This window comes from Ammospiza caudacuta, chromosome 13, assembly GCF_027887145.1.
Source record: "Ammospiza caudacuta isolate bAmmCau1 chromosome 13, bAmmCau1.pri, whole genome shotgun sequence".
Lineage (NCBI taxonomy): Eukaryota > Metazoa > Chordata > Aves > Passeriformes > Passerellidae > Ammospiza > Ammospiza caudacuta.
The window spans coordinates 4,773,170-5,061,527 of record NC_080605.1 but is presented as its reverse complement, the minus strand read 5'-3'; the positions used below and the strand labels follow the sequence as shown (position 1 = coordinate 5,061,527).

At 39.8% G+C, this 288,358-nt stretch overlaps 1 protein-coding gene across 1 annotated transcript; it reads right to left on the bottom strand.

Annotated features, from left to right (window-relative positions):
* Window positions 1–121,998: 121,998 nt before the first annotated feature.
* Window positions 121,999–270,065, bottom strand: CDH8 (cadherin 8). Its single transcript, XM_058813798.1, has 13 exons — window positions 269,998–270,065; window positions 268,622–268,712; window positions 268,263–268,525; window positions 226,360–226,654; window positions 209,339–209,458; window positions 194,012–194,179; window positions 189,546–189,733; window positions 186,610–186,863; window positions 178,293–178,429; window positions 158,761–158,882; window positions 151,703–151,820; window positions 127,026–127,277; window positions 121,999–123,955 (listed from the first exon to the last, which is right to left on the bottom strand). Exons 2-13 carry the CDS (start codon window positions 268,701–268,703, stop codon window positions 123,462–123,464), a joined length of 2,493 nt encoding a protein of 830 aa, XP_058669781.1. The 5' UTR covers window positions 268,704–268,712; window positions 269,998–270,065; the 3' UTR covers window positions 121,999–123,461.
* Window positions 270,066–288,358: the final 18,293 nt, after the last annotated feature.

Here is a 288,358-nt window from a genome sequence, read left to right as displayed (position 1 = left end):
CAAATAAATGAGTAAAGAAAGGCAGCCAAAGTGAGCTATTTGTACTTGTGCTATTGTAACTACTGCCATTTTTTAAGAGGCCAGAGTTTTGTCATACCATGACATAAATACCTTCATGTGAGCTGAGGTATTTTTCTCAGCTTGACTTACACTGGACAGAACTTTCCATATTCTTGGAGTAGAAATCTAATTCTCCTACAAAAACACAGTTATTATAATATAAAAAATAATTCTATGGGACTGAGCATTGTATCTGACCTTGTGCAATGTACTCAATTAGGATGAATTGCCAAAAGTCATTCTCTGGTGTTGCAAAAGGCAACACCAGGCACCATGACCACAGGCTGCCATGAGAGTCATCTCCATGCAGGGAACACATGCACACAGAACAAATAAATGAGAAAAGAAAGGCAGCCAAAGTGAGCTATTTGTACTTGTGCTGTTGTAACTACTGCCATTTTTGAAGAGGCCAGAGTTTTGTCATCAGGGTTTTGTCATACCATGACATAAATATTACTTCATGTGAGCTATTTCCTTTGGCTTACACTGGACAGAACTTTCCTTTATCTAGGAGTAGAAATCTAATTCTCCTACAAAAACAGAGTTATTATAATATAAAAAGTAATTCTATGGGACTGAGCATTGTATCTGACCTTGTGCAATGTACTCAATTAGGATGAATTGCCAAAAGTCATTCTCTGAGAGAAACCCCTATAAACTCCTTCGTTCTTACCTCAGAATAGCCCAGTGTTCTTCAACATGCAACATGATTTTTAATTGAGAGAAGCACATAAAAACATCTTTATACATTACAGACTCACTGCAGAGAATATAAATAAAGAGTCACGGTAGGATTCAGATTAATTCCTTTTTTAAAAAAAGTCATATTCAGGCTACAGAAAATTAACTGCACTTTTTTCTTTTTTTTTCCTGAAGGTTCATGTCTGAATTAAAAGTGGCAAAGAGAGAAGCTGATAAAGGAAACAGCAAGGACACATCTAATGTGGTCTGAACAACACAGAGAAGGAGCGAAGCCCATAGAGACCTTCCAAGATTGTTCAGCAAAATAGAATTTGAAGTAGGGGCAAGAACTGCTGCATTCAGGGAACCAGAACTTCATAGATGTCCTAGAAACAAATAATGCACCAAAATGAGAAAGGCCTCGCAGGAGAAATGAAATGCAGAACCCTGAACTTGCAGTTCTGCTCCTGTGACAAAACAGGACAAAACTTTTGGCACCTGACCAGCCCTAAAAACCCCAAACCACAGCAGCTTTTATGGTGAGATACCCTGACAACTCTTCACATTTAAATCTCTTGTAGAAAAACAGTCAAATCACCCCTCACAGACAGAAATTGAGGGAATAGTTTCTACAGAATATTGCTGACTGACAACCAACAGACCTTTCCTTAATGCTCTTTTCATGATGTCTCACCTCTGGATAAATAAAAAGCCCAGGGAATCAGCACACCAGTTAGACTGGGAAAACCCCCCTACAAAATGAATACAATTTTGATGAATGTCAAATTTAAAAAATATTTCAAATTTATAAATAACAACAAGGAAAAAACTCAATAGTTTTTATGTTTTTCCTTCTTGCATTAAAACATGTGAATTACAGACATGGCAATACTTCCCCACATGCTCTTTTATATTCTCCAAGGTGCCAGAGGAAATTAAAACCCTACTAAATAAAAAAAAAATTAAATCCCTGCAAGCTCCAGCTTTTATTTATGCTGGAGATATTTTACATAACTATGTATATATATTATACATATATACATTAAAATATCTGAAAGGCAAAGAGTATTTTTGAAAATCTGAACTGTATTTCATTTTGAAATGTGCACAGTTACCTTAATTTTGAGAACTTAGGAAAATCCAATTTATATAAGCAGATTTGGAATCCTTTTCTGCAATTGCCTCCCCTGAAGGTTTTTTTGATGTCTGTCTCTTTTGCTGGAAGCACTGCCAATGACTTTTTCTGAAAATATTTGAAAGGGGCAATATTATCAAATGCAAAGGAAGTAGAAACATATTATTTTAAATTAAATAAGACTTATTACCACAATATTAAGAGATAGGCTAAGCATCTTCTTCAAGATCAGCAACAAGGCAACTTTTGAATGGCTGTAGTTGCTGCTTTTCAAATTATGTGTTCTACTGAAACTAGAAAATAAAACTCTAAATACTTGGACACTCGTCATGTGCAACACATGCCTGAGGCTGAGCTTCCACTTTCAGATATTTATTTTTTATTATATTAAATCATTCCAAGGACTACCACCTCTTACACAGGGACTAGAGAAAGTTCACATATTAAATCAGAAGCAGCAAGGATTTTTTCTTTTACACTTCTTTTATTTATTCTTTGCTATCCCAAATCCCCTCTATTTTTGGGGATGGGTTCCCATCAAGAAGGCAGCAATAAGTTCTCTTCCCTTTCAGAACCACAGTTACCAAGTAAAAACATTTTTCAGAATCTAGGTATTTGTATTCTAAAATGACAAAAATTACTTATTTGTATTCCTATTTGCCATATAAAACTAAGGTTACTTTGAAACAATTTATAATCTTTGCAAATAATACTACTGGAAAATGCCACATCATAAGCATGATGGATTAGTTTGTTTAAAAGATGATAACTGAGAGTTACTGCCAGTCTGGTAGTTCTTTATCTAGCAATAGTTCATTTCTTTCATCAGCAATTATAACAGAAATTGGAAAATCATGGAACATTTCTGCATTCCCTGTGTACAGCTCATGAATCTCTATTTATCAAGCTTATATTCTGTGTTTAGATAGTTTGAATATTTCATAAAATTTGTGATGCCAGTAAAATAGCCATTTTTTCATTAAGAAAAGGAAAATAATATTTATATGTTTTTGTTATATAATTTTCTAAAGAACAGCTTTTCACCATAGAATATCATTAATATCAATTTTAAAAATCAGCAGACAGCTTATCAATTCTCTCAGTAATTCTCAACTAAATCTCAATGAAAACAAATTTCTTCACATTAATTTAATTACTTCTGATCTCTATCAATACCCTTTGTTAATTTCAATTACTTTCAATAAACTTTTCAATTACTTTCAATTAAATCCTTTTACCTCCAATTCATTTCCATACATTTGTTTTCCTTTAACTCATGTGATGGCCTTAAAACCAATCAATGCAATGTCTCTCTGTCTCTTGAAACATCATATATATATGTATAACAACTCATAGAAAAAGTAATAAAAATTGTGTTTCTTTTGGAAGAAATTAATTAATTAGAACGTTTATATAAATTTGGCAGCTTCCAATTGCCTATGCAATTAATTGTGAATACTCTGATAAAACAGTGAAAGCTCTTGGCTTTTCCATCACATTAGAGCCATGAGGGCATCAAGAGGTTTTCAGAGTTATCCAGATATTTTCCAGGTTATCCTCTCCTGATTTGAAAGTCTCCTCAAAGACACCTCAAAGACTGTATTTAGAGAATCCGCCTACAGAAAAAACTCCCAAGTGCCAGATTGCAGAATTCAAAGCAGGTGTGCACACTCTGGTCCAGGGAAATGCTCTGGCTTCACCTGAATGAGGCTCTGATCACTGGGAATTTGGACTTTTTTTAAATTTACTTTACTAAACTCAGTTTAAATCTTTATTCCTTCATTAGCTAGAACTTATCTCTGAAGCAGAAGACAGAATTAAAAAACACTTGTGGTTTTTAATTGATTAATTTAATTTAATTTAACTCCGATGCTGTTGAGTCAGGGATGGAATGAATGACTCCAGTCATCAGAAGGCGTAATAGAATTCCTTTATTAGGAAAAATTCTGACTTTTATAGTCTGACTCACTAAGCTGATCCCTGATTGGTCTCAAAGTGAAAACCTCTCACACCATTGGTGACCTATGAACAGCACACTCTGGAGAACCATATCTATAAACAATGGTCACAGAAAGAGAGGTAACAATTGTTTGAATTCTTTCCTCTAAGTTTCCCACAGCTTCTACACAGCATCCCAGGATTCTCCTGGGAGAACCATGTCTCTGTTCAGAGAATATGTAATTTTTACACACCAGCTCAGCCCCTTCAAAACCAGACTCGCAGACAGGGCAGCTCTGTGGATGTTGGTTCTGACCCTTCTCTTCTTCCTCTCTACCAACCTGATGAGGCCAAAGCTTTTTAGGGGTGCAAGTGACACTCTGCTTCCTCTCAGCTCCAGGAAATGTGAAATCCCTGAGCTGCTCCAGCTGTGGGAATCATCAAACACCAACTAGACAAGAGGTTTTGCTGCTTGGTGTAGCTCCCACCTCACATTCCCAGTGAAGCACATTCCACATCCACATTCCCACTGGACGAGCCGGGCTGCAATTCAGGTGAGAACCTCAATATTCCCATCTCCTGTAGGAAAAATTCCCAGAGTTCACCAGGCTGCAATTCAGGTGAGAACCTCAATATTCCCATCTCCTTAGGGTCCATTCCCAAAGTTCACCAGGCAGTGATTCTTACCACCGAATTTTGCAGAATCCTCTGAAAACAGCCCTAATCTGCCAAAAAAAAAAAAAAAATTGTTTCTTAGTAAATGCTGCAGAAAGTCCTCCTGAAGGTGGTTTATCCACTTTGAGTCACTGAGGAAAGTACATGCAACCCTAAAGCCCAGGGTAAGTCAACACTTCTTTCAGGAAATACACTTTGAGCCCCTATTTTCCTGTGCTTGTGTCAAGTCCCCCTCTCAGCCCAAGTATTTCCTTCAAATGTCTGAAAAAGACTTTCAGACTTACAGGAATCTATCAAATGCTCATAAAGCATAACATTCCTATAATAGAGCAATAACAGATAAATAAATACACTGAGTTTCTCTAAGAAAAGGTGTTAATTTTCAAAGAGAATGTGTGTGTTTTAAGGCCATTCCTGAAATAATCCCCCTGGTTTCCCCTCATTAAAGAGCATTCCATAAGCACTCTCTCTACCCAGAGTTGCTGATAATTAGACCATGAGGGATTCTCTCCAGCCTGGCTTGGATGAGGACCTCAGTGCCCTCAGGCCAAACTTCTTCCTCTTGAATGGATGAAAGTGAAACAAAGCTTGGCAGGTTTGGTTCCTTTAAGCAGTTTTTAAAGCTTCTTTTGTTCAATATGAGAATTGGGTTTGTTTTCTTTCAATCTCTCATGGGTTTAATATAGAATGGTACCCTGACTCTAAGTATTGTGAACCAGGAAAAAAAAAAAAAAAAGGATTCAATGGAGTACTTTATGTTCTTCATTCTACACAATTTTTTTCAGTTAAATTAAAAAAATGGAGAAAAAAGGAAAAGAAACACCAAAAAAAGAAACTAACAACAACAACAAAAAATCTGGACAGAAAACATTTCCCAGACATTTAGAATATTTTTGTGCAATATTCAGCTCCTTTGCCTACTAAAGTTCTTACTAGGACTTTCCCAAGTCAGTAATTTTAAGTTGAAATTATTAAATACTTGCAGCCAAGCCAGAAGTATGAAGGGGAAAAAGTAAAAACCAGATTACTGGAACTTTAACATGTTGCCACTCACCCTCTCTGCTGCATGATGATCTTCTGAAGTAGGCACTAGTAAATCATCTTCAGTAATCTATAGCTTATAAATGGTCACAAACATATTTTTTATCTTTTAAACTGCCACTGAGAAGTAGAAAAGGTCTATATGGCCTAGACTTTTGAAAATCCCACAGAATAATCACTCATCTGGGGAAGAAAGTTCTTGAATCCTGAAGTGTGACTGTGTTCCCAGGGGCCTTAGGATGAGGGAAGAGACGAGGATCTGACTCCATGTGTCAGAAGGCTGATTTATTATTTCATGATATATATTACATTAAAACTATACTAAAAGAATAGAAGAAAGGATTTCGTCAGAAGGCCAGCTAAGAATAGAAAAAGAAGGAATGATAACAAAAGCTTGTGGCTCGGACTCTCTGTCTGAGCCCACTCACTGTGATTGGCCATTAATTAGAAACAACCACATGAGACCAATCACAGATGCACCTGTTGCATTCCAGAGCAGCAGATAACCATTGTTTACATTTTCTTCTTGAAGCCTCTCCACTTCTCAGGAGGAAAAATTCCAAAAAAAAGGATTTTTTATAAAACATGTCTGTGACACTGAGGAAGTGCTATAAAATTTAGAAAATAAAAGGAAAAAACTCCTCAAGTAGTAAAGACTTAATGCACTACAATTTGAGATCTAAAATTCCTTTAAATACTCAACACCTGTAAGATAATAAAAAACATAAATAGAATCACAAAACCAATAATGTTGGAAAATCCCTGCCAGGCCACGGAGACCCAGCTGTGCCCGATGCCCACCCTGTCCCCAGCCCAGAGCCCTGAGTGCCACCTCCCAGCTCCCTCAGCCCCTCCTCCTATGACTTACAAAATGAATAAATTTCCCCCCCTTCCCTACCAGATACAGGCACTAAACAGAGTTCAGGTTTAAATGAGATGCAACTCCAAAATGGAACATTTTTGATAAAATTAGCATCTCTCTCAAGCTATTTGGCACAGAAATCACATATGCCAAAGATATAAAAAAAGTGCACGTTCACTGCCTGTAACAGCCATGCACTGTTTTCTTCCTCTAAAAGGCACTAAGCTTAACAAAGAAATTCAAATTCCAGTCTCTGTTCTCTTCTCCCTTTTCCTCCTTGTCCAAACCTCCTAATGATAACACAGCAATTACTTGTTCTATCCCCGCTGCAATGTACTTCAGATTTTGTCAGCATTTTCCGCTTAAACGTGGCATTATTCTTTCCTGTCCCACTTTGAGGTTTCTGAGTAGTTTGAAAATGTCTTCCCAATAGAAACATCTTTGTGCAAGTATGTCCATTTCTGAATGGTTATGATTAAGGAGATGATGTTGCAGGCAACTAGCAGAGCACATCTCGTAATTAAAACCAATTCTTTCAGGGCTGGTGCATCATTCTTCCAAACTCAATACCTTGCCACTTCTGTGTCCTCCTCATAAATTCAAATATAGTTTTATCCCAGCACCATCACAGTATTTGTTGTACAGTGTGTGTGAGAAAGCATTTGTTGCAGTTGTTTTTAAACTGCTATAATTTTTCCAAATGTGGTTGTCTCTACAATAAGCAGAACACGCTTGAATGTTGAGGACACAGTCTATTTAAGGAAAATTGCCTTTCTGCTAATCATGTAACATTCTACCTTCTCAGAGTAACTCTGGTCTCTTCAGAATACTTGTCAAGGCACACAAAAAGCTCTAAATTTTCACACTCCAGGAATTGTCAGGACAGTGGCTTAAAACACAAGCACGATACCCCCAGAAGTCATCTTTGTGCCTGATAGCTGAACAGTTCAAATATTTTCCATTACCAGAAAAAAATGAATTTCTATTGATCTTCATCCTCTCTAGAGCATCCTTTGGAAAAATGATATATATGTATAGATGAGGCACTGCTCACTTCAGTACCACAACGATTGGCTCCAAGTGAAAAATGAGGACAGCAGCTCATTATGGAGCACGTGTGGGGCAGTGCCTTTGTTTCCTTGGCTTTTTTTTTTTTTTTTTTTTGCCAGAGTAAATGTTCTTATTTAAAACTGCCTCACCAAAAGCATCTGTGTTTACATTACAGCATAAGGAGGCTTTAGCCTGCAACCAAAAAACCCAACCACCAACCCAAAAAGCAAGGGAGAGAAAGGGAGGCATGAGAGACAGTGCACAGTCCTTACTCCTCTTGCTGTAAATGGATAAATCACTAGCCATTTTTATGGAACATAATCTATTATAATTTCTTATTTCTCTACAATCATTGTATTTTGCTTTATAATGTTGCTTTATAAGCATAGATGAAAAAAAGCTAAATTATCTCTATAAGGCAATCAGATGGGGTTTTGCAATTAAAAACAACAACAAAGCAAACACAAGCAACAATCCACATTTAAGATCAAGGAAAAAAGCCCAGTAGTTTCTCACAGAACATCAAAAGGGTTTTGGGTTGAAGGCACCTTTAGGATCATCTTGTTCCATCCCTGCTATGGGCTTCCACTGGCCCAGGCTGCTCCTGATGGAAGTGTCCAGGGCCAGGCTGGACAGGGAAGGTGTCACAAAGCTGTAACTGGACAGTCACAAAGCTCCCTGCCTACCCAAGGCACTGTGAAAATTCAGAGGCTGAGCACAACTTCCTAAATTGATTGGAAAGTGGAAGAAATTAAGAGCCCAATAATTAATCCTCCTTATGAAAGAAAGAAATCTCGTGGAGAAATTCAAGAGGTACAAAACAGTAGAAAAACCAGCACCAGAAATTTTTTTTGTGAGCCACAAGACCCCTATTTCTTTTTCAAAATTCTCTGCATCCAAGTGGAGACAGCATCACAAATCATCTCTTATGGAAAGGGTTATATTTCTGTATTCCAGCCCAAAAACTGCAACAGAGGAGCAACAAAACCAGGTGATATTAAATTACTCCATAGTGACTCTTCTCTAAAGAATTTGCAAAAGGCAGATTCACCAAGAAAATATGGAGTAGGGAAAAATCTAACCACTTCTGACCAATTATCCATACACCAGGATATACCCTGAAGCTTTCTGTGCTGGCTTCACTTCACAACTAAGGACAGGAGTTTTGATTGGTCTGAATAAAGGAGAGAATAGAAGTTTCCTATCAATATTTTCCCTTCTGGGCTTTTTTAGGAACAAACACTTACTTTACTACAGCTAAGTCCTCTGTTTTGCATCCAGTAAAGGTTCTCTACTCTGGATCAGCAAAGGAAGCTGATTAAATGAAAGGATTCCTGTTTGCTTTGTGCAGGAAGACAGCTTCTCAGGTTTGTAGATAACCAGAAAATTCCTCCGAGGTCCAATCCTGCAGACACAGCATCACCAGTTTCAGAAGCAGCTGAACACTGAGAGACATCGCAGTTACTGTCAGAAGTTTGGTGCTCTCATCTTTGCTAAGCCTGATAAACCCATTTTTATTTCCTGCCAGCAGTTCCCAGTGGTGGGAGCAGACCCCAAGCAGGCAGCACTGCACTCCCACTGTGCAGCAACCCCAGCAGGCTCAGAACCAAGTGGAGGAATTCATGAGGAGCCCCTAAAGAAGGTGAAAGAAGTTCTGTGCAGAGAGGTCTTGGATTAAAAGCTAGCAAGTGTAGCTGTGCAATCAAAGGTGGGATTTGCATTGCAGAGTTTGGTTCCTTCCCAATCACCAGCTCCAAAGTGGGGCTCTGATCATCTCCCTGCAGCTCCCCAATCAGGAGCCCCTGCCAAAGTGCGCTGAAGAACTGCATGATGTGACAAAATGTGATGTGGCAGGGAAATTTCAAAGGAGAACCCATTAATTTGAACCAGTAATTGCTACAATTCACGCAGCCTCATGACTTATATACTGAATTTTCCAAGCTGGATTTGTGGCATATTTTTAACTGGATTAAATGTCAACCTCAACGGAGCAATTAGCATTTAAAAAAAATATTTCTCATCGATAGAGTACTATTTATCACCTGGCAGGTAATAATTTCTTATTCCTACCTTTAGTACTGTGGAATATTTTCTCTCAAATAATATATTCAATCAAAAGAACACAACATTTTATGCTAATGTAATCTTTGTACAGCTTTAGCAAAAATCTCAAGTGCTGATAATTACAAAGAAGTCTGTGATGGGATTCCAGAAAACTGGCATTTTATTTATTTATATTTAGGGGGGAAAAAATTCAGCACATTCTTGAACAATGTTCAGTAGCACAAACTGTTACCTTTGCATGTCTTGTATTTCTAGCTGAGATATTGGAAATAGCTCTGGAAAAGAGCAGATAGCACAGTACAAAGCTTCTGGAGAACTGTGCCATCTACATAAAAACACCACACATTCCCTTGGAAAGGTGACACAAACATTTCCATCTGTCAGCTTTTAAATTTAAAAAAGGAAAAAAAATGGGGCAGGTTCTATATAAAGCAGCACTCTGGTACCACATAGCAATATTCTAGGATGACAAAATTAATATAAATAGCAATATTCTAGGATGAAAATTAATATAAATTTTTGGATGGTCTGCTGGGCACCACCACAATGCTTCCATAACTGGAGGTTTTGAGTGGAGGCATCATCTTCAGGATGAACACAGAAAAAGTAATTATGGGAGATAAATGTATGCATTTAACAGATTATATATTAGAATCCCAGTAGGATTTGGGGCGGGAGGGACATTAAAGTTCATCCCATCCCACCCCTGCCATGGCAGGGACACCTTATTTCAATGCTTGGACTTAGCACCAAGCCTTGCTCCAGGTTTCCAGTGTCAGGCTAATATAGAAAGGAAACTGCCCGTTTCTCCTTGTTTATTTACTGCTTCAGATGTTTTTCCTACACCTAAATGGTTTTGTTCCTAGAAATTTCATAAGGGATTCATCCAAGGCTCAAGCTCCTGCACAGCTTAACTAGTTTTATTGCCAGTACCAGCCAACTGAGAATAGCAAAAAGATTGAAATTCTTTATTTTTGGGTGTGTAATTGGCTTGGACCATTTTTAAAGCTAACAAAACATTGGAAATCCTCAATGCTACTGCACAGTCTCAGCTCTATTTTGCAGAAAACTGCTCAATATCTTTCCATTCTTTGGGTGATGTACCAATGTTAGCATGTGTTAAAAAGTCCCATGCAGTACATGACCATTTCTAACCTCTCACGTGTTCAGCTTTCTCACAGTCAATGCCCATACTGGTTGTTTTGATATTAATTACACATATTCCAGACAGGATTAAGCAGCACATAAAAAAAAAAAAAAATAAAAAAATCAGAGGAACCAGAAGGAAGAGGCTTCTTAAGCTCTTTTAGCTGCTTAGAAGTAAATTGTAAAATGTCAAGCTAGAAAAATTGCCTCAGATAAGTATGGTTTTTTCCTGAATTTGTTCCCTAAGCTTTTATCCTTGCTGAACACTTTCAAGTCAATCCTAAATGCTGTGCTTACCTTAATATTAAACAGTTGTGCTACAACACGTGCAAAATATGGGGTGTATGAGCTGTTCTCAAAGTGAAAGAGTTTGTCTCACTCTGTTTAAATAAGGAAAATATCGAATTTGTTTGGCACCAGAAGGAACAGCAAAGCCATTAGGATTATTTTTAGGTATTTCTCTTCCATTTAGCTGAGGGCTTCCACTGGTACTATCTTCCGTTATATTCATTATACACTGCAAAACTGGAGATCTTAAATCTTGCAGCTATTTAATCTCATATATTCAAGTTTTAACAATAATACAGTTATGTCTGTTAGCAATTACACTGTCATAATTATATCATCATATTTTCAAGTGTTCAAGGCTTGAAAAATTTTAAACAAGCTGTCATTTCAGATTCCACAGGGCTTTCATTCTTTTTCTGTGACCTATGAGAAATCCTGCTAATACTTAGTCGTGCACTATATAGGGAAAGAGAGTATATAATTTAGATAATGTATGCTTAATTCTGGATCCAATGCCCAGAATGTATGAAAGGAAGTGTTTTAAGGAAATATTAAAAACCTAAAGTTATGCAAAATTGAAATTCCAAACCTGAAAAATACTCTTTACAAACCTTTATTTCAGCATGGTAATGAAAGAATTTAGAATAAAAATATGTTAATGTATATGTATTTTTTTAGATGGCTGCAATATCCATGATATAAACAAGACAAAAAATCCACAAATTTTGCATTTAGCTAGGATTTTGGCTACACACCTCAAATTTAAAGGTTCCCTTTGCTCCCCTCCCAGACATCACCATCTTAGAATCCCCTCCCATCCTTGAATTAAACTGTGCTCTTGTTCCCAGACCTGCACGATTTCCCACAGAGGTAGATCACTGAGGCCATGCAGAACGTTGTCAGGGAGCCCTTGATTGTGGCCTTAGTAGATAAGACATGATTCTATCAGCACTGAGAGATGTTCTTTCCTCTCAGGAAATGGCCACCAAGGATGACAGCTGCTACCTGCATATCAAGAAGATAAATTTGCATTTGAAGCCCTTTCTCCATTCCCCAGCATCCCCAACACTGAGGAGCACTTCTTGCAGTGTGAGAAGCCCAGCAGGAACAGGGGTTTGTAGGGATATTCCCTTTCCAGCAGGAGCAGAGATGTGCAGGGATATTCCCTTCCCAGAAGAACAGGAGTTTGTTGGGATATTCCCTTCCCATCAGGAACAGGGGTGTGCAGGGATGTTCATCCCAGCAGGAACAGGGGTGCCACATTCACATTTTCTGAAAAAAATCCCTTCACCCAGGATTTTTTTCTGTGGGAAGCTGACAAGCCTCAGAGAAAAGGAAAACAATTCTTATCTCATTTGCTTTTCCTGTGTTGTGCTCATGTGGAATGTGTTTGGAGATTGTTTACCCACAGGTGATTGTTCCATTGCATTCTGCTGGGAGTTGTTTTCACTCTTTGGCCAATCAGGGCCAAGCTGTGTCAGGGCTCTGGAGAGAAACATGAGTTTCATTATTGTCTTTTTAGCCTTCTGTAAGTATCTTTTCTGTATTCTTTAGTATAATTTAGTACAGTATTCTTTAATATAATATAGTATCATAAAATAATAAATTAGCCATCTGAGAACATGGAGTCAGATTCATCATTCCTTCCTGCCATGAAAGTCCCTGCAAATACAATACAGGGGTGTGCAGGAATGTTCATCCCTCCTGCAGGAACAGGGTTGTGTAGGGATATTCCCTTCAAACAGGAACAGGGGTGTGCAGGATGTTCTCTTCCAGCAGGAGCACAGCTTGACAAGGATGTGCCCCTGCCTGCAAGGACTGTGGGTGCAGCACTGAGGTCAGGATGGAGCTCCTTCCTCCCAGACATCTGCCTCATCTCGTCCTGCTGTGGAAGCTGAGGGGACCATTTTGTCAGGCAAATCTATCAGGGCAGAAGTGTATTTGAGAGGAAATACCTATAAAAAAAACCCGACTTCTGTGTGTGCCTTGAAACCTAAACAAAAGTGCGTGCAATTCTTGTGTGCGCATCTTACACACAAAGCAAACCAGAAACTAACTAACCAGAAACTAACTACAAATTTTCATCAGTAGCATTTAAAAAAAAAAAGATTAATATTAAAAATTACAACAGGATTAATATTAAAATCCACTTCATTGCATGTACAGAGAGTGAAGGGATGGGCATCATCTTAAGCTGTGCCAGGGGAAGCTCAGGGTGGGCACCAGCAGGAATTTGCCCATGGAAAGGCTGCTCAGGCCTTGGCAGGGGCTGCCCAGGGAGCTTTGCAGTGCCCATCCCTGCAGGTGTCCCGGGAAGGGCTGGAGGTGGCACTCAGGGCTCTGGGCTGGGGACAAGGTGGGCACTGGGCACTCCATGGTCTCAGAAATGTTTTCCAGCCTCACAGATTCTGGGATTCTATAAATAGATTTGTAGTGCAAGTCAAATACACATCTAACTTAGCATGAGTTATAATTCATCCACCCTTAAATGGAATAGCAGTTCAGAAAAATAATGTGCATTTCCTTTGAGGTTAAAGATGTCCTAGGGAAAAATAACATGGCAGAGTCATAAAACAAAACAAGGGGGAGGAAAATTTGTACTACACAAAGCAGAGTGTTTTCAATTCATCTTGATTGATGGTTCAAAACAAGGGATTGAAAGCAAAAGATATTAAATTTCAGCACACAACAATGGTCAAACGTCTTTTCCACAGGGCATATTCAGACTTGCAAATAAACACAAATAGTCATTAAAAGTTTGTATTTAACATACTGCACTTAGTAACTTAGAATTGAGCAAAATCCCTGAATACAAAAAGCAATTAAATGTGAAGAAAATACGAAATTGCTGTAGTCCTATTCTCTTCAATAATATATGATTTTTTGGTATGATTTTGTGAGGCAGTTTCAGCTGGATCCCCTTTGTGACTCTCAGAATTATTAATATGATGTGCTGTTACTGAAAGCATTTGGTAAATGTGCCAACATGCAAATTAAATACACTACAGACTATGGCAATAACATATTGATTCTCCTTTTCTGACAATAAATTTTATCTTAAAAATAAGTACATGTCCATGGACACGTATTAATGTAAATAATCCATGAAGGAATAGAGGCTGATATTGGCCAACAAGCAATCACAAGGTGCTTATATAATCACAATGGAGGTCAAGGGGTTTTTCAGGACTTCAGCAATTTTAAACCAGTCTCTGAAAAAATACATCAAACAAGCAGGTCCCTTTAAACAAAATATTTTGCCTTCTAACTATAAAAAGCACAAAAATATGAAATCTTTGATTAGAGAGCAATTTTTTTTTAAGTGCTGAAAGTAATCCCTGTAGCTGCTCTTTAACAACACCATAGGCATGACTGATAATGCTTTTGGAAACACAGGAAGAACGTGACAGGCAAAGTGTTGTTTCCAGTGTTCATTTTTAGTTCCACAAACTTATATTCTTTTAGAAAATATCTTTTCTATTAGCTATAAGGAAGAATCAGTCTAATCTAAGTACTGTTTCAAGTGCAGCTCCAAACTTTCTGTAATCATTTCCTGAATTGGTACAATTTTATGATGGAAATATCCTGAAGCTCTTTAAAAAAATAAAATTGAAAACGTGATTTTCTATTTTCAGTGCACCTGAATAATCTCCCAACAGAAGAGTTGGCTAAATAAAGAGAAAAATAATATAACCTTTCCACTGTTCCCACTGAAGCAGCCTATGCAGTGATCAAACATAACTTAGTTACATACTGCAGAAACTTAACAACTTGTAAGTAATGAAGAATCCATATTTTCCAGTTACCAACATTTAAGGAACATCTGCTATCTAAACATCTTGATAGAAGGGGAAAAAAAAAAATTTTCTTTGATACTCTAATAAAATCAGATGGTGTGTGGTAATGAGGCAGAAATGTTCATGGAGGCACCCAAGGAGCCCAACCAGAAGCTGAGAAAGACTAAAAGACAAAGTTTAAAGAAAAAAAGGATTATTCCTTAAAACTATGAAGATTAAAAAGATCCATTTTAAAATACAAACATATTTTGGCACAGGCATGTTAAAAACTTGACTTTCAGTAGCACCACATTAACAGCAGCATTACAATCCCACTAATAAAACCAGTCCATCCATAGGTATAAAAACAAAAGGAGGCATTTGAGTAAGAAATTACTCCAGTTTTTCCAAGCATTTACAAAGACTTTTTCCTGTAAAAATGCTAAAGAAAGAAATCTGAATACCATATTCCAGAAAATATGAATATTGCAACTCTTTCTGAATGTAATAGATCCAATGACTCTTTTACTTCTTTATATTCTTGCCCAGTTCCCAAAAAGTGATTTCTCAACCCTCCAATAGCAAAAGCTGATTTTTTAAAAATTTGAAATAAAAACCTTTAAATTTTTTGCAGAACTATTACAAGAGGATTGATTACAACTAAAAATATATAGAAATATCAAAAGATATTCAAACTCTTTTATATTCTTTACCTTGAGGAGAAATAACAGAATAAAAATTATCTATGAGAATTTAAATGGGAAATGAAATGTTTCATCTCCCAAATACACATAGAAACACAAAGAATAGAACTGGAAATGAGGCTACTAATGAAAATTTCCCTGAAAATTTGGATACAAATACATGTTCTTCCAATATCCTATGACTTTAGTAGATTGTATTTGGGTTGTTAAAAATTGTAATTTTTAACTTGAAAATTATTGACAAATCTGTTTATTTAATCCAAATTTTTACTAAATCTGTTACAGTAGGGAATATAGAGAGAAATACCAACTCTTGCTTTCTTTTCCTAATTCCTCACTGAAATCTCCCACCACAGCTCAGGCCTGTGCTGTGCACAACCACTGGGCTATGCCCCCATTCCTGCTCAAGCTACTGAAGATCTTCTGTAGACAATTCATCACTGTATTATCCAAAACCCCTCTATATGTATTCCTATTCTTCTTCTGCTTTTCACTATTCATTTCCTTAAAGTCCTCTAAAATTCAGGGAATCTGCTTCAATTCCCTTTTTCCTTCAGAACACGAGTGAGGAAGAACACTACATTTGGTATTCCTGAATTCTCAATGTGTAACGGAAAGAATTTTAAAATTCCACTGAAAAGACTCCAAAAATGCATCTACACATATTTTCATTTTGCATATCAATCCATAACGTCATTCTAACCATAATTTGAATTTTTTTTCCCAGCTTCTTTTTCAAGCTATAGAAATAAACCAGAAGCTTTGCTTTTCAAGCACAACTGAGCCAATTAAGAGATCCAAATTACTGGATAATTGATCTCATTTTGACCTTTGAGAACTAATTTAGGGAGTAAAATGGCAGATCATTAACAGCTCAAGAAAATAAATTCTGTCTGAAAGTCATATTAATCCTTGGTGCAAAATAAGTATTTAAATGTCCATGCAGTTTACTTGTCACCTTTGTGCACTTTTCATCTTTTGTACATTAAAAAAAAATCTACAGTCTATTATTTTGAATTGATACATATTTTAATTTTGAGTTTATTCTCTATGGTGTTCAGGGGCATCCATCATAACAGAGAAAATTTAATAGACTTACAAGATGGTTTGGGTAGGGAGGGGCATTAAAGTTAATCTCATTGCACCTCCTTCCATGGCATGCTTGCTATTATGTTCTTCTTTCAAATTAGAATACAAATTTAAGTAAAAATTTGGACATAATAATTTGCTAGTGTACTTCCTGAATGTGTGTTGCTAAGGGAATGAAGAACATGTTGAAATTCTGTGTAGAAGTAGCTGGATTTGAGAGGTGGGGCTATTGGATTTGAAGCAATCGCTGAATCACAGAATTGCTTTTGTTGAGGGGACCTTTAAAGCCATCCAGTGCCACCCCTGCCATGGCAGGGACACCTTCCCCTGTCCCAGGCTGCTCCAGCCCCAGTGTCCAGCCTGGCCTCGGGCACTGCCAGGGATCCAGGGGCAGCCACATTTCTCTTCATAGAGAAAAGCAAGGCACAATTCATCCCAAGAATATTTCTGGGATTCACATTCTCTGAACCTCAGAGAAAGAAAACACAATTCTTATCTCGTTTGCTGTACCTATGTTTGTGCCAAAGTAGAATGAAATGTGGTGATTGTTTACCCAGAGTGATAGTGTTTTGTTTTCTTGGTCTATCACGCCAGGTGTGTGTGTGTGTGTGTGTTGGGACTGTTGGGGGACAATCACGAGATTCAGTGCAGCTGTGTACAGAGTGAGTGCTTGGCAGGTTCAGTTTTAGATGTATAGAAAAACATAGTAAAATAAAGTAATTAATTAACCTTTTGATATCCATGAAGGCCTCATTGGGGCCTTCACAGCATTGCTATACCCAGGGCCTGCCCACCCTGCCAGGGAACAATTCCTCATTGCCAAGATCCCAGCCAGCCCTGCCCTCTGGCACTGGCAGCCATTCCCTGGCTCCTGTCCCTCCAGCCCTTGGCAATTGTCTCTCTCCATCTTTCCTGCAGCTCCTGCAGGCCCTGCAAGGCCACCCTGAGCTCAGCCAAAGCTTTTCCTGTGCAGGTGAGCAATGGCAGCTGTGCCAGCCTTTCCTCCCAGCAGAGCTGCTCCATCCCTGGTGATGTTTGCACTGAAGTAATTTCTGACCCAGCCCTTTGGGTGCCACTTTTCTGGCAAGCAGTGTTTCCATCCTGGCTGCAGTGTGGACAGCCTGTGTGACCTTGGTACACACCCTCACAGCTCCTGGGCTCACTGTGCAGCACAGAATTCCCTCCATTCCTAATACCCAATACATTATAAATTAACTCCTCCTGACAGAACTCAAGGTTTATCATGTAGATCAAGACTTGGGCACAGCAGACAATGACGCAATCTTGATTTCTTTTCAACAGTCCATCAATAATTCCTTACGCATTTTTCCTCTTGAGCTCATTCCCACAGCACCCAGTGCCACTGCAGGGCAGCCACAGCAAACCAAACTGCTGACTTCCCTTCTGGATTTTCCTGCCTTGTCTGAGGGGAAATTCATGGCAGCAAGATTTCTCTTCAGCTGTGAGAGAAAAACATTGTTTCCCTCTCCTGTACACTGGGCTCAGAAGGGTACAAGAGCAGCAGAAACTAATCGCCGTGGTTGTACATGCAGAGTACAGCGAGTCCCCTCTTATTTTTTTTTATCTTGAAGGTAGCTTAATAGTTTGAGAACAGAGTCTTATTAATGTAAATGAAGCTCTAATAGCATATTGCATGAAATTCTTTTTATTAAGCATTTCTTTGGAAAACAGCCTACAAACTGGATTAATCCATTGCACTGTATTTCCTGTAAGCACCTAACCAAAGTGACTTTTCAAACAGATTGCTGAGTAAACTTTAAAGTAGCCAATAAAGATACTTCTGCTGAAAAAAAAAAAAGCGTTTCATATGTAGTTAATTTCACACTTATTTGCACTGGAAAATTAAATTTTTACTTATCAACATGCCACAGAAATACTGGAGGAAACTCTGCTCTGATGTTCTACACAGCACTTTTTGCTTTAGGCAAACTATAATACAATTAATTGACAATTAGGAAGCTGACATTATAATCCTGGTAATATTGTCTAATTCTCCGGTGGCACTGTCCACACAGCCAGTCCATTTCATCAAGAAGAACAAAAATACTTGTTTGCAATGTCTAAGAATGAACCTAAATTCCTGGATTATTTTCTAAAATAGTGTCAAGGAACACTAATCATTCATGTGCTTTGGAAATGATGCCTTAGGCTTCATTCCAGGGCACTACACTTTAACTGCAAGGAGAAAGAAAATAGGATTGAGCATCTGTGACTGACACTAACACCTTACACTGGCTCATTATCTACTTAAAATGAGAAGAAAAAGAAACTATTTTCTGGGTAAAACCAAAGAAAAATTAATTGTCTGTCATTTAAAACAAAATGGTGTGGGCTATTTCTAGACAAAGTTTAGGATGTTACCTTCATCAGACTGAAAATCTGCTTTATTTTAAGACAGATTTCAAATCAAGAGGCATTCATAATTTCTTTTTTTAGATTTCAAACATGTTTCAAGTTGTAAATATTACTGAGAGTTGTTTTTCAGTTCCTTGTCCTGAGGCTTTTCTCATATAACAAGTGTAATACCCAATACATTATAAATTAACTCCTCCTGACAGAACTCAAGGTTTATCATGTAGATCAATTAAGACTTAGGCACAGCAGACAATGATGCAAGTTTGATTTCTTTTCAACAGTCCATCAATAATTCCTTACACATTTTTCTTCTTAAATATTGAATCAAGCATCAACAATAAATCCTGCTACAAGTTTGCCTCAGTCCCTTAAAGAGGGCATCCATTTGAGTCCCTTAAATACAAAAGTTACTTCAAATTCCTGGGAAAGTATCAGAAACTACAGAAAAGCTCTGTTCTACAAAGCTGTACACTGCTAATGGCTGATCACAAGAGGAAAACCACAAGATCTGTCTGTGCAGGGCCAGGGGTTCTCCTCCATCATCTCTGTGTGTCCCTTCCAACCTAAGATATTCCACATTCTGGGATTTATCCCAAAGCTGAAAGTAACACCAAGTAGATAATATATTTAGTGATTATATTTAGTGTGTAGTTACTTATACATTCAGTGATCTGCTTCCATTGCACTATTGTATTTGCAGGGAATGTCCCCACAAAGGCAGGAATGGTGCATCTGACTCCATGCTCTCAGAAGGTGAATTTATTACTTTATCATACTTTATTATATTAAAGAATACTATATTATACTAAATGAAGAGTAACAGAAAAGATACTGAGTACTAAAAAGACAATAATGAAAACTCGTGACTCTTTCCAGAGTCCTGACACAGCTTGGCCCTGATTGACCAAAGAGTGAAAACAACTCCCAGCAGAATGCAATGGAACAATCACCTGTGGGTAAACAATCTCCAAACACATTCCACATGATCAAAACACAGGAGAAGCAAATGAGATAAAAATTGTTTTCCTTTTTCTCTGAGGCTTCTCAGTTACCAGGAGAAAAACCCTGGGCAAAGGGATTTTTTCAGAGAATGTGAATGCCACATTGCACCCCTGACAAAACAGTTGAACTTTCAGGCCTGTTTAATCAGGAATAAGCCAATTCCATTCCCCTTTCTGCTCTCCTTGATCCCCTGTCCCTGTGAGTTTCTGCCATGCCATGGTGGTGAGCAGTCCTGAACAGACCCTTGCAGCTCCAGGTTCCAAGAGGAAATGGTGAGGCTTTGTTTTCTCAGCAATGATCTATTTTTTATATTTGTACTTTTTACATTTTACGTTACATTTTTTACATTTGCAACAGGCCTTCCCTGAGTACCCATGTGGGATACAGAGATTGCCTTCTTGGAAAAGATCCTGCATTCTATTAATCCTAGAACACTTGTAAGAAAATGTATCTTTTTTTCTGACAATTTACCAGCCCAAGTCTGCTGTTGTTTAAAATTTTAGGAAAACACGTTAAAGACAGGCTTTTCCCCCTATATGCTCTACTTTCAATGAGTGAATATTAAAAAGTAAAAGTCAAAAGATTTGTCAAAAGTTCTGCAACATCTTATAAGCAGTGTGCAGTACTCCCTGTAATCAGGGAGTATAAATATTGGCTGACTCACACTCCCTACTGCTTATCTGCAAGTAAAAAGCTTATCTTGTATGTAAGTAAACATTCTCTGACTGTCTTTCATTGATGCCAAATGATAAAATAGAAACTCAGCCTGGAGGAGCCCTCTCAATTTTAAAAGGCATAGAAGATCTGAAATATCCAGATGCAAGATGCTCAAGGGGTTGAGCAAACCTGCTTGTTCCCTCACTGAGTAACACTTAGAAAAGTGTCATAATGGATTGCTTGAGGGATATATTCTATATATTTCCAGTGGCCTTATTGCTCCCATGCAGTAAGCACTGAATTATGAAAGGTTCTCAATTATGAGTAACCACCATGCACATTGTAACCACTTTGTTTCTCAATTCTCCAATGATACTTCCATTATTTAAATAATTCCATTTTGCTTTTATTTCCAGAGTTGCTAAAACAGATCTTTTATTAAACATGTTTCACTTGATTTTTAATGTTTGACATTGAAACAATTGAGAAATTTTTATTAAAGAAGAATCATTAATTGAAGCTAAATCAGGACTGGATGGTGATTTCAAGTTCAAGCAAAAGTGCTGCAAGTGAGGCCTAATAGTTTATGACCACAAATAGTGAGAGATATGTAGGTGGAAGACAGATTAAATATAAATAATTACAAATATTTACAATGCAAATCAACAGTGCCATGATTGTCATATTTTCAATTATCCTTACACAGTTGGCTGTCATGAATGTAAACACCCATGTCTTACAAGACTTAATTTCTCTTCTCAAAGTGTCAGATGCTACTTTTCTTTTGATATATTTATTTTTCTTTGAGAAATCATGTTTTGTTTTGGTTTTTTTTAACTGGGAAAAGTTATTCATAATTTCATTAGAACACCATGGAGCCAGAGATTCATTTATCTGTGTCTCTATCAATCTAATTTTTTTTATATTTTGTTCAGCATGATTAGCTTTGATTTAGTTTGTATAAGGGAGGGTTTCTTGCATTTTCCCTCATCTTATTTGATTTTTACTCTTTCCCTGCTTCTCCATCTCTTGGTAGGGATAAGTCATCAATACTGGATAGATCATCAATACTAAACAAAACAGACTTGTTGATGGTAAACATTGGATATATTCTCTCATACTCTTCATGCACAACTGCTCTCACCTTGCTTCTCACTGGAAGGTATCACACATCAACCTGGTTCTAAAAGCAAAGCCTTTACTGACACTGTCTAAATACTCTGTCCATCTTTCCACCCTCTCCTGACTGCCCTTCCCACATCTGCCAACAAATCCCCTTGCTCCAAATGGTCTCTAGGAGAACTCCAAGATATTGCAATCATATTTTTTTTCCTAACAATCAGTTCAGAGGGACATTCACCGGTGCATCAGCAGAGAATGGCTCACACTACCTTTGTCCAGAAAGAATTTCAAGATTCAATTATAGTTCTATTATCTGATTTTTTCTCTCTCCTCAGTAGACATGGACAAGGAAGAAAAGCGAGGGCAGGAGGGAAATGGGGAAGAAAGCCACAAATTTCATGAATAAGGAATATTTGTGGCCTTCTCTCTTTTTCTCCTTTCCTCTCCTACCATTCTAAGTTGACCAGGGGAAAGAAAATAGACAAGGGACAAGAGTAACCATAATGGAAACATGTTAAATGCCATGTATTATTCTAAGATACCTGACTGGAGCAGGTGATGCTTTAAGGGTTTAGAGGAAGAAAAAAGCTGTATTTCCAGCTCCCCAGTGCACTGTCCTTCAGTGCTCTCACAGGGCTCCTTTCCTCCTTTCAGTTGTTAAATGTGTGATTCTTGACTGAAAACCTGTAGCTAATTAACTAAGGGCTAATACGAGCACAATAGGAATAGAGTGCTAAATAACTTTGTTCAAACATACTCCCATGGACCAACAGACATTTTGAACACACTTCCTCTCCACAAGTTAAACTAAAGAAGACCTCTTCTCTCTGTCTCCCTGTCTGTGTGTACACAGAGTGCTGAGACAGACAGGAAAATTGAACAAAATACCAGTTCAGCTCTAACACAAATGACAAAGTCAAATAACGATGTTCTAAAGATCTTTCACTGTGTTAGACAGACTGAGATTTCATAAAGGATCCAAAGACCACAGAATTCTGCTGCTTTTTCTCTGCAAGACCATCATCCTTTTAAAATCTTTTTTCTTCTATACATGTTTCACATTTCATGAATTATGTGCGTTATTACAATATCTGCAGGTCCTGCTTGTGATCAGCTCTTCATGCTACCAGACCTTGAACTTCACAGTTCTGAACTTCCAGGTCCCCAGGTGCTTTAAAAAAAAAATCATCTTGTCCTGTTTAGATTAAAATAAATTATTGGCTAATTCACAGCAATAAAATAAAATTCTACGAAACTGGAAGCCCTGTCATTTTACTGCTTCTTAATCTCAGCTGAACTATTTTTTTTTTTTTTTGGAATTTATTTCATTTATTCTATGAAAATAGTAGCCAATTCCAGAGTGGCCAAATGGGCATGTCCACAGGCAGAGCTGTGGCAGCAATTTAATGAAGGATATAAAATCATACCAAACTCTGGTGCAGTGTCCATTAAAAGCAGAGGATAACTTTGTTACAGCCTCAGCCCAACAATGCTTATGAGATCACACTAAGCACTTTAAGGAGCTTAATGATTGTTCACAGAGTAGACCAGGCCAGCAGGGATTTCCAGGTGCAATTTGAGTGTGGTTAGATATTGCATCTGAGGTTCAGATATCCCTCTAATGACTTCCATTTATTTGCACTAAGAAATACCCTGCTGTGGCTGAAAAAAACCATCTTGCTCACAATTACATCTGAAAGTCAAGAAAGCTTCACATCATTCCAAAACCTGAAGTGTACAAACTGTGTATAAACAGCACTAACAGGAACAAAGACAAGTTGGGAATTAGGACTGCAGTGACAGGGAATTCAAACCCAGGAGAGCAAAGTAGAAATCCTCGGGATCCCATACTCTTTACGAATGCAGCTCTCATAAGAACACTACAGAAATTATGTACTTTAAAATACTTGGGAGATCTCTAATGGCCTATGTTGACCAGGGCACAAATCCCTTACCATTTTTTAAATTGCATTTTTTAAGCAATTTATTCTTATTGCTTAATTTGTTAACTGTACAGCAGCAGCTAAAACTCCTGATTAAGGATCAAGGGTGAAAAGATATCAGTTGCACATCACTGTGCTCCTCCACTGCCTTTTGTGAAAAAAATATGCTCTGCATATGTCATGTGCACATGAGGAACATTAAGCTTTTCTTCTAACCAGCACTTTTTTTAGTGTATTTTACCCATTTTTTTCTTAAAACTTGAACACCAAAAACTCCTCATGCAGCCAGGAGGTGGGATCTAAAAGGCTAACATTGACAACTTTCGGCCCTAACAGGAAGCATTTCAATTCAGCCTCTTCACAGAATCTAGAAATATCCTGAATAGGGTAAGAGTGAAAACATTCTCTGTTATCTTTTATTTACCAATTAACCATTCCCAGTTTGTCTTCTGGAGCCAGCTGCCCTAAATTACAATGACGTACCAGCTCTTCTACACTTCTATAACTGCACTTTAAAGTCAACTACAAGCAAAGTCTCATATTTCTTAGGGGATAAAGGTACTTGTTTAGGCATTATGGGATGTAACAGCTAGGTTTTGGATCCAGGGGATATGGGGGATAAATCCTGATCTGCTCCAGTCTGTCAAAGTTGAGATGCTCCAAAATATAATATGAGCTTTAGTGTAAAAATATATCCACAGCACTGCCAGGATGCCTCCATGATTAGACTTTACAGGAGTTTAGGATTCCAACTTTCACAGCCTAAATTCAATGAAGTACCACTTTGGAGGAATAAATCCTTTCATTGACAGGCAATGATTGTGTATTCTTAAAATTCAAAAGGGGATGAGAGGCTGTGCTTTAAAACCCTTCATGGGATTCTGAAGAGTTTAGAAGACTCTGCCTTGTGATCTATGGGATAATAAACTTCATGGGTTACCTAAAATGTATCCCTAGCCTAGGAGCAAGGGCTTTCCAGGCTGAAAAATTATTATACAATGCTACAATACAAAGTCCTAAGCACAGCAAAGCTGATTAGGTTCTAATTGACCATTATCTCTCTCACAGATAGAAATGTATGGATTTTATGTGCCAATGTTTACACTTAGTCAAGAGAAATAAAATTCTCAATACTGTTAAGTTACAATGAGGAAAAAATTCCATCCCAGCAAAGATTATTTCAGACCTTTTATTGCCCAGTGTTTGGATCTCAGTTACTCTCAACAATTCAAAGAGCACTCCTAGCTTGAAATGTTTTTATGTTTAATTACAGTAAGATGAATGCAACTCATTCTATTTTGTGTTCCTTATTAATGTCTACAAAGCACTAAGTGTGGCATTATGCCTTGATATCTACTGGAATGCTGAAGACAATTAAAAAATTTAATTTACCGCTTCCTAAGTTTCCCATTAAAAGCACATGATACACATTGATTACTTCCTAACATTTAAATACCCATGGGTGGAGCTGTTTTTTTTAAATATGAAATTCTCAGACTACTCCAGAATTCTGTTTAGAGCATCACAAGTGCTGCAGGTACTGCAGTTACTGAGTTACTGCTCAGCAGCTGAGGTCATGTGAGACACACAGCCCTGTGTATGAAGGAGGGGATTTAGTTGGAGCTGCTGTGAAAACTAAGTGCACACTTAGAGGGGAAAAAAAACCACTATTTTCTAAAGCAGTTTTAGGTATTATCCTTTCCTTGGAGGTGTGTCCCCTGAAATAATTAAAATATTGTATTTTGTAAAGCATTAACTGAGAGATCAACACAATCATTTATCAGTGCACTCAACCTCAATCCATTTCAGATAAGAGATCACACATTAACAAACAGAAATGAAATTAGATTTACACTTTTTATGAAGTTTAACTATGTGACAATGCTCGTGCCCTCTCCAGACCTGGAACACCACCCCAATTCCTGCACAGTCATTACCCAAAAATTGAGACACAGACTTTTCTGTTTAACCCATATTCTGAGACTAGAGCTTGGCAGTAGAAAAGTTTCTATAAATAATATTTCCATTTAGCATTTTTACTGTAAAAAGAACATTGCAGCTTCTGTAGAACTACATAATCTATGGTCAGGGCTTCAGAACTCTCAGGCTTTCCTGAAAGACACATTTTATGCTGGTTCTTTATACTGAAGCAGACTTTAAAACAGAAAATTTATTTGTGCAACTCCTTCCCCACTGCAACTACAAGAAGTTTGTATCTATAGATATAAAATTTTGCAACCAAACTCAACTATTGTAATAAAAATACTAAAAACTGTTAAAAAATACTCCTCAACAAAAAGTAAAGCTATCCTGCAGAAAGCTAAGAACTGCCCCACATAAAGTCTCCTAGCTGTCCTTTCAGGCAGCAGAATTCACAAATATATTTAGACTTTGTTGAAAAAATACAAAGAGAATAATTTGAGGTTTTAAAATGACACAAGTTCCAATGGCTAAGCAGACTGTCATTTTTTGAGATAGGACATGTCTTTCCAGTAGAAACTTAATATCTCAGATTTATAGAAAACAAAATAAATAGCTACTAAATTAATTGTAGTGACATTTTCAATTAAACCACAATACTAATGAAGAACATCAGGGGAAAAAATACAAAAAAAACCCTATTTTGTGCAGAGTGGAAACTGAAATAAACTAGAGTTAAAATGAAAGATGAGTTTTACTTGAATTAATAAAAGGAAAAATGCCTCTCAACAAAGAAGTTGTGCCTTCATAAACTCCTACATATCAGCACACTTAAATTTTATTTGATCCCTAAATCTACGTACTTCCCGAAATGTTTTCTGCAGTTTGGTTATATTGCAAAGTAAGATTATATTGCTATTGAGTTCATTTTCTCAGTATATAATGCCAAAGCGAGTTGCAGTGTGTGACAGATTTATGTCTATATGCTTGGAGAAAAGCAGGAAATAGGAGGCATTTCAATTTACACTGCATGGCAAGACCTCAGAAAGAGTTTAAGAAACTCGATGTGGTACAATGCAGAGGAGGGTTCAGCTTCTCCCAAGCCTTGTCTAACCACCACACGCATATTTCCTGCCGCATGGTTTAAAATGCACTGCAAAGTCTGAGGTGATTTCTCCTGGAAAGCAAATACCTGCTCTGCAAGGCCTAACTGCAGCTCATGGGTAAATTAAAACAAAACAGGGACAGAGTTCCTGTGCAGACACTTGTGACAACATCAATTGATAAGTTGTCACTGTGAAAAAGCTGAATTTACAATTAATTACTACATATTTCAGTGCTTTTAGCCATGATCACCACACAGACACTGGGAGTTATAAAGAAATAAGTTTTTTAATGACCAAGTAGTGCATTGCTATTATTGCATGTAGTCCTACAGCTGCACATGTAAAAATCAATTACATTACTGGTGTTTGGTGATGTCCCTGATACAAACTGGCAGCTTCTGTTCAGCTGATAAAGCAAAGATATTGGCATCATAGAAAGAATTGTCCTGACTAGCACTGTGACAGCCTTGCTGGCAATGTCAGCAGGAACCTCAATTCACAGAATTCACAGAATGACTGGGTCAGGAGACCTTCAAGATCATGGAGTTCAACCCATGCTCCAACACCTCAACTACACCATGCCACCCAGTGCTATATTCACTTTATTTAAACACATCCAGAGATGGTGACCCCACCACCTCCCAGAGCAGGCTATTCCAGAACTTTATCACCTTTTCTGTGAAAAACTGCAAAGGAAATTATGCTTGAAGTGTTCTCTCTTCCACTGGAGCTCTGGCAGCCTCGGGGCTGTGCCAGTCCCTGGAGCCTGGACGGTGCCAGCACCTCTGGGGGAGGCAGAACCTTTCCCTGATCTCAGCCTGAGCCTGCCCTGCCCAGCTCCAGCCATTCCCTGGGGATCAGAACCTTTCCCTGATCTCAGCCTGAGCCTGCCCTGCTCCAGCCATTCCTGGGGATCAGAACCTTTCCCTGATCTCAGCCTGGCCCTGCTCAGCTCCAGCCATTCCCTGGGGGATCAGAACCTTTCCCTGATCTCAGCCTGGCCCTGCCCTGCCCTGCTCCAGCCATTCCTGGGAGATCAGAACCTTTCCCTGATCTCACCCTGGCCCTGCCCAGCTCCAGCCATTCCCTGGGGATCAGAACCTTTCCCTGATCTCAGCCTGAGCCTGCCCTGCTCCAGCCATTCCCTGGGGATCAGAACCTTTCCCTGATCTCACCCTGGCCCTGCCCAGGTCCAGCCATTCCCTGGGGGATCAGAACCTTTCCCTGATCTCAGCCTGCCCTGCCCTGCTCCAGCCATTCCCTGGGGATCAGAACCTTTCCCTGATCCAGCCTGAGCCTGCCCTGCTCCAGCCATTCCTGGGGAGGCAGAACCTTTCCCTGATCTCTGCTTTGCCCAGCTCCAGCCATTCCCTGGCCCAGAGCTGCCCCTCAGGAACTGATGCTGAGCTCTTCCCTCAGTCTCCAGCCCTTACAACCATATGGTGAAAGCCATGACTAAAATGAAGCACATATTTGGCAGGGAAATCACCTCAACAAAAAGGTTAAAGCAAGGATTAATGGCACAACAGAGACTCCACTGTATGGACAACAGTGTCATGCAAAGAAATGGAAGACCACAGCTTTCTTTTTCTCCAGGGGTCTCTCAGGCATTAAAATAGATCTTTAAAAGAATATATATAGGTTCTGAGTATTTACATTTAAAAGAAAATAACCTTGAAACATGAAGTCCTACAGAGTGGTTAATCTCTGGCATTAAGTGCCCAGAGTATCCTCTGAAGGACCCTGTTAGTCACTACAGTCCTGTGATGAGAGCTCTCACAGTCCCCCTTTATCCTTCAAACAAAACACTTGCTGTGGTTCACTGCCAACACCAGCAAAGGCCAGACTGCTCTGTTTTGTACAGCAAAAGCACAGCTACACCGAGGTTATATCTGACTAAAGGAAATTTGACAGTTTTTCAATAAATATACATAGCAGCATCAGGTCAAGTGTCATTCTTCAAGCTGGTGTACTTCACCTGTACATCTGCATTTGCAATGCAAACTGCATCTTCTGACTCCATTTCCACTGTGCTCTGTTTCCGTACACTCTCATCAAAGCACCAAAACAGGAGATATATATATGTATAAAAATTCTACTATAAAATACTTCTTATCACGTTCATGCAGTTCACTTTTTACTTAGTGCCTTGCTTTTCTTCTAATTTCTCCTGTGGTGTTGAGCTTTTTTATTTTCCTCCTCCTTTTAACATTTTGAAATAAATTAAAAGAAAATAACAATCCCAAAAAACTCACGCCAGTTGGCAGGGAAATTAAAAATCACAGATTCAAAAGTACTTTCCTAGTTCATGAAAACATCTCTAATGAGACAGATGAAAATATGAATTGCTCCTAATGAGCTCAAAATTGCACATATTTCCCTTAGTTTAATTTTGTAAGCCTTCACAGATATTTTGTGTTATGCTTTATTATAAAACAAGAAGTGGCCACAAGGCTGTGATAACCAATTTGTGAGATTAAAGTACTCAACTTGAATGGTTTCATTAACTTCCAAGCCATGAGTCAGAGTTAGCATAAAATACAATTCCTTTGCTATTCATAGAGGGTCTTACTCTCCAGTGACTTCCAACATTTTGGATTCATTAGCACCTGAGAAGAATAACACTGTTATTCCTGACAGTCAGTGCTGCACTCAGGGGCACAGCCATGAAAGGATAATTTACAGCCAAGCTGTGACAAATAATGCCCTAAACAAGGGTTAGATCTGCACTGTGGGGCTCAACCTCACAGGCAACCCACCCTGCAGTGCCCACTCCCAAATTCCAAACAGATTTGGGAGGGGATGAAGCAAAGCAGTGCAAACATTTCAGCTTTTCTGAAGAGAGTTTAGTATGGCCAGGAATGCACGGGAGTTATTGAATTTTATATAAATCTACAGAAAATTGTAGAAAGTTAGTGCACTGCAGACAGAAAATGCAAATATGAGCTTCGCAAAAGTTCCACATAGATTTCTGTTTTTAGATGCGGCTGACTCATGTAATGGAGGTAGAAGAGGGGAGTAAAGGATGATAACAAAAAAAAAGGGGAGGAGATAACAAAGCTGAGACCCCATGCAGACAGTGGGCAGTCATGAGACCCTGCAACACTCTCAGATCTGGAGTCCTGAGGTTTCTCTATGAAAGTTAACACAAGCCAGTGAACTTTATATGAGCTTTTGCTATAGAAGTGGATGAAATATGATCTACTGCTACAAACTACAGAACAGTTCTGGTGTGCTCAACTAAATAAAGTAAATGTGCAACCTCCAGGCAGACTGTGCCTTCTCTCCTGTGGGAAACAGAAGTGGTGTCTTTAGTAAAACTGAGCTTATCTTTGAGAAAAGTGTTTTAATATCCAAATGCATTCAGTTTTCACACTGTCATTTGCTGCTAAATCACAGATTTTAAGGGATGACTGCTCTACCACATACCTCAACCTTAGCACTCTGGCAAAGTGAAGAACCTCATTTTCTCACCAGTTGTACGTAAACAGTTTGAGGTGCTGACCATATTGCACTGACAGGAGAGTCACAAAGTGCTGCTCACAGAAGAGCAGTGTCTGTATAGCAGGAGCACAGGGCAGCAGGGAATCATACTCAGCATGGCAACAGAACAGAAGGAAATATCACTACTGAATGCCAGAAAATGCTCATGGCTGTCCTGTAAGCACCTACAGAGGAGAATAATGAAGAGGAAGAAAAACATTTGCAATAAACATGGTAAAGCTTTGAAGAGTAATTCTGTGCATTTGATAAACCTATTGCAGAAAAGAACATCCAAGCCAGATTGGAGCAACCTGATCAGTGGAAGGTGTCCCTGCCCATGGTCCCTTCCAAGCCAACCATTCCATGATTCCATAGCTCTCCTTCACCACTGCTGTTTGCTCCTGCTCTCTCCATTCCAGGAACTGAAATAAAGCTTTCCATAACCTTGACACCTCCAAGGACAATTTAACTACAAGACCAGAAATGTCTTTCTCTGTTTGTGAACCCCACCATTGCCATGCAGCCCAGGCACAGGAGGTTTCTGTTGCCTTCCCTTCCCCACATTTGTGAGACACATCCATGTGTGACACCAGGGCTTGTGACTGAAGCTCCTTGGAGCAAACTGCTAACAGGTGGAGAACCAACACAATCCTGGCATCCAGCTCAAGGGAACTCAGCTAAATCATACCTAAACCATCCTGGTGGCAGCTCACAAACTGAGTCCTCTGTCCTTTCGTTTTTCACACCAGATTTGTTCATTGCATTAATAATTTTCCTATGAAAATACCACCACTGTACTTGCAGTTTTGCTTAGCATTAACAAAGGGAGCATGCTGTTGACATTCAATATGTGAATACGCATTTATAAATAATTTACTGATAATCCAATTGCTTTTTGCTGCAGGAATGGACTCACTAGGGTGGTCCTTTTGTACTCCTGGTTTTTATGGGGAGTTTGGTATTTCTATGAGTATATACCTAACATGCTACTTCAAAATACTTTTTATGCTCTTCAGAACACCAAAGAAAATTAAAAATAAAAAGGAAAAAAAAAAAGAAAAGCACACACAAGAAATCTCAGTTGTAAACTGTAGCCTTGGCAAACATTTGTGGATTTCCACAGATCTTCATAGAGTCTTGACTAAACATCAAACATCAGTCAGACAGATACTGTGTGTCATCTCCAAGAACATCTCCTCATCTCCTGCATGTCAACAGTCAGAAAAACCCTCATACTCTGTTTCTGAAAGCTTGATGGTAATTTGAAATCTACTTATGTCTTTGGGGGTTTTAAAATGTACTTTATAAAGTCAAGTTTTGTGTGTCTAATAGAAGGTAAAATAAAACCAAACAAAATACCCCACCCCAAAATATGATGCCTGTCAAGTGATTTATTTCTATCTTCTTGATCAATAGGATAAGGTGAGGAATGGAAGAAAACAGAAAAAAATATCACAACTTCTGTGGTTCCTTCTATTAATAAAATATTCACTTAGGGGGAAAAAAAGTATAAACTTAAATAGACTCCAAACTTTCACAATTTAATTAAAATGGCTTTTAAATTAATCTTACAGTGAAAGCAGCAGCCCAGGACAAAATGCATATGGTTTCTTTTTTAAGACCAGTTACATTTCTTAATTGGTTTCAGAAAATACCCAACTATTGAATCCTATAGAATGAACGTGTGGCCTTTAAAAACCCTTGTAAATGAGAACTGCTGGCAGGACAATTAGCATTTAAAAGCTAGAATGACCTTAAATCTGTGCATCATTGTGATTCGTTTGGACTTTAATATCAAGTACAGAACCAAAAAATACCTCAGCTGCCAAGACAAAGAGCTTCCAGCAGCAGGAGAAGGACACTGGGTAATAGGGTGAAGCATGTGCAGTGAATCATAAAGGACAAACTGGTGTGATCAGCTTTGATTTGTGTTGACTTAGCAGCCAACCAGAAGGGCCTTCCTGGGCACTGAGCATGCCAAAGGAAGGGAACAAATCTTTTGCTTCTGATCTTACATGGGAGAACCTCCCTGAAATGTTTATCCCTATAATGAATTTCAGGTTGCACAAGGTAATAAACTGGGCATAAATTCTGTTTCCAAGGAATCACTGGATAACCAAGTGCCTAACTGTTCTGTGAATCTGAAATCATCTAAACAAAATAGATGGAACACTTCACTTTATAAATATATATATCAGATATAAATATATGTGTTATGGTTATATATATAAGAGGTATAATTTAATTTTAAATATAATTTGCATATATTGCTTGCAATTATACTAATTCATGTAATATTCTGCCATTCTGAAAATGAGATGACTTCTCTTATCTCTAGAAATGACAGCACTGGCTTGGGGTTGGAGCAGTGGTGTGTTACAGCTGCTGATTGTACCAAAACCAAAGATTCTTAAGTCAAAAGCAGAACATTTATATTGGCTGAGATTGCAATTAAAGCAGAATAATGACTACAAGTGTTCCCTATCTGAAGGTGATTTGTTTTAAGCTTAAATCACTGTGTTGTCTTTTGCTCCAGCTCTCATTCTTGTGTTCCAAACTACACAAAAATAAATATCCATAAATGTTAAATTTATTTCTATATAGAAATGCCATATATTTACAAGATTTTAATAAATGCAACAGAGTTTATTATTATTAATAATAATAATAATAACAATAATAATAATAATAATAATAATAATACACTGAATATAGATTATATTCTAAATATCATAAATTATTTACAGGAACAATTTGATTCCATTTCCTCAAAGACAATGTTACTTAACCAAGTAGTCAATGCATCAGTAACTACTGATGTTAGTCAAAGTTCACTGGGAGTTTCTGGAAAACCCTCTGATGGCCAAAAAATTGCACAGTACCCTGGTCATCACAGAAACAACAAGATCACAAAATTGTTTGGGGTGGGAGGGAACTTAAAGCCCATCCAGTGCCACCCCTGCCATGGCAGGGACACCTTCCCCTGTCCCAGGCTGCTCCAGCCCCAGTGTCCAGCCTGGCCTTGGGCACTGCCAGGGATCCAGGGGCAGCCCCAGCTGCTCTGGGCACCCTGTGCCAGGGCCTGCCCACCCTGCCAGGGAACAATTCCTCATTCCCAGTATCCCACCCAGCCCTGCCCTCTGGCACTGGCAGCCATTCCCTGGCTCCTGTCCCTGCAGCCCTTGGCAATTGTCTCTCTCCATCTTTCCTGCAGCTGTGGCATTCAAATTCCCTGAACATGATCCCTTCGCCCAGGATTTTTCTCCTGGGAAGTTGAAAAGCCTCAGAGAAAAGGAAAACAATTCGTATCTCATTTGCTTCTCCTGTGATGTGCTCACGTGAAATGTGTTTGGAGATTGTTCCATTGGATTCTGCTGTGAGTTGTTTTCACTCTTTGGCCAATCAGGGCCAAGCTGTGTCAGGACTCTGGAAAGAGTCACGAGTTTTCATTATTGTCTTTTTAGCCTTCTGTAAATATCCTTTCTGTATTCTTTAGTATAGTTTAGTATTCGTTAATATAATGTAGTACAATAAAGTAATACATTAGCCTTCTGAGAACATGGAGTCAGATGTATCATTCCCTCCTTTGTCAGGGCATCCCTGCAAATACACTATGCAGCTCCTTCAGGCCCTGCAAGGCCACCCTGAGCTCAGCCAAAGCTTCTCCTGTGCAGGTGAGCAATGGCAGCTGTGCCAGCCTTTCCTCCCAGCAGAGCTGCTCCATCCCTCTGTCCATCCTGGAGCCTCCTCTGGGCTCTCTGAGCAGCTCCAGGTCCCTCCTGGGCTGGGCCAGGCTGGGGCAGCTCTGCAGGTGGGAAATCACTGAGGGGCAGAATCCCCTCCCCTGCTGCCCCCAGCCCAGGGCAGGGTTTGGGGTGGTTGTGCATGGCCAGTTCCCACCCACCAGCACGCCAGGATGCTGCAGTGAATGGTGGTGTTGGAGGTCAGTGAGATTTGACCACACCCTTCTGATCCATAGCCCTGCCTGCACCTGAGAGTGTTTTACCCAGATTCCCCAGAATAGTTCAGCTAAACTTATGGCAAGTGAATTATCTTGTCAGTTTTGCACTTTCCACGTGGATTAAGTTTATGATGTGCAGATTGCTTGAGAGGAGACTATTTAAATCAGAGGTTAAGTCCCATTAAATAATTTGTGCACTCATGCCAGGTGTTCCACAGAGATATTTCAGATAGCAATTTTCTTAATATAGCTTACGCAAATACTTGAAAATTTTGACAACAGTAGGTACAGAAGTAACAGTTTGTCATTCAGGAAATGACAGTTCCCTGTAAATAGAGATTACCAAAATATGTGTGTGATTACAGTTTTAGAATATTAAAATAGTTAATAATTGACAGCTCACCAAGGGTTAAGCAACACACTAGTTTTATGGATTTTAGGAAAAAAAAAATTCACCAAAAGGGTGGTGAAGCATTGGCACAACTGGCCAGGGCAGTGGTAGAGTCACCATGCCTGGAGGCAACATAAGAATGTGCAGATGGGGGCACCTGGGGGACAGGGTTTGTGATGGCCTTGGCAATGCTGGGGTAACAGATGAACTCTATCTTAAAGGTGTTTTCTAGCCCCAATAATTCCATGATTCTGTGATTCTAAGTTCATAACTAAGTTTTGCAACTCTCCAATATTAGAAAGAGTGCCCTGGCAAAATCCCAGTGTAGATAATCACATCCTACCTGCCTCCATCTCTCCTGTCATTTGCACTTAGTCAGTTGTTTAGTTTCCTACTAAGATTGTCCTGTAGATTTTGCAATTAGCTCCCTATGTCAGAACATACAGCCCTGATTCCTACAAAACAAGGGTGAGTTCAACTCACTGAAGTCAAACAGCACCATGGCAATGTCATGTTTAATTCATGTGTAGCATAGGTTGTTGTATAAAATTGTGATCATTATTTTCTGTCTCAATTTTGTCTTACATATAATTATAACAGCATTAAAAATTAAGAAATATTCCTGCTCTGTTTATCATCTGAAGAGACTAGAAATAAAGGAGAAGAGGAGGGCAGAGCTAGCAGCTCATCACACTGTGAACATAATCAAGACTTCCAAACAGAACAGAAAGTTTAACAGCCAGACAGTTCCCCAAGCCAGTAGGTGTTAAAATAGTTCTGAAGGATCCCTGGAAGCCAAGCAGATTGAAATTGGGAGTGTGGTCTGCAAGAATCCCAACAAGCAGACAGGAAGGAAAACACAACAAATTCTGGATGCAGGGAAGAGAGAGGAAAATGTGTCCTGTGGTACTGGGAGCACTGGTGTGAGGCACTGGCTGCACCAGGGAGCACTCAGCCAACAACAGTGAGATCTGAAACCTGGGAACAAAGCTCTGGACAAGGCAAAGAGATGGGAGGAGAATGGAGAAAACACACTGTCAAGAGATGGATGGGATTGAACCATACGACTGCATACACCACAATAACTCTGTGTGTGTGTACATATATATATGTATAAAATTATTGTGGTGTTGTGAGGTCCCCAGGATGAGAGATAAGAATTTGGCTCAATGTTCTCAGAAGGCTGATATCATATCATATGAATGCTATACTAAAACTATACTAAAGAAAGAGAAAGGATACATCAGAAGGCTTGAGAAGAATGATAATAAAAACCCATGACAAACTCTGACACAGAGAGTCTGACACAGCTGCCTGTGATTGGCCATTAAATTAAAACCATTCACATGCTGGGTAAACAATTCTCCAAATCACATTCCAAAGGAGCAAAACAGGGAGAAGCTGAAGCTTCCCAGGAGAAGAAATCCTGGCGAAGGGATTTTTCATAAAATATCATGGTGACAAATTACATATATAATTATAATGATATATTATATAAAAATACACCTATAATTAAATTAAATATAAAATGATATAAATTATATATAATTATTACATACATAGATGATTTTTATATATGTGTACATATATGGGTATATATATATATATATGTAATATATAAATTATTGGCAACAAACAGCTAGGACAGGATCTGGGAGGAGCAATAAAACCATCCACAGACAGAACACTCAAGCTACAAAGGACACTGACAGCTGTACTTGTCCAGAAATCAGAAAAGCCAACAGGATGCTGCTGCCCATTAAGGAACCTTCTCACACTTTTAGGAGTTCCTGAAACTTCTTCCTTGCAAACTGGTCAAGCATGGGCAGAAAGGATTGACCTTCCTGAAGGATGGCTGGTCAAGCATGGGCAGAAAGGATTGACCAATATCATTCCTTCTGTAGTTAGGACAAGAGTGATTGTTCTTTTACTGCACCCCAAAGGTTCTCTCACCTTCACAGGAGTTATCACACCCTGTGGAAGCAGGGCAGGAATCCCAGCAGGTTCCTGTTGGAACTGGGTGTCAGTGCTGCTGACTTATCTTCTGAAGGGTTTGCATTCTGGGAAGCTGCATAGGAAGATGCCAACAGAACAGTGGTGTTTGATTATGATTTTTTTTTCCTTAACCTTGCCCAACTACATTCAGAATAAAGAATGTCTGAGGAAACTGCACACATGTAATTTGCAAGAGACGGAGCAATACGATTAAGTGTGAAATAGCTTTGGACAACTCTTTTTACAAAATACAGTTCTATTCTATAAAATAGTTTGAACTAGAATGCCCAAAATTAAGGTTTTTATTCTGAATCATAAATGTTCTGATTTCAGTGGAAAGGAAAAGTCTCATTTTTAATGTTGCATTCACTTAGCTTTCAAAATCTGGTCCACATTATGCTCTGTGTGTGCTAACATGAGCAGTGTTGTAATCAATTCCATTTAGCACACAGAATTGATAGCAATTTCATTACTATTTAATTTTGAAAAGGTGCTGGGATGAAATTTTCCTAATAAAGGCCTTTTAGCAAGACCTGCTTTTATTAGCAGTTAATATACTACGTGGGGACCATTAAGATTTGCTCTTCAAAATCCTAATCCAAATTCTCCTCTAGTCATATGTGAATAGCACCATTAACAATAATTATATTATTTCAGGTTTCCAGCAGAAAGACTGAACCAAATTATATATTGGAAAATAACTGTGGAAAATAAATAATTGTGGAAAAAATGGTCAGAAAATAAAATGGTGGAAGACAAGCCATGGTGGAAGACAAACAATGGTGGAAGACAAGCAATGGTGGAAGACAAGCGGATGCACTCAATTGTGGTATAGATTCATTTCTTACTGATTTTTTTGTTGTTTGCCTAGTAACGCCATGATCACTACTTTAGCCCAAAATTTCCACGAGTCTCAGTCCCAAAAACTCTCAATGTCTTTTTGTGCATGCACAGAACTTAACCTGACTATGAATAATGCTGCAGGTTTTGGCACATTTACCACACCATGGGGGAGAAGGAAAGGAACCCTAAAGGCACTTAAGCACTGCTTAGGCATCTTTTTAATACAGCATCATCCTTGTATGCCACACAATTAATTACATTTAATTTCATGTTTGCAAAACATTTCTAATATTTTTCATTTCCTTTAAAGCATACCATCCAAAAAGGGAGAAGCAGTGTGTAGTTGCATCATTTGCTTGACAAAAAGAAATACTTTTCATTGAAAAAACTGAAATATGTTCAGGATGTTTCCTTTGCCCTAGAGCAGAATGGATACCTCATTCACTGGAACCTTCATTCTGATATTAAATGTCAGAACTATGTCTCAACCAACCAACTACAAACAGTTGTCTATTAAATAATATGAATTCTTAACTTAGAGCTTAACTAAATATCTAAAAACTTATCTTAAAATAAAAGAAGCCCTCATAACAAAAGCCAAGCTGATCTATTTCCCAGATCCATCACTGCAGAACAGACACAAGAAGTTCCATCTGGTCTTTCCATAGCAGTCTCACATTAGCTTAAGTTTGAAAATGAGCCCATTGAATTTCATTTACTATGCAAGTTCTTTGGATAAAAAGAGATTCCACTGAAAAGGGGCCTGAAAAAATGAATGTAACTAAGCAGCTGACTTCCTAAAACCACATTTAAATTGTCATATCTCAAGTTTCACAATCCAGGGAGACATGGGAGCCATAATCCATGTTGTGGTTTGTGCAGAATGGGATTCTGAAGGACAAATACTGAAAATAAGACCTTAATTTCATGGCATTAGTCTACCCATTTTGAATTCATAGAATATTCAAGAGTTAATTATTTCAACTTATAAATATACCCCAACTACATAACTTTAAACAGCTGATCTCTTCCTCTAAATTTACAATTTAAGCTTTTCAAACCAGCATGACTGAAACTTGGAAACGTTTTGTAGGGACAGAGGCAGTAGCACCTACTGCTGAGACATATCAGTGTCAGCACTTCATCAAAAATGAGAATGAAAAATTTCCTTTCCTTTTACCATATTTTCTTTTACATTTAGACCTTTGAAATCTCAGAAAATACCTTAAATTTCACCAGAAAATTCATACACAGCCAATATAATATTACAGTGCTGATTTAGAATATTGAAATTAATTTGAAGTATTTTTTTTGTGGTTTATAAAGATAATTTTATTCGGTATTATGGACTGAAAGTGTGTTTTCTTGCTTTCTTTTTGGACTCATTTACCTACAAATTCCTTCCTTAACTTCATTCCACAAGAAAGTAATTTGTTCCTCTCCCAGTTCTCCTCTTTGTACATCACCAATATGAAGCTCAAACCTAAACTATTAAAACAAAGTCAATTTATTAGTGGGAAAAAAGGATAAGAGGTATGTTGTAAAACTGTGGATGATTCAGAAAAAGAAATATAGAAAAATACAGCTGTGTCTGTAAGGTAAATTATGTGCTAACAATTGATAATAAATTTTTATTCTCACTCCCTTAGTTGTTCTTTGAGAAGCCTTGGCAGCTACTTCATTAAGAATTCCTTTCACTATATACATTTTTACTACACAAAGTCACATTGAAGTGAAAAATCCATGCACCATTGAGTTTAATATGACTTTATATAATACGACTAATGTACAGTTATAATATATGTCAATGAACCACACTGTAAGGCAGGAAAACTGGGCTTAAATACACAGCATTTGATTGGTGAAAGGGCTCAGAGCCAGAGACCAAAAGTAGGACCTAAAGGCCAGACTTCCCACAATATAAACCTGCGGTGATGTGTTAAATTTTGGAAAGGAGTATATTTTCCCCACTCTTCCCCTATGCCACCATTTTTCATTAAAGATCCCTTCTTGCTGATGCAAGGCTGGGCATTCCTGGCTGGACCATCCAGCAGCAGGATGGATTCCCCTGGCTCCCTGCAGCACTGCAAGGCAGAGCTGTGCTTGTCTTGGGGTCAGCTCAGCCTGAGCTCCACACTCACTGTCTTTTAAAAACAGGGGAAAAAGCAAAATTCAGTTTGTCTGGCCAAAGCTTCAGGTAAGGTTTTACAAATGGGTAATGACATCACTTCCAGCACTCTCACTCACAAGTAAAATATCAATTCTCCATCCTCCATTAGGAAAAATCCTGTGAGCTAAACTCTTCCCCCACAACATTAGGTATGTGTCCATGTGCATCATTGCACACTGCATAATGTACATATTTCTGTTAGAGAAAAATCACCTAAAATTATAACAGCACTGTGAGTGTGATGTGTTTATGAATCTGCCAGTTATTTGGATTTTGCTACATTTTCTCAGATGATTAATTACTACCAAAGCACCTCCCAGGGAGTTTAGCTGGCTGCTGTAAATTAAACTGTAAGACCTTATTACATTAATTGAAGAAGTGAAAAAAAAAAAGTTAAAGCTGTTTTTGTTGAAAGAAACTACACAGCTTCAGAAATTAGTATAATTTATTATTTTTTTCTTAACTGTTTCTCACCTCCCTTTTTTCTGTTCTTCCCTCTCTTCTACAGCATTTTTCTCCTTGGAGATCTATTTCACACCCAAGATAGCACAGCTACCTTAGAAGGCATAAAATCAGCAAGATGGCTTCTATAGCAGCGTTAGAAACAAAAAAGTTTAAAAAAAAAAACCAAAATAACAAAACTCTTTACAGAGAAAAACCGAGACAAGTACAAAAAGATTTTGGTCCTGGTAAACACCTCAAAAAAAAATTAGTTTCTTTGTTCTCATCTTTTTCCAGTAAATTGCTCAGGCAGGACTTTTAGCTCCTGTCCAATCGGCTATCCTTAAGTTTGAGGTGAAGTACCCCAGGTCCTATGAGGTGTCTTTTTTGCTAATTGAACAAAGAAACTTCTGAGCTTTTTTTCCTTTTCAAAAGAGACAAAAGACAGTTTTGTCACTCCATGAACAAAGAGCACATTCCCATTGGAGCCATTCCCTGGGTGCTCCTGGGTGCCAGCTGTATTTGCTGCTGAAATGTGATGGGGCCAGGGTGAGGAACAGCCCCTGCCCTGGGAGCACTTTGTGTTTGGTCCATCTCCCTCTGCTGATGGACAAATCCATCCTAAATAAAGAAACTCTCCCCTGTCAGAGGCAGAAGTTTCAAATCTCTCCTTTGGAAACCTAAGTCTGATAAATTTTTCATAAATGGCTTGAGCACAACAACTTTTACAGCTGATGTGATTCTGCATCATTTCCTCAAATCAAGAAATAGCACATTTCCACAGTGAAAAGTGAAACACTAACCCAGCAGTCTCTCCCCATAACCAGCAATACCAAATGCACCCTAGTAACTCCCCTCTTTTCAAAACCTTTCAAAAAGATTTCTCTCTAGGAATGAATTTTTATTCTCTGATTCTGTTCACTTTTCTTCCCTTTTTTTCCCTTTTCTTCTATCTACCACATTTTATGAACTTATTACATGCACAAATCTCCCAAATGCCCACATTTTAACATCCACGTCACTATGTGAAGGCAGTGAAAGTCACAGAAACTCCTGGACTTTGTGACTGAACTAAAGCCTGGAAATCTAGTCCTCAAGAAAAAAAATATTTTTTTCCAAGATAGATCTTCAATTAATCACAATTAGAATGATTTCTCTTCTTTCTTTCATTATGTAAATTTCTCCAAAGCCTATGACATGTTCCTCTAGAGCAGACAGGCACAACCATCAGCATATTATCTACAGTCTTCATCAACAGTCTTATAAAATTATAAAGACACTCCCAAGAAAGGCAGACAATTCAGTCACTGCCCATTCAAAATAATCTCATAACCCTCATGACAGAGACGCCATATTAGTAGTTCATTTTAAATAAGGTAATTCATTATTACATCTTATTTATTTTTTCATTATTACATCTTATTTATTTTAGTGCTTAATTATACACTCCTTTTTACATCTTGTGAGAGCACACACAGAAAATAAGCAATTGCATTAGCCACTTCAATATTGACAAAATTAACTGGATTACAGTCAGCAAATTGCAATCTTTGGTTCTGAAATAACTGTAAATTTTCATGGAGAGCATCAGCATTGAGCACTTCTAAACACAGATTCATAATTATATCCCAATCTGTATTGCAAAGCTGGAAGCGTGTAATGAACTTTAGGTGTTGTCAAGCAAGAATTAAGACAAACCAAACCCCAACCACATCCACAACACCCTCTCCTGGTTGTAAGGGATTTTCATTCGGATATCTGAGAGACTGCCAGAGGCCCAAGTATTGAAAATGCAGAATAAACTTTTCCATGCATGTGTTAATGATCAGAAGGTTACACTGGGACATTTGAGTAGAAAACCCCATTAATAATATGACTAGAGGGGAAATCGTTCAGCTCTGGGTTGCAATGGTGATGAATAAAGGTTGCCATGAACTTGAAATTATTGTCTGAAATTACAACGCTGTATCAAAGGTCACTGCCAGCTTTGCTCGTTTAGGAAAAGAGCTAATTATATTTACAACATAAACCACTTGAGCTATAAAGCAATTAAAATGGTTTTAGAATGGAATTAATAAATTGATTGATAAGTGATCAATGTTATAGGATTACCTGATTTAGAAGCCCAACAAAACTGAAGGAAAATTGCTTGTAGAACCTCTGTACTGCCTTAGGAGCATTTTTCCAGAAATCAAATAAAAAACTATGAGTTGAGATTACCAAATAATACCAAAGATGAGGAAAAGCAGTTTGCCATGGCTACCAAAGGTGCAGGCACACTCTATCAGTGTGTCACTGGATAATATTGACTGTCCCCTACACTTGAGTCAAGTGCAGAGCACAGCAGGGCCAGCAGAGCTTTGGGAGGTACCAGGCAACTCTTTCTTTTGTGTATTTCAATAGGCATTCTGAAATTTGCCACAATTAGTGATCCCAAAGCAGCATTTTTGGAAAGACACAAAGAATTTGTTTTGGGGGAATGAGGTAATGTCAAACCCGAAACAGAGCTTTACAACAAACAAACAAAAAAGGAAAAGAAACAAAAAAATTACCCTCAACCCCTCCCAAAGCACACTACCACCCCCACATTGCACAGTAAATATTCCCCAAAAGACCCAAACACACAGCAGAAACACATGAACTCTCTGCCTCATGCACAAAGTTCATAATTACCACCCTGAGGCTTTTAGACATTCTGACAATATTGCATTGACTAACCTCAGAGACAAAAGTCTGCCCTGCCCAACAGAGAAAAGACAAAGCTGACAGAAATCTGTCATGAAAGACAGCCCTGTAGCCACTTATATTCTTTTCCATTATTTTCAATTTTTACTTGGTATTTTCTTTTCATCACCTGTATCTCAAAGGTAATTCTGACATTGTTAATATTGTACTGAATAATGTGTTGACCATGGAGACAAAGAAAAATACATATTCAGGAGGCACCAAACCTGCATGAAAGAACTGGTTGCAATGTTCTTTGAATGTTATTTTAGTGCTTACAGGGCTTTACATGCTGTTTAAGTAGCTGAGTTTTTCTGCAAATTGGAGCATTAATATTTTTCAAGATAACAATTCAATCAGAAAGGAAGTGAATTTTCTCTACAAGTGACATCTATATTCATATACTATATGGTAGGAAAATAAGGTTTCTTTATTCTGACTTATGTCTTGAAAGTTGCATGTCTTACATATTGTTTTACATTCAGCTAAAACCACTAAGCATGAGAAAAAAAAAACGAAGACAGAGATTTAAATGTTATTTAGGATGAAAAAAAGTAAAATAAAATCCTAACAATGTGCTGAAATGAAAGAATCAGCCTTACTCTTGAAAGCCATCTTTTTAGCACTTTCTCTATATTACCCTGGCACGAGGAACAGATGAGCACGGCTAAAACCAAGTTATGACCAGTGTCAATAAGGAGCAGAAATGAGATATCATGGCAAATGAACTGGATTATCTCCATGGCTGAAGATAAAGGGAATGAAATCCATAAGTATAAAAGCCAAGAGGATTCAGCTAACTAAGAAAAATCCTAGGCTGCACCAAAGATCCCATCAATCAGAAATGGCTGTGGAGAAAACACAGATGGATGCCTTAGAAACCATCCCTGCAAAACACCCTTATTGCTGCAAACCATGTTTGCACAAGTCAAACACAAAGATATAATGTTAAAAGCAAGTTATATTCATAGAGATCTTGGATTCAATCCTATGGAAAAGTGTGAAAATGCCAGAACATCATTTCAAATAGAAAGGGGCAAACAGAATGTGACCTGGGTTTGTTCCAGGTGTGTGAGTGACCCATGAGAGGAGTGCCAACATTGTGCCACTGCTCCCCTTCACACACAGAGGATGTTTTATGGGCATGGTGGTTTTGGTAGCTCCTTTTCCTGTTGTTGTATTGCTAGGACAGCCAATAAAACAGCTGAGCAGGCAGGGCTCAGCCTCTTGGAGCTAATTCCTAGCAGAGGCTCACATCATCTTCTGTTTGTGTCCCTCCCCTTGGGACAGCCCCAGCATAGAGACACCTCTGTGGCAGTGCCAGGTGAAGATGTTGGTCCCCAAATCTCCCCTGGCAGTGCCAGATGAGGCTGCTGGTCCCCAAATATTCCCTGGCAGTGTCAGGTAAGGGGCATCTTGGTCCCCAAAGCTCCATAGGTGAATCTCCAGCAGATGCTGTAAAACTCTGGGGTGTTACCAGCACAGCCTTGACAAGTTATAGGCAAGAGGTGAAGAAAGGTATTGAGCAAATTAAAGGATTGAAAAACTGTTTTCCTTAAAGAGCAAGGCATATTAGGCTTCATGGATTTAAGATGGAAATCAACAGTTTTCTACAATCAGAGCTATCAGCACCTTTTAGAACAGTTTCAGATGAGAAACTGTAAGGACAAACTGACTTTTTCATATGCATCTTCATAAATTTAAGAAAGGAATATTTCATTGCTGTACATGACTGGTGGCACCAGACCTAAAGATCACTTCAGATGGAAAAGCTGGCACAGCTGGCATTGTTCACCTGCACAGGAGAAGCTTTGGCTGAGCTCAGGGTGGCCTTGCAGGGCCTGAAGGAGCTGCAGGAAAGATGGAGAGAGACAATTGCCAAGGGCTGGAGGGACAGGAGCCAGGGAATGGCTGCCAGTGCCAGAGGGCAGGGCTGGGTGGGATGTTGGGAATGAGGAATTTTTCCCTGTGAGGGTGGGCAGGCCCTGGCACAGGGTGCCCAGAGCAGCTGGGGCTGCCCCTGGATCCCTGGCAGTGCCCAAGGCCAGGCTGGACACTGGGGCTGGAGCAGCCTGGGACAGGGGAAGGTGTCCCTGCCATGGCTGGGGTAGAAAGGGATGGGTTTAAAAGGCCCCTCAACCCAACCCAAACCATTCCATGATTCAGTGATTGCTTCAAATCCAATAATCCCACCTTTCAAATCCAGTTGCTTCCATACAGAACTTCAACATGTTCTTCATTCCCTTAGCAACACACATTCAGGAAGTTCACTAGAAAATCATTGTGTCAAAACTTTTACTGAACTCTGTGTTCCAACGTGGAAGAAGAACATAGCAGCAAACATATAATCATTATATTTTCTGCAGAAGGTGGGTCAAAATCATCTCCAGCCCAGAGCTAGTTAATTATGAAAGACAATTTATAGCTGAAGCATCTTTCGTTCCTAGCTAGACACCATAGATTTATTAGCAGCTGATATGTACTTTACACAATTAAAAAGATATAAACAGGTCCTACCTTTATACTTAGGAACTATTAGGATGTTGTTACAACAGCTGCTGCAAATTAATCCACTGTAATCCTTCGACACTCTGCCATTAGTTACACAACAAAATCAGAGCTTCTTGAAAACCAAAACAAAAAGTGTGAAATTGTTCTAATTACATACTTAACTTATGAAAAATGAGAGTATTCCATTTGTCACCATCCAAAACTCCTAGAAAATTAAAAGATAAATTACTCTGAACCAGTTTACTTTTCACTACAAGATATCCATCTAGTAAAACCTTACCCTAAATTAAGATAATTAAGATAAGTTACCTTAACATTCCTATGGCCAGGGAATTTATTTTCTCTCTTTACCTTATATATCAAGACTTTATCCTCAAGTGAAAAAAGAAAAAAACCATAAACTACAGAAGAGTAGTAGATTACATGGAAAAATCACAGTAAAATACTCAAGCACTATTTCATTTAATACTTAAACTTCAAGAGCATTTTAATATGCATTTTCATAGCTACCCTCTTCATGAAATCTGACTGGGAAGACAGAAGTGTGGAAGGAATCAGGGAGGATTTAGGAATACTGAAAAGCAAGAAAAAATACAAAGAAGAAGAAAACCTGTTTGGAACATTTCAAAATTACGTGTCACCAATGACATTCTGCTGTGAAATAATGGCATCTTAATATCTTCATTTAAGGGACCCTGACTTGAAATATTTATATAACACATGAAACAGGACTCTTGGTAACAATGAGAACTGTCAAGTACTGAAAATAGTGAGCATTGCCGTGCAATTTTTTCCTGTCAAGCTCAAATCCTTTCAGAGCTGGGGAGGAAGCATCAGCTCTCATGCTGAGTTCTTTATTCTCCCTTCCCAGGAAGGACTCCCGTGCCATCACTCTGGGCACACGGTGTGCCAAGTCACATCCCTACCCAAGTCCCTCTCACCCATTGGCAAGCACACAAAACCCAGATATTCTTCGTACCCCAGCACTGGGGGCATTTCTTCTCTAAGAAAGCTTTATCTGCACAGTCTCTTTAGAGAGGGACCCCAAACTTTAAAAAATGAGTGCTAAATCCTTGCCATCCACTCTGCTTGGAAGCCTCCATCCATGTGGACTTGGTGCAGCTCTTTTGGCTTTTCAGAACAGAAGGGGGTTGGAACATTTCTAACAGAAACAAAGCACAATTCAGGGGAGCAGTAGCATGTGAGTAAAGACCAAGCAAAATTTGTGTCATCTGCTTTTTCCCCTTTCCTCATCAACAGAAATCAGGAAATAGATAATTCTCAATATTTCTGTGCCCCATTGGAGTGCCAAGAGGTTCATCTGAACTCAGCCCAAAGCATGCTCCTCAAAAAATGCAATGGAAAAGAGATTTCTTTGAAAATGCCCACATTGTCAGAAGTCCATTGTTTTTGCCTTATTAGAACATCTTTTCTTCAACAACTATCAAAAGAGAAAATGAAAATTTCTTTCTCAACACAAAGAATTTGTGCTGTAATTTCAACTAGGCTTTCAGTGTCCAGTGATTCCCCTCATCTACAGCAAATATCCCTGGACAGCCCTGTCTCAAAACATCTGCAGGGTGACTTCGCAATTTTCATCTGACATGAATCTTGCCAGAAGGGAGTGTGTATGTTTGTGTGCCTCCCTGTTGATGGGTTTTCCCCATTCACACAGAAAAAAAAATCTGTGGCATTCTTTGTAATTTAATAAAAAATTAAAAATATCCTAAATTAGAAGAACTGATTTTTCAGTCCAAGGGTTGCCGCTTAAAATTAGGGATTAACCAAAATTCACCAGATGCACTGTTCCTCTCATAAGTAACTCATATTTACAGATATAATTTTATATAGATATAAAATATACATATGTATGTGTAGGTATATAATATATCCACACATATATATTCTTTGCAGTGTCATGTTAACATCTGGACTGAAGATATCAGAGATCTTTTCCATCCTATATGATTCTATGATGTGGAATATATTTGCGTCATTTAGTGGCAAAGACTACATAACAAAAGGGGAAAAAACTTAACTGCCTTTATGAGAGAGTACATTCAGCTGAAGCTAAAAACCACATGACTTTTATTCATGGTTTCTTATTTTTTAATGATTCATAAAAGAGAGCACATGCTTGAGCAGTAGTTAGTATTGAGGAGCCATCAGAATCAGTTGTTACAGGATTGAGATCTTCAAAGCCAGCAGTCATAATCTCCTAAGGTTTTCCACTTGTCCAACAAAAAAACCGTCTCAAATATATAAATCAGAAAAATTAACAGCCTTGGAGCCCAAAAGTACAGCTACCAGCTTTTCCAGAATAATTTAAGATGGTATTCTGTCCAACTGAAGCTGGGTCTGGGTGCAGATGCTGAACACCCCAGCACATAGCAGAAGCACAGCCAAATAAAATAGAAGTAGAAGTACAGCTTCTGTTTTCATTTAAAAAATAATACCACAGTCCCCACTTCCCAAGTACTTCTCTTGTTAATTAATACAACATTTCAATCAGCACATGTCCCTTGGAACATGATGGGAATGGACACAGAACAAGGAATAAAAGTCAAAGTCCTGCTATAATTGAAAACATTGGCAAGGCTTTTAAAAACTGAATCTGAATGTTGGAAGTAAAATCAAGAAGCCCCAACATGTCCCAGTCTATTTGAGATAGAAAGCAAAGAAAATCGTAATCTTGAATATTAAACTACCCTCAAGTGAGCAATAGTTCCTTTTAGTAGATACTATCACTGTTATTAACAACTTCTGTTTTGAACTGGTGTAAAAAACACTTCAGCTTGTGGTAAGCATTATTGGAAAAAAATCTGCACCATTTTAGAAGGGAATAAAGCCCAAGTACATAGATATCTATATAACAATGTTTCATAAAGCCTTTTTATTTGTTCCATTAATATCCACTCTGCTACTTTTATCTAAGAAGGATAAAAATATTTAATGATATTGACTGTCACTGTTCTAGGCCATATTAATAAAAACAAATGAGTAGAGGGATGGTTCACTACACAGAATTCATTATAACTGCTGTACAGAGGGAGAGAACCATCCAGAAACTGTGATAAGGTTGTCCAGCAGCACCAGGTGTGTGTAACTCCAGCACGTTGTGAGGACACGAAAAAGTCAAATAACTTATTTAAAGTAGCTGCAGAGACTGCAAGCCCAAAACTTCCCCTTCACAGAAATGTTGTAAACCCTTTCATGGTCCCTGTCCTAAGAGATCAGATGACACAGATATGCCCAAGTAAAAATGCTTGAACTGACACCTGGTGCTGTTTGAGCAATGTATAGATTGCTAAAAACAACTGTAAATGACAGAAATAAAACAAATAAGAGGCACAGATAAGACCTAATCATATTTATTATCAAGAGAGAGGCTTCAGACACCAATCACGCAAACTGGATTCCTTCCAAACAGTGCCTGAGAAAGCTTAAAAAAAGCCCCAAACAACCAAAACCTAAATGACCAAACTAAGACATAAAGGATCATTCTGTCTCATTTGTGTAGCCTGCAGTTCACAAGAACAACAAGTAAAGATCATGTTTCAAACCTTAGGTCATTTTCAATGGCACACAACTCGCAGGGGTCCATCCAGTTGCTTAGAAAAAAAAATAATCCTAGTTAGATAAAAACCTCACGTCTTGTTATACATGTCAACAGCCATGAGTCCACTTTGGTCAACAGTAAATGTGGACCAACAAAGAATTAACACAGTTAGAGTCACTGAGTAAATGTAAAAATCCATCTTGTCCTGTGAGAATTGAACAATAAAAGTTTTACATTTTTTCATCAGTTTGTGGTTCATGTGATCACTTTTGTCAACACTAGACAAAATATTAATTTGTGTGGATATGTCTAATTAAGCAAGTTTACACCTTAAGAATTTTTTGATTGCAAGAGGAATGGCAAACTAAAATCTGCACCCTTAAAATGTGCTTCATACTGAGTTTAATTTTCTTCCACTCTCTTTTCCCTTTCCAATTCAATTTCCACATTGAGACATGCAATGATTTGGTTACAAACATGACTGGCTGCCTTTATGATATTATATGAATTGTCATAAAGAATGCTTTCTAGTTGAATTAACGTGACAGGTATGTAACAGATTCTGTAAAAATAAAGTCACAATATGCCATAATATTTCATAATGCTCTAAAACTGACAAGCAGTTCCCTAATTACTGCTTACACAGAAATTCTAAACACCATTTTCCTCTGTTTACTTTGCTAAGCAATCTATTATTTCTGTGCATGCTATGCTGCAAATGCAATCGCAGTTAAAAAGAAAAAATGTGATAGATTTATCTTTCATACTTATCAGAAAAATGTCAAGACCTGACATGGTAAATTAAACATCTGGTTACACAAGGAAAACTCTGGATTTATAAACAGCACTAAGTTTACACAGAAGTATGTGGTTTTATTTCTCTATTTTATTCTTATTGACTAAAAATATTTAGCCAATGCCTGCAGGGCTGCTTCAATTCCTAGAAGATTTTTACTCTTGTTGCTTATGCAGATCATGGCTCTGCACTGCAAAGTGAAAGGGACTCTTTTGTAAAAACCCTTTTTGAGACCAAACAGTCCCTTTGTCTTCCCAAGGCACTGTTTTCATTACAAGGGAAAAGAATCTCCTCTTCAAGGAAATCTTGAAGGAGATTCAATTGATGCAGAGGTCTTTGTACTTAGGGTACCAGTAATTTCAATAGCAATTCAATAGAATAGAATTGTTCATCAGAAAATATCCATTTACTCAAATTAAAACAGTTATTGATTTATGTCTATTGCTAAAATATCTCTATTGAATGTGAAATTTCTGATAAATTCCTGACATTAGGAGCACAAAGCAAGGCCAAAAGCTGAGGCAGTGGAGCAGGGATTCTGACCCCTCGTGATTTGCGAAATTCCTTGAAAAAATGGAAACAAGTAGGATCCTTTCTCAAGGCCCTGTGCCCCTGTTAACCACAGATTTATATCCCAAAGTACTTCCAGGGACCCATCCTGCAGGAACACAGTGCATTATTCCACCCTTGTGTGCACTGATTCACCACAGTCTATTGTGTGTTCTTAAGCTAAACAAGCCCACACAAAAGTAGAAAGAGCAGCTTATGTTCAGCCTGTGATTTGCATATTTAAATTCAGTGTTTAAACATGTCTTAATCTGCATGCTGTGCTCCATCTCTTGAAGTGGCTATTATAGAACTTATTTGTCTCTGAGAAAGTGTTAGATGCCAAACTAAGCAACATGTCTGGAACACAGCAATCATTTTATCCAGCCTCCTCAAGTGCTTTGCCATCCTTAGAGCCATTCTTCCAGCTTTCCACAGCTTTGCTTCAGTCTGCAGTTCTGCTAAGGACTGTCCTCACCATTATGCCAAATTCCAGTTCTCTGCACACTATTATCACAAACACAATATTAGCACTTAAAACTCAATTGCAAGAAATAGATAAATCCCACACTAGAGATGGATAAATACTATATGGGCTTCGGGGAGCTCCTAGGATCATAACTTAATGAATAAACAGCTCTTTTCAGTAACTGCACAGCCTGTTTCTTTCCATCCCTTAAACCAAATGAACATTAGAATGGTTTCTCTATTCCTTAAGAATATGGATTTATTTGTTTCCATTAAAAACAAATATTCCCAACTTCAAGTTGGTCACAGTGCCAACCATCACCTGAAAGCAAACAGCTGAGCCTCAAGCCAGATCTGGGAAATGTGTCTCAAATAATCAGTTTATAAGTGTTTTAAGTCAACAAGGATTGTTGAAATGCTTCTTCTGAAAATTTTACATGGGTATTAAAATAGTGTTAGTATAACAAAAACCTGCTTATCTTTCTGAAATGAAACACCAAGGACTGAGAAAACCACCTCAAATCATGAGTGAGACAGTTTTCAGAGAGTTTTTAAGAGAACAGTTGTGACATTTCCATTCGAAGCAAAAATCAACATCAATAAAAAAAAATGTAACTTTTACTTCAGTCTCTATTTTTTCAGGAAATTTTCAACCTTTACCCAGAAACACAAAGAACTCCCACTTGAACAGGTCTCCTTTCTAAAAATGTGCAATTTAGAGTTAAGCACTTACCATAGCAGTTATACCACTCAATTAAAATGAGTAGTGAGTGGTGAAGTTGGTAATCATGTTTGCACTTCAAACCACAGAACAAACTTCATGTTTTTGTTTAATTCAAGCAGTTACTCTTAGTGCACTCATGAGCAGACACCAAACTCGTAAATGTTTGATTCTGTGAAGCAAATAACAGCAAAATAAGCCTGACCACAAATTTAATTAAGATGGTGAAATGGCCCAAAGGAAGAACAGTGGTCTGCTGTGACAAACCACAGACCAGGGGAATCCACAGGAGAATTTAACTCAGTGCAAATCACCCAGCTGAAAAGGGCAAAGCTGAGGATGTTTTCAAGGAATGCACAGCTAACAGCTACAGAAAGTTGTTGGTTCGTTTTTCAAGTGAATATGAGTATGTTTAACTGCTGCATAAAGAAAAAAAATATATGATCCAGCTGCAGTTTTATGGTTCTTCTCCAAGGCAGGATGGTACATTTGCAGACTTCAATGAAAATGGTTGTTTTCCTTTGCCTACAGAAAGAACGTGTTTGGCTTGCTTGTCTGATGTTTGGTGGTTTCTGTAATTTTCTTTTTCCTTCCTCCCCTATTCTCTTTCTTTTAAGTGGAGAGATCAAATTTAGCTGGATGTTTTATTGGAACTCATAGGGCTTGGCTCAAACGCCAACCGCTGGCTCTCGCTCATTACTGAAATGATTCACTCAGTCTGATTCTATTCAAATCCTGGCAAGTTAATATTCCACTTTACAGTTTATCACCTGCTATCAGAGCTCTGGTGCCTCCTTAAAGCTCCAGGGTCTCCTTCAGTCCCAGGGGACAGTGCAGCACCTCCTCTCTCACTTCCTCTGTGCTGCCTTTAATTCTCCATACACAGAAACACAACCCAGCTCTGCAATCACAGCTTTCAACATCAACTTGTTTTTAGTTTTCTTTTACATGCTTTGGAACCTTTTTTTTACTCATATCACAAGGCTATCTGGAGTGGTAAGTCCTGTGATTCCACTCACCACGATTTGTTGTATATCTGTGTGCTTCATCCCTCCTGTTTATGATGAGGTGAGCAACATAAAATTTTATCTTATAAAACAAATCCAGTCAAAGAGTCAAGAAGGGGCTTTACTGACTTGCAGAGACCTGGCAATACATGCTGAGTGTAAAATATTTCACAGGAAACGGCTAAAGGTTCTTTTACATGGTAGTTGTCCTTGTTCTGGGTTTTCTGACACATAACTAAATTTCATCTTAGCAGCATTATTTTAATAATCTGTGCTGTTGTTCTTTTGCACAATATTGTTGTTATCATATTTCTAGAGTCACAGCTCTCAGGGTGCCACAGCTCTCGGCTGTCCTATCTTCTATCACGTCGGGGTCACCACTTGTTCTTATTACATTGTTGTATTTCATATTTCTAGAGTCCCATACCTTATGGGTGGTTTTCTCACATTCATCTCTTCACAGCAGTGTTGTTCCTGTTTCCTCATCAGGGCTCCTCCAAAGCTCTCCGTGACCGGCCAACCCACCCCCTTTTATCCCAGTTATCGTCATTAGCCACAGCTGCCGCCCAATTAAGGACATCACAGCTTCAGCCCATTTAGAACAACTAGGATCGGGGGCAAGGCCACTTATACAATACATATATTTTACTAGGACTCCTACTATACAATATATTTCTTAAATTCCCTCTGCATTATCTGCAGGAAGGTGAACACACACAATATTCCTACAAAAACTTTTGCTGAGATGTCTACTGTCCCCAAAGCTTTAGTGCCACCAATGTTACTCTGGTAAGTAAGTGTGCACTTGTTTCCTTGGAACACCATTCCCAACCTCATCCCAGGATAGCACAGCATAACCCTCTCCATCAAGGAAAAGCTAGGGCCCCTGTCAGGGAGCTTTGCTTTAGGGCACTGAAGCATATTTTCTCCACCAAACCTGTCAAATCGTGTTCTTTATACTCCAGCTTGTCCCAGGAATGGCAATCTGAAGGGGTGGAATGCAAAAAAATGTGGTGGTTTGGCTAAAAAAACCAGACATTTTAACATGCCATCTAAGAAGGGCATAGCTGATTTCTTCTCTACAGGAATGATGATTTGTAAAATTGCTACAAATGTGATTTATTAGACAAATTATAGGCTTGTGTTTAGCATTTTACTTCTTTTAGAGTGTGTTATCATTTAGACAAGGTTTTTTACATAACACATCCTGTCTTACCTCAAAATTAGCATTATTAATTCTCAGAATCCAATGGCAAACAAGGGCAAGAAGCCTTAAACCTATCTAAAAATTCATTCTTCAACAGAAATTTACATAAGAAAGATTTAATATTTGACATGTATATATATATATTCCTTCTTTTTATTTAAAATATAGATTGAAATGCCAGAACACTACACAATAAAATGGGAAGTACAGCTTGGGGAGTAAAATGCAGTAATGATGTGGCATTTTCCTGTGTGACAAGTACGTGTGGAGGCTGGTTTGTGTCAAGTCAATATACCTTGGAAAAACATGGGAAACTGTTGCAAAACTCTCATTTTGTTTGTTTTTGCAAACAATATTGCCATCACTTATTTCTGATACACCAAACTGTGAAAATAAATTCACTAAGCTGACTAAGAAGTCTCGTTTAAAAGGTCAAGATTTTATCTTTTATCAACACTTTAAAAATGGAGATACCACTTATGATGGGATGAGTAACTCTGTAAAGAAAATATGTAATTTCTGCCTGCAGCTTTTGAAATAAATATGGAACACCTTCCCAAAAGGAATATCAACCTCCTGCTCTAATTGCAGCATCCAGTGGACATAGACTGCCACATTTCTATGTCCCAAGTTCCATATGACAAGTCTAAGCCCACTGTACATTAATGCACCCACTTCTTACCAACAGGTCATTTAGAGCACCTGCAGAGACACAGCACAAGAAAATTATTAAAAAGTTTTAATAATTAACTTTTTATTAAAAAGTTTCTTCTTCAAGAAGAAACTACTGCATCTAAACTACCCTTCATATGCCACAAGATAATTGGTATTTAGGTAATGCACTAATAAACCTAAATGCTCTAATTACATTAACAGCAGCAGAGTACTGTGTGGATGTCAGCCACAACCGCAGAATCACAGAAACTGGGTGGGAAAGGATTTCAAGAAGCTGTGTTTTTTCATTTACTGTGCTTTAAAAGTACCCAAGTAGATTTCTGAGCTGCTCTGCAATTGTTTCAGATCTATATGGGGTGAAAAAGCAAACCATGCTCCTATGGAACAGTGCTAATACGGTGACTATTCTACACATTTACTATCTAATACGTAAAATTGTTGTTTTGTCTGTTCCCTATGTAAAATGTACCTCATGTCAGAGAGCCAATGACATTGGAAAATCCCTCCCAGTCCATGGAGTCCCAGCTGTGCCCGATGCCCACCTTGTCCCCAGCCCAGAGCCCTGAGTGCCACCTCCAGCCCTTCCCGGGACACCTGCAGGGATGGGCACTGCAAAGCTCCCTGGGCAGCCCCTGCCAAGGCCTGAGCAGCCTTTCCATGGGCAAATTCCTGCTGGTGCCCGCCCTGAGCCCAGCCTGAGGCCGTTCCCTCTGCTCCTGTCCCTGTTCCTGGGAGCACAGCCCGGCCCCCCGGCTGTCCCCTCCTGGCAGGGAGTTGTGCAGAGCCACAAGGGCCCCCTGAGCCTCCTTTGCTCCAGGCTCAGCCCCTTCCCAGCTCCCTCAGCCCCTGCTGGGGCTCCAGCCCCTTGCCCAGCTCTAAATACACGTTGCCCAATCCTAAATACAGGTAATAAGACAAATTCAGATGTGCAGCCACATCTCAGACTTTCCCACTTTGGAAAAAGAGTTTGGAGCTCACTTCTAAGCGTGGCTGTGCACTGTGGCTTGGGTTATACTGTCCTGCCCAACTCAGCTCAGCAGACCTGACTGGAATTCCCATGAACAGAAATCTCTTCAGCAGTTAATTAAGGAACTTGTATCTTTCTGACAGGACGGGTGTGATTTCAGTTCTCAAATTCTTTCTTTGGTCCCTGTTTTGTTGGTCAAAAGAAAAGATCATTACACACTGCTGAAGGGTGCTCCCCCTTTGCATCTTCAGATGCAAATGAAGACTTCAAATAGTGCAAACACATCTATTAAACATGAACAAAGGTAGCAAGACTCAGAGAAGGTGGCCTTTCATTAATATTAGATTAATGAAAAACCATGTTTCCCACTTACTGCTGTCATAATTTACAGCAATTCCACATGGGAAATTAACTTCACAGGCCCTTTTTAACCCCTTATTTTTTAACAAGTGAAGACAATTTAAAGTGAAAGAACAAACCCCTCATTTTGGTATACCTAAGACATTGATTGGCACATACAGACACAAACAATGAACTGAATCACTGGGCTATATTAGATTTTCTTTTCAAATTCAGTATGAGTAACTCTCACTATTTTTGCCTACTTATTCTTTATTGCTGTTGGGCAGTGGATGCAACAGAGCATGAATGGCAGAACCAGCAGCTGTGATTCTACCACATGCTGGAAGAACAAAAAGAACCCCCAAGAAAACAACCAAAAACCACTTCCAGCTGTGTTTTTAAAAGTATCATTTCTTCCAAATGATCACAGGCCATGCATTTCTTTGACTTAGGTGAGAGCCAGGGCTCACAGCCAGCTTGATGCAGCTTTTACTAGCAACATGTAAGAATTAGGGAGCTGTCAAAAAATATCATTAGAGCTTTTTAGTGATTATTTTCTTTCAATAAGTCACTCCAAATTAGAATCTAATGCTTGCTTTCTTTGATAGCTTCTAGTTTTCTGGAGGTGAAAGAATACAAGCCACAAATGAAAACTCCGACTTGGTTTGTCGTTAATTTTTAATTTGTTTTGAAACATTTCCTACATATCTTCCTAGGATTCACAATTAATTTTAGAGCTAGTACAGCACATATCTGTTAATAGCAGAGAGATTGAAATCTAAATGTCAGTTCCCAGAAGTGAGTTTGCCACTGTTCTGGAAGCACCACTGCCTACATGGTGAAGGCCATTCCTGAAGTCCACCATGAAGAAAGCCCTCTAGCTGTTCAGGAATAATATACTTAAAATTAAAAAAAAAAAAAAAAAAAAGCTTGTTTCTAAAAGTAGGTAAAGATTTATTCTTTTATTTGTGAATCACACATCAGACCCTCAAAAAAATTCAACGTTATTACTGATTTGGCATTACTGATGAGGTACAATCTGAATTTAGACCAATATCTAAGCATGAGTGAACTTGATTATCCATCATGCCCTCTTTATCCAGACCCCATATGGCCACAACTGCCCCTGGTTTCTGCCACACTAAATTCAGGAGGGAAAGGAAGGAGGATCTGCTCAACTACTCCACGTACCAGGAAAAAACGTGAAGCATCTGCCCCTCTTGGCTCCCATGTGCAAAGTCTGCACCAACACATGTGAGGAAACCCACAGAAACAAACAGAGTGCATGTTTGTCACTGCACCTAAATTTAGGGATAAAGCTGATTCCTAACAAAGAGCATTTTCATTTGCATCTCTCCAGGTACATGTGCTACTGCTCAGAAAGGCTGAATTTATGACACACCCTATTTTATCATACATTCAGCAGGGTTTTTTCCAATCTGGTAATTTTCCAGTGCCCCCAGTAAATCTGTAACAAAATGATAAATTTTGAGCGCTGCATGATTACTTGCACAATAAGATGATTCTGTCTTCTTGCTTCTTACCTGTCTTATTTTCATTTATTGTGTTCTCAAAGAATACTGATCATGACAGATTGGAGAACACTATTTCCAGAAAGCACTCTGCAAAGTATATAAGGATAGCAAGCTCTTGGTTTCCCTGGTTACCTTGAATTTACATGGCACTGAATTAAGAACAAAAACCTGTTAGTCAGAATCCTTATTGGTTCCATCTAGAAAGAGATTTTTAGACAATGTTAACCCCTGCATTTTTCAGGCTCACTAAAACAAAACAAGACACAAAGAAGCAGCAAATTTGTAAATATGATAACTAGAAACTGAATTAAGAAAAAAGAATCAGGCATGCTCAGGGAGCTCTGGAGCTGATGTTAGGATCAGATACCCAAGGCAGGAATGTGTATGTTATATACATGGCTTTAGACTGACCCAAAGATCCCAACTCCTGCCTGCTCTAGAGGTAGAATGCCCAGAAGATTACCAAATACTTTCAGACCTGGCTAATTTTCACCCAAAACCACAGTCCAGCATGCAGAACTAAATATAAAATACAGCAATTTTACAAAAGCTTACTATTTTTGGAGTGCCAGATTAGGTTACAGCCTTCTGTGTATGAATTGGCATATACATCTATAAGTACACATGGAAGGTGTTCTCTGACTTCCACCAAATCCAGCAACAAGTGTTTGGTATTTACAGAGAGCACCACCCCTCTCTGCTCTGCAGATTTCACGAGATCTGTGTGCAATGCAACCCACTGGAGCCAGGAAAAGCCACAACAGAAATACTTAAGTATTTCCTGATTGAAAATAAGCCTTGACACCAGCACTTGTTTTATCATCAGCAGTGACATCACACCAAGCAGCAACTATTCTCTATTTCTGCAACTTTCACGGGTGCAATTTCATCAGCTCTTATCTGGTAATCACTAAATACTATTAATGTCTTTATTAATTTATTAATGTCTTTGTCTCCATCATTGTCTCTCCACTATTTCGGTGTTCATACAGCAGGAAGAACACAGGAGCATCCCAGTAGTTCAGGAAGTAGACAACATGGAATACAGCTAACAAAAGAGAGGAGTATAAAGGAGGGTTGAACACAAAATTTGGAAGGATAAAAAAAAAATTTCAACCTTTCAGAAAGGACAAAAGCAAGATTGAAAAAAGTATAAAGGAAAACCTGTGTTCTCAGTGATCAAAAATATGTAAGGATAAGAACATAAATTAGCTCTCTACTGAAGTCTATAGAATGCAGTAGCAATTTTGGCTACTGAGACTTTAGTTTCCACATAAAAATAAAAATTCTCAGTATTCCTAACTTACAAAAAAAAGTTCATATTCCCTTTCACTGAAAATATTTAAGCATAACTTTATTTTATTATAAATGAGACCCAAAAGGAAGAAATACAATATTACTGCATGAACAACTCAGTCTTTAGGAGAAATTTTTAACAACCTGGAATCCCACAAGTAAAAGGTTGGAGCACTGGTACTTGGTAATAACACACACTCTCAGTTATGTTAAAGAGAAACATAAAAGTAAAATTAAGTAGATTTTCTACTAAAATCTAGTTAAAGTAAAGTAGATTTTCATTTCAGGTTGGATGGGGCTTGAAGCAATCTGCTCTACTAGAAGGTGTCCCTGCCCATGGCAGAGCTTGGAATGAGCTTTAAAGTCTCTCCCAACCCAGGCCATCCCATAATTCTGTGTTGCTCTAAAATTAAGGAAACAAAAGAAAAATGACTGTATACCCACATACAAAAAGCTGTTGATGCTTTGATTTCTTCTGCCACCAGAAATAAAATTGCTTATGTGCAAGGAGCCACTGGCAACACACATCTTGTGCCGCTTCTTGCTGCAGGAAAGTGGATCTCAGAGAGAGGGGAGTCCAATTCTTAGGTGCACCCAAGTACAAACCAACAACCACAGCTACAGGGCAAGAAAACCCCCACCAAAACACAGAACAAATGTGTAACATTACAGCTGAAATTCTGCTGTGACACCAGCACATATCACTGTGGCACCTGAAGTTTCCTGAAATACCAGCAAAAGGAAAGAAACTGTTCTAGGATGCCAAATCTCTCTCTCTTAAGAGAGATTTTCCAAGATGTGGCATGCAAACCATCAGGGAAAAAAACATAGATCTGCAATTCTACTTTACTGCCTGAGGCAGTAAATAAAAATAAAGGCATTTCACACACTGTTTTCCTTCCCTAGGCAAAGAAATCTCTCAAATTTAAGAAGTGTTTCATTACCAGGCTCATCTAAAAAAAGTCTGCAACAACTAAAGCCAAAGCGCAGAGCTGCTGCACAGGTTAGAAAAAACCAAAAATTTAGTAGAATATTATGCCTTGAATCTCTGCTAACATTGAGCTGCAACTGGATAATCTCCTGGCACTGAGAAAAGCTCTGGATCAGAGTCCTGCTCTGGAAGGCAGTGATGGAGTTCCCCTGACCAGGATCTCCAGTGACCTGTAAAACAAAAACCTCTCAAAAAACCCTTTAAACAACAGACTTAATGCAGAAGCACAGACAGATTCTCATCATCTGTGTTCTGCTGCTCAGCTGGTCATTTTATACAATTTTCTAATGAAAATTTAATTTTGCCTTGTTGACCATGTTACTGTTTTCCCTTTAAACTTGCCTTGCATTTCTTCATGCAGCTGACAGTAAACTAAAAACCTGCACAGAGGCACCTCAGACTGGAACCACACACTCCACTTCTGAGATAAGGGCAAACAAAAACATCTGGAGATTTTCAGACTAGGAAGTTAATACCCACGAAGCTGCAAAAGCATGTAAGGAAGGTGCTATTGCCAACCATCAAGTAAAAAAGTGGGAAAGGGCAAAGAAGGAAAACACAATCTAGTGTTTAAAGAAAAAATTATTATCAAAATAATCTGGGCCTTAAACCAAATCATGCATGGTCTGCCAGATTTTTTCTATTTATTCTTATGTTCCCTTTTCAAAAGGTTGCTTTGTTGCTTTAATGAACTTTACTGCTCTGACACTATCACAGGATGAGAAAACAGAAATGTTTCAATTAGCTAAATAATTGAGCTTCTTGACTGCTGCAGAAGTCAATATAGGATCTATAAATTGGATTTCTTGCTGGATAGGATATAATGAATCATGGAATATAATGTTTGCAACAAGTTATGAAGAAGGATGAGTGGGTTTAGTTCATCTTTGAACCAAAACATTTCAAGTTTAGGCCTTCTCTCTGACTAATTCTCAACTAAGCCTTCAAATTAGGTTTCCAAGCCTTGCCAGGTGTGTCAGGCTGTATCACATCCTGGCATAATTGATCTCTGAAGCTCAAGAAATTCCACTTTGAATAACATTGTTGTGTTATTAGTCAAGAATTGACTACATTAATAGTCAAGAAAACAAAGGCAATGAGCCACTCATGCCAGGTCCAGCACAAACCTCACCAGGCTGTGTCAGGAGAACATCCCAGAGGGAGCACAAAGCACCTCACACCTACAAAAACCACCTCTGCCAAAGGACAGGGCACAGCTCAGCTGCTTCTGACAGAAACAATCCAGATTTTGGGTTTTGAACTATCAATAGTTGTGAACTTGCTCAATGTCTGTCCTGGTGATAGTAAAAGACTTTAAAATCACAAAATTCCAGGAGCTAGAAAGAAAGTCAGGCTTAGCAGGCCCTGGGTAATGTTAGACCTTGTATTTGCTAGATCATGTGAAGCTGCACCTGTGTGGTCAGTATATGATAAATAATATAGTTGTTAGATGTGATTGGATATAATTATTGTTTAAAGAATCATGAGAAACTGTGTTAGGGGTTTGAGGGGGATCATGAGAAATCCATGCTTGGATGAAATCAATGCATACAATAGAACAATGTAAGTTTAATAATTAATATGTCAGTTATACAACGATAAAATATAAAAAATGTTCATCCTGAACCCATGGTGGGTCAGATTTGGGTCTGTACCCCTGACACCCAGAGCTCTTTAATAAAAGCACCTGCATATTGTTCCTAGTGTTAATGTTCAGGAACACATAATCACATTATTCTATGATTATGTGTTCCTGAACAGTAACACTAGGAACAATAAAACAATCCTACAAGAGACCCCTTCTCTTTTACTGTAAAAACAATGGTTCAACCTTCTCCCCCCTCCTCATGCCATCCCCTTTAGCCCACAGCTGTTTCACTTTGGGGTTACACAGGCCATAAATTTTCAGAAAACTCTGAAAACACAAAAACCAAATTTTCAGACATGATCTAAATTTTAACAGTATTCCTTCATTGCATTTGAGTAATCTAGAGTTATATAACATTATGCAGCACTAAATTTGCTCAACACCTGAACTTAAAAACTGATCAAAAGTCTTTAGGTATTTAATCATTATTTAACAAATATTTGCAACAAATGAATTAGCAAATTTAGTAGCTCATAGTTTTTAGATATGTGGTTAAACGCTAATTAAATGGTTACATTAATTATCCTCAGAAATCTAATCTAACAATAGAAATGTGGTCAGGTACCTACCAGCTTTCTAGTTGGAATTAATTACATGCCAAGTAGATTTATCTTTATGTATTCTACTACAATAGGCACACTTCAACCAACAATCAAATGAAGGTTCTTTGTCATTACTCTTAATTAAATACATTTAATAATAGTAGAACGACAGGCTTGCAGATTCTTTAGTCAGTGTTACTTTTGTTTCTGACACATTAACCCAGTCTTTACACTGAGAATGGGCTGTGATTAGCACCAAAAAAATTATGTAAAATATTTAATTTATTTACCAGAATATAATACTTCAGAAAATCCACTGTAAGAAGCTCAGATTTGAGCTTTCAGTGTCCTCCTCTCCTTTAACATCCCCCTGTTCAGCAGACTCCCTCCACCTCTCTGCCTCTTCAAAATGCACCTCATTTCATGGGCAGGACAAATGGCAAAGGCTCACCTCGATTTACCTGGCTCCAAACTTGTATCCTCACAGGATAACCAGTATCAATAAAGATACATGGTCGATATTTTGAATTTTTTTCCCACTTCTAATGATATTTTAGAATGATTTTCATGTAGTTTTGAATAGTCTTTAATTCATTTTTTATTATTGTTATTTTTAATTTTACTTGCAGGAAGTGTAAAGATTGAACCATTCACACCTGCTTGTCATTCTAATACCAATGTTTGTAGTTGCATCTTTCATGTCTTGTCTCCAGGCCCCACCAAGTGCCTTTCACTCATCAGAAAGGAAGAATGAAGGGGTGAAATACATTAATGACAACATCCCTTCTCCACATCCCCTTAGCTAATTAGTTCAGTAAATTATTTGTCAGTTTTGTCCTGATAGTTAAGAAAAAAAAAAAGATGAGAACAGCAGAGTAAACCATGAACCAGCAGCAAGTTAAAAAATATTTTAAATCTTATAAAATTAACCAGTGCACACCTTAACACCTACAATCAGAAAAAGAGCATTCCAGGCTGTCTGGATGATTCCCTTAAAAACTGCCAGGAATTGCAGTAAACAACTTAGTAAAAATGCCAACAAACCCCTAATGAATTGAACATGTTTTCTCTCTTTTTTTTTTGGTATAACAAAGTTTGCTCCTGGGAGAGTCACCATTTGCCACCCCAAATGAGAGTTCTGTACAGGTACACACCAGCACTACCTCAATCCAGTTAGGGGGAGGAAGAATTAAAATACTTATGTCTGCTCACACGGACGGTAAATTTTATAATAAGCTTAATCTGTATGTTACTGCAATTAACAGCAGCTTCACCATTAAATTCCATAAAAAGCAATATTTCAGCATCTCTCTATCCAGCTAGAAAAATGAGGACTTTGCTCAAGCACCATGTCCAAACTTAATGAAACTATCTTGCAGCAACCCAAATCCTGAGTTCCACAGGGTTACAGGAGTCAGAGACCTTTCAGACCTTCAAGGGCATAAATGCAGCATCACATTTCCACTGACACTACTTTGATAGAGGTCAAAGAGATAGGAGCTGTCTCCAAAGTTCAAAGTCACTTCTAGGCCCCCTATCTTTAAACAGGAACCCTCATCCAGCTCCTGCGGCTGGGGCTTCTCTCTCACACCTTGTTACAAACACCAGGTACCAGACAAACAATGCTACCTGGGATTTGCTTCAAATTTACAGAAATCTGAATTTATAGAACTATGAGCAAGAAGACACTCTGAGCCAGTAGCCTAATCACCCAAGTAGAACAGTACAAATATGATAATTCCATTAACAGGTTTTACATTTCACCTTCAAAACACCGACAACTGACACATAGCTGCAAGGTGAAGATCTGAAGTGGAATTATGTACCTAAAAGCCTTTGTGCAGCAAAGCTTGGGCATTTTCTAGCTTATCCAACAGCACCTGGTTGCAGCTGAGCTGCTCTGTGGCCCAGATTTAACCCCTGCAGAGCTCTATCTGCTCATCCCAGTGGCCAGAGGTAAAAAGTGTCCAAAGACTGAGCAGCTGCTCAGAGAAAAGGGAAAAGACAAAGCAAAATCCATCAGTGGAGAAGGATGAAGGTTTTCCACCCTGTCTCTCAGCATCTTATTTCAGTTATCCCATGGAAACACAAACAAGATCAAGTCAGCATAAACAACTTTCCTGGGCTTTTTCCATTTTCTCCTAAACCTGCTCGTGGCATCATCATGGTCAAGCATTGTACCAGTCTTGGTCAAGACTCTAGAGTTTCCTCCTTTCCCATGTGCAAGGCTCAGGAATGTTCATGTCCTTTTCATTTCAAATGCAACATTATTTTATTCCCCCATTTGAAACGGAGGTTTTATCTGAAAATCTTAAAGAAGCTTGAAAAAAAAAAAGCAGCTCCCAGCAATAAAAATCCTTGAGATTTAGATCCCAGGTGCAGGTTAAGGCCTTCTACCCCCTGCTCATAAACAGATGATAAATGCTAGCACAGAACTTGAAGCAGCTTTGTAAGAAGTTGAGGCCTTATACAAATGCCTACAGACTAAAGGCTCTGGATCCAGCATGATCAGAACAGCAAATTATGCTTTTGTGCCACAGCAGTTGCCTGCAAGTGTGTCACCACCAGATTCAGAAAGTGTATATTCCAGTAGGAGGCTTTCCCAGAGGTATGATTTCTCAAAGGTTAATATGCAATTAAAGCAGCAAATTTATTATACTGGATGGAATTTCTAAAAAGCAAACACACAATCTGTGTTCAAATTACTTTGGAATGGATATTTCTATTAAAACTCCAGTAAAGTCTGTTCAATAAATCACAGCATTTGTAATTAGTTATTTCAATGAAGCATGCTTGGCATATCAAATATTCATGAACTGATGATACGAGGCAGAAATCTATGAAATACAAGATATAATTGAGCTCCTATGTGATTAAACCACCATTGTTTTAGCAACAATAGGATTCTACATAATCTGTTCCACTTTATGTAATGTATGTTTTAACAGTTTAATAAGGAGCTTTAACAAGCTGGACATCCATTCAGGGTAGGGTTTGAGTGCTCAGTGAACAGATAATCTGCTTAAATGTGCCCTCACTAACCAATATTCATCCATATATCATGGAATGGCTCAGGCTGGAAGAAACCTAGTTCCAATATTGTAAGGTTTCTTTTATAACCAATTGACAAATTTTTAAATATAAAGGCAACCAACACATTATTTTTCCGTAAAAGTAAGTAAAATGTATGGAAGCCTCTTTAATATCTAATTATTTAAGTATTGTCATGCCCAGGCTACTTTTACATACAGCTGAATACCAAATAAAATTAAATCAGTGCTAAAATTAACAGAATGCTTGCAGGTCTGAGTGTCCTGAGTTTGTAAATCAATCCATTGCTAAAAAACTTTCAAGTAAACTGGTGAAAGAAAGAACTCTAAGAGAAAAAAAACCAAAAATGTCTTTGGCTTCCTGGGCATCTCTCAGGCAGCCACTATAGCAGTAACAGAGAGAAGCAGCTCCTGGCTGCCAGTTTTGGATTTCAGCCTTCACAGACACTTTCCAAGACTTCATTAAAAAATTACAATTTTTCAGTAGTGTAAGAGTCTACCTTAAAGTGATAAACCTAGTACAATTGCCCTTTGAAGACTTCTGCAATCTTCAAACAGAACAAAAGAAATAAGAAATTAATTGGTAGCACACACAGAACCTTCTAGATGCTTAAGGAGTGCCACATATATTAGATAGCTGTGAACTACTTTGGTCATCTTTGGCCATGTATAAACTGAAAATCTTTCCCCATGTGCCCTCATAACCTATTCAATGATAGATTAAAGATGTCTGTGGCATCAGACCCTCTCAGTGCTGTGACAAAGGTTAAGTTTGCCTCCAGTTTCATCATGGAGATTGACGGAAGACAGGAAAAGTGAATGAGAGGAGTTCCTTCAGACAAAAGTCAACATCAACTGGATCATTCAAAAATCAGATCTGAGAACAGCAAGAATTTCATTCAAATACCATCAAGATGAAGAGAGTCAATACCAGCTTCTGCTCTGCCCAGGAAATACCATTTACAAGCACAAAGGAAGGCTTTGCTCTTCTCCCCCCCTCCTCCAGATTAAAAAGTATCTCCAGGTTTCTATCTGAGAATAAAGTTCCCAATCTTAATATCTTGATTTTTCTAGTAAATTGCTTGATATCAATAAGAGGAGAACTTCAGCACTTTGCAATGAAGCAGTCAGGCACAAAGTAAATATTTCCATTTCCTCTGCTGTCCTACCCCTTTGATTCCATACTATCTATCTGAACATATCACTATATTATCATTTTTACTATTTACCATAATCATGGTTTGGTTACCATTGACTACTGGAAATTTTCCAGAGTAGATGAATTTGTTGGGTGTGTAGAATCTGTAAATTTTGATGGAGGTGATGAGTTTCCACCCATATAAACAGAACTGTTTTTCACGTGCACGCTACTCATCATCACAAGTGAGCATGAACAAAGATTCCATGGAAACTCTTGCATGGTCTCTTAGATTAGAATCAACCCAGCTCCAGAATGCTGGAAAAAAATGTTGGTGTAGTTCACAGGAACAATTTTGCAAATACTTTCTGGAACCTGTTTGAGGGAATTCCTAAGAAGCTGGAACTCACTACTGGAAGTACTCACACTACTATATTTGTAAGCAGGCAACTTCTTTAACTGAATAATTCTAATTTATTTTTAAAAGCAGAGTGACACCTCTAGCCTACAGTGGGCCCTTCCTACTTTTTCACATGCTTCCCACTCATCAAGTTGAATAGTTAAAGTAAAATTTGGAAGACCAAGACAGTTCATCCTTATGTAACTCTTGTGCTCCAGAGATGTTTGCTTTGATGAACAACTTAAAACAGCACAGTATAATGTTTTAAGGATTAAGCATGGAAGAAAATAAGATCAAAATGCACAATCTACCAGTTTAAGTGGAACCAACTGGAATCTCTGCACACAAAATAGTTCAAGTCACATAAGTTATATTTAGTAATTAGTGACTGGGGTCAATTGTCCATTAAGGTTCCAGTTTGAACACTGTTTTCACCTTAGACAAGAAAAAGTATAAGAAGGAGAATAGCTCTTCTTACCTGTTCTGATGCAGTAACTTATTTTATACAGCAAGTCAGCACTGAAAGCATCAATAACTTTTATAAAATAAACCTTCTACCTAAGTATTGCTGTTTGTACTTATTAAAAGCATCACTATCCCTTAAGTTCAGTCATTTATTTAACTACAACAACTAAAAAAACCAACCAAACAAAAAGACAAACCAAAAATCCCACATATATAAACCCAGCAACATTAAAACTAGAGGATGAAAAAAAAATCAATGTTTTGAAATAAAGTGAAATAAAATCCACATCACTTTTACCTGCTTATAGAGAGGCCCTTAGCTCTGTTCCCAAGCAATCCATCCCCATGCCCAGCACTGAGCACTATCAGTTTGCAACATCAGTGTTTCAACAAAAAGTTTCATGTATGCACCTTGTGAAAGGAATCACCACAGTGCATGGACAGGAGCTAAAGGAAACCTTCCATGCTTTGATTTTATGTATAATATTTGTCTTGATTAAAAATTTAATCATAAATCAATCCCTGAACTTCAACCAGACTGAAAAACTACTGGCAAATGCCACAGGTCAACATTATCCTTGGTGAATATTTGGTTATGGTGAATATTTGTTACTTGCAGGCAGTTGGGATATACCTAAACTGCTGAAAATATTGAGATTCTTCTCAGAAGTCAAATACACCATAATTAGGAGGGGGATTCCTCCCCCTCTCGTGGCACTCATTAATGCTCAGGTTGTGACTAAAATAAAAATGAATGTGGATTCTCCCTGTTGTCTAATTGATACAACAGAACATTCTGGTGACAATTGTGAAGTACACAGGTATTTATTAACCTGAGCATTACTCCATGGCTCTGTGCTGTGCTTAATACTATTAATATCCTTACAACCTGGTTCCCACCTTACCACTCCAAATTTCCCCAGTTCCTTCCTCATAAGGTCATTTTCCCCCTTCTGCTAACAATTCCTAGTAAAAATCTTTAAGTCTTAATTTTTGCCCAAACTTCTCACTTTTTGTATTCCCCAAATCACCTCAGCACTTGAAAAAAAAGGAAAAAAAAAAAAACAACAGACATCTCTTGAGTTACATCTCTTTCCTATAGCAAGACTATTTAGTTCCCCTAGTTATTTTACACAGGGCATCACTGCTTTGCTGTCCCTGCATCCCTCTGAAGAGGAGCTCAGCTGAGTCCTTGTTAGTTAGTGTCACCATGAATAATGCAGCTCAGTGTTTGAGAGCACACTTTTAACAGCTGCCTGTGTCCCAGCATTGCCATTTACTGCTGCCCACAAAGCTTCCCCTCCTTGGGAGAGCTTTGCTGTTTGCCTTTTCCAGCCTTACACTGCCTGACAACGTGAGAAACACGGAGCTGCTTGCTATGGATTTATAAAGCCAATTTCTGCCTATGGAGACTAACTTGTTTTTATTATAGGTAGCATAACTGACTGTTCTTCATGACCAGCAGAAGCATTTACCTGGCTCAAAGTGAGCAGTGCCTTTAGTGCCATACAAGTACTTTAGCGCACAGTGATGCTCTTGGACAGTAAATGTGACATCTTCCCTCTGCCTGGCTTCTGGGGAAATTGATTGTGCTGCCCTGTGTCAAACCACACATTCAGAGGGGCAATATCTAAATACATTTTAATGACTGCACTCTCACCTGCTCACTTGGTCTCTATAAATATTCCCAAATAATTTCTCTCTGAAGAAATGGGCCTCCTAGAATTCACTTCAACACATTGTTCATTTTGGTAGCTTTCCCAGCTCTGAGCCAGTGCCCAGTTTGGAAGCACTTACAAAACTTCTCACACAACGTGAAAGGAAATCTCATGCACAGCCCTTGGTCCCTGTTCAGTTCTACTTACAGATCCATCAGAGGAAGACTTCATGATAAAACCACTGCAAGAGCAGCTTTAAATATTGAAAACTTTGAGGTATTTTGTCCTCTTTTTAAAACCCAAGTATTTAATCTGTTCAAGTATCTTAATCCAAGTTACTTCCTGTCATCAAATTGGTTTTCTGAGTCATCTTTGCTCATCTTACTTCGCAACTAGGGAAGACACCATTCCCTTGTGCCAGGCACTGGAGAGGCACCTCAAGATCCTTGAGGGTCCCTTCCAACACAGAATATTCTGTGACTCTGGGTGTTGGGTCCAGTTCTGGGCCCATCATGGCCACCAGAGCCCTGCAGGGGCTGCAGCGTGTCCAGGGCAGGGAACGGAGCTGGGCAAGGGGCTGGAGCCCCAGCAGGGGCTGAGGGAGCTGGGAAGGGGCTGAGCCTGGAGCAAAGGAGGCTCAGGGGGCCCTTGTGGCTCTGCACAACTCCCTGCCAGGAGGGGACAGCCGGGGGGCCGGGCTGTGCTCCCAGGAACAGGGACAGGAGCAGAGGGAACGGCCTCAGGCTGGGCTCAGGGCGGGCACCAGCAGGAATTTGCCCATGGAAAGGCTGCTCAGGCCTTGGCAGGGGCTGCCCAGGGAGCTTTGCAGTGCCCATCCCTGCAGGTGTCCCGGGAAGGGCTGGAGGTGGCACTCAGGGCTCTGGGCTGGGGACAAGGTGGGCACTGGGCACAGCTGGGACTCCATGGTCTCATGGAGCTTTCACAACCTTGATGATTCTATGAAGGAATGATTCAAAACAGATTTTAAGTCTAAATCTATCATACACAAATATTACAAAGGTCAAAATTCACCTAAAAGAAATTTAAGATTATTCTTTAAGATTGAAATAATCATATGTCAAAGTTGATCAGAGGTAAAGCCGTATAAAATAAAAGCCTTGTTACCCTTATAAAATGATGGTTTGGGCCTGCATGTTCGGCTAAGTACAGCTAACAGCTAGCCTGACAAGTTCCTGTGAGAAAGGAATTTGCACCTGTGAGAAGAAAGACTTCTACCCACATCTTCTATCCAGGAGACGAAAATGTAAACCTTGTTAGGGAGTAAAGGTTTTCACTAATATGTACTTTAGCAACTACTAACCAATGAACCGAATTGCAGTAAATTACCAACCAATGAAAGACAATGCCTTTAGAAAACCATATAAATGCAAGCTGTGAAGAATAAAGTTGGGCTGTTGTGCATGAAGACAGCGACATGTAAAGACAGTATTACATGAACTACCCTTGGGTTTAACATCTTCAGTGAAAAGTTAAACTGGACCTCTCTATTAGGGAAGGATTATTTGTTCAAATTTTCTTGTCCTTGAAGAGAATACAAAAGTCTTTATAGATATATTACTGCTTATGTAAATACAAACACCTCCATGTTAACATGTAGAGATACATTCTGATTAACATTATTGACAGACCAATAGTAGAGGAAAAATAATCAGATTTATAGGCTGACTTCTTCCCTCTAATACCTGACCTTTCTGGCTGAGATGCCAGACTTATGACCACACTGCTTAATTCTTTTTCAGTTCAAGAGGAAGCAGAGTTGCGAGAAAAGCTGTGCCTCCAATGATGCCTCCTTGTACACATCTAGTACAAGTGACATTTCTGTGTTTGAAGTTTCTCAAAGGGCAGATCTTTGCCTTGGAAATGCAACTCTCATTTACTTTGTTGGCAGAAGGTGAAATAAGATGCAGCTTGTCCTGCACTTAACGTAACAAAATGGCACAATACAAACCTGATGTACATAATAGATTGTTACATATATCAAATTACACATGCACAGGTAAATTTTTCAAAAGGGTGACCTTCTATAATTTCTTATGCAATCTTAAGCAGTGTTAAAAATACATTTAACATTTGAAATTCTGATGGTTACAGTTCTAAAGCTGCTGACTCAATGTCTGAAAATGTAATAGCAAGTAGGATCTTAACTTGATGCATGATTTACTGAACCTTTATGATTTATATGAATTATTAATCCTTTGCTACTTAGATGAACCAGTACAAAATTTCTCATAGATTTGAGAAATTATTATTGCTTATATTTAGCCTACTGTTGTACTTCTTAATTCAACCATCGTGTTTCATTAAAACTTCTCAAAGCTCCTCTATGATTCTAAAAGTCCTTGGAAGGGAGGAGAAGGCAAAACAATAAAGGCATCATTGAGTTTGTTTTGCAGATGCATGGATCATAACCCACTTTAATAAGAATTAACTATCCCAAATAGATGGCCAAATTCTGTAAAGCACAGCTCTGTGACCCTTGCTCAGCTTTGAAGCCTAAGACTGCTGCTGAACCAGCCCAAAGAAAACACATAAAATAAAGAGTTGGGAGATTTTTACAGCAGTAAGGAACAAATAACAAAAACTTTGGAGTTGGTAGTAGTTAAGAGAAAAACAGGGACGTGAAGGGATGTAAAATGAGTTGGAAAGTGGCAGTTCAGAAAGATCAAGAATCTCACACTCCAGCAAGCAGCACAGGCTGTCACCTTTCCATCTGAGTGGTGACTCCCTGCCCAGCAGTGACTCAGCGGTCACTCCATCAAGGAGGTGAGACAAGGCTTGGCCTCTGTTAGTTCCAGCCTCTTGCTTTCTGTATTAGCAAATAAACAGCTCCTCTCTGTGCCATCAAAATCTTATCTTCTATTCATTATGGCCATTACTCACTATTCCTTGGTGCTTCTTTCCCCCCAAGCTAACAAAATCAAACTGATAATTCTTGGAGTTCCTACCTGGCATTGCCAGCACCTGGTGCTTTGTTATTCCCAAGGGCTCCCCATGCCTCCCAAATTTCATCACCTAGCTCTTCACAAACAGCTCAGCTGTCTAGAAAATAGCTCCCTTCTTATTTCACCACTACACAACCACCTCAAACATTCTATAATTACGTTCTTGGCAACTATTTGTGATTCTCAGCTCATTTATTCTGTCCTACACCCCCCAACCTCCCCCTCACCTGCTCCCCAAGGGTTCCATCTCATCATCAATTCCCACCCCAGTATTTTATACTCCTCTCAGAGAGAAGCTTTACTAACACCATTTACATTTGTAAGGTATACTTATCTAGCACTGCACAGAAATTAAACAGGAGGTCAATGTACCAAAGGCCCTTAGATTTCTGCACAGAATTACCAGCTTGGAATCTGTTTTATGCATCTCACCTTGTTCACTACAGAGCAGCAATTTACTGGTCCAGTGAAACAACAGAATTGTTACCCAAGGAAACCCTCATCACCTGGGGAGAGTGTTATGTGCAAAAAGAAAGGTCAGGGCATTTTTTTTGAGGTTGGTTTTATAACTTAGGAATGTGGGGTGTTTACATGTTGTTGTGTTTGTTTTTTTAAAGGGAGCCCAATAATTTCCAGGGGAGCATGGCTAGAGAGAGCTCTGAGCAACCTGGTCCATGTCAGGGGGTTGGAATGAGATGGCCTTTAAGGTCCCTTCCAACCCAACCATTCTATGATTCTCTGTGAAATTCCATTCTAAAATGAAATTAATAATCTTTTCAAAGAGGAAGAACATGGAAGAACACACAAACATAAACACAAACTTAATGTATAGCTTAAACACAAACTGTAGTGCTGATACACAGTCCAAGCAGGAGCTAAGATGCTCTGGCCACATCCATTTTATACCTTTCTGAACTTTCCCTGCAAGGACATTATGCATTCCCTGGTCACTTGTGTCACAAGGATCTTTGGCAGCAATTTAACACCCTGTTAATTCTGAATTTTCTTGCTAAGTACTTCTCCCTCATTTACTTCAGCCTGACTTTGACGAAAGATTTTTTCACAATACCCAGTTCTAATGCCAGGAGAATGCTCCATTTCACAGGGGCTCCAGGAGCATTCATGCTTCACTACATTTCTACCGAGTACCCCACAGGTGGCACCAATGTTGTCTGAGACCTTGTAAAGGCCTTCCCACTCCAGGAAAAAGCTCAAGCATGTGCAAATGGAAAGATGAATATCCCTGCTCTTCATGGTCCCCCAAAACACCCTTCCATTGTACTTCTAACATCCTTCCTTTCCTTTATTAAACCATACAAATATATATTTTTGTTCTTCATGCAACTTTTAAGCCACTCTTTTTTATTTACACTTCAAGGTATTCTCACAGTCCCCCTGTAGTTCCCACTGGCATTCGTCTCAATGTTCTGCCATGAGCTATCATGGTTACAGGTTACAGCTCAGTAACCTGTACAGGCAAAGGCCTCTTTGCTGATGGACATTCCTATCAATAACTTAAATTCCTCACAGGTATCCATAACTGAGCATCTTCAGCAGTTTCTTTATTGTGCCATGGCTCCTTCTCACCCCCAGGCTCAACAGTTGGGGAGCTCTGTTATAATCATATCTCCTTTTATTTATTTAATAAAGCTGCAGGGCACTGATCAATGGGCAGATGAGTCCATTTCATTTGACTGCTATTAACATCATTCCCTGTTAAGCAATTCCCAAACATTTTTCCTTCCTATCGACTAGATACAGATGAAAACCACAAACAACAAAGTTCCTGGACAGAAGGCTGCATTTGGCTTACAGCAATCTAGAGACACTTGTATGAAGTGGTATCATTTTTCTCTGCTTAAACAGTTTCCACTGTATTTGGACAATCCCAAATCCTTCAGGCCAGTTGGAAATTGGCTTGAGAGGCAGCTTGGCCCATCAGCATATGGCAATTTGCAAGCCCTGCCCAGAAGCTGAAGTTCTAGCAGCCCAAGCTCTTATTTTTTGCAGCAAACTGGATGTGAGCTACAATTCCAACTCCCTCCAGCCTTCCACCAAATCTGTTCATTTGAGGCTGCCCTTGCCCCCTGCATACATGGGACACCCCAACAGACACGAGGCAGTGGTGTTAAGGAGATTTCCCTGTTCAGCCCTCCAGGGCCACTCTGGCAGACCAGACCCACCTGGTCCTGGAGATCCCTTCCAGCCCAAACCTATTCCATAATTACATGAAACCTCTCTGTTATTTTCGGCTCTCCACAAGACAATGTTCTACAGCTGTTCTGTCCCTCACTGGAGGACAGGAGGCTTTTCTCCAACAGTTAAAATAGGACCAGGAGCATAAGTTGGCTTTTGTTTAAGCCTGTTTTACAGCAAAGTATAAACATATTGCAAAGCTTAACTTCTGCTCCCCTGCTCCCTGAGACTTGGGCTTCCTTTGTGAGATGTTTCCTTTCCTGAAAAGACAAAACACTCTCATACTTCAGCCTGGTGATTTGTATTATCATCTGCTATTTATAAACCTGATTTTAGTTCTCTAAATAATTCTGAAATTTTAATAAAAGAGGTACCCTGAAACAAAAATATAATGAAGGCAAACAAGCAAGGAAAGGATAATTGGATTTTTCTCAGGCTATGCTAATCTGTAGACTATAAATGCTGTGTGGTTACACTTGAATACTGTTAATTTGCATGTAGCTGGGAGCACTGGCATGAACCACCAACATATTAGATCTCAACACCTGACACTGGATGCTCTTTCAGACATCAAGCATTTCATCCTGGAATTAGTTGATTAAGCATATTTAGACACACAAGCCTACATTTCTTTTCTACTACTATAAATCAGAGGAGATTTTTTAAAGACTGTATGAGGCATAATCAAGTGTGCAAGTATTTGATCAAATGCTTCTAGCAAGCAGGAGCTAACTACAAGCTATAGATGCAAAGGCTGTTTATGCCTTGCTGGGCAGAAACAATCATTCAAACATTGGTATTCAGACAGGAAAGAGCTTGTCAAGTTCAAAATGCTAATCACTGCTTGCTGAGAAATGCAGTGGTTCCCAGCTGTAGGGAGAGCAACACGTAGCTGGCAGCAGCTGCAGCATGTTGTTCTCTCTATCCAGGGATGGAATTCCTGGTCACAAAGTGTGTCCTGGAAAATTTACAGGGCAAGAAACAACAATGCTTGCACTGAACATCAAAAATGAAATAAAAAATTCATATTAGAAGGTTTGTAATCCTTAAATCAGAGCACCACCTTTTCAATCAGCATAGCAAAATGTGTTCTCAATAATGCTTCTTTGAACAAAGAGTTTGCTCATTCAATCCAGAGTAAGTCATAAGTGTTATTAAATTATATTAACATAATTATATTAACTATTTATATCACATATACATAAATTCTCATGTCTGCTTTCCCTAATAGTACCATTTCTATTTTTAAAAAAAGAAAACAAACTCTGAACCAGAAGAAAACCCAATCTACAACATTTTTTTAAATTGCTGAATATTTTTTGTTGCTTAGGTATTTGAAAAAACCTCAAGTTTTAGGACTAAGTGAGTACGAAATATGATAAAAGGACAAGTCTGGACACAGCCCTTGTTTCAGATTTAGTCTGCAATCAGATGTATGTGTAAGGATCCTTGCATCAACCCCACTGTTTTTCATCAATTTTGCATTTTTTTCCCCTAATCCTGGCAGCCCACTAGAAAATATGCACGATGCTATGGAAATGGAATAAGTCTTAAAAAAACTAAAACCGATCAAACCAGCAAACCTTTCTGAGATATGCCCAATAAAACATTTAACTCAATACCCAGCCTCAGCATGCAGCTAGTCAGACCTAGCAAAGACAGAAATTCCAGCAGCCTCTCCTTCTCTGAGGAGCTCAGCAGTGAGAGCTGCCAGGGTTCTCTTCATTCTCCAAGCTGTCCTGGATTGCCAAGCAAATTTTATTCTACTTGCTTGTATTCTATTCATTTGTATGGCAGTTGTCTTCTGTTAAGTGGTCAGTTTTCCTTATCTCTTCCACACCCACTCCTCCCCTTGTGGGGGCACATCTGCTGATAACAGCTATTGAATGTCACTGCAGGGCTGATAAGAACTACAGCATCCCATTGGGAGATGTGAGCCCAGAGGGAGGAGCCAAGCATTGCTACCCAGATATAATCCAGAGGTTCTGAGACACCAGCACGGCTTCTGAACTGGATTTCCCAGAGGAACAGCAGCTGCCTCTTCCACTGGATCTTCAGAGGAAGAGACTGCACCTTTCTCCAGGATCCCTGCTCCAACAGAGGCACCCCTGACACTGCAGGAGGGCTGAGCCACAATTCCAATGAGACTGCTGCCAACACCCTGACCCACAGGGTGTCAGCTTGTGTTCTGACTCTGTCACTGTTGTTTTAGCTTGCTGCATTGTTTATATTTTATTTTTTTTCCCCTAATAAGGAACTGTTATTCCTGGTCCCATCTTTTCTGCCTGAGAGCCTCTTAATTTAAAATTTATAGCAATTCTGAGGGAGGGGGTTTACATTTTCCATTTCAGGGGAGCTCCTGCCTTCCTTAGCACACCTGTCTTTCAAACCAAGACACAAGCCCAGGGAAGAGCCTGTCCTTGCCTGGAAACACCTCACCACCATGGTGCATCCCAGACACATGATCCTGCATTGAGAAACAGCTTAAAAACAGCTTAAAAACCCAACCAAGCAAACAACAAACTGCAGCTAAAGGGACTAGCATGACAAAAGAACAGTATAGGAAGATCTCCCCCAGACCAAGCTCTGGCTTACTCTCAGGGATGCAATAACCATGCTTAGTTTGATCCCAACATCTCAGGCACACAAATGTTGTCTTCACTCTGGACATTCTTTTTCTTCACATTCAGTCTTCTTAATCTTTGAGTATTTTGATCTACTTTTGTCTTCCTTTGTTATCCTTTTCCCTTGTGATTCATCTGACACTGTGTCCATCAAACTACAATCCCTTGCTCTGATGACTGAGCTCACTGAGGTTTCCATGGTCCTTAAGTGAATTAGGAATAACACCAGATATAACAAAAATCTTTTCAACATTTCATAGTCTGAATTGCTTCATATTTTGTGAGCTTCTATAATACTCTGTAGTTATGGCAATAATTGTTTTTCGTGGAAACTACTGATAGCTACAACAGAAACCAAACCCTGAAAACCAACATTTCTACTCCTCCAAGATGCAAACACCACTGACATCAGAACAACCTAACAGGCAGAGACACAGGACTTTGGAGTCCAAAGTTTCATTTCAGACTCTGGGTAACACCTCAGTGACATTGATATGTCACTCCATTCAGGTTTCTTACTGGTCTTTGTGAAATGTGGATAACCACAGCACTTTTAGGTCTATATAAAAGCCAAAGGATACAAAGCTGGTTATTGCTATTAATAGCACAGAAACCAGTATCAGCCTCTACCCAACTGCTGCTAAAACCCAAAGCCAAAGCAACTGCTGCTAACAATTAAGTTCTTGTATTTCTAGACAGCCATTATCATTACATAATTAGAGCAACCAGGATCACATTTGCTGACTCATTTTACTGCTATTGTATCCTTACATGCTTTTCTGCTTATATTTTTCTTTTCCTTTTTCTTTTTTCTTCTCCTCACATTTGAAATATTCAATGTAGAGGCTTTATGTATGCAAACAGCTTAATTTCCAGAAACACTCCATTCCTCTACCTGGCTGTTTAATATCAATGACTGTTGCATAAAATAAAGTAAAATATGGCTTTAAGATGCCTTGTTGTGCCAGCTGACAGATTTTATAACAGGAGGAAATGATGGGACTGAGATGAAGCAGCCTGGAGGTTCAGGCTGTTTATATTTCCTTGACATAACTCTTCAGATATAAATAAAAACTGTACATCAGGGCCTCAAGAATTCAACTCTGTATCTGGAGAAGCACCTGATATGCAAGTTCCAGGGAACTCAGTTGAGCAGTAACACTCAAAAGCACTCCTCTGTCCCATTGTTACTCACTTGTTGTATAAACACCAGCTTATGCACCAAATTCCACCGATACCTTAAAATTTCTTTGCAAGGTTTTTTACTTCTATTTAAGGGAAATCTGTGTACAAAAGCTTCTAAATATCAGGCTTTTCAGTTAATTTAAACCTGAACAGCATTATATTGCTATGAATTCTATCCATTATATTCATCTGTATAAAAGTTTTCTATAGCAAATACTAATTTTGAATATACATTTCCAACCTTCTATTGCAGAGGAAAATCCTATTTTTGCACATATCATAAGAAATGTCACTAAAACAGTTCACTATATGAGTTCAGCAGTACACCCTCATTAGTGCTTTGTATTTACCCCAGTGAGTTTCACTGGCCCTTGAATTTCCTGAGCATTGTGTTTTTGGATCCCTCAGTGTAACAAATCATGACATCCCTAGGAAAGTCCAAATAATGCTATTACATACAAAATACATGCCCAGTATATGTGATTGAAATCAAGACCTTTCTAATGCAACTTCTGAAGTAAATATAAAATATATTTTCAAAATCAGTGTTGCATTTTATTGGCTACTGCACATAAAATTCAAAGACTAAACCCAGCATGTTATTCTGGCAACAAGCAATTTTTTGAATAATCCGATCCTGAGCACCTTTCTGAGGTGCCTCAAGAGTAATAATTTACAGCAGAATTGCTGTGTCAACTGCTACAAAATTTTTAACTTGTCCTGTGAAGGTGAAATCAGTTGTTCCGTACCTCCTGTTTACCCACAGTTCCATCCATTTTGTTCTTAACACAGTTATCCCACTGGTTTAGAGCAGCAAAAAACACTTCTGACAAAGCCACGTCTCAATTCTAACAAATATGTTTTAAACTGAACTTAAATGCAATTTCTGACACAGGGTACAGCTTTAGACTCTGTGAGCCACCAGTGTCCAAGCTCAGCTTTCCCAAATGCAAGAGCATTAAGAGAGAATGGGCAGGGACAGCTCCTGGGCTCAGGCCCTGAATCAAGGGTTTAAAGAAAATGAAAGAGCTGAAAGTTTAGCTAGATTTAGTTGGAGGGGATAGAAACAATTCAGAAGAGTAGAAATAATAAGGGATAGTTAATTATTAGTGGACAGAATGGTTAAGGCTAAGATATAAACAATATATTTGTGTTTAAAAAAGCAGGATGAGATGTGGATCTAGCTGTGAAAAAGAAGAGCACCATGGCTGCATCTGAGGCCTGAAACTTGAGCTATGGCCAAGGGGTCCCAAACCTGCCAAGAAGGCAAAAGTAAAGGGTTACTGTGAACTCAGAAGACCACTGACCCATTTCAAACACACAGACCCATTTCAGAACCCACAGACCCATCTGAAGTGACAGACTGGGCAGGCCTGAAGGACATTTTAATATGCAGCAGGTAGGTGGGGTTAGTAATGAATACGTATTAGGCACTTTGTGAATTATATGAATATGTAAGACTTTTTTAGATCAAAAAAGAGCTGGAGCCTGTGATTCTTTGCACATGCCTTTGGAAATGACTCTGCTTTTGTGCAGCGCTGTAATAAACATTCCACTTTTCACCTTTAATTAGTTGAAGAGCCCTCTGTCCTGCTTCAGCTCTTGGGCCATCCCTGGGCCTGGAGCAGAGCTGGGCCTGCTCTGCCCTCCCTGCACACAGAAACACCCAGGGCTGAGGGCCCCTCTCTGCTGATCCACCACTGCCCTCTGCCCTGCAGGCAACTGCAAAAAATGCCAATCACTTGGTTTTAAAATTTTAAAAGTTTCATAATAATAAAATGGTTCTAAAAATAGTAATATAATTAGAGTATTAAAATTTTGGACAATTTAGATTAGGACAATATGAGAGAATAGAAACAAAGAGTTATGGACGTCTGGGTAACTTTTCTGGGTAAAATAAGCCTGAATAAGGACCCATATTAACAAAGGATTAACCCTTAAAGCAACAGCCTGTTGTATATTCATACACCTCATACATGATGCATAAATTCCATTCAAACACGGGATTCTGTCTGGTCAGCTTCTTCCTCTTAATCCTAATGGCATCTTCAGTGCTGAGCAAGGCAGGAAGAAGTTCATTTCTCCTGAGCAATAAATTTTCTTTGAAAGATTCAGGTGTCCTGTGGCTGCTCTCTTGCTGCAAGTCCCTTCTTTTAAAAAAACTATCCTACATAGCATAGTTTCTATTTTAACATTTTGTTGTCCCCTAAAACTGTATTTAACACACTACTTAAGAAAATTAATACAGCATAACTTTCTAACATAACACATATAATAATCATTTTAATACTTGCAAAAAGCCAATCATAAAATACACATTTTTCACAGCAACTGAACCCAAATGTAAGGAATAACACGTCATTTACAACCATCATTTTGAAATTATAAAGGAAATTCTTCCCTGCATGCCAGCTACTCGTGACTAGAGCAAGGAAAGACAGCACTCAGGAGGACAGAAAAACCTTCAGATGGCCAACACAATCCTTCTTTTTCTCAAATATTTTGGTGCTGAGACACCAGTAATGTAGTAGTTGTGGCTTTGTAAGCACTCAAAGTGTCCTTAATGTAGGATTGACTCACTTAATGCAAATTCTCCTCCAAAACCGCACAAGGAGAGAGGACCCTGCTCTGCAGTGCTGCATTAGATCAGCACAGAGGGCTGAACTGAAAGTAATCACATCTTTTGTAGGAAAAGACTTTGGTCCCATCTGTTTGCCAGAATTAAACATTAAACCCCACCTTCTGAAAGTTTTACCTATACACAAAGTGCCTGCAAGTGTATGGAAAAACTAAGTGGAAGTCTATCATCAGCCAGTGACCTCAGCACAAATACACCTTTACAGCCCACCCACAGAAAAGCACTTCAAGGAGGAAAGATGCATCTAAACAACAACAAGGCAATGGTAGCAATTTTCAGAATTTGGGAATTCACAGCTTAAACAGACTCGTAACAAAGGCAAGCACCATTTGCCTTTGTTGCAGGATTACAAATTCAAGGATAACTAAACACTTTTCTGCAGATAAAGTGCCACTAGATACAAGAAATCATGTTTTCTATTATTCACATGTTCATATCAAAATGTGTTTAAAGTGCAGATGTTAAGGAAAAAAAAGGGGAAAAGGTACATAGCTTCCAACAAAACAGGAAAATGGCCAAATACTTGTTAAATGCAGACTTAATGTCACAAAAAAAAAAAAAAAAAAAAAAAAAAAAAAAAAAAAAAAAGCTCAAGATAGCAAACTGCAAAACTATTGAAGAACAGGGTAGGGAGGCCCAGCCCTGGCACAGGGTGCCCAGAGCAGCTGGGGCTGCCCCTGGATCCCCGGCAGTGCCCAAGGCCAGGCTGGACATTGGGGCTGGAGCAGCCTGGGACAGGGGAAGGTGTCCCTGCCATGGCACCCTACAGGGAACAATTCCTAATTCCCAGTATCCCACCCAGCCCTGCCCTCTGGCACTGGCAGCCATTCCCTGGCTCCTGTCCCTGCAGCCCTTGGCAATTGTCTCTCTCCATCTTTCCTGCAGCTCTGGCATTCACATCCTCTGAAAAAATCCCTTCACCCAGGATTCTTCTCCTGGGAAGCTGACAAGCCTCAGAGAAAAGGAAAACAATTCTTATCTCATTTGTTTCTCCTGTGTTGTGCTCATGTGGAATGTGTTTGGAGATTGTTTACCCACAGGTGATTGTTCCACTGCATTCTGCTGGGAGTTGTTTTCACTCTTTGGCCAATCAGGGCCAAGCTGTGTCAGGACTCTGGAAAGAGTCAGGAGTTTTCATTATTATCTTTTTAGCATTCTGTCTGTATCCTTTAGTATAGTTTAGTATAGTATTCTTTAATATAATACAGTATAATAAAGTAATACATTAACCTTCTGAGAACATGAAGTCAGATACATCACTCCTTCATTGGGGCATCCCTGCAAATACACTATGCAGCTCCTTCAGGCCCTGCAAGGCCACCCTGAGCTCAGCCAAAGCTTCTCCTGTGCAGGTGAGCAATGGCAGCTGTGCCAGCCTTTCCTCCCAGCAGAGCTGCTCCATCCCTCTGCCCATCCTGGAGCCTCCTCTGGGCTCTCTGAGCAGCTCCAGGTCCCTCCTGGGCTGGCCCATGGTCTGTCCCTGTCTATGGGACTCAGCAGAGAACACAAATATTTGGGAAAGATTTGAATTAAGTGACCATAAAAAGCCATTCAGGGCTATTCAGGATCTGCGTGTGTGCACACAGAACGAGGGTTGGTGTCAGCACAGCCACACTGAGGAGCCCACTGCACTGTCCAGGATTTTTAGCCCAAGCTCCCTGTAGAGCCTTTCAGCTTGCCAACAGCTTGAGGTAAATGCAGCTTGAAGGACAGTGAAACTGGTCCTTAGGTGAGTAGATTTACTGTGCTTACTCATCTTAGCTACAAGGACCTGATCTAAAGCTACAGAGAGGACAGTGAATTATCACCTTGAAGTATTTACACCCAAAATATGAAAGGAAGCTATCCTACAAAACCTCAACTGAAGATACAGTTCCAACATTTTTCTGCTCTGTAATCCAGGTTTCCTTGTTATCAACACAGACACAGCTGTTAAACCTGCTTGGATGCAACTCCAGAGGAACCCAGTTGGATACACCTGTCAATGACACCCCAAAATATTCCTTAATTCAGAAAATGCAGCATTCTGTACCCCTCTCCCATTTTCATCCCAGCATCACATATCCTGCAGTCACTGTTAAGTCCTCTTTATCAGAAACTCTGCCATTTGCCTCTGAGGCTTAAACCACAGATTTAGACTCATTAGAATTACAAATATATTCACACGCCCATCAGATGAGGGGAGCTTTCTGAAAACCCATCTTTATTTGCAGTTCCTCACCTCTTAAAAGAGACAGGACTCTGCAAGAGGATAATTCATACAGGGCAGGAATGTTCTGCACAACTTCTGATTCTCCTGCAGAGAACTGAGGTTCCTGCATCTAAAGAACTGCTGACAATGTTTAGGGTTTTGACACTGGCTGCTCCATGGCAGAAAAAAGTAATAAAATTTTTTTTACAAATTAAAGTAAATAAAGACGACTGTAAAACATGTCCCAATGAAATACTGAACATGACTGAGTTCCTTCTGCAGTGCAATGATTTAAACTTATTAGCAATAAAACATAGGTGCATATTATAGTTCAATATTAACTGCATTTTTATGCATTCACAAGCACATATATTTAAAGAGAAGACAAACAGGGATACTGGAATAAATTCATAGTTTTCCAACATGGCTCATCTCTTCTCCTGCCTGAATACAGCAGGAATTAACTTAGCCATTAATTTATCTCTTATAAACATCATACTTTAAATTAGCAAATAATTTATAAGACACCTTATACAGACAGACAGACACTAGAGTAAAAAATAATAAAGTGGTCATATTTTGCATACTATGCCTCAGTATAGTATGCATATTATGCTCCAAGTCTGTATTTTTTTTCCCCTTATCCTTTTTTGTCTCTTATTTGTACTAAAACTTTTTCCTATTGCATGGAAAAGAATTTTTAACATATACAGATCCACATACAGGTTTTTATATATATGTATATACACACACATATGTATGTGGGTGCATACATATACACAAACACAGGAAATTTTATTTCCTTTTCTCTTGAGAAAATGAGTAGAGTTTTCATATTTTTCCAACTGGCACTGGAGGAGAAAGCATAAAAAGAAAAATAGCTGGCAGAAGATCTGGCAGATCCATGCCAAGCATGGCTTTGAGCAGGATGAACTCCATGTGCTTCTCACCTTATGACAATATTTATACTTCATTTTTTCATAAGATTTATTTTGTTCCCACCAGTCCACCTCAAAGCTACATTTGTTCCTGCGTTTGAACAGACCCCTGCAGTAAAGGGAGTGTTTGAAAGGTGTGGGGAGGATCAGCGAGTGCATTGATTCTTGTTCCTGTTAGACTATGCCAATGTTAAGGAACGCTGAATACATTCACTGTGACAAGTGCTCTAACACAGCCCAGGCTCTGGGGAATCAGCATTCTGTCCATCTGTCCAGAGCAGAGAGTAGACTGTGTAATATTTCATTTTCCATGTGTTGGGCTGAGCACACTGGGGCTGGGTGCCTCTGCCATGGCGCAGGGAAACAGCCCCAGAGTGCTGGGAGAGGGGCAAAGCCCAGCACAGGAACCAGCAGCAAAGCTGAAAGCGTGGCACAGCTCCTGCCAGCATGGCACAGCTCCTGGCAGACAGCATCTCCTGCAAGCATGGCACAGCTCCTGCCAGCATCTCCTACATGCATGGCACAGCCCCTGGCAGCATTTCCTGCATGCATGGCACAGCTCCTGTCAGCCAGCATCTCCTGCAAGCTTGGTACAGTCCCTGGCAGCATTTCCTGAATACAGGGCACAGCTCCTGGCACACAGCATCTCCTGCAAACATGGCACAACTCCTGCCAGTATTCCCTGCAAGCATGGCAAAGCTCCTGCCAGCATCTCCTGCAAGCATGGCACAGCTCCTGGCACCCTTCCCTGCCAGGCAGGCTCAGCACACTGCCTCCTACAAGTGGGGAAACCCAGGAAGGGCTGAAGGAAACGTTTCAGTGCAATTGCTTTATTGGTCTGGAAACCAAAACCAACCAAATACTAAGAAGTAGCTTTTTCATTGCAATTAATATTTAAAGATTTGTAATATGTTTCAGTGGTAACTCAATTCAACCTGAGACAAACCTGTGGGAAATGAATTTGTAGAGAATTTTTAAAGTTTGATAGAAGGTTTATATAGTATGAATTTGTATATAAATTTTGAGAAAAGAAATGCCAATTCTGCTTATTTCTTGTTGAAATATTTAAGCCACCCCCTCCTTTTTATTTCTTTTTGACCCAGCCCATTTAACCAATGAATATCTAACTAGTCAAAACCTTTATTTTTTACTTTAACTGTCTTCCCCTGGCTGCATCAGGGAAACCAATCGAAAGGCAAAACTCCTCCCAGAAAATATCTGAACACCAACTCCAAACAAATAGTTAAATGAGAGCAGGCACTATGAGCCAGGTTAAATCTTGACAGGATAATTTGCAGAACACACAAGAACATTCTCGATATAAGAGATGAAAAAATAAAGATTCCCTGCAAGGAGCTATTGTATGCTTTGTACTTAACACACAACCTCAGAGTCACCACACACATTAATATTCAAACACTGGGGCTTGGAAAATATCTGAGGTCTCCAACATCCTGCAGCCTCACTGGGGACCTGTCCCCTTGGTACGAGGTCATGAACATTCTGCTGGGAGAACAAACCCAAGCAGGGTTCTCCTGTTCATTCCCTTTCCAGGAGACAAAAACACACACAGGCAGATATGTAACCCTTGGAAAATTGTCTAGCTCCTCTACCAGCTAATTTAACTTTCTCCCAGTCTCAAACATTACCCAGTAGTAAGGAAACTGATTTATGGGCATTGCTGTGCTCATCTCTACTTTGAAAAAATAAGTTTTCATATTTCTAAGCAAGAGGAAAAATATTAATATTATTTCCCCAAACACAGGCCCATTAGTATTTTATTGTGAAGATAAATACTGAATCCTCCAACAGTCCAAAAGTGCTTCAAGTAATTCAATTTTGAAGAAGATCTTAATAATATATGCAGTAGCATTTTACCCATAGCAGCAGGAATATTGATCTTGCACCATTAAGGTTTGCAGCATTTTTAAAACCCATTACCTCTGTGCACATTAGCTCTCACTGGCAGCGAGGGCATCACATTTGCTGCTAACTTCTGGCAGACATCAACACAAAAAGGTGATTCCACCTGCTAGAGTGTCTGCCTGGCTGACTGATAATGTCAATCAATAAGCAAAATCACTTTCTCACAGCTCTCATAAAACAAGACGTCTGCCACACACACGCGAATCCAAAAGCTGAATTTCTGTACTTAAAATATTAATGAGACTTAAAATACTTACTCTTACATTTGCTAACACATACCTCATAAATATCAGCAGATGCTTTATAAAGCACAGAAAGGAGTGGATCAGTGTAACAGGGGCTGGATAACACCAGAACAGATTTAAAACACTGACGGGCAGCGTGTAGAGCAGGTCAGCACAGACACCACTGAATCATAAAAGAAAGACCTGTCACCTTTCAGATAAAGCTGGCACTTGATGATGATAAATTATTTACCAAGTGCTCTTGCTGAACCATTAGGAAAATCCTTTCTTTTTCCTCCACCATCAAGTCAAGAGCACACCACATGCCCATTTTAAAACAGCACATGGTGAAAGAAAGCACAATTTTAGAGCAACAACAATGGGAGTGAGTGTGAGGATATCAGCTGGGAACACCCTTTGTTACAAACCTGAAAGTGTTTGGGTTTTCATCAGCAATGTCAAAATTGCCCAGAATAATGCACCCTGTGAAAGTGCACCATTAGCTTGGCAAGGGGACTGAGCTGGTGAAAAAAAATCTAGAATGCATATATTAAAAAAAAAAAAATAAAGGCATTGCAGCACCTCTGGTATCAATGGTTTTCCTCTGATTCTTAGGATTTCCTAGGAATGGCAGAAGGAAAACAATTCTGCCTTAGGCCCAGGCAAAATTATTCCATCCTAATAACCGTCTAATCAGTATTTCTTTTTTATACCATGGAATTTGATGCTCTGACACCCATTCTGTAAAGAAGAGTCTCCTGCCACCCTCCCAGCTTTCTGTGACATCTGAGCAATTACCTAAAGGCTTCAAACCCCCCAAGAAATTCAGCTCCACTCAGCCTGCCTGGGTGTACAGCTGAAACCCAGACAATTCAACTGTGAAACAACTTGGTTTTAGGTTCACAACACATCTCCAGCAGCAGCCATGGGCCCCAGAGGATTCTGGACACACTAAATCCAATCCCCTTATCTAAAGTTGGTATTAACAGAAATACTTAATCAGAAAGTTAGATAGGATTTGCAAAAATATAGGAGATTATTTTGAAAGTGAATTAGTAATTTGTTACACATCAAAGGCATTAAAAAAAACCTACAAAAAAAAATCCTAACACACCTCAGAAAACACAGCAGTAAACTTTCAATCTACTCTGGGATTAGATGTACTCTGAGCCACTAAAAACTGAAATATCTTGAAAGCAGAGAGTTATACAAAACACACTTAGTGCATTGATACTACAGGAACCCCCTACATTGTTTCTACCTGCTCCTATAATTGTTTATCATTGGGTGCAAAGAAATCAAGAATCTTCAAATGTCCAAAAACCCACAATACCATTAGTTTTCCAAAATAACTCAGAATTTAACATAACCCAGTGATTCCATACATCCTGTGCTTAGTTTTCTAAACACTCCGATCTTATATTAAACCAGGCAAGCCTTCAGTTTCACCTACCAGCTTTCCTATAAACCTCAAAAAATGCAAATGAAAAAAACGAAAGAAAAAACCCAAAACACAAAAAAACCAAAACACAAAATCAAACAAACAAAACCCCAAACAAATAAAACCAAACAAACTCCAAACAAAAACCACAGAGACATTATCAGCTGGGGTACACCTGTTATTCAGTGAGTCACTGAACCTATGGAAATTCACACCAATATAAGATTTTTCTCTGAAAAACTGCATTCCTATAGTATCTATATACAGATTGTTGTCTGGACTCTAAACAGTAGAATATGCACATTATTTACACTGTGTTTTTAGTAAATGATCTAGTTGAGTCTACAAAAATACAGTTTAAGGTGTAAATTCTAGTTATTAAAATCATATTGCCCCAATTCACTCTGAGCTGTGAAGCCATGTAAGGAGGAGAGAAAGGTTTAAACATGTTCTTGTTGACATTGTCTAGATAATTTGCCACAATAAATGACAATGCTCAGGACTCCTGTATAGGATAAGGTAAAGCAAGGCTTGAGATGACTTTAGTCCCTTGAAAATAGACTTTCTAAAATAAACTCGTATGCCCATCAACCCATTGTTAACAACCTACTTCAAAAGGGCAAAATTTGAAAGCTGATTTTGCCTATTTAGCAAGTTCCAGACAGGACTTTTGTTCCCACAAGTTTTCAGCACACTAAGGTTCTACCCAGGTCACAATGACCCTGGAAGAGACTTGCATATCCTTGTCAAGGGCCTGACGTGGTTTGGAATGCCAGAATGCACAGAAAAAATTCATTTTTCACCTCACATCCACCAAGACTTGGCAGCACCACGTAACAGCAACAATCTTACCCAAAATAGACTTTTTTTAAAAATAGTAGAGTTAGTGATCACCTGTCAGTAAAGTGCCTGACTCTGCTCTGCTGCAGGTACACCATGGCAAAGGTGGCCCAGTGGAATGCATCAGTTCCTACTGCAGCACTCATCCAAGCAATGCAAGGTCTTCAAGGAAAATTAAAATTTAAAAAAGGCAAAAACCCCCACAATGACTTTTTAAAAACTCAGTCAAAACCAAGTCCTTTATTAAAGGAATATAAGTAGCATAGGTATATGATGATGTTACTTTTCATCCATTAAATTCATAGGAAAAAATGTGTTCTATTTCTGGTGCTCAATGTAACCACAATGAGAAAAGTATGTTCTTTCACAAATGGAATTACAGAAGCTCAGGCCTTAACAGAAAACCTGATCCAAACTCCTCTAAATGTTGATGAGTGTTTCTGAAGGCCTCAATGGACTTTTTGTCATGTCAGCCCATAATTAATACCACCTTCTATGAAAAAGATTTAGGCTACTAGACATGGTTAAGCACAAAAATCAAAGCTCACTTGCACCAAAGGGATTACTGCTTCCATCCCCTCTGAGGTCAAAGACATTTCCAGCTTTAACAACAAGGTACTCTGGTTATCTAGTTCATTAAATGCCTGGGAGATTTATTTTTTTCTTAAATAATTAACATACCTGAAGTTTGATATGATTCTAGCATCTAATTTACACAGTAAGATGTTTGTGTTTGGAATTTCTTCTGCATGAGAGGCAGGCTTTGATAAGTTTTTAATTAAACTGATAATATCACTTTAAAAGCTAAAACACCTAGAGTATAAAGGACACAAGAAATAACAGATTTTATAAGGCTTAGCAGCTTTATAAAGCTTGCTTGCTTTGTGGAAGAAACTGCTTTTGTGAAAATGTGCGTTTGCCATCTGATTGCTTCTGAAGAATATTTAAAGAAGGTTAGACACCTCTGGCTTTAAGAAGTATTGTGTATTACCATTCCAATAATGCAGTTTTGTTCTGTATTTTAAAGTGGGAGGGTTGTAAACCTTTCCCACTGAATTAAATAGCTCTGCATTTCATGCTCTCTGCTCTTTTCAGAGAGCGAGCTTTGCCTCTGCGTTAAATTCTATGCTGTAAAGTGACATTTCTACTTAATTACATTGTACTTGCACTTTAACTACTACAATTATTTAGAAAATATTGCTAACATCCTAAGAGAGGGCCACCTTTTAAACAGGTGAGTTCCAGACTGGCTCACAAACACTGCAATGAGGCACTACATCATCTGTGCAATGTTTTACATGCAGCTGAAGAAGGAAGAAGAGAGCCAAGCAGCTTTCAAAGACACAAAAGACCTTTAACTGGGGATAATGCATCTCCAACATTCTGAGCTGTTGAACACCTCAGGCAAAATGACCAGATAAGCACAGAGGTTAAAAACTGGCAAAACTCAGGTCAACCTACATGGAAATCTACTAAATTGAAGAAAATAATTTCCTAGATGGGAATGGATATCAACCTAAGTCACTAAAATCCATGAACTAAGCCTTCAGCTGCCCCACTGATAATTTTTGAGAATTCTATAAATTTTTCTTCACTGAAGGCAAAATAGAATGATGCCCTAGGTTTCAGCTTTTGTATTTTTCAGACTCTGTGCTGTTTTAGTGTGTGGGTCTGGGCTTCATATCAGGGGATAGTGAGCTCTGTGCACAGAGCAGGGAGACAAAACAATTCCTGCTCCAGCTGAGGACCAAGGACAAATGATCCAAATCTCAGCCCAAGAGCACAAACACCGTGGGCTGGAGAGAGAAAAACAAGCAGGGTGGGACTGCATGGGCTAAAGCTGGAATGGGACAATGAACTGCAAGGTGCAAATGGAGCAGAACTGATCACAGTGACAGAGCCCGTGCCCAGCCGTGCATTTTGGGACCATTTTGGTTCATCTTGGGTGCAGCCCTGGCTGGGCTCTTGTGCTGCCCAAGGTGGATCCATTGAGGCCTTTTAGTAAATCCCTGCTTTATTCTGTAGCTCTGTCCAGCCTCTGTTCTAGGGCAGCCTCTCAAGGCATCAAGAAAACCTCAGGTGATGTAAAAACAGATCCATCAAAAGGTTCCTGCTGAACATTTTGCCCAAAGCTTCTGCATCTTCACCTTTTTGAGATGAAATTTCAGATTCTTTTCAGATACACTCAGTGTTGGGCTGCTATTCCAACAGAAATGATGCTTCCAAAGGCAAATATCAGAGAGCAGGAGCCACAGGGCTCAGGTCAGAGCCAGATTCCTGCTCTAAATCCAGTCCCAACTCTGCAGGGCTTAGCACACACGGTCCACTGGCATCACCATGACTTTACACAAGGACAAAGTGCAAAATTCTTTGGCAAGCCACAGCAAGGAAAAGGGAAATACCGCAATTCAGCCCTTGCTTGGATGAAATACTCAAGGCAGGATTCCAATGTTCTCTTAGAGTATGATTTAAACCTTGCCAGGCTTGGGGCTGATCTCACAGTGCGTTCAACACAGAGGGAACCTGACACACAGAGGAGCCAGACCTTCCTGATTGTTTTGTACTTAGCTGCAAAATCACCGGGGTTTCGCTTTGTTGTTTGCTTTTTTCTTTTTTTTTTTAATTTTCCCTTAGATCTTCATTATTTTATGGCGAACTACCACTACCATTGCATTTCAGAGGAAGTAGCCTATGACTGAACAACTGAGAATTTTAAGTAAACAAATTAATTTGTTTCAAGTACTGTCATCACCTAAGAAGCAATAAATTAATAGATTAAAAACCATGAAATAATTAATAACTCGTTTGAGACATACTTCAAAACATACATTTATAGTTTCCAAAAAAAATCTTTCTGCAGTACAAATGTATTCATTCTGATCTCAAACAAAAAAACAGTCACAAAAACAAAAGATGAAGCCCAAACACTAAACAGTTTTACAGGAACAGATTCAGTGCAAGTTATTTCAGTCTGAGTTATACAAACTCTCATGAGGAAAAACAGTGTAACATGACTATTAACTGAAGAGTCTGAAAAACATCCTTGCACATATTTTCGTGCTCCACATCAAAACAGAAATTAAACCTTTTTTTGTTTCTTTTGAGGCACAAATGTAACAGACAGCAGCTCTGGAGTCAAATCTCCTGCTGTGCACTTGAGCATCGAGGCTGCCATCCAGCAGGGATCCTACCTATGGAATGTTTTCCATAAAGCTCAGGCAAACTCAGCAATCTCTCTCCACTTGTATTTAGCTTTGAAACCCCCTTTTTCTATTTCAGACTCTGAGAAGGGCTTATGTGCTCTAAAATTCATCTTACCTTTACCAGCTCTCCCAGCTGGGCCAATAAAAGTTATTGCAAACCTTGGTCTCCTCTACTTCCTTACAGCTCCATACCAAGAGCAACCTTCCATCCTGTACAAGCCTTCAAAAGTACTTGAAAATATTTATTCTCTGGAAGAATCAGTTTTGAGTTCCACTCATCAGGTCATTACCAGTAAGCAGAAGGTAAAATATTTGGGAGTTTTCTTTATCTAGCACAGAAATATGGAGGTTCTTAGGAATTCTGATGCGGACAAACACCAAATAGGGTAGAAAATACACAGCAGACCACCCAGAACCTTTCATGGAAGAAAAGTTAGCTTGCTTGGAGTTTGTTTGCATTGTCCTTAGACTGGTTTGTTTGGGTTTTTATTTTCAGAAAGCTCCTAAGGATCCAAACACCCTTTTCATGTTGCTGTGCATAAAGCCCTTGCCCAAATCATTCAGTTCTGCCAATATCCCACAGCCACTGATGAGACACCAGGAGCAGTGTGGTCAGAGCTCTCAGCTATTTTCCTGGCTCTTTCTGTCCCTACCAGCAGTGATTTTCCAATATACAACCCCACAGAGAGCACAACACACTCGGACAGCCAATATCTGTGTCAGACTACATATTTATAACATTCACAGAGTACAGTTCATTAGGTTCTTAGCAATGCCAAACTACAGTAAAAATTATCTTATTAATGTATGATATTTCAACTTAAATTTTTAAATCAGTTTTATGCATAAATAATTCGTACTGTTCAGTAAATTATTACCTGAATGATTTATTTACAGGCAACAAAAAAAAAATTGGGACTGTCTAATAGGTGTTTGTAAGGCTGTGGAGCTCTTTTCATCTTTCAGTGTAGAAAACATTTGCTCATGGACAGCATCACAAATTTAAGGAAAGATATTTTTGCCTAGTTTTATGCAGAAATAAGATTTAAAAAAACCCCAGCCACTTCATGTACCTCTTCCTTCCAATCATTCCTTAATCTACAGGCCACTTTCTTTCCTTTTTATTTTTCCTTTTTTTGAGATATCTGTCTCAAACAAATGACAGTAATTTACATTTCAGAGAAAATAGGATAGGCTGACAAATTATTAAAACCCTTCTTAAGGATACCAAGAAATGGACCTAAGCAAGCCCACAAGAAAGGCTTCTGTACAAGGGTACTCATGATTAAGTATTTTGCAATTCTGCAAGACAAACCCTCCCAAATTTTCTGGTATTGGTGTTTGCAGGCTTAACTGCTAGTGTTCCTACTTCCATTACAAGAATGAGGTAACATAAGTGCAGAGTATATTAAAAATCATGATAATTTTGATATGTAGCTGAGTTTAGGGTTATAAAATTTGGTGGCAAGTAGAGCCTGGAAAAAGGACACTGTTAATACTTCAGAAGTAAGTTTTTGAGGCTTAGGATTTAGATTTCAATAAAATTTTTTTTTTTTTTTTTTCTCCTTTTCTCTAATTTGTTGTCCTCCTCTGGGAAATTAGGTACACTTTCATCCTTTAGAAGCTTTAGCAACAATCAGCTAATGCAAACACCTAAAGCTGGATGAAGTGACTTTATCACTGGAGCTCCAGAACCCACCCAGACCCTGTTCCGCCTTCACTGACAGCCCTGGGGACACACTCAGTGACATTCAGCTGCTCACCAAGCTAATTCCAAACATGGCAATAATATTGCTCAGTCACCACTTATTTATGACAATTTAATTCCTCAGACATAAGCCTTATACAGTTTGTAGTTACCCAGGACATCAATCACTTCTCTCATGCCAGACCTGAAGGATAGCTCTGCTTGAAAAGAAAATCCTACTTCTTTCCCTCTGAATAAAAATAAAAGGGCAGGAAAAAGCCCAGGCAAAGCTCAGAGTGAAAGAGAAGAGTTGTCCCATTCCAACCTGCAAAAATTCCAGTGATTCCTTTGCAGAAAACTCTCTAATCATTGTGCTGAAATTTAATCATCTGTAAGACCAGACTTGTCAGAAATCCATTGAACAAAGTTGAAAGTAAGAACCTGCCTCCATAATCCAAGCTGCATTAGGCCTGTGCTGAGTCCCAGAGGGGATAATTAGGTTTGCAAGTGTAATAATCCACTGTAATAGAACAGCCTTTGTTCTCACCAAGCAGGCCTTGTTCCAGTTCCCCATCTGAGGAACAGGAATTTCTGATGTCAATAATCAATTGACCCAAATAAAACGTCCTGCACTTCAAGAACTTCAGAGATTCTGAAATAAAGAGTTCTCCTCCCCTCTCCCTGCACCAAATGCAGCTCTTTGGGAAGAACAGGCACAACTGGCTCTTGGAACCCCAATAATTCTAATACATCACACAACTAATCACAGATATGAAGTACAGATCACACAACCTCTCCCTATGGAATTCATAAACAGAACCTAAAGTCACTGGATCTGCTGTAACTTTTATTCCAAATTATGTGTAAATTTTAGGCTGCAGCTCTCAGCTGACAAAAATTGACCAATACATTTATAAAAATTTACATCTCACAGCCTCAAGCACCCTCTCTCAGATACCAATGTTGAGCCTAAAACCAGCAACTTGGATGATACAAAAGCCACTGACACAACACAACAGAAAGCACAGCAAAGCTTCCAGACCAGCTTCATCAAATATTAAAGCAACTGTGACTGCACTCCTTTTTCACCATTAAATTAATATGAATATTTCCTTACCTCCTCATCCATCCAGGCCCCTCCTACTGGCTTGGAGCTGCGCATTTGAAGACTGCCCCAGCTGCAGCTTGTTCCTGACCCTCTGCATCCTCCTGCAGGCGCCAGGGCTGTGCCTGGCCAGGCTAGCTGGCTTTCCCTCTCTCATGGCCGTGTTCCCAGCACACCTGCAGCCCCTTGAGCCTTGCCTTGCTCAGAGTGCTGCACAGCAGCTCCCTGGGCACCTGGGTCTCCGTTCCTCCAGGAGGTTTCCATCAGACATCACTCCAAACCAACAAAGCCTAACGCAGACAAAAAGGGAAATTAAGCAAAACACAAATGTTTCTGTCAAAATTGTTCACTTTACAAAAAAAAAAAAAGATACATTTACTTACTAAAAAGAAAAAAAAAAAAAAGGCAGAATTATACTGTTGCTTACAGCACCTTACAAAAAATCCCATGTAAGAGTGACCCCTTTAACCTGTAAGGGCTCAGCCCAGCCACTCCCTGTCTGATGGAAGGCAAGAATCCATTAAACAGAATAAATCTGTATTTTCTTTGCTCAAAGCACCCCTTCTGCATCATCAGTTTGACCCCACACCCATCCCATGCAGACAAAAAGCACAGGGTAACACAGCAAATGCCACTCTTTGGAGCATCATCCATTCCTTCAGCAGCTCCCAGGGTGGGATCAGCCACATCTCCCACAGCTGGAGCGGGGCCTGGGCAGTGGTTTGGAATCACTCTTCATGGCAAACATGGCAAGGCTGATGGAAATTAAACCTGGAGAGTGGTCACCAGGAAAATCAGCTCTGTTGTCCTGAGGGCACTGTGCAGACCTTAAACCAGGTTATTCCCAGTCCATAGATACTCCTACAAGTGGTAATAATAGAGACTACAACTAACCCTGTCCCTTCCATCCTCTCCTCTTTCTAAATTTGAAATTCAAATCAAAATCCAATCTTACTCAAAGAGCATTGCTATGATTAATTCCATATTTTGTGTACTTGAGCCTACATGAAAAAGAACCTTGTTTTGGTGCTTGACTACAACAGGGTTTATTTTTCTAATATATATATATTCCTCTAATATATATATATTTTCTAATATATGTATCCCTCTAATATACATATTCCTCTCTCTACAACTCCCCACCCCCTCCAAAAATATCCAAACCTAACCCCAACCAAACAAAATAAAACAAGCCCAAAACATGAAGCATTCCTTTCCTTCCATAAAATGCATGCTAGGGTTGAAGCACTATATTAGTTTCACGTCTTAAATGTGAAAAAGGTATGTACAGAGCAGTCAATATCTGGGACATGTATCTCAGAGGGAAAAAAATAATAAAAAAAAATAGAAAAAGCAGGATTTTATCAGCTGTTGGAAGCAAACCAAAGTTCACAACTGATTCTCTAAAAAGGGATAGGCCTCACTTCCCCAGCATAAAAAATAAATATACTGGGAGTCACACAGCAGTGAAATATTTAATGCTGTTGAACTGAAACGAGAAAGATACTGCTTTAAAGTATTTCATTTTCCATAATAATTTTTCTTTTTACTCTATTTTAAAAAGAAAGAACTACTCCACTGTTTTAATAAGCAGAATACATTTTTCATACAAAACAAAGAGTCTTTGTTTCAATCACTTTTTACAAGAGCCTAAAGAATTGCAAATTTTCTTTTTAATGAGTAATAAAAAAAATAGGAGTTGCCATGGATATGAAGCAACTCTATATTCCTCCCTACCCCCTCCAGCTAAAACACAAGTATTTCAGATTACATTTGTGTTTTAAAATAAAAAACACAGACCCAATGTACATTAACAATGTAATTGCTCCGTAAGCATTCAGTAACAAGAGGCAAAAGTCTTGGTTCCAGCACTTGGTGATTGCTTAAACACCCCCAAAAAGCTGAGAGGCTGCCTGGAGGTGTCAAGGACCATTTCCTCCACTGCTGGACAAAACCTGAACTCCAAGGGGGTCAGTTTTGGCCAAGCTCTGCATTCCTTAAATTGCCATCTGTAACACTACCTAAAATAAGAAACAGTCTGTTATCCTGTGGAAGCAAGGAGGGAGCAGAAAGGACTAGAAAGCAGGGGCTGGATAGAGTTATGAAAACCTACTTGAATACTGAAGATATTGATTTCTTTTTTTCTATTTTTTTTGTTGTTGTTGTTGTGACCCCTCGATCTATGGTTTCATCAGTCTACTTTGATTTAAATTAAGCTGACAGCATAGCACTGAAAATGAAGGGGTAAAACTTTGACCCCTCAAATCTCAAATGAGGATTAAAAGCCACATGCTTGGTAGAATCAAATATGGAAATTTTGGTAAGGGCAGCATTTTAATTACAAACTTACTGTCTAGACAGAACATCTCAATGTGTAAAAGCCTATTTAGACCCTAAGGTATTTATCAGTATTTTTAATTTAGAAAAAAAGTCACACAAATATTAATATTCCAATGGTATCTCCTAACTAAGAAAGGAGAAAAACATCCAGTCCACATGTAAGAAACGCAGCACTTCCAAAGGAAAAACTGCCCTTTGTCCTCAGCACAGGCAAAACCAAGAGCCACTGTGGTGGCTGCTTTAGAAACCTTTTGTCCTATCTTGTCTGCTACTCTCAACCCCAAAAGCAGAGAAACATCCAAGCTGGAAACATTTTAACTTTTATAATTGAAACTTGCTGAAGTCAAAGCCAAATAAAAGTAGTTTCTTGTAGAGAACAATATCAGAAAATTTTAGTGAGAGGTGACTATGTCTTTCCCTGAGGTAGATTTCATCCTGCTGAAAGATCCAGCAGCAACAACAAATGGCCAATTCTGTCCAAGATTTAAAGCTTTTACTTGAATCCATGAAGAAAAACAGTCCAGAGGGGGATAAAGAGAGAAGCCAGCTGAAAATCAGCAGATGTTAGGGTTAAATTACAGACCACTTCAGGGGATTGTAACTACTCGACCTCTAAGTGAAACTAAGAGGGATTTCCAAGGCATCAGTCCCTGTTTAGATTTGCCCATTAGACACAAGCTGTGAAGGAAGGGAAGCTGCCCAGCTGCTTTTTCCTTTGGAACAGCAAGAGTGGTGGTAAAACGTTAGCATCTTATTCCATACTGTTGTCTCCTTATGACAAAGGTTCCATACCTTCTTTGTGTTTCTCATGGGTATCTCCTCAGAGCACTGACTCTTTCCTCTTCACAAAGCAGCCACTGACTCCAGCATTCCATTTTTGACCAGCCACCCCACTCTTTTATAGCACTCTTCTTCTCATTGCTCACACCTGTGGCCTGGTAAAGTGAGGCCTGTTCCTAATCTTTGATAATTGGCCCAGTTGCAACTCCTTAGGGGTAAGATTACTTTCTACACTAGTTTTATTTTCTTATATTCTATCTCCCTACAATAAAAGATCAGTACAGCATGGAAACATGGAACTGATGAAACCTGAGGAATTCCAAGCCTCAAGTGAAAGGAATGGTTTTTGTCCCATGTGCTGGAGATGTTCCTGGTGTTGATCAGGCAGGGGTGGCTCAGGGGTGAGGAAATGTCTTGGTGGTTCCTCCATGTCCCAAGGAGCAGAGCTAGAGAGCTGCTCTGAGCTGGGTCAGCCTTCAGCCAGCCAGGACACCACATTTCTGTCATTATTTGTGTCCCTGTTTGTGTCACACAGCTCTGGGGCTCACCCTGGCAAGGCGCCTCCTGCTCCTGTCCCGGCAGTTCAGGGCCACAGATGGGGGCTCAGTGCAGAACCACAAAAAGGGACTCAGTTTCACAGGTAGACTTGTCCTGAAAATTAGCAGGGCTTAAGCAGTACTAATAGATAGGTAATTGTGTAGTTACAATGAAATCAACTAATTAAAGGGAAGCCAAATGGGAAATATCCAGTGTTCTCTTTTGGCAGGCAACACAGAAGAAAAAATTTCCCAATGCTTATCTGTATCCCTAAGCCATTTATATCTCTAATTCCAGACCTTTTCTCTGTCAGAGTTAAGGATTAAAATCTCTTATGAAAACAGTGTTAACAGGAGAAAAGCAAACAGGAAAGCTTGGTTTTGAGGTGGTAGTTATTTTCTGAAATTTCAGTCTGGAAAGTCTTATCCTCCCATCCTGATAAAACTTGATCTTTACCGTTCCTCATCATTTGGTGGTTTATGGCAAAGCCAAAGTCTGAAAAGAAACTGTGAAATCGATTATCAAATGAGAATAAATTCATTTTTAATTGTTTTTTATGATGTTAGCCTCCTAAAACAAGTATGAAGCAGTAAATTCTGTCCCATCCTTAGGCTTGGTATCAAACTTTTGCTGAATTGAGGTTACACAAGCTGTTGAGGATTACTGACAACCAAAAAAAGTTATTAAATTTATCTTATCTTTTCACTATTTAGACAGTATTTGGGACAAGTATGGTGACATTCTACTTTCACAGAAAAACAGGAATTGTTTGGCTGAACAACAGTTCCAATCTCTGGGCTATGGATCCTACTCTACCCTCAGTGCTGGGAAGGATGAAGCCAAAGCAGAAGAGGTGAGAAAGAAAAGAAGTTAAGACATTTATTCACTAAGTTCACTCACTTTTATAAAATGCTGTCATTTCCATGAAAATGTGGGGGGTTTTTGTTACACAATAAATCTGAAGTGTGATTTTTTTCATCACTTGTATGAAGGGAAAAGGGAGCGATTGCTGTTTTAACCTGGAGAGTCTTTAGCAGAACAAACCAGCTCAAGGATAATAATAGGATGAAACAATAACAAGAAAAAAGTCTTTTCTTGCAAGCAAGAGGTATAGGGATAATGTTAAAGAAATACTGGAAATCCATTTTCTCAAGCTTTTTAAAGGTAGCCAGACAAGCCATTAGTAAAACTAATGTAAGGCATAATTCCACAGTAGCAAAAATGACTACATGACTTAATGCATCCTTTCCATTTTTCTGTCTCCCACAGTCCTTTTGATAATCTTATCATTGTGTAACCATCACAAGCAGCATCACCAGAAGTAATGGTTAGCTATTCTCAGACCACTTTTAAATTATTTACAGCAGCTCTGCTTCCATTTCTCTGACTCATTCTTTTTGACATAACAGGAAGTAGAAAACATGGAAATGGAAGAGTTATGACATTACATTTTTAGAAAAAGTAGAAAGCTAAAAATTATCCAGTCTGTTATTTCTTTTTCTCAGCAATGCAAGAAAACATTGGCATCTTTCTGAACAATCACCCACCAAAGCACTGAAAAAAACCCTCCAACACCAGAACTTGCTAAATACAAAACAGATCCAGGTTCCGTTCTGCTAATTTTGCAGGAAAAAGGAAAGATGAGACATTGCTAGGAGAGAAACAACACTCCTTTCTTTTCATTGATATAAAGGAACCTCAGTGGTCAGACTAACCTCAAAAGGACACTCGTGTTTAGTGCATCTCGCATGGGAAGAATACTTTAAAATGTCACAGTCCTCCCACCCTCCCCTTATGCTTCAGTACTAATTTCTGGGCCTTTTTTTTTTAAAGCCTACCAAAAAAGAAAAAATAATAATTTCAACTTGGGCCTTTTAGCAGAGTGATAAAGTGATTTACAAAGGTCAGTTTGATTATTCATATTTTGGGGAAGAGAAGTCTGAGGAAAGAGGAGAAAAGTCTTGGTAAACAGTTCAGGCAAAGGAATGGAATGAGGTTTGAACCCCAAAAGGCTGCACACAGCTCTCAGTGCCATCCAGGAGTTGGGCAGGTTTAAAAAAAATCAAGTCTACCACAATTAATTCAATATTCTCATTAATTTTATTAATCATAAGACAAAACTATATCAAATGAGTAAAGAAGTATTTCTAGAAGATGTAAGAAAGGGAGAAGATAAACTCAACAAGAGATGGGGATTTATAGTCCCTGCCTGCCACAGGAGGATTTTCTCTTCCTCTTAGAAGAGCTCCTCTGAAGGTTTTGCAAATTGGCTTCAGGCCTGGTGCCCCTTACTGAAATATAGAAAAATATAGGGAAAAATGAAGTTTCTGAAAGGATGGTCTGGCTCAGGATCTCTGTAGTAATAAACCATGGGACAGAATGTCTTACACAATCTACCAAAAGTAATTCAAAAAGCCTTGGAAGGGAGCCAGCTGTCCTGGGAGCTGGCTGCAGCACTGCAAACAAACGGTGCAGCTCCACAGTGATGCATTGACTGCTGCACCCAGACACCAGGGACAGCAGAGCTCTGTCAGCTCTCATTGCCAGCACTGCCCTGCTCTGTAACAAGACAGGCTAGAATGGCACCTTACTCCTCAACAAACCTCATCCAGAGATGGACCCAGTCCTGTCTAATTAGTGACAAAAGTTTATTCCTATTGCCAAAATGGTCTGGAGTTAACTGTGGGCTGCTGCTGCCAGTACATGATAGAAATATTTTGGTGGGGTCCAAATACTTGTAGCACAAGGGGTGCCATCAGTAGTTTAATTCAGCAAACAAACTTAATATTGCTGGGAATAATGCTTGAAATAGGAAAAAACCCCAAACCAACATTGGTCAGACTTTCTGAACACAGGCAGGGTGTCATGGTTTGGAAAGACAGGTGTCTGCTAAGGAAGGCAGGAGTCTCCCTTGAAATGGAAAATGTAAACCCCTCCCTCTGAATTATTATAATTTTGAAATTAAGGGGCTCTCAGGCAAAGATATGGGGATAGGAATAACAGTTCTTTACCAGGAAAATTAAAAATACAAATGCAAGAGTACAAAAAAACAACCCACTGCCAGAGTCAGAGCAGGCCCTGCCCCCTGTGTGTCAGGGGGTGTCCCAGCCCCATCCCAGGGGGGCTCAGCCCTCCTGCAGTGCCAGCTGTGGCTCTGCTGCAGCAGGGATCCTGCACAAGGGGGGAGTTTTCCTCTGCAGCTCCAGGGCTGCTGCAGATGGGCCTGGGCTCCCTCTGGCCATGCAGGGCAGCAGAAAGCTGCTCCTCTGGCAATGCAGGGGGCAGAGGCTGCTGTGGTGTGCCAGGCTCAGATTGGATCCAGGTAGGAATGCTTGGCTCCTCCCCTGGCAGAGCATCTCCCCATGGGATGATGGAATTTGATCAGCAGGGACACTCACTGGCCATGGACAGAAGATAATTAATAATCAATGGCCCATGGACAGCAGAGATCTCCTGGAGGGAGGATTGGCTGTGGGAGAGATAAAGAAAACTGAAAAATGAACAGGAGAGAACTGCCCCACCTCTGACAGATGAGAAATAGAAGACACACTTATCATACACTCTAGGACCCAGGGTTTGGCAGACTGGCAGCCAGATCCCCCTTCTTGAGGGACAAACGTACTCTGGAAAGACCCAGCAAGGTGAAACAGCCATGGATCCATAGATGGATTTGTGATTTACAGGTGGCAAGACATGGGAGTTCATCCCCAGGACTAATGAACAAATGTAAAATGATTGCCTAAGAGGAAAGTTAAAACACCTTGAAAAGTTTAATATACAGTAGATAATTTGGCCTTTATGATTTCAGAATTTCAGTAATTCTGTCCTTGAATCCTCTTTAAATGCTTTTAACATTCTATTTCTTAAAGGGTCCATAAGCTGCTTTTCTGGAATCATCTTAAGTGATAAAAAAGAATATACATTGTGATTGGGCACTCATTTTCTTAGCCACAATGCTAGTAAGTGCCTTGGAAACTAAGATATTCAAATTCAGCAGGTGTTATTGATCTATCTTAAAATAAACTAAGCTAAACACAGTATACTACAGCTTTAAATGCTACACCATACCATATATGTATATAAATAGATATATAAAAAATGTTTTTCTTGTGGTTCATGAGTGTCAAGTATTGACTGCTCATAATAAAAAAAGTGCTATCACAGTTCATCACACAAAAGGAACTCTGAATGCAAACTTCATTGTTTCTTATAGAAAGGATCTGGTGCCAATTTCAGCATGTTCATACTACTCCAAACTTTGGACTTTTTCCATTTTTCATTGTGACTGGCAAAATGAGACTGAGACCTAAAGGCCACTACCATGCTGGAATAGAAAAAGAGGCTCTGCAGCACTAACAGCAGTTTAATTAAAGATGTTTTTTCTCAAAAAAAGACCACTTGATTTTTTGCACCCTCTTACACCAAGTCTCAGTAGCTCTCTACTGCACAGCTTTAAAGTTTTCCTTCTGCTTAGAGCAGCCATATGGCTGAATTTTGCACTTTACTTCACGTGACGTGTCTACTGCTATTACTACAAAATTAGTCCAAAAATACCAATATTATTTCAGGAATCCAAAAGACACTGCCAACTTACCCTAAAGAACACCAATTTTCCCAATTTTAGCCAAAGCCCAGTAAACTTCACCTTTTTCCCTCCCTCTGTTACTTGTCAGTACCCACGACAAGAACTGCATGGTATAAAACCAGGTTGTTGTCAGTTAAAATCAGTGAATGTGACTAAACAGACACAATGGGTAAAGAAACTGCAACTTTTATAACTCCTTGTCAAGTGAAATCACACTTTGGAGCAGCACAGAGCAATGTTTGAAATATCTCTAAAAATAGCTACTTCCGCTGTGTCGTTTTCTCATTTCTAAAGATTTTTTTTCCTTAATGTTTGATTTAAGTGTCTCCTTTTATGTGGTCATTTCACAGTATTGCTCCTTAGGATGTCCTTTTCCACCACTGTCAATTCCAAACAGGGACTGCTGCAGCTCAGCTGTTTGCAGACATTGGTGTCCCTGTCACAGTGCCTGTGTGGCTCCTTGCCCTGTGCACCTATCAAAGCATGGCTCAGTCTGCTCACTGTAAATTGTATATGCTGGGACATGGTTTTTATCCTCCAGCATTTGCCTTTGTACCAAAACCATGCAAAATCTGCATGTCAAAAACTCCTCCAACTGCTCGAACAACAGCCTCAGTCTGGGCTCTGAAAGTCAAGCTGTGTTCCTTCTGCTTCATACATCATCTTTCTAATAAAAGTTCTCAAGTGAGCCCCAGCTGCAATTCTGCTGCTGACGCACGTAACAAAACACCCCAGCTTGCTGTGCCATTGGCTGGGCAGGGGAGCACAAAAAAAAGCCAGAAGCCACTCAAGGGATTGTGAGGGACTTGAATTGAGCACGTGGGACAGAGTGATGTCAGCAGATGATACCCAGGATCTGGCAGAAGTCTTTCTTTGAGATGCAGATTCTGGAGCTGAGCATGGAGTACACAGTGGAGAATGTGGAATGCCTGACTCCTAAAACATTTGCACATGTTTAAAGTAACGATTATTATTTTGCTCTTTTCTGCTGAGTTGTTTTCCAAAAGCTCTCAGGTGTCTTGTATTTACAGGGTGCCCTGTGGCAGGAAGGAATGATGAATGTGACTCCATGTTCTCAGAAGGCTAATTTATTATTTTATGATGCTATATTATATTAAACTATATTAAATAATACTATACTAAACTATAGTAGAGAATACAGAAAGGATACTTACAGAAGATTAAAAAGATAATTATGAAAACTTGTGTCTCTTTCCAGAGCCTTGACACAGCTTGGCCGTAATGAGTGAAAACAACTCACAGCAAAATCCAAAGAAACAATCACCTGTTGGATAAACAATTAAGCAATCTCCAAACACATTGCATAGCAGCAACACACAGGAGAAGTGAATGAGACAATATTGTTTTCCTTTTTCTCTGAGGCTTCTCAGCTTCCCAGGAGAAGAATCCTGGGCAAGGGGATTTTTCCAGAAAATATGATGGCCATGCAGCGCTCCTTAAACACAGTTCCTTCTTTAACATGAACTCCATCTATGGGGTTTAGACAATGTTCTTCTGACATGTGAGAGGGAAAAAACCCAACATAAATCTAAATGTGATTGTTGGCTGAGTAACAGTTTGTTTAATTGAATCTGGTTTAGAGCTATTCAGAATTGATGACAGAATCACTGAATCACAGAACAGCCCAGTTTGGAAAGAACCTTAAAACTCATCCAGTGCCACCTCCTGCCATGGAAGGGACACCTTCCCCTGTTCCAGGCTGCTCCAAGCCCTATCCAATCTGGCCTTGGGCACTGCCAGGGATCCAGGGGCAGCCACAGCTTGGAACATGGTAATTTGTTCAATTTTCTAGTCCATGATAAATATATCAGAAGGTAGGCACAGACCCTGCCTTTCTAGAGGTGAAAATTCCATATTCTCTTAGGCTTCTCACCAGTCTAAACTCTGATTCACCTTTTCATGGAAACCTAGAAAAAAAGTCATAACATTTATAAAGCCACTACCCTGACAAAAGTTCTCTCTGCAAACAACTGGGTTTACATTCCTGCTGTGTAAGGATTTAGAATAGTTTTACGTCATGTTCTACGTCCTGCAGAGAATTTTTGTATATTTACCATGAATTTAAGCACAGGGTCAGCATGCAGGCCTGCTGTGGGTGGTGTTATCTGTTACAGAGTCACCAGACTTCTCAAAAATCATTGGCTTTGATTATATTTGGGAAGTTAGTCTGGCATTGATTTAGGTCATAGAGGAAGCAAATTATCAAGGAGTGGCTGACTTGACTGGACTGTGGCAACACATTAAGGCAGATCTCACAAACTGCATTTGGTTCTCATGCAAAGTGAGCATTGTAATGCTTAAATTTCAGGGATGATTCTCCCCTACTCCACCTGCCAAATTCTAACACACCAAATAATAAAGTGTAGGAAAGTTTGGGGAGGTTTTGTTTTGTTTTTAAGCAAGTACCTGACTGTACTCTGTTTCTCTCTCTTTCTTTTCAAGAGCCAGTGTCCTGTAAGGAGCTCAGAAGGCCTGGATGCAGCTCTCCACTTCTCTGCCTGTCCATGTGCAGCCTAAAGAGAGGTCAGGACAAGCACAGTGACTTACAGAAGCAGCTTTTCTTTGGGCTTGTCTTGACACCAGTGTTTCTCAGCCAAAAATGAAGTCTGGAAACAAGGAGAAATGATAGGTTAGGAGTGAACCATATTTTTGGTTTGTTTTTTTTTTTAAAGGACAGTATTGAAAAAGAATGCACCAGCGTGAGGTAAGCTCAAACACACAACAACACAATGACTTAAGACTTCTGAATGTAATAATTAGTTTCAATTAATAATAATTAATTTGCAATTCGAATGCAAACAGAGCAATTAACAGACCTTGCATGAGAAGACTAATATTTAGGGCTGACATACCTGAAAGATTAAGGCAGAAACAGCAAAACATCCAAAATGAAGGGTCTTTGTGAGAGTAACTAAAGTCCTTGTACAGAAAGCTGTGTCAGTAAAGCACCACCATCAGACATACCTGAAATCTGCCCTCCCTGATCTTCAAGAATATTGGATGTATGATGTCACAACATATTTCTTTATAATATCACATCATGCTCCAGCTGACAGCTTATTTGAAACAATACTATTATTTTCAAAATACAGAGATGCAAGCCTTTCCTAAAGCTATCTTCTCAGATTATTGCTTTTTAAATATATTTAATAAAAAAATGTTGGTTAATGGAGACTGTAAATGCACTACTGAGCTGCTCTCTATTTGTGGTATTTTAAATTTGATTGAAAACAATTAGCAGATTAGTGAGATGCCTGTGAGCATTCATTAAAATGAGGCTTGTGGTTTGTGACTGTTGAATTTCACTGTGCATCTGGAGCTGTTTGCACTGGTGGCACAGTTTTCTGTCATCATAAAAAAGGGACTGTTCCCTATAAAGGTTATGCTGGCAAAAAATAAATTGTATTAAATCTTTCCAAAACTTCCCATTGAGAGAGCAGCAGCCTATTACCCACGGGGAATTTCTCTATCAGATGATGATGGCTCATGGACAATTTAATTTGTTATTTAGCAACAGCTTGTAAATCCCTCTCATATAAATAACATGCAGTTGTAAAAGCTGACTGCTAATGAGATGATTGACCCTAAAGGTCACACTGGCAGAATCCCCCATTGTTTGCTTAAGGATATAATTTTCATTTCATCTAACTGGAAACTGACATCCGAGCATAACATGACAAGACATTAAACAAAAAAAATTCTGCATTACTGGAAGAACTCTGCCATTGTTTTGTGTTTGAGATAAACATTGTTAGCTTGGGCTGAGCTGCTAGCAGGGCAGTCAGCTGATGGATATGGGACTCTCCAATGGACTGTGGGGAGAGATGAATACATCTCTGAAAAATATCTGGTGAGCAAGTACAGTATCAAAGGTGAGCATGGTCTGAACGTGAACGTTCAATTTTTCAGTTCATTAAAATCAAGTTCAATTCCAAAACTCATCTCAAGGTGAGGTGATTGGGGTAAGGAGGTTTTACAGCGGTTTTGCTTGTGTTATATTAGGAATTTTTTTTTTTTGCTGTTGCCTGCATTTTTAATATTGAGTTGCTAGAAAAATCTCAAGCAGCTTAGTGCACTACCGAACAAAATTGTATGGACAAAAGTCTTGACTTAAAAATGGTCAATACAGTAAAAATATTTAATTTTCAGAATCTATGTACTCAGTAGTCTGATAATATCAAGCAAAAATTAAGTATAAAGCTGCTGTGTCACATTATACTTTCTGCCACCTTCTGCTTTCTCAGTACCTACCACAGCACCTGTCCTCATATTTCTTTCTTTCGTCTGCAGTCATGCAAAAAGCCTCCAAATTAATCCAGCATTCTTCCCTGAGCAGGGATTATTTGGGACTTTTGTGCCAATGTCCATCCTGAATCATGTAGTACTTGGCTGATGTTGAATATACCCAACAGAGAAATATTTAACCAATACAGGAGAGAACAAGCATTACTGATCTCAGTTAATCCAGTAAGACTAAATAATGTAAATGAACTGTGCAATACATTATAATTTTCAGCACATTAATTTGGGATAATCATGGTGATTACATAACCAGCTATCTGATCAAGAAATCCATGGGCAGATCTGTAAGAATGCTTCAGAGACATCAAATATATTGGCAGGTACCTCAGTGCCTTCATAAACCCCTGATATCTACTAGGGAAAGCGTATCCACAAGACGTAGATAGCATTTGTAGCTATATATTATTCTTATCAAAATATTGGTTACATATAAAGCTCAAAATATTGGTCCACTTGGCAAAATCTACATCAGATAACACTGGGCATTGCTCCAGCTCCTAGGAACACTTTTGAAAATTCGAGGTACTTTCAAAGGTCAACCTCTGCTGTTTAGTTCATAGAAAACACAACACACACTCTCAGAAAGACTTAAATTAGCACTGATACCCACCAATCAATCTGAAGGAAATTATAGGCTGCATGTAGGTAGATGATACCTCATCTTTATATTGATGCATATGCAGACCTTAAGAAGAGCTCTGTGCTCTGCATGTCCCATTTCCATCTCTAAGGGTTCAACAGGGAATTCAGGAATTCCAAGGTCTCTTGATGTAGGTTGAGCATCTGTTTCCCCAGAATAAAAGAGGATGACCATATTTTGAATCTGCTTGGCATTGATTACCTTGTGGTACAGTCCCAGACTAGTTGTTTATGAGAACTTCACACTCCATCAGGTTTCCCTGTATTTTAGAGAAATGGAGAAGTCATATTAATTGACAGGAAGAAAATCCAAAAGCTGCCTGCTTGAGCATAAAACAAAGTAAGGATGACAAGAGTTTTCAGACCAGATGTGTGCCCTAGGGTGACTTTCTGATGCTTGTATCCCCAGTAGTCTGTTCTGTATCCCCAGTAGTCTGTCTGCTTGATATTGATATATAGTTATTGAATTCTGTGCTATACCCTCTGTGTTATCATTTAACAATATAATAATGAAATATTCAAATACCTTTAAGTTTCTTTTTACTTTGGTATCCTGCACTGACAGACAAAAAGCATCAACAAGAATGAGTCATTTGCTTAATGTCCCATTCTTAAGCCCCCTTTTTTTCTGTTTTTCAATAAAAGCCAGCTCTGCCACTCTGCAAACATTAACCTAATATCCAGAGTAGGATTTTCAGTGCATACCAGGGCATTTATACTATAGCACAACCTGGATCTACCCTCCCATAACGTTCCTGTTCTTTTACAGCACAGACTTGTACTATCTTAACCCAGAACTAAACCACGCCAATTTCTAGTTTGGGGAAGATGTCAAGAAATAATGAGGCAAATGTAATTAATCCACTGTAGACACCATTATTTTTCAGTGTAATGGAATGGAGAATTTTTCAAAGAAATCAAAGTAAACATCAGTTTTTTGATTTAAAATTCCCTAAAGAAGAAGTTAACTGTGAAGTGTCAAACACCCAGCCCCACAAAAAATTATATTACTTGCAATATTTTCCTTACTGTATTTATTACACTGTCCAATGTGCATCTGAAATTTTTCTCATGTCAATTTTACCAGCCCCTTCCTAGGAGATGTCACCTGGATGGACAGGAGACCATCAACAGAAGTGTGACAGAAACCTCACTCACATCACAGCTGTGGGGATGGGATTTACTCCTGTGAGGAAATCCCATTAGAACCCACATAATGAACTGAGATTATTTAATCACTCCACTCCTAAATTCGGCTTACAAGAGCGCAGGAGAAGGAGCAGTCTTAGATGTTGATGTGCAGCTTAGCTGGGCAAAACACAGCAAACTGTTCACAGGGCTCTACTGCTCATGGGCTCTTGTCCTGAGAAGCCTAGAAGAACACAATAAAGGCATTTAAGCCTCAAGTGTTTTGTATCAATGAGAAAATAAGTGCCTGTGGCCAGAATAATTTTATCTTATTCCTAGGCTGGAACGATATTCTGATATTCTGTCTGAAAGGGTGATATTCTGTCTGAAAGAATTGCACAAAGGATTTTATTGGACTAATCAGGGTCCCTGGTGAATAGACCTAATTGTTAAACTGCCATGGAAACATCAGCACGGTTCCAGGTGATTGATAACTTCTGTTATTTTCAAAACACGGAGAATGCAGAGAAGGAAATATTTAGATAACAAAGAATGCATAATCTGTCATACCTTTAAAGAATGTTGATCTTTTATGGAACTACTATTATCTCATCCTTTTATCCATAATCAACACAAAAAGCAGAGCAGAAGTCATTTGCATTCTCCTCAGGCCTACTGCTTTTCCCTAAAACTGGAGGAAAACATAGCTAGGACCTTTTATCATACAGGACAAATAAAACAGCAGACAAGATGAAAGCAGAATTGCTAATGGGAGTTCTTGCACAGACATTACCAGGGTCAGTGTCCAGTGGAAATGGAGGAGCAGGATGTTAGGCAAACCCAGCGACTGCTCCTTCTCCTGGCTCTGGATGACTCCATGAAATTACTGCAGCTTGGTGGAGGAAATGGTTGGGAATTGGGATGGATAGTTTATGGAATATTGTTACCTAAAGCCTTCTGGATCATGACTGTTGGGAAAAAAGCTCATTGTGCAGAAAGTCCCCTTGTTTTTGGGGCCCAGCTGGCACACTGGAACAGAGCAGTCGGGAGAAGGCTCTCACTCAGACATGAGAAAGGCAGCAGTGGTTATGTGGAGGATTACAATCAGATTTATTGCTGATACAGTGAAGAATATTGGCAGTGCAGTCTGTAATAGAAGCAGGTCTGGAAGGTGGTAACAGAAATGGGTTTGGGTGGGAATGCACAGGTTGGCAGAATGCACAGGCATACAGCCCTTGTGGAGCTCCTCTGGGGTATCATGTCCCTGTGTGACAATCTGGCCTTTACTCACCCATCCCAAAGGGAGAGTCCCCTGTGGTCAGGCTGGACCTGGACAGACCCTGCAGGGCTCCCTGCCAAACAGGAGATCCACCCTGAACCTGCCTGCAGCCTTGGGACACCAGTTTGTCCAGCTGGCCCAACCTCCACTAACATTTTGTACTCTTTTGGAGTCTCATGTGCAGCACAGTCAATTAGCACAGCTCCCTATCTCTGGAATATATCCATTATTTGAGCATCCAGAGAGTTTCTCCTGCAATTCCTACAGGTGTTCTTATCTCAGGATAATTCACACCATCAGAGACAATCACAAGGGAGAGGGGGTGTGTTGAGGGGGGAGGCAGGAGGGACACACCTGATGACCTTCAGCGCTGTCACACACATTGGGATGCCTTGAAAGGCTGACCTAGAGAAGAGGCTGGATAGAGCTAAAGAATAAAGTAGGGATTTATTAAAAGGCCTCAATGGATCCACCTTGGGCAGCACAAGAGCCCAGCCAGGGCTGCACCCAAGATGAACCAAAATGGTCCCAAAATGCACGGCCGGGCACGGGCTCTGTCACTGTGATCAGTTCTGCTCCATTTGCACTTTGCAGTTCATTGTCCTATTCCAGCCTTAGCCCAGGCAGTCCCATCCTGCTTGTTTTTCTCTCTCCAGCCCACGGTGTTTGTGCTCTTGGGGCTGAGATTTGGATCATTTGTCCTTGGTCCTCAGCTGGAGCAGGAATTGTTTTGTCTCCCTGCTCTGTGCACAGAACTCACCATCCCCTCATGTGGAGCTCAGACCCACACACTAAAGCAGCACAGAGTCTGAAAATTATAAAAGCTAAAAATTCAGGCATCATTTGTAATCGAAAGGAAGAGTAACAGGCTTGTGACTATACTGAGTATAAAGAATTTGAGTGAGAAACCTGCAAGCTTTTCCCCAGTAACACCCGGAATGCGTTATTTCCTCCCATAAGACACACCCTCCCCTTTTCCAAGAGAAGGCCTCCTTGTTTTCTCCTCACAGCCCAGCTGAGCACAGACAGTCATGGCCATTTGCCCAAGACCTCCCCATGCCAGAGCAGCCCTTCAGACCAGCAGGGCCTTGCTGTGGGTGCCAATGGCTCCAGAGTTCCCAGCAGGTGCCCCTCACCCAGGGATTCCCTGTTGTAGGAGTGATGGGGGTAGGATGGTTGGGATGGATGGAGACAAGAGATCTCTGCAGCCAGGTTGTAGAACTTGGGGTTTATTGCAAAGGGCCTGGGGGCAGGGCCCTGCTGGGAGCTGCCAGCCACAGCTCAGGGCAGGCCCGAGAGAAGAGAGTAAAAGGGTAAAAGAGCGAAAGCGTAAGAGAGTAGAAGGCGTAAGAGAAAGCAAAGTTCCCGTTACAATACCATAAATCTCCTTCTCTGTTGAATATTCTAACTCCGATATTAGAATTACTAACCAATCTAGTACAAGATACAAATCCTACAGCATTTACATACAGCCTATAAGAATCATTACATTACCACACTGTGTTACATTTTAAATCCTAAAAACTCCTCTTTGGGCCCCTCCTGCCAAGCTGGCAGGGTCTGCTCTGACCCTTGGGCCTGTCTGCAAGCAGAGGGTGTTGTTCCATCAAAAGGGGATCACCTTCAGCTGGCCACACCATTGTTTTCCAGTTGTTCAGTAACTGAGGTATCTCAAGCTTGCTTTCATTTCAATCTCGCTTATAGTTTCTATATTCTCAAAATCTTTTGCCAGTCAATCATATTTATAAGGCTTTCCTGTTTCATCTTCCCCAACACCCTGCACAGGGCAGGGCTCAGCACAACAGCAGTGACATCCAGAACCTTCTCCAGCCACAACTCCCTCTGGGACACCAACAGGAAACCCTTGTTGAGTGCATTTATTCCCTAACTCCAGGAGAGCACATTCCAGATTCAGGGCATGCCCAAATCACTACTTATCTGCTTAGATCTAGGAATACAAACATATCATTGAAATGTAAAATTTCTGAGCAAGGGAACAGCAGCCTGTGCCACATGATCTCCACTGAGATTGCTGGAGAGTGAAAAAAAGCCAAATTCAAACTAATGTCAGAAGGAAATAATTTTAAACAGAGCAACCTTTATCTTCATTTCATCTCACTGATGTGATGGAAAAAAGGCCTTTTATGAGGGAGGGATGAGTCTAAAATTTTTGAAGGTTCATTTCAAAGGCTTTTTAACTGATTATCCAGAGCATCCCTTTGGTACAAAAAGCAAACCAGAGTAATTTTTTCATCCCTTGAGACTACCATCCCCATTTGGAGTACTCAGAAAAACCTTTCCCACACAGTCCTTCCTTTGCACTCAGAAGAATTTCTCTGGAGTGCAGGGACATGTGAACTGATTTGCAGGCCAAAAAAAATCCAGATTTTGAACTGAGAAATTCCAGACTGGTTCATTTAAACTACTCCTAAGGAATGAGGCAGCTTACTTATCTGAATATTGAGAAATCATTAATTATTAGTTGGTCACACTGGTAAGACTCAGTGAGAGATTCTTGTTCACGTCAGCTGAACAAAATCCCAACTCTGTTAACACAAGAAATAGTAACCAAACAACAGGAATACAAAATCTGCTATTTTCTGTTATACTCTCTCCAGCTCTAGTGTGTTCTGTTGAATTGTTCCAGCTCTTGTCTGCTTTAAGACAAATAGGGAAGAAATGTCTCCTGGTCTTACAGGACATGCACAGGTTTTGGTTCAGGTTCCAGCTTTATTACGCTTTCTGTGCAGCCCTGCCCAGCTCCTTCAGTGTCTCAGTTTCAGGTGTTTCATTTGTGCAAGATGTCAGACAACACTTTGTCACAGCTCTGAGGTGTTGTGCAGGTAACTGAAAAAAATGATGCATCCAGCACTACACAATGGAATTTTATACTAATGTACACTGGAGAGAAGTGCATTGCTCCCCTTCAACTCACTTGGACTCTTGATGGAACCAATCTCCAAGAAAAAATTGTTACAAGGCCTTGTAATGCTGGAGCCTCTAAAGCCTGGCTATTAATTAATAATTAATGTGCTTTTTCTCTGCTCCAGCAGGGAGGTAAATAACCAGGTTAGTGCTTGTGAAAAGCTGTGACTTTTTACCCTCTGTAATTTTATTGACCAATCCAGTATCATTTGCTCCTTCTTCCCTTCCTTTCTGCCATTCACTAATCTCAGGCAATACCAGAGCAAATTGTCCTCATTCTTTCTTTACTGTTGAGATGGACTTCAGAATTTATCCAGCTTGAATGTCACATTTTAATTTTTTTTCTTCCAGAGACTTTATCATTTAAACCAAGTTTATCACCTGCTGTCCTTGCACAGTTATCTGTTCACACAGTCCCAGTTCCTGAAAGGGACGCTGTTTTGGCACATAACATTTTCATTTAAATGATTGGTGTGCGTTTAAAAATCATTTATCACTAGGACTCAAACATAACACAAACCACGTGATGAACACACAGTTCATCTCAGCACCAAGGGGGTGATAAGTAAAAAGATAACTGACTAAATGGTATTTAGCTCAGGAAAGTACATATGCCTTCTCGTCAGAAACCAGAGTAGAGATGGGAGAGGAGAATTGGCAGGAGGGTGATTTTTTTTTTGTTTCTGGTCATATAAAGGTTTGGCACACAACATATTCCACAGGAACATCATCAGCAAAGCACACAGGCATCAGTCAGGAATATTTTTTGAGAGGATAACACATAAAATGAGACATGCTCAGAGTAAAGGGTAATGAGGAATTGACCATTGTTCTGAAGTATCTGCTTGGGGACTATATAAATCCTCTTTATTGATCCATGTATTACAATGACAATTCCTACTCAAAAATTCAAGTTATTTATAGTCCCATAGATCTGCTTTAAGCTGAACACGTTTTTTTTTTTTTACAAAACAAGATCTGAAAGTCCTTTTTTCTTAACTATCAAGAGAGATTAATTTTGCAAGGGACTAGAAATTTTATTTCTAATCTTCACCTGCTGTGGCTCGGGTTCCAATGCCCTTCTTTATTTACACTCAGGAATGTGCTCTGTGTTAATGTGAGAGGGCAAAACTGCCCTGCTCTGGTCTCCTGAGGATCATTCTCACTGCTAATAATGAAGGGATGGGGCTATCATTGGGTTAAGAATGATTTGTTGCTCAGATAAATATTTGTTTCAGAGGCTGTGAGATTTTAGAGTAAGCATTTGGCCATAGCTTAAAGTAGTTACAAGTTCATTGTTACAAGATAATATAACTTTCTGGTCTAATAGATAGTTGTCACAAGGTGTATTTTGTTTTTCTAACTTATCACTTTTTCTTACTTCTACTGTACTGTGGGTACTTTTCTCTAATAGGCTTCTGTCTCACATGTACACAGATGCTTCTGTTATAATTTCTGAACTCTTAGTTTACTCAATATAACTACACCCTTACATTATAAACTCTTCACCGTCTTATTAGTACAGTTTTCACTTATTTAAGGTATATTCTTACTCACAACTATAGAAACATAAGTTTATTATTTTTCTGCTTAATGTCTGTGTACTGTATTTTTATATTAATCTAATCAAATAAATTAATAGATCAAATCCTTCAGTGTCTGTGGAAGTTTCTGGTTTTATGATTCCTGAGGATACAGAACAACCTTTTCTGATATAGCTGAACTCATTTAGGCTGCATCTAGCTAGAGAGTTCCAGGAATGCCATGCACAGACCATGCACAGACCTTGGTGCTTTTCCTGGAAAGACATTCCAGCCTCACAGAACCTTGGAATTGCTTAGAGCTTTCACCAGCAGGGAAGCAGGACTCAGGAGCTTTCCTCCAAATGCATTTTTCCTCTGATTCTAAGGAAAATTTGAGAGTGTTCTCTGGCATGGGGAGCTGGGGATGCTCAGTGCCTGCAGACAGCTGTGCAGGGGATGCAATTCCCAGCCCAGCCTGTGCTGCCCACTGAAGGATTCACCTGCAATCAAATTCACCCTTAAACTTCTGAATTCATGGAAAACTTGGAGTTATCCAGCTCTCTTTTAGCATCATAAGATAATAAGTTCATTGTGGTTCTCTCTCTAATGCATGTGCAAATCGGTGGTGATGCAGAAATCCAATTGTTCTATAAACAGTCAATAAGAAAAAAAAAAATTCTTTGATTGTTGGGAAATTCTATCAAACTGTATGAAAATTATTTCTTCACTTCTGAATTGGACCTGTCAGAGTGATTCTTTCTTTTTAAAAAAGTCCACCCCACATATCATTCCTTCAGCTTGCAACAGACAAAGGATAAATATCATAAAATCAGAGGAATAAAACACTGCAACATCAGAAAGAGCTCCTGTGAGAGGTTTGATTCTCTTTCACCCCTGGGTGAAAGGCAATCTGAAACACAAAATTCTGTTTAAGGCAATCTGAAACACAAAATTCTGTTTAAGGCATAGTCACATTGTCAGCCATATATTATGGTTCAGACCATGTGACTGTGGTGATGATTCCTTTATAGCAAGAAAAAACAAAGTTGATTGTGTTGCAGATAGGAGCAGTGAAGAAAATAGCTTGAGTGGATGTACAAATTTTCTAGGAGTTATCCCACAAGACTAGAAATGCTTGAGAACTGTATAAACTGACCTATCAGTCCTTTTTATAAAGGCTGAACGTCAAGGATTTAAATGTCCATGTTTGGAGAATCTTTCTCAAAATTTTGATTTCTTTGTCATTCTCTCTCATCCTACACACACATACTCATATTTATGAGTATGCTTCGTTTACAGTGTATTTTCAAAAAAAAAAAAATATCTTCTTGTTTATGCTGCTTTCTGCTCTGCTACTCATCCCACAAATCACTACATTCCCGATCTGATTTGAGGCTTACTGCATAGACACCAAAAACAATTATACTCACCGCAGCCTGCAGCACAGAGATTGGATTACAAGAGGCACCTTATGTTTTAGCTGCTCACTCCCTTTCAGCTCCTGCATATTATTTGAATTTTCATCAGCTGCCTGGTACAACTCTGAGCATTTCCAGAGTCTGAGGCCACTGGGTGCTGCAGGAAAGTTCCAGTGATGTATGAGACTGCCAGAGGAACAGCAAGAGCTGCAAGTTTGAAACTTATTCTCTGTGCTCGTGTCCTCAGAGAAAATCACTGCAGAGCACAGGGCCATATTTTGTGGGTTTAAGTGTTAATTAAGTGCTGAATAGATCTCACTCTGGTTCCCTGCACAGGGAAGTTTCTACCCTCTGAGGCAGGTGAATACTCACAGCAATAATTTATTTTATTATTTTTTTTCTTTTTTCAGCTGTAGCCCTTTTTCCTCATTAGCTCCTCATCCCTTCTAGAAACTTGTTTGAATGTTTCATGTGTAACACCCAGTGCATTGAGCACAACATTTTATCAACACTTCCAAAATCTGAATTCCAGTTTTTAAGGGAAATTCTTTTAGTAAATATGAAAATTGTTGGTACACACTTACCTGAGCAGGAATCACGATAGACCAGGCTGCATTGAATTATATATGACTTCGTGTCTTGCTCAGCTCTCTGTGCTTCACCTAGCACCTAAAAGCAATCAGAAACATCAACCAGAAATAGAGAAATTTCCCCTCCCACCTGCACCTGCCATGGGTGGGACCAGGGCTGCCACTGCCTTACCCAGCTTGTAACAAATGATCCTTATGCTCCCAAGCCCTCCACGAGGACTACAGTTCCCAAAATTCCTTGCCACAAACTGAACTGGTGTCAGACCATCAAATTCCATGATGAAATGAACACTTGCAGCAATAATGTGCCTTCTCTTCATACAAATTACTTTCCTATGACTGACAGAATTTGACTGGCACTTGTTGGCAGAAAAAAAAATAATCCACAAAACACCCTGAAAATATGACTAGAAATGAAAACTAAAATTAGAGAGAACAATTCTGAAAATTTTGGAAAATATATCCTTCTAGGTTTTTAAAAAAATGTTTCTTCTTGCTCTTTGCAACTATAAGTTGGTTTTGGTAATAAAAGTCTTCACATCAATATCTGCTCCTTTGCCCATCACAAAGCATAAAGGGAAGTAAATTCTCAAAATTACTAGATTCTGTTTGTGTCACATTAGGATTGGAAAAAAACCCCACTCACCTAATCCTTTCATACATTTTTAACTGATAAAATAGTTTCAGAAACAGAAGCTGTGGGAAAACTTGGAAAATAGTTATTAAGGCAGTCCCAGGTTTGTAAGATAACACTTTTCCTCCCTCTCTGATATAAGCAGTCTGTCTGAAAGGACAGGTTCTTACTAGATTCTGAATTAAAAAGCACTCAAATGAATTGCCACATGGACAAGAGCTGACACAATGCTAAATTTAATTAATTAATTAAGCCAGAGCATTCATGAGGATGGGACAGAAAGAAGAGGATAATGGACACTTCTGTTTTAGTCAAACATTGGACTGGGTCTGTATAATCATGGGCTGAAAATTCCCTGATTTTTAGGGTTTTTTTATAAATGATGAAAACAGAAGCAGCAGACATTTATGCCAGTCTAAATAAAGCCCCTTTGTCATCCACTGTTTGTTTTATTTATGGAAGAAGCATTCTATAGAACAAAATGAATGCCTGCTGTTGCATGTAATATAAGAGGCTTGGGAAATGTCCATTAAAACCCTACAGCATTTGATGATTCATCCTTGACCTTTTTTTTTTTTTTTTTTTGTGAGGATTAATTGTAACTCCTGCTTGGTGTTGCAATGACATTTTAGCCAACCTGCCTTTATTTGGTGTAACAGGTGATTCTGGGTGGCACAGTTGAGCCAGCTCACACCTGGCCCTGCAGGAGCTGGGAAATCTTGGGACAAGGACCAGGAGGTCCCTCTGTCCCTCTGGAGGGGACTGACAGGCTCCTGCCACCTTCCCCACCCTGCCCTGCAGAATCACCCTGGCTTGAGAGCTGCACAAAAGTCCTGAGCTGAGGGAAGGGGGAGGTCACACAAATTGCCAGAATCATCTGGAGCCTAACTCTAACCAGCTGCCCTGTCTCACACCTGAGACACTTGGAATTCAGCTCTGAATTCTCCTTGTTCATGTGATTTTAAGTAAAACACCTTATTTCTGGTTAAAGTCATTATATTCTTCTTTTGTAAAATATGATAAATATTCCTCAGCAATGTCTAAAGGAGTATTCCCTTGCATATGAAACTCCCAGCACTGGTATATCAGTATCTGAAAATGAGTCCAAAAGCAATCCCATCTGTGGCAGGAAATGTGGAAGTGGAGTTTGTTTTAAAGGTGATTCAGTTGGCTTTGTTGCTCCCAATCATATAAATAATATTTTAGTTTAAAAAAATGCACATCTTTTGTTTTCATATTCATTGGTAAAACTGCCAGCTTGTGAAATTTGGCAGAATGAACTGTGTCAGTGTTGCCATCAGGGAACATTACACTAACAAAGGAAGAAATGACAAAAAGGCCCCCCAACCACAAGACCTGTTTTATAATTCAAAAACAAGCTGTTATGAAAGACAGGGAAATTACTTTCTTTGCAGTTAAATATTTTGAAGGTAAAAAAAATCAAGGCTAGGCTTGGCCAACCCAGAAACCCAAGATACAAAATGAGAACCCAGTCCAGATTCAGCCATCATTTACCAGTGCTGCCTTTCTGGCTGTTTCTTCTGGACTTCACAAATCACAGCATTTCCACAGGAGTAAAGGAAGAAATCTCTGTGTTCCTCAGCACCATGGCATGTCTGTATTTAGACTGGATGAGCATGCCTGGTAGTGTCCAAGGCCAGGCTGGACAGGGCTTGGAGCACCCTGGGACAGTGGAAGGTGTCCATCCCATGGCACGGGGTGGAAAATGATGATTTTCTTTGGTCCTTTTCAGTCCTACCCCATTCCATGAGTCTACACAAGATGGTTGGCCTGGGGCCTCCTGATGAACAGGAATTTGAGCTGTCAGAATTAATTTGTATTTTGTGAGTGTCCAGAAAAATATCAGGGCAAGGTACTATTGCCCTCATTCTAGAAATGTTTCTCCAATCGTGGAATAAAACAGGCAACCTCTACTCATCCCTTCCCTCTGCCTCTGGTCTTATAAACCTCCTTCAAACAGGCACCAGAAACAGTGGCACGAGAAGAAAGGGAATTTTGCAAGTTATTCCATATCCCCTCTGAAGAGATGGCTGAGATTTTCATGTTGATGATTTCAGTGGTTTAATGTTTGCAATGTGGGGGGGCGGAAGAACAAAAAAAGAAAAGATAGTTGTGTTGCAATGCTAATGAGCACATTTACAAGGCTCTGCCAGCAATGCTGAGCTTCAGCTCGCTTTTATTAGCCATTTTGGAAGATGTCTTAGTTGCAGTTGCACAAAAAGCATTGTCAGGACTTTTATATTTTCTCATTTTGAATACTGTGACATCACTTGGAGAGGGTCTGGTTCTGCAGCACATAAGCCAGTATCAGTATTGTATAATACAGCAGCTAGACTCATTTTGCAGTGTGATTACAAAACCCATCACTGTGAATTATAGAGCAAGTTAAATTGGTTTCCACCTTCTGCAAAGCCAGAATATTATCTTGCACAAATAGTATACAAATGTAGAAATAATACAAGTCCAACTTATCTGAATGACAGAGCACAGAAAGCTTTCATTGCTCACTCCATCAGTATTTTCTATTTTCTGCTAATGACACATGCTGTGGTCTGAAAGCAAACTCTAGCAACAGTGAATGCTCTCACTTTTTACTTTTTACTTTTTACATTTTTATTTTTACGAAGCTTCAATTTACTAGAACATCCTGCTGCTGCTAAAAGCTTTCCAAATCTAAAAAATAATTTTTCAAGCAACCTTTTTACATAGAATCACAGAATGGCCCAGTGTGGAAGGGGGCTTAGAGCTCATCCAGTGCCACCCCTGCCATGTCAGGGACACCTCCCACTGTCCCAGGTGCTCCAGCCCCAGTGTCCAGCCTGGCCTTGGGCACTGCCAGGGATCCAGGGGCAGCCCCAGCTGCTCTGGGCACCCTGTGCCAGGGCCTGCCCACCCTGCCAGGGAACAATTCCTCATTGCCAAGATCCCACCAAGCCCTGCCCTCTGGCACTGGCAGCCATTCCCTGGCTCCTGGCACTGCAGTTCTGATGAACTTTTGATGAACTTTCCACTTCTCTTGATCAGAAGCACTTGTGAATATCTGCCACTAATGAACATTTTTTTTTCTATTATTTATTTTTTTCTATTATTTATATTTTTCTATTAATTAAAAAGCACCATCATTAGCTTCGGATTTTTCAGCATAATTTAAATACTGGATGAGTATTTAAATTCGTATGAATAACTCAGACTGTTCAGTCTTCCCTGCAAGAGGAAGGGAGCTTGGTGAATCTCACTCTCCTGGATGAGCTGCATTTTCTGGTCCCTGAACACTGACCAGCTGAAAAAGAGTTACATGGTCTTAATGAACTTTCTAACATTACACTCCCAGTATTCCAGTTCAGGATAGGTGTGGTGAAGAGAGGAGCAGGCAGAGGAGAAGAAACAGCCAAACAGCTCCATAAGACTGAAATTATATCCCAAGGAAACCAGATACAGGAAAAGGCTACCTGCCAAAAATGCCTCCTGCTAGACAGACCTTGGAGAAGCTTTCTAAATCCATTTTTCAGTTCTAGAATCCCATGACTATGGAGGCTGTTAAAAAAATTGCCACACACATTTGTAGGTAGATGCAACTGCATGGATTTTGTAGAGCTGATTTATTTTTCTCTTTCTATTTAAATCAGCAGCTCCATCTCTAGCAGAGCTGTACAAATAGAGTTATTCCAAGCAGACTATTTTGCAGACATTCTGTCTGTTCTCCAGACTGAGAATTGTCACTGCTGTGCTGCCACAGAGCTGATGGGATTTGGAGTTGCCATAGTGTTAAATGTTTCTCCTGTGATCAGCAACTGCTGATTTAAATGAAAGTCTTGAGCCATTTTCTCTCCTCTGTATTTCACAGTCATTTCAGTCATCATAGACAAAAAGGTGTAATGATACCAGGTAAAAAATGTATTTAAATGAGCTTGCTGTGATCTGATTTCAAGGTCAGAGCACACAAACAGCCTCTGCTTTCAGCTGCTGTAAAGGACAGGACACGCTGAGGACCTCCAGCCATCCGAGTTATATTTAATAAACATGTACACACATTCCCTTCACAGTGCTTTCATGTTGAAATGCCTGAGCTGAATTTTGTGTCCTTACAATGTGCACAGAATTCCAGCTCTCGTGGGGGCCATGATTTACTTCAGTGGCTGTGACAAACGATGTGAGGCACAGCCAGGCGAAGGCAGGCCAGGATCGATGGAGCTCTAAGGCACTTGGCACTTGTAAAAGATTTTGAATATTTACTTCTCAAATTTATCAGTATTAATATTTCTAATTTAATGCATTTTCCTTGTCATTTGCAATGAGTCAGTTGCTAATTAAATGTTGTTGAAAAAGATGAATTACAGATTTACATGCTTAAAAGGAGTGTCGCTAATATGTCTAAACCTAGATGTGAAATGTAGAACTGTGTGATCTAATCCCCCTAAATACTGTTGTTATCCATAATAATTCTATGCTGAGTTAATTGTCAAAAAAGGAGAAGTACTGGAAAACTGAATGATTGACATTTAACCCTCTAACATGTATTGGTATAAATTTTATATTCAGATTACATGGAATTAGTTTGCAGAATTAATCATTTCCCTTCAGTGGGGAGGCAATGGCACAAGAAACAGCGCATCTCCATTGACAGGTCAGAAATTCATTAATTCTTTTTCTCCCCTTTGCATTGTACCTATTCCTGTTTAAAAGCTGTAGAAATGCCCAATTTCAAACTCTGCCCAGCAGCAGTGACTCCCATCTCTTTTTGACTGACAATGATGAGATTTCTGTCATGCTTTGCCTCTCCTACAGGGCCAGTGATGGGATTTTTTTTGCTGGAAATCTTATTACTGAATGCACTGTCCTGGTCTCAGATGGAACTTTCAATCAGAAAGGCAATCAGAAGGTTTTCCATTTGTGAGTTTTCCTACAAAAGAGCTCTGCTAAACTCTCCAGTGTAGCCTCTCACTCTCAGAGTGCCTTGCCCTGGACGCTGGGGTGGCCCCAGCCACTGCCATGATCCACGTTCACAGCACCTTCCCTGGCTCCCAGCACTGGGGTGTACACAGAAACTGGCTCAGTTCCCAACCCCTTTCCTGTTTGAGCTGGTGTTGGATGTGCCATGGCAGCTCAGAACAGCCTGGCACCCAGAGCAAGATGAGTAAGAGTCTGTTTGGTTTTTCTTGTAGTGAGTCACAGAAATACATTTGATTTCATTGAAACCTCCAGGATATATCCTTTCCTACCATCCTTTCCTACCATCCTTTCCTACCCCCTCACTGTTCAGATCAGTGTTTTGCCAAAAGTTTTAGATTCATTTATTCAAAAGTATTTTTGTTTTAGTGCAGTGTAACTTAAATGTATTGGGTACATAATTAATTTCAATGAAATCTTTATAATATATGTCAAAGTGGTATTAATGTATTAGTTACCCACAGACTACAGTCATTAAACCAAGCTGTGCTGCAGCTAAAGCAAAGTCAGTGTTACCATCTGAAATACAGACAAAAGTGGGGGTGATGCGTTAAGAACTTTTTGTAGAATAAGTGCTATTGAGGAACTTTAAGTCAGTGGGTTGTTTTAATCAGCAATGTTTAAACAAAAATCATTTCAGGTTATTTTTCTGCATGGTGCAGTGAATCAGACACTCATAACTCCTGTGCTCTCATCACTGTCAAAATTCTGCAATCACTGTCAAAAATTGTTTCAAATATTCTCCTTTATTTCTTTTTTTGGTTTTTATTTTGTCTGTATTCAACTAATAAATAAATGATTTTGAAGAAACTACATTCCTCAAAAAACTATGAAGTTATTCCAGCAGATTCATTTCTGCAGTGCCCAGGTAAACCTGAAAGAAAAGCAATAACAAGAAAAGTATTTATAAAAATATATTTCACAAAGTAGGAAACAATACAGGAGTTTCTCTGAATACAATACATGGAGTAAATAAACAAACAATAATATAGCTTCAAAACAAAGTAGAAAATTAAAATGATTTGCATGTAATACGTAGTTTTCTTATACAATTGCTACTTCTAAATGGCAAGTTTGCATTACAAATTGAGTATGCTTGCAGCTTCTAGTGTTCTTTCTCTGTGTGCAAGAGCCCTGGTGCATCACTATGAATATTATAGAAAAAAAGGCTAATAACAGAAGCAGTAAAATTATGTACACACTGGTTCCTGCTCTAATACAGTGGAGAACTATAAGCATGTTATTTTACTGTACTGTGTTATGTGTGGATTTCTAAAAGTCTATAGTTTAAATATTCACATGAACCAGTTTACTTCCAGCTGTTTGTGCTTGTATTAAAAACACCAGGTACTAGATTTATGAAGATATAAAACTGTCAAAAGTTTTCTCTGGCAATGTTTAATTCCTGCCAGCATTCTCTTAAAATTCAGCTACTGCAAATGGACAGGGAACTGCTTTAACCTGCAACAATTTGTCATTTTTCTTTTCAAAATGTACATGTATGAAACATTCATTATATATAGAAAAAAAAATTCTAACTGATATAATTTAGTTTTCTTCATAATCTTACTCTATAGATTATCAGTCTTAATAAATAAAAGCAGTAATGGACATCAATAAAATATTTATTTCAAAGATTAAACAAATAAATTCGATCTTTAGCAATAAAATCAGCAATTCTTTCATTTATGTAAGTCCAACCCATTTCACAGTTTTTTCTTTCAGAAGACGAAGCACAGGGTTGATCCTTCTTCTAGAAAAAAAGATCCTTTTGTGAAGCAAGGTTTTGCAGCCCTGCCTCTGAAGCTCTACACATTAGTAGTATTTATTACCCATCACTGGAATGGATTAAGAACATGTGAATATTTTAAGGCTTGACACAATATTTAAAGATGATATTCAGTCTGTGGTGGCGTGGCCAACAATTACTGTATGTACAATGGATGGTCACTGCACAGTAGGAGCCAGTAGGAATTGGCAATGCTATTTCTGCTCAGCATTGCTAAGAAGACCAAGATATTGCTTTGAACATTTCTGTGGCGGGATCTTTGTTGGCAATGCAGAAACAAACCTTTAGCTTTACACATACTGGGCAGGAGCTACTGTTCAACAGCAAATCCCTGCAAGTCCATTTCCTAAGAGAGCACCAATTTCTTTTTTTGTTCTTTTCAATTCACTGAAGATAATCAAAGATCCAAATCTCCATCTTCAGAGTGGCCAAGTGAATATCAAATATCCAAAGACTTCTAGACACTCCACATACTTTACTTCACACTCCACAAGACTTAACCTCCTAACATATACTTTTTTTTTTTTGGTTCAACATTACAATGTAGTTGATTTTATAGATGACTGGCGCTAAACTTGCCTCTAAAACAAAAAGCCACATTAGTTTTAACTAACAGCAGTGGCCCTAGAATATTACATGATCATTAAGTCAACAGGGAAAAAGTTTGTAATCCACTGTCAAGTTTCTTTGTCACTTTCTCCGACTGAGTAAAGTTCTCCGAGTCTTTTAAAGCGAGGACCCCATTCACTGAGGTAGTCAAAATTCTGGTCTGAGTCTGATGTGGAGGACTCCAAGGAGCTAAGGGAACCAGCTGCTGACCCCTTTCCTTCATAGCCATAAATCTGGATAGAGTCATATGGCGGAGCTGTGGGATCATTATCAGCTTCATGAAGCCTTACATTAATAAATTCATCAACATCAACACCATTAGGAACAGGTGCAAGACCCTGCCTGGGCATAAATTGAAGATCAGGCTTAATATCCTTACGAGGCAAAAATCCATTAATTCCATCTGGATTTTGCAAAGTTGCAATGTCAAAGGCTTCTGTGTCTTCCTCTCCACCTCCTTCGTCATCGTAGCGAATGATATTTTCCCTCACATCTTCATCATCTTTGATGATCAGAGGCTCATTCTTGTGTCTTCTTAGTGTCACAAACAGCACCACAATGACTGCAAAGAGAGCACCACAAGCTGATTAGGCAAAACATTTCCAACCCAAGCACCACATGGTGAGTGCAGCTGGGGAAGGTGAGAGGTTGCTTTTTTGGGATTGGGAGTAATAAGGGTGAAAAGCTGAAAGACCTATGACTTCAACTCCCTTCATGTGAAGGAAATTGGGTCAGAAGCTCTGATTACTCATCTAGTCTTTGATTATCAGCTCATATTTACATTGGAAGCTCAATTTTATAAAAGCAATAAGATTTCCCATACTCCTAATTTCGAGCCTCAACTTTTCCCTTTGGAAGTGAAGTTGGACTATCATTATTCACATAGTCTATAAAGATCTACATAAGGGATGGTGTTTTCAAATATTAGAGAGTGTTTTTCTGAAAACATAGCCCTAATGGGAGAAGGAAATCAGTGTTTTTCCTACCGGCTTCAAGAGACTCCTATTCTATAACTAAAAAGAGAGAGAGAAAATAAGTGAGATAGAAAGAGCTCAGCTCAATTTCAGAATCAGGGAGTGTTGCATAAAAAACTTTAGATGGGTTGTGCTTGGTTTTGTAGTTTTATGCTTAAACTTCAGCATTTACTGATTTACTGATGTAAATCTCAGTCACAAAGTGAAGCTGCAAAGTGCAGAAATAGAACTCTCCTTTCACTGTTCTCTCCCTTGCTTGATGTTGTACACAAATGTTTTATTAAAATATACCACAATGCTTATCTTGTAAAGCTTTAGTGTCTCTTGTGCCATTACAATCCATGATAAACTCCTAATAGAAATATACAAATATAAATATATATATAATGGAAAGAGATAAAGCTGTAAGAAGGCATCCAAAGCAGAGAGCCTGGGCTGGGGAAGGGCCTGCAGGGGCCAACTGAGGAGTGGCTGAGGGCACTGAGCTGGGTCAGCTGCAGCAGAGGGGCTGAAGGCAGAGCTCCCTGGGGCTGTAGGGACAGCTCTGAGCTCTGCTCTGGGCCAGGAGCAGGCTCAGGCTGAGATCAGGGAAAGGTTCTGCTTCCCCCAGAGGTGCTGGTGCTGCCAGGGAATGGGCACAGCCCTGAGGCTGCCAGAGCTCCAGGTGGGTTTGGACACCAGGGAGGGACAGGGGGGATTCCTGGGGGGTCTGCAGGGACAGGAGCTGGGTCAATGATCCCTGTGGGTCCCCTACAGTTCAGGACATTCTCTGATTCCATGTTTCACACAAGTCTTAGAATATACCACAGAGCCATTTTCCAACAGGTGCAGCCCACCCTGTGTTCACCTTACTGCTCAACACCCCCATGTGATTTCCAGCTTCCCATTCCACACCTGTTTATTCTGTAACTCGTGTGTGTGACTACTTCAGAACAGGACTTTGCTCTCTCTGCTTCTGTCCAGTCATTAGGACATGAGGGATTCAGTCCTACTGCCTGTGGCATCCACATTCTGTGAAAAAAATCCCTTCACCCAGGATTCTTCTCCTGGGAAGCTGACAAGCCTCAGAGAAAAGGAAAACAATTCTGATCTCATTTGCTTCTCCTGTGTTGTGCTCATGTGGAATGTGTTTGGAGATTGTTTACCCACAGGTGATTGTTCCATTGCATTCTGCTGGGAGTTGTTTTGACTCCTTGGCCAATCAGGGCCAATCTGTGTCAAGACTCTGGAAAGAGTCACGAGTTTTCATTATTATCTTTTTAGCATTCCGTAAGTATCCTTTCTGTATTCTTTAGCATACTATAGTATTCTTTAGTATAATATAGTATTATAAAGTAATAAATTAGCCTTCTGAGAACATGGAATCACATTCATCATTCCTGCCTTCGTCGGGGCATTCCCTTCAAATACAATAACTGCCAGCACTGTCAGTGCTGCTGCACGAAGTGTTGGACTGGACTGTCCCTCCTCCTCTCTGAACCTCACATCTCCTCAGAGCCAGCAGACACTGGGGGATTTGTGACGTGGGCCATACCACAGGCCAGGCCATGCCATGGGCCATACTGCAGGCTGTGCCACGAGCCAGGCTATGCTGTGGGCCAGGCCATGCCACGGGCTGTGCCGCAGGCCAGGCTGTGCCATTGGCTGGGCTGTACTGCAGGCCATGCCATGGGCCAAGTCATGCCATGTGTTGGGTTGTACCACAGGCTGTGCCATGGGCGAGGTCATACCACAGGCCAGGCCATGCCATGGGCTGGGCCGTACAGCAGGCTGTACCGCAGGCCAGGCTGTGCTGTGGGCTGTACTGCGGGCTGTGCCATGAGCCAGGCTATGCTGAGGGCCAGGCTGTGCCATTGGCTGGGCTATACTGCAGGCTGTGCCATGGGCCAGGTTGTACTGCAGGCCAGGCCATGCCATGGCTGGGCCATACTGCAGACCATGTGTCAGGCCAGGCCATGCCGCGGGCCGTGCCATGGCTGGGCCATACTGCAGGCCATGCAGTGGGCTGTGTTGTACCACAGGCCATGCCACAGGCCAGGCCGTACTGCGGGCCAGGCCATGACAAGGGCTGGGCTATATCACGGGCTGGGCCATACCACAGGCTGTGCCACAGGCCAGGCCATGCTGTTGGCTAGGCCGTACCACAGGCCGTACCATGGGCGTACCGGGCCATGCCATGGGCCATACTGCGGCCCATGCCATGAGCCAGGCTGTGCCATGGGCCATGCCATACCGCAGGCCATACCGCAGGCCATACCACAGGCCAGGCCATACCACAAGCCAGGCCATACCACAGGCCAGGCCGTACCGTGGGCCAGGCCATACCGCAGGCCATACCACAGGCCAGGCCATACCACAGGCCAGGCCATACCGCAGGCCATACCACAGGCCAGGCCATACCACAGGCCAGGCCATACCGCAGGCCATACCACAGGCCAGGCCGTACCACAGGCCAGGCCGTACCACAGGCCATGTCATACCACAGGCCATGTCATACCACAGGCCATGCTGTACCACAGGCCAGGCCGTACCACAGGCCAGGCCATACCACAGGCCATGCCATACCACAGGCCAGGCCGTACCACAGGCCAGGCCGTACCACAGGCCAGGCCGTACCACGGGCCAGGCCTTACTGCAGACCATGCCGTGAGCACCCACCGAGCAGCAGGATGATGCAGGCCAGGATGGCGATGAGGGCGCCCATGCTGAGCCCAATGGGTAGAACATAGGCCTCGGCATTGCAGGACTGCACGGTGCCGTCGCTGCTGCAGCCGCACACACGGATGGTTAGTGTGCCCGTGCTGCTCATGGGCGGCGTGCCGCTGTCACTGATGATGATGGGCAGCAGGTACACCTCCTGCTTCTGCCGGCTGAAGCCGCTGTGCTTGGCCAGGATGCTTAGGGTGTTATCTGCAAGGAAAAAATCTCAAGATGCATCAAGGGAAATTTAAGTTGGAAATTAGGAAAAAGTTTTTCACAGAAGGAGTGATAAAGTTCTGGAATGGCTGCCCAGGGAGGTGGTGGAGTCACCATCCCTGGATGTGTTAAAAAAGGCTGGATGTGGCACTGGATGCCACGTTATAGTTGAGGTGTTGGGGCTGAGTTGGACTCGATGATCTTTAAGGTGTCTTCCATCTTAATCATTCTGTGAAATCTGTGAAAATGGCAGCATCTCAACACACAAGCTCTTCCTCAGTGCCTTCAGGAACCTCAGCACAAACGTTCTGTGGCACGTGACACAGAAATGCCTCTTCTTTCTGTCCAGCTGCCTCAAGAAGTGCAATATATGCATTTTCTTGTGTGATAAGAAGATCATGATCCCTTATTTCTCCTCTGCATACAGCACTACAGAGATCTTCCCATCGATTCACCACTTTTTTTTCAAGTCACACAGTCATAAAAATCCAGCCAGTAAAACAAGAGAGAAATGAGATGTTAAAGAAACCCAGACTAAAAGCATATTCACCAATTAACACAAATCTTCCTTGCCTTACAGCCACAAACTATACATTTTCCACTGCCATAAAAGATTTTTCCTTTTTATATAAAGACAAAAGAAAAGCTAAATGCATTAAAAGTTGTGGGTCTAATTTTAAGAGCTCTAAACATTTATTTGACCTCAATGAAGACAAGAGAGCAAACCAGGCTGTATCTCCCATGGATGCAGACAGGAAATGAGTCTAGGACATCTTACCTCTGCACACATATGCAGAAAGTTAATTTTGGAAATATAAAGAGGCATCTGACTGCACGGCATCCTACACAGCCATAGAGTTACCCAGTGAAATCTCTCAGAGTCACTCAGTTCTCAGTTCACCAGACGAATACAAGTTGATTTTTCTAAAGGTAATAATACTGATTTTAATTTGGATAGTTATAAAAATTACAGATTCTAGACAGTTATAAACACACATATCAGATGTCAATAATCTTGTATGTGTCATAGTGCTCAGTTATAAACCATGATTAGTGGCATGTCAAATATACAGAAAATTCTGATTTCTTTATATACTTAAATAATCTGTAACTTTTAACTGTTTTATTCTGTGGAATAAAATAATAGTTCAATATTAGGAATTATACAAACAGAGTGCATGTTGACTTGCACTAGTTTGCTGTTTGTGTTTTGTTTAAAAAAAGTGATTCAGAGAAACAAAAAATAATATGTGTGTGTGTGTGAATGTTGCTGTGGAATCCAATGACAATTTCAAAATAGAGCTGCACTTCTTGTTTGGAAGAAGGAGTTGAGGTTCATTTTCCTGATGCATCATGAACAAAAGAAAGCCTCCTGATATTTTATGCTCTAAAATGGCCACGTGCAATGCTAAATGTTATTCCATGGAAGGAAAGAAAACACGGGGAGTGCTCATATGACAATAGGCTTCTCCTGAAGTTCAGGTCCCTTCCCACACAAACATTCTGTGATTCTATAATTTTCTATTCCTTCCACAGCAGAATCACCTACCAATCATGTTTACTTGGCCTAGAGAGGTTCTTCCTATAATTTATATTGCAGATGATGTAAACATTTCAGCATTTTTCATAAATTTAGATTATGCAACACATGAAGGTCAATCTAAAAATTAACTCCTTCATAAAACAGAATAAATATGGTCACTTTGCAGAACAAAAAGGATTCCTAATATTTTTTTTTCCCACAGGAAACCTGATATTTTATCTACTCCAGTTGGAAACAGTCACATCAAAACTGATGGCACCCTGGAGCTAAATAAATAGTCTAGTTCTTCCTTGTGCCCTTTTTAAAATGAAAGGAAGCATATGTGTTTACTGAAGACAAATTTCAGGTATAAGCTCTTAAGAATTCTGACAACTCAAATAGGACCAAAGTCCCTGATGATGCCCTGTGCCACGTGTGCCAGTGTGCTGCAGTGGAAAGTCACGTGTGTTTGAAGCCGATAATTAATATACATTTGGAAGTGAACAAACCTTGCACTCCTCCTTGGTTGGATGTGCCAGGTGTTAACACGTGTCCAAGTTAAACCATTTCCTTGTTCTCTGCAGGGAAAAGTTAAGTTGGGAAAAGAATCCTGTAGCTCAGTTTCCCTGAATATGGGTGTGTGAAGCTTTACCAAAGTAAGACTAAGTACAGAATGTGCAAAAGTTCTTTTCAATCTGATAGCTTTCTTTTCCCCCTCAGCACCCCTCCCTGTTTTCAAATACTGGAAAATCACCTGTCTGCTGTCATTCTCCTGCAAAATTAAAAATATCCCAGCATAAGCTGCATCCTTAATCCTTTTGCTTTAACCTTTCAAAAGAGAAAATAACTATGTGGTGCTCAATTTCCAGCTCTTTCTTGGAGACAAATTCCACTCAGAGGTGTCACATCTGTAGTCACTTATTTGGAACTCCAGAGACTTTTACAGTTCTATAGCACAGTGCTCTAAAATCTGTACTGATACAGGCTGTTCCTTCCCGTGAACCTGCTGCATCCTTCTCTGCCCAAGCTGGAGCACAGGATTGATTGCTGAGCCCACAGCCCTGCACTTTACAGATATGCAAAAGAGGGAAGGCACCTGCTTTAGGAAGGAACTAAAAAAGAGAAGCTGCACTTGGGAACAGCTTCAGATCCCTTCCATCCTCCTGAGACACTCACTGCCATCCTGTCTGCTGCAGAAAATTCTAATAAGCAAAAACCACAGCATAACTGAGTGAAAAAAGGAAGGATGTACTCCAAAGAGAAGGGGACAGAAAAAGTGAGAGGAAGGAGAGATGGAGAAAATAAAGTGCTCATCAGTGAAGCTTTGCTGACTGTAAGAAACCACCTGGTTTATTGATTGCTGGTTGCAAGTGATAACCACCATGGTTATCAATTCCAGTTTGGAAGTAATGAGAGAAAGCAAAAGAGATGCAAGGTATTTGGGATATTAACTGTTAGTTAAGTGAAAAATAAGTTGCAATCGCTGGTCAGAACTATTCAGAAGAGATGTCAAACAAGGAGAAGAGAATAACTTTCTTTTCTAACAGATGGCTTGTTTGGTTGGTTTTTTGTTCTTGGTTGGGGTTTATGTTTTGTTTGTTTGCTTGATTTTTGTTAGAAACCATGTTTGACTAAAAGCGAATATGTTATGCCTGGAAAGAAAAGAAACTGACAAGCAGAAAATAGAAAAAGCAAAATGAAATGACCAAATTGTTTTGCCAATGGGTGGCAAGTCCTCCATTTGACTTAGGAATTTTGTTTAGCAATAAATTCTTTCCCCTTCATAGCTATGTCTTAAAATAAATATACCTTGGTGTTGCTGGTGATGTGCAAGAACAATGACTCCCTGCGTTGACATTTTACTTGCTTCCTAGAACTTGAAGATAAATCCTGGCAGCTGATCAGCAATAAACTCAATTTATCTGATTTGCTTTCTCCTTTCTGGACATTCCAGAAGGAGCCTCCTCCAGGAACAACCTGGATGAATGAACTTGGCAGCAGGTGCTCAGCAGGAGAGGGGACAATCACATCTTCCCTTATCTTCCCAATTAACCCACTGATCCTTCCCTACAGCACTGCTCAGGTTGTTTATTTATTCATGGTACTTTCAGCAAAACAAGGAAAAGCACGTGCAGAAAAGCCCCAAAGCTCCCTGCTCACAGAGCTCTGAGGGGTCTGCCACAGGCACAGAGCCACTGAGGGTGTTTCTCCAGCCAGGGAGCCACATCCAGGAGAAGCTCTGACATTCTCCATCAGAACGACTCTCCAGGAATTCTGTGCCCTCTGTGGGGAAGGGGCTGGAGAATTCCATGGAAATGCCTGAGCCCTATGAAATACCCTCTCCCTGGTGATGTACCCACCACCCAGGATGGACCAGGAGCTGCATCCTGTTCTGCAGCCTCCAGGAATGGTGCAAAATCTTAATAACTCTCACAGCATCAGTGTCAGGTCAGGGGAGCACAGCTCTGCACATGCACACCTACAGCTCAGGGCAGGAGCTCACTTTTGCCTTTTTTACATATAATAAAACCTGGTGGCTCAGCTCCCTGGCTGACTCTCAGTCTCTGAAATTTACAAGCAGATTCTCGAAATAACCATGAAAGAGACTGTTTTGGGAATATCTCCCTCACAGCTGGAACAAAGGATGACAATGCAGAAGGTCTTTAAAAGATGTCCAGTATGGTTTTCAGACAAAGGTAGTTTGCATAACCACAGCAATTACCCCAGGGCCAAGTGCTTTCTGCACATTCCCCAGCTGTTCTCAAATCTCCCAGATCTCTTTTGAGGCTCATGGATGAACGATTTTGAGAAAATGTAAATGCAATCATTTTAATACAAAGCTACTTCTGGATTTTCTGGACATGAGTGACTTTAACAGCATCAACAGCAATCAGGATGTGAAATTAGCAGGCAGGAGTCAATCCCTTCATCTCCCACTTTGTGCAAGAATGTATCTTGCAATTTTAAGCCAGACAATAAAATAACAGAACAAAAGTAAAAATCAGAAGCAGTGAGTTTGCACTTGTCATTTTCTCTGCACACATTATTGCAATTCTTTAATTCCCTTGCAGTCTCTAATATGCTCAGATCAGTGGAGTTCCCTGCTGTGCCACCTTACACCTACAGAATTCTGCCTTTCTTTTTTTACCCCTTTTATAATGTCCTCAGAAAGATCAAATAATTAATGGTATTAAGGACTTTGTGGTAGAAGTTGTTATCTATGCTGGATATATTACTTATGTGAAGAAGGAATTTTAATTGGAAACTCTACAGCTGGAAACAGCAGAATGACAAATATACATTTCTTCCTGTTTATTAGAGCTATCATTCTGTGTACATTTTAAAATCTCAGATTCTCTGTAAAATAGGGTTCTTTGACACAAGTAGAAGAGCAGCAGGAATATCCTTACTGTGACACTCCCTGCTTTTTCTGATAAGGAAAAGACAGGGACAGCTCATTCATCTCCAATCTCTCTTCAGAAGTAGCATCTATTCTTAAATAAAAACCCCAAACAAAATAACTGAGCAATTGAATTATTATCATCAAGGTTTCAGTAGAAACTAGCAAAATACAGGGAGAAAACCAGAGCACATGGCATCTGAAGGAAGGTGAGTCCTAGAACACTCAGCAACCAGCTGCAAAGGCACTAGAATAGAACATTCAAGAGAATGCTGATGCCATTTCAGCTTTGCATAACCATTAATAACCATAATCAATATGCATGTGTCTCTTGTAATAGTTAATATTTACTAGTGGACACCTTACAATGTCAAACACAGATTTTTAAAAGATCATTTCAAACTTTGGTACTTTTATTTTTCTTCAGAATTCAAACCTAATCACAGAGAAATGGTGGATGACAGGAAGATTCCAATCCCCTTTTTAGAGCCTGAGAATAAAACTGTCAAGAGATACAGAGGTGTCTCAAATAGTCACTGTATAAGTCATTACTAATCATTATTATTTTTTAATATTTTCTCAGTCATACTTTGTTTCTAAGAAAAGACTTACAAATAGCACCTTTTTAAATTGGTAGGATTGCACTGCAGGAAAAACCCAGCGACTGCAGCCCAGACAAGTCACTGCCCACAGTCCCACATGTGCTAATTCTCTTGTTTTGAAATTTCTTTCTTTTTCCTTTTGCAATTACAAAATCCCTGGGAAAGAATAGTCCTGATGCCCTTTCTGATCCACCACAAGAACAGAAGTGGCAACTCCAAGCACACCCTCATCCATGCTCACCTTTTAAAAAGCTGCTGCTCACAAATGGGCCCTGAGCTGAAAAACTGATTTATTTCAGTTTGTTTCAGGCTCCACTTTAGTATAAGTTGGAAGCATCAATTTCCTGCTTCCAAAAGAATGAAATTAATATGCTTTATGAGAAACCCATGTAAGGCAGATTTTTTTTTCTGCCTTAGGCTGAAACACATTTTAAAGGAATATTTGATTAAAAGGGTGCAATTATAAGTTTGTATGTTATAAATTTGGCAATAGTTAGTAGCTGAAAAAACCCCCTATTTTTACATTAAAACTGCTATAACAATTTTGTTTCATGATTAAACTTCGTGTTTTCAACATGGCTGTATGTATAAAAAATCCATTTTTATGATGACATACACATATGTATGTATATTAATATATCTATATATACAACTGTGTCGTGTATTTTTACAGCTGTACCAGGCCTTCCTCGATGATTATCTCAAACAAAATCCTCTTGAGCTGTAGTTTACAAGAAAAAGGACCCTTTGTCAAATCTTTGTGCTAAAGACATAAATGTCCTATTCAAATAGAAGGCTTACAAAATCATGTGAAATTAAAGAAGGCCATTTTTTACAGTATATTTTTGCTGACTTATGATGGCCAAACCATATGGGCACTAAAGCCTCCACAGGTATTCCAAACTGACCTGCTTTTCACAAATGTAAAAAATTCATGATGTCTTCAAAAAAGCAGATTGATGATTGCTATCAAATTTGATAGCAGACAGCAGGTTCAGACAAAGAAACTTTTTGTCATAAAAATTCGGCTGATTGATCAAATTCTCTTTCCTGCCCCATAGCAAGTTGCATTCCATACTGGCATATTTAATGGCAATTCACAAAGCATTCCTATGACAAATTTACGAACACTTGAATGATTTTGGGTTTTTTATAGACCTGAACTTTCTGCAATTTCTTAAAACACCAATAAGAACACAGGGAAAGAAAAAGTATTTAGTGTGAGAAAATGTATTGGTAGAAGAATAATTGGAAAATGTCATATATTTTGTATCTTTGATTATTTTCTCCTCTTTACCAGTTGGCTTAAATAATAACAGTTTATGCCAGAACTGAGCAGCTGAATCAACTAATGAATAAAAAAACCTAAACACATTTCCTTATAGTCCTTTGCAGAAATAAAAAGTACTGCTGGGAATTTTGAATCATGAGCAAAGTAATATTTAATCGTGTATACATCATTCTCATATGTTAAAATTTCTTGGAAAGGGGAATAATTATGTTAGTGCTACTGTGTAATACAGAACTTGTAGTAAATAAATTCTTGACAGAAGGGGAAAAAAAAGCCAGACAAATTAACAGTAAAGTGATGATGAATAAGCATTTCCTCCTACCTTTTTCCTTTGAAAATGTGAACTTTAGATAATAGTCGGTATAATTTCTAGTTCTATTCCTTTGGAAAAGTCTGAACTTTAGATAATTGTCTCTTAAGTATTCTAAAACTTTCCTTTGACCTTTAGGCCAGCAGAGCTATAATCAAACATAACTATATGGTCCCTTGCAGTCTAGCAGCAACTCCTGTATTTTGTACCTTGGTTTTTTAACTCATTGAAGAAAGGACAGAAAATCCCTGCTGAAGAAATAATGATGTAGAACACATTGAGTCTGAAATAATACCAGTTTTTTTGTTAATGGAGTAGAGAAATAATTAGGACATGGTACCTCTCTCTCTCTTTTCAATTTACAGACACAGAGAGAGAGAGTCAAAGCAGGAAATTTTGGGTTCTGGGTCTGTTTAAGTTCCACCTTGTCTGAACTGCACCCAGCACATCTGACTGAACCTCACTCACTCTGGTTTGTCTGTTCATCTCTTCCAAACCCCTTGAGAGGAATGGCAGATTTGTCTTTACAAACTACCTGTGTGTCTGCTGGTAGGTAAAACCAGCACTGGGAGATAAAAGAAACAATGAGAAGGATTCCACTGATTGATGAATGGAAAAAGATATTTGCTTTTACAAATAAACTTAAGGTTTGCTGATAGATGAAATTAGATATTGAGAGACGAAATAAACAATGGGGAAGAAAAACCCTAAATTCTATAAGAATTACAAATTAAAAGGGAGGGTTATACCTTAGAAGGGGATCTTTGGTATCAGGCCTATTGGGAAGTCTGAACCTCTCAAGAACCTCAGCCAAGGGGGAAAGACAGAAGGGAAATGTGGCTGGAAATTGGGATATAAAGGAGGCTGTGTTCTCCAAAAATTGGAGAGATCCCAGGGGAATGCCCCATGGCCTCTCCCTTTATTCAAACAAAGAAAAAGGGCTCCTCTGTCTCCTTTTTGGACATAAACCTCTGGTGTTTGTGGATTAATTTTTCTAACACCCTGCTGCCACTCGGGCTTGGCACTCCCGTAATGGGAAGCAAACCCAGGCCAGTGAGGGTGAGAGATGAGCTGAACCAGCCCTGGCTTTTGCCCCTCCTGTTTCTCTCCTGCATGCCAGCAGGCAGCCACAAAGCTGTTTACCAATAATGCCACTGCTGTGACATGTTTGCTCCATTCCGATCACATCACTGCGTGGCACGTGCATTGAATGGTACATCTGTAAAGTGTAAGAATTAATGCAGGTTGCCAAGCTCTGGTTTAGAAAAAGAGATGAAATGGCTGTCAATGTGTTCAGCATTAAAAATACATTATTAACACAGCAATTTGCATAGACTGATGGATCATTTTTGAAATCTGCATATTCTAGTTAATTTTATTCTGTTGTTATTTTAACCAAAAAGTTTCAGATAGTGATACAGTGTTTTACAGCACTTTGATATAATAATGCCTATATTTTGCATTTGAACCAAGAACTTTCCAGTACTCTATTACCAGATTCCAACAAAAATGCTGCAAGGGAAAATAAAAAAGCCAAGATATTCCAAGGCTGTGCCATCTGCTTTTCTTTGGAGGGTTAATGGATTCTCAATCTTTCTATGAATACCTACTTAACAAATGCAGTGTGGGAGAAGTTGGTGGCAGACAGGGATCTGAGCCCCTCAGGCCACAGTGACAGGTACAGCTTTAAACATTACCCTGACTGCTGTTCTGTTCTGTGTAGAGCTAAACCTCCACCAGGTTCAGTGAAATTCAGAGTGATTTTGGTAAGGGATGGAAAAGTTCCAAGAATTCCCAGCCATGCTCTTCACCTTCCTCACTTCACACACATCCTCCATTTCTTACATCAGTGACTTCCAGGTCTGCAAAAGTTCACAGACCTGGGGACTACGAAGACAATCATGGATGTTTAAAGTGTATCTTTCTTTATACAATGTAAACTCTCAATATCACAGTAAAAACCATAAAACTTAAGTAGCAACCTTTTGGGTATTAGATGTGATGTGTTCTTGCCATTTAAGTAATTTAACATCCATTCCCCATGCCATGATTATCACCTTTTCCATTCCAATTCTGTGCTGAATGTACATAGAGGCTTGGTAGGGATTTAAAGCGATTTACCAGTAAATCATACACCAGCCCTTAAAAACTAAATCTGTAATCAGACCTATCAACCATATTGAAGTTTTGTTGCAACAGTAAAAGCCAAATTCTAGCCCTACAACTGTATTTCTATTATGCCACTTACTTTTTACATAATGTCCACTTTGAAATACAGCAGCAGAAAGCAACCAGCAGACTATAAAAACAGCAACCAGCATTTATTGGAATGCTGCCTTTTTGTACTGGTGTAATAAAGGTCTTGTCAGCACTTCCATTACAAAATGCCAATTTTCAGAGGTTTATAACTCTGACATAACAACTTCCTATGAAAAGAAATTTAGAATGTGGACTCTCTGCCAAAGAGCATTGAAAGTTAAATACTGCTTACGTTGGCTGGGGCATTTTAAGTCAGAAAATAAATTAAAAACAATTCTGACTTAACATTTTCTTGAGCTGGTGCCACTGAAGAAAAAAAAAATGTGGCTTTGATAGTAAAAAGTGCCAGATCCTGCAGTTCTTATACAGCAGAACTCCCTTGAAGTTCCCTGAGAACAATTTCTGTGAGAGCCCTGAAAGGAGTGCCATTATACATTTTTGTAAATGTCATCAAGAGTTATATTAGCTTTTTGTAATTCGAAAGACTGAAATGTTATGGTGTAACATTGCCCCTGGGCACACAGGCAGCATGATAATGACTTTGGGAAGACATTCTGATATGCAGATTACATATAACCATAACAATTTGTTATCATCAGACCATTAATGGCAGTAATTCAGGCTTCTACCTCACACCCAAAGGATTCACACATGCCTTATTACAGGCACACCTCTAACAGAGGAAGTTATTCCCATGGGGAAAACTCATGGCCTTTTGAAATGCAGGGAAGAGCAAAAGCCATCCAGAGAAGGAATTCCAGTGAGTGAAAAAAACCCATTTATAGAGTGGAATAGTTTGAAAAAATTTTCAAATGAAACATCCCAGATAATCTTTGGAATGTTTCTGGACAGCACGCAAACATTACATGGAAAAAGCCTGGAATAGCCACAAGTCCCAGACTGGGATATACAGCTGGATCATGGAGAATCACAGCAGGAGCACACACAGATTGAATTTAGATTCCAAGCCCAGGACATACTGCAAGACCCTGCCTTTGCTCTGTACATGGTGGGACACAATACAGAACTTGGCAAGAAGCAGCCAGGGAAAGATGTCAGCACTTGAATTCTGCCTCACCACAGAGATGTTACAAAGTCACTGCTACTATGGGTGAATATTATGAATATATATGTTCATATATTATGAATATATGAAACTACAGCACCAGCTCAGAAGTTTAGAGTTCTCATGAAATCAAAGGTTGAGTGAGGTGGGAAAGAACCTCCAGAGATCATCTGGTCCAACCCTGCTCACCACAGCTACCCAAACCCCAGGACCTTGTCCAGCTGCCTTCTGAATATCTCCAAGGATGGGAGTTCTAAAAGTAGTAAAACAATTGTATTCACAATAGAAATATAACTGTGATAAAAGAAAAGACATATTATTCAGTGTTTCTCTTCATCCCATGAAGAGAACTTGTGAGGTATAAATATATAAAGAATCTGCAAGCCAAGAGAACACCTTGCAAATGGTTCCTTGTTGTCTTCTAATTTGTCATGAAGAGTCTGATAAAGTACAAGTGAAGTGTTTAGGAAGAAACTGCAGTAGAAATACAAAGCATGATCACATAAAAATATTAGAAGAGATAGGGATTCTACTGGCAGAGGAAAATACATCTCATTATGCCAAAAAGACCTCTGTGATCATGAAGAAAAATCATATAAAGTTTAAATAACATATGAAAAAACATATAAAGGTGAGCAGAAAAAAACCAATAGATACTTTGAGAAAGTTATGTTTCCTTACAAGGAAAAAAAATTATGAAAAACATTTTTAGTTTAGAAAAAGCTATGGTCTACATATGAATTTTTGAAGCAAGTGGTTCTGCTAGACAGACTGTATTAGAACTCTATAAAGTTTTTAGCAACTATATCTTTTGATTTTGCCTGTTAGTACAAAAAAGGCACAAGACAAGTAAAAGCTGATTTCTTATAATCTTTTTTCTCATTTAAAAATAGAAAACATTAGTACAAAGAAGCGATAACAATGTGGATTAGATTAAATGATACAGAAGGAGATGTCAGGGTAGAACTGAGGTAAACTACCTCCCTCTGTGTTCAGTGTTGCAGCTCATATCAAAGCTGCCACCTGCCATCAGACTGGGCTCCACCATCTCCTCCCCTCACAATTCCTCATGTTTCCTGTCTGGGATTTCCAGAAGAATCCAAAATACCCCTCCCTTAGAGCACTCTGAAACTCAGCCTTTACCAGCCCCTCTTCTCACAGCTCTGCAGCGTTTGCACAGCACAACAGCAACACAGTGATTAAATGCTTTATCCAAATTCATAGAGGAAAGCCATAGCCAAGCTAAACAGAAATGTTCCAAACTCCAGAACAATTCCTCAATCAAAAATCCATCACTCCTGTAGAGTGCTCTGAGATCGCAAGGTCTTAATCTTTGTTGGGGGAGCACTGCATAATTTACAGGAGGGTCACAGGTAATGGATGAAAAGGTTATGGAAAGTGACAGGACCCAGCTAAGCAAGGTTAGGGAGCAACAAGTTGGAAAAGCCTACATGAATTAGTTTTATTTTGTATTATTTCCAACAAGCTCTATTTTAGCTTCAGTTTTAGGTTAGACTGAATGAGAGTTTCATAAAGAAAGAAAGCCGAAAAGTTTTACCTGTGTTTATGAAAGCGATGTGAAATTGTTATGTCATTAAAGAGAAGAAAAAGTTCAGTGTTCATTTTCAAACAGCCCAATATTCTTAGAAGAGAGCAGAAAGCTTTCATCAGCATTCAGAGATTACTGTTGGTGCTCCTTTTAAAGTTTGGGACTTCAACCCAAACTCTACTCAAAACTCCACCACAAGGACTTCATTCCTGATTTAGCTCTTAGAGTCAGATTACATAAAACCCCGATCCTACAGAGTTACAATTACTGTTTAGGCATGAACACAGTCTTAGCCTCCAGCCAGAGTGCAGTTTGCCAGTCTGAGCCCAGGGTTAGTCAGGCCAGGCTGGGGGCTCAGCCTTTGCTCTCTGAACACGGGCACAGAGCTCCCACTGCTTCCCTGATTCCCACATCCATCAGTTACCTTTGGAGGACCCCACGAGCTCCTCCTCTTCAGTGCCATCAAGCAGACATCTGGTCCTTTTCTTCAAGTTCTATTTATCTCTCCCTAACAAGCTGCCTTATTATCTCACTTCAAACAGGGGCCCATCTTCACTCCCTCTCTAATCAGTGCTGATTACCAAGTGTGCACATCCTATCATTTTAGGATATGCAAACTCTCTCCCCAGACTAGACAGGTCAACTGATGCATTTCATTTCTTTGCTGTGTTTGGCTCAGTGTGTAAGATCTTTCCGTTCAGTCAAATCATGTATTCTACCTCTTCCCTGCCCTCTGAATGCATTGCCTTCTAGGCAGATTTATTATATAAATATTACATGCTAATAATTACATAAATATGTTACTAATTACTGGCTGCTTGCCAAATAAAATATGTCCTAATTAGACAGAATTAAATGAAGACCAACAAAGTGACATATTTTACAACAAGATCACCCATAAAAATTACAAAATCAGGAGTTGAAGGGGAAATAACCTAAGTGGTACAAACCCCCCCCAAAAAAATAGTTTTGTCTCTCTTATTCTCTAAAGGCTTATGTTGGAAGCTGTAGTAAAAAAATCTCCTGTTTCCTTCAGTGTGTCACTGCTGTACTTGCTGTGACAGAGAAATACAACCAGTTCTTAAACAGTCACCTCCTGAAAATGAATAAGGAGGAGATAAAAGGGTATGTAAAATATAAAATATAAACTTATTTGAGCACCCCAGAGAGGTTCAGGAAAATGCAGAGACAGAATTCACATAATAATCAATGTTATGGTCACCCTGCAGGAACAATGGCTGTGATTCCAACAGTAACTCCTTCCTTCTGTAAAACACTTGTTGGATTGGTTCAAAACAAGATACAAATTAGAACATGATCTGAGCCTTTTAAACTCACATTATAATGTCAGTTGTGTAATAATTAATCAGATAAGCCTTAAAGCTAAGTGTGAAAAATAAACACCTTCTATTTTTAATGGAGCATCCACGTGCAAATAATCTGATACAATTGCAAAGGGAGATTTTTCCTAATCAAAGGGAAAAGTAACAGTTAAGAGGTGATAATTCCTGCTTACATTTTTTTCACTTTTAGCCTGTTTATCCCTCCTCTAGTAGCACAGTGTTGGTGGTCTTTCAATCTTTACTGCAACTGAAAGTTTAAAATGAGACTCCTATCTAGTTTCTCATTAATTGACAAAAGTGCAATTAGAGCAACTACTAAATTAATTCCTCCTCAAGAGCCTGCATTTAGGATACGATAAAACAAAGAGCTCATATTCCATAATGAGAGCAACCAAGAAATTTACAAAGAGGGAGAGAAGGGGAAAATAAAGAAGTAAAAGGGAAGGAGGGAGGGAGGAAAGAAAGAAAGAAGGGAGGAAGTAAGGAAGGGAGGGAGGGAAAGAGAGAGAGAAATAAAAAATAAAGAGAAAGAGAGAGAGAAAGAAAGAAAAGAAAGAAAGAAAGAAAAGAAAGAAAGAGAAAGAAAGAAAGAAAAGAAAGAAAGAGAAAGAAAGAGAAAGGAAAGAAAGGAAAGAAAGGAAAGAAAGGAAGAAAGGAAGAAGGAAGGAAGGAAGGAAGGAAGGAAGGAAGGAAGGAAGGAAGGAAGGAAGGAAGGAAGAAAGAAAGAAAGAAAGAAAGAAAGAAAGAAAGAAAGAAAGAAAGAAAGAAAGAAAGAAAGAAAGAAAGAAAGAAAGAAAGAAAGAAAGAAAGAAAGAAAGAAAGAAAGAAAGAAAGAAAGAAAGAAAGAAAGAAAGAAAGAAAGAAAGAAAGAAAGAAAGAAAGAAAGAAAGAAAGAAAGAAAGAAAGAAAGAAAGAAAGAAAGAAAGAAAGAAAGAAAGAAAGAAAGAAAGAAAGAAAGAAAGAAAGAAAGAAAGAAAGAAAGAAAGAAAGAAAGAAAGAAAGAAAGAAAGAAAGAAAGAAAGAAAGAAAGAAAGAAAGAAAGAAAGAAAGAAAGAAAGAAAGAAAGAAAGAAAGAAAGAAAGAAAGAAAGAAAGAAAGAAAGAAAGAAAGAAAGAAAGAAAGAAAGAAAGAAAGAAAGAAAGAAAGAAAGAAAGAAAGAAAGAAAGAAAGAAAGAAAGAAAGAAAGAAAGAAAGAAAGAAAGAAAGAAAGAAAGAAAGAAAGAAAGAAAGAAAGAAAGAAAGAAAGAAAGAAAGAAAGAAAGAAAGAAAGAAAGAAAGAAAGAAAGAAAGAAAGAAAGAAAGAAAGAAAGATAGATACTTAGGGATAAAATCCAAATATAGTCAAACCAAAACAAAAGGTTACCATGAGGTGAACACAGAACTTCTTAGATGCAATATGACTCTGCTGGGTAATATATTGAGGTGGTGATGGGGCAGAGGTTCAACCAGAACCTTTAGCCTCAGTACATCATTCCTCCTACTCAGAATTAAATCCATTTCCAGGAAGTCAAAAACAGTCAGTGCAAATGTCCATGAACATTTCCACCCCAGAAATTGCTTTTTGCAGAAAACCTAGAGGAATCAGATGTACCCATCAAGCCAGGAGTGGTACTTAGAAATCTCTGAACTCTTTCAGAAGGTAGCTGCTTAAAAATCTGGAAATTTATCTCCAAATATTATATATTCACTTAGCTATAAATACTACTATTAAATACTTCTTAAGTCCTAGAATATGATAATCATGGGTGCTGTGAGTTTTTAAGGAGTCGTGTTAAGGCACTTGGGGAACCTTTGATTAAAGGCTGGTGGAGCAATGTTTCACACAATCCCAGGATGGGTGAGGCTGGGTGAGAACTTCCCATCACAGAAACCTGGAGTAAGAAAAGGCTGGAAGGACCCAAAGGGGCTGCCCTGGTGGCACCTCCCTGCTCCAGCAGGGCCATCCCAGAGCCCAGGGCACAGCAGTGTGTCCGTGTGGCTCTGCAGTGTCCCCAGGGAGGAGATGATGTCCCCAGGGCTCAGGCCCTGCCCATTGATGAATTCCAAGGAGTTGGTACTGCAGATCCTACTGCTGTTAGTGCAGAAGTTCTGCACTCAGTAAGAACACCACCCTTCTGCCTGCAAAGAAGTTCAGTCTTGAGATCTTGACTTAATGTCTATTTTCCCATTATGTGTCTGAAATTAAGTCACACTGAAGATTCAATTTGTTCTTCTCTGCTATTTCTTTCATCCATGTTCCATGTTATTACTGAATCAGACAGATTTTCAAGCTAACTTACTGACCAAATTCTTTTGCTCTCCTGTTTTGTTTTCACAACTTTTTATCCCTTACTCACTCTTCTTTAGATTTGTTATGAAATTAATGCAATAAACTGGAAAAGAGAGTTAAGGACGTTACACTACCAAGCTTGATGAAACTCCTACAGCAGGAAAATTCACAGCTGTCCAATCCATTCCCTCATCATGAGTAAGCACTGTCGTGCATATGGTGCACAACACTGACCTCAGATCTTTTTCACTCAGATTGCATCTGGTTCTCAATTAGTTTGATTTATAAAATGAAACATAATTGACGTCTTGGCAACATTCTGTTGCTAGCAGCACAAATAATAAATTAAGAGCGAGTGAAGTAAAAGTCTCTTTAGTCATGTATGCATAATGGCAGGCTGCATGTATTTGGGTTTAGCTGGGTCTCATCACCCTCACTGGAAGCTGTTTGGGGCTGGGTCATGTTTGCACTAATGCTCTGCAATAACTCTGTAATTGTGTTTGATTCAAATGACCAAAAAAAGGCAGTCTCTGAAAGGATGGGATGCTGTGGGAATCAGTCTGATTTTCCAGTGTGCATATACAACTCCTCTGTAGCTGTCTGAAAGTCTGCATTTGGGAGGCTTGGAAAGAAGTTGTCACCACAGAGCTCAAGTGAACCAGGAGGGAAAGGTTAAACAGCATTTGGAACAGAAGCTCCCAGGAAAAACTTTGCCAGGGCAAAACTGTGAAAAGTACAGAGGGGCTGAAGAGGAGCTGGAGGTGCCTGCAAGAGGACAATCAGCTTACCAGATGGCCCCCTCCTTGCTGGTTCATCCATCAGCTTGGCCCGTCCAGTCCAGTGAAGACTTGATGGATCACCTCTGGCTTAGGGCGAGGAGAGAGGGAATCTGTCTGGAGTCCTGCATCCTGAATACAGGAGAGGAGTGAATAAGGATTCAGGTGGACAGAACAGACAGAAGGGTCACAGGGTGGAGGAGCTGGCAGCTGAGTTAGCCTCTGAAGAGTTGATCTTAATTCTCTGTTTCTGCTGTGTGCACCAAGAAGGAGTCACCTCTTTAGCCTATTGAAGTGGTGAAAAGCACACAACCACTGTAAGAAGCTGAAATCACCCAGGCAGGGGTGAAAAGTGTTTGCAGGAGAACTGCACTGACTCTTCACCTGGTTTGTGGCTCTGCATGCAAGAAGAAAGCCAGGAAAGACAGCAGAAGCAGGTGTCAGTGAAGGACAAAGGATTGGAGTGGAAAAATGCTGGCTTCCCATCTACAGTAATGCAATCACTTCAGAAAACAACACCACAGCCATCCCTGCCAGGGAAGTTGTTTCAAATCTCACTCAACTGATAGTCAACATCAAGGAAAAACAGAACTTGAGGGAACAACAGAACACAGCTGATAGTGATTATAGTAAAGAAAAAAGGGGGAAAGGAAGCAGAAAGTTATCAGCAGAAAGACACTGAGAGCATTGGCACCAGCATTCTCAGCTAGGTGAGACTAACACTGCAGTGCCAGGGAAAAGTGTAGCCTTGATAGGAATAGTAGGCAGGAGTCAGATCTATCACTTCAACTGCAATGTAAAACCAGTGAAAATGGAAATTCATCCACTGCCTGGCAAGACAGAACCTCTGAGCACTACTGGAATGTACTGGGGTCCCTTGGGAATATTATCATTATCTTGGAATTCTACCAAGTCTTCTAGAATTTGAGAATAATCCAAAGATGTATAACACCGATTTCCTCCTCACAGAGCTCATCACTTGTCACTGAGAAAGGGCTCCTCTCTTTCAGTTCTTAGGCACAGTCCTACTTCGCAGGATGACATTACATCTTAGAATTGTCAGATATGCAAATGAGAAAATTGATTACTTTTCTCACAAAGGATGATCTAGCATGTTTTCTGATCCAAAGCAGTTTCAGGCAGGTGAATTGTCTAAGGACCAAGGATAAAGGTACCTGAGTATAATAAATAAAGAACTGCATGAATTATTTCAGGGTCTTACCACTTGCCACCCAGTGCACAACCACTCACTCCAGCAAAGCTGTTTGGCTGGCTGAACATCCCTTTTCGCATATTAATGCAGTGGAGCTTGAATCAGTCCTGTCCTTTCCATGGTGTCCCTGCCTGGTGCCACAGTGTCCCCAGGTCCCCTCCCAGCCCCACCATGATCCTGACACATTTTCCAGCAGCAGAACAAGGCACACCAGACACATAATTCATAAAAGGGGGCTCAGTAGTTTAGGATAACTTGCAGGCCATCAGTAGACTGTGTTACTTCAGGACTGTAAATCACATTTTGTTTTTAGCTGAGAAAGGCAAGTATGCATCCAAAATATAATTAAGTATTTTTAGGAAAAAAAAAAAAAAAGCCAAATTATTCTTAATTCACAGAATTACAGTGTTTCATAGAATGTAGTTACCTTAACTACCACATGATTTGTTTTGGTAATATTTAGACCTTCCTACTCAGCAAAATAACATTTTTATGCTTTGTTTTAATTTATTTAACTTAAAATTTCTAATAGAAGCAAAAAATGAACTTATTGAACAAAATCTTTCAACCACACTACAAAGAAAACATTTCAATAATTTTGTATTAGCAATTTCATTATTAACTCTATTATTCATAAAAAAATCAATAAACTGAGGTTCTTCTGGCATGCACAGGTTACAAAAATGTTGAACTTTGCTATTTAACAACTCCAGTTTAAATGCCATGTTGAGAATAAGATTGATAGTATGATATTTATAATACATTTTTCACACTATGAACACTCCTGGAGAAACATGATGTGTGCCTGTGGATGGCAGATCCTGACACACCAGTGCCAGATAATAGGGTACTTTGTGTTTGTTATTTTTTAATACATTGCAATGCTTTATTTTTATCTCTGCTCCTTTCACACTGCTTGCACCTTGTTATGCAAGTATTCCTTGTGATTTCTGGTGACAAAAACCACATCTATTAAAAGAGATGTTGATCAATGCTTTTCCTTAGATTATGCCTCATATTCCTTTACATCTTATGGATATTATTCCATACCACTAATATTGACAGATGGTAGAAAAATAATAACTTATAAGATGCAAGACTGAGCACATCACTTAATTTGAAGAAAACCACTAACAAGGATGTGATTTGGAATGTTTTGGAGTTTGAAAGTCTAATTACTGATATAGAAAAGAAACGAGGATGATAATTAAACCCATTAGAAATACATAAGCATGTGCTTTCCCTCGAGCAGCGCCATTGTGGAACAGCCTCTGGCACGTGGCAGCTGGGCCACAAAGCTTCCCAAAATTGCCTGAAACTGCAGCAATGTGTGAGGATGTGCTGCTCACATCCAAGGCACTGTTTGGGTGCTGTGATTCTGGATGTTCACTGCACATCCACCCAGAAATGATGGGCTTAATGATGTCCTTGCTCTGGAAATTTGTACCTGGGGTCAGGGGGTTAACTTTGAAATTGGGCAAAGTGAAAGCAGGGCAATGAAACAGAGGAGTCACCTCAGAGCTCTCTGAGGGACACATTTGGAGAGAAAAGTCAATCAAAAACACAGAAGGAGCTTCAGCTGGCAGCTGAGACAATGGCAGAGAGACTTATCCAGAAATGCCAAAAGAAACTGTTTCAGGGAAAGACTTATTTTAACACATGAGAGTTACTCTGGTGGGAACAAAAGACTCACCCTCCAGGTATGTATTTGACAGATGCTGCTAAAAATACTTTGATGAAAAAAGCTGAGGAAAAATCCAGGTTTTATTGTATTAAAAACACAGTGACAGAGAAGAACTTTAACAAAAAAGTGATAATAATTTGTCTTATTATTTGGGATATCTAAAAGTGCTTGCATGTAATAGCTTTCCTCAGCTATTGTGAAAGTTTAGAAATATTTGGTTTCTAATGATAAAGAGGTGATGAAATATAAAATAATCCATAATATACAAAGGCATGCAAGGCAGTGATTGAAGTGATTTTACCAGGCCATTTCCTTTAAAACACCTGACACAGTGCCTGCACTTTCAAAGCAGCACAAGGAGGACATAAGCAAGATTTAACTTGAAGGAAAGAATGAAAGAAATGGACATTTAAACATGATCACTCTTGGAGCTGTTCTATGTGTCATAGATTTAACAAACTAAGTGTAGCTGAGTATAAATATTAAGCTTGTTAGAGAGAATCAACAGAACAGTTCATCACTGAGGCAGATTTATAATTCTTCAATTAAAAAAAAAAACAAATACATTTTACTATGCACTCATTAGAATCAGGACCAAACTCAGAGCTCAACTTGCCAGATGGACATTGAATATTTGAGGAGAGAGGAGACTGATCACTGATAATCAGCCTGTTACAAGCCAAATCAGGCTATTGGATTTCTGCAGGAATATGAGCTCATGCCAGTAAGGTTCTTAATCCAAAGCTAAGCCCTGGCCATAAACCAGGCAACCCCAGGACTGCTCTGCTACATAAGCCCAACAAGAATTATGGAATATCCCATTTATCCAGGAAAGATAAATTCTCCTCTCAGAAGAATTACTGCATCCAAAGGCACTGTGGAATGCCCAATTTGAGGTTTATTCCATTAGGAAACAGATTCTGGCATCAGAAAAATGGAATAGCAATGGCAACTTCTCGTGGGAAAAACTTTAGGTCTCTTTATGGCAAAGATGTGTTTGGTAGTTTTTGACAGTAAAAATTGCACTGGCAGCATATCAAAATGTTTGCATGTGTGAAAATGCTCCTATCACAGAGTTCTGTTCTCACTTGAACAATCTAAGGGAACCTGAAGGATTCAATGCTGAAAACAGGTACTGCTGTGAGAGGGTTGTTGGGATGCAGAGAAGATTTTAGGTAGTACTATGTGAAGACCATTCACCTGAAAAAAAAGCTGTCAACAAATTCTAATTCCATTTCCAGAGGTCTCATTTCTGTTTTCTGATGCCATGACAGTACAAAATCCTCATCAGTTGTCTAGATTCCTGTCAGTTTTATGTCATTTATTGTGAGCCTACAGTTTTTTTGGAAGGGTTAATTCTAGTCAGTCTACAACACATTGCTAGAGTGTATCAACACTTGTCTAAACATGAGATATTTTCATCTGAAATTTGAGGTTTTTCTGGTTCGAGGTTTCTCAGACACACCACACAAAACACAGATTTTCATTTTTTTTCCTGCTTCTGTTCCTATGCAGAAAACCCAGCAGAAAAGCACGTGAAAAGTGCCCAGAGATTCAGTCAGGAGTTTGTGCAGTCAGGGACTTGTTATGTCACAAAGTCACAGGTTTAGTCATAGGTCTAACACAGAAAACATGACATGATTTTCATCTAGCATTAACTTCTTATATATATTTTTTATATAACTCTATTATTTCTCTTGAGAGGGGATAAAGGTTTTTGCACCTGGCAATCCAAGAGCTCAGCATGCCTTGATTACAGCTGGAGAGGGCATGATTGCCTGGATTTGGATTATCACTCACTGCCCAGGAACCCAAGGCGCTAAACCTACAAATCCCACCAGTAATGGACATCTGAGCTCAGGAAAGGACAGAAGAAAAGCATCAGTAGATATGGAAAATAAAGATGGCTAAGACATGATCTACACATGTTCAGTGAGATGCATGATGGAATTTAAATTTACGTTTTTTACATTATTTACATAAACTCACCACAGCCTCTACAGTTTTGGATATCTTGTCTACAGAGGGAATATGGAAATTTATAATAGGGAAATTAATATCAAAAATAATATGGAAAAATTAATGTGGGGGAAATAATATGGAAATTAATATGGAAATTCAACAAACCAAGCAAATGAAGAACACCAGTGCACCATTTCAAGGCACAGATCCTGCTGTGAGCACAGCATAATGTCTATATATGTAATAAAATAAGCATAACTTCTATATATGTAATAAAATATTCTGAGAAGTGTTTGGGGGTTTTTGGGTGGTTTTTTTTTTTTTTGTTAGTTGGTTTTTTGGTTGGTTGTTTTGTTGTTTTGTTTTTTTTTTTGTGGTTCCTGATGAAGATACCTGTTGTGTCACTTAGTTAAACACATTTCTCAACAACATGGCCAATCATAATATTTGCAGAGCATGTCAGCAGCACAGTTAATTACTGACTATCAGGGGAAGTTGCCTTAGGGTGATCTGGAAGGTTTGAACAACAGAATCAGCCTGTGTGCAACAAGCTAAATTGATTCATGGTTATGCTTATGTTCTACACAGGAAGGCAACATTCCAAATCACAGACATCTTATGAATTCTTTGGCAGGAGGTACAGAAAGAGGGCACTGCAGCTTTTTCTCCTGGCAGAGAGAGACACACCAACATCACCACATTCAATGTCATCATTCCATGGTGGCCAAATGCCACACAGTTACCTAAAGCACAAGACAACTCAAAAGAGCAATATCATTTCTTGAGGAGAAGTACTTCTGTTTATCTCAACCCTCAAGAGAATTTTGAATTTTGAAGAAAGGCAAAGTACTAAAAATTATTTAAAAGAGATGTGCTGATTCTAGCAAGTAAAAATTGGGTTTCTACAGGAGGCTTCCTGAGAAAATGCAGTCCCTGTGTGGTGTTCACCAATAGACAGCATTTCTTCAGTAGCCATAAAGTTTCCGTTGCCTTGAAGAATTAATTTGGTAGGAATTCATTAATCTGAGAGAAAATTGAGGCTGAGGACACAGGAAGATGTCAAGGATTTTGGCCACCAGTGTGAGGGAATGTTTTTCTGTTCCAAGCTTTACTGTGTTGAGCATCGATCTGATCTCCAGAAAGGAAAGAAGAGTTTGTTACAGACATTTTCTTACAGTTCCACACCACACCAGCTTGGTTATGGACAGCCCAGACACTCAGTAATACAAAAAAAAGGAGAAATTTGACTTGTGAATTCAGGGTTTTTTAGGGATATTGCTCTCTTTCAACATGAATAATCACTCATGCTTATCTGGCAGATACATTCAAGACAAAGTCATGGTCAAGTTCATTGTTTAAGTGGCATAACTAAATAAAGACTTACTGAAGATCTATGATGTTTAAAGGACATAAAACTCACCTCAGCCAAATGATACCCTGATTTTGGCTCTGACAGAAGTATTTGCTTCCTGTGGGAGATCATGTTCTAACATCAACTGTGCACAGCACCCCTGACTGAGCAACCTTGATAGACAAGGATGGCATGCGTAGTTGGAATTTTATTACTGGATACTGGAGGATTGAATCCGAAAAGTCTCTTCAAGCAGATTTTTAATTTCAAGAGATTTCAGGTGGTTGTTTTAAGAGGATTTTCACATTTAACTGATTCAAACACATTAAAAACTTCATAAAACTGAGTGACAATGATGTAACAAAATTGGACTTATTTTTCTAAACCTTGTTGCATAGAAAGTTTCCTCACTCCCACTCAGCTCAGGACTCATTTTGCCATTGTCTGTGAGTAGGAGCAGGAGTGGGTCTTAAATGGGTAACAGATTGGAAGGACAAGGGTAATTAGCAACGTGAGCTCAGTATTTAAACATGAAGAGAAATGCTAAGATCTTTTTTACTTTGTCATGCTGTGCCAAGCAAACCACCTCACATTTAGGATGCTTAATTCAATTTGTGTTACACTGCTGATGATTATGAAATGCATTTTGAAGAGATTTGTTTTATCTTCTCCAGAAAACACACAGAGACTCATTTACTACAAGAAAATAGAGATATAAGTAGAGACACACTTTGTGAATGCTAGAAGAGAAAAACACATCTAAAGAAAAGCAAAATAAAGGTTATATTTAAGCAGATTTAAGAATTTAGGTGCAGTGTCATTTAGCAAAACAGTGTCATCATGATTCTAGGTTGGAACAGATAGAATAAAAAAATGCAAACAGCGTTTCCTCTTTAATTGACATTTCATGTATTGCTTTTACACCCCTGCACATACAGCACAAACATTCATCTTCCTATTAGTAATGGACTAAACAGGGCTTTACTTTCTTACAATTTCAAATAAGAAACTGAATTTGACCAGCATTCCTGGCAGGGTGTGCATTATTAAAAAGAGCCAAGATAAAACAACTTTGCTGAATATTCAACTACAAACACATGGAGCACTCTTTACAGCATTCTTGGGATCAGTCCTAGCTCCTTCTCTCCTGACCTTCAAACTGATCTGTGTGCCAAAGAATAGGATCAGTATAAATTTATTGCCCAACAATATTAAATGGGTCTTTTTTTCCCCATCACGTGTGAATGGTCCCTTCTACAGCCCTGTAAAATGACATTTTGCCCTTCCAGAAGTGCTCCAAAAAACAGGGACTCAAAGTGCCCTTCTGGGCTTTGCTGACCTAAGGGATTTCTCTTTCTAGCAAAAGCTCCTCACCAAAATACTTTGGAACCTTTATACACACAACAAACAGGCTGAAAAGCTGCTTTCTTTGGGAGATTTAGTAGATACTTAATTTTATGTTCCCATCCATAAACACTCAATGTAGGAATCAACATTTATTTACCAACATATTTTCAGATTTTCATCTTAGACCATATCTCTGGAATTTCAAATTAATAGGAATAATACAGACAGTAAATCCATCCTTTCATTTTATTTAAGCCAGTGAGCTGTTTTCTGGATCTAAATTCCACATTCATTTCACTTGCTTCTTACCTACTTTAAACTTATTGGAAATAGCTTAAGCGCTATAATGAAGGTACCATTCAGCAGATTATTTACATTTTAATTGCACAAAGGACACACTGGTAAAGTAACTGGAAATCAACAAACCAATTTGAAAGTAATATTGAAATACATATTTTTTATTTGTTCTACTTACCTTCATTTTTCTTGATGGTGAAATTTGGGTTGTTGACCATTTCAGGAAGAAGGCTGTACAGGAAATAATGCCCATTTTTAGGATCATCCTTGTCAACAGCACTGACAATCTGAATTACCTGCAACATAAATGGGCTCATTAAGTTTTCACACTCCTGATAAACAGACAGTGCTGGAAAAAACTATATTTATTGGACACATTTCATTTCTCTCCATGCCAGATTTAAAAATATAATTTATAACTTTGCAAGGTTTTTATAGACCTTAGACTGAAAACCTTGGGAAGAGGAACTGTATCTGCCCCTTTTAAAATAGTTCCAGAACAAAGAGCCAGTAAATAAGGAGAGACAGGTAAGAGAGGCCAGCAGAAACTGCTGGTGATTTAGACAAGCAATAAATTATTATTCAACAGAAAAAGCAAAACTGTGCTTCAGAAAGACTCATATTGCCTATGGGAAGCTTTCATTTACATGACCACGCGTCTCAGTGGACTTGGATTTATAATATACCTTTAATCCTTTCTCCTTCTCCCACCCACATTTCATTTCATAGAATAATTATTATTTTTAAAATTAATTTGGATGTGAAATTTTAGATTAAAAAAAATCAAAATTGAAGAAAGAAAAAAAAAGAAAATATTGAGGGCTGTATTTTTTTCCTTTAATGAAAATAAAACCTCAGTTTTTCCTGTACTAGGAAGATATGCTTGTTTGTTTTTTAATAACATCATTATTAATTAATGATTCCTAGAATAATGCAAGATAATTAGGTGAGAAGAGTGCTTTGAGTAGTTTGGATAACTTTGAATAATCAAGTAACTTTGTATGAAGTACTTCATATGATTTACATGACCAACTGTAATGTCTGAAGTGAATTTACCTCCATTTAAAATTTTTACCTTTTACATTACTCAGCTGATCATCTTCAAATCATTCAAAGTTGCACAGGACTATGAAATGAATAAACACTATTTTAAAATAACCAGGAGCTTTGTGCTATTTTGCTTGATATTTTTGTGTTTCTTTGTGATTTGTTTTGTTGGGAATTTTAAAATATTTGGTGCACTTGCTATTGATGCCAAAGGTTTTCCAGAGAAACAGAAACAAAAGCAGCCATGGATCCAGATCCCACCCTCAGATCTGGCTTTCAGGGCTAGTTAGCTCATGCTAGATGGTGTTCATAAGAAATTTAATTAGAATTATTGACCTTTTCCATGTCCATTGAATCCAATAACAATTGTCTTATGTATTTATTTGCAATGTCTAAAGCAATGCACCTATAATTTCTTGCACAATTAAATTCAAATTAGGAATCACTAAAAATTTTCAAGTATAGAGTGAAAAATGGAAGCAGGGTTTGATGCTGTCCAAATTCATGGACTTGTATTTTAAAATTTCCATGTTTCCCTAATAAAATGACAATAACTAACATTTTATTCTGGTTTAACCACAAGGACTATCAGTCTGTATGTGTTATATATATGACAATGGTCAAAATCATATTTATGTTCTTCAAGAGTCAAAGAAAGAACAAAAATCCTACTAGATAACCACAGGGATCAACACCAAAATATAAATATTTGAAATTATGTATGTGAAAAAATGTTTGAGCAAGCAGTGAGATTTGTAGGACAACCCAATTTAGGAAGGAATGTGAGAAATAATTCCTAGCCTAATTATTGGTCAGCTTTATCATTATTATTGTCAAAAACCTATTGAAAAAAAATTAGATTGATTAAATACCATATAAAGAGGGTGGTTTTTTTTTTATAACTGCATATATCAAGGTGGAAACCTTGACAGGATTTCAAACAAATGTATTAGAAGAGATGGACAAAGAAATAGGCCTAATTCAGCTTTTGCTTTTTTACTTTATGGGTAGATCTTCAATTTAATGTCTGAATAAAGGATCCTAAAGTAGGAAAAAATATAAACAATGGGAAAATATCTAAGTAGCCTCTGTCTGTCCCAGAGCAGAGCTGGAGCCATTTGCAGATGGATGGGAAGGATTTTCAGCTTTCTCTTGGCAGAGGTGTCAGGCACTGGAGCACCCACTGTGATGTGCCCAGGGCTGGAGCAGGTACCAGTAATTCATCACCAGAGGGAAGTGCAGTTTGGGCTGGGATCCTGAACAAGGCAGAGATGTTTAGACAGATATATTTTAGAGCTGTTCAATTTTTCAAACACTAACAGAATGGGAAAGCAATAGGGAAAAAGGATTATGGCACAGTGAAATCTGGAAGGGCAAGTGCACGTAACAGGTGCAGTTTATCAGATTGCTGTAATATTTTGTAGGTACTGGTATTCCATCCATTCCCTACATTGTTTATAAAATGCTTCTTTCTCTAAAATGCACCAAAAATTATATGCAAAAGATAGGCTTGGTGCAATATTACATTCGTTGTGTTACGCACACATCACAGAATTAAGAGTTAGAGTTCCCATAGCAACCTTATTTCTTTGTGTGTTTGCATTAAGATAAGGTCTTAAAAAAAAAAACCCACAACAGAAAACATAATATATATGCAGTGATATTAAACTGTGGTATCTCTTACTCGACAGGGGTCAGAAAAGTCCAGTAATTCTCATTTCCAAGTTTTTATTAGTGTGCTGATAGGCATATTTACTACTGCATGTTGTGTGCTCAGGCAATGGAATATTACTGAGGTAATTCTCCAACTCTTAATTTATGCTTCACAACATGGCTGAGAATCCCAAAATTACAGAGTTACAGAATCACTGAGGATGGAAAATCCCTGCCAGCCCATGGAGTCCCAGCTGTGCCCAGTGCCCACCTTGTCCCCAGCCCAGAGCCCTGAGTGCCACCTCCAGCCCTTCCTGGGACACCTGCAGGGATGGGCACTGCAAAGCTCCCTGGGCAGCCCCTGCCAAGGCCTGAGCAGCCTTTCCATGGGCAAATTCCTGCTGGTGCCCGCCCTGAGCCCAGCCTGAGGCCGTTCCCTCTGCTCCTGTCCCTGTTCCTGGGAGCACAGCCCGGCCCCCCGGCTGTCCCCTCCTGGCAGGGAGTTGTGCAGAGCCACAAGGGCCCCCTGAGCCTCCTTTGCTCCAGGCTCAGCCCCTGCCCAGCTCCCTCAGGCCCTGCTGGGGCTCCAGCCCCTTGCCCAGCTCCGTTCCCTGCCCTGGACACGCTGCAGCCCCTGCAGGGCTCCCAAAACTTCCCCCAGTGCTGGAGGTCCTTCAGCAGGGCCAGCACTGCCTTGGTCCTGTGGCCACCCCATGGCTGGCACAGCCCAGGTGCCATTGGCCTCCTGCCCATTAAAGATTTCTTTTCTTTCTGTAACAACATGCACCCCAAAGTTGTTCCACTACAGAGAAATTGGTCAATAAAGAAAATAAGAACTGATTTTTTTTTCACTACATATCCAGTGGAAGTTAATAACCCTTTGGCTGTTCAGTCTTGAAATTTCTGAAATTCTTACATGTAAAATTCCAACTTTGATGTTGTATTAATACTTCATGCATGCATTTGATTCTGTACATACATTTAGAAGAAACTTAGCAAATCAGCATATTTTGTTTAGCAGACAGCACTGGATTGTAATGAATAGTTAAATGGTCCCCTAGGACAGCTTGACTTTCTAATTTGTAGGATTGTATTGCAGTTCTACAAAGCTACATGTGCCTGAAATAATATCTACAAGGATAAATAGAAAAACAAAGTTATTTTCAATACATCATAACTATCGATGTGCAATTTTAGTACATGGTACTGTTTAAAAGACTGTTCCTGTGATGTAACTTGTTAACCTCACTTAGAATGGTTCTTTATCACTAATAAACACTTTTCTAGTTTTAATCAGACTGATGTTCCAACTCTGGAAAAGCTTTTGCAGTCCCATTGCTGTTCATGGTTATTTCTGCATTATTTTGCAGACTCAAAGCACCATAAGAGTAGAGTCACTACAAAGTAATTTTAACTTTGTCTGAAGAGTCAAATGCAGGTTCTGGCAGTAAAGGGATGGCTCTAGCTGAAAAGACAAAGATCTACCTGAAGATTTCCCCCATTAGAAAGAAGAACAATCTAATAGAAGTGAATAAAATAGAGACAAATTGTGGGAGGCTGGAGGAGCAGTGTGCTCAGTTTTATATTGCTCCAGTTAAAGCCACCTTCAGCTCTCATATATTGCTGTCTGCACTATCAAGTGAAGATTTTGTAGCTTTGTTTCCAGCAAACAGCACTTCCCTGGAAAAGTCTGAGTATGGACTGGGGAAATGCCAGTGAGGCACTTTTCTTACTCAGCATTACAGAAGTTTTGTTCTCGGTCTACAGGAAAATAATTTTATTGTGCTGGAGAACAATCAATAGCACAGATATAGTCAGCAAACCATGAATGTTCTGGTTTTAGTAATTGGGATTATGCAGAAAAAAAGGGACAATAGAAAAAGGCAAGAGGTGATTTGTGGGTAACTTAGAGGTACTGTAACAATACATCCAAATTTTTGGAGTTTGTTGTTTTTTCCCCCCTATAACTGACAAAAACCACTTCTGGCAGCTCTCTGTTGTGTGTAAAAATGTGAGAGGAGCACAGAAATACATGCATAGACAAACAGATTTCCTTCTCCCTCCCTTTCCTCTCCTATCAGCCTGTGGCACCTTTACTCAGAGGTAGGTCAAGGCAAGGAAAATGCATCTGGCAGCTTTACACATCAAGAGTTTTTAATCCACTGTGTCACCTCACTAGCAGCTGTACTTGCACTGCAATTACATCAGAACTCAAAACAGAACACTTAGAAAGTGAACTGGAATAGATGGTGCAATGCATTTAGTGGCTGCACATAAGGTTTTACCAATAGATCAAATAAAATCTCCTTTATGGTAAATCAAATTTGATTTACACTTAGATTTAAATGGAACTGCAAATGTCAACAGACAGGAATACCTTAAGACAATTGCACCTTTCCTGCACATGTAACATTTGAGTTTAAACTTTGGACAACCATCCAAATTAGGCTTTTGCTACTAGTAGTATCTTTCTCATATCACCTATTTCATAACAGAGATATATGTAGTTTCTTGAATTCTATATCCTGACTTATTAATAGGATTTCTTTCAAAACTTGAATATAGAAATAAGCATAAGAAAATACAATAAGGCAGTGGAGTTACTAAAATCTTTACAGGAGCTGATGATTTTTGAATGACACCTTGAATTCAGAACCTAACCTTGGAGATTATTCTGGACTGGTTACTGTTCCAGTAGTGCTATTTGTTTAAACACAGAATAAATTACAGGATCAGTGCCACCTCATCCATGCTGGCAGCCAAATATTTAATAACCATCTGTAAAGTTCACACAAGGATTCATGCTCAAGAGTGACATCTGCCATCAGATCAAGAGTGTAAGAGGCAATGGTAGATAAAGAATATCAAGCTTCAATGAAAGTTTTCTCTAAGTGCTTAAACAAAAGCCTCTTTTACCTGCTGACTCTTATTTAATCATCTCATTTATTGTTTTATTCCAAAATGAAATGTGAACATTTTTCACTATCTCTTAAACCATCTGAAATTCAATAGGAATACCTAGATAAATGCAGTCAGAAAACACTGTACAACAGAACTTTCCGATTTTAGGGAAGCTCACTGAATCCTGGATAAAGGTATAGTCATTAAGGTTTGATCTATCCTGGAAAATGCAACTACTCAGCATCAGAAATCCACCCTGAGCTAAACAGAAATCCACTCTGAGCTAGAACTGAATTGCCAACTGCAACATGACTGTTTTGCCCATAAGGGCACATCTCCTCTTCAATGGATAGAGAGAATTCTTATTCCTTAAGTAGCACATTTTTGACACCATTTTACTAAACAAAAAGGGGTTCTAAAAGTCAAATCATCCTCTGTAACAACACGATCCTGTATGCAGAGCTGAGTTGTCAGACACTGCTATATAGGTTGTCATTTGATACTGCTAAAAAGAAAATAACTTCTAACTCTATTGTCAGGTAACCTTCTTTAGAGAACAGTGAATTTAATGTCTAACACCCACATGAGACACAGGAATAGTTGGATTAACAAGCCATGTCATGCTGTTCAGCTGCTGTTTATTTACATAAAATGTCACAATCTAGAAATAAATTGCAAGGTTTAAAAACATCGAATTGTGTTAACACCCAGTGTTTCTCTTGCTGGACAAAAGTTACATCTCATTTACACTGCATTACTTTCTAAATGTCTGTGCATATTCTTGAATCTTCACCTTGTTATTTAGGTGGCATATGAGATATTCTTCTCTATTTCTGTACATTTGTCCTTCAAAGTGAATACCTTTGAACAAATCTGTTTCATTTCTTTAAAAAAGACTAACAGTTTAAATCTTGCTTCTGACATGTTGCTGTTGACCTCACCTTGGAGACTGTTGTGTGAGTTTCTTCACCAAGCTTTTTTTCATTAAATGAAGAAAGCAATAACATTTTTTATATTTTTTTAATATAATGAATACTTGAACTTCTCTTCTCCAACACCATCTTCAAACACAATTACAATTTACTTCACTTTCCATCAAGTTCTGGCTTGCTCTTTAATTTTTTTCCCAATTGTCATAGAAAAATAAGAACTGAATAGAGATTATAATGAGATAAGGTCAAGGAGAAATGGGTTTATTGTTTTAACTGTTTATTCTACGTTATACCTGGGAGCAGCTGCAATGTAGGTCAATAACTGAACTGGAAATTAGGTTGGATTATACTTTCACCTACTAACACACATGAACTTACAAAGTGCTGAGCTCCATCACAGAGTGTGATGTTGGCAGCTTAAAGACACTCAGGATTTTTTCAGGATATTGTCCCAAAGTACTCACCTTTCATTTAAAACTAAATTCACCTTTAATTAAACTCGCCTTTAATTTTAAACCTTAAGGGGAAAAGTTTATTTAATTATAGAAGACATCCCATGAAAGTGATCATGGGTTTATCTTGAGTTAATGCTAAGAGCTGTTAGCATGAACACCTAGGCACCCATTTTGGGAATAAAGATGACATAAGATGACAGGGAGAAACTCCAGCCCAATCTCACACAACAAAAACCTGGGATACTCACCTGTCCAGGCTTGCCATTCTCACACAGGAAGGCCTCGTGCTCTGATGCAAACTCAGGGGCGTTGTCGTTGACATCCAGAACTTTGATAGCAACAGGCACCCGGGACACCTGGCTGTGGTTCCCTGAGGAAAGAGACCAAAGTACCCAAGGTAAGCATATTTAATTTAATTGGGAATTAAATACAGCACTGCTGGCACTGTCAGCGTGCTCCTCTTGACTGCTGCCCTTGCTTAATTGGGCTGCCTCATCTGCAATGGATTGTGGAGTTGGAGAGCAGCTGAGAAAGGATGGCCAGGCCTTGGTGGCTGAAAAGAATAAATAGATCCCTGCTGCAAACTGCATTTGTTGGAGATTAGCTCAATGAAGACCTTTCTAGGTCTAAATTGGTAAGATTTTTCTTTGATGAAGTTTGTATTGTTTTATTGATAAAGTCCATTATATATGGAAAAGGGAAGGCTGCAAACAGCAGAGATTTATTTCTTTGTTTATCTTTGGCAGAGCACAGCACATTTTACTCCATTAATTGTTCTGACTGCACATCTATTATCTCTTCATTGCAAACACAGTTAAAGTACTGACCCACATTGGGAAAAAGATGGATGGGAGACTGACAGGCAGGAAACTAGACAGTAATTTGGACAATTAAAGCACTTTGATCATCTACCATTGACCAAAACTGTGACCTGTGAACTTTTTTCACTGAAGTAACAACTCATTATTTATAATATAGAGCTATTTTGCATAAAATTGCTTATCACTGTGAAGAGCAAAATGAGCTGTAAGGCAAGAAAAGCTAAACCAACAGTTTTCATCTACTTTGAATAGCTTTCAGAGGCAGCTGCCTGTGTCTTTCCCTCAATTCAGCATCGTTAATTTGCTCAGAGACTACTTATAAATATTTTAAATTATTTTTCCCCAAGGAGCAAGCCCATGAATTTAAGTTGAAACTGAGGTCACCAGCTGATTTGGAGAGTTGATAAACTGTTCCACAGCACATGCATACCTCCACAGGTACCTCAACCCCAGTGTCAAAGTCCATCTCCTGGTGAATATCATTTTCCAGTGATGGTATTCTACCTCATTTGTATCATCAGCAATGACAAATCTCAGTATTCAATGCACTTCTCAGTACAAGTGACTACAAAGTACAAGAACAGGCCCCACCAGTGCTCAGGGACCAACTGGTGGCAGCCCTACAAATGGCAGAGATGAATAAAGGCAGAATCACCATATACACTGTGGGTTTTGTGGTTTCCATCAGGATTAATTCTGTTGTGACCTAATCAAACCTGATATTTTACAGCCCTGTTTCCTCCTTGTATGCTAAAGACATCCACAAGATGGGAGGCTCCACCCATAAATCTAAATGTGCAAATTTCAATTGCTCTACTGACCTTGAAATGGCATAAAAATAACAATTTAAAAAATGAAAACTCAAATATACCAGTGCTATAAAAGGCTTTCTATCTCTAGGATTGTCTGAAACATCAAAATTCCTCCTGGACAGGACATGGAAGATCACCACATGTCAGGATCTCAACGTTTTCCATCTTAGAGAGCCAAAAGTTTTAATATGGAAAGAATATTAAAGAAGAAAAGGAAACACCCACCAAAATATTACATGAGCAATATTTATATTCCTTTGCATCTTATGATCTTACTTACTAACAGGTGAGGAGAGCACTTATGGCATGAAATAATGATGTATTTGAAACCAAATAAAACCTAATATGCAAATCATATTCCAAACATTTTAAACACTTTTTTTATCTTCACTTAATAAAAATACAGACAATGAATCTCAAGATTATCAGAATTCTCAGCACTAGTGTCATATTTAAACACTAAAGATTTACTTTTATCTAAATTAATGAAATGATGGCAGTTCAAATTTTAAAGACATTACAGAGAAATGTAATTAATTAGATAAGCTTCTAAAGAAATTATTCATGTCCCTTGTGACTGCCCCCAAAATGTTTGTCTTTCATCAGAAATACAAACATTAAATTTAAAGATATTATAATTAGAAATTTGATGAGAATTCATTTAAAAAATTAATTTACTAAACACAAGAGAGACTCAGCTGGTTTGGAAATCTCCAAACAAGGGGATATCCACTGCCTTTTAGGGTTCCTGTGACTGTGGTGAAATTTGTTGTTGAGAAAGAGAGAGAGAGATGGGAGAGGGAAATGTATCTCCAGCTTGTACTGCCCACCACCCTGCATACACTGCATTATTTTGCCATTCCAGACTTCCCAGGGTGTAGGAGTGGTGGGGGTAGGATGGTTGGGACAGAAGGAGACGAGAGATCTCCGCAGCCAGGTCTGGAACTTGGGGTTTATTGCAAAGGGCCTGGGTGCAGGGCCCTGCTGGGAGCTGCCAGACACAGCTCAGGGCAGGACTGAGAAAGGAGAGGGGGAGAGAGGGTGAGAGGGTAAAGGGAGTAAAGAAGGTAAGAGAGTAAAAGGGCAAGAGAATAAAAGGGGTAAGAGAGTAAAGTTCCCGTTACATTACAATAAATCTTCTGTGCTGAATATTCTAATTCTCACTAACCAATCTAGTACAATACACAAATCCTATAGCATTTACATACAGTCTATAAGAATCACTACATTACCACACTGTGTTACATTTTAAGCCCTAAAAACTCCTCTTTGGGCCCCTTCTGCCAAGCTGTAGGGTCTGCTCTGACCCTTGGGCCTGTCTGCAAGCAGAGGGTGTTGTTCCATCAAAAGGGGATCACCTTCAGCTGGCCACACCATTGTTTTCCAGCTGTTCAGTAACTGAGGTATCTCAAAGCTTGCTTTCATTTCAATCTCATTTATAGTTTCCATATTCTCAAAATCTTTTGCCAGTCAATCATATTTATAAGGCTTTCTTGTTTCATCTTCCCCAACACCAGGGAAATTCCACTTTGTGCTAAGTATTTTCCCCCACCCTGAGCACACCTATTCAGACACATTAGTGAGTCCTCTCTAAGCAAACCCAGGTTGAAAACACCATCAGGATGGAACAGTTCCATCTGTTCCTCTCCATACGTTTCATGTCTGCAGACTCTCGGTGCTGAAACATGAACAGAGGATGTCCAAGCTTAAACCCAGACCTGCTGGCAGTGCCCCAAATGCTTGAACTAGGAGAAGGAAGGGATTGGAGTGGATCCAGGCTGGTCACAACCTGCCCCATCTGCATGGTCACTGCCCTTCAGGCCCTTGGGGGTCTCCCTCGTTAGTATTCAACGTTCAGAACTTTTCCTCATTTGTATGAATGGACAGTCAGTTCTTTCTGAGCTAGGAACAAAACTGAGTTTAATTGCTGCGTGGGTTTTTGTTTAGTTTGGGTTTCTGCCCAATAAACCCCTCAGTCAGTAGATTTAAGGGAGACTGAATCTTCTTGCATGCACCAGGTGGACAGCTAGACTGCTTAACTTCCAATCTGTTATTTTATGCAAAATCATGAAAAAAAAGGGCAAAGTTAGAGACTCTCTAACAAACTAACCAGATTTTTAAATCTTTATCATCTGTATTTATTGTGATGCACAGTTTGAAAAGATCTACCTTGAATTTTGCAATATAAAAGTATCATTAGGGCTGTCACTTAAGAAACATCAGCTTTGTTTGAAAATTTAATGCTCTGAGGTGCAAGATTGAAAAATATTGACAAAATTTCCACTAGACTAATTAAATAAAAGTCTTTTCAAGCTAGGGCTGCCCAGAAAGACTTAGTAATCTGAGGACATCACTCTGTGCCTAGATGAGCACAGAACACACTAGACAGATCCAAGGAAAGGAAGACTCAATGCAAAAATAACTACTGGAACTTAGTTTGGGTTGATAAATAAACTTCCAAAAATTATGGAAAATCCACCTGGGTTTAGAAATGCATGTTGAAAAGTTTCCAAGGGTTAGAAGGACCTAAAAAGCTCTTCTGTTTTCTGCCCAGTTCACAAGACTCTACTGGAATATACATGCTTGAAATACCCAACTTGCTGGTACTCCTCTGAGCAACCCACTGAAACCAGGTCAGGGTTTAAAAATGCTGTAGAGTTTGATACCAAAATGATGAGGCAGATCAAATAACCATAGTCAAACAAACAAAAAACCCCAAACAAACATTATCAAGCAACTTATTGTCTCCAAACCTGAACTTTTGGAGGCTAAAGCCTCATTTTTTACTGCTTGTTATTGGGATCAACACTTTTTGTCCTTCCTGGAAAAAATCCTACATAGCTGAGATGTGCCTGTATTGTAGGAAATTTGTATTACAAAGCACTGAGCATTGTCAACATTGTTACTGCACACAGCAAGAGTTTCAAGGAGTAACTAGAGCTTATAAATATTATTTTTGGTCTTGTACCACAACTAACAAAATAAAATACAGCTTTTCAACTCCCATAAACAAAGACTTCATAAACATTGTGCTTAAAACACTTTCCCCTGTCTTTCCTTGACTGATAAAATGCTTTTTGAGATAAAGAGAATTATTGTGGCCCAAAATTAAGTTTATAATTTTTTTAACCCGAAGGAATCCAGTTTAGTTCAGTTTTATTTCAGGTAATTAAATAATCCAAAATCACTTCAACATTCTCTATAAAAAATCATTAGCTGTCTTGCATTTTACCTAAAATTTACCTGAATAGGAAGTAGATTCCTAGAAAATAACTCAATAATAATAATAATAATAGTAACAGCAGCAGCAGCATCAACACAAGGTTTGGAAATTGTTACTTCATGCTTCTCTGATTGAATGAAATTTCTACAAAAATAATATTTTAAATTAGAAGTAGAGGAAGATCTGGTTCTAACAAAGAAATCAAAACAAAATCTGAATCACTGACTTAATAAAAACAACAGTGCTTGGTTTACATCCCTTATGTTTCAAACTTATTAAGTTGTATTTTAACAAATCCAATTCCCATGACTTTATCAAAGTTTTATCTGATGACTTTATTTAGATAATCCACAGGACAAGTTTATTTCTCCTGTTAGAGTTTATGTTGTTGTTTTCTTTAGGCAATCCTTTGCTTTAGAATGCCACAGCTTAAAACAATCTTTCTGTCATATAAAACTGACAAATCTGACTTACAGAATCCTTAGATATACAGATGCTATTGTGAAAGTGAGGTTTTATTTATGTTGAAGCTTAACTCCAGAAATCACATAGTGCAGCAAATTCTGGGCTCGTTTGTCTGCAGCGTTGGGTAATGATCTGATTCAAGAGAGGCTGAGTGCCTGAAACTCACTCCAAAATTGTCAGGAAGACAGCAGTAATTGCCAGCATTTCTCTTAAAAATACCAGAACACAAGCTATTTCTGAGCTAGGACAAAATTCAAACAACAAACTAAAAACCCAGACAGAATTGCTCACCAGGAAGATTTTGATTCCCCATTGAATGATTATCTTTAAGAGGATGAGAACTCATGGATTATTGAAATAGCAATATAAACATATCAGTACATATCACCAGGAAGGTTCCTGTACAAGGTGCTAAGACAAGAAACAAACACAACCTCCTAATTATTATTCAATTTGTATTTCTTTAGCACATGGAACTTGTCGGAGCAGCACAGATTGTGGCGAGTGTCTGTGTGTACATGTGTGTGGGAGGGGCGCGGAAAGGAAAGGATGTGGAACATATTTCTCAGGTTTGTTCCTTCAGTCATTCTTTGGGAGAAAAATAATAACAGAGTTGAAAAGTTTTGTCTCCTTTCTCCAACTCCTTGGGTGTATTTTCTTGTGGGCACAGAAGGATGAATGAGGCAAGAGCAAAGCTTTGTCACACTCTGTTTCTATCTCCTTACCAAGAGACTGTCACAAGTTTAACCAAGAAGTGGTTTTATATCATCCACCTCTTCAAAGCTGGGTTTGGAGTTAGGAGGTTCCCAAATCTCAGCAACTCCATCTATAAAGAGGTGACTCAGGAAGGCCACACTCACCTACCTATCTTTATTCAACATATGAGATGTATCGCTTGGGACTAAACAACTGATTTTACTTTCAAGTTGCTGACAATACCAAAACAAGAAATAAAGATTAAAATTTCTTTGATGCATTCCCGCACCACGCCAGAAAATGTTAATTAAATACAACGTATCCTCCAGGTCCTGTTTTCACTCACTTTCTTTTTCTGTGGAATTTTTTTTGGTACATAAGTACACATAAGACATTAAAATTATTTCGTATAACCTAGCAGCAATCAGGTGATTCAGTTACCTAAATTATGCAGAAAATGGAGACATCCCTGCAAAAAGACCAATTTTTTTTTTATAACTGATATTCCACCTAGCCCTGCACTCAGGTCTTTGCTTGCCACTGTAAGTAGCAATACTGAATTATTTACTACATTTGAAATAATTTAGAATTCCAAATAAAAATATATTTTAAATTAAACCAGGGATTTCAACCGGGTACTTTGTTAACTTCAAAGGATCAACACTGATTTATAAAACTTGATAATAAATTTTAAAAAGGGAGCCTATTCCTTTTTTAGAGGTACAATGCATACTGATAGAATCAGTTAGCCCTCATTTTGCTTATCTGAGGTCAGGCTATAATTTGACATTCCAATGCAACCTCTCTGCTGTTTTTCATGCCATGAAGAAATGCAGTTATTCAGAAGCTTCACAAATAGTTACTCTGTAATTACCTCTGATACTCTGTGAATTGTAAGATCCATTTGCAAAACCGGGAAAGGTTTGTAATTTTCTGCAGAAGTATCTTATTTCACTTGGTGTATTTGCATGATATTGCCTTGTCTCAGTGCACAGACAGATCAAAAGGGCTTGGAAAGGAGAGACTAGATCAGAAAAGCAAAACATTCCCTCAAATGTAGTACACAAATGTGAAAAGGGCCTCTTCTACCACAACCCTGGCTATAAGGGAAAAATCAAAAGATTCTGTTCTAGTTAGATTTAGCTGAGCATGATAAGAGAGAAGAAGTTATCCTCTGCTGCAATGAGAATGAGAACATGGGCCACACTGAGCAAGCTCTAAGTTTGTCCTGGAGGGAGCAGAGGATGCTGAAAGAAATTCATATCCACCTTGGGGCTGGAGAGGATTGGGAAGCAGCGACAACTCCCACCCTATTGCAAAGCAGATGTCCCCCGACATGCAGGAGAAATGATGCATCTGACTCCATTGATATCAAAAGGCTAATAAATTACTTTATACTATATTATTCTATACTATATTACACTACATCTAAACTGAAACTGCACAAGCACTCAACTCAACCAAATCTTGTGACTGTCAGCCAACAGTCCTGACATACATACCTGGATTCAATTGGTCAGTGAATCAAAACACTCACACCAGAATCCAATTATCAATTCCCTTCAGGTAAACAACCTTCCACAATGCACTCCACTTGTGCACAAACACAGGAGCAGCAATTGAGATAAGAATTGTTTTTTCTTTCTCTGAGGTTACTCACTATGATTCCCAGAAAATATCCTTGGGAAGTTGTGCCTTGCTTTTCTCTGTGAAGAGAAATGCAGCAACACCACCCCTCGTGCCATCCTTCCAAAAACTCAGCACCGCCAAAACTCAAGGCTTTCTGGTTATTCCAAATGACTCTGAATGGTGGTTTGTGTTTAATCTCAATGTGAACATTTTGAAAACTCTACCCTGGTGTCACTACTTTCTATTCAGCAGCATTGGGCTACAAAGAGCAAATGCTAGAAGAGACAGGAGATGCTCTACGTACTGGATAACGGGAATGCTCATTACATGGAACACTCCTATTGCATCAGAGAGGGATTTGGAGGCTGCCATGGCATTCTCCTGGAGATGCTGCAGCCCATGGCTTGGACAGATGCACCTTCTCTGGATAAGAAACTGGCTGATGGCTGGACCCAGCAATGGGGAATGGTGCCACATCCGGCTGGTGCCAGGCACCAGGGGTGTCCCCCAGGGCTCAGTGTTGGGCCCAGTCCTGTTCAGGGTCTTTATGGATGATGGGGATGAGGGAATTGGGGGCATCCTCAGGCAGTTTGCAGCTAACATCAGGTTGGGTGGGAGTGTGGATCTGCTGGAGGCCAGGAAGGCTCTGCAGAGGGATCTGGCCAGGCTGGATCCATGGGCTGAGGGACAGCAGGGCCAAGTGCCAGCTCCTGCCCTGGGGTCACCCCAACCCCATGGAGCTGGGCTGGCAAAGAGGGGCTGGAAAGCTGCTGGTGGCAAAGGCCCTGGGGGTGCTGTGACAGGGCTGGGCACAAAGGCAGCAGTGCCAGAGGCCAGTGGCACTTGGGCTGTGCCAGCCTGGGGTGGCAGCAGGCCCAGGGCAGGGCCCGGCCCCTGGGCTGGCCCTGCTGAGGGACCCCGAGGGCTGCGGCCGCTGCTGGGCCTGTCATGGCCACCAGAGCCCTGCAGGGGCTGCAGCGTGTCCAGGGCAGGGAACGGAGTTGGGCAAGGGGCTGGAGCCCCAGCAGGGCCTGAGGGAGCTGGGAAGGGGCTGAGCCTGGAGCAAAGGAGGCTCAGGGGGCCCTTGTGGCTCTGCACAACTCCCTGCCAGGAGGGGACAGCCGGGGGGCCGGGCTGTGCTCCCAGGAACAGGGACAGGAGCAGAGGGAACGGCCTCAGGCTGGGCTCAGGGCGGGCACCAGCAGGAATTTGCCCATGGAAAGGCTGCTCAGGCCTTGGCAGGGGCTGCCCAGGGAGCTTTGCAGTGCCCATCCCTGCAGGTGTCCCGGGAAGGGCTGGAGGTGGCACTCAGGGCTCTGGGCTGGGGACAAGGTGGGCACTGGGCACAGCTGGGACTCCATGGCCTGGCAGGGATTTTCCAACCCCAGTGATCCTGGGATTCTGTGAATGCATGGAATATGCAGGAGGAGAGAAAAGTGGGCCATGAAAACAATGGGAACAAATGGATGGGATGAGACTTGGAAAGAGTTGGAATGAGTATCCTAATTAGAAATTGTAACATCTTTGCAATATTTGAGTAAGAATTATGGGTCCTTGTCTCTTGGCAGACGCTCTGGATGCAAACAGCATGTTCTCAGAGGCTGCTCTGCATATCTAATTCTGACCACAGTGAGGTTTATATTCACAGTGACACATAATAAAGATATATGTGACACATCAATATGAGTAAACAAATACATAATTCAAAATAAAGTATTAGTAGAGCTGCTTGAGAGGGCTGTATTGGAAGCTGCTGAAGTCATATCAGGTTTATGACAATGAAGCAATTCCAGATTGTTCACTGATCCTAAGTAAATCCTTAAGGGAAAACAATAAAAAAGCCAACACTGCTGATATCCTTCCACCCACACATCTATCCAGAGACCAAACTGAAACAACTTCTGGGAGAAAACAACCTGTATTTGTGATAAAGCACTGTCTAATTGAGCCTTATTTATCTCTAACGAGGACACAAGTCAGGAGGAACTTTGCAGTTATGTCGCACTCAGTAAATTAGCTGTGCTATGTACTGAAGTGGGGAATCATTACAAGTGCAAAATTAAAAATACAGCTAAAGTTTTAGCACTTACTCGCAGTGCACTTATTAACAACTACAAGAAATGGCAACCTAGAAATATTTGAAGTTTTACAATTAGATTTTTGTGCAAAAGGCAAATGCAAATCAAACAAACAAACAAACATGAAGCAAATGGGAAAATGATACCTAATGTCAAGACTGAGCACTAGAAAAACAACATTTGTGGTCCAAGAAGGAAGAATGCTCTGCAGACCCTGCATTTCAGCAAAAGAGGCCACTAAAAGATTTTGACTGAAGGTTTTCCATTTCCTTGTGGCATATACCACTGGGAAGGAAAACAGGAAAACAAAGAAGCTCAGAATCGTCTTTCTGATACTTTCGGTATACACTCTAGAATAATAACAGTGTGATGAAATGCCACTGCATCTGTACTTTTGTGAATCAAAGCACCACAAGCCTAATTAGGATTCCAGATTTTCAGAGGCACTGTAATGCCTTAAATTGCTGTGAGGTAGTAACAGGTTTTAATTTCTAAATATAACAATGAGAAAAAAAAAAATTCCAGAAAATAATATGGTGTCCTTGAATGACAGAAAAGAATTTGACTTAAAAATAAGGCAGCAGACAAGCAGGAAAAGAAATTGACTGAAAAAAATTTAAGACACAACAAATGTACCAGGACATGATTTGCTGCTGTGTTTCTCAATTCTAGCTTAGCCAAGGGAGTTGTGCTGCCATAAAACAGTCAGGAATCTGTCCCACACTTTAGAGCAATTATATTATTAATACGCTAATACCTCATGCATATTAAAATCTTATAAAAATATTGACTTAGATATGCAAGGTCTTATTGTCAATTATAATTAGCTATGACATTTTCTAATGACTAGCAGCAATAATAATAACAATAAGCAGACTGATTGAGGATGAGTTGTCTGGAATATTTGGGGCTTTTTATTTGAAATTATTTCATGATTGAAGTAAAATAATTTATAGCTCAAATGAAATCCTTCCCTTACTCATAGACAAAACATCAAAATGCTTTAATAAAGATTTTTATTAAAGCAGAATTTATTATAGAAGCATTTAAATGCCATTACTTTTAGAGCTCATATTGCTTTCTGAGACTGATTTTCTTAACAGTACCATTTAATTAATCTTATGTTTCCTTCACAGATAAAATATTGCTGGATATCCTGGATATGAATCAGGTTCTAGGAGTTCAGCATCAAACCTTCTTACTTGCATACCTTCAGCAATAACCAAAAAAGACCTCTTTAGCAAATCACCTTTAAAAATGCCTTTGTTTTTAAGAGAGAAAATAGTTCCATTCTTTCCTGCCCTGCACCTTTGCCAGAAGCTCAGAGCATGCTGCTCAGAGTTTATTCCAGACAGAAATGTGCTTTAAGAAGATTGACTGAAATTATACTGAGTTACAAACCCCTACTCTAATCTGCCCTCATGCAGAAAAACCAGTGGAGATTTCAGATAGTCCCAATCTGCTCAGCACTGATGAACTCAGGTTCTCAAATGAGGTGAATTCCACACGATATTTCTAAGATTAATCTTATTTCCTTTAGAACTCCTAATTCAAATGTTCAAAGTGAGGATGGCCAGTTAGTAGCTGATCAGGGTAAAGATGCACTTTGGTAATATAACATATAGCTATATATCAGCTATATATCTCTATATCAGCTATATATCTGTATGCTCAGCCTCTAAATTGCCTCCAAGTACCTAATAAATATTCTGTGCACTAATTAGTTATGTACATTTCCACTTGCATTCTTTACTTGAATCCCTCTCTGCTTTATGCCCCAGGAAACCTTATTTCCTTCTAAAACACCACCCAATGCCCCAACCTTTTGTGCTTTAAACTTTGAACAGTGTTCCAACTCCTGTACAATTTTACAAAATCGTATTTGCCAATCTAGAACTCAGTTGTCCAACCTGGATTTATAATGCCCAGAAAACAGAAGTATAATTTAGACTGTTACTGCAAATCTCTCTCCTTTTCCTTGTCATAATGATGTTCACTATTTAGTTTGACCTTTTTTGGGTGGTTTCTTTTTTACTGAATTACTCAGACACTTTGTTCATAGCTGCTTTCCATGCCTCCCTCTGGAATCAGAGGTCTCCAGCTTCTACTCAGCACCCAATACCTGAATTTTAGTGCTTGCTCCTGAACTACTGAGGCCATTTCACACAGAGATTTTTTTCACAAGCACACTCCTTTCCCATTTGTATTTCCTCATAATATGGCCCCTCCCATACTATTATCCACGTGGATCACTTCTCCTGCTATTCTTGAGCTGTGTTAAACACTAATGGGAAAATCTGTGCTGTGTTTGAGCACACTTTCACAGCTGAGAGCTGCCTTGAAAAGATGCACCAGCCCTCCCCTGCCCAATGGCAAACCTTCTGTGACCCCTTAGGATCTGAGGAGCTCTGTGTGACCTTCTAGTTATGTACATAAGGATAAAAAACACCTTAGCAAATTCTGTGTTTCAGTGTAAAAATGATGGATTATATAGTTTGATTTCCACTGAACCAGAGGAAAAAGGGTCAAGTAGAAAAGGTTAATATTCCTGAGCTTCTCTTGTTTAAACCTCCATAAACACTTATTTCCTTCTCTTTCTCAAACTTACTGAAATTTACTCAGCCCTAAGTTAGACATAATTATATGATGTACCAAAGCAACTCTCTAAAATGTTAGAATTATTGCTAATAATGCCTATAGTTATTTTTACCATAAAAGGCTAAATAAAATTAAATAAATGAAAGCATAATGAAAGCAAAGGTGTTCATGGCATTAAAAAGTACATTGTAGCTGAAGGCTTGTTCTGAAGAAATATGTCTCTCTTCCTTTTTAATTAGTGTCCTTGCATTTTTTAAAGGAACATACACTATAGATAACTTTAGCAGTGCCTGTGCTGGGTGATGATTCAATTACTCTATTTATGTTCTTAGTAAACCATATAGAGCCTTTCTGGCTTTATGCCCTTTCCCATTAGGTGACAAAATTGCCTCATACTTCTTCATTTCCAAAGAATGCTGTTGGTGTGGGTAATTACCTGTGTCAGAGCCCACAGCTTTGTCCTTGAGATGCCTCTGCTCTGGGCCTGGAAAGTATTTATTGTGGTCAAATCACCATTTACATTTCAAGATCTTGTCTAGATTTTCACCTCTTGCTTTGAATAATTATTGAGGAGAATTTCTACTTGTTGTGGCAGTTCTGGTACTTTGCCCAGCCCTTGGGCAGGGGTCTGAGGCTGCCATGGGAGTGATGCTTGCTTGGCACATGGGGCTGAGGCTGCAATGAACCCTTTGATCAAGCAGTCAATCCCACTGAAAATAACACCTCTGTGACTGCAGTGCTTGCAGAATAAGGACAGCAGAAATTTCATTTAAACCCTTCATTCAGTGATTTAAACCTTGGCTGAAAGCACAGCTCCAGGCTACAAGAATTATCCTGTCCCACTGACTTTGGGATTCCCTAGAGGATTGCTCTGTTTTGTGTCTGGGGGTGTGATGTGCAGAGTGTGAGGATCACAAGATCCCACAGTGGTTTGGGTTGGAAGAACCTAAAAAAAAAAAATCTTCTCCCACCCCTGCCATGGCAGGGACACCTTCCCCTGTCCCAGGCTGCTCCAGCCCCAGTGTCCAGCCTGGCCTTGGGCACTGCCAGGGATCCAGGGGCAGCCCCAGCTGCTCTGGGCACCCTGTGCCAGGGAACAATTCCTTCCTAATATCCAGCCTAAGAGGGAGAAGAATCCAGTGCTGCAAATAATCATAACACAGCTCAGAGGAAAATATAAACCTTGAGTAGTCCACTCAGTGCTACATGGAGTGAAAGGCAGCTTGGGGACTTTAAAGGGATCATCATTTAGCTCTCTTTAGAGATAATGAGCCAGGCTTTCTGTTATTTATTGATGTGTTTGTCACAAATCTGAGCTGGCCAAGTGGAATATATTTAGAAAGCTTTACTTGTTGAAATCTATGGTATTATTCAAGGGAGCTAAACTATGTAATACACATATTCTGGGGGAAAAGATTACCTCACTTTTTAAAAGAGAATTTCAGATAAGCATTGCAGTATATTTTGTTTCCAAAGAATTCACTAGAATACTCTATCTCAAGCAGATCTCAGCTTCAGTTTTGGAGGGATGAATATGCAAATATCAGGATATTCATATTTAAATTAGAGGAATGTTGTGCAGTCAAATTCTATTGCTAATAAATTTCTTTCTAGGCTAAGTTAAACCAGCTTCTCTTACATAAGTCTTTGCTTTGGTTTCAAACTATACCAGGTCTGCATTTCTTACTGCTGTTGTTTTATCAATTAACCAGCAATGAAGGGCATTACCCTGATATTAATGTCCCACATTGTGAGGGTGCTGGGAAGTATCTGCAAGGTGGCTGTTCCAGCCATTTGAAAATGGAAATGGAAATCCATGGAGCTGGAGGCAGGAAGAGGACAGAGTTTAATTATTACATGCCTTATCCACATCTGGCAATCTGATCTCTTGAATGATCAGTGATTCTGAGCTCCATTCAGAATGTGTAGGAAAAAATGGTCTAATAAATAAGTCATGGCTATTTGATTTTCTTTTCCTCTGACTAGCATTGACAACACATAACGTGGTAAGTGCTGCAAAAACCTGTGCAAGAAACTGGGAGAATACTGAGGAGGTTAAGCCCAGCCTGAACCCTGCTCTGCTTCACTGCCCAGCAAAATTGGCAGCCAGTTAATGCCAGCAACACAAGCATGTCAATGGGAGCAGGAGTTATAGCTATAATTGTAATCTACACAGAAAAAAAATGTTTTTGGGGTTCAGGAGAATGGGATCGCATCTGACTGTTAGGATCCTGACTTCACCAGATTTTACTGAATGGTAGAAAATTCATTTCAAGCAAGTAGCAAAGAACCAAAGATGTGATGAGCCTTTGTACACACAAAAAAGATGCACCAAAAGAGATGTCTGTAATTTAATCATTCATTCTTACTGCACTGCAATTCAGGCTGTCAAAAACCCCTTGCAGATGCCCCCAGATTCCTTTCCTGTTCAGGATACAGCTCCAGAGAGCTCAAACACATGAGCAGCACTATCAACCCTGACTTACAGAGCAAGTCTACATTCAACCCTCTCTCAAGAATTTAAATTTAAAATAAACCTCCCGACCTCAGCTATGACTTTAAGTCCATGTAAGTCTCAGCTACACCACAAACTAATGAGAAATCTCATTAGGTCAGTGTTTAAAGTCCAGAGCCAGTGACAATTTTCACCCTTTATAGCCACAGAGCACAAAGATTCATTCTCAGGAAATCATTTTACAGTGGACCTGCTTCCTCCAGCCTGTCATCACCTTGATATTCCTGCTCCTTTCCATTCAGCAGGGTAAACTTGGTGAATGGCAACGTAGAAAGGAAAGTTAAGAATCAATTCACAGGTTCAATAGCTTTGAGTCTTGCCCTTGCCATGAGTGTATTTCTTCTGCACACCCTCAGCCTGCACTTCAGAGGCATCTTTCAAAGATTGCAAGGCTCTTTCTAATATTATCTTCTCTTGAAAATCCATATGGCAGAATTCAGCACAGAGGAGATGAGCGAGGAGAAAAGTTAAGCAACAAAGAATCAAAAATTAATTTGATCCCATAAGAAAGAGATGTAAGAAATCACACAATAGGAAAAATGTGCAAAAGATATTTAGGAGTAGACAAATTTAGGGGTAGCAGTTAAGAGGACAAAAGCTGCAGAAGGACATTAAAGGAAAATGTGTAATTAAATCTGAAATATTGAAACCAGCACCTAAATATCACCTGTATCACCTAAACATCACCTGTACTGTGATAATCTCATTCAGTTCATTCTTTTCCACAGATGGCTCTTTGAAGGGTTAATCTCTAGTAACCACAAAAAGATTAAAAAATTCACTCTTGTGGGCATGCAGCTATTAAGGGGAACCTCCCAGTGTGACCATTCATGGGACTCTCTGTCAAGGATATCCCCACCATCCTAAATTGTCACTGTTGGGACCCTCCTGACTCTCCACACCCCACTCACAGCCAGAGCAGGTTTCCTCACTGGTTCCAGCCCATGTTTCCCCCAGCAGAGTCTCAGATCTCTCATTCCATCAAGCCATTTATTCACAGTAACACAGCCGCAGCCTGAGTCTGTGCCTCTGAGGAGGGCCCCCACAAAGACTTCTATCCCTGGGCTTTTATCCCTTCACAGCCTGAGCACAAGGAGGTTTTGGCTATTCTTCCTGAGCCCTGGGCTCCTGCCCTGACTCTGTGTGTCCCTCACCCAGCTGTGCCACAGGTCCTCAGATCCCTTGGCATGCAAAGGGTCACAGGTGACATCCTCCTGTCCCTCTGAGCTCCCATCCAGAGCTCAACCTGCAGCTTGCAAACCAAGCTACCTGCACCAGATGTGTCCCTCAACACAAGAGGAAGGCACTGTGGTTATTGGGATTTTAGCAGGAGGCAAACCCTGTGCACTGGCCACGCATTTTGGGAATCAGAACGTAAAGGAAATACAAAATTCTGGGTAAAGGTCTGAGGGACAGCCACTTCAGGCACCTGTTCTTCAGTCTGGCTGGCCACTTTAACTCCCTGAAACAAATGCTGCAGAAAACTAGAAACTCCTTCTAAAGAATCTGTCAGCAGTGGGAAAGTAAAGGAGGGAACAGCACCACCCAAAATGTCTCACTTTGCACAAGTCTCAGAATACAATGGCAATGCTATTTGTCACCAATAGCATGAATTTTGTCTGAACAAGTACTGGCCAGACACTTGCCTATGAATGACAACAGAAAATGTCTTTCTTCTAAATAAAAGCCCAACCAAATGAAAAACCCCACAAAACAACCCCAAACTGGTCCTTTGCCTGTCAAGCACATGTAGAGAAATCACATTCCCCACTGGCTCACACTTTCCTCATCCTTGTTTTGCTAGACATAAAAGAGTTAAATTCATATTTTGGAGCATTAAGATTTAAAATGTTTAAAATTATCCACACACATTTTAAATCTGAGCACTTTTTAAAAGATCAGCCAGTCTGAGCCTGAGGATCTTCACCTCCATTTCCTGTGAAAATGCAGAAGCAGTAATGCTCCTTTCAGCCACACCAACCCTGCCTTGGAAAACTCCTACCTGAGACAGTGGCTAAGGGATGATACAAATAAATAACTTTGTCATAATGACAAGCAGAAAACTGCCAAAAATTAAATCAGCTTAGAGCACAAATTTAAATGCAGGTACGTTACCATCACAAAGCTGAAATAGTGAATTATTGTTTGTCAAAATTTGGTGTTTATCTGTGAAAGTGTGGCTAAATTAGGGCATAGTCATATGATCTAGGATCTACCATGCTGGGAATAAAGAAACAAAAATCCAGCATGATGGCTTATGAGTAGCAAGCAAATTTAATGGCAATTAAATGGCCTGGTCATTGCACTGCAGATGGAGACGAGAGTCTTGCACAAGCCCTGGGAAGCAGCCAGCCCAGGAAGAGGAAATGTTCCTGCATGAACAATTCCCACATATTCATTTTCCTGTGAGAGATCAGCAGTCCATTAATAGGGCTGTCAGTGAAGGCATTGTAATGACACACTTTGTGTTTGCATTTGCTGCTTGTGTCTGCCTCCAACAGATTTCTGCTATTTTACAACAGAGATTTTGTCTATTATTGTCTTGGAAAAAAGAAATCTAAAAATGCCCATTTTCCCCTGTTTGACAGTTCTATAAACAAATTTAATTTCTGCTTGAGGAGCTTAAAAATAATTTCACTTAAATAAGCAAAGACAGTAGTCTATGAAATTAAGCCCTTGTTTTATGTAAATGTCAAATAATTATATTAGAAATGCATAAATAAGTCTTCAGCAGGAACACAAATTCTTAGAACAAGATTGGCATTATTATTTTCATAGCTAGTCTGATAAGAGGCAATTTTACAATAGCAGTAGATGCTGAGGCTCCCATGAAGTCTAATGACAAGGCTGATTTCTTACAAAATTCTTGAGTATAATTATGTTTCAAAAAACTGAAAATGCAACAGGCAGACTTCCTGCTTGTGTGCCTTAGTAAAGTGCACTTCTGGCAGCTTTGCCCTTGCACTGACATGTAAAGGAGATATAAAAATGAACTGGAGGAGTGTCTTGCAAAGTTATTCCTTTTATCTTGTTCCTTTTTAAAATTTTGGAGAAAACAAATTGTAAAATGAATTCACTTTACATCTTATTATTCCAATGTCTGAGAGTGTTGGATCACAAACTAATAATTCTGCTTTCCATGCTGTTGGTAAATCTCATGATCTGAGAAAATTAGTATGAACATTTTATATATTTTTACTTTAAAAATATTAAAATTATTAACTGGTTAGACATTAAGTAGAAAAAGTATGCCAGATTAAACCACACCTTCCTTTCTCTTCTCATGTGCTTCCCTGTGGCTTGGCTTCCCTGCAAGCAGAAAGCATTTCTGCTAATTTAATCAAAGTATTGTTTGAATACTTTGATTAAACAAAGTATTGTTTGATGGCACAAGTGACAGGGCACTGTTGGCACTGCTGGCAATGAAACCCTCAAATTCCTGAGGTGGGTCAGAGCAACACAGGGTACAAGGTTTGGAAGTTGGGAGCTCAGTTCACACCCACATCCACCTTTCCCATGTGTCAAGGATTCCTAATAGGTTTGGTTTTGAAATCCCAATGATGTGATATTGGGACACAGGACAGATGATGGACTTTGAACCTGGTTGGCATAAGATATTTGATAGCAGGATGCCTTGGCAAGAGCAAAGAGAACTTTGAGGATTAAAAGAAGATTCAATCAGATTGGTTTACCAGAAAAAGAAAATTTCATTAAATTCTGCAAGCAAGAGATGTTGTATATGCATAAGTTTGTGTATGTGATTTTAACCTAATCATTGTAGTAAACATTACCAGTCTCCCTAAAACAGTATATAAGCATTGGTTGTCCACAATAAATTTGGGTTCTGATCACCAAATCAGTCTTCCCCATCTCTTTTCATTGCTGACAAGTACCACAGGAAAGGTATTAGACAACAAAAATGGGCCAAATAAGCATATTTTATCCCCCAATGTATTATGTTCATGGCTATGGTACCATGAAACTGAGCTTCAAATGCTCTGTACCGTTATGCTGTATCCTTCAAAGCAGAGATTTGGGGAAAAGCAAACATGGCATCAGGCAGTTCTCTCTGTGCAGGAGTGAGCAGCCCTGGTCACCAGGCTCTGCAGACAGATATTCCTACAGAGCTGGCTCCAGTGTGTGCACACTGGGTTCTGCTGCACCCTGAGTACAGAACAGAAAGGGTTCCAGGGTCTGTGTTCCAGTTCAGGACACAGCACAGGGTGCCAGCCCCAGCTTCACTTTGCCTCAATACTCTTGTGTCACATGCATTGTCTAAAATACAGTGCTAATATGAACAATAAATCACACTGTCATGTGTGATCCTGTCAGCAGCTCCAAATTAATTAAGAATTCTCCTTGATTAAAATCCCTGACCCGTATTGCCAGGCAGGGCAGCTCTCCTGACTCAGGTGTGCAGAGCAGCCACCAGGGCTCTGTGGACCTGAACAGTGCTGGTTCTTGTTGAGAGCTGGGTGTGAGTAAACTCATCCATATGTATCCAACAGCACTCCTTTCATGCAACATTACCCCTGTGCTTAATCATTTATGGCTCTGAAACATAATAGCACTCAGAATTAAGAACGTCTGGCTTGAGCCTTCAATTTACTTCTACAATAGCAAAGCTTTAATTTTTTTCTGTCTTAATAGAGCTAATTATAAGGCTTAGGTCTGGGCTTTTTAAACCATTTTTTAACATTTACCCTGCATACCTTGTACATATGAACTCATCCATCACTTCAGAATATCTATTGCCATTTTCACTAAAAAAAAATGCTGTTGTGAAAACTAAAAGAAATGGAGCTTACACAAAAATTAAGCTTTCTTTCAAAATTCTCTAACTCGAACACCCAATACATTTTCTTTTACTGAATTATGTAAAGTTTGCACTGTTAAAATCAATTATAAACCCAACAGAACAGTCAGAGTACACAAACACTTACTGGTTTCAGTGGCTACAATAGTGATGTTGTGCCATGTGCTGGTTTCTCTGTCCAGGGGTGTTGCCAGGGTTATTTTCCCATCCTCTGCGTTGATGTTGAACTGTCTCTCAAGGTCAGTGTGGCGATCAATGGAAAACCTGCAAAACAGACATCCCTGTAATCTACTTAATGAAGTTGCTGTAATCCATACAGTCACACAGACAATTTAGGGAGCCCTCTGAGAGCTGCAGTTTTATAGCCACATGGATTGAGAAGCTCAATAGCATAGTAATTTAGAAGACAAAAATGACAAACTGATGCTAAAAAATCTTAATAATTATTGCCCAAGGAGTAATTAGCTGTATACCCAGTGTGAAGGTCGTAAAGTGCCCTCAGGTTCACTGGGTAGCATCTCTGAAAAACGGTGCTGATCAAGAGTTAATTACACAATCCATCACATTTATTGGACAGCTTCTATGGTATTTCACAGTAACTGATGATAATTTCTACAGTAATGTATTAAGCCACAAAAGTGGTGGGCTTTGTGGTTATTTTAAAAAAGGGCTGAATAATATTATTTTACCAATAAATCTCAGATTAACGAAGCATGAACAATTCACCAAGCACATTATTTGCTTATGGTTCAAGCAGCTGCATGGGCAGAGCACAGTGAATCACCATTTTTCCCTATAAAACACTGCAAATGCTGGAGGCTTGATTTTTCTCTGGGCTGACATCACTGATGTTTAACCAAACAAGCTCCATCTGACAGGCAGTCAGAGTTTGCAAATGTGAATGTCCAGGTGAATTCTGCAGCCCAAGCAGGGAGCCAGAGCTGCAGTGGATTGCTCCAACGGTGCATTAAGCAGGATGATGATTTAAAGCTCAGGTCCAGATCTCCAGAAAGCTTTTATGTTTGTCCATTTGCACAGAGTTATTTTATTAATGAATTCCTCGTGAAAAGAAGCTAAATGACAAAATTGAGCCTTCAGTTCCCTGACAGGGAAGGTAGGGAAAGAGGGAGTTGAGTGATAAACTATTGATATGGTTTAACAGCAATTGACTTCAAGGGGTTTTACTGAATCCTGATTGTGGATTTATACAAAAGCCTTTTAAGCCTTTGTGGCTGTGTATTACAGAAGCTACCAGCATGCGCTGGCAGTTTTTACATCTGTTCTGCATTACAGACAGTACATTACATTACTCACAATAGTTAGGAGAGTTAGGATAAGGTATCACACTCAATTACTTTATGGAGTGGCCAGAAAAGTGACTCCAGACTGTCACTTTCTCATCACTTTTCTACCTTTTGCAAGCACATTGTTAAAATTCCCCAATAAAAGTAAAAGAATGTATTTTACTGCAGTGAGAATGGCATAGTTATCTGCAAATCAGCTATTCCATTCTGGTTCGTGCTTTAGCAGAAGCAATTTCCAAAAAATATTCTGATTTGGAGTCCCTTTATACACTACAATAAATATATTCCAATGAACTCAAACTCATTTCAGCCTAACACAATCGATTGTAATAGATACAGCATTAGCATCTGATTTCAAAGCTCAGGATTATTGTGTTCATCCTTTTTTTATTTATTTCAGTATCTGATATTTTCATATTTAGAATGAAAGTTGCATTGCAATTAGATTATTTGTGCAAATCATTCTGGAAGATACAGCTCACTTTCAAAAGAGCTCGAAATTATGAAAACTTATCAAAATCTCAGTTTAAGTGTATAAATACTACATTGTTAGAGTTCAAGGCTAACCTGATCACACTGGTAAAGGTACTTCACAAGTAATGGATTTAAGAAGGAAAACCCCAGCTTAACTGCAAAATGGGATTTGTTCGATATTTTTTTTTAAACTCTCAGAAGAACTAGTTCTACTCATTGAAAAATTACTAGTTAGGTACGAAGAGTACCAGAAAAATATTAAGTCAAAAATATGAACTCAAATTCCAAATATCTTTGCCTCAAGCTGGACACATGCATGTGTATTTGGACATTGAAGTAAACTGATTTTATTGTGAGCTCCACATACTCAGTTCTCAATGGTTCAATGGGAACTGCACTAAACTCAGCATTTCTGAAACGCAGGTCACTTGTGTGGAAGAATAAAGCTGCAGGTATTTAACTTCAGGCAATCATTTTTGAAAATGGATCTTAACTGTATTTTGATGTCTACCTAGTTCCAATTAAATCATTAGAAGTAAAATTCTAGTACTAGTGAAGTTAGTAAAAAATACCTTACAGCCTTTCACAGGTTTAAGATTTCACTCAAGAAAATACAAGAAAAGAGAGCAATCAGCTCTTTGTAAGAAGTCATCACTTAAACCTGTCTTTTCATTTTTGAGTTTTATGTAATGATGCTGAAAGGACTCTACCAAACATATAAGAATTTTTCCCAGTCCACAAACAAAATGTAAAATGCTCATATGGTATTGAGTGTTTAGCTGACCTGGGCTTAACAAAAATTCCACTGAGGAAAGAGAGTTTTTCTCTAAGGATCAATCCTTCCTTAAACTTCCACTCACGGCCTTCCTGCCATGCAGGTTTTGAAGTTATAAAAGAGGGAGTGAAACATTTTTGAGTTTATAATATCACATTTCATCTCATCCCAGCATTATTTACTCACAACACAAGCCCAGCAATTCAAGAGGAAACATTTTTAACATAAGTTGAGTGTCTTTGCAAGACAACAACCTCTCCTGATTTTAATGTGATAAATATTTGTTACAAAACCAAAAAATAAAATCTGCAGGGTCATAAACCTGGGAAAACTAACAATACATTTGCAGTTTTCTTTTCACGATAATGATGTTGTAACTCTTTTTAATGGGAATGCATTGTCAGATCCATAAAACATACATAAAACATATATTTCTCTAAAAATGAGAAAATAATATCTTGGGAAATAATATCTTTTGAAATTGCTATAAAGCCAGCAGAGGTTATAGGGAAGTTTGGGTTAGTTTATGAGTCTGCTATGGCAGTTATAGGAACAACCCCACAGTGGTTTAACAGAAGCCTGGAAAGGATTCTCAGTCCTGCTCTTGCACTGTTGCTGTTATGACTTTATTTGATCTACTCATTATTTGCACTAATGTAAATAGGAGCAGAAACTCTTTTTTTGCTGCTCCTTCTGAGATTTGAACCCCAGCACTGACACCCCAGGAGTGGTAAATCTCCATTTCTATGAATGCCAGGCAGATTGGACAGGGTACTTAGTGACAGATAAACAACTGCACCACTGGGGAGCCACAAAATATTGAGTTTGGTTTTTTTAAGGCCTGCTGTGAATTAAGAAAATGATCAACTGCTGCCAAAGATGAAATCTCTGCTGAAAGGAATGGGGAAAACCAGCTCCAGTGAATCTTATCTCTGCACAGAGAAAGCACTGAAGGGCAGTGATTTATAGGAGGGCACTGGCTGGATAGGAAGGAACATTATTGCTCATGCTTTTTGCTGTGTGCCTGGATCATGCTTTAGCCAAGATAACTCAGTGCACATGAACAAAACATCCTTATAAAGTAACACCAGGGGCATGGAGGGGGCACTGCTGGAGCCACAGCTGGGTGCCAGCACTGGAACCCACCCACAGCTGTGTGCCAGCCCTGGAGCCACAGCTGGGTGCCAGCCCTGGAGCCCACCCACAGCTGGGTGCCAGCACTGGAACCCACCCACAGCTGTGTGCCAGCACTGGAACCCACCCACAGCTGTGTGCCAGGACTGGAGCCACAGCTGGGTGCCAGCCCTGGAGCCCACAGCTGTGTCCCAGCAGGGGATGACGTTCCCATGCTGTAGTTTCTCAGGATGTGCCACCCTGCCCACACCAGAGCCTCACAGCTCAGCTGGACTCACTGGGCCCGCTCCCCAAAGGAGAAGCAGGCATCCAGATGTGGCCCTGACACAAAATCCTGGAATTACTGGGCTGGAACACAACAAGCTGCAATTATTTGCAATTATTACCCAACTCTGTAAAGCCTTTTCACCATCAGCCTTAAAAATAGGAGGCCCTTGAGCAGCATGCACTGCACAATGGCAACTAAGGATCAAAAAGAGCTTGTGTTGCTTATTTTAAAACTGATGGATTAGAAAAATATCACAGATTCACAAAATATCCTAACTCCAAGGATCATCGGATTCCAACTCAAGGATCTGCACAGGACTGTCATGGACATATTTTGTGAAAAATCCTTTTGCTCAGGATTTTTTCTCCTGAGAAGCTGAGAAGCCTGAGAGGAAAAGAAAAACATTCATTATCTGCTGCTGTGGAATGCAACAGGTGCATCTGTGATTGGTCCATGTTGGTTTTTTCTAATTAATGGCCAATCACAGTCAGCTGGCTCAGACTCTCTGAGAGTCAGGAGCTTTTGTTGTTCATTCCTTTCCTTTCCTTGCTAGCCTTCTGATGAAATTCGTTCTTCTATTATTTTAGTTTTAATATATCAATTTCTTTTAATATAATATATATCATAAAATAATAAATCAGTCTTCTGAAACATGGAGTCGAGATTCTCATCTCTTCCCTTGTGCTACGACCCCTGTGAATACCACCACACAGGACAGCCCCAAAAATCCATTTATTTACCTGCTTGTAAATCTATGAGAGGCTTTGTGCCTTTAGATCAAGTGGGAGAAAGTTCAGACAATGCTTTATAATTTCTAAACAAGCATTAAAAGCAAACTACTGGTGAATTGGTTAGAAATGAGGATGAACAATTAAAAAAAAAAAAAAGAAATTAATAGAATAGTCTGGGTTGGAAAGGATCCTCTCATTCCAACCTCTGCCTTGGGCAGGGACACCTTCCCCTAAGACCACAAGCTTCTTTCCAGGCTGTATTTGATAATAACTTTTCTAAATTCTTTAACATTTTATCCTTTGCCTCAATTATCAGACTCTTCCCACGTTCAGAGATATCCAAGTTTGATTTCATTTGTGGCACTGCAATGCTCTGAATGTGTGGAGCCTTTGTGTATCAGACTAATGCAAAGCAGACGTGGTATTGGGAGCACAGAAGGTGATTCATATTTTGTTTGTGCTGCCTGGGTTTTTATAACAAATGTACACAGTAGCTCTGTCTAAGCTAAATATTGATAGAACAGATATCTATTGAAAAAAATGTAATTTCCTTGAAATATAAGTCCTTATTACTTGTTAAAATTCTGTTTTGAAGGGAAAAAAGGGGATTTTAAAAAGGCCAGGCAACACTAACATAAAAACAGTCCATCCGTTTTAGAACAGCTTGCTGTAATTTTTCAAATTTTTAACTAAAGTTTGATATTTTTGGTATCATAGAAAATATGCATAAAATCTGCATCATATATAGGTGATAAAATAACAGAATTAACACCTGAAATGTACATTCCAATCAATAAAACCAGTGCTTGAGTATGTTTCTGTTAGAACTTGCCAGCTTCTTATTTTGATCCAAACTGGAAAGAAAGCAATTGTATTTCTGCTCCTACTTGTTCCATAGTATTTTCCCTCTTTTAATAGTAGAATTATTTTTTTCTGTCTTTAAATTTTTATGCAAAAAATGCAAAAAATAAGAGAAGAATTTGAGCTTTCTAAAGCTCTCCCAGATAAATCCTAATTAATCAGGTAAGCAAGCAAGAGTAAAAAAGTTGCACAGAAAAGTTGCAAAAAACTTGCATAGAAAATTGGGCTCTGTATATTCCTTAATTAGTATTAAGCCAATATTTTAGAAAATATTAAATCTTATAAAGTACTGTATCTATTATTTAAAGAAAATATACAAATTATACCAATAAATTACCTTTGTTTTTAATGTAATTAATTTTGGCCAGTTCTGTTTCATGTATGTTGTGTTTTTATATGACCTGATGAGCAATAACATTCGAATTAAGTTTCCAAACACAAAGTATTTTTGTTTTTAAAAGTTTGAAGTTCTCTTGATTTATAAAATGATGAAAAGGGGAAAACTAGACAAATCTTTTACTCAGATCCATTTTTTTGGGCTTGGGCAGAATAAAAAGGATAAGTTTTAGAACAGTAGTCGGTTTGTAAAAAGTCTGAATTCTTAAGAGTTTGAGGCAGGTGAGAAAAAAAATTCCCGAGCAGCAGAAGAGGAGTGGAAAAGCAGCCAAGGTAAGAGTGAAGCAGGGGTGGAGGGAGAGGAAGAGGAGCCAGGACAAGAGCAAACAGAGCAGGGAAGAAGCTGAGGTTCCATTGAAAGAGAGATTGCTGTGGAGCTGGAACACAGGGAGGAGATTTGCTGTCACCATGGCTGGTCTCACACTCCTCTCAGAGGATCTTTTTTGTCTTTTTCACAGACACCAGTGGGCAGCAGCAAGAAAATCAGTGATGGAACCACTGCTTCAATTGTGACAGATCAAACCCTGCCATTCTATGGTATTTTTGTTTAGGAATCTGTGGTAGCTGATGCTGTGGTTATCTGCTTTTGAAAGTCTGATTTAAGAATGAGAATTACAGAATCAAAGGATATCCTGCGTGGGAAGGGACCACAAGGATTGAGTGTTGGAATCTGAAATTCAGGGAATTCTCAGAACTTTGGGCCTGTAAGGCACAGCTTGGAATTAAACACAGGATTTGATCTGAGACCTTAGAAAAGGCTTCCAAACTTAGGGGACAAAGCAAGAATGTGGATTTATAGTTTAAAGCAGAGACACATTAAGCTTTAAATTAAATTTAGAGTTTTAGAGTTTAAGATACAGAAAAAATAAAAGTAGTTACAAAGGTAAAGAAGGAGTTCAGAATGCAGCACTGTAGGTTTGTGTGTTATAACATGATTGGCTAAGAAAGCTTACACTGTACCATGAGCCCATAGGATGAAATATTTAAGGATTGAGTCAAAAACATAAATATCCTTGTTGGCAGTGTTTTATTGGTCAATAACTCCTTAAAAGGTCCTGTAACTAAAGGTCTTGTGACCTTCTGAACCATGTGGTGAAGATGTGAGCCTAACTCACCCTTCCTGCCTGAGTAGAAGGTAAGAAAAATAAACTGCATCATCTAAAAACCTCAGAGGTCCCATCTCTAACTCATTCAAAACTCCTTCAAAAATCCCCATAATTGAGTTTGACTCCTGTCTCTGCCCAGACCCCCCAGCAATCCCCCCCGTCCATCCCTGGTGTCCAAACCCTCCTGGAGCTCTGGCAGCCTCAGGGCTGTGCCCATTCCCTGGAGCCTGGGCAGTGCCAGCACCTCTGGGGGAGGCAGAACCCTTCCCTGATCTCAGCCTGAGCCTGCTAAACTCCAGCCATTCCTGGGGGATCAGAACCCTTCCCTGATCTCCAGCTCTTCCCTAGGTACTGTCCCTGGCCCAGAGCAGAGATCAGAGCTGCCTCTCAAGAGGAAGTTGTGTAAAACTCAAACATACTCTCCAACATCTTCACACACAAGTCCTAAAGCATCCAAGCACGTTGGCAAATCTGAATTTCTAATTCTGAAGATGCTATACTGTGATATGCATCATGTAGGGCCTGTACATAAAGGTTGAAAGTCCAGCTCTGCAACAAACCTGATGGAAGTGACAGTGATTAGAAAATGATAGTGATAGAAAATGATGGATTATAACAACTAACATCATCCTCCTGATGCTGCCTGCCCTGAATTCCCTGAGGCAGCAATGCACAGTGATGATTACTATTAAATAGACTCTCTCCACATATACTTTTGCTATGAATTTCACATTTTGGTGTTGGTTTTCCTAATGCCTTTAGCAGGCAGTACTACTACACAGAGCAGAATGTGCTTTGGAACACTCAGCACACCATGCAATCACTACCAAGGGGGAGGGGAACATGTGCACTCATCAAAACAGATAAAACCCACTGATCTGAGCCAAGTGGAATAAAAGATTTTGTTCAAATTAGATCAAAAAGGGAAAATGTTATAGACTGAAGATGCAGAAGTCATATGGGCATAATCATCTCTGACTTTGTATCTTTAAACCAGGAATGGGTTTAGACAAAGGAATACAAAATATGTTTTGACAACCTTACAACTGCATGCCAAAAACTCAGTATTGTTAGTGCAGACACTACTGGATTATTTAAATTCACTGCAGAGATACACTCTGATGATTCAACCCCATCCAACCTCATTTCTCATAAGAACCACTCACATTTCTCATTTTCACTGCATTCCTCTGTTTCATAAGACTACTCCTATGGCAAGGAGCATTTTGGGGACTTTGAAAATGATCTGAACTGATAAATCTAACATCATAAACCAAACCCTACCCTGGCATTTTCACAGAAAGAGAGCAGCATGAAAACAGCCACACAGTGATTGGGGAATACACTTGGGATCAGCCAGCAGCACTCCCAAAAAACCCCTTAAAGCAGCCCTACCTTATAGGGCTGGAAGACACGTCGGGATCATGGGCCGTCACCTGCCCCAGCACAGAGTTGAGAGCAGCATTTTCATGTACTTCCAGAAGGTAGGTGGGTGAGGAGAAGACCGGGGGCTCGTCAGCGTCCTCCACCACGATCTTGACGGTGGCCGTGTCCTTGAAGGGGCCCCCGCTGAGGAAGCGAGGGTCGATGTGGATGTTGGCTGCCTCCACCTTCAGCGTGTAGGACTTCTTGGTCTCAAAGTCCAGTGGCTGTTGAGAAGGACAAGGATAAATGTCATTTATCAGAGAACAAGTGGTGGCAATGCTGATGGATGGGAGTTATGTGCATTTTTAAGCACACGGAATCATTTCAAAGCAGGCACTTCCCTCTCCCAGAGAACCCAACCTCCAGGTTTTCTATAGAATCTGTTTATTTACCAGCCTCAGAGAAAACAGCACTGTTTCCCTGTTTCTCACAAGAAATTTACTGAAATATTCCCTCTCATGAATTATACCATTACAATTACATATCAGACAAATACTACAAATTTGTTTGGGATGACACAAGTTGCATACCAATAATGCATTTCATCAGTGCTTTACTGGCTGGAGATAAGAAAACAAATTCAACTGGCTCCACAAAGAATAAATATTTTATTACTTCCAGAACAATGTGAGAAATGCAAAGAACTAGAAATTATTATTTGTTGGATAGGAGAAACAAAATGTAGAGCTAATCATATGAGAAGGTACTTCAATATTCTTGCACTACAAGTACTTCTGTATTTCAGTTTACAGGAGTAAATGAGCTAGAAATCTCTTAGGAATTTCTTAAAACTGTAGCAATTTCTACTTCTGTATCATTTCTCTTTTTTTTTTTCCCCACAGACAGAATCACAAAACAAATTACTTTATTCTATCAATATACCTGCCATGTTACCACTGTTTTTACTATTTTACAGTCCTATATTAACTCATAAAAGATGAAAACTCAGTGGATTTAAGGGACTGAAACACCAAATAAACCCCAAATCTGTGACACTTTTGAGTGTTAGACTTTTTCATTATGGGAGATTCAAGTTTGTGTCTTGAAGCACATTAGTATATTCACTTCATAATTCTCTTGTGTCTCACAACCATTCAAATTTCAAAGATGCAAATTGCCAAGCATTGGGAAGATATTAAGATTTACATTATAATGTCTGAGGCATAAAAAGAAGAGGACATAGACACTCTGAATCTGTAATGCAAATACCAGCAAGAGCACAAACAGGAATCTTCAGGAAGTCTGTCAAAGCCTTCAATATGTATATCTTCAAATTCTGTGGATTTTTTTTCAGGTATGAATCAAGCTCTAAAGGGATTTGCTCTTGCTCACAAATTCTAGTAAACACAAGAAAATCTTGCTTCTTTTGCAGCTCTTAAATTAGTACGCTTTTGAAATTATGAATGGGGATTTATAAATCAGCATATTCACAATTTGCCAATCATGGCTCCTGTAGCACTCCTTCAATTGCTTTTCATATGCTTTACAGAAATGACAGCACCCCAATACATTTAGTCATGCCTAATCAGAATATCATATTGAAAATTTACTCAGCATTGTCTAAAGCCCATGATTTTATGCTGAAGAAAATCTGTTGGTGAGCAGTACCCTCCATACATCATCTACTGGAGTAGAACCAAAATTATTATTGCTGTCAGAATGAAAATATGAAACAACATTATGGTTGAGATTCAGTTATGAAATAAAGCCAAGGGAACTGGGGCAAAAGGCTAATTGCCTCAGCTTACAGGAGAGGCCACAGCACACAATAAATAACAGTAAGGAAGAGTTGGGATGTATATCATAATTTTCTCTTTAGCAAAGCAAATATAAATTTAGATAAATATACAACAGTTTATTATAAAGCTACAGTGCTGACCTACTCACTGAGAAAGAGAGAACACAAAGTTTTGACAGGCAATCTGCCTGACCTCTTTAATGACAGGTGCAAGTGGAATATTAATTACCTGTGCCTACTGGATTCACCTTTTCTCACTGGAATATCATGGTTTGGGTTTTGTTTACTTTTGGTTTTTATGAACAAAGATTAATTTAGAGTGATCTGTGCTATGCAGTTAAAACCCTCTGCCACTCCTATAAATTATATTAATATCCTTTCTTAGAACAGAGCACGAGGAACAGCTTTTTCTCCTTCCCCAGAAAATAGTGACAATTAAAGCTGCAATTAATGTTTCCCTGGGTTTATTTTGGTTTTCTTCTATGCTGCCTCTCCCCATATTTCTGTAGATAATCGGGTGATGTTTTTGTTGTGTACATGCAAATACCTCACCTTCGCACTTCAAGACTGTACAAGCATAGAAAAGGTAACATGGTTTTCTTTAGGGCCCAAATTTGACACTTTTCATGTGAAACTACCAATCTCCTTAATAAAAGTCAGTGAAATCCCTGTTCATTACATGAAGACAGCTCAACATGAGAAAAAGGTAGAAGACTAAGCTCTGAAAAATCAGGTAATTTAATTAATGTACCGTGATTTATTTTTCTCTGAACAGCTACACCGGAAATCAAATAATTGAGAGAAGTTATTTGATGGATACTCAGCCAAGATTTTACAGAAATTTAAACCACCACCAAAGTGGAATTTAATCTACTCTTTTCTTTTGGAACCAAGGAAACAAAATCTTGGTGGTGTCATGATGTGACCACATGGGAGCCCGGATAAGATTAACATTTCCAGCACCCATGGATGTCTCCCCAGTGAATTTTCTCAATGGAAATTCAGAGGAACATGGCCAGTGCACCCCTTTTCATCACTCCACTGGCTTGACACCTCATCCATGGATGAAAGAACCCCTGGAAATGCAGCATCTTCTCACAGAGCTGAGTCTGGCTGGGTAGTAACACATACACTAAACATTTATGTTTTTAACAGAGATAAGATTTACCTTTCTCACTCTGATAATGCCATCCTGAGTTTGGGCATCCGTGGTGATCTCAAACACATCCATTCCATCTCCTTCAATAATATCATATGATGATTTGGCATTTTCTCCAATATCCAGGTCATTTGCTCTCACCCTTCCTATTGGTTCACCAAGAGCAACATCTTCCATGACTGAGAAGTGATAGAGACCTTACAAAAAAGAGGAAAAGACTGAATATGACAGCTGTTCCAGTGTCCCCTGGGTGCATTAAATATTTACACATCCCCAACACCAACTCTTGAGATCTGCACCCAAGCCCCATTTACACAAATTATTGACTGAAAGCAGCACAGTGTGGTCCTCACACAAGAATATTCACTTTACTGTAGCTGAGTGTCCTGTCCATTCCAGCAGTCTCCTCCTTCTGCCTTGCAGGGATGTTTTGTGTTGGCAAACACAAATATTGAGCTCCTTTCAACACTGCAGAACTTATCTTTTTATACAGATATTTTATTCTCAAGGAGTTACAATTCAACCAAGAAACTTTGGCTATTACTCCACAAAAAAATGGTATAATTCTTTAAAAATCTGTTGTCTAAATACTTACATAACTTCAAATATTTTCTACATAACTTGAAATATTTACTACTGTTTAAAATGTACTTTCATTTTGCTTGTTTAAACCCTTCCTCCTCACTTTTGTGGTAAGAAACGAATCAGGAAACATTCAAGGAAACTCCCAATTTTTTTTTACTGGAAACAAAAACTTTTCATAGTAATCATTACTGTGTTTACTACTTTTTGCAGAGTTACACTAAAATCCATTAGAAATTACAATTCAAATTGTCAATATTTTATTTTTTGTTACACCTGCTTCAAATCTTTTAAGCTAAAAAGGATCAAAAAATCTATTTAGATATATTATTTTAGGTAGAATTTTTCAAGGCAAAACCCAAAATACCTATTTTCTTTTGTATCTCCCTGCTCCTTACATTACTCTAAAAACAAGACACACATTTTATACCCAAAATTCTTTCTAGAGTCCTCCTATTTCTACCTCTTTATAATTGACTCTTATTGAAGTTAAGATTAATATAGGAGCTAATCAAACAAAATGCTGCTCAGGAGTTAAAATAAGCAAAGAATTCAAGGGTAATAGAAGAGACCATTAAAATAATTTTGACACAGGATTCTGGCCTTGTTCTTCCCTGTCTTCCCTGTTGTTCTAAGACAATCTGTTAAGAGCAGGTAATAATTTTCCAAAAACAATGTTCTGGAGTTCTGGCTTTACCTGTTGTAAATTATTTCAGGAGCAACAGTTGAAAATAAGACGGAAACTGAGGAATTCACAAATACACGTATTAGCTGCACAATGAAATCCCAAAGTGACTTGTTTTTAATGTTGCTAGGCTAAATTATTAGAGATAATTTGGAGATCATCAAGATTCCTCAGAATATCCATAATGGCTCAAAAACAATGAGCAGCCAAAGCAATTAAGTGCCTTGGGAGATTAAATTATGCATTCATCATTTACTCTGCTGTCCACACTTTGTGGTTTGAATCTCCAGGCACAGCTGATTGCATTATTAAGTTGAAATTTTGCTCGCAGATTTATTAAAACAGTTTACAAAATATTAAGAAAAATTTAAAAGTTATGATGCAGCTTACTCTTTTACACAAATTCCTCTCCAGAATTATGAATTGTATCGTAGGACTGAGCTGACCAGAATATCCACACTGGGCATCTTTGAAAGCCCTGGGTTTCCACAGCAGTGCACAGTTCCTCTCATTACAATTCTGTGGTAAACTGCCAGGTTAAAAACTTCAGTGACTTATAAAACGCCTCTAAAATTATTTCAGAGAGATTACAGAAGTAGTGAAAGTTCATCTTTTTCATTTCTAAAACCCAGGAGGCTAACTCTCTGAAATCAAACCATAAATATACATTTCTGTCCTGCCTGGAAACAATAACCTGATAGAACACCCTGTTTCCCGAGCTCATTACCATTTATTGTGCAAGCAGCATGTATTACATCTTATGAATTTCTATTTCATTCTGGCTGGGCTTATTGTAAGTTTGATCCTTTCTTATTTTCCTTTCCAGGCAAATGCAAACTGTGCTTCAACAGTGTAGAAAAAAATAACAAAGTCAGATTTGCTCAGCTCTTGTCCAAGGGCAGAGTCGTGGCTAATCTGTGGTGCTGGGCACCTTTTAAAAGGTAGAATTTGTAATAACACCCAGATCCAATGTTACTATGGCTCATCATTAAAGCAATAAATACATAATACCCAGCAATAATTACACAATACATAATAATATTATATGTTATTTATATAATAAATATATATGGATATATATTTATTATATGTTTCAATGTTTATTATATATTTATTATATGTTTCAATATTTAGATTTATAGTCCTAAAATACTTATGTTCTTTAAAATAAAAACCTTGCTCTAATCAAATTCTGTCTCTATAAAATTATTATTAATTATATATTACTTTAAAATATATACATACACATATATATAGACATATATCATACATATATATACACATATATAAAATACATATATATTACACATATAAACATATATACATATATATAATACATATATAAAAATAAAATAACCCAGTATATATATAATATATAAAACAACCAGTAAAATATAAATAAAATAACCATATAAAATAATATATATATAGACATATATAATACATATATATACATATATACATATGTAAAAAATACATACATATACATATATATAAAATACATATATATACACATATATATAATACATATATATATATACACATATACACGCACACACACATTTATATATATATTTATATATATATAAAATAAAATAACCCAGTGATAAGCAGGTTTTTTTCCCTTAAGAATTTGCATAATGGTCAGTGGTTATTCCTAGGGGGAAGCTCAAATCCTGCAGGGGCTGTAACAGCTTCAGAGGCAGCACCATCCTCGATGCTGCAGGAAAGCTCATCCAGGAGCAAATGTATTCCAGGGATAGGGATGCAGCGTGCCCAAAAGCCCTGGGAAAGGGCAGTTTCACCCCCACATGCTGTGGCCCTGGGCTGCCCCAGTTTGGACCAGCTGTGCTGCTGATTTTGGGTCAGATTTTTGCCCTGTTGGCTTCCTGAGGCTGTGCAATGTAAAGCCAGGTAAGCTGGCAAAGGCAGGTCTGTGCTCCCTGAGTGGAGCCACAGGACCCTGCAGGTACAAAAGAGACATCCCTCTGCAGGCTGGTGATAGAGCTCAGCTGTGGGCACGGCATTGTTAGGGAAATTCTTGGAAAACACTAACGCAGGGAAAGGCAGTACAACAGGACACAAAGTCAAAAATTTATGCATTTCCTGCTTTATGAGAGAAAACCTTTTATTGTGCAGAGTGCTTATCTGTTAAAAACCACGAAGATGAGGTAATAAAATATATATTTTGAAAATAAGCTTTTGCCTCTGCTTATTTGTATTAGATTTCTCTCTCTCTCTCTATGTACATTTTCTACAGGCTACAGAAGCAGATTTATCAAATGCTGAACAGTAGGATAAACTCATTTTACTCTGTGTCCTCAGAATAGGGCAAAAGTGGATTTGAAGTCATCCATAGATGGAAAAAAATTACCTTTACACTGGTTCCTGAGCACCTTGTTAGAAAAACATGCTTCTAGGAAAACAAAAATGATGCAAAATCTGGATGCAGCCTCAAAAAACTTTTAACTTTAATTTTCCAGAACAAGCTGGATAAAATGCTAAGTTTCTAATAGTGTATTAGGTTGCACCAGCTCCAAATAAAATCAATCCAGTCATTATGCTTTTCTTCCTCTTTTTTTTTTTTTCTATTTTGTCTTCATCTTGGAAACAGACTACAAAGCTTGCAGAGAATCTCAGCAGGATGCCAAATCATTTTAACCTAACTCAGCAAGATACCCATTGGAACCACAGTAGAAAATATGGATTTTGAATTAAAGATCAACAATTATCTAGATTCAGACTTATCTTCTTTGTTTTCTTCAGTATTGCCTAATTAGTCAAGGCTTTTATTCCTTTTATCTGTTATATGTGTCTTTTACTGGTGGTGTCACTTGTCTGCATGAGATGGAAGCAGCAAAGCACACAGAAGCAACTGCACTGAGAGGAAATAAATATGTTTTCAGCAGTGTCCAAATAAATATGTTTTCAGCAGTGTCCAGGCCCTTTTGGGTGGGTGTAAGAGGGGTAACAAGGAAGGCAGAGATCTGAACACTGTTGTGGACATTACTCTCTTTTTTCTAAGCTCTTAATCAGGTAGAGGATGATTAACCTTTCTCACAGCTGTGATGTAGTCACAGCTACATCTTTTAAATGACATTAAAAATCCTGGCAATATGAAGATTTAAAAATACTTGAATTTAAGAAAAAAAAAGAAAAACACCATAGTTTTTTAAATAGGAGCACACACACATACAATGGCACTTACTCTGTGCAAACTTAGGAGGATTGTCATTCACATCACTGAGGGTAATGGTCACTGTTGTAGTTCCAGAGAGTCCACCCATATGTCCTCCCATGTCCTTTGCTTGGATGACCACAAAATATTCTTCTTTGGCTTCTCTGTCCATGTTGGGAAGAGCTGTTTTAATTATAGCTACAATAATGGGGGGGAGGAAACAATCAGGTACAGACACAAATTCAGTTTGCAGCTGTTTTTATGGATATATGCAAATATTGGTATACAAAAAATGTCAAAGGTCCAGTTAGGTTGCCTCTTAATACAAAAGATGAAAAAGAATTTGAGATTTTGAAAAAACTGTATTAGAGGTCACCTACCTTGATTTAATTAGAAATGCACTGAAGCTGTGGTTCAAAACCCAAGAATTAATCATAGCTGTGATACATATTTCTATTTCATTTTATTCCTGACAAACTTATTGGTTTCTGCCCTGTCTCCCACAGAAATCCATCTTTACCCCACAGAATTCCCAAACAGAAGACATCAACATAGAAATCTGACTCTGTGAACACTCTTAACCACATTTGCTCAGATTGTTTAAAATAATTAAAACCCAAACCCATTATTTAATCTGCTCCTGTGTAGATTGCAGAACACAGTTCTTCTCTTAAGTCTTAAACTGAGTGCCTAAAATTGACCAGGAGAAAGCCAAACTCCACTCACTGCTCAAGGGGGGGTCACCTGTGGAACAATGATCTCACCAAGCTGCCATCACCTACTTTATGTGGTTAAGATGCTTTTAAACCTACAGAAGTTCAATGATCTGCTGTATACCGAAATATAAAATGTGAGTGGGCTGAAGGAAATATCAACGATGGAGAGTTTGGTTAATTCTGGAGCCAGATCCACTGTAAACTCCTAGAGATTTCATGGACATGTAGTAGAAGGAATAACAACTTTTTCTTTCCACCTATAATGTGCTAATATATTCACAACATGTATTGAAAGTGTAATACTAAATGTTTAAAGGTAAATTTAAATAGTGCTCATTGCAGTTTAGTCAAGTCCACCATGATCATAGCATAACAGACTAAAGAAGCCCCACTAAACCTAGGGAGTACAATTCAAAATGTGCCATTGAAAAATGGCTTTTTTGTTAAATCAATTTTTTTAAAAATTCCATTTAAAAATAATGTTTTCTTGCAGACACTGACAGTAACTCAACAAATCTTTGTTTTAGTTTTGTTTTCTTTTTTGGGATTGGAATAGCTGTGGAGGCTTCATCCACCTCTTACTCTTTTGTCTGGCACAGGTTCTGCTAACCAAGCCTTTTAGAAATGACACTGGCTGAAATGCTGAGATTACCTGTTCATATAGAATAAAGAAACAGTCTTTTTGCATTAATAGAGATGCCTTTTTGTAAATTCTAACATTTACAAATTATAAAGAACATGCTAACATTTATGAAATATCCATTTATCTTTAACAATGTAATACTAAGAACCTGATCAGACCTTCTTTTCATGGCTGGGGACCACACTAAGAGCAAGGGGGTGTAAGGCATTTATAAAAAAGCAATTCACTTCCTCCATAAACCACCAAATATAACATGAGAGCAGGCTTGGAACCTACACTCTTGTAATTTTTTTCCGTGCAATATTTTTGGTTGTTGCCTCACATATTTTAGAGTTCTGCAGGAAAATGGAACCTCTGCAGCAGCCAAGGCAGAGAAATCTCTTATTCCCAAGGAATTTAGAGCCACAGGGGGCTGGGGGTGGAAGGGACCTCTGGAGATCAGCAGGTCCAGCCCCTCTGCCAAGGAAGGGTCACCTGCAGCAGGTGACACAGCAACACGAGCAGAGGCACAGGGAAACTCTCAATTAGTGAGTTTTTATTCCAGCACAGGCAATAAAAAGCCCACAGTAAGAAGGGTTTGGAGCCTCAAGGCCAATGGCCCAGCAGGTGAAAGTGCCTCAGGAGGGAGCCCACATTATTCTGCCACACACTGAAGAAAATGCTTGCGTTAAAATTTCTGAGTGAAAGCAGGGGAGCAACAAACCCCATTTATCAGATTTGATAGGTGCAAAATACAGTCAGTGAAAGAGTAGGGTCATTTCCTCCATGGCAGGCTGGATAAGGGAAGTAAATGATGCTTAATTCTAAAAGCATCTGACAGTTGTGGCTGGTTTGGACTGACTGGGTTACTACTGATGAATAATAATGATGCATTCTGCAAATAAGTCTATTGTTATAAGTGAAATGACTCATAAAATGCATTCTAATGCAAAGCCAGGCTATCAGAATTTGGTCCACATTCATTTTTTTCACTAATATAGCAGATGCAAATATCAATGAACCATTATTTCAATAGGGCTTGCATTAAGCATACTGTACTTTATCTCCATTATTTTTTTAGGCAGAGTTTCTATGTTTGTTTGGGTTTTGTAACCTAATTTACATAGTTCACTCTAGTCTACAGATGAGTTGTATGAGTTGCCACATTTTGTATTCTGCAGTTTCCACTGAGAAAAGTCAATTATTTTGCTAAATTGATGTTTTTTTCCCAGACAGGTATTTTAATTTGTCTCTTGATGTATTGAACAGTTTAGCCCTTGCCTATGGTTTGAAATACATCAGGCAGATTGAATACCTCTAGAAGTGCCAAAATAAAAATTAAAATTTTGACTTTTAAGGCATAAAAAGTTTGTTTGTTTTTTTTCTGTATAAAGGTACTAACACAAGCTGTTGCTTCAACAGTTTTATACATATCCACTGTCACAGACCATAAACCACCTGCTAGAAGCTGAGTCAAAGTCAAGTTTCCATTTCAAACACAATAAAAGGCTAAAAAGTAGTTTACTGTTTAAATGACTATAAAAAGAACTGCAGGTTTTAAAGAACCAAATCCATCCAAATTACACAGGCTGATTGTTACCACTATATCCAGAATCTATAGAACTGAGGTCAGCAGCAGGAATTTATGAACACCAAAAAGCTCCATCCTCATCTATCATGATCAAGACAAATACAGGCTAAGAGAGTTCTGCATGGAGAATCTCAAGGATATTTATTTGTTCTTTTGCTTTATTCTCCAGTCCTCAGGCCAGGCTTGCAGGAAGCACTGAGACCATCTGTTTATTTTTAGAACACAATCCAGGCTCACCAAACACCAACACACACCCAGCACACAGAACATTAACTCGCTGAGCATTCAACCTGCTCTGCTTCAGTTCAACCCAGAAACAAATGGAGAATAAAATCATAATCACTTTCAGCATGCAGTGATGGATGAGGAGGAGATGTGCCAAACAGGAGCAGTTCAAAAGCAGGAGAATTACCATAAACTAATGTAAGGCAGGTAGATGCCTGCTGAAAGATTGTATTCAGAACAGTTATCAATGGCCCACTGTCAAGTGCAGAGATGGATGATGTGGTTCATGGGGTTTGTTCTGCTTCTAGAATCATTCAATATTTCCTGAAAGCCAGAAGGCAGGGAGAACTTATCAAGCCTTTCAGATGACACAAAGTTGGGAGCCATTGCAAGTACAGGAAGAAGAGGATTAGTGTTCAAAACAATTTTCACAATTTGGAGAGTCTAAAATAGCAGGATGCAACTCAATTTGGCGAGCCAAAGGCATTTTGTGTGAGGGAAACAATTAACTTGCCAATTACAATAGAGCAGATGACTCACAAGACAGAAGAGAATGTGGAGTCAAAATGAGCTGAATGTGAGACAACAGCAACTTGCTGATAAAAGTGCTCAAGCATTTCCTGGTGTATTGGTTTGTATGTTCTGTGGAAGAAGTGTGGAATAATCATTCCAGTGCACTCACACAGGTAAGGCTGCAGCTGCAACAGTGGGTCCAGTTTTGAAAAATATTGATTTGTATAGTCAGGGAAGTATAAGGAAAGTTTTTACAGCCAAATATGTAAAATTACTGGGAACTATTCTCCTTGTCCAGTGGGAATAAGAGAAGAAATAATGGACCTAAAATATAACCCCAAAATGGGTTTCAGCTGCACCAAGAAAGGTTGCAGTTGAACATTAGGGGAGAGCCCACAGAGGCTGCCTGTAGAATTTGCAGTGTTCCCATTCCTGTAAGTTTTTGAGAATGTATCAGTCAAACATCTGCCAAGAATGGGAAGGGAAAATCTGGTCCTTTTTGGGGCTAATGGCACTCATTGCATTCTCACATGAGGTTCCTTCCCTCCATAATGTCTAAGTCAAGGCTTTGTCTCCTTGTACCTTTGAAAAATGAATGTATTTTATGATTGACTTTTAGCAAATGTTAAAATGAATATTATATGTGTTGTGTTAGAAAGTAATGCTGTATTAATTCTCTTAAGTACTGTGTTAAATATAGTTTTAGGTTATAAAAACTGTTAAAATAGAAACTATGCTATGTAGGATACTTTTTTTAAAGAAAGGACTTGCAGCGAGACAGCAGCCACAGGACACCTGAATCTTTCAGAGAAAGAGAATTTATTGCTCCCTTATCAGAAGAAACAAACTTTTTGTTAGGATTCAGAGGAAGAAGATGATGATGACCAGACAGAATCCTGTATTTGAATGGAATTTATGCATCATGTATGAGGTGTATGAATATGTCAGGCTGTTGCTTTTAAGGGTTAATCCTCTGTTAATGTGTGATCTTTTTCGGGCTTGTGTTGCCCAGAAAAGGTACCCGGACGTCCCTAACACTTTGTCTCTATTGTCTCATATTGTCCTAATTCAAATTGTCCAAATTATTATTACTCTAATTGTATTACTATTTTTATAACCATTTTATTACTATTAAACTTTTAAAACTTTAAAAACAAGTGATTGGTGTTTTTCACATAGCCTGAAACAATTCCCACACCTTGCTGCCATGAAAACATTCACAGACATACATGTGGTACAACCACTGAACGTGAACCCCCCAGAATTTCCCTACAGCTCCTCTCCCTCAGGCTGGAAAGATCAGGAAACAGCTTGGAAGGTAAAGAAGTCAAGAAGCAAACTCTTCCTTCCAAGGATGAAACCTCCAAATATTGAAGTGCCTTTTTTTTTTTTTGGCTGAGTTGCTTTTCCTGAACAGCCATCGGCGTCCCACTGCAAATAAAGCAGCTGCAGAAGGGGATTTACTTTTGCAGTGGTCCTGACTGCACAATTTGCACAATCTGCCTCACAACTTGAGTCAGTTAGAATGCACCACTGGGGACGACATTCAAAAACCCATTTGGAAGAATATCCACGGTGTCACTGAGAAAGTCCAGGGGAAAGGAAGCAAAGTGGCAGAGGCTGCAGCTCATGAAAAGAAAGAAGCAAAAAAAGCAACAGAATGAATGGCCTGGCTTTCACTTTTGTCTCCTTTTTTTAAGGATCTCTTTATGATAATGCTATAAAACTATACATAATATTAATTGAGCACATGGAACAAAACCAAGCAGGCACTATGCAAAATTGGAACCTGGCCCTGAAAAGCCTTTCTCAAGCATCCCATTCATCTCCCAGGTTTTGTTGAAGACTTCCTGCTATTTCAGCTTGCATACTTTGATACTTTGGAACTTTCCCTACTTCATTTTGCAAGAGCTAAGTAATTGCTTTGATCTTCCTTCCGCGCTAGAATCTTGGTGGAGATTCTTATTAAATATAACAGTCATTTAGGACCCAAACTCCTGAAAATCAATCTGGCAATTTCTTCAGAGCCATGAGTGGCATTCTTTGTATTCCCATGAAGCACAGCAACTTCAGTGATGCTATAACAGTCCATAAAAAAGTTTTACTTGGAGATCTGTGGAAAACCTGTGCCACAATTTTTAAAGAATTAGTAGATCATAACCACCTTTACTCTAAGTTTAAAAAAATGTTGTTTGATGATGTGATACAGGAATACTGATCCACTATTTTTGATTTTATTTACCCTTATCATAACCTCCTTAATAAGAATTATCATCAAATCTTTTAATTTCTTGTTTCTTTTCTAAGGAAGACAGGAAACATATCTGCAATCACTAGCAAGGCTGCCTAACTTTCTATAATAGTTATTAATTACTGGAGTTGGATGAACTACATTCAGATCTAGATACATTTCAAATCAAAGACATTAGACACAGTAAAAATAATGACTAGAAATAATGACTAAAGAATAAATAGTAGTGACTAAAGAATCAAATGCTACATTACATTGTGTATTTCTGCACCATTTTTATATTTTCAATAGAGAATATAATAGTGTATGTATTTTATTCTAATGCTTATTTTTAGAAAGTGTATAGGGAAGATGGCACTTTTTAGGTAAACAGAGAGCTCAAGGCTGAATATGCTTTTATTAATTTGGGTTTTTTAATCTAAGATTTATTGTCTTTTCTCTTCTAGCTTATAGTACTACAATCTTTGCAGTTTCTGCCCTTGTTTTCATTCTGAAATAAACCCTTCAAGTTTTTTATGGCATGTGAAATTACCTGCTTTTCTCTGTGCATTCTGCTAGCAGTGTATCCTAAACTACACGACTGGATAACACCCATTATAATGCTGCCTTTTTAATTCAGGTGAACTTGCCTCTGGGTTTTAGAGAACGGGTTCAAAGCTTTCAGCTCTACTCACCAGCTGTTCGCTTTTCCCTGGGACCCTCTCACTGGCATGGTGAAAGGATCACTCTCCCACCAGCTGAGAACAAATTCAGTAAATAAACATTTGCCACTGCATTTACCACCTCGTTTCCTTAGCATTTTATTTGTAGCAATCTAATAGCTGTGATTACACCAGACACTTTACAGAAAGTAGCCTTGGATTCTCTTTCAGGTGCTTTCTAGCTCCAGCTGTGTAGTTCAAATTCCTCTCTCTAATTCAGGCCCTTGAAGCACATTATTTAGATGTGTTGCCCGTTTTCCTACTCAGCATGAGGAACGGTCAAGTTCAAAGTACCTCACAAGCTTTCTGAAATGATAGAGCTATTGCTCTGAAATGCAAGAAATATATGCGGGATCAGCTTTTTTTGTTACTGCTATTATTTGATAAACTCAAGGCGCAGAAATCGCTTCTTTCCAAATGCCAATCTGCCTTGATCTTAAGCCACTCAGCTCTACCAGCTGCAGACCAGCAGAACTGTTTTCAAACGTCCCTGCAGTGATTTTACACTTACTTTATTAATCACAAGGACAGCTCTTGGAAGGGCCCAGTCCTAAATCCCTGATCCATAATAGCTGCACTTTGTACTTGTGGCTAACGAGGGAGAGCTGCAGGACTGACTGAGCTCAGCTCTGGCTGTGCCAGCCCAGCCCTCTCCTAATGGGCTGTCACCAAGACAACTCACAGGGCCACCACACACCTCTCTACAAACTCTACAAACACCTTGACACATCTCCTCGGCTTGCACAGACTGTTTAGTACACAAAGACATGAAAAGGCTCCCAGCAGAGTGAGAACAGACTCTGGTTCCTGCACTGCAATGGTAGCGAGCAGTGGTGTGCTCCTGGAACCCCTGGCAGTGCTGGGGTACCACACTGCTGCCCTGGGAATGGTGCTGGAACCCCTGGGAGTGCTGGGGTACCACACTGCTGCCCTGGGAATGGTGCTGGAACCACACTGCTGCCCTGGGAATGCAGCTAGAACCACACTGCTGCCCTGGGAATGCTCCTGGAACCCCTGGCAGTGCTGGGGAACCACACTGCTGCCCTGGGAATGGTGCTGGAATCACACTGCTGCCCTGGGAATGGTGCTGGAACCACACTGCTGCCCTGGGAATGGTGCTGGAACCACACTGCTGCCCTGGGAATGGTGCTGGAACCCCTGGGAGTGCTGGGGTACCACACTGCTGCCCTGGGAATGGTGCTGGAACCACACTGCTGCCCTGGGAATGGTGCTGGAACCACACTGCTGCCCTGGGAATGCAGCTAGAACCACACTGCTGCCCTGGGAATGGTGCTGGAATCACACTGCTGCCCTGGGAATGGTGCTGGAACCACACTGCTGCCCTGGGAATGCAGCTAGAACCACACTGCTGCCCTGGGAATGCTCCTGGAACCCCTGGCAGTGCTGGGGAACCACACTGCTGCCCTGGGAATGGTGCTGGAATCACACTGCTGCCCTGGGAATGGTGCTGGAACCACACTGCTGCCCTGGGAATGTTCCTGGAACCACATTGCTGCCCTGGGAATGGTCCTGGAATCACACTGCCATAGTGCCCCTTGTTGACAGAGTGACAAAACTATCCTTTGTCTCCTAAAAAAAGAAAGCCCAGAAGTTTCTCTCCTCAATTAGGTGGAAAAGGCATCTCATAGGCTTGGAGACTTCACATTAAACTTAAGGATAGCCAATGGGACATGAGCCAAAAAGTCCCACCCGGGCAATTTACTAGAAAAAGGAGAACAAAGAAATCAATGGCTTTTGTGAGTATTTTATCAGGAGCAAGAACCTCTTGCATCTAGATCGGTAAAAAGTTTTGTTATTTTGCCTTTCATTAAAACCTTTTTGTTTCCAACACTACCACAGAAGCCATCCTGCTGATTTTATGCCTCCAAAGGTAGCTGAGATATCTTGGGTGAGAAATAGACCTCCAAGAGCTCATGGGACCTGGCTCGAGGAGGCTCCCATTTCACACTGGTGCCCTGGGAGTGCTGCTCTCTGGGCTTCATGGAGCTGGATGTTTCTGCACACACCTGCCTTCTTCTAGGGGAAGGTGTCCCTGACATGGCAGGGGTGGAACAACATGAGCTTTAAAGTCTCTTCCAGCCCAAACCACTCTGATTCTGTGATATTACAATTCTATGGGAAGGAGTTTCTACACCCCTCTTTGCTAAAGCAGAGCACCCACCCATCCCAGTTCATGCCTCTTTTTATTGTTTCAGTTAGGAGTTTACTTCACTTGAAATCTGCAGTAACTGGCACAGCCATGGCAGCAGCAGCAGTCAATAAAATGAGCTGGAAAGCAGCAGCAGCTCAATCCACACTCTGACTCATGTCTAACAAGTACTTTCTCTACACTAATCCCATGAGGGTTTAGATCTAAAGTATTTAGAAGCTGAACTATTTAGGAAGGCTCTGTTGAACACAAGTGAGTTCTGTTCCTAGCAGCTCATTACTTTCCCCTTACAGCAGCAGATTCCTTTCTGGACCAAAACTGCTTCCCCATTTCTCTCCAGCTTGAAGTGCTTCCTTCCTTGCCATTGTATCATGAAGAATTACAAAAACAGTCCCCATGTCTCTCTTTTATTAACACCTCTCAAATATTTGTGCAGTGATTTCATATCCTTCTTTAATCACCTCTGATCCAGTTTATACAAATTTAGTTCAATCAATCTTTCATTATAAGTAATACTCTCCTGACCTCAGCTACCCTGCTTTGAACTTTCTCAGTATCTCAGCAGGTTCTTGTGGTTTTTTGGGTTTTATTTTTTATGATGGCAGCTCTTATCAGCCCTACACACAATATTCTGAGAACACCCTGTGCTACTGGGAATAAACTGGAATTTACAACCAGAAGAAAGAAGAAGGCTATTAGAAGAAATAGCATGAACCTCATAACCATATCTGTAACTGAGAAGGTGCTGGTTTATTCCTCTTGGTCCCTTACCTGTTTGCATTCTGCTGGATTCTATAAGGTCTAAATGGAGGCAAGACTGAAAATTAAAATAAAAGATTCAAGCCTGGCTGCTGTTGAGTGAAGTTTTCATTCCTCCCAGGCTTATTCATGTATGGTCTGATTTCAGGGATTCAGCACTGTGGACCAGAGAGGGCCACACACTAAATTAAAAACTCTGCTGATAAAGCACGTGCTCTTCCAGCTGAAAGCTAAACCAGGTGTAGGGGGAAACCCCACAATTACCCACTCTCCAAAGGTATCCACATTCTATGGGGAGAGTCTTCATCTTCCTGGGTCTGACTCTTCCACCCATCTCAGTTTTACCTCCTTGAGCCTTGGCTTTGTACCAGTGCCCATATGCAAGATGGCAGTGCTTAAAATATGGTTTTTTTCAGCCAAATTAAGTGTTTGTGCTCCACCAATCCCACGTGCTTTCTAGTGCAGCAGGGCTTTGCTGTAATTTGCCTTCTTTGTGTAACTATATTTCAGGTATGTGTAGGAGTGACATTATTTAAGTTCATGTGAAATGTAAATAAGTCAGACACAGCTGAAAATGTATTTCCTCTGCCATCCCTATATTGTAGAACACAGTGTCACTTCATATTACTTTTCATTATGATAATCTTATTTTAAAGCTGACAGTCATGATTTAATATCCTTGAAAAAGCTTAAAAGTGAGAAGTGCACTCCAGCTACTTTTAGCAGTCTTAAGGAGCCCCCTTTCCCAGCATTTGTATTGTCATAATTCAGATTATGAGAGAATCCATACAGCTGCTGTACCTTTATAAATAAAACACACTAGGCAGGGAGCCTGGCATCACTTACTGAGATGGAACCATAATGATATAAGGAATATATTTCAGCCCACCATGAGTTTTGTTACTAATCTGATGCCATCACATTGCAAGTTTTGGTGCTCACAGAAAAAAAAAATCTAAATCTTTATCTTTGTCATGTATTAATTATATCCAATCTCTATCCAACAAACCAGTGGTCACAATAAGATTCACCTACAAAAAGTGAAAAGCATTCAGAACAAGCCATCATAAAAACATTTACCCTAAGCCACATTCAGAGCACTCAGTGTAAAATAACTTCCAAATTACCTCCTTTCATGTGCCTATAACTCTTACAGAAGAACTTGCAAACTAGAACTGCAGCAATATATGCATTTTTCATCTCAGGTAATGGAAAATTATTGTTTTATGGGTCACTCACCAGCACTTGTTTCTTTGTGCCCAGCATTATAGAATTGTTTCAGTGAGGAGGAGGCTGAGTAATGTGAGTTCTAGCTGAGAGTGATTCAGATATGGGCACATCCAGGAGCCAAAATGCAGGATGGCAAACACCTGCTTCCCTCACATCAGGTGCGACAATCCCTGCTTAGCACAGGCACAGAGCCACACCCTGCTCCTCCACTGTCTCCTTTTGCTCTGGGATATCAGGGGGCATGGTTGGGATAATTCCCCATGGCTCACTCTCCATGTGCCATTAAAACCAAGCAGGAAGGTCAGACAATTCTTACTCTGAGCCAGGAAAATCAGAAATTACAGACAGCACTGCCCTGGTGTTGGGAGCTGCACAGATCTACATTTACTCTTGGTTTCTAAGAAACATGATAAAAGGGCAGTAATCTGGAAAAACTGTAAACAGATCAGCTCTCAATAGCTATTCTTTTGATAACACTTGATACACTCCTATGAATGACAGAAAATATTTACTTTATCAAGTGGATCACTCTCACACAGCCCATTTCTTGCAATGCTGATTCAATTTAGGGGAAGACACAATATCTGTGTTCAGAAACAATTCTGCTTCAAATTAACTGAAAAGGCTTTCAACTTATCAGGGCACTAATGAAGTGTAACCACAGAGAAAATGCAGCTGTACACACATCCACATTCCCTCTCACACCTCTAAAAAAATCCCAAACAACCCTCAAACCCTAAAATATGTACCATCTTTGGAGGATCATCCTCAGGTTTGATTTGTTTGGGGCGATACATATATATATATAAATGCATATATATACACATCTGGGGTGATACATATATATATACCCACTCTGGTTTAATTTGTACACTGTCACAACAGTATCCAAACACCTTCCCACACCAAAACCTGCCCTGAGGGTCCTGAGGACTACAAGATAATGTTTTCCTCAAGATTGTGTGTTTTCCTGGCTTAGCTACTGAGAGTTGTGATGGTTCACATTGCAAACTTTGGACAAATAGAAAGAAGCATCTGCACACTTCATATTTGCTTTGGAAATTTTGGTTCAGAACAGTCTTTTTCACCCTGTAGATGTGGCTGCAGTTTCTACATAACTACCTTGATTAATGATTAAACTTTCATGTAGATTTAGAATTTATATACCCAAAACAACCCAAAGTGTGCTGTTTGGTGAGGGCAGGATGGTGATTCCACCACAGATGAAGGGCAAAGGAAGAGGGAACAGCCTCAGCACAGAAACTCAGCCAGTTGCAGCGAATTAAAGAACATAATTGAGATAATCCACAGATCTAGAAAAATGGTGGATCTCAAACCATTTATTCACTCAGAAGCAGCTCCATGAGATGGAGACACTTAGGGGCTGTGGCCGCAGTTGAATTCTTTGTCAATGAGTCCCCCTTAGACACCAACATGTCATTTTCATGGTAACTGAGCTGCTCTGCAAAGGAATATTTGTAGCTGGAAATGAAGGGAAGAGGGGGGAATTAATGCCAGTGAAACAGGAGGAAAACCCTGATTTTCAAGTTAACCAAAAGCTTTGGAGCTCTCTCTGGCTTTCATGGTAACAGGAATCACTTTCTCAGGTGACGATTACTTACTTCTTTGGATTGAGCATTAGGGATTAATGCAATACAAATAAGAAAACTAAGGAAAATGAAGTATTTTTTCACATTTGGAATATTTCTTTCAGGCCATTTTTCTGTGAAAGAAAATCTTCTGTGTAGGTGGAGAATGCACTTTTCAGCTCCTTTAGGAAAGCTGACGTGTTCCCAAGCTAAGGCGCTAACTTTCCCAAGTAGAAACAGAGAAAAACCTTACAGTCAATTCCCCTCTAATTAAGACATCTCACACAAGTCATTACTGCATGCAATAATTTGTAATATTTAAGAAACCCAACAGTATATTTAGATATTTGAGGGTCAGAGGTAACTGTTCAGAGTTACATTTCCATTTGATTGTGACAAATGAACCACAGGAACTGAGGGCCTTCACTAATAAATGCTTTTTGACACACTTATTTTTGGAACAAGCTGCTCTTTTTCCATTGTACTGTGCTAGAATATTTCTCTGTAAAATTCTATTTTACATGCAGTGTAAAAATAAAAGGGTGAATCACATTCCAGAGATCCCTTTCACATTTAGGATAGCTGTCCTTCAACCAGGAAAACCTGCTTTGGACTAATCCATTAATATTTATTGATGCACACTATTTCCATAAAGTCCCATAAAGTTAGGGCATTTCTAGGAATGGGAAATAATTTTTCCATGCAATTTCATCAAAAATATTATAAGAAATTCCAGCTTTTAAAGATTACAGGAGCACTGTGTTTAATTTTGATGAGAAAACTTAATTCACTTAATCTATCAAAATCATCCTTTAATAATTCCTCTGAGCCTTTATTTTGTAGTTTTGTTGCTCTGCAAAAGGACAAGAATTGGTACTCCTGTTTTACTGCTTTACAGCTGTATAAATTCAGGTGGATATGTTTTAAAAACAGTTTTATTTTTCTTCTCCTTAGGAGATCACAGCTGCTTCACTCACTATGATTAAAAAGGATTTCTAGTAACAGATGACAGAATATTAGAAATATGATCAAATCACCTTAAAACTTGCTTTTTAGACATAACTAAATTAATTTGCTGTTTGGACAACCTATGCACAGAAAACAAGAGGGAATGGATTTATTGGCACTTCTTTCAGATGACTTTCAAGACTACAAAACCACAGAGAAATAAAGTCACTCTAAATGCATGCTAATAAAACTTCACACCAACACTCATGATTGATGCTCTTTCTCTCCCCAAATTGATCCAACAAATCAAGAAAGAAAAAGAATTTTCAATGAAAGCATAAAATATATTCACTGAAATTCCCAAGCTCAACTGCATGCTGTAGACTCATGTTGAACACCACATTATGCTCCTCAAACCCCTCAGGCCCAGCCCTGCATTCCCTGAGCAGTTTTGTCACACAGTTCCGCCTCTGCCTTCAGTGCTCCAGTGACCTCTGTGACATTGCCATCACCATCACCATTAATCCCTGGTTTCCCTGTGCTTTTCCCTGAGATCAGACTGAGGAACACAAGTGAAACCTGAGTTACACCTGGGTGAGGAGATTCACAGAATGACCAGGTTGGAAGAGACCTTCAAGATCATGGAGTCCAACCCAGCCCCAGCACCTCAACCACACCCTGTCACCCAGTGCCACATCCAGGCTTTGTTAAACACACCCAGGGATGGGGACTCCACCACCTCCTGGGCAGCCATTCCAGAACTTTATCACTCTTTCCATGAAAAACTTTTTCCCAATATCTACCCTGTATTTCCCTTGGCGCAGCTTGAGGCTGTGTGCTCTGGTTGTGTCAGTGCTGCTGGAGAAAGAGCCCAGCCCCACCTGAGCACAGGCACCTTTCAGGAGTGGCAGAAAGTGATAAGGGCAGCCCTGAGTCTCCTTTTCTGCAGGCTGAGCACCCCCAGCTCCCTCAGGGGTTCCTCACAGGGTTTGTGTTCCAGCCCCTCTGCAGCCTCATTGCTTCCTCTGGACATGTTCAAACATCCCAAGGTCCTTCCCAAGCTGAGAGGCCAGACTGGACACAGCACTCGAGGTGTGCCCTCACCAGTGCCAAGAACAGAAGCAGAATGACCTCCCTGCTCCTGCTGCCCACACCATTCCTGATCAGGAGGCAGGGGATGGTCGCTTCTGCAAATACAACCAGAGAATTACTCCAGGCTGGAAAAAGCCTCTGCAGCATCGATCCCAAGCATTCCCCAGCAGTGCCAAGTGTGGGAATCCACAAAATCAGAAGGTTTTGGGAAAGCTGCAAAAGGCAGGCCTCAGAGACAAAAGAACTGTGAGCAAAGATAAGCAGTAGCCATGAGATTGGTCAGCAGAAAAATAATTTAAAAATGTAGAAAAACAAGGACAAATAGAACAATGGTCGGTGAATTAATGCTTGTCTAGAATAACTCCCTAAGCTACAGAAAAGTTTATCTAGTGAGATATTAGGAAGCTTGAACCTTAATAATGGAGCTCTGTGTGCTGTGTTTTAAGGCTTACAAGCAGGTATATTTTATATAAGCAAGCATTGTTTAACCAAAGGGATGGGTGCTTACAGTGGTTGGATGGAACTACTGTCAATGTGCTTTTGCTTTGTGTGATTGGGCAAAAAACTTATAAAGTGAGTTGTAACATTAAGTTCTTGGTCTGCTGCCTGGGGTGTGAGCTGCTGGCATCTTCCCATTGTCATAATCATGTAATGAGAGTGATGCTGGAAAATCTCAAGCTGGAAAAGCTCAAGGCACGTCCCACAGCAGCCCTGTCCTGTGTGTGATTTATACACAGACCCCAGCTGGTGATACCAAGCTCACCTTGTCCATGGCCCCAGGTGCCAAACCCACACAGCTTTAAATCCCTCCAGGATGGGCACTCCCCACCCTGCCTGGGCAGCTGTGCCCGCACTGCACAACCCTTCCCATGAAGAAATGTTCCCCAATTCCCAACCTAAGCCTCCCCTGGAGCAGGCTGAGGTGGTTTGCTGAGCCAGGAGTCACCTACCTGTATGGGGCTCAATAGAAAAGTAAGGCTGTCCTTCCAGAATGCTATAAACCAGCTTGGCACTGTTTCCATACACTGGATCATCTGCATCTGTAGCTGTTACTTTAGTAACAAAGGTGCCTAAATAGAAAGAATACACACAATTAATGTTTACACTCACTAGAAATTTGCATATCTTATTCAAAAACTAATTTGAAACAAAAATTCATTTCCTTGGGAGCTGTGTAACAATAATAAAAGAAGGAAAAAAATATCAGTAACAAGTTAAAATATTGCTTGTGGAACAGAAACAAAACATTTTCCTTCAAGCTGATGTGTGCCAGCAGCCTGAATTTCTGGGTAGAATAAAAGCCCTTTTAGTATCTGTATTATTTAAAGTTTCTTTGTAGAATGCATTTAAAGCTACCCAATAGATCTGTGTAGACTTCAAGCATTTGCAAAGGAATTATATCAAAGAGATACAAAACACAAGGTTAATAATACAGTATAATATAATACAGCACAATATGTTGCATTTAAGACTTGCAAATTCACATTCAAAAGAACTTTGCCAAGTTACAGAGACCAGATAGAAAAACAATAATAAAAAGGGTTCTTTTTTCTTCCCTTGGCTTGCAGCCATGATAATGATTTGATGTGGCCACAGTGACAGAGTTGGGACAACAATGATTGTCTCTGAAATGAGTCTCTGCCACTCAGGGGGCCATTGTTCAGCCAGAGTTATAAATTCCATACTCTGACAAAAATAAATAGAGGAAGAAAAAAAAAAAAGGAAATTACCCTTTTTATTTCTTAGACAACATGCACTTGCCATTTCTGTAAGAAGCAAAATGGAATGAAATTTGGTTGGTTGCATTAAGGTTGCTGCAGAGAGGGTTTTTTTGGCTGACATTAAAGTATGATGGCGTTAATTAGGCTGACAATAAAGACAATATCTACAGAGGGAGAGCAAGCAAGAGAAGGAGAAAGGTTAAGGGCTGAATTATGTTCAGAAAGGAGAATAATTACAGCATCCACCAAAAAAAATCACCCTTTCTGGATATGCTAATAAAAATAGCCTCGTGTTCCTTCTGTGTGTGTGCTGTGAATCCTGATCCCATGGCCCTCCAGGACAGCAGAGCAGAGGGAAGGAGAAGGAGATCCTTTTGGCACAGCCTTGCTCCTTGCCCTGTGCTCCCTTTCCCTCTCTGCATGGCAGCTCTGTGGGTTACAGCACATGTAAATTATTTAGAGAAATGTTTGCATATCCAGATACAATTTGCATATGTCCCAAGAGCTGCCATTCCACCCTTTCCCGACTGGGCAGTCAACACCAGGGCAGGCTGTGGGGCTGGTTTGGGAGGGCAGGATTTGGGAGGATGGAGAGCAGCTCTCCTAGAGAGCACAGCTTCTGCAGGGACTGCAGCTGGGGCAGGTTGGCCACGTGGAACTAATGGGATAATTCTCAGTGAAGGGAATATGGGTGGCAGAAATACATGTCACTAGAGAAAAAAATGGCTTTGGCTGCTATTGGTAATTTATTTTTTTTGTGTAAATTTATCCATTCTTACAGGGGAGAACATCAGCAAAGGGAGGCAGAGGATAAGTGTTCCCCCAGCATCTCTCCTGGGCTCAGCAGGGGCCAGAGGAGTCCTGCATATCCCATGGAAAAGGAATATTATGTCACATCTCTCTTTCATACACGCTTGCTGAACCTGTTTTATAAATATGCAAACTGTTCATGTTTGAAGCTAAACTGTATTTGATGCTGAAAGGTGATCGTACACCTAACCTTTAACAGAATAGTTTTTAACCTGTCATGGGGCCTGAGAAATTGAGTTTCTCCTCAGCTTGGTGGTTTGCTTGTGAGGAATTAACATCAGAAATTTATTGTCTGCCCAGTGACAGCAACCAGACAGCAACAGACAACTCCTGACAGCTGTGAGTGGAAATGATAAAGGGGACAGGTGACACTTGTGGTGCCCAGCCCTGTGGCAAGTCCAGCAGCCTCAGCCTACAGGAGATACCCTCAATGTCCTCCTTCAATGGAGAGAGGAAAGGGAAGCAGCCCTGGGCACACTGAGAGATCATGGCACAGGCTGCAGGAAACAGGGAAAACAACAATGAGAGAGTTTGCAGGAAGAGAGGGGCAAAAGGCCCCGTGGTGGCTTGGCCACAGGAGTTACAAGTCTTGAGGAGCTGTAGCTGATGGGGTCATCTCACAAGTTTGATGCCTTGAGAGGCTGCCCTAGAACAGAGGCTGGACAGAGCTACAAAATAAAGCAGGGATTTACTAAAAGGCCTCGATGGATCCACCTTGGGCAGCACAAGAGCCCAGCCAGGGCTGCACCCAAGATGAACCAAAATGGTCCCAAAATGCACGGCCGGGCACGGGCTCTGTCACTGTGATCAGTTCTGCTCCATTTGCACCTTGCAGTTCATTGTCCCATTCCAGCCTTAGCCCAGGCAGTCCCACCCTGCTTGTTTTTCTCTCTCCAGCCCACGGGGTTTGTGCTCTTGGGCTGAGATTTGGATCATTTGTCCTTGGTGCCCAGCTGGAGCAGGAATTGTTTTGTCTCCCTGCTCTGTGCACAGAGCTCACCATCCCCTCATATGAAGCCCAGACCCACACACTAAAACAGCACAGAGTCTGACAAAATAGAAAAGCCAAACCTGAGGCATCATTTCCCCCCTGAAATTCTGTTGGTTCACTTTTTGTACTCACACCCATTAGCAGGGCTCTTTCTGCTGTTCCCACACACAACCATCCCTCAGCCCAGCTGATCTCCCTGGACTCTCTGGAGCTGAGCCCCACAGACCCAGCACATCCCAGCCCATCCCAGCCCATCCCAGCACATCCCAGCCCATCCCAGCACATCCCAGCACATCCCCAGGCTCCCTGCAGCCCAGGGCTGCTGTCCCAGGGTGACACCAGCCATGAATGCAGGCTCAGAGCTTCCTCCAGCTGGATTCAGGCTGATGTAGCAGTGATGTGCTCATTTCTGTGCCTGCTATCTTAGAACTGGTGGTTTGTAATCTCCTAAGACAGAAGAGGTTTGTGCAGAACATCATACAATGGGACAGGGCTGGGGAAAGATAAGGCTCATCACAAAGTGAAAATTTTAGTTGGAGTATTTTATCAGGACTGTTTCATTTTGTTTCCATTATATATTTTATATACAAAGGAAAATAAAGAAATAAAACTGTTGACTTCTTGGAGATTGTGTTTGATTTTCCTAGCTGGCTCTCATTTCAAAGGCCTTCAGAAATAATTACATTGCTTGTTTAGAAAGATTCAATATATAATTTCTATTCTTATCTTACTTCACTTGAGAATTCCTGAAGACTTTCTATAGATATTTATTTCAAGATTCCCAGACTTGAATGGATGTGCTGATTCTTTGATAAGCACCAAGTGCTCATTAGATACTAAAGTTGAATACACCCTAATAAAAAGAGTTAATCAGTGTCTAACATTGCTTCAAATCCTGATGCTAAGCTACCATTCTTGTGATATAAAATAATTCAATCACTTATTGAGATCCCAAGTTCAACTGAAGTTTATAAATGTATTAAAAATACATGGGTTATATGTGTGTCAGTATTTCCTGTTACAGTACACATAAGGCAGGGGGAAAGGCATAATCTTCTTTTTCTTTCCCTTACAGGTTACTTGAAGTGTGATTATAATCTCACCTAACAAAATTAATGAAAGGAATGTACAACTGAAATATTCTCCTGCCTCCTTAAAACCCATTTCTTCCCCAGCCAGTTTGTGCCACTCAGCACTTCATTCCCAACCATCACACTCTTCTGAGGCCTGTCAAATCCAGCCATTTGCTCCCAACCATCTTACTGATGAAAATTGTTTAGGGAAGATGTGAGCGATCATGCAACAGAAATTAAAGAAATTGCTTCCACTGTGAAATTAGCTAAGCTTTAGCATAGTTTAAATTTTATCACCTTTAATTTGATTTTTTTTTTTTTTTTTTGCTTTATGCCTTGAGTCAAATTTTCTGCAGGTGTGAAACGCACCACATTATGTTGCTCACACTGGCAATAATCAGTATACTTAGGAGCAAACCCCGTGCCCTCTGCAGCTGCAGGTGATGTTACTAAGTCAGTGCTGCCCTGGTTCCCCTGCAATGTGCTCAGAGTTCACCAATCCCACTCCCACAGGTGACAGAACCTGGGCAAAAATAAGGTTTGGAGAGCTGAGAGATTCCTGATGGTGAAAAGCAATCAGAAAAACAGGAACTCACAGTCACCATCGGTGTTCTTTAGCCAACATCCACACCAGAACTCTCCAAGCTTTGGATTGCCAATATTTAAGCAGGATTTTACTCCATGACTGACACTGCGGTTATAAACTACCCGCACATAAATATTTATTACAAGAATAATGCACCTAAAGTTTTAAAGATAAAAATTTTGCATTGAAAAAGCTGTAAGAACGCAGGGAAGGGCATTTATTAAGTAAATGCTCTTGGAAAAACAACATTCTGGGTTCTGCTCAGCAAATAAACTGCTAAGGTTTCTGTTTGTGTTTAATTTTGACTGCATTTGGCTTGTGTTTGTTGCTTTGTCAATGCTACAACAAACTCATTTAGCCAGAAACTATAAATTTGAAATGGTGCCATTTTTATAAGAAAGCCACTATTGTAGTCCAAGTCACTGTTATCCTAATTACAATAATATTGCAGTTTTATATAATCTGGCCCAACAACATAATCACTGTTTCTTTTTTGCTTTATGTACCTAATGTTGCCTTATGTAAACCAAATTCTTTTTTTCTTGAGAGATGAGGCAAATTTTCAGATGTTCTGTTAAAAAACTTAGCGTGTTTTTTCCTCAGGTACACTTTTGCAATGCTAATGACTCTTAAATATGGATTTACCCACCATAAATAGAGACTGCACAGAGATTCAACAGATGTTAATTAATGAACACTTCTAACGTGCTTTAACCATTAGCCATTGCTGATTGTTTTACTCTGTCAGTGTCAGATTGTTTTACTCTGTCTTTACAACAGGCCAGCAATCAGAGACACAATTAACAACAGGATTATTTTTACATTGCTAGGTGAGAAAGCCTGTGTTTGCTGGCAAACTAAGATTAAAAACCATCATAAAAAATAAGATGTGTGTGCTCAGCTAGGGCTTTTCTGTTGTTTTGGCTGTGGTTTTATGTGCAAGTCAGGGTACAGATTCTGCACATTAGTCAGAAAAAAAAATGCATATGCTGCCACGGGGAGTAGGAAAGCAAGTTCTTTGGGTGTGGCAGTGAAATCTGCCTACTGGGAGAAAAAAAAAAATTCCAAAAAATCAAATTTGAATGTTCTAGAGGACGTAATGCATAGTTGGTGCCAAGAATTTACATTAATCCATATTCAGTGAACAACCATTTCGTTGAAAGATTGTAATGGCTGGTAAAAATAAATAACGTGACCATAATGAAACCTGGTGGGACCATGTTGTCTCATCTTCCCAGGGACTTCTGGGGATTTTTTAATTTTTTTTTTTTTATTTTCCTTTCCTGATGCCATTTTTGGTCTCACTCTTTCTCTCCTAATCTTCCCAAATCTTGACAGGGTGAATTCTCCATTTCACTCTCAAGATCTGATTTCCAGCCTGATGAGGTATTGGAGAGGATTTGCATGACAAAGCCTCACCATTATTTGCCAACTCTTTTGTTTCCCTAAGAGCATCCTCTGCTTCAATGCTGCAGCTGGCTTTGGAGTTGGGCTGATGGAAGCCCCGCAGCCAGGGGTGGTCACACAAAGCTTTGTTTGTAGCCAGCAGGTCAGATAAGCATTCTTTCCAAAATGAAGCCTTTTCTTCACTGTCCTTCTTTGCTATAATCTCACAGGTAGCATGACAGTTGTTGTCATGGTAACAATTTTTTATTGAATAAAACTGCAATAATCTCATAAAAACCTGCATAACTTCTTGACATGTAAATTATGACTGCCTCGAAGCTGAAGGAACTTATTCTTATTAGTTTTCCATTGTTATTTTTTTAAATGGAAAAACATTGTTTCAAGCCTTATCATCCTGCTTTATTGCATGAGACCTTTTCTAAACACAAAACCTATGAATTAGAGGTTTCACTAACCAAATAAAGAAAATGTATGTGAAATAGGAATCTGCTTAAAGCTCTACAGAACTTGTTAACATATGCAAATTACCCACATAAAATATCATTGCATATCTTGGTGTTCATGCAGATACATAAATACATACACACACAAATTGTGGGAATGTTGCACGAGTGGTTAAGGGTTCTTGTGCAGATCATATGTTATTATTTCAGCCCTACCTTCTGCATAAAATTATGTAATTTTATCATTATTATTGACAGCTAGTTCATTGCCAAAGCTCCAGGAGTCCAATTTGTGGATCAGATCCCATGGGGCAGGAAGGTTCTCTCCCAAAGACCCCAAGAGCCAGGAAACACAACCACAAACAGAAGAGAGACAAGGAGTTTGTTGGACTCAATGATTCTTGAGGTTCCTTCCCAACCCAGGAATTCCATGATTTCACGATTCTGTCAGGAGAGGATGTAAATCCCCTTGGAAGCAATGCTGCCAGCACATGGTGCTGCTGCTGCCCTAACCACAGAGCCTCAGAACAACAAAAATGTCAAGGACTGCTTTGGGGACAGATGACAGAGGCTTGGGGGAGTGCTTCACATCTTCCCACACTTATAGGAAATTATGAAAAAAAAAAATCTGCTTTTTAAGTGTCCTTATTTAATCAATGAGGCAATAGATGACACCCTAAGCAGAGGTAAAAGATAGAGATACAGGTCAGAACACTCCACTGAGGGAAAAATGGGCAACCTGTGCTTGCCATGCTGGAGAAACAGGAAGGCCAGCATGCATCCTGCTGTTTCCGTGGCAGAATCCAATACGCAATCATTTCTAGAGGCAGAAATGAGAAAGAAAATTTGTGTATGGTACAGGTGTAATGCTGGTATGTTGGTGATGAGAACCACATAAATACACAGATACAAGACTTTTCTTTATCTTCTGCAAAGAGAAAAGCAACAACAAAAGCTTCCTTACAATGAGAAATTGCACAAGGAGGAATAACTTCCCAAGGGAAATAACAGAATCCTCCTCAGTGAAGAGTTCACTCTCTTGCACAGGATGCTGGAATAATGTATTCTAAGGGAAAACCCTAGAAAGACAGGAAGATTAACTAATAGGGTAATTTGTCTTTCCCAGCTGTAATTTATTTGACTCTAAGTAGTGAAATAGTGTGATGCTGTCATGATCTTGTTTATGATGATTAAGGTAAGGAAGAAGGAAAAGAGGGTTGTTCACACAACTCAGTTTTAGGCTCGACTGGCTAAATTAGACTCCTTGCTGCACCAGCTGCCTGCTCTACCTGAGGGAGGAAGACAGAATCATCTTCTCCTGGAATGCTACTTTTTTGGCTGACCAGAGAGGAACAGAAATGAAATTGGCCAGCTAATGTGAATGACTAAACTGCAGCCCTGTGACTCCTCTCTTTTGTGGCTGTACCCAAAAAAAGTCTCAGTCTCTAATTGCAGCCCTCCGGGAATGGCAGGCATGAGGAGCTGACACTCCACCAAACAGGACAAGGAGTACCCTGCAAGAATTTCTGGTTTGTTTACATCAAATTTCATCATAGAATCCCAGAATCATAGAACCATTAAGGTTGGAAAATCCCTCCCAGCCCATGGAGTCCCAGCTGTGCCCGATGCCCACCTTGTCCCCAGCCCAGAGCCCTGAGTGCCACCTCCAGCCCTTCCCGGGACACCTGCAGGGATGGGCACTGCAAAGCTCCCTGGGCAGCCCCTGCCAAGGCCTGAGCAGCCTTTCCATGGGCAAATTCCTGCTGGTGCCCACCCTGAGCCTCCCCTAGACACTTTAAGGCCATTTTCTCTTGTGTATATCTCTGTCTAAACATCTGTGTGCACTTATATACTCACATAGATGCCTGTCAACACTTTCTGAAATAAACTGCTACTGATACAGTTCATATTTTGGTTTTGATATTGAACTTGAGTGACAAAACATTAGTTGCTTATTTTGCCACTTTGTTTTATATAAGTAGTTGACTGCAATCTCACTGAAATGCACAGAAAGAAATTTTCAGGACTTTACAGACCAATAGGGGATGGCAGATGCTGCGCTAAAGAAATGGTAATCTAAACCAAAGAATAATCTAAACTAAAGCTTTTAGCACCCAAAAATGTGGCTCAATGAAAGAAATTATAAGAATCTAGCAGCTTGGTCTATAATAAATTATGTAGCACCATGCAGGAAAATGCAAGAAGCTGTTTCTTGGTTCCGACAGAAAAATAATCCTTTCATACCTTTGAAACACTAAATGATGTTTATCTCCATAAGCAGAAGAGGTATCCCAAATGTTACACATTTCTCAATGCTGGAGCAGATCCTTAAGGAGGCTAATGAAACCCTGAAAGAATGTTAATGCCATGCAGTACATGCTTGAGTCAAAACCTCTGCACAAATGCATGACCTGCCTCATGTAGCACAACAGTGTTTGTGCAGATTGCTCATGTGCCGTTTTAAGGGCTTCTTATCATGTGAGGGAAATGGGAAAAACATATTGTATGCAAATGTGTGCCTGCAGAAGTGTGAGAGGAGCTGGCAGTGCCTGGAGAAGGAGGCAGTGTGAGCAGGCAGGAGCGGAGCGGGCTGGCAGCCCCCGCTCCTCACAGCTGGATAATGAGGCTGGGGGAAGCGTGCCTGGCAAACCTAATCAACTGCATATTTCACCACTTCTTGTCTGCATAAACTAATTGTTCTGGAACTCTGATGCTGCCTCTTTAATGTAACATTTTGGAATCAGAGATAGTTTACAACGGAAATACATATTCGGATTTAGGGTTGTAGATTCCTCCCTGGCAATTATGCTGGCTGATGTTACCTGGGTTTACCTGTGTGGATCTAACAAGAAGGGACCTTCTTCTTTTTCAGCTTTAAGGCTGGCAGTTCTTTCTTGCTACAACTTATGAGATGGTGCCATTAGAGAGCCTGCAGGTATTCCTTTGCAAATTCCCCTGGGTGCCTGTTTGTTAGGATTAGTACACGGTTTGAAACATCACAAGCAACAGCAGAAGGGTAAAACATATTTTATGTTTGGCTTAAAGAATTATGTTTTCCTTTCATGCTATTTTTTTTTATTCTCCCTTTAGATATCACCCTCGCTATAGAATATTAATTGATATTTGTGAGAGAAGTGGGAAATAACTCCTCTTCTGTTCAGGACTTTTTGAAAGACTGCTTGTCTCTAATCAATTGACTATTTCATCAGCATTCATTCTGCAAGGTCCCCAGGCAAAGGCAGTAAAATTGGATGATCACTGTACACTGTATTACCAAGCAGAAAAAAAAGGTACTGTAAGTCTTGTTGATTCCAATGGAAGTTTCAGGTTATGCTCAGGTGTATTGTAAAAAAAATAGAAATAAATAATAAAGCAGCCTAGGCTGTTTACTGCAGAAATCCTTTCATTTATGACTTTGTGTGGTGAGAACAGAAAGTGGCTGATACCATCTCTCGGCTTTGATGCTCTGCTGGCTTTGTTTGGGAGAGTAAAGCCTGGAGTGCCAGCAGCTGTAACCCAGGGAGCAAAAGCAGGCTCTGAAATATTGTCCCCCCCAGGCCACTGCAGGGCCAGCAAAGGGCAGCAGAGCCCCTCTGGGCCCCAGGGAGGGGCACAGCTCCATCAGCTGCCCCAAAGCTCCAGGGGAAGCCCTACTGACAGCAGCTCCACAGGCAGCGTGAGCTGCTCTCACTGAAACACAGGAGCTGCAGATTCAGCACTTAACCAAAGACAGAGGTGTCATCAGGGCAGGGTGGGGAATGACCAGTGCCAGAGAAAACAATAAAGGATTATGAATTGCTTCTCATTTTGCCAAATTTCAAGTGTGTCCATCAGAGAGATGTCTGACACAGGCCACTTAATGAAGAATTTCAGGAGTATTGGTCCCTGATGTTCCAAAGACAAGTCTTCATGCTGGCAGAGGAACAGAAATCACAGTAATCAAAGTTTCTGTGAAAATATTATCACACTGAGCTTAATTTTCTCACCTAGATCTTTCTACCGTTTTTGGTGAGACCTTGTCTATATTTTCAATGATTGAGAAAGGTGAGATTATGCTCCAGACCAGTTCTGTGGCATTTCACAGACAGAAACCTGTGCTGCTCTCCTTCCTCCCATCCCTCTGTTTTCCACTTAGGCATCATCCCCCAGCCAGCAATGGGCTGATGTCACCAGCCAAGCTGCTTAGAAAAATGAGATAACACAACTTCAAAGCCTGCAAAACCAAACCATACCACTCTTTGAAACATCTTTTTTTTTCCCTTCAAAATTTTACATTTGGGGAAATTGTGAAAAATCCATGCTGAGAATAGATTTAAACTTTTAACCAGAAGAGAATGCATCAGAAACCTGAGTCAGAGACTTATTTTCATACAGTCACAGAACACAAACACAATGACACATTTGATATATACAAATGGAGGCAACCACAAAGGATTTCAGAAGCAGAATATCTGCAACAAGCACAAGATGTTTGTGGCAAGGAGTCAAGAGGAAAACCACAGAAGGACAGATTCTTGTAGGTACACAGGACATTCACCTAATACTGCCAAAATCTCCTCTGCTCTGCCACCACATGATCAACATGTGACAGCTCTGTCTGTCTGTCCTCATCCCAAAACTGGAACATCATGGAAAGATGAATTCTCTATTTGGAAGAGCTCCATAAGGAACTATGTCCTCAGTTCTGATCCCTGCAGATTTTTCCTGCAGAGTTTATCTTCACTATGGGTCATCTGCACAACTTTGTGCCAAGGGAATGCATGTGTACAAAAAATGGACAATTTGTGACAAATTGCTGCCAGTGAATGAAGAGGAAGAAAAGCAGTGTTTGTCTCAGGAACCAGCACACATCAGAAGCTCATCACCTTGCACAGGAAAGTCAGGCCTTGCCCCAAGGACCAGACAGTGCCTTCAGAACCTCAACACTCCAGTATTTCCTGCCATTGGCACACACTGCTTGGAGCAATCCCAGAGATTTCAGTAATTCTGTATTGTCAATTAACTGGTTTAGTACAATAGAACAATATAGAGGGGGATAACTAAAGGATCAGCCTATAAACCCCTAAAGATTATTAATTTCATCATGGTCCTCGAGCTCATAATGAGCACATAAGAACAGTAAGAAAGATAATGACATTTTTGATTGGACCTCATGAGAAATAAAAGCACAGAAATAGCAGCAGGTGCTCAGAACTGTGTTTTCTCAGGGCTCAACAGCCAGTCAGGTTAAGGAACAGCCAGCCAACCCTGGTGTTGAATGTCCTGAGCCCTTCCTGAAGGATGTGTGTGACCATTTTAAACACACATACACACTCACCAAAGAAATCTCACATAAAACTCCTTAGTGCCACAGCTCCTGTGTGAGATTATCCACAAGAGGAACAAGTGGAGGAACAAGACAACATGAAAATATACTTTCTTTTTAACAGCTGTCATACTGTTGCCATATTTTACAAGATCTGCTGGTTTTTCTCTTAGCTTTTGCACTGCCTTTGCATTCACCCTTTGGGCTAATGTGTACTTGACCCCTTACTCCACAATTTTGTGACAAACTATCATTGATTTAACAGTCATGCTCAGTGCCTTAAAAATCAATGACAAAAACCCCAGCAAGACAGTGTGGTTGATCTCGATGACATTTCAGGTCAGGTTTTTATCACAACTTTCTGATTTGTCAAGTTATTTTATCACTATTCATGTCAGACATTGCGTGTTGATTTCATATGGAGCAGATTTTGTCCTTCTGTAAACAATTTGCAAGTGGAAGAGAATAAATATCTTTGGGTAAACTGGAAAACAAAGCTGCACTATGTAGAGTGGTCCTGATGCACCTGGCTGGACTAAAGAACTCTGCTCTGCTTTAAAAAAAAAAAAAAAAAAAAAAAAAAAAAAAAAAAAAAAAAAAAAAAGATGATAGAATTTCTTATCTGCAGTGGTGTAATCAAGGGCAAACCTTGATTCAAGGGAAAACATTCCTAAGTAGATGTGCTTGTGCCAAAACTGAAAATTGATATTCTGACTCAACTGAAAGCCTAAGCCCTTTCCAGTAAAGACCTTTCATGGAAGCATTAGAGGACAAAATATATTATAATTCTAAGCTTTTCCATATTGTTACTATTTTCAAGTGGCAAAGGCAAAAGCATTTCTAGAGCAATGTCAGACTGAATGCCACTGTGTCTATTTTTTTTATGACTGTCAGGAGAAGCCTTAATATTTGGAAATTTTTAATTAAAGTTTTCCTGTTTACCTTAATTCAGGCAAACTATGAGAGAATTCTCTTCCCTTCTGGCTTTTATTCTTTTTCCATCTGTGTCCTTTTTTATTTCACCAACACGTTTGTCACTCTGCTTCAGTTGTCTCCTGTCTTTCTACATGACACTCGCTGTCTAAACACTCCCAGCTTCGCCGAGAGCGAAATCAAGAGATTTCACTCCTCATTCCTCCCCTGAAAAAAGGGTTCCCAAAACTCTGCTGTCAGGAGACAATAGCCACTTTGGCTCCCATTACCACCTCTGCTCATGTTTTGGGGAATTCATGAATCTGTGTGTAGCTGAGAAGGTAACACAGAAACAGAACATGCTCAAGGGAAGGTGTGTTTTATTTTTTTTCCTCTTTTCTTTCTTTTTTTTTTTTTTCTTTAAATAAGCTACAGAACTTGTTCCAATTACCCTTATGGATCTTCTTAGCTTGCTCATTCATTTACATATATTCTGTCTTCGTTGCAGGCATAGATACAGAGCTCACAGACAAATGGGGGGGGAAAAAAATAGAGTCTTGGGGTTCTTACTCCCAGAAGCACACATAAATCCTTTTTTTTTTTTAAGGTTTTAACTGAGTTTCTACCCCAGTGTGCCCTTTTAGGCTTAAAAGTGATTAAACAAGATTTACAGAAAAAATTAAATTATTTCCTATTTGTAATACTTTCCATAACGAAGTAATTCCACAGATTTCACTTTTTGATCTTTAATTCTTTAAGAAAATTAATACCATAATTAAAAGATTAAAGTGCACAGTTTCACCAAAGAACATATTCTCCATATGCACTATTAGCTTTCACAAGCAAATTCATCATTTTTGGAGGTGGGGAGCAGGGCTTACTATGGTAGATTATGTGGGAATTACAGTAAAAAGATTCAGTTTAGTTCTTAAAACTTTTTTTTTTTTTTTTCTGGAATGTGCTGGTGTGTTTGCTCAGAGAGAGAAAGAAATGATTTCAGAATAACTCAGAGCGCAGTGGTGCGGCCGGCAGCGAGCGCGAGTGTGGGAGTGTGTTCTGCACAGACAGCTGAGAAGTGAGCAGCACTCCTCCCAGAGAGAGCTCCGGGTAATACTGATCCTCTGTGCACCACGAGTGGGAGGACAGCCATGCAAATCCTTTTGTTTCAGCAGGGAAGCAGGATTTTCCAGAGAGCACCAAAATACAGAGTAAAAACCAAGCAGAGGATGAAGCCGCGGCCACGTGCGGCTCTTGGATGCTGGCACACACACAGAGCCCTCATGGGCTGGCAGGTAGGGACAGAATCCCAAAACTGGGGTGGAAGGGGCCCTAAAGATCATCCAGTGCCACCCCAGCCATGGCAGGGACACCTTCCACTGTCCCATTGGGGCTGCTCCAGCCCCAGTGTCCAGCCTGGCCTTGGGCACTGCCAGGGATCCAGGGGCAGCCCCAGCTGCTCTGGGCACCCTGTGCCAGGGAACAATTCCTTCCTCATCTCTAATCTAAACCTGCTCTCTGTCAGTTTGAATCTGGTTTCACATCCCCATAGTGTTTCATTCCAGTTCTAGATAGTCAAAATAACACCTGACATTCCTATAATAGATCTCCTCTAGCCAGGAGCATGAGCCCAGGTCTAAGGCACCTATTAGAAAAACTGCATCGTGTTAGAACCTTAGAACAATGAAGGTTAAAGCCTACATCTGTATTTCGTGCATTGCCTTCCCCTGAGGCCCAAAAATAAAATGCCTTGTACCACATCCTTGTTACATAAGCACTATATATAGAGAGCATATGAGTTCCTCTTCTGTTTCAGAGCAGAAAATTGATATAAGCATTTTGAGGAAAGAAAAGGTTCAGCAGAACTTTGTTTTATCCTAAGTAAGAACACTGCCTAGTGATGTCTGTGTTGTACACAAGTCAAGGCAAGTAATTGGCAGTGGGTGGAGATCTCTTTAAGGGAATTAAGTAAGTGGATAATGGAAGTGAAATACTCTTAGCGGGGGGAAAGTGAAAATTCCTTGAACTCTGAAAGGAGACAATTTTTTTTTTGGTAAACATTAGAGAAGAGCTAATCTAATTTTAAGAGGACTAAAAAAAACTTCAAAAAACCTGAAATAATCTACAGAGAATCTTTTCCTTCATCTTTTGATGTTGCTACCTGTGGGTGAAGGGAAAAAAGCAGAAGGAAATAGTAACAGCAACATTAATGAAGGGTAGCACTCTCATATTCTACTTTGCAGCCTTGACATTTGGTTCCATCAGAGATTAAGACACAGACTCCACTGCCTCTACTTCAGAGCCTTCACACTCACTCCTGTCCCATTAATGCAATCAGAAACATTCTCTGAGTTTTGAAGCAACAGCAGTGAAATAGATTTTGTTTCTCAACAAAAGAGCAGGGGTGCACATTGGTGCTTCTGTGGAGCAGCCGCTTGGAAATCTGCACCCCTAGGAATGTCCTGTAAAACAGCTGGAAGGGCCAGGGATCCTAAGGGATAAATGTGCAAAACTCTCAGAGTCACAGTAATAAACCCCAGACCTGTCAGCCAATCTATTGCAAATCGCCACCACATAGGTTGTTTTAGTAATGTTAACAACCATTTTTATTGTTAGAACACGCTTTTTTCTGGACAAAACTCTTTCATGCAGCCTAGCAAACCATAAGAATACGGAACTTTGTCATTTCAGAGGCAGTTCAGTGTCTCTCTTTTCCCCAAGATGTTTGGGGAACAGATGAAACATTTTCCTGTGGAGCCAGACCCTTTTGCTATTCCCTAAACTACATCCAGCCATTGGTCATTTCTGCTACAATCCTCTATAATAGTTTTCCTACATGAAGTTTTAACTTATAATTAATCTCTCATTACCTTTCTTCACACTTTTCCCTCCTCTTTCACTCTTTCTCCATTCTTACTTTACCTCTCTTTCACTAGTATTTAATCTTTTATTCTCTTTTATTCCCTTACTCTCATTGCATTTACCATCTTTTAAACCTCATGTTAACAATTTATTAGATTTTTCTTCATCTCCTGATTAGTTTCCTCTCAAAGTTTTCAGTTTTGGGCGTTTTTTTCTTCTCTTCTTTACAGTGCATACTGCTTGAATAAAGGCCATGTCTTTATCACAGAATATAAATATGCACAGATATAAATATTTTTATATAGGTTTTGTGATCAGAAACCATCTTTTCTTTTCTTGCATATATCTTTCTCCTTTTTCTCCTAGAATACTACATAAATCCCATTTACATAAGGAGTGACAGCATTCAATTTTCCTTCCTCCTTCTCCCACACTGTTCTGTTTTGGTTTGGTTTTCTATTCTCAGTTTATTTAATTAAGTAATTTGCTCACCTAGAGCTTGGCTGAAATATCTTCTGAAAGCAGATCCATATTATGTTTGTGCTGCTGTATAATTAAAAGTAACTCAACATATAAATGCTATGGTTTAGTAAAAGAATTGAAATGCAGGCTCAAAAAATCACATATCATTTTTGGCACAATGAAGATTTGAAAATCTGTTGGAGCAGAGTTGATTTAAAAGATGAAGTGTCAGGTTTGACCGTGCACTCACACTTGCATTTGACAATGACTCGGTGGAACTCTCTGTGCTGTGAGTGAGAGGATGGTTCTGGCTCCTCACATTTCTCCTCTTTTTAGCTAAATAACAGAGAGTGGTGTTTTTGAAACTTTGTGATAGGGCGTTGCTTTATTCCACAAAGTGCCTTGGCACTCCTTCAATTACCTTGCTTTGACAGATGTAGACAAATCACTGAAAAGCACATTATCCTCAACCCAACACTAAAATGCATTAGAATTTCCTCTGCATTTCATAGCCAGATTTTGATGCCTTTGCTCATGCTGAATTTTTGTATTGCCCTAAAATGGATTCTCTTGGTTTGGTGGGTTTGCTTCCCTTGGTTTCAGTGACAGCTGAAGGTGAGCTGCACTCTATGTGTGTCCTGGGGAGTGTCAATATCTGCCTCTGTAAGGACATTCACTTGCACACACAGGGAAAAACTATGCAGAAAAGATTCTAATATATTAATCCACGAAGAAATAGATTCACACTAATCCGACAAAATGAATAAATATAAGTAAAATACACTAAGAAGATTATGTTCTTCTCCTTTCTCTTTTCTGCTTTCACACAGTTTATTTCCTTTTTCACCATCTTTTTCCACAGCTTTCTCTGCTTTTCCCTTCCATCATCCATGCAAATCCTGTGGCTAATTGGTTAAGTCCACTCTACAGCCCAACCATCAATTCCCAGACACAGCATCTTTCATTTCAATGTTTTTCCCTGATTAGAGTTGCACTTAGAGGAAAACAAATAAGTATGTATCAATGCCCTGCAAGTGTAGGAAAACAACAAACAGATAATTAAACATCAACAAAATATCAATAGGATTAAAGCATCATGCTGGAGCAAATCTTGATAAATCCTTCTCAATAACAATTCTCTAACTGCAGTGTCAGAAGGGAAATATAAATTTAGCCCATTAAAGTGTTGTTGGACAAAGAGACATTAATACAGCTGTTAATCATTTCCTTACTACTGAGGGACTCGGCTATTGTGCTGCAGACGAAAGCTCTGGCCAAGAAAAGATTTGAAAATAAGCAAATGAATGCTAACAACATAATAAATACCTTATTATTCATCACCAACTCAACAGCCTCCTGGCACAGCCCAGGCTGTGAGCAGGGAGAGCTCGCACATACGTACCCACTACAGACATTTCTGGCACCGTGGCGTGGTAGGGGCCCTCCACAAACTCAGGAGCGTTGTCATTGATGTCCTGGACCTTGATGATGAATTCTGAGGGGGGCTCCAGGGGCTGGTTTGTGTCCCTGTCCACGGCCTGGGCTGTCAGGGTGTACTCAGCCTTCTCCTCCCTGTCCAGCCTCTTCATGGCGTGGATGTCTCCAGTCTTGTCGTTGATCACAAAGATGGTTCCAGCTCCATCTCCTGACAGGATATATTTGATTTTGCTGCTGCCAGGGTCCAGGTCTGTGTGTAGCTAAATAGAAGAAAAAAATTTTAAAAAAAGCATTTTAGAGACAAAAAAAAATGTACACAAGGAATTTTGGGGTTGTTTTAATTTTTCTTTGGTCTAACTCTACATTTTGTCAGCTGATCCTTTGTGCTTCAATCCCAGCACCAGTGATCCACAGCTCAGCTTGAATACACATGGAGAGCAGGGATTTGTATGCATACTAATCAAAAATTGATGCAATCATAGGCATAATTAGACTTTCTATTTAAAAAGCAGCTGTTATATATATTTTAAATCCCCATTCTAAAATGTAAATGCCTTCAGAACCATCATCAGCCCAAAGGAACAAGTACAAAATGTCCTTAACCTATTAGATCAAAGGGTGAGGGAAGGGTTAACCATAGCATATGTTTTAATCTAACCTCTTCTTTTTAGTTATTACTTTCAACTTATTTCCAGGTGACTGGAAATGGCTGAACACTGGCATCTATGGAATCTTGTCACAGACAGCAGTCAGAGAAATTAAAAACCCTATCACAACTCAGATCTTTGCAGAACTTAAAAGTTTCTAAGATCTTTATTCCAAAAGTACATGCCCTGGTAGAAAAACACTTGCACACATCTTTCTATTCTCCTCAAAGCCCCATCAAGAAAAAAAATTCCATTAAATTTGTGTTTGGCTTTTCAAAAAACAAGAGAGAATTACAATAAACTGAAGCAGTATGAGAAAGATATTATTTATTTTTAATGTTTTTATTAATTAAAAACCAGGGGACAAAGGACTTTCATTGATTTTTTTTTTTTTAGGCTCAGAGCCAAATACTGCATATCAGATTATCTCCAATAATTTTTAAGTTGTGAGAATGGGAACTGGTTGGATCATATGTATCACTGTCAACACATTCAAAAATACAGGATAATAACTTGAATACCCAGTAATAGGGGTTTAAATTCTGTTTACTGTTAGGTCCAACACACTCAATATGATCAATAAGAAGTGAATAACATCATTAAAAATGTAACTTGCATCTATTATTATTTATCTCTGCCTCACAAAAGACAGTCTGAAGGAAATACGTACAACTTGCTTAGGTTGCAGCATGAGTTACAACCTGCACTAAAGGCTTTTTCCTGTTTGCTCATTCTGGGCAGACAGCTCAACAGAAGTTGTTGCTGGTTATGCATTTTACTCTCAATTGATAGCAGGGGTTGCCAGGGCCAGGCAGCAGCATCGTTTAGAATAAGAGCTGGCATTAGGATATTAAAATAGGTGTGGAAAAAAGCCTTGTAACACCAGCGGCAGCCAAACCACAGGAGATTCTTATGGCCCAAGTGGCTCTGCAGGTCCTCCTGCCCACAATTGGTCACAAACAGTTGTATCTGCAGCTCACCTGTTCAGGAATTCAGCTGTTCAAGGGCTCAGCAAACACAAAGCTCTCTCTGTTGCAAAGAGCACAGTGGACAGCAGCAGCCAGGGCTGATTTCCCTGTTCATCTGGTTTGTTACAGAGAGAAAATCCTGGCCACCAGGCCATTCCCAGTGCAATCCTGGCCACCAGTGCATTCCCAGTGCAATCCTGGCCACCAGGCCATTCCCAGTGCAATCCTGGCCACCAGTGCATTCCCTGCTCTGCAATAATGGCACAACTCCCACGACCCACACGAGGTGTAAATTCATCCTCTCTGTTTTGCTGGGCAGCATTTTATTACCCCACCATTGTTTTAACAACTTTTTCAGAGCACTTTAGCTGTGAATATGCATGACTCAATCCAGTTCACTCTTTCTACCCAGCCCACAGGAACGCACACAGAGATGTCAAGTGACAGCTGAGTCCCTTTTCCAAAAGTTCAATCTGCTTTTCTTTTTTGCACCTGCCATCAGCTCCTCTTGAGAACAATCAGCCCCATTTACTGAGGCACTGCCCTCTCCTCTTGGTTGGTGTCACATTTTGGTCTGCTCAGAAAGTTAACACAATTCCTTTTGGATTTAGAATTACTGTCCTTATGACCCTTATTTTCAGAGCCCCAGAGCCTGTAAAGATCAATCCAGAATCTGTGTTTTAAACAGATTGTTTATAATTTAAGCATCTGTTTGCTCCCTGAATAAAATCTATATGGCATTAACATTGCATATGAAGGTTTTGGCAGCGTGTTCAGAGCTGAGTTAGAGTGATGTAATATCACAGCATTGTCTGGACACCCACAGCTCAGCACAGGAATTGGGAACATCTCAGCTCACCCAGCCACACAATAAAAAGCTAAAATCTGAACTTTTAAGAATAAACCAGATATCCCACACAGACATTTGAAAAGGCTTAAACATTGTAGAATTTGCTATTTGCTAATAACTAAGAGAGGCTGTGTGTGTAATCTCAGGTTTTACCCATAATATCCAACAGCAGTTATGGTTCATAAATCAGTTCTGGTAGATATTAATGCAGAGCTATAAAACCTTTGTAGTTCCAGTGATATACCAACAGTTAAAATTATAAAAATGTCTATAATTACCATTAATTGTTTCCTCTAATAAGTTAAATTTCATTGTATCAAAAGCAAGAATTGCTATTTGTTATTCAAGTATTGCTATTTGAAACACTACAAGGTGAAGGGCTAAACATAAAGTACAAGAGATAGGAGCATCTTATAATATTAATGTTGAAACTAACTCTGATGAGTGGAAGATCAGTTTTTACCCAAAGATTTATATGTGGGATATATGGATATATAGATTTATATAAGTGGGGTTTGTTTTCTTTTTTAGTTTTTTAATTAAAAAAAAGCCAAGACATATATGTGGCATTTACTACAATCTATGGGGAGCATCCAAACTGACTTAAATATTTAAGACAACTTTTCTAGGTTTTGAAGTCCTTACAGTCTAATATTAAAATATAATAACAAATTACCTATGGAAGAGCCACTTCTCCAAAATCATTTTATTGTTTAGATTTAAGATTAAGTCATCATCACCTACTACAAAGTTATATCACAGACTGAAATCTTAAGTCAGATAGCAGAGCATTTTTCCCAAGTAATATTTCCTCTCTCCTAGCAGACGTGAATGATAATTTACTGCAAGAGTCAAGCTTCAGCAAGCTGTGTTCATGTGAAGGGTGAAGATCATTAAACACATAATTATATAGGATCTAGGTGAATGATAGAAGGGCATAATGAATGTGAGAAATGAATAGTGCTTTCTGCTCAAAAAAGCCTCACAAATGTAAATATGAAACTGCTTTCCACATCTGCAGCTTTATTTGCTGCACCTATTCATGAAAGCTGACCTTTTTCAGAGCATAATCCAGATGCAACAAGAATTTCTGCTTGAAACAGAAAATGTCTGTATCTGCCCCAGTGTCCCACGCCCAGAGAGCACCCCAAAACAAACAAACATTTACTGGAGAACCTCATCTTGTTCAGAGAGAGGTAAAATCACTTCCATTATGTGAGATTCACTTCATTAGACTTCAAAGGAAGTGAAATCATCTTCCTCCATCACTGCCCTGTCTGAGGGACTATAAATCGACACACCTCTCTCTCTTAAAGCAGCAGATGTAAGTCCATCACCCAATTCATGCCTGGATTTATGGAGACAGGAGTCACTTTGGAGCAGCTCTGAGTTTTAATGGTGATGCAGATGCCCTGTATTAATACCTTACTAATAGCTCCCCTGTAGCCTCAGCACAGATCATTTTTTTCCCTAAAAAATTACATTCACTCCAAATCAACCCTCAGATTAGAGCAATTTCTAGTCTTTATTAATTCCTTTGCTGTTCTATCTGATAATACAGATGGTAATAAATGAAGCCAGGACTAACAGGAACAGCACACACAGGGTACTGCCACAAAATTAACATTGTTTTCACTAATGCACGTCTAAAATGCTGCCAACACACTATTCAAGGGTATAAAATGCATTTATAGTCTTTCATGTATATACATTGCAAACATGTATAATTAAAATCCATGCCAGGGAAACTGCAGAGATGAAACTGATTCTAAGAGCCTCTGTATTCTGCAGATGCAAAAGTGTTATTCTTCTGTAAAACACAGCTCCAGGAGCGTGGGACTGTTATTAAATTTTCCTATTCCATAACTCTTTGTTCAGCACATTTCAAACAAGGTTTTCTTAGCAAGTCCTTGGCTCCAAACTGCATTAGCAGCCAGGGATTTAATGCATGGACAAAGGCTGGGAGCGAGGTTGGTGAAGCTCCTTTGCAATTCTGAGCAGATTCAGGAGCCTCCTCTGCAGATGGGAGCTGTCTCACCTGCTCTCACTCAGCTACCTGGCAAACCCACGGCAGCCAAAACAACAGGCTGCTCAGCACAAAGAATTCCATGTGTTCACCATCAGGAGAGCGCATCCTGCGCTTGGGGCTGGGCCATGCCCAGATGAGCAGAAAGCTGTTGGTTTTCCTCTGCAGGAGGATTGGGCACTTCCAGCCCTCTCAGATCTGTGGTGCTGATGCACAACTTGATACGCAACAAGCCATTATAGATTCCCTCATCAGTGGGAGGAGCTGTAATCTAAATTTCCTCATATCAGTAAAAAAAAGAAAAGAATAAATATAGAGATATTTCATGTGGGGAAGCATCTACACATTATGAAAATGCTCCTGGACATTTTTAATTAAGGCAGGAGAAGGCGGTATTATGTCGTCAAGTTTTTATTTGAGTTTGTTAGATAGTAATTAATTCACCCTCATGTAATTACAAGGGAATTAGCCCATACTTGTTTCAAGGGAAAAGGAATCATCTGCCCTTAAAACTTCATTTTAAAATTTGCATCACCCTTCCCTGTCCTAACTCTGGAATCTTTTCTTTTAAGGGTGCCTCACTGATTTTCACCTGATGTTTCACAGACACCAGCACTGTCCTAATGCTTCAGGTTCTTCTTCTATTTTTTACCTTTGCCTTGCAATAAAATTCCTCATTTATGAGGCAGACCCCATTTAATGGACTTGGAGATGGAATTTTCAGCTTTTTATGACTCTTTTCTGAAACTGCTGGCTTCTAAGAAGCTCTCACTCATTCTGTGAAAGTATGGAAGGGTGTTAGTGACTTTTACAACCATTTTATATATATATCAAAAACTGTATGCTGAGCTTCAAAATGCTTTCAAAAACTGTAATGCACCTTACTCTTCAGGCATTGCTTTCTGCACATGGCTTTGCAGGGATTATTTTTTCCTAAAAACATGAACCTCTTTAGGAGTTACAGGAAGTTTTTCTGTACATTTTTGATGTGCTCTGACACATCATGGACAATGAGCATGTTTATTGTTGACCCACAGTTTAAAGGGTCATTCCTAATTAAACTTTTATAAATAGATTTGATCTGCTTCCGCACAACACAGAATTAATAAAGTGAATTTAATTTCAATTTAATATTTCAATCTTTCATTTTCTCAGTGAATAGGTTGGTCCCATCTTTAGTAATGGGAATTATAAGTGCACAGTGGGGAAGAGGAGAATCAAATATTCTGCATTATTATTCAGGGTAATGACAAATTGGGGCACAGAGCTGATGCTCTTGACATAATGTCAGTCCTTGGAACACTTTCAGAAGGGAAACAGACATGTCCATGGATGACAAAGGTTCCATTTAAAATCCAGGAATCATGTAAGTTGAAGCCTCTGGAGTAACTGTCAAAGAACATTACTGCTCACACTACTCAGCTGCAGTTTCAGAGCCAGATTCAAAGGGAATTAAAGCAGTAATATCCCTAACAATTTCATTTAAGAGTGTAATCTCTGCTTTTGTCTGCCTCAGTTTCCTACCATGTCATTTGAGTATCTTTGATTCCAGATGGCTTCTTTTATGTTTCTGTTTATTCTTTGCTACTGCTTTTTTATTCTATTTGATTTGCTAATTTTGTCTCTGTTTATATTTATGCTGCAACTGTGCACAAATGACTTTTCATTGCTTACCTTTTGGTATCATCCCACAACACAGTGGAGTGAGCTGCTGTTTGAAAACTGCAGACAAGCCTGGCTTCTAACAGTCAGGTTATTTTAATCCACTGATTATGACCAGCTGATGCAAGGAAAGAGCTCAGGAACCTGCCTGAATCTTGATCTGAATCCTTCCTGGCCACAGTGCCATTGGTCCTTTCTGTATCATTTATTGCCTTCCTTACCAGCCTGATTTAACAGTCTTTAATATCTAATTTTGTTTAATGTCTTGGGAGAAAAAAAAAAAATACAGCTCTACTTGTTTTTACAAATGGGAGGAGCAGAGGAAGAGATAAACCCACATTCAGTCTCTCAAAGACTCACATTAGGAAAAAACATCCAGACCGTGGGACTGCTCAAGCCATTCTTAGACAGCTTCATGCATTTATCTCCAGTTAATCTCCATACAAATTTGCAATTAGAATTTTTAGGCATTTCTGGTGCTGTTTCACTGTTGACAGCCCATGCAAAGCCTCCCCCAACCCCACCTGTGGTTGTGATGGTGACAAGGACAAGGTGCTTTGTTCCCACCCAAACCCCGCTCTCAGCCTGATTTTTCCTGCACACATTCCTCACATACCTTGCTGTTTCTGAGTCCTTATGTTAAGCCAGATGATAGCTAAAGCTTTCTGTTTGCCTAGCTCTGGCCTTGGCCCTTTCCATTTGGGAATACCATCTGTCCTCCCTTCTGTCCTGAGAACGCCGTGCCACACCTGACCCGTCCCACCGCTGCTTGGCCTGGCGCCTCCGGTCCCCGGCTCCTTAATGCCCAAATGTCCCGTGGCAAGTGGCCTCAGATGGCTGGCACCTTTTTGTAGCTGGCTCTCTGCCCAGCTGGGAGTTCATGCAACTATTTCTGAAGCCAGACTGCTGTTCCTTTCTCCTGTTCCAGCACACACCGCTCCTGGAAGCAGCTCTGGATTTTTTTAACCCAACTGTTCCTGACACTTGGAAGCATGAGATGAAGTTGTGTCACGCTGCCAAAGAGGAATCCTTTCCCATCTCATTTACTTCCCTATTATTTCATCTACAGTGAACAGTGGTTCACCACAGGAGATCTGAGAGCTGGGCACAGAGAGCCTCAAAAATTGCATGCAGCTTTAGTCTTGTAAAACACATTCCCTCTTTTGTGTCTTTATGGGGGAAAAAAAGTCTCTGTCATCTCCCACTGTTTGGGGTCAAGCTCTTACATTAACAATTCCAGTGCTTCAGGCATTATAATTAACAGTGCCTCCTCCTGCACTTGTCACTCTTTTCCCAACTCAGAGAAAGAGCAGCAAAGCCATTTGCTCCCTCCTCCAGCTTGTCAGTCTTGGACACAAACAGTGCTGTAGTTTTTGCTACATGTAAGGCCTGTGAAGCCTCTAGGAATGACTTCAGAGGGCTCTTCCCTTCGGGCTGTCAATTTTATTGCCAGCAGAAGCTAACCTGTGATCCATCCTCAATATAGACAAAATATGGAGTTGGCTGTACAAAACCATAAGCTATAGGAACTCCCATTCCACAGGTTAGCCAGAAGCTCAGCAGTTCCCACATCCCAAATCCTACTCTGCTGTCCATTTAATCATCATCACCTTATTCACCATGTTCTGAGCTTTTCTGCCTTGTTGTTTAAGCTGTATTTTTCCTTTCCTCCTTAAAAGCTTATTAGAACTTGCCAGGCTTCATTCTCAGGCCCAGAGTTCACTGCAGCTGAGCACCAAGATCTCTTTGTGTTGTTGAAATGACTTCCTCAAGCGAATGTCAAAGCCATAGCTCAGAACACATAGTCTTTGCATTGCAGAAGAGGAATAAAAAGTTAATCACTATGTAGGCACAGCAGTAATTTGAAGGCTGCTTACAAAATCTGCCAAACTAGACAAGCTTAGAGCCTAGATCAGTCGAGGCACAGAAAAGTACAACAGGCCAGAGTGGTCAAAGCAGAGAAGATATTTCTATTTATTTAAGCATATTTAGCTGTCATGATTTTAAAATCCTTCAAGGCCTTGCTTTCAGCTGCTTTCACCAGCCTGGCTTCTTCTCATGTTTTGCTCAAAATGATTGGGAGGGTCCCAGAGATAATATATTTAACCTGTCTTCCTTCTTAATAAAAGACTTTCAAATCCATGCAGGATGTCTCCTGTTAATAATATTTAATAAAACCAGCCTGAAAGCAGTAAAATATCTTTTTTTTTGGAAGGTAATTTTTCAAATTTAAGATTACTGCTTAACATCCTTCAGTGTCTGAACAAGGAAGTAAGTACTGTCTAAAACCACATAATGTGTAAAGCTGGCAGTGCAAATAGAAAGCTCTTCTCGAGCAATTGGCTGTCAAACACAGCTACAGTGCAGAAATATAAACATCAGCTCTGCAGCCAGCTCGAGCTAAAATTGAAAGCTGTTGAGAAGGTAACAGTGAAATAAAGAGAGCTGAAAAATTAAATTGTGGGTACTTAGATATTGCTTCTCTTATAAACTATCTGCTTACAGGTGACAATATGACTGATTTCTAGTGCACTTACAGTAACCTGTGAACTGTTCACAGGGGTGCAGTAGCAATTTTTTCTTACTTGAAATATCTTTTAAATTACTTAGAATGTGAAAATAAACACAACTAGGAAATGCTGCAAAACAAACTCCTTATGAGATGTCAAACAAACCAGAACCAGCTCCTCAGAGCTGCTCTGTTTGCAATTACATAGCAACATCAGAGTGTCATACATCAGAATGAATAGATGTAACATGAGGATAATTTGATTATTTTTCCCTCTTTTCTTGCAGTTAGATGTTTATTAGGGATAACTCATGCAGAATTGTAAGTTATTTGGAGGAACCTGGTTGAAACTAGTTATTATCATTTCATGCAGTTTCACAAGGAGTTATTTGCCTCATCACTCGTGTGGTTTCCAAAGCTTCCTAATGTAATTTCCCATGCATTTCCACTAAGTCATGCATTCCTGTGAATTTCTTACAAACTCACTCGCAAAGGTTATGTCTCTCATAATGCAATCAATTTGCAACACCATTAAATTTGAAATATTCCTTAAACCACTAGAGAAAGATCATTGCTTCTGCCTTTGTTAATGCTTTTCTGGAAGAATTGAGCAGGGAGAGGATGCATAAACCATTACACATCGGCAGTATTAAATATGCAGAAATGAAGCACTGCGCCTGCTCCAGCAGGATTTCTAGTGATGTGGTACCTCTGATCCTCTAGCAACCTGAACTGAGACCTGCAGACCCCTGCCCAGGACATTTGGAGGCTGAAGTCTCAGGGACAATTATCACCTTTTTTTGACACACCAGATAACCTAATTTGTTTCAAAGGAAGCAAAATTAGCAGGGCTATAAGTGTGGGAACTGTTCAGAATATTTATGTCGTTTGCTATAAGCACCTGAGCTACCTGTGATTCCAAACACTCAAAATCTGGGGTCAGCATCTCATCAAAAAAGAAGCTCTGGCTCAGCACAGATACAGACAACTTGCATACAAATCGGTATCCCAGGAGCTGGAAGTGTGTAACATATGTCAATCTCAAGCCAGCCAGAATCCATATAGACTTAGCAATGATTTAGTCTAGACCTTTATCCAAATTGTCTGAGCTCATGGAAAGACTCCTGTGGGAGGCTACAGGAGACATCTGCACTAATTTAATGACGGCTGAATCACTGTTGGTTTGCTCTGCCCACACAAGCTGGGGGGAGCTCGTAGCACTCTGTGAGCAGGGAACAGCCCAAACCCCATATGGCCCTGTCCCCATTGAGCTGTTCCTGCTGTCCCTAATGCCCCTTGCAGGAAGGATGGGTGAGCAGCTGTCCTGCATTCCCCTAGAAGGAGAGGATACTCATTATGATAAAGACAGCAGGCAAAGAATCACAGAATGGGTGGGACATTAAAGCTCATCCAGTGCCATCACAGGGACACCTTCCACTGTCCCAGGTCACTCCCAGCCCCAATATCCAGCCTGGCCTTGGGCACTGCCAGGGATCCAGGGGCAGCCACAGCTGCTCTGGGCTGCTGTCATCTTATTGTAAGAGCTCCCATACCTTCTCCGTGATTTCTCATGGGTATCTCCTCACAGCACCAACTCCTTCTTCTTCACTGAAAAACCAACAAACTCCATCTCTCCCCTCAACCAGCCACCCCACTCTTTTGTAGCACTGGTCTTCTTATTGGACACAGCTGTGCCTTGTTAAGGGCAGGCCTGTTCCAAATCTTTGGTGATTAATGCAGCTGCAGCTCCTCAGGTGTGAGATTGCCTTCTGCACTATCTTGATTTTCTTACATTCTATCCCTCCACAGGCACCCTGTGCCAGGGCCTGCCCAACCTCACAGGAACAATTCCTAATTCCCAGTATCCCACCCAGCCCTGCCCTCTGGCACTGGCAGCCATTCCCTGGCTCCTGTCCCTCCAGCCCTTGGCAATTGTCTCTCTCCATCTTTCCTGCAGCTCCTTCAGGCCCTGCAAGGCCACCCTGAGCTCAGCCAAAGCTTCTCCTGTGCAGGTGAGCAATGGCAGCTGTGCCAGCCTTTCCTCCCAGCAGAGCTGCTCCATCCCTCTGCCCATCCTGGAGCCTCCTCTGGGCTCTCTGAGCAGCTCCAGGTCCCTCCTGGCTGGCCCCTGTGAATTTCTTACAAACTTGAGGTATAGGAGACCAAATAATGATTTGTGAGGACCTTTCAAGTACACAGGATGTGCATTCCCCCTCCTTCATAGAACTAACTGATCATCAGGCTGCCCACTGGAGAAAATAAATTCCATAAAAGGAACAAATGAGGCAAACAGCTGCATGAGGGAGAACTTCGAAGAACTCCAAGGACTTTGCTGAGGTTTCTCTAATAAAATGTGTGCTCAGGATAAGAAGCCCACAAAAAAGCCACCTTTAAAAAGATGAAGAAGAGGTACAATACTGAGAAGTGAAGCTGAGCTCTTAAATGATCCAAATAATACCCTGGATACAAGAATGGAACAAAATCCAAATATCTTATGAAGGTTCCTGCTATTTCTGCTGAAGTTCCTGAGGGAAATCTGCTGAGAACACCAAATGGCAGCTGGGCAGTGGACAAGTGCAGTCAGTACTGAGCTGTAAATAATGGTTATTAATTACCTGTAATTATTATTACTGCAATAACACACAGAGGTCCTTGCTGCCCACAAGGACTCTTACATTGTGTGCTATAGCCTTACCTCACTCTCCTCTGTTGATGAGGAAATAGCAAATGGTTTTTTTTTACCTTCCCTGATTCTAAACCAGAGCCAAGGAAGAATGAACCCAAAATACATCATTTGGGAGGGGAAAAAGACCAACTTTCTAAGACATTGGCTAATTTCTACAGTTGCCACCTATGGATTTAGTTTGAGTCAAACTCATCAGAAAAATAGAGGTGAATTCCTTCACAAATTTCTAGTCCTGATATCACTTTTTAATTTGAATGGTTTTAGGGCCTGATCCTAACACTTCAGTAGGAGTCTCTGTCTCATATTTGAAGAGACAAAACTCAATGAGAAGCACAAAGACTTATAAGAATGACACAGAAGAAAAGACACCCCCATCAAAAAAAACCCCATCACAACTAACATCTATTTATTAATTCATATTGTGACTCCACAATTTATAGCCCAATTAAAGTCAGAGTTTACCACTGGCCTACAAGTTTATTTTTTATACTTTTTCTGATAGCTAATAGATGTGTAACTGACTTCCATACAAATGAGACAAATAATGAGATTAACAATTATCTGACTGGTAGATAATAAAGTGTTGAAAATAGCATGACCCTGAAATGAAGCAAAAGGTTTGAGATTATTTATCAAGTCAGTAAAGCTGCCTTTTTACATTTACTCAGGATATAGGAGATGGAATGTTTTGTTTGCCTATGGAGATGGGATTATTGGGTATGTAAATGGACATTGATGGCAAAGTTAACTGAAAGATTATCTGCTGCATGAATTCAACAAAATACCAGCAGTGTCAAATGCACTGTTGGTCAGTCTTGTCAGGAATATTCTGTCAGAAAAACTGATTGATTTAACCAATATATCTTGGCTCATCAAAGGTTAACTCTGTTTTGAGACGTGCTGGAACCATGGCCAGTCAGAAATCACAATCACAGCAGCATTAAACCAAATTCTTTTTGCACCCACACTAAAAATTCCAGGCTATTTAAATACCTCGCCAGTGCTCTGTGGCTTGGTGTGTGTTTACAGCTGGCCCAGAGCTGCCTGGCTCAGCTGTGCCAACTGCACTCACTCACTGGTAGCTGCTCTCAGGAAAAGGCAGAAGGACAGGAATGCTTGGAGCCATCATTTTCTCCAGCCTGGTGCATAAGTGCTGCTGATTATACAGCAGCAGTGCTGGCAAGGGGGCTGAGCAGGGAAACCCCCTGGGTTCCTCAGTCTCCTTTCCTTTCCTGGCTGTGTGATGAGGAAGTGTGAATGCAGTGCTACAACGAGCTCAAGAATTATTTTCAAGACAAAATAATAAGGTTGGATGAAATCCTGCACTTCTAACTAACACAAAACCCAAGAGAAAACACACAGCAATTCTGTGGGGCTGCAGCACTGACATTCCTAATAACAGGGGAGAAATCCATAAGAAAAGCAGAGTTCCTGGGTCAGTTATATATTCTGCTTTGGTTTCATATATTATTGATAGGCAGGTTTAACATACAGGTCCAGGTCTGTGGAAGAATCCAGAAAGATCAGATGTGGTATTTTCGGGGTCCCCAGGATGAATGAGGAATTGAGAATCTGACTCCATGTTCTTGGAAGGCTAATTTATAATTTTATGATATGGTATTATTTTATGCTATACTAAAACTGTACTAAAGAATAGAGAAAGGATCCTTACAGAGGGTTAACCAGATACTAATGAAAAACTCCTGACTCCTTCCAGAGTCCCGACACAGCCTGACCATGATTGGTCATTAAGTCAAAACAATTCACATGTTGGATAAACAATCTCCAACCACATTCCAAAGCAGCAAAACAGGGAGAAGCAAATTAGATAATTACTGTTTTCATTTTTCTCTGAGGCTTCTCGACTTCCCAGGAGAAGAAATCCTGGCAAAGGGATTTTTCCCGAAAATGTGACAGTGACAACCAGAAAATTCTTAGGTTTCATGAGCAGCCCCTTACAGATGGACCCCATTTGTGGAGACCTTGGTATCTACAAGGATGGATGGAAATCCCCATTTAAAGATCCAGTGCCACCAGATCCATGAACACCTGGGATTTCTTACAGCTGACCAGGAACATTTAAACTTCACTTGCTGTTTGCTATTCTGATCTCAATTCAGCCCAGTTCTAACAGTTTAGAGGAGCACCACATTAATTCTAACCATTCTCTAGATCTAAAAATAATCTCTATTTTTAAGGCAAAATGAAAAATTATAGTGAAATTGTATTCCATGCAGTGTACTTACTTTTCATCCCTCAAAAATAACTTTTATATAAGAGCTAAATAGTTACAAGTCTAACATCTGTCCCTTAGTAATAAACAGGAATGAGGTTATGCAGATTAGGTGATGGATAATAGAGAAAAATGTAAAAAGCCTCCAGCTAAATTATGCTATATTGTCACAAGAAAAAAATAATCCTCATATCTCAGCTTTCTTCTATCTGCTGAAATGTAGTTCCAAAGGGACACTAGTAGTGAAACTCAAAGGCCAAATATCAGCCAGTTTGGGTGCTGAAAACAACTAAGAAGTAGAAATATCTGGGGTAAATACATGGGAAAACAGGAAGAAACAAAAGGAAATAAATACCAAGCATATGGCTCCTAAAACACATGGAGAAAGAAGCAACAGGAATGTTAGGCAATTTAAATCTTGCCACAGAAAATGAAGCTGAGAATATTTAACTTCCAGATGCTAGTTTATGGATTACAAGATGGTTGGAGCTTTTCTTTTTTTTTTTTAATAAAAACCAAAAAACACACAGTCTTCAGCAAAGAGGAAAAATGCCCCAATAATCCAGGAATGCTTATGAAAATATTCACTCTAAGGGTTACCTGGAGAGATTTACATTTGATAATTACATTTCTTTCCATTTCCTGCTCTTGTCTGCAAGAGATTTGACAATTACTGAAGTTTTAGGCCTGTGGGGAAGCACTGGAGAAGCAATCCCTCACCATCAGAGGGATGGGGGAGTTGCTTGGTGGGAAGAAGCTTTTCCAGAAAATCTGCATGAAAGGAAATCAGGATAGCAGCTGGTTGAAACCAAGAACACAAAGAGTTACATTCTGTAAGGCCGTGAGTTTGCAGAGATAACAGGGATTTCAATTCCTTCTCTGACTGCAGAAGAGATGGATATGGATTCTCTGAGTTGTTTTTTTCCTCCTGACTTGGAAAACATTCTATTCAATAATGACTGTATTTTTTTGCCAAGAATACTCCCAGACTTTATTTATTCTTACTGCCAAGCTAGTTTCTTCTCCCTGCCTATGGCTAAAGCTCTCTTCTGGCTTGATTCTCTTCTAGAAGTGACACTTTATATTGATAGTCCAAGCAAAGAGAGTCATCATCAGAGTGGCCATGTCATCCAGCCCTGGGGTGCAGAGTGAGTGATCACACATCCTGAGCAGCAGCAATTCACTCCCAGCTTCCCACATACCAGAACAACACTTTTATTTGTCTTCCTGCAGTCAAGGGGATGTTATCAACACCCAGATCTGAATACAGGGACATCACATGTGCCAAATGTGTCACCACAGTAACCCAGAGAACATCTCTGCTAAGCAAAAATCATCCGCCTGTTCCACTGCTGGGGAAACTCTCACAGAAATGGGGGCCCAACACAGAGCAAACTGAGCACTTAAAGGTCCTGAGGATGGCTGCTCAGACCACCAGGAAGACACCCCCAAAATACCAGCCTTCCCCTTGATTTTTTCACCTATATCTTTTTTCACGTTTTTTTTTTTTTTGTCAGGACAAGAATAATGATTCAGTGACACCAACCATTTATACTACTAAAAAGTTGATTTAGGGAAAAAAGAGTTTAGAGAAAGACCAAGGCAGTATTTTTTCTCAACATGTTGTTTTCTTCAATATTATTTTTCATTGAGCAGCTTTTTTTTTTACCTGTATCTGCATGAATTTTATTCTTCTGAAGTGTTTCTCTTTTTCAGGATGTTTAAAATGTAAGCAGAATGTTTCCTTTTAAGTGAATTTTATTTGTTATCGTGTAAGAGGTCTCATTTTCATCTAATTAAAATGCTATGCCTACCCCAAAACATTTTTTGGTGTTTTAAGAGTTAGTATTTTGAGTGACACAAAAGTATCTTCTCAACTTTTCAACTGCACATGAAATGAAAATCTGTCATTCATCTCAGAAACAGCTCTCAAGTTCTAGGAGAATTAAATTCTTATTTCCTTTAAAAGCAAAGCCATCCCTACTGCCTACACAAATCCTCCAATTAAACCTTTCCTTCCAACAAAAATAAAGCAATTTCATTTCATTTGTTTATCATAATTTAATTATTTTCCTTATTAGAACCAGCTTTATTTTAATGTTTTAGTCCTTTTAGGTGATGACTCACTCTGTAGATATTAGAGCAGCTTTCTGCCGTGCCTTTACTTCTGCACATAATTAAAACACATTTGCTGTGATTATATTTCAGCACATACAGATCAACATGTATTTTGCTCTTAGGTAGAGAATCCCCATTGTTCATGTAATTACTAGGAGGAAATAATGCAAATGAGTCTGCTGGAGACAATTATTGGACTTTCTTTTTAACTTTATAATGTCAATAAACATGAATTAGAATTCAGCTCGGGAGTGGACAGCAAATATTCATTATATTGAGTGCTTTAAGCACTTCATGGAAACATAGAACAGCAGGATGGAAGGGACCTCAAAGATCATCTGGTTCAACCTTTATTGGCCAGAGCCAATATGATCTAGACAAGATGGCCCAGCAGCCTGAGCAGCTGAATCTGAGAAATACCCCATGGTGGGGGATCCACCCCTTCCCTGGGGAGATTATTCCAATGGTTGATTGTTCACATTGTGAAAATTATCCTTCTCATGTTCACTTGGATCTCCCCACAAGGAACTTTTACACATTATCCCTCATCTCTTCTATGTGACTCCTGGTGAAAAGGGAGAATGGCCCCAAACTGACAGGTTTGGGTTAGAGATTAGGGAGGAATTGTTCCCTGGCACAGGTGCCCAGAGCAGCTGGGGCCGCCCCTGGATCCCTGGCAGTGCCCAAGGCCAGGCTGGACACTGGAGCAGCCCCAATGGGACAGTGGGAGGTGTCCCTGCCATGACTGGGGTGGCACTGGATGATCTTTGTGATCCTTCCCACTCAGGCTGATCCATGGTTCTAAGATCTTCCTTGCAGCTGCCATTTAAATACTGGAACACAGTGATGAATTCTCCCCTAACCCTTCCTCTCTGAAGGGTGAACCCAGTCCCTCCCAGCCTTTCCCTGTATGGCAGCTTCCCAGCCCTTGCATTACCTTTGTGGCCCTTCTCTGGGCTCTCTCCAGCCTCTCCACCTCTTTTTTTGCATAGCAGGGACCAAAACTGAGCCCAACCAAGACTCCCAACATTACCCAGGAGAGGGACAACAATGACTCTGTCTCTGCTGGTGATGCCTTGCTGGTGTGACCCAGCAGCCTGTTGGCTTTCTTTGCTGCAGCACCACTGGTCACTCACATTGAGCCTCTTGTCACCTGCCTTCAAATTAACAGAAGCTAAGTAACCACATCCTAAACATCTATCTAGTACATACTAATTTATCTCTAAAATAACAGATTATGGTCCTGAGTTGTACAGATTAAGATATTTCCTATTAGTATATCTTAAAAAACAAAATTGTGTATTGTGGGTCTGTGATAAAGGATGTCACAACTATGACTTGGCATCTCTCTGCACAATTTGAATAAATAATCCCAGCAGGAAGAGTTAAGACTGGAGTAAATTCCATATGTAGAATACCTCCTGAAACTCCTTCTTGTGTAGGATTTAGAAAGACCTTTAAATTATTACTTTTTTCGTAGTTTGTAATGAAAATCTCTGAGCTGCATCACAGGATGACAACCACCCCATATTGTCTCCTCCTAAATTAGATTACATCATTCCCATTGACAGCAGTCCCTTCCAGTTCCTCAGCAATCCATGATGAGCACAGAGAAATCTCACCTGTGAAGGCAATAATTTTCCCCCAGAAAACATCTCTGGAAATCAATAGACACGTTGTCAGGTGCCAGGGAACATGGAGCACAGTGCAGGGGGCTCAGGGAAGGATGGGCACAATTGATCCCTGTGCTCAGAGACCACCAAGTGACAGGGTCACCCCATGGTGTCAAGGCCTCACATGCTCAAATCAATCTCTCAAGTTTGTTTTCTCCCTTTTTTTTCTTTTTTTAACCATTATTTGGGGCACTGTGCAAAAGGGAACATCCTGCTGCTTTCCCTGAGACCCATCTGGGATTTGTGACAAGGACAGGGCCACCATGGATGGAGGATCCCTTCCTCAGGGTCAAGCACTGATCTCAAGGCCCCACAGGCAGTTCCTGGACATAATCCCTTGGGTCTCATCACCCCAGGGTGAGTGCACAACAACTACAGGGGATCCAACTGCTTAATTTTTTCCAGAGATGGGAATATTACATTTTTAAAACATATTCTCACCTTATATAGGATATCATTAAGGGTCGAGTCAAGTTTTCATAAATTGCAAATACCACACAGGAGTGTGAAAGCCAATGGACTGAGTTTTGAGAAGAGAAAATAAATTATTAGACCTGAGATCTCCTTAATTCTTTAACAGTCTCTTCCTAACAATTTCTTTCTGCTTATCTTTCACAGACCCTACCTTGGCCAAAGGATTTTGGATTACAAGTCTTGATGCACAAACCCAGCCCTTGCTGTGCACAGCCCTTGCTGGGATTGCTTTGAATATATTTCACTAGCAAATGAATTAGGCTGAATTTGCTCTCGCTGTGGAAATCTCCAGCCATAAATTTGATGCTCTTTTAGAAGGGATCTATTTGTGATCCATATCTGGCCCATATTTCAGCCCTTTGAAAAAAATGCAATCAAAAGATTCAGCTCTGTGTCAGAACATGCCACGATGTCCAGCTGAAATAAAAACTATCAAAATTGGAGATGCAAACAAACCAAAACCCAAGGAAAAAAAAAATATATATAGCCATTTTAATCCTGCTGCACTTGCAGGCTCTGCCATCATTTCAAAAGCAGAAATGCACTTAGATATCTCAGTATGCTCTGGAGTAGCAAATTTTTGTCTATCCCTAAGCTGAACAGAAATCCAATGTTATAATTATTCCAACATTCTAAGAATCTCCCCAAATGCCTGTATTGACAAAATTGCTCTTTGATGCTATATCTTGATTTATATTTTAGTGATTTTTTTTATTTTATTTTAAGCAAGGGAATGGGGAAAGAACTCAATTACATTTGTTCACATGGAAAGAAGACACATTTTTTTGAGAAAACTAAAATTAAACTTCAAGAGCTTTGATATGTTTCCTTTTTTTGTGCCTCCTTATATTATAAAAACAGAAAGGAATTTTTAATTGATGCATATCTAAACTCCTCCAAGTTCTGTACTACATATGTTTGAATTAAAATTAGAATTATTTTTGAAAGGCTAAGAAGTGCTACCATAGTTTAGCTCTGTTCAACCAAGCAGTGCCTGTGCTTTGAACTGACAGAAGCCTTTAAGTGCAGAAGCTTAGATAAGCTGATAAAGATGAAACCAGCCACATCTGCAGTTACTTAGATCCAATTCAATTCCATTCAGCCCTATCATACTACAAATCTCAAATATTCTTGCACATTTTACAACAGCACTACTCTGGGGTAGTAAATAATAAACATGCCCAGATAATGAGACCTCATATAGAAAGAGAAAACCCAAAAGATTATTCCAGCTTCCCAGTATATAAATTGCTGTGCTACCACCACAATAAATTAATTATTGCAAATTAAAAATCCCCCCCAAAAACTTACGAAGTTAATAATTAGGAATTTTCCCTTTAATATGGAAAGAACTTTCCATTTCCAACATAAAATTAACCAGAAGAGCAAGATCTTTTACACATTTATATGTTGGTATAAGATCAACCACTGTAAATACAGGAAAAAGCAAAAGTGGCAGGGACACCTTCCACTGTCCGAGGCTGCTCCAGCCCCAGTGTCCAGCCTGGCCTTGGGCACTGCCAGGGATCCAGGGGCAGCCCCAGCTGCTCTGGGCACCCTGTGCCAGGGCCTGCCCACCCTCACTTCTTCCTAATCTCTGATCTAACCCACCCATTCCATCAATTCACTTATGTCCTTAATGAAGATATTTAATAACACTGGCCCCATATGGCCCCTGAGGAACTTGTCACTTAAAACAGCTTGCAGAGTTCACTTTCCAGGAAACAAAACAGATTTTGGAACTTCTTCCCCCTGCCCTGCATCTGAAGGTCATTGGTATTAAATACACTGGCCACACACCTTCTTTTTAGAGAGCTAAGCAGCTCTCTGTGCACAATAGCAGAGAAATAATAATAGGAAATATAACAATAGGAAATGCTAAATCCCTGCCCCCCGAGCATTCCCAAACACCAGGGTAATCAGGACAGAAATGAGCCCACTCCACCACACAGGCCCACGGTGCCAAACCAGTTGAGTAAAAGTCTTTTAGCAACGTCTGGCCTAACACACTCGAGCTGCATTTTACCCTCCTTGGACACAAGAGAACAATATCAACTCCAGATGTAATCAGCCCCACTGTGCCCTTACCAAAGTCACTGCAACTCCACAGTGCCCATAACTTTTGTGATGGCTTTTAATTAAAGCAAATGAACAATGAGATTAAAATGTAAATTACCAAAAAAACACCATTCAGATAATTCCATGCTGCTTAAACTTTTTTTCGATGTGGTCACCAAAAGCACACAGGTAATTTAGTATTTCAAACTGATTTTGCAAATAGATTAGCCGTTAATGTAAAATTGTTAAGCAAATCATTTCAGGAGAGAGCCATTCTGGGATACAGTCACAGGAAGAGGTCGCATATGCAAAACTAGGCTTTGCCCAATTGATTTCCAATTATAAAATCAGAGGCTCTATAGTTTGTGGTTAATAGTCCTTCCCTTTAGCCTGAAAAAACAAACTTGCAGCTTGTGCTCCCAACAAATCCACAATCGAGGATCCTCTCTGCAGTAAGAACCGAGTGTGTCCTGGCACAGAGCAGCACGAGGGAAGCACAACTCCCCACTGAGGGCCAGCCATGGAATTAGGGCTACAATGCCTCACTGATGACCAGCTGTGATATGGCAAATTGCTTCTCAGAATAAAGCTGCAATAATGTCTGTCTGGGGGGGAAAAGACGCCACAGGCAGATTCTACAAGGGCTGAATAAATTTAAATGCCCATACTGTGTAATTGCATAATGTTATGTTTTCCTTTGCAGAAAGATACTAGCTGAGAATTTCATATATTTAATCCATTAATACTTCAGCACCAAGTGTAGACTGCCAGGACATCTAAGTCTCTTGTCTCATTTAATCTTTGTATGAAACTGGACGATTCTCAGGATGAAAAAAAACTTACTAAGTGTGCTCAACATAAGGACATTTTTCTGAGTACATGCTGCACCTTCATCATGGATTGAAGTGGCACAAACATGAGTATTCTTTGTCTACAGCAGACACAAATCAGGAAAATCTTTAATATATGATGTGCAGGAGCATTTGATTCAAAGGCCTGCCTGTCTGGTTTACGTTATAGCTTTATTCAGTGTACAAGCATCACATTTTAGAAACTAATAATTTTTTTTCTGAGTTCATAATTTTCTAATGACATACTAATACATCCATACATTCATAAACATTGCAAATCTTTTTCTTGGGGAATCTAAATCCTGTGTTGTGCTGCATGATTACTCAAATAATAAATCACTACTCCTCATGACAAGAAGAGAAGAATTGTGATCTATACAACTTGTCATCTCCATCACTGATGTTTACAAATGAGTGCATTTAATCATTTAGCTGTTAGAAATTTCCCCTTGTAATACTTGCTAAAACTTACTCATCTTCATTATTTTTCTCTCTAAAACTGTAAAAAGAAAACTTTTTATAAAGAAAAATATTTTCTGGATAAATCATTACTTTCAGATCTGGGCTTGATTTTCTGCCGCATTATTCTGCCTGCACATCTATGAGAGCCAGCAGAGATGACATCTTTTGAAGAAGCAGATTTTTCCTTGCTCTGCTCCAGCCCCTTTATCACCCATTCAAAGCCAGACAAAGCAATCTGGAAAACAGTGCCACAAATCCAGTTCATATACCTGAGCAACAGGTTTTTAATCACATATTGATAGTAGACCAGCTTGCGAGCCAGCAGTCAAATTTTGTGGTGGCATCACCCACAGATGTTTCACAGAAAGTCAGACACAGGGAGTTGTCAACCCACTGTGAATCAATTTATTCATTCTCACCAACTCTCCAGCCAATTTCCTCCTTCAAGGTGCAAATTAGCAATACAGATGTATTCTTTGAAAAGATCTCCAGCTCCAGATTTTTAAGAGCAAGTTCAGAGCTTGTTGGCTCTCATCCAGTGTAGTATCAGTTTAACACTGGAGGAATTCTTCTGCAGGGAGCCACATCCCCAACCTTGAAGCAACCTTTATGAACACGTACTTTTATCAGTTATAATCTCTCTGCAGACCTGTCTTAAGACTTCATAGCCACAGTCAAGACCTGGTAAAAGGCATTTGGATTTTCAGTCGCTTCCACCACAAGTAAAGCTCAAAGAATTCACAAGTGTCTTAACCTATGTTTGACATTGTTAAAACTGGGGACCAGAATTTGGAGGAGACCAGCTATCCAGAACTACTGCACAAAGGAGGAGTTTTAGTAATTTTAAGCTATGTGGAACAGTGAGATACCTCGTGCCAATTCAAGATGTATTCTGACCTCAGATAGAAGGAAAAAGGAAACTGGAAACTGAGTCAATAAACTACCCAATAAAGTCATTAAAGGTCTGTGACGAGATGAGCAGAAACAAAGGATAAACAATGGAGTGTTACATCTACTGCACACGGTCTAAGGCCTGTAGAGTAGAACTGTGAGAATTTTCACAGATCAAGAGAAAAATAAAACACAATCCCAGGATGGGAGAGGCTGGAGGGGCTGCTCTGGTGGCACCTCCCTGCTCCAGCAGGGCCATCCCAGAGCCCAGGGCACAGCAGCGTGTCCGTGTGGCTCTGCAGTGTCCCCAGGCAGGAGCCTGCACAGCCTCTGTGCCCCATCTGCTCAGGGCTGGGCACTGCCAGGGCAGGAGCTCTGGGCATGGGCAGGGGCGGCTCCTGGGCTCAGGCCCTGCCCGTGGCTCTGGGGCCATGGCTGGGCCTGGAGCAGAGCCTGGGCCTGCTCTGCCCTCTGCACACAGGGACAGACAGGGGGACACAGGGACACACAGACAGGGACACAGAGGGACAGACAGGGCTGAGGCCCCTCTCAGCCTGGACTCTGTTGCAGACATCTTTTATGAAAAATCATTTCCTTGAGATTTTTCTTCCTGAGAAGCTGAGAGGCCTCAAGAACAACATGTAGACAATGGTTATCTGCTGCTGTGGAACGCAACAGGTGCATCTGTGATTGGCCCATGTTGGATGTTTGTAATTAATGGCCAACCACAGTCAGCTGGCTCAGACAGGGAGCTGAGCCACAAACCTTTGTTATCATTTTTTCTTATTCTATTCTTAGCTAGCCTTAGAAATCCTGTCTTCTATTCTTTTAGTATAGTTTTAATGTAATATATATCATAAAATAATAAATCAAGCCTTCTGAAACATGGAGTCAAGATCCTCATCTCTTCCCTCATCCTAAGACCCCTGTGAACACCATCACAGGACTCCTCTCCAGGCTGAGCAGCCCCAGCTCCCTCAGCCTTTCCTGAGCACTGAGATGCTCCAGTCAAAAGAAACAGTAAAAGTGTGTCAGATTCTCCACTACCACTAATATTTAGAGATTTTTTTTTTCACTAACATTGCAGGGTGATATTAATAATGGTATAAATCAGTTTGACTGATAGAAAGTAGATTGAATTTACCTGCCTAATTATGCCTCACTTTGGCTTAGCTGTGAGCACTGTGGAGAACAGACAACTAACCCCAGTAGGCTGCTCTGCTGTTCTGCCTTAGCACTTGCAACATTGGTTTCTCTTGATAAAATATTTCAGAGGATCAAAGAAGATGACCGTGTGGGTAAAAATCAGCACTGAAAATGTTTCGTTCACAACATACTTGCTACCCTTTTTTATTTAGTTAAGACAGCTTGGAACAAAATATTTCATTCCCGCTCAGAGATGCTGTAAGATTCATATTAATAAGCACTGTTCTTGTGGTTTTTAAACCCCACAAAACTGAATCTAAAATAACTAAAAATATTACCCTAGGCCCTGAGGAAATATTTTGTACCTGTCACAATGGCACTGCTCTTTCTTTTTCCATACTCACCCCTTCTTCTGATATGCAGATAATAACAATCTGTGGCTATATAAACATAAACACCAAAGAATCCATTTTAACGAGGGCACATAAAACAAATATACAGAGGTGTAGAGACAAAGCAGTGCCTCACAGATGTAGGGAGCCATACAAATACACAGTTTACATGTTTTTTACTACCACTGTATTCTTGACTCACTCCTGCAAATAGCCTCAGGGTAGTAACTCCAGCAGGGTGAGCATCAGCTAAATCCAACAAAAGGGAGAAAAACAATACATACATTTTTCATTTTTCTCATGGCACAAGACTGGGTATTCTACTCTGGGCAAGAGTCCCTCAAGAGTATGAAGAATATGTGCTACAAATGGCTTTAGGGTGCTCATGAGTGACTGTTTCCTTTCCAGCTACAGGGAGAGCTTGTAATGGATTCTTCTGTCTCTAGGGAAACTTTTAAAACCGTACCAAAATTTCAATATTATTTTGCAGATAGAATAAATTTGTTGCTTTAAACCTAACTGCAGATGCACAGATTTTATTTAAGCCATATTTTTAGAACAAAGAAGTCAAAAAATCACTTTTGAAGGGGTAAGCTTTTATTGAAATTAATAGGGCAGGACTTGCAGCTGGCTGACGTATGGCTAATGTGGTACTTCTCAGGGCTTTTAACACACTTTGCTGATTGTTTGCTCAAGGCATATGGTTTGAATGAGCTGGGCAGTGCACAGTGCAGCTGGCAGACTGGATATCCAAATCTGGCAATAACACCCACAGTTATGTGGCACTGGCTATCAAATTTGCCTGAATTTTATGTTATGAATTCTGCCATATCCATGGAAATTTGAAGCTACTTCAGACTGTACTACAATAGATGTCAATGCTTCAAATCTTGCAGCAATAACTGCAGCTGACCCATGTGGTGGAAGAATAATCTCAAAAGGGCGAAAGCTTTTTCATAGAGAAAAAAATTACAGAAAGCTTTCATTAAACAAACCCAGAAATTTCAAAATGGGCAAGCACTATTTTCTCTAGTGCACAGATTGGGAAACTGTGACAGGTGCTGTTCCAAATACACATTCATTTCAATCAAGCAAAGAATAGGAAGTTTTTGGCAGCTTGTCCTGTTTTCCATTACCTCCCACAACCCAAGTCAATGGTTTCAGCCTCAGCTTTCATATTCAGGAAGGTCTACAAAACTCTCCAACACTTTCTGAATACCATTTTTGTATTAATTTAATAAATGAAGCATCATTTTTGGACCCTCAGCATAATAAACTCTCATTTGCACTGAGTAGATTCATAAATTCATGCTGTTAAAACTGTTTTCATCAGAAATGGGCAAACCTCCTGTGGTGCCCATTCATATTCCAGTTCTGAGCTGCAGGAGTGTGTTTGCCAGTCACAAGTGCTCAGTTATTATTGCAGAGTTTCCTTTATTGCTGCTTGAAAAGCCAATATAGATACTAAAAGTGACTCTCTCATCTCAGGGTACACACAACTGCATATTTCTGAGGATAAATTCACATATTTTCAGTGAAGTGCATCCCATTTTTATGCCACATGAACCCAGTGTGATGAATTAAGATGAATACTAAGAGGAACAGAGAAGCAAGTTCCCTGCTCCAGACCTGCCTAACTGTGTCAAAATCTTGGTAATAAAAGGTGTGTTTGTTGTAATGCAAATGTTCACTGAGCTCCAAGAGAATTCCAAGAACAATGGATGTCTCAAACAAACAGATACAACAGCACAGAGTCTCTATTCAGCTTATTAATCTCCTGAGTTTAGAAAGAAACTAATTTTCTGAAATTCCTATTTCCAACAGAGAAAGTCTCATTCATTTGTGAGGCTGACCAGGATCTTAAATAATAATGAACAGCTGGACTTTTTTTTAAGTGAAAATAAAGATTCATTCCTTTGAAATCTTCCTTTTTGCTACTCCCACATTCCTTTCTCCCCACTCCCTAAGTTGTCCGAATGATAATACTGAGCATGGAGTCAGCACAGATATGCTGGACTTGGACATATTGAAAGTAAATGGCAAAGGATTTAAAAAAAAATTATCTCTCTCAAACTTCAGTTTCCTTATCAGCATAAAGCAATGCAGAGAAGGAGAAAAATAAGTATGAGGAGCAAAGGTTTCCTCAGCTTACAACAGAAGTGCTCCACTAAGTTCTTGAACCTTTTGAAGCTGACCCTGAGCAATGAATTGAATGTGCAAAGGACACTGTTTTACAGGACAAAAGGATACAAAACACAGCAAAAATGTCAAATGCACTGAAGTGAAGTTTGTGGAAGCTCATTTCAGTAGCAGGCAGGCACAATGCAGGTGGGAAAGGTGCATAGTGCTGTTTCTAGTTCAGCAAATAATGCAGAGCTTGGACAAGCTCACCCAGCAGCTCTTTAGAGAGATGTCACCACGTAATTTCTGACTGGTCCCAGAATGTGCCACCTCTCCGACTTCCCTGCTGTGGCCTCTGCACTCTAAAGGGGATCTTTTCATTATTTTAAATTTGTATTTTAAAAACTGAACACATTATCCAGTCCTAAGACTTGACAAAATGTGCAAATACACATTTTGTAGGTAATCTGCAAGGCCTGATTTGCAGACAGGCTCAAAGCCTGTGCAGGTTTCACAGGAAACACTGACTAAAGTTAAGACCATCTATATATAAAATAGTCTGAGGTATAGTTCAAAGAATATTGGGAGGAAATAAGGAGTGTTAGATGTCATCTCACCTACAAAGAAGAAGTGCCATCAGAGGATGACAAAATTTGATTTCCTAAGCAACACTCAGGTCATTGAGCTCGTGGGTCCAGGTGAGGTCAGCTCTAGCACTAATCTGAACATTGGCACATGGCTTCTGAGAGTCACAAAGACCTAGAAATCCACCAGCCCCTTCAGCAACTCCACCTGAATTGTCTCTAGCTCTTAAACAATGAAATGCCTTTGTCCAGGCTGGAAAAGAGCTGCCAGCCATCACTTTACACCAGTGTGAACCTTCCACATCACAGGGTTGTAAAACCAGCCACACCCTCTCATAGAGGGCCTGATGGACAGAGTTCCACAGCCAGCTTTCAGAGAAATAAAAAACATGCTGACAGTGTCCTCACCTCGTGTTTTACCCATATGATTAGTGAAAAAAATGTGTAGTGTATGATTGGTTTTTCACAAATATTAAAATGAATACTATATGTGTTATGTTAGAAAGCTATACTGTATTAATCCTCTTCAGTAGTGTGTTAAATATAGTTTTAGGCTATAACATAATATTAAAATAGAAACTATGTGATGTAAAATATTTTTTCTAACTAGCTCAAGAAATTCTTCACACAGCGATAACAGCAACAAGACACCAAAATCTCCAAGAGAAAAATTATTGCCTCCTTACTGGGGAGGCCCAGTCTTGGTGGGGACTGAAATGACTGATTTACAAGATGAGGGGGGGAAGTTGACAATAACCAGAAAACACTCTTTGTTTAAAAAGAATTTTTAAATCACGTATGAGATGTAGGAATATACAACAGGCTATTACTTTTAAGAGTTAATCCTTTGTTAGTGAGCCATGCTTTCAAGAGGAAAGCAACCAAACATTCAAAATTCTTTACTTTTATTGTCCTTACTCTGACTGTCCAAATTCTTATTGCTCTAATTTGTAGTACTATTTTTATAATAATTTTATTACTATCAAACTTTTAAAATGAGTGATTGGCATCTTTCACAATTAGGCAGGTATTTAAATTCCTCCCCCCAGGACAGAAAGCTGAACGGCAGCTCCCACCCTTCTCAATTCCCTTCCCCAGTTAGACCCTTTCTCTTCATCCCTGGTCTTCATTCAGCTCATGATGTTCAATTTTGCTGTGCAAAGGTAAGATCTTTCAGAACAGAGCCACCTCAGAGTGTCAGGAGCCCTAGGAGGAAGGTCCTTGCTCCTCTGAAGAAGGAATATTGGCCTGAGCCAGACTCAGGAGAGGTTCAAAACCAAAGTTCTGTTACACGTGCCTTCTGCCTTCACTTAAATTCCAGACAGAGACAGGTGATCTGAGCTTGTTCCATCAGCAAATAAACCCAGCAGATTAGCAAAACTATTACCAAGTCACCTCATCTCCACTGCTGGTTTAACTCAGGCTAAAAATATAACTTCTGTATTGAGGGCTTTTGGTTTTTTTTTTATTCATACTTGCACCAGATTTTAAAAGCCAGTTACTGAATATCCGGTTTTTACCAATGTTTTCACAGTGAATTAAGGCAATAATTAACAAAAGGCTCACTAAGCATATTATCTTAGAATTCAAGTGTTAGAACTGGAAGAACTCAGTGGATATTTTCATGGTAATGCAAAATAGAGAAATCTTCACCCAAGCACATAAAAAACCAAATTCTGACCTCAATCATCAGACTTTACATAGGACAGCCATGGAATAAGCTAGCTAACTGAAAATGGAATTTTAAATGATCCAAAAAGCTGGTTTTGAAGAATGAGCATATTCACACCATAAAATTCTGAGTTACCAACTGCTGCATTCAAATGTTCAACTAAAGCCAAGCAGAACTTTTAAGTTAGAATAGAAAAAAATCTTCCCTGAGCCATCTAGAGTCTCCTTTTAGCTTAAGCACAGTGAACATGGCAGCTATCTTGCTGGGTTACACACTACACTACAGAGTCCTGGTGAATTATTTACAGCTGGGGACTCAAACGCTCTCTCAGTATCATCTTTCCTTGGGTTCTGTACTCACCAGAGCCCTTGATACTGAAATGAGTGAGAATAGAAATGAGAATGTTCAATTCCACAACAAAAATGGAGGCTGAAAGGTTTCATTGTAGGTCCAGCACAGATTAAAGTGTCTGCTCAGCCTGAAACCAGTCCTGAGCTTTGCATCTGCAGTCCCTCAGGGCTTCCTTGTCTCCCCTTCAGCATGATTTATGTCAGAAAGTTTGGAATAAATTAACTGTTCTGCTGGGTATTGCAAGTGAGAGGAATCTAAAGACATGCTGATTTCTTTCTTTATTTCCCTCCCCCTCACATTTATTTTGCTCAGCACAGTAAGATAAAACCTGCATCAAGATGTGGTTTGGAGTTCTAAGTGGGCAAAAATAGAACTATTTAGAAAGGCTGTAAACTCCTGCTATAAGCCAGTGTTTAAATAATGTATTAGACATATCTATATATACACAAAAACACAACACATGCACTTAGACTAATATATAGTGTGTGTATATATATGTTCCCTTGCAGTTCTGTATTAATCAAATTGAATATTCTGCAGTAGAAATACAGTACTAATAAATCAAAAATAGCACTTCTGTTCAAGCTGCCTTGTACAAGCTTGTTTGAGTTCTAATTGTGTGCTGAAATTCTCCCCTTTAAAGACCAGGTCTATTAGAAGGTTAGCTTTTGGTCCCATGGAGATAAAGGAAAATGTGCCAACATTTGAGAGATTTGATTACCTGTATAAAATTATGCTTGCTCATTTTTCCTTGGCAAGATACTCTTGGGGAAAGTTATATTAAAGAGAGGATAGAAATAGTGTACATCCAAAGAAAATATTTTCCAATTATGCTTCACAAGATGCAGAAAGTATTACTTGTTATGGAGGATTATGAATGAGATAATTACTGAGAGCCTAATGTACCTAAAGCTACAATAAAGGACAGAGAAAATCATTAATAAGTGGTTATTGACTGTTCTTGCTGCTCTTTGTAATAAAAGGCCAGAACAGTAGCAAGGACAAACCTTTCCCCAGTTTGGCTGTGACAGGTTATACACAACAATACCTTTTCCACTTACATGAGCCATCATTAATTCCTATAAGTGAAACCATAGCAGCTTTGATTTAGCACACAATACACTTTACACCTCTCCAAACATCCTTAACAAGAAATGTTTCATATGAAGAGTCAATTGAAAATAGTGGAGATTTAGAAATACACGGGATGAACGTTCCCTCTCTTAAATGGTTTCATTGCACGCATTCCTAATGAGCAATCTGCACTTCCAAAGGAGCCAGACCAGTGCTCTGTTGGTAAGGCACAGAATGACAAAACACTTCGAAAGATTAAAGGATGTCTCATTACCCCTTAATGATAACCCAATTATTTCTGAGAAACACAGCAAAGAATCTTTGAGCTCCCACATTCAGGATTTCAATACAGGTGTGATCAATATGGGAGATTATAAAATAAAGGATTTCTGAGTGGCTGCAAATCTTTTCTTATTGCAAAGCAGAACATGGTACCACATGCAAAATTACCTTCAGTGCATTCTCTTGTTTTATTTTTCCTCTTTCCCTTTCAGCTCCCAACCCTGCTGCATTGAGGATGAAGGCACAGACACTAGAGGAAAGTTCAGCAGCATTTCTAAAAGAATGGGAAAGGTCACAAACATTACAGGGGTCAGTCTATGAGGACTTGCAGTGCCTGAAGGAAGCCCACAAGAAGGATGGGGAGAGAATATTTACAGGAGCCTGGAGAGACAGGACAAAGGGGCATGGCTTCAAATGGACAGATTTATGTTTAGATTGCATATTAGGAAAAAAATTATTCCCTGGCAGGGCGGGCAGGGCCAGGCACAGGGTGCCCAGAGCAGCTGGGGCTGCCCCTGGATCCCTGGCAGTGCCCAAGGCCAGGCTGGACACTGGGGCTGGAGCAGCCTGGGACAGTGGGAGGTGTCCCTGCCATGGCAGGGGTGGCACTGGATGGGCTTTAAGGTTCCTTCCAATCCAGCCATTCATGAAACTTCACCCTGGGCTGACCTCCCAGTGTGGGCAGCAGGGGAGGGGATGCTGCCCCTCAGTGATTTCCCACCTGCAGAGCTGCCCCAGTCTGGGCCAGCCCAGGAGGGACCTGGAGCTGCTCAGAGAGCCCAGAGGAGGCTCCAGGATGGGCAGAGGGATGGAGCAGCTCTGCTGGGAGGAAAGGCTGGCACAGCTGCCATTGCTCACCTGCACAGGAGAAGCTTTGGCTGAGCTCAGGGTGACCATTCTACCTGACAAGGAAGCCACCCAAGTGCTGTGGTTTTCTTGTTCTCCTACACTTACTTCATGCCAGAAAGAGCAACAGTTTCCCTAATTAACCGCTGCCCTACTGGTTATTGTGGTCTCCCTTAACAGAAATCCCTTCAATATTCCCTTACACACGTACCAACCTGTTCATACATCACACACACACCACTTTTCATCTCAGCGTAGCCAGTGCTCTTTGTTTCACCTCCCTGGCTCCACTAGACCCTGCATAAACTGCATTTCAGACTTTACAATAAATACATTAGGATGGACTGGATGCCTAGTGAAACTGGAAAGCAGAGCCTCCTTTAGAGTTGGATAAGTATCTCCTGTCTTATCCAGTTATTCAGCAAGAATTACAGACGTATCCCTGATTCTGAATAGATGTTGTCTGTGGTATAAACACTGCCTCAGCCATGCTATGGTTTTTCTCACTCTGTGAGTACAAAACATGCATTTCATCCCCCATTCAAAGCACTGCAATGAACCTCCTCTCTCAGGGGTGACCTCCAGCCTGACAGAGCAAAGTTTTGGTTTGCTTTCCATCAGTCTGTCCCCCACAGAGAATTGTCTGCTACAGGATTTGTGCAGAATGCATTTAGATAGAAACATTTACTGAAAAATTCCCTTAAAAACCCAAATACTTGGTTTTGCACACAGACTGCTCAGTTCCATGCAGTCCTTGGCTTATCAGTGGTAGGCAGGAACAAGCAGGTGGTCTTTTGGAAGGGCAGAATTAAGATCAATCACAAAATAATTATTTAATAGAATGATCAGTTCCATTGCTTTCTACACAGAAATACAAGCCTAATGTTGCCTGACAATTTAATGTTGTCCATTTTCTTTCTTTATTTTTGAGTTATGATAATTCCATGAGTCCAGTATGTTCAACATCTTGAAGTATACACATTTCCTACTATATCTCATTTCAGTTATTAATAAATTACATATCTCAATTAGACAGCAACAACTCTGAGGTAGGAATTGTCTCCTACTCAACAAAATGGATCAAAATTTTAGCCAAGGCTTCTTGGTACAAATGGCAGCAATAACAGCATTCACATTTCCTGCTACATCATGCACCAGCCCTCATGCTGAGGGTGCTTTGAGGATCTGTACAATATTTTAAAAATTTGCCCAACAAACAATTTTACATCGAGATTTCTTTTTAAAAAAACCCTATAATTTAAATATCAATTTGGTCTTACAGACCAAGTAAAATCTCGGTGTATAATTTGAATGATTAAAATAACTTCCATTTGTTCATATGAAAATTCAATAAAAAGTCCTTGTACATTTAGAGGACTTGATCTCAGTTCATGTGGGATAGCCAACAGCATAATCAAGACCCATTAATTAGCAGAAATAAATGAACAAGTTGGAAATACTGTCTTGGCACTAAGTCTGGTTTCAGATGATTTTATGTGAAGAAAGAAGTACAAGCATTTTCCCTTTGCCTGTGGACATTGTATTTTCTTGTCAGTATGGCAGGATAACACCAGGAATTGCAAAGTGTGCCAGTGGTCTATGTGAAATGCTTTAGACTGCATAATAATTAGAGAACAGGTGTCCTGAAAAACAGGCAATTTAAAATTTAAAAAAAAGGAAATAAGACTGAAAAGGGAATAGCAAGATGGCAAGTACATCAGTAATTCCATTTAGATCTTTATTCCGCATTCTGTATTCTTTAACTACTTTATTCTACAAAGATATGGCAGAATTTTAATAAGCTCTCTGAGGTGAGCACTAGGAGGTTCTGAGCCTTTTGCATCATGTTTTAATACACAGGTTCATGCTGCACCAATTCTGCTGCCAATTATTCCAAACTAATTGAAAAAAATCATACAGTGGTTTTGCCCATTTGCTTTAAAATCCTGACTACTTGGGTTGGGTGTACAAGATGTCAAAATAAAATGTTAAATAGATCCTGATGAGGTTTGTGGTATGACCTTAGAAAACATCAGGATGGAAGAGGTGTGGTGTCACTGTCACATTTTCTGGAAAATCCCTTCACTGGGATTTCTCTCCTGGGAAGCTAAGAAGCCTCAGAGAAAAAGGAAAACAATATTATCTCATTTGCTTCTCCTGTGTTTTGCTGCTTTGGAATGTGGTTGGAGATTGTTTATCCAACATGTGAATTGTTTTGATTAATAGGTCAGGCTGTGTTGAACTCTGGAGAGAGTCATGGGTTTTTCATTAGGATCCTTACAGAAGGCTTCACAAGATACTTTCTCTATTCTTTAGTATTGTTTAGCATAGCATTCTTTAATATCATATAATATCATAAAATAATAAATTAGCCTTCTAAGAACATGGAGTCAGATTCATCATTCCTTCCTGCCACAAGGGACCCCAGAAAATACCACAGTGTGGTATTGGTTTGGTTCAGCTCCTCTGTGCTGCACGGTTGGGTGCCCACCACTGGTTCTGCCCATACCAAAATCCCCTTTTCTCCCTGGCAGCAGTACCCTACTGCACACAGGCAGTTCCCTCAGCCAGGGAAAGGATAATAAGCTAATGTGGCTTCTGGATGGGAACCAGCAAACGCCCGGGGCCCCTGAACCACTCTGAAATCCCCTTTGCCGCTGTGCCCGCAGCGCTGCTGCTCACCTCCAGTGATGCTCTGTGAGCCAGCCTGTTATTCCAGCACATTCCCAGGCTGGAACAAACCTCAGCTTTGCCTCTGCTCACCAGGGGCTGGGTGGGAAGCAGTTACAGAGCTCAGAGCCCGGAGCAAGGAAGGGGATGTCTTCTGTGGCTCCTAATGATTCCTGCGGTTAATTCAGGAATGCCACTGACAGTCTCCAGGGAGAGCTACACTTACTTTTGCTTAGCTGCTGGCATGACTGCTGTAAAATAAAGGCTTTAAAAGAAATCCTTGCAGGGGAATTTTTACACTAACAAGGAGTCCTCAGGAAAAAGAAAAGTTATGAAGTACTCTGTATCACTACAGGTATTCCTCAGGGATCACCGAGAGGCTATTCAAACATATTAATATTTGCTTAAATATTTTAAGGAAAATTATCTGCATTTATTTTACAGTTCTACATGCCTCACGCATTGCTTGCAAATAATAGTTACCTTTAAACACTGCCTAAAATATTTATTGCAGCAAATTATTTCTGTCATGAAACTGACACCGTAAATTGCCCAACATCAACATCCCTGGCTTTGTAAAAAAAAAAACAAAAAACAAAAAAAACCAAACACAACCAATAGCCAAACACCAAACAAAAGACCCTCAGCTGTGAATTCCTTGGTCTGTTGCACCACACATACTGTGGCTCCCTTTTTCTTCTTCGACTTTACCAGAATAGGAAGAAAGCCTAACTTTTAAAACAGATCTTTCAAGAAATGTATTTTATGCAAACTCATTCTCATTATTTTCACTTGAAAACTTATTTTTCTTGTGATTCCTGTGATTTTATATTTATTACATCCTAAAAATACAGTGCTGCCCAGCAGCTACAAAGCCTTTCTCAGGTGTGGCACAGCTCATGAGGTATCACCCACAGCCCTTACTGGAAACCCACAGCCACCAAAGGAATTGGTCCCAAAGCATTTCTCATTTTAATACAAAATTAAAGTTTTTGTCACACAAATCCATGGTACATCGAGGAATATCCTATCTGGACCTGAGAACAACAAAACTTCCCTTTCACTTTACAGGCTGAAAGACACATCCTGGCACTTTTGGGAAATCACAACTACCTGAGAGCTCATGGATGGATGGGAAATATGCTTGTCAAGTTCAGCAAGGACAAACTTTTAGCAAAAAACTCCCCCCACAATTGGCACTAATTGGTAGTTAAATTGACAACTGGAACTGAAGCACACTGACAGCACGAGGGGTGGGCCCTACAGGTAGAAATTGAAAACCATTTACTGAAGCAATGTTGGAAAGACTAAACAATCATAGGGCATCTCAGAATATCATGGGGAAAGCTCAACTCAATTTTTCATAGTGTCACTTCAGCATTTTGCACGCATACTTGGACAACACTTCACTGAGAGGAAGATAAAGTTTTCAGATCAATATATTGAAAAGCACACAAGCTTCTAATTCTTTACACACAAACAAAATGCTCAATATTAGCTGCTGTTTTTTCAGAACATCAGATTTTTGAGGCTCTAGAAAAACATGACCAAGAAATTTAAGCTAATTATGCTAAAGCAATATATACCATCCCTTTTTATTTTAGAAAAGGAAATTTAAAAAACCAAACAGGAAAAACTAAACCAAAACAAACAAAAAGCAGCAAAAGCCCTGCCCAACTTTTAAGTTATTCTTCACATCATAGACATTTTCCTACTTCATGAAAGAAAATAAAGGCAGCTGAGGAGGTGCCTGGTGTTTTGCAGTTTGACCCTTTAAGATGCTGGATTCATAAGTAACTGATAAAATGCCTCTTTGAAGTTATTACCAGTCCTGTTCTACAGCTGATGTTCAAGGGGTTTAAGTTGTGTCTCTACTTTAATTGTGGTTATATCATGCCCCAGGCTGGAGATGAAGGAGCATGAAAGTGTTCAACTGCATTCAGTAATGCTCCCAGAAATATACAGAAATGAGATTTTCAGTGTCTGGAGATATGCCTTGTTTCTTAAATCGTAGAGAAATCAGTAAAATATTTTTTGCACTGTAGTAGAAAATGTAGACACTGTTGGGTCAATTAAACTGTTCTTACTTAAATTTATGCTTTATATTCTTCTTGGAACTTGATTTTAGTTTAAAAAGAAACAAATGAAATTTGTGCAGGCTCAGGAATACTTTTTTTAAAAAACAATACTTTTATCAGACTTCCATAAAATGTTACCTGTTATATTTATTTTCTTTGCAGTAACATTTAATTACAGAGAGTTTTTCTTACATAGTTATACTCCTGCTTACTAAGCTGATTGAGACTATGCAAACTGGAGCATTCTGTGCAGTACACAGTCACCTCTTTCCTTTCAAGCACACAAAAGGCAGGGGGAATTTGTATTTTTCATAAAGAATTCAGTAACAAAATAATGATACATTTCAGCTTCTGGGAATTTAATAAACTTAAGCAGGAAAATTAGTGTGTAATTATGGTTGCATATAACAACAAAAATCTAAGGCTCAGAAGGCAATGTTGACTTTGCAACATTTCAGATTCTGAATATTTTATGGCATGCATTTAAATCATAGAAAAACATACAAGTGTGTATTAGAAAAAAAGAGTAGAATCTATTTAATATGGTGTTGTGATTGCTGCTCTGTGAAAATTTCACCAATGTAGGATTATGCTACAATGTAATTAATGAAATGAATGTAGGATTATGTTATATCCTATGAAACTTATGCTAGGACTTTGCTACTCCTACATGTCCCAAGGACTTTTTCACTCAGGGAAATAGTGTGTAATTCATCCCTTAAAATGCTGCTAGCCTTAGTTATACACATTTCTGGTTCTCATCACTTGAGTACAACAGTATTTTCAGGCAGCCATCACAATCACAAGCTCAGGGCAGGAATGCAAAGCAGAATGTGAGGAAGGAACTTGTTTAATTAAAACCTTATTTATTTCACCTGTTTACACCACTTGTGCTTCAAACAGAACTAGTCATGATTTTAAAGAAGTAACATTTTACCATTTCCTGGTGAAGATAGAAAATGCATGTTGCCAAAGAAAACAAGGATTGCACAGAGCATGGATAATGTAGAACATACAGCTCCAAGCTATTTATAAGTGCTCTCTGCATTCCCAGGTTTGGGTTTTACAGTAGCTCAGCCTGAAGCACTCAATGTGCAAACAGGATGCCTCTCCACTGCTCCTCCTACAGGAAAATTGTTTCTCCTCTACAGCCCTGAACCCAAGCCCCAAACATCAAGGGAAAAATCTGTTGCTCCAAACAGCAAAAGTGGCCCAGCTCCCTCATCCTTCAAGCCATACAAGAAAATCCGCATTGAATGGAGAGAAAAGACACAAACCAGGGAATTAAAAAGCAGTCACAGACGGGAAACCTCCCTGAGCTCACCACAACCTGGCCATGCTCGTTCTGAGCCTCACCAGCACAGTCTCACTGGTTTGCTCCCACCCAGGGTTTCCAGAGCACCTTCTCCAGAGCCCTGGAGCAGGCATGGGTGTGCCACAGGGGCTGCTCTTTGCTGTCATGCTCCCTTCCCAAATCTCTCCTCACAGAGAAAACAGGCAATCTAGTGTTTGAGGAAATCCAAAAAGTCTGGGGAGATTCTGGGACAACCTGGAAAGTACTGCCAGTGAAGTGGTGGGACACAGCATCAACCTGAGTGACTGCTGGTGGATTTTTGTGCCTGGACCTAAATTTGGATTAATTTATCAGTAAGCCAGAGAACATAAACACAAACAAACAACTTTTGTAGCCTTCATTGCCTCTTTCATTCTCTCCATGCACTGTGAGGTATAACAAAGGGCCAGATTCTGCACCATGGATGGAGCAGCCTGGGTGTACAGACAGGCTGGAACAAGGAGCTGGGGAGATGACACAGGAAGGGTGCTGGCACTGCCCAGGCTCCCAGGGATGGGCACTGGAGGCTGCCAGAGCTCCAGGAGTGTTTGGACACCAGGGATGCACAGAGGGGATTGCTGGGGGTCTTGCAGGGACCCCCTGGAATGGATGATCCTTGTGCATCCCTTCTACCTGAGGACATTCTATAATTCTAATTACAAACAACTGCTATTACAGTAACTATCCCAGATTTTTGCTTAAAAAACATGTCTTAAACCAAGTCCTAACCCGTTTAGAGCATCACAAACAACACATGCTCCATAAAACAGGAGCTGCAGTACCCCAAGTGCAGCCTCCTAATGCTTTTTCACTTTATTACCTATGTCATTGTGGATTCAGAGGCTGTCTCCTGTGAAAGAACAGTGGCATTTGCTAGAGCCCAGATTTCGCAGCACATCTGCCGTGGTGCTGGAAGAGCATGCAGAGGAGATGGAGAAGATGCAGCAGTGTATAGCAAGTGGAAGTTCCACCCAACTAATCAAGTCCTCAGGGACAGCATGCAGTGTCACAAGACATATCACTCTACACTTGAATGAGGTTGTCAGCCACAGGGAGGCTGCAAGCTGCTGACAGCACTGAGCAGGATGGGGAGGCTTCTAAAGGAGACACAGAAGCTTTGTAAAGTATGTACCTGCTTCCGTGGGTGCAGGGGGGAAAAAAAGAAATGAAGTACAAAAGGGTATTTTCAAATCTGTCACTCGGTGTTCTGTTGCTGGGAGTAAATCCAAACTCATCTGACGTGTGTTGCATGAACACAAAAAAGGTTATTTTGCAGGTTTCTCAAAATGCACATATACATTTTTATATATGTGCAGATCAAAATAATATGGGACTTATTTTAATAAGAATTATATAAATCAGAATGATATAGAATGAATCAGGATATAGAATTTAATTTTAATAAGAATTGTATAAATCAGAATGATATAGAATGAATCAGGATATAGAATTTAATAAGAATTATATAAATCATAAAGAGAATGTGCAAAGGAGGGACACAGAGCATGAAGCTGTGCCAGGGGATGGTTGTGCTGAAAATCAGGGAAAGGCTCTGCTTCCCCCAGAGGTGCTGGCACTGCCCAGGCTCCAGGGAATGGGCACAGCCCCGAGGCTGCCAGAGCTCCACAAGGGTTTGGACACCAGGGATGCCCAGCGGGGATTATTGCAGGCCTGGGCAGGGACAGGAGCTGGACTAGGTGATCCTTGTGCATCCTTTCCAACACAGGATATTCTATTCCATGATTCTCTGAAAATACCATGTGGCAAAATAAGTGCCATATGAATATAGCCCCAAAAAAGTAAGTGAAAACCTAGAATATTTGTTGCTTTTTATAGGAAATTTCAGGAAATTATAGGAAATAAATTCAGAAAGCACTTCTTTATAGATGTGTGAACTCGAGTAGAGTTGCTCATTTTGAGCTTGATCCTACCAAACATAATGACAAAAATTGGCATTAAAAGTGCATATTGCTCAAATTCATTCTAAGAGGTTCAAGAATGAAAGCAAAAGATTTGCTCTGGTCCTTTACTCGAGCCATTGAAGAAAGACACCACACTTTAAAAGGTGTTCACATTAATTCCTCCTATTAGTCTCACCACAGTTTACTTCATTTATTAGAGCAAATACACTGGGAATGCGTTTCTTACTCTATATCCATGCAGAACAGCAATGAACAAGCCCCTTTGAAATGTGTGCAGTTGCATTACAACACTTAAAACTCCAGAGAGAAGTCTTTATGTCTGGAAGCTGTTTCCCCTGGAAAAATTGAGCAGTTTAAGAAAAGATACTAGAGACCTCTGTAATCCTGTCTTGCTACATTTCCCTGCACTTCACAAACTTTGGTATCAGACCTTTCTAACCAACAGGAGTAACTCACAGTCTCTGCATTCAAGCTTTGATTTGCAAAGTGATTTGTGTTCTGTTTGTATCCTATAAAATTAATCTCAGTTTTCAGTTTTATTTTGCTGATAAATTCCATCAATTCCATTAGGACCAAATGCTTCTATTCAGTGCCTTTCCACCCACTAACATGAAAACCATTATTTAAATATCAGTTCTATTCTGAGCAGCTCTTAAGAGCTGAATTTTCAGTGGGTTTTAAAGGTACATTTGAGAACATAAAACAAATTCTGCTTGTGTGTGTATTGTTTCTGTTTGTGCAAAACTTATTTTTGTGTTCATTCTCCAAAGCACCTGATTAAATGTTTGTTCAAAACATACATGACTATGAAAAGCACCAGGTACACTCTACAACAATGTAGAGACAAAAATTGCAACAAAGATTACATAATTAGGCTTGCTTCTAGAATGTTTTCTTTGAAGCAATTAACCACAAAATAAAAGATTTGTTTGAAGATTATACTAGAACTTTCAACATGTAAAAAGCACATGGCAAGCAATACTGACTCTGTAACAGGACAAAAGCACATTTATATCCAGAAAATGTAGCAAAAATGGGGCAGACATTTGATACCACTCTCTCCACAATGTTAAGCCTCTCTGCACTCACTATATCCTGTTTTACTGAGTGTCCTGCATTGAAAGTCTGGCCACAAGAAGAAAAAATAAAATCAAGGTAAGTGATAGGGCAGAAAAAATAGTTAATAAAGTCCTGGAATGCAGGAGATAGCCCAAGTGTGCAAATCCTTTGGCAGGGGAAAAGCTCAGGAGGGTGGAGGAAGAGTGCAAGTGGAAAAGCCAGGAGGAGGAACCAGGTAAGTGCAAATCCACTGCAAGTTCTGAAAAGGAGGTCATTTTTCAATTGCAGTGGATAAGAAACCAATGAGGGTGACAAAGGACAAACCACAGCCCAACTTCACAGAGAAGGAAAGTATTTTGCTTGTGACATTCTGTACACCCTTAAGTTTTGGGAAGGATTGCCAAGAAATATAATTGAGGGAGTCTCTGCTTTCCAGTCAGGAAGGATTAAGAGCAGCTCTGAAAGCTGTGGAGTACCTCTGCTCCCACCAGCCTGAAAGCACTCTCAATACTCGCAAGCCTTAGGAAAAAAAAATAAGTCAGAAATATGGATGATTTTTTCTGGAGGGGGAGGAAAAAATAGAGAGAAGAATTCCAAAAATATTCTATGTCTATGTTCTAATGAATAAACCAAAAATTCCTCCCTATGGGAACAAACTTTGCCTCTTGCTCATTTCCGTCTATAACATGCAGTGTTTTAATTATGCAGCAGTCTCAACAAATAGAGTGTCACAGCATTTTAGCTAATTCTGTTTAAGATGCCAGCAGAAGACGGGATAATGTCTTCCTTCGTTTGGCTTAGTTTAACCTACCCACTTCTATTCACCAATGACTCAAACAATTCAGGATATTATAACCACCTAAAAAACCCTTAAAATAGTAGAAATATTTAGATCTGAATATATCCTGAAAATCAAAATACCACAAAGTACAAACCCAGGATTCTCCCCAGCTACTCAAAATAATTTTAAAAGCTCGACTAAAATATTCCAGAAAGAATAGGTTGAATAAAACATTTTAAGATGTGAAATATGCACATTGCTGTCTCTGTGAAATAGAGATACCTTACTAACCCCAGAGAAACAAATGAGAACAGATACCAAATAGCTGATATAAATGTAAATTGACACAGCACCAAAAGCCACTGCATAGAAAGCTCATTACACCTTCTGACCCTGTCTCACCTGGAAAGTGGCTACCCTAGGGAAGATTTGGGAATGCACTTGATCTCTGTTCTCTTCAATAATAGAATAGAGCTATTGACAGTCCCTGTATTATACTATATGATATTCATTTATCCATGGAAATTCCAAGATTACCATGACATTAACTGTTATCCATCATTTCGTCTAGATTTTTCTTTACTCAACCTCAGTAGCCAGCTAGTAAGGCAATAATGAACTTGGTTGTTCAGAGGGAATTGAACTTTAGTGTTTTTATAAACAATTTATATAAATTAATGTATTTATACCTGCTCACTGCCAAACATGCCTTTATGAGCAGATCATTCTTTTCTAAGAATAATTCTGAGGCTAATTCATCCCTGATGGATACAGATGGCTTATACAAGTGCAAGGCTGATTCACTGACTGGAGGTAACACCCTGAGCTACACAATAAACTAATGCATGGCAACAAGCAAAGCTTTAGGGCAGCAGAAAAGCTGTGACACTGAAAAATATGATATATTGCCCTTTGTTATCTTCCTAACATTGAAAATAAATTAAAATATCCATGGCAATAATGTTATTCCATATGCGTGCATAGACCTCCAAATAAATTAGTACCTCATAATTTGCTGTACAGTCCACACTTTCCTTTTTTGTTCTTGTTTTCTAAAAATCTTCAGAGCATAAACAACCTGATTCATCAGACTGGAGATCGAACATGACATAACAATCTTTAGGAATGCACAGGAACATATTGCAAAGAGCTGCTTTGGTAAAAAATATTCAGCTGACAGGGGTGAGGAGTGGTGACTAATGATACAAAAGAAAGAATGTGAACACACTTGTGGGGTTTTTTTGACAAATGGAAAATGCATATTTTTGTTGGAAATAGCAAATTAGCTAACTAGGAAATCATGTCCTTACAGTCAGGTACATTTAAAGCACAAATCTATGGATATCAAAGCACCTCAGTCTGAAATTCCTTAGAAGAGCTTGAATGACTGAGGACCTTCTCACAACACACATTTACACATTCAGAGAAAAAAACCAAATCTTGCCTTACCCGGCCAACTAGGATTGGTTCAGGTCCAGAAAATTCTTCCAATACAAACATTTGATTCCAAACCCAGCCTCTCTTGGAACGGTGCAAAACTCTTTGTTCTTCATTTAGCCTTTTTAGTCCTGTACTGGATCCACTTGGTAGTACTTGAGTTTGATTCATTGGAGCCATATAAATGGAAGGAAGGACAGTAATCCATAATATTATTAATGGAGTCCATGTATCCATGAGCATTTCCGTTAGTCTTTCTGGCATTGTACCACACGCTACGCAAATCACCACAAAAATGAAATTATTATTATTTTGCTTTCCTCCAGACTGTAGCAATCCAATTCATCACGCAGTACAGAACATTTACTTACAGCTCCTCCATGTGTTTACAGCACAGTCAATGTAAAAATAGCTTAGATGAGAAAAACATGATCCATTGAGTTTTCCAGTCATTAAAGATTCCTGGTGGGGGAAAGAAAAAAAGAAAGTTCAAATCAGTGACTAAAGAGCTTAGGAAAGCATTCTGAAACATCTTATTTACTTTTCCATCATAAATAAGCCATGTTAGGTTTTAAATTTGTAGTTCATAACGTTATTGCATAGCTAAATTGATTCTGTTTATTCTTTCATTGTCTGAAACACCGAGAGAAGACCCAGATAAATGATTACACACACTTAGGAAAATATTCAGGCCTAAGAATTGGATGGGGTTTGCAGCAACCTGGGCTAGTGGAAGGTGTGGGAGGGAGGTGGAAATGGAGGATCTTGAAGGTCCCCCCCAACCCAGACCATTCTGGGATCTTGCAGTTCATCTGAGGGTCTGAAGAAGCTGCCAACCTTCCCACTACCCTGCACTGTTAATGTGGTCAATTACAAACATGTATTCTGTCATATAAGTAAATTTAAATCACGTTCTTGCATTCTTATTCTCCTTTTCTCTACAAGGAAAAAACCCCAAATTTCTCCTGAGTGTACAAGGCTCCAGCAGCCTATTGTCAGTTGAGCCATCACCTCTCTGCAGCAGCACCACTGCCCAGCAAATCCTGCACAGCCCCACAGCCCAGCAGAAACAGCACTGCTAAATCCTCTGTGAAATCCATGACTCCCAAACCAGACCACTAAGGAAACTCATTTATGCACATCTGCACTACAGGTCTCGCTGTCTCTCCTTCGCTTTCAGAGAAATGTTTCATTTCAAAGACATTTTCCTAGATGGACACTTGGGAGCATTTTGTCTTTCTTCCCTTGCCCACCCTTTGATGTACTAAAAGGTCACACCACATTTCATCTCAGAGTAAACATTCCTTGAAATGGAAAGGCAAGTTAACATAGCAGGGCTGATGCCAGAGGAATGGGCAAACCCAGAAATGGAAAACTAGATGGGATGTGGCTCAGACAGAAGGGCTGCATTACAGGGTTATGGAGTTACCTGGAAAGGGTCCTGATCCATTTTCTTTGATTCATACAATCTCAGGAGAAACCACTACATACAAGAGAGTAGGAATGCCTATTCTGAAGTTTACACTGTGATTGAGGCTTGTTTTCTTCTACTTTAAGATTAATTCCTAGTATTGCATGTTCATGAAAATCCTGAGAGCTTTGATTTATTTTTTTTCTTTGGAGGGGAGGAAGGATGGGGTGGTTAGCTGTTCTTTTTTAAGGTTCATACACACTTATGGCATAAAGCTGTCATAATCTTACTGCAGGGGTTCCATACTGGTGTCTCCTTATCACAAGAGTTCCATACCTTCTTGGTGTTTCTCGTGGGCACCTCCTCAGAGCACTGACTCTTTCCTCTTCACAAAGCAGCCAACTGACCCCAATTCCCTTCTCACCCAGCCACCCCACTTTTATAGCATCTTCTTCTCATTGCTTACAGCTGTGGCCTGGTAAAGTCAGGCCTGTTCCCAATCTTTGATAATTGGCCCAGCTGCACCTCTTTAGGGGTAAGATTACTTTCCACACTATCATTATTTTCTTATATTCTATCCCCCTACATGAAACATGCAGAACACCTTTTACACGACCGGTAAAAGTCAGCTGTTCTTTTAAAAGCAAACAACGTAGAAAGTATTTTTTTAAACTTCAGTAATTGCCAAAGCAACTGTGAAATTTGTTGCATGAAAACCCGAAACTGTGAGAAACTTGTCTTGTTAGAAGGGGAGAGGAGATGCTACCTTAGTGAAACTCAATCTCTCAAGCAGCATGGAAGAATGGTGAGCTAATAGTGCAGTGCTTTGACAATGCATCCAGAATGAGGGAATATCCATTACAGGAGAACCTGGAGCTTTATAGGACTCACTGCCAACTGGGGTGGAAATAAAGGAATCAGAGAATACAGCAAGCTCTTGAGAGCAAGTTTTGGGGAAAATGTGAGAGAAGTGAGAGGCTTTAAATGTCTTGACATTCTCTTAATCCCAGAAAAGGAAGAGGAACAAGCAGTCTAATGATGGGATGCATCAGTCACCCTCTGAAATGCCTCTTCAGTCCAGGGAATTAAATGGAGTTCACTGCTGCTGCTTTCTGGCACATGTTAAACAGAGATTTCCAGGGCATGTTTGGGGGTAGAAGGTATTGAAAGAGAGAAACAGCCAAATTTCAGTCAAACTGATTGGTTTTGCTCAGATGGGATCCTCTTTATATCTGACTGCATGAGTGGGTGCCTGTGCCTGCCAGGAGACAGATTTTTCTTATTTCTTCAATGAAGCAAGAATCAAAACACAGGAGAAATAGAACCACTGCAAAACAGAGAAAATGACAGCATCTTCAACCAACACCCAGGATTAAATTCAAAATGGGGGGCAGAAACTGAAAACACAACTTAAGGGTCCTTTTTAGGGCTTAATTAGAGCAAGATGTAATGTACTCTTTTCTTTTTAGAGTGACTGTTCCTGGGTGAAAAACCGCTTTGTGTGTGTATAAACCTCAAAAACCCCTCAGAGAAAAGGACCCAAGTGGACATGACTGACCTCCTTACATTTCCAGCACAAGTTGGTATAGTTCTTTTTATCAACAAGACCAAATAATAATAAAGCACTTCATATTCAAGAAGTTTTTTGAAAACAATTCTAATTAATCTCCACAGCCTGCCTTCTAAAAGAAATGAAATAAATGACATAAAACAATATGAAGCTTCCAGAACCATTTTTGGTTGAAGAAAGAACAGGATATTTGGTTTTCACACTGCCACTCTCAATCCTTAGAAAGCATTAAGTTCATTTCAGTGCATCCCTCCTCGGTTCCTCCCCCAGACTTCCTGCTTGTTACTCTTCATTTACTCCAATCAAATTTAGGTCCTATCCACTCACACTAATACAGAAGATTCACTGTGACTGGGCTGTCCTCACGGTAGCTGTGTGTTCAGCAATACCTTAAGGCAAATGAGTCCAAGGCACATCAGGAACATCAGCAATGCACACCCCGTGCCATTAAACCCCTGAGTGAAGCAGCCCTGTGAGGAACACAGTTACACAAGCTCAGAGCACACAAAGCTGGGAGATTCTGAGCACTGGCAGCAAAGTTGGGCAGTGCAGGGAAAAGGAAGAAACCCAAAGGGACTGTGGCACGCCTCAGTCCTGCAGAGGGATGTGATCAGTGTGGAACTACGGAGCAGGATAAAGTTCTCCACTGTGGCACTCACATTCTCTGAACAGAGAGACAGAACTCTCTCTCCCAGGTTTTTTCCTGGAGAAGCTCAGAGAGAAGAAGAGAAAACAATTCTTATCTCTGCTTGCTGCTCCTGTTAGTTTTGCACATGTGGAATATGTTATGGAGATTGTTTACCTGTGAAGGGATTTGGCAATTGGATTCTGGTGAGAATTGTTTGGTTTCCTTGGCCAGTTGGATCAAAGCTGTGTCCTGGCTGTCTCAGACAGTCATGGGTTTTTCTTTAGCATTCTTTGTAGTATGGCACCTCTTTATATAGTTATAATATAGTATTAATATAATGTAATATAGTTTCAATTGTTCAATTGTTCAATTGTAAATTGTTCAATATTCTGAAGCATGGAGTCAGATACCAATCATTCCCTGCGTCACAGGCTCCCTGAATTCTACACTCCACAGCTCAAGCTGGACTGCAGGAGCCTTGTAAGAGTTATTTGAGAAACAGACTCTCATTCACTGTCAGTGAATCACGACACACATTTTATGCAATGCATGGAGGTGGGATTGTCCCCAGATTTCTTTACCAAATGGAAATTACTTTTCTGCCCCATTCCTGGGAGCAGAACACCATGTATGTGGCTGGGAGCTGATGGAAGGCATTTTAAATATGTGGCCCAGCAATTTACACATTGGCTAATAGGAAATTTTGAGAAGTGACAAGCAGGTAAATTGTAATCCTCTGGATTAGATGTGTAGGAGGGGATGACAGGGCTCTTGAACCTGTCTATGATAACACAATAAAAGCCATATGTAAAGGCAGACTTGGAAATCAAGGAACACCAGAAGATGAGGCACAGTAGCACTTTCCCTTCTCAGGTTATGCCATGGTCTAAAGCAGAGGTGAGTATGGAATGACAGCAAAATTATTCCAGTGAAGCCAGAATTACCTTTTTCTTAGCAACAAAAAGAAGAGAAGCACGAGGCCCTTCAGGAGTGTATTTCATAGACACATGGAATGGGTTGGCAGGGACCTTAAACCCACCCAGTGTCCCTGCCATGGCAGGGACACCTTCCCCTGTCCCAGGCTGCTCCAGCCCCAGTGTCCAGCCTGGCCTTGGGCACTGCCAGGGATGCAGGGGCAGCCCCAGCTGCTCTGGGCACCCTGTGCCAGGGCCTGCCCACCCTGACAGGGAACAATTCCTCATTGCCAATACCCAGCCAGCCCTGCCCTCTGGCACTGGCAGCCATTCCCTGGCTCCTGTCCCTCCAGCCCTTGGCAATTGTCTCTCTCCATCTTTCCTGCAGCTCCTTCAGGCCCTGCAAGGCCACCCTGAGCTCAGCCAAAGCTTCTCCTGTGCAGGTGAGCAATGGCAGCTGTGCCAGCCTTTCCTCCCAGTAGAGCTGCTCCATCCCTCTGCCCATCCTGGAGCCTCCTCTGGGCTCTCTGAGCAGCTCCAGGTCCCTCCTGGGCTGGCCCAGGCTGGAGACAATGCTCCACCTTCATCAAGATTTTGCTTGTGTATAAAAGTATAATTTTTGCTTTTAATCTCCACATTTTCAGATGGCCTTGGGCTGTTGCCTTAAACAAAACTTCAGTGATGTTCTGAGTGGTTTCCCTGCACACTGTTGGGTATATACAGCTCCAGATTCAACTCTAATCCAGCAAAGCTGTTTACAAAACAGCTTTAGTTCTCAATTCATGCCTGAGAGGGGAAAGTGATATTTAAAATATAAAGAATGTCTTTAATGTAGCAAATAGATGAAAGCAAATGCTCCACTATGTCATGGAGCACAAATTCAAACAACTGCCTTATGTCCTCAAAAACTTAAAACTGTATTCGTAAATGCTGTTCTCCATGCACAGGCTATAGAGAAGCACAGATAAAGCTGAGTGGTTTGTTTTCCACTCTGTGTGCTGATAGAGTTTAAAAAAAATATTATTCCGTTCACAGGAACTTGCATGTTGGAACTCTACGCATAAAGCTCAGCAATGGAGTGTGTAAGTCTTGTACAAGTACAACCCCAAGTGATTACCAAGAGGTTTATAAGCTAACAGGAGGACAGCACCAGCACACAGCTTCAGAAAACACTGTCATGCACACTGGGACCTGTTCTGGAGCTCAGATCTATGCAGGTCACAGCCAGGAGCTCATCCCTTGCACAGAGAGAGAGCCAGGTGTGGCACTGGACACTTACAGAGATATAAAGCTCATTTTGTGCATGAGTGGAGGGAAGCACTTCTTTAATAAACAGAGTTTATTTCACTACAATAATTTTAAAATCATCTTGTAGCTTTAAAAGGTGACCACTGGCATGCAGTAATTTGTTAAAAAGATTAATAAAGTTAATAAAAGTAGTTGAAGGTATAAACTTCCCATTGAGAAAGAAGAAAAGTAAGATCATAAAAAACAACAAAAAATATTTTTTTCATTTTCAAAGCACAGAATATTCATCTGGTTAAATAAACCACTTTATTACAATGCCAGTGCATTGATTTACACCATGATCTCAGTTTAAAAGATTTTAGAGCTACTCTAGTGGTTCTCTACACTAGAGACATGGAGGTTTGTTTTAAGAACTGCAGGAATATTTTTTTCATTATTTCATTTGCAGTGATGATATGCAGCATATCAGCCCTTTGACCTCACTATTTCATTGTGATGGATTTTATGAGTTACTAAATAACTGTTATTAAGGTAAAATAAAACCCTTGGGCACTGCTTTCTTTAAATGAGTTACACCAGAGATACCAAAAGAAAACCTGATGTTTTTTGCCCAAAAGGGGTTTTTTTTTGGTAGAATTTTCAGGATCCACTATATTTTATACATTAAATATGTAATTTCTGTCTTAGATGCTAATTTAATATAAGCAAATCCTCATTACAATACAAGCAACCTCAAATAATTGATGAGATGCCTTCATTTAATGACCACCTAGAGAGTGCCAGCCAGTGCTATTTCTTACCTTTTTTTTCTTTGCCCTCACAGGTGGAGAACATCTGTTGATTTTTTATTTTTTTCTACACACTGTTCTTGTTTCTTACACTTTTTAGGTTTGTTCTTACCTCTCTAGGTATTGGCTACACTACAACTTTTGCTTCCTTGTCCCCTTTCCCAAGGACTCAGAGAAGGTTCTTTCCTACCAAAAACAGCAAAATGAGGCAAAGCCTTCCCACAGTGGGCAGAGTGATTATCTTTGCCTCTCTCATCCCTGCTTGGCAGCACAACAGAGCCTTATGTTTTCAGTAACAGAAATGAAAGGCCTTAATGCTCCAGTCACACTTGTAGGGATTCTTCTTACTCTTCTTCATAGAATCCCAGAGTGGGTTGGGTTGGACCTTTAAACCCATCCAGTGCCACCCCTTGTCACCCTGATTTTTTAAGGTTTTCTAAGCCTTCTGATGTTCACATTCTTGTAGCGAACTTTCTCACACACTTTCTGTTTTGCATTCTTTTATGGAGGAGAAATTTGATGGACTGTTGGTTTGTTGGTTTGTCCAGTGTCATTGGAGAGGTGGCACTGTCACCCTCCAATTCACTGTCACTTTTAGAAAACTATAAATGTTGGAGTCAGAAAATAAACTTCCCTTTTTTTCATCCCCTGAGAGCAGCGGTGTGTGCGCTTGTGTTGTTTCGTGTCCTATAGTGACAAACCCCAGCCATGGCTTCTCCTGTGCAGGTGAACAATGCCAGCTGTGCCAGCCTTTCCTCCCAGCAGAGCTGCTCCATCCCTCTCACTTACAAAAGAACTGTGGTTTTTAATTTGCCATTAAAGAAGAACAAAACTAAATTCCATCAGAAAGAGCTATCAAAACACCATATCCAACAAATACGGATGTCATCCTTCCCTTCATAACTTAGCTCCATACCCATCCTGTTTCCAGTACATATCTATTAAATTGATATAATTGTACCTGGACCTGATTTAAATCACCTTGGATAAGGCAGCAGGCTCGTGTTTTCCTCTGCAAAGGAATGAATACTTCTTGCCATAAATAATAACACTTATTCCTCAGAGGATTATTCGTTTGTGTAAAGATTACTCACTTACTCACAAAGCAGTCAAATTAAGAGGCAGTTCTCCACCCAAGAGCAAGATGAAGAGGGATGAGGCTGTAATCAGCCATGCTGCCATGGCAGTGGCTCAGATGCTGCTCTCAGTGCCCACTGCAAAGTGCCACTTGCCTGCCCTGGCTGGGCTCTCCTGCCTCTATCTGCCAGCAGAGCTGTGTGCAGGCACTCCCTAACCCAGTTCTGTCAGAATGATCTTGTTAACTTAAACGCCTTTAATAGTAAGGTGTTTTTAAACCCAAATCATTCTGACAGAGCTGGGCTAGCCCATTGCTCATGCTATAATTCCACCAAGAGCAATTTTCATTTAAGAGTCTCTTACCCCCCCTTCAGCCCCCACGACATGCAAGCTACACATTCCCAATAATTGGTCTCCATTCCCATTCCTTCTCCACTGCAGTGCACTGTCCCTGCAGTTGTGCTATCTGCAGTCAGTACTGTAGGACAGGCCAGGGAAATCTGGGTTAACAAACACAACTTGCAACAAAATCTTGTTCCAAAAAGTCTTTTCCTTCAAGACTCTAACCCAGATCATTGCAGAACTAAAGAACCCATCAACTGTAGGACAACAACAAGAAGTTTTGAGAACAACTGTGCTGACAAAAAGCATGTGAAGTTTCACTATATACTTCAGACAGCAGAAAAATAGCTGAATCAACAAAATTGAGTGGAGGAAAACTTCTGGAGAAGAGGAGAAACAGGCAATTAGGGACAGAAAACTACTTAAATAAATGTCTGGTGGACTCCAGTCATGGTAACCTGCCGTGGTTTTATTCATTGGTGATGGCAGGTTTTAGGGACAGAAACCTCTCCCCAGATGTGGTGGTGTGAGAGCAGGCTCCATCAGGAGGGAACTGCTGTGAGCACAGCACAGAGCCAGCAGCCACACTCCAGGCAGGCATGGCCCAGGCACTGCTGCAAAGCAGAATTACCCCAGGTAGCTGCAGCAGATTTCACTAACAGTGATTTTAAGGGACTGGTACGTCACCTGGAGTTAACTGTAACACAGAAAAGCATTAAAGCATTATCCACACGTCCTTTCCCTCGGCCACACACCTGAAATCGCACAGGGAGGGAAATGAGCTGGGAAATGCTGCAGGAAATCCTTGGTGCTGTCAGAGCTCCCTGCCAATCCAAGTGCAAATTCACTGTCCGAGTTCATTTTGATGTACAACTCCTGGCAATTTGCTTATGGCTGCCTGGGAAATCAAAAGCAGCTTCCTAAAGCATTATTTATTGCAGCAGCAATGGCAACAGGCACCACCTTTCTCCTGCTTTTGTCTTAGGTGTTCTGCCCTACCCACACATGGAGTAATTCAGTGAGCAAAGATATGACACTTTATCTTTTTAAGCTTAGTCATGCTCTGCTACTCTTCAAAGACTTCTGCACAGTTCTGTAGGTTATTAAGTGAGTTCCTGAGCTTGTGTCAAATGCTAAAGGACTGGTTTAGGCAGAGTGTTAACCTCTGCAACAGATGTAGCTGAGGGAATCCATGCACTGGGAAAATATGAACATGCAGCTACAGAAATGCAACAGCTCCTTCAACATTTAGGGCTCTAATAATTACTGAAGGGTTTATTAATATATCTCGAAGATTAGCATTACCAAAAGCAGATTACTTCAGTTTTAGGGGTCTGTTTCACAGGGAGACAGAAGGAAGGTTTAGAAAAGCCTTTCTAAGATAAATTCCTCTGCCTTCTCTCTCTTAGTTTGGTGCTTTAACAGGGAAACATCATAACCTGGTGTTCTGGAGTGGAGATAAGGCTATTTTAGGATATAGGTGGTTATCTGTCACAGCTTCACTGAGGCTTTGGGATAGAGAGAAAATTACAACATCCATCACACTGAAATATATCTCAACATTATAATAATAAATTATTTGTTATTATGTGTGCTCAACATGGTACTTTATCATATCTACAAAGTCTGTTTTATGTGACCAGATAAATATTTTTTTATAATTTTTGACAAATATTTACTACCAGATAACTCTTTCTTAAAAAAAACCAAACCACCTAAGAGTATCTTGACCCAGTGATATGTTTTTTGCACAACTTCTCTTGGTATCAATAGAATTTCTTATTTTTCTTTCTCTTAGATAGTAAAATCAATATGGGACAACTTTAAAGCTGTCAAGACTCAGACTTTTTGTATATAAAGCTGTCAGTCTTTCCAGAAGCAGCCACACTTTATGGAACCAGAATGCTTTTAAAGAAACCCACCGAGGGTGTCGTCAGAACCTTCAAACTATTTTTATTCTTTATTATTCCTTGCTCTGTGCAGTGCTCTGGACTTCCAGTGTGCTACATATGCTCAGGTGCAGGACAAAGAGATAGCAAATGCTACAAAGTTTGCAGCTGAAGGTGAAATTTCCTCCCTAATTAAATAAGTATTTAAAATATTTTAAGGTCATTTTGGTTTTGGTAGGTTGGGAGACTTTTATTTGATTGAGTTGGGGTTTTTTTTGGTGTGGTTTTATTTTTCCATGACAGCTGATACTAAAGCCATCGGTATTAATATAGCAATACAGCTGTTTTAGCTCTACAGAGGAACAAAAGGAAATTGCAACATTCCCTTTCAATTTCTTATACTTAGGCAAAAAGAAAGGCTTGTGTCTCTGGGAGGCAGACACTCCACTGATGTGTGTCAGAACATCATCTCGTGATGCAGGTTCAAAACGGAGACAAGAGACAGACAAGGCTTCCAGAGCAGTCCAAAAACTTAAAGAGAAGAAAAACAGTTGCACCAGGGCTGTTTTCATGCTATGGCAAGAGGAAGAAGCGATCTGAAGTACTTTTTATTCTCTCTAATCCAGCAATTAAAGCGGTTTTCCCGTGACCCAAGCAGAAATGCAGAGCGCCTTGGCAGAGCCTCGCTCCCTCCTCGGAAGGTGAACTCCAGAATACCAGAATTCCATCATTGGGCACCTCTGGCACCGCCACGAGAGAAGGGAAAAAGGCAAATTGTGCTCAACAAGAAGAGCTCATAAAAAGGCAAACAGATCGGCCTGCGACTGAGAATGAGGTGTTAACCGTGCTCTGCCTAGGGCATTGTTTATCAGGAGACTTTCAGCAGCTGGGATGTGCTTATCCTGCACATCCTGAAAAAAAAATCTTTAAATATTAATGGGGGACATAAATATCTTGCTTTCTGGGCTTCTTTTTCAGCCTTTTTTTTTTTAAATATATAAATATGAACAACAGAACGTTCATATCTTTGTTTAACGAATATTGTGTATTCTCTACAGAATTAAACAAAATATAATACTTAAGGAAAAACCCACATGATTTCCTGACATGTATTCCCATTAAACTAAGATTATAAATTATGACTGGACATCATGACTTGGTGAAAGCTACATAAACCTTCCAGCCATACACATGAGCGTGTGTGTGCATTGAAAAAATCTTTCAAGAGGAAAATTCTGAGCATACCTGGACTTTTCTAATTGTATACAGTATGGCTTCAAGAAACCTCAAATCTCTGCTGAGATATGTGAAATTAGAAGTGAAGGTTTCTAATTTTGCATCACTGAATTTGATGGCACTTCTACGATCAATTTAGATGAGTTGTTTGGAAAGAATTAGGACTCTCCAATGTTAAACTTTTTTCTTCTGGAGTTGCCAAGCTGAGATTTTGTGGGGTTTTTCCCCCCATTCATTTATTTGCATCTAACTTTGGGAAACACACAAAACTAAAGGTCAGAGACCAAAACACAGGACACAACCTAAACTTCAGTGACGTTAAGTTTTGATACTGTGTTACTTAAAGGGCAATCATAGCTGTTACATTTAATCCATAAGAGCGATTCACATCTGAAGTGTTGCAAAATTCAATTAGAGAATTGCACTTCCTCTTGAGTGCCAGCTCTCAGTTTGCTGCAGTATTTAGGGTTTTGAAATAATATAAATGTATAAAATGTATAAGTTATATATTTATATTTTTATAAAACATAAAATATGTGCATATGGTTCTGATCATCGGCGACTGCAAAGGAAATGGGTGTAAATGGGAGTTGTCAAAGGAGGCTGAGCATTGCTTCCCTGGAAAAGCCACTTTGGGTGAATGTACACGAAAGCTGAAACTGTGAACGAGGGACTGCCAAGACTGTTTTCATAATGTTTTGAACTTCCATATCTGCTGCAAAGACACACTGAGAAACGCCTCCGTGAGCTTGTCTAGGGCTTGGGCACACAGGATGCGGGAGACACTTCCCATGGGAGCTTCCCCTCCCAGATCTGGGGCTGGGAGACATTGCCAATCTCAAACCTGAGCCAGGCTGCTCATCATTCTCAATTTCAAATGATTTCCACAAGACACATCACGATCAACACCTTGGCAAATCAATTCTGGAGAGCTATCACTGCAACCAACCCATGGATAAAGGCTGCTCTCATGGCTAGAGCAGGTGGAAATCAGATTTTATAGCATCTGACTCCAGGTAAAAGACTATCTGTTGGTAACTGAACTGGTTCACAGATTTTATTTTTTCTTCTTTTCAGCTTGTGCTTACTACTCCAGCTACCATTAGTACCCAATGTATTTTGGGAACAAAATTTTATTAATGCAGTTGAAATGCCACTGAGTTGATGTTATTTGTATGGTTGAGAAAATGAGAAACATGCTGGACAGATTCTAGAACAAAGGAGAGGAAAATAAATGTGTGTAGATATATATAGACACACATTTGTGATCTCAAATTGGACTTTATTTTGTTCTCTGTCTGTCTACTGCTCAAATAGTTATGTTCAAAAAGCTCTGAAGTGAGCCACCTTTTCTATGGCAACAACACTAAGAAAAATGTTGAGTTTCCACGATCTAATTTAATTCTATTGATGTGATCTTATGGTAGCAATGATGCTTAAAATGCTCCAAGCTGAAATTGCCGTAGCATTTGCCTCCCACTGAAAGAATTTAGGTTTTATTATTTTATACTCATAGATGAAAGACTCTTATGATACCACTATAGTGTATGCTACAAGCATACAATTGTATTAATAGTAGGTCAGGCTTTAATAATGTTGAGATGGAAAGGGAATATTGCTGAGATATGGGGTATCTGATAGGTATGAGGGATTTATAAAAATACCTGCATGAGCAGTCGCTTTCTGCCACAAAACATGCACAATCATCACTAGGAAATACACAGCCCCGAGAAATTACAGGGCACGTTCACATCCCTACTTGTCCATAATCTCAGAGATCAGTATTTCTCTCTCTTTAACATCCCTCAGGTTTTGGAAATCAAATCATCTGTGTGTACCAAGAGCCAGGTGGGAGGGCTCCAGGCCCCTATTTTCAATAAACGTCCAAAAAAGTCCCAAGTAAAGTCTGTGGGAATGGTCTTCCTAAGCCAAGATTTAAAAAGATGAAATCTGCAACTCTGTGAGAGGAAATAGAAAGAAAATTCAAGAAGAGCTTCAGGGGCTAACAGACCTAAATTTATGTCCATGGCTGACTGTGAGTTCTCACTTGAAATGGTTCTACATCCTGAAGAAGGGAGAAGGATAATTTTTTCAGAGAAGACAATGACTCATATGTTAAGAGTGATGCAAATAAAGTGCCCAGGGATCGATTAAATTGATTTGATAAAGGTGCAATGTTATTGGAAAAATCCTGAAGATCACAAATGACAAAAATTCAAAATATAACAAATATTTTCACAAAAAAGTGAATTTAAATCTGATTGTGGGACTACTTCCCCCTTTACAACTATTTTTTGACATCAGTAGCAGGAGCTGAAGGGAATGACTAAACATTCAAAAAGCAGTAAAGGACTTCATCTAAGGAGGATTCTGCCTCACCTGACATAGATTAAAACTTGGTTTATTTTTAAGGAAAGGCATTAAAGGAGTGGCTGTCATATACAGCCATACTTCTTATTAAAACCAACTGCATTTGTTAAGCAGGCGCACGGAGTGTTATTGATTTTTTAATATTGAAGAAAATGTCCAAAGTTAGTTTCTTGGCTAGCAGCCTACCCAGTTAACAAATTGCTCACCTGGATAATTTAAGAACCAACTTACATGAAATGCTTCAATCTCCAAGGGCACTGAAGGCCCTCAGCTTACAACTAAGCATGGAAATCAAAGTCCTCCACAGCCAGGATGCAAGTTTGGAAAAAGAAGGGAGTTAATAAATAGCTGAGGAGGAAGCTACCAGAAAGCTGTGCTCGTTCTGTAAGCAGTGAGGGGAAACAACAAGGTTTAAAAGATGAAAATATCATGTAATAATCACTTCCCTTCCTAGGGTTCTTCTGCCACAACCATCCTTACAATTGGGCTGGGAGGTAACACCACAGAGAGCTTTTGGGTTCTGATGGTAGCAGATTTTATGGGTGTGAAATTTGCTAATTTCGCGGGTATGCCAAATACGAACTTCCTCCAGAAGATTCATCATCTTGTTTAAGACAGGTAAAATGTACACGAGAGTAATTTCCCACTCTTCTGAATTTATTTATTATTTAGTTACGTATACTGAGAAGCCTATTGTGAAGTCTCTACTTGTTCACAGCAGTCTAGTATTGAACATAGAGGGGAAATATCACTCACTGCATATTTCTCCTTATCCTTGTTGCAGAGAAACTCTGGAAGAATTTCCAAAAGAGGATGAGTGAAGTTAAGAGGATTTTTTATCTATAGCTTTGGTGGTTATCAGCTCTATTCTTTAATTGAAACTGAAGTGAGCAGCTGTTAGCTTCCCTGCCATTAGGAGCTAACACATTACATTTGGAACAATAAACAGTTGTCGCTATTTGAGTTCTTGCCATCAGCACCTCCCAAAAAACACCTGTGCGAGCCGTCTATGTGCTCGAGTTGGCTGTTCCGAGGTGCCAGCCTTTATAAAAGTTGCATGAGCGCTTCCTCCCCTCTCAGAGGGAAGAGACAGACTGGTTTGCGTGGAGCAGCGAGTGTTTGTGCCTGTGTGAAAGGGAGGAGAGCCAGGGTGCAGTTTGATACCTGTTGGCAGCGCCAGCGGCTCTGTGTAGCGCCGCTAAACGCCAGCTTGGATTGATTCCACTCTGTTTAGTCTGCTCCTAAACGCAAACTGCTTGAATCGAGACAAATTCAAGACACGAGCGAACGGCAGCGAACCGCAAAGGAATTCCTGCCTGTGTTAAGTAGTGTCACCTTCATGGCGGTAGGCAGAGCCTAAATAAGGGTTGGGATTAATCTCTTTTCTATTACCCAGCCAGGAGCTGCCGGAGGCTCTGTGCTGGAGCCTTGCGGTGCCTCGCAGGCTGTGCTGCCGAGCAGGGATGCTGCTGCTGCCCAGCAGAACAGAGGGATGTGCTCCTCCTCTGCCTTCCTCAAAGGGAACACGAAGCGTTTTGTGGCACAGCAGCTCCAGGGGGCTGCAGCCTCCTATGCTCCTGCTCTGGGAGCCCTGGCAGCGAACGAGAGGCTGGAGCTCTAAGGGGATTTCTCCTTCTCCCAAGTTTCAACTGGGTGCATCCTCTGTTTAGCCAGGCAAAGGATGGGAAGGAAAACAACTTGTGGGACAGGGATGACTCCTGGCTAGTTATAGCTATAGATGCATTGCCATCGCAGCTTTCAAGAGCAGTATTTCTCGATGCTTTCCTCTCTCAAAGTAGGAAACGAAGCTACGAAGCCATTCCTATTTATTTACTTACTTAAGGGGCGCAAAGCTTTGCGGTGAAGGAAGGTGATAATAAATCGGGGGGATTTCCCCCCCTCAAGGTTCTTCCAGCCTCCTCCTCCCTCATTTACATATCTGGCTGGTGGGTGATTTTTATTCTCAGCACGAAAACTGCAATCTATTTCAATGCATGAATGCAGCCCTGCATCTATTCAACACAGTGAAATAGCCCAGAGACTTATTGTACTAAATAAGAAAACAAGGCGAAGAAACGGGCTCGCCAGCCTTAGAAGCAACCCTCTGTGATCCAAAGTCCTCCCGATTCTTTAAAGGAGGGTTGTAGAACGGAAGGAAAAAATAAACCTCCCCAAAAAAAAAACCACCAACAAGCGGGAAGACAAATACAATTACCACCACTTCTTCTCCCGAGAGAATAATAATGATAATAAAAAGATACTAACAAGCATCCCATGACATTTTCATTATCGGCAATTTGAAAACATCCGACTTAATGAGGGACCCCAGTTGGGTCTAATACCGCACCTACGGACGAGGAAGGCGCTCGCCCAGCGCACCTTGCACGCACACAGAGCCCAAGTCAGGCAGAAACCCAGGGGGCGAGAGCCCTCTGCCAGCCAGCCGGCCACAAATTGTCTGAATAAAATGAATACTCACTCTTTCAAGGAGCAGGGGAGCCGCTCGCCCACAGCCACTTCACGCACGGATGGAAAGGGTGAGGTAAAAAGCCATCAGCCGGTCCCCGGGAACAGGCAGGGTGCTCCCGATTTTCTTCTCATGCTTTCCGAGGCTGCCGATGCTGGTGGAGCCGCTGCTTGCCGGGCTTCCCGGGTCTCTGTGCCTGCATGCCGGAGTGCAGTTATTAATTTCTCCCTTCGCACGAGCCGGCGGCAGCCGCACGTCTCCAGGAAAGCAGGGATATTCCAAATAAATCCGCTAATTCCGGGGCTGAGCGCGCTGCCGTGCCCGCCTGCCTGCCAAACGTAACTGTGAAGCGATGTGGAAAAGTGAGCCGGGAGCCTCCCCTGACAGCTCTTATTGGGCTGATCTCGGAGGCAGGTCTAGCGCTGGGAAATTCGTGTAAGCACTTTGGGGTGGTGGTTTTCCCCCTCCCTCCGCTGCCCGCCTTCCCCCCGGCAGGCACACAACTTTTCCAGGGGCGGCGGCGCCGCTCGCTCCTGCCGGGAGCCCGGGCCGCCAACTCCGCGCCGGGGCATCTCCTCCGGCCGCCCGGGAGAGACCGAGGGATGCGGGCAGGGACGGAGGGAGGGATGCGGGAGAGCGGGGGTGGGCACCGGGCGGACCCGGGGCGGGGGGGCCGGGCGCGGAGCGGTGCCACCGGGGACGCGCCCGCCGGGGCTGGGATGTGCCCGAAGCGATGGCAAAGAGCAGCCCCCCCCTTCTCCGGGCACCGTCCTTTGGGGTGATGCCTGCCGGGAGAGGGATGCGGGGAGGATGCGGCAGCACCCCGATGGATGGGCCGCGGGCAGCCGCTCGTCTCCGTGCGACAGCGCTGCGGGCGGGCGCCCTGGGGACAGGGAGGGCAGCCTTGGAAAACGCTTTTCCCAACACGCCCCCGGGAGCTGCGGGCGGCTCGGGGCTCTCGCAGCCTCGGCGGCCCCGGGGCAGCGCCAGGCCAGGATGGAGCAGCAGCGCGCAGTAAGTCCTTGACCCTCGGCCCGTCCCCAAATGCTCTTTGTGACCGACAGCGCCGGGATCCCGCACGGCCCCGCTGCTGGGGCACCGGGCATCGCCACCTGCCCTGGGCTGTGCGGAGATGGAGCGGGCTCGTCCCGTCCGGAGCATGCAAACAGCACGGGCAGCACTCCGTGAGGGACAGCACCCCGTGAGGGACAGGCCACTGCCAGCCCTGCCCGCCTTCCTCATCCATCGGGCTTTTCTCCTTGTCGTGCTGCATGGATTATCTGTTAGCAGATTAAATGTATTATTTTTTATAATACATCCCAGCTCTGATGTTTGCCGGAAGGGAAGGGGTAAGAGCACAAGGTCAGGTGCAGGCAGGGACTCTAAAAATGGAGGCCTGGCTCCACACTGAGCTGGTGCTGTTGGGGAAGTTTAATCGCCCTCAATTCCATCCTTCTCCAACTCTCTGTGACCAGTACGATGGTGTGGTTGAAGTGCTGTGTGGTTCTACGTTAATGAACCAGGTTCCTTGCTCAACTTTATTTTTAAAGGGCTGGTCACCTGAATCTCATTCAGAGCACCTGCAAACCTCTCCACCTTAACCAAAAGATAAGATGACTACTCTGTTGAAGATCTACCTAGGATTGCAGAAAGTGGAGCCTAATGTTCTGCTATACAGTAAGCATACCATATAATTTAGTTCCATGATTGTTAATCTTATTTTCCATGCTGATCCTATGAGTGCATGACATTGTGTGAGACCCTCCCTGTGTAGCTCTTACCTGCTCGACTCTATCTTGACTAAATGCAAGCTAGTGCAGATAACTGGTGCATTTCTGCTTGCACAGAACCTCCTTCTGAAAAGTCCCAGACTCATGGGAATGTAGCAAAATGCACCCAGAATGTGCCATTTTTCAAGGTCAATGAAGAAACATCTAACTATCGCTTTGTTTCCCTCAGCCCAGGCGCTTACCTTCAGAGCTGTGAGCCTGGGAGGATTGCTTGGAGCAGGATGGATATGAAAATACCCAATACCTGAAGCAGGCAGAGCCTTGAGGGAAATACAAAACACTTGGCAGTGCAATAGATAAGATCAGAAATGTGGTTTCCTTTTACCTGGGGTTTTGCTGAGGCAAGGAGCGTTTTTCTCCCCCATCTTTCCACCAACTGAACAAGGCAGTGAAAATACAGATCTTGTCACAAGGGAAGTGGGAGGATGCTCAACCTGGCTTTACTCCTGGGAATTAATGCCACTTTTAAAAATTCTTGTAGGTTTCAGTAAGAGTGGTTGCACACCTTGTTTTAATTTCCATTTAAAACACCTAAAGGAAGCAACCAAGAATAAAAGTTCTTCCTAAAAAGAGTCCTCATGTCCTTGCTTTAAATAGGCAGCACAGCAGTGTGTGGGAAGAAAGCTAATGGTAGAGGTTGTACCTCCAAGTGCAGCTTAAAAGTTGAGTTTTTTGTTTTGATTTCAACCTTTGACTTGTGCCATTTGTTCTACGTGACCTTTCTTGCAATTGGAAATTATCAGGGCAAAAGCTGCACTCTTTCATCTTCAGGTTGTGGGAGAGGATGGTAAGCGTCTTGTTAAAATGGATTATGCCATCCATGGATTCCCCTGCTGGAAAGCCTTGCAGATGATGGAGTAAATCTTGACAGGAAGAAGTGTATAGATGAAAATTAATGTAAAAATAAGCTTGGAATAGCAGAGGAACATTTGCAGCTTTCTGCATCCTATCCAGATGCAATGATTTAATGATATTTATCATAGTGAGATATATATATATATACACATTACTGCATTACACTGATGAATATGCTGGCTAGAAATTGTTTCCTCTTAAATAAATATTATAAGGAAGATTATTCCTCTATCTTCTAAATGTCCATTTCATTTTTTAAGCAAAAAGCAGCTCTGACTCCAATTGCAATGGGATGAAGATTTTTAGTTTAATGACTGTACTGAAGAAAGAAGTCATCTGCAAAACGCATATGATTAAATCTCACCCTGGATCAAACTGGAATGCAATTTTTCACATTAAATTTTGGGATCAGGGGAAAAAAACCAACCAAACAAACCAGACTATTTACAAAATGTATTGGCTTGTGGGATGGGTTGGTTGTGGGTTTTGTTATTGTGGGGTTATTTTTCATCTTGGATTTGTGGTATCTTTTGGTTACTTTTTTTTGCTTGGTCTTTTTTTCGGTGGGGTGGTGGTGTTTGTTTTTTTCTTTTAGGTGGATTTTAGTTTTTTTGTGGGGGTTTTGTTTGGTTTTTTGACTGGTTGTGATGGAGAATTGGGAAAAAATTCACCTCAACTTGGAAGAGAACCGGGAGATTTACTTCTATATTGCTTTGCTTTTATGAGTAAGAAGGATTAAAACCCCAATGTGAGTTCCCACACATATACAGACAGGAAGTATCTGTCACCTAAAATATGTGGCATAATGGAAATCCACCATCTTCTCTCACTTTCTTGCTTTTGTGAGAACAGTTGTTGATTATCATTTAATTCTTTGTTCCACAGCAGTGCAATCAGCTGTTTCCTGAAGACAGAGAGTTTAGACCTTACTGCTTACAAATATCCAGTAGAAGTGGCTTGAAATGAGCCCTTCAGGGGCAACTCAGTCACAGCACAGCTTTGCCAGGGTTACTGCTGGAGTCACTGTTTGGGGTCATCTCATTTAAATGACAATGCCAAAGTTCAGGGCTTAAGAGGGGAAAAGAAACTACTGTGCTAATTCCTCATATTCACATTTTATTCCCATCAGATCACCCACCAGTGAGATATTTCCCTCAAAGCATCAGTAGCTGATTTCAGTTTTTAATATGTAAAATGGAGCCTGATCCAAAATTACATGCAATTAATGAGTCCAGAGTGAATTGCTTGATCAAGATAAATGACTTTACTGCAAGCTACTTTTGCTTACAGGGATTGCCACTAAAATGCCACTTCAAAGTAATAAGAAATTAATAACTGATTTGAAAGTTACTAAAGCAAGTTTATGGACTAGTGGCATCACGTGCCATTGCTGCAATAAAGCTTTAAACATATTAAATGCTGTTTTCTTAGGCAATACCCACTCTACACCATTGGCACCTTTTGCTCAAATTACATTAAGGATTTTTCCTTAATTTAAATTGCTTTGTATGCTAGAATTGACA

Bases quoted from the DNA above. Each gene is read 5' to 3' on its own strand.
- CDH8 (XM_058813798.1), bottom strand. From the start codon at position 268,703: ATGACTGGAAAACTCAATGGATCATGTTTTTCTCATCTAAGCTATTTT. The intron at 226,655-268,262 runs GTAAGGCAAGAT...TCTTCTATTTAG, and splicing joins AACCAATCCTAGTTGGCCGG to CTACACACAGACCTGGACCC. The intron at 186,864-189,545 runs GTAAATCTTATC...CCTTCTCAACAG, and splicing joins GCATTATCAGAGTGAGAAAG to CCACTGGACTTTGAGACCAA.